The sequence below is a fragment of the Fringilla coelebs genome (genome assembly GCF_963513975.1).
Source record: "Fringilla coelebs genome assembly, chromosome: 15".
Lineage (NCBI taxonomy): Eukaryota > Metazoa > Chordata > Aves > Passeriformes > Fringillidae > Fringilla > Fringilla coelebs.
In genome coordinates this window covers 16,701,850-16,983,274 of record NC_140041.1, presented here as the reverse complement: position 1 = coordinate 16,983,274, position 281,425 = coordinate 16,701,850, and the positions used below count along the sequence as shown (strand labels likewise).

Below are 281,425 nucleotides of genomic sequence, written 5' to 3'. Positions count from 1 at the left end.
GGGTGGTGGTGGCTGCTGCTCAGGTGACACCTTGGTTCACCCACCAGCATGGGCAGCACCCACTCTGTGTGAGCCCAGAAATGGGTGAGAGGAAATTGAAATCAGCTCAGAGATGTGGAATAAGGCTGGGGAGCCCATGGCTGCCAGCCCTGGGAACAGTGCAGGGCCTCAAAGTGATGAAAAGCAAGCACTGACCTTAAAAAGGCAGAGCAAGGAGGTGAGGGAGTCCCGGGTTTCACTTTCTCCTTTCTGAGAAAGTTACTGACTAAAAAAGATAGTGATGGTCTGAAATGAAGGTTTGGAAAGCTAGCATTTGCCAAAGTTTGAGTTGGGTAATCCTAACTCAGCATTCCTCCTTCCCAGGACACAGAGCAGGTGTCTGTAAGGAGAGGGAGAAAAAGCTGCATTTAAGGGTAAGCATTGTGTGTTTATCTTTGCAGCCTTTCAGAATGTTTATTTTGGTTTGGGTGTGGACAGATTTGCTGGAGGAAATTATTTAAAAGACACCACATAATTGCACAAAAGCTCATTGTATGGCAACAACCCTCCCATGAAATTCATCCCTCGCTGAGCCATCACTGCAGGGCGCCCACAAAAACCTCAAAGGCTCAGCCCAACCTGGTGGCTTTCACCTTGCTTTTGGTGGCACTGAGGGACACCTGGCTCAACATGAGTCCTCTGCAAGCAGCAGAGCCCAGAGAGTGCCAGGCAATCCTGAGCAGCAGCAGCAGTGGCCACATCTCCACCAGGAGGGTCAGCAGAGCCACCAGCCGAGGAGAAGGGGACACCTGCCCTGCCATGGCCCAGGAGCTGAGCTGGGGCTGCCACCACCCCCAGAAGGGCAGGAAAGGCCCCCAGGGACTCTCTGTCCCCAGGCCCAGCAGGTCTGAAGGCCAGGAGAAGGTGCTGGCTGGGATCCCTGCCCCTGGCCAGCAGCCAGGGAACAGGCTGCCCAATTAGGGGATGATCCCTCGTTAGCAAAGATGCTGATAACGAGATTTCCATAAGCGCTCCCAGGGCACTTTGCTGCTGCCCTTAGGATGCTCTCCAAAGGATTTGGTCACAGTTTGAGAGGCAGGGATGCATTATCCCACCTGGAATTTTGCCACAGGCCTCCCACCATGCCCTGGAGCATCTGAGACTGGTAAGGTTTGGGGGAATCCATGGGAAAGGATTCCTGCAGCACCAGCAGGGCCTAAGGAAAGCTCCCTCCCAAACCACTTGACTGTGAACAAGGTGGGTGGAGGGGAAGGCAAAGGGTCATTTTTGGTTTCCACTGGCACCAATTACGCCTCTGGCACGTTTATGGAATTTTTTTTCCATCATCAAGATAATAAGGTTGGGCTTTTTATTTTTAAATAAACAAAGGCTGTAATGGGCAGTCTGTGCTGGGGCATGTCTGGAGCCTCCAGCTTATCAGGGCTGTCACGGGACACGGAATTTTTGTTCATTTTAACTGGGGAAAAAGGAAAAAAAAAGAAATCATTGAAGCCCACAGCCCAAAGGGGTGGGAGGGAGGTCTCTCTTCTCTCCAGCAGATCCTGGATTTAGCATGCCAGCTTTGACTGGAGGCCACGAGGGAGCAGACACAGCAATTAGCAACCAAAGAGCTGCTGCTGCCACCTCCAGCTCTGCTGGGACTCCAGCACTGGCAAGCAATTAAAAGTTCACATCGAAGCCCACAGCACCCATCTGCAGAGGCACAGTTATAGTCCTGAGAATGGCCCTTGCCCAAAGATGCAGCCCAGGTCACTTTTCAGTCCCTACCTCAAGCTCTGAAGTCCTCGGCTGGTTTAATGTCCAGCCTGGAGCCAAACCCTGGCCAGACCTGGTGGCACCCAGGGACAAAGTGGCTCAGGGTCCCCCGTGGCAGAGCAGGAGCAGGGAGGGATGCACTGGCAGAGGAGGGCACCCCAGGCTCTCCTGCTGTGCCTCTCCCAGCTTACTCCCCCATTTTCACTTTACTGGGGGAGCAAAGGTACTTGACAGCTGCAAAGAAGCAGATAATTCTGCCTGCCGTGCCGGTGTTTACGCAAAAGCCACTGGTTTATGAGGAACAGCTTAGTCAAAGCACACAAAGAAACACCCTGCAATATTTTTTGAAGAGGGTTGGTTTTGGTTTTTTTTTTTTTTTTTAATTGCTTCGAGAAGCAAAAGGTTAGCTACAGAAATAGAGAGAACAAAGCAGCTCAACAAACAACTGCTTCTTGTTTTTCTTATTCTGCACAGCCTCTCCCAAACCCTGCTCAGCCCCAGCTCCCCCTCCAGCTGCTCCCCACACCCAGTGCACAGCAGACCCAGCAAGGAGCACCCAGAACCTCCAAACACATCCAGCTGGGAAGGGTCAAAGCCTCACAGGGGACTTGTCCCAGCCAGGGCAGCTCAGTTTGGGTTTGTTTCTCCACACCGGCCTGAGGGGAATGAGAGAAGTGGGAGATCCTCTCTCCTGCTCAGCCCCTCCAGGCTTCTCCAGTCCCCAGCTGCTCCTCCTGACACAAAAAACTTCAGCAGCCACATGGCACAAGTCCTGCTCTGACCCTGCCACAGGTTTGGTCTGTGCACATGCAGGTAGGGATATCAGGTAAACTTGGATTTAGCATCCCTGCTATCAGCAGGAGCCCTGAAGCATCCTAAAATCTCCCTTGAATGCTCTGGCCATGACAGAGGGCCAGCTCAGCCCCCAGCTGTCACAAGGCTGTGACCATCCAGGCCATTCCCAAGGGACAGGGACCAGCCCACAGCAGGAAATGCTGGGGTTATTGTTACCCTGTGGCGTTTAACAGGGTTGTTTGTCTCAGCCCCATTAACCTTCAGCAATTTAAAGATAGAGGGGAAAAAATCATGAATTAGCAGCAGCTCTCAGGCTCTGAGTAACCTGTTTTCCCAGTTTCCAGCACTGACCATAAAACAAACCACATTATCCCAGTTTGGATAAAAAGAGAACAAAACTGTCCCTGCAGCATCCCACCACCTTCAGCTCCTGTCTGCAAGGCACAAGTGGACAGGAGAGGAAGAGGAGGAGGAGAAGGCTCCATATCTCCCCAAATTAAAGTGGGTTTTCCTGGCCAAATGAAGGGAATGGCTTTGTCAGCGGCTCAGAAGGGGAACCCCACTGGCTGGAACCCCATCCCATGGGAATGCCTGAGCTGGGCTGCATCCCCTGGGATGTCCAGAGCCACCCCTGGATGCAGCTGAGGCCCAGAGGGAGGGCTGGGCTCCTTCCCAGGGTTTGCAGTGTGAAGTTTGGATTTATTGGCACGGGAGTGCCCCACGCAGGAGAAGAGATGCACACACATTTCTGGGAGATGGCTTCTCCCACTCACAGGGCTCCAGCGAAAAACAAAACAGGTTTGACAGAGAACAAATTAATTCAGCATGAAGAAGCTCTGAAAAAAACCCAAAAATTATCTTTGACACATGAGAAATAGATAAATCCTCGCAGAAGATTACTTTAACAAGGCCAAAAATCCATCACAACCCTGCAGAAAGGAGGCACAGATAAGGCTTCCAAATGGATGTGATGTTTTTATGCCCACAGGCACTGGGAAGGCGGCACAGTTCAGAGATGACAGCAGGGATCTTAGCCAGGACTCCTGACCTGCCTCAAGATTTGGGGGATTGCTGCAAACAGAAGAGAAACCCCCTCCACTGCAGGTGCTGCAAACCCCAGATAAGCTGGATCTTCTCAGTTTCCCCTTCACACAACCAAGCTGTGGGACAGCCCCACGACTGGGGAGGTCTCTCAAGCCCTTCTCAGGTTAAATAATGTGATATTTGGGTGAGTGTTATGCCCTGAAAATGCAACATTTAAAGCAGCCCCAGCAAGCTGGGTGTTTGTGGGCATCATTCCCATGCCCAGCTTTCCTGAGCCCAGTGCTGGGAACATGGCCCTACACCCAGACACCACAGACCCCAATGCCCTCATAACCCTCCCCTGTCATGCTCTGCCTTCTTGGCTTTGCTGGTCTAACACTTCATCCTTGAGGGGCACATCAGAGCTGCTTTCCAAAGCATTGAGAGTGGCTTGAAACTTCTTAAATACCCACACACACTCCAGCCTTTGAAAGGAGTACTTGTATCCCCCTCCAAAACCAGAGCAACAACAAAAAACTAACCTCCCCCATCTCCTCAGCAAATATCTACAGGTTTTTCTTTGTATGGACTCCTTCAGGATCCCAAAATCCTGCTCAGTTTCAGGCTGCAGCAGACCCTCCCCGGCTCATGCAGGTCCAGCATGCAGACAGGATCCCCATCTCCCACCAGGGCAGCACAGCCCTGCTGGGTGTCACCTCCTGTCACCTCCAGCACATTCTCTGTGCTCTCCTTTCCTCCTGGGCCATCCCTCCCATCCCTGTCCTCCCACAGCAAGCAGTTCCCCTCAGTTTAGCAAGGGTTTTATTGTGTTCCCTCCCTTGCCAGAACAAACACGTGCCAGGTCAGCAGCCCCTGAGGGGTTTGGGGCTGCTTTCCAGCTGGGCACACACACCTTGTGACACCTCACTTTTATATTTATGGCTCTCCAAAGGTTTCACACAGACACTCCTGGCCTCCTTAGCCACCCAAGGACACCGAAGGGTCAAAGCTCCAGGATTCAAGCAGCAACAGAGAACAGAGCCAGCAAGGGAAGATAATGCCTCAATTTCAGAGCAAAAAGAGCAGCCAGGCATGGGCCAGACAGGTTATTCTGCTCTATAACTGCATGTTTATGATACCCTTCATTGCTTTACAGAAATCCAAGTTAACCTGCTCAGCCCAAAGCCTCCTCCTCCTCCCCAAAGGCAAGCGTGCACCGGGGCTGACCTTTGCATGTGTTCCAAATTGGAGTGCACATTGTATTTCCCCAGCCTCTCGTCTGTGTTTTGCACAGACACAATGACACAAAAGAGGCAGAGCCAGCCAGCCAAGCCCTGCAAAGAAGGTGGCTTTAAATAGCCCCTTTGTCTTGCTTTTCCTTGCTGAAATATTGCACATTATTTAGAACCGAGTTTTAGTTTTATCAGGGATCCAGAAATAGAGACAATGGAGGGTTGGGTGAATTTTTGGATCATTTTAAGACTTAAAGTTTCTCATTTCTCATTCCTGTCCACCCTTGCCCTTCACTGCAGGATTTGTAGCTGTATCCCAGGAACCATTCCCTGAGTTGCTCTCAAACCCACAGGAGTGACCCCAGCCAGGAAGGGAAGAGAGGTGGGACATGTGAGAAACCTCACCTCTGCAAATTGAGGGCAGAATTCTAAAAGCAAAGCTTCTGTCCTTGATGGGGAAAAAAGTCAGCAACTTCAGCAGCCTCTGAGCTGGTACCCAGATGAGGTCAGAAATTAAAAAGTGTCTTGACACTAAATTAATGGGCAAACTGACAAGAGAGCAACAGGAGTTATAAACATTTATGTTCCAGTTCAAGGCAGGAGCAGCATTTATAACTACATGGCTTGAGTGCCAAACATGAAAACAGGAGCTCTTTCTGCTCAGGGCACATGGATGCTCCTTTTTAGGTGAAGAGCCCTGAATGGGGGTGTTAGGGGGACCTCATGGGAACACACAAGCCATTCCCTTCTCCCCTCAGGGCTGTAATCATTGTGTCCCCTCCTCAGCACAGCCCCTGCCCTGAGAGGTTTGTGTCACAGTGGACACTCTGTGTTTGTCCCAGAGCAATGCAAAGGGGCCTCCAGCAAACCAAAATTCATCCAGATCTGCAAAAAAGTTATCACTACTAAGCATCAGCTTTTCCCGAGCATCAGATTGGAGCTATGAGCACCCTGGTCTAGTGGGAGGTCCCTGTCCATGGCAGGGCAGGTGGAACAGGATGAGATTTAAGATCCCATCCAAGCCAAACCATTCTGGGATTGTGCCAGATGAGGCTGCAGGGAATCCCCCACAGCCCAACTCCTGGGATGACCTCACACCCTGCACTGAGAAGGAACCACAACACGTACTCTTACCACCTTCATGATAAATCTACATCAATGCTCTTTATTCATCATTAAAAATCCAGCTGGGACAATCATTTCAATCCCCAGGTGAGCCGAGCTCAGCCTGCAGCACTTTGGGGAGCGCAGAAGTGCAGCAGGGATTTGGTAAGGACAGAACAGCCTGTGAAACCAAAGTGTCCCTGAGCAAACCACGAGGGGAATGTGCTGCTGTCCCCACAGGCTGCTGCGTGCAGCCGAGCTCCGGGTGAGAATCCCTGCAGGAGGGGCAGTGCCAGCGCCAGCCCCGCAGGAATTCGCTGCGGTGTGGAATATTTTGGCAGCTGGGCACGGTGACTCAGGGTAAGAAGCAGAGCAGTGAAGACAAAACATGAGCTGAGAATTTCCCAGCTGCAGAAATGAAGATCCCAGCCATCCCAGCCAAACCTTACACTTAAATGCCCAAGGCAGAGCGAGCTCCCTCCCCATGGGTGGGGGATGAGGGACGGGCTGAGCTCACCCCTGCGCTCAGGTGAGCAGCGGGGAGAGGTGCCAGTGCCGGAGCCTTGGGAGATCCTTTCCTGAGGCTCTGGCGCCATCTAAGCCCAGAGTTGGGATCCTTCATCCTTCCCGCTGCCCTTCAGTGCAAAGAGAAAATAAAACCATACGGGAACAAACTCCTCTTGCTCCTCCAGCCCAGGATAACTTCCTACAGAAGGAGAAATCTGGGAGCTAAGAGCTGAGAGAAGCCCAGAATGACACTTTGGGAGAAACCCAAGCACTGAATAAGGTCAGACCCACCAAAAAGGAACCCAGCACAGCCGTGTGTGTGCTCTGTGCTCTCCTGGAACACTCCCAGCACTGCAATTTGGTTTTACACTCCAAGACCATTAACAGAGTTCACTCAGGGAATGATTATCTAATACAGGCATAACTCCACTTGCATTATGCAAAGAAACCTTTCAGCGACTTTTGACCTTGTTGAGCTGCGCAAGGTGCAAATAATTCAGAGTTTCTCCCCCACTGAGAGAGTTCTGATTGTTCAGAAGGATGCACATTGCTCCTAGAGTGCAGAGTCACCCTCAGCTGTGTCCCCCTCTGAGCTCTGCTCTCCTGGGACCAGCTGCTGCATGGTTATTTGCCTTTCTCCTGATCCCTTAAGTAACCAACTTCACAGTGTCCTTTTCCTGGCATTTGTTCAGCCTTTTTTTTTTTTTTTTTTTTGTTTATTTCCCGGTGAGTTACAGAGCAGCAGCTCTGACTTTTTATCCTCGGCTGCCCTCCAGTGACAGTGTGACCCTGGAGCCCCACTGCCCACCTGGGCCAGGACCAGGGGGCACAGGGACCTGCACAGCTCACCAGGCTGCAGAACCTCACTTATAACAGATGTACAGGTCAATCATTCTAAATTAAGAACCCTCGTGCCTCAGTGGCAGCTCCTGCTTTAAGGATTTCCTGATTTTACAATCCCACATTCCTGCTTTCCACCCAAACACTGATGAGCTTTCTCTTAGCCCTTGACAATTAATTCCAGTTTGGTTCAAACTCTCCTGCCCAATATTAGAAGTATCATCAAGTGCATTTATTGACCTTCCCTGTTAAGCAAACGGGAGCAGCAGCAGCTGTTGACACAATGTATTATTGAGGTCTGACTTATCCAACAGTTCATTAACTTCCAAAATGTTATCTCCAGCTCTGTTTTGCAGAACTGGCATTAGAATAAGAGACTGGATGTTTGGATTTCAAAACAAAAACCAACATCAGGGAGCAGAGTTATTTCTCAGATAGAAATAATCTTGCATTACATAGCAAACGTGTAAATCTGATGGGGGCTGGCCACCCCAAAACCAAACACAGCTCTCAGGAAAGAGAAATACAAGAAACAAGAGAATAACCCACTACAGCAGGGTTTAAAAAGCACCCAGAGCACTCATTTTTCAGGAACAGCCAGCCCTTAATCCCCTGGGGGTTCAGTAACCGCCCACAGCACAGCAGAGACCTTCCCTTGAGGGACACAGCTCTGGCCCCAGTGGTGCTGCACACACCTGAGAGCAGCAGTCAGTAGGAAACAAGCATCAGGAGTTATTTGGTTTGGTTTGTTCTTTTGGTTTGGGTTTTTTTTCTATTTTCTGCTCAATTCCCATGGGGACAAGGATTTGCTACAGGTGCAGACACCCCAGCCTCCCTTTGCACTGACCCACATTCCTTTTTCCCCTGCTGCAGCATCGCTGGGAACCCGCTCTGGATTTCTGCCAGTGAACTCAGCACTCAGGGCAATGCAACCTCCTGCTCCAAAGGTTCCTGGCACAGCTCCAGAGGGACTTTTCCCTCCCCTCCATACCGCACACACCTGTAGAAGGCTCGGGCAGGAGCATCCAGCAGTGCACATCCTGCTGCTGAATTCACACACCGAGTAAACGACAACACCCTCATCCTGCCAGCAGCAAAATATTTTGGGTTCCCCCAGAGGAAGAGAAAACAAACCTAAGGACTTTGTGAAAGAAGTCATTAAATCAGACCATGCTGTAAATGCCTAAAAGAATTGATCACATTTCTGATGTTCAGAACCACGTGGGAAGAACGACAACATTTTATTGAAAACTGAAACTGCAGCAGGTCACGCACATCCAAAATAAATAAAAAAATTTCAAAACAAAACAACTGTTCTGCAGTTTTTGCAAATCCCAAAGGCCCCAAGCCAAGGAGAGGTTAACAAAAAACAAGTTGAGGCTTGCAGAACCTCGCTGCTCTACAGCAGCACCAGCAACCACGATGCTGCTCCGTGTCAGCCCGCACGTTACTCAATGCTTTCCTTACTCCCACCCAGGATTATTTGTATTCCGGAGCTCTGGCATCTTGTGCCGGTTGGCTGAACTCAGTTATCAGCTCCCTTCAAATCCAGCCAACCAGGCTGGCGGCTGTTGGACTTCTTGGACACGAAAAAAAAGACGCATAAAAGGCAGCAAGAACCTGACACCCGGCAGCGCGGCCAGCGCCAAGCCGTTTGTTTTGCCAGCTCCGTTCCCGCAGCCCCGGAGCTGGGATTGGCAGGAGATTTTGGAGCGCAGGACTTTGAATTACGGCGGGTGGATTTGGCAGGGCTGCAGCGCGGGCAGCAGCTGCGAGGGATGAAAGTACATTCACGGCCTCAGCCCCGGTTTGGCAGGGGGACAAAAAGCCCCCAAAGCCTCCCGGAGGTACCTGGGCCGTCCCGGCACAGGTGAGCGGCGCGCTCGGACCTGAGGCACCTGCGCTGAGCGCGGTCCGAGCGCTGACATGTCACCTGTCGCCTCCGCATCGCCGACAGCTCTCTCGCATCCTCCCCACCCAAAGGGGCCCGGCGGGGCGGCCCCATCCGGGTTTTGTGTCCAGCGCTGGGGGAGCCCCGGGCCGGAGGGGAGTGGCACCGACCGAACCGCACCGCATCGACCGGACCGCACCGCACCGCACTTACCGGGGGCGGCGGCGCCGCGCGGGACGGACTCTGCGTTGCCCATGGGCGGACGGAGCGGGGCCGGGAGGGTCAGTGCGGGGCTGTGCGGGTGGCAGGACGCGCTCGGGCAGCTCCGCGCTCTCGCCGCGATTCGAAGCTGCCGCCCCGCCCCGCCCCGCGCCGGCACCGCCAACCGCGGCCGCGGGCGGGACACGGGCGGAGCGGACCGGCACCGGGCGGCTCTCATAGGCTCGGAACGGCACGGTTCGGGCTGAGCCGAGCCTTACCGGGCTCGTTCGGGTCGGGTGGGCTCAGCCCGTACCCGCACAGCCGCAGGAGGAGGTGCCCACGCCGCTGTCATCCCGCGGCGGGGCAATCCCAAAGGTTCCCATCCCTCTGCTCATCCTGTGCACCGAGAACAGTGGAATTAACCCAGGGCTCTCCCCACGCTCCCTGACAAGGCAGAATTGTTTCCTTTCCGAAAAGGCTTTAAAACACAGCCCCGCAGCACAGCAGAGCCCTTGGTGTCACCTGTCCCGGGGCACAGCTGCGCCCAGGGAAGCTCGGGAGCCAATGCCACAGGACAGGGTGAGGATTTCTTCCCAGTCCCAGGCAGCGTGTGGTCCTCTCGTGCCACAGAGCTGGGAGATTTCCAGCCGGGATGAGTCCTGTGCCTTCTGTTTCCCATTATCTCATTTACTCTTCTGTTTGGCACAGGACTGATGTGGACTTCGAAGGAAGTAAAAGAGCATATTAGAAGGGAAATTCCTGAATGTTTCTACTGTCCCAGCAGCCCAGCCATTCTGGGAATAACAGAAAGAAGGAAAATGACAGTGGAGAGGCCACCATTTGTCCCAGTGCCTGTTTCCTCCTCCACAGCTGCATCCAGAGCATCATTTCTGGGTGCCAGCAGCTCTGAATTGCTGAAATAGAGATGAAGACACATCCTGCCCTGAAAACCATGGACAAATAATGGGAACATGATGTGCAGACGAGTGTGCTCCTGCTCGGAGCCTGGGAAAGGGCTGAGTCCAGCAAAAAAAGGAACCACGGTGCTTTTGCAGGAGCGCTGCTGCCTTCCCAGTGCCCACAGCACACACCAGGGCTGGGCTGGGACCCCGGCTGGGGAAGGGATGTGTGTGAGCAGGGGGTGACAGTGACATGCGGATGCTCCTTATCTGGCTGCTAATGCACTCCTTATCTCCCCCCTCAGGTGCGAGCGCTGTGACAAGCCTCGTACTTGAGCGACCTTCAGAGCAGCCTCCTGAGCCGTGCTGTCCTCACGCGTGGCAATTTATTGTCCCTCACCGCCAGGCTTGGGGGCTTAGTGTGGCTTGGGTTTCTGGTGATAACCCTGAAACAACAATCCCAGTGCAGTGCAGCCTGGAGGAGACTGATGGGAGACCTCATCAGGGGCTCCAATTTCTGTGAGCAGCAACAAGACCTAGGGAAGGGCTGGAGCTGTACTGGGTGAGGGTGGATTTTGGGAAAGGTTCTTCCCCCAGAGGGTGCTGGGCACTGCCCAGGCTCCCCAGGGAATGGGCACAGCCTGAGGCTGCCAGAGCTCCAGGAGGGCTTGGACAGCGCTCCAGGGATCCCAGGGTGGGATTGTTGGAGGGTCTGGAGCTGAGCTGGATGATCCTGTGGGAGCTCAGGATATTCCATGATTCAATGGATAATAACAGCAGCACAAGGCAGAAGTGCTGGGTGTTCCCAGTGGACCTGAGCAGGCTGGGACTGGTGGCAGACAGGAGCTGCAGCAGGTGCTACAGAAAGTCAGAGAAATCAGTGCCTTTCTCAAAGGCAAAGGGAGGAGGCATCTGGCTCTGTTTGTTCCCAGAAAACACTCAGACGCACTCGCATTCCTGAGGAGGGTGAGTAGCACACGGAGCAGCTTTCCCAGCCCTCTAATGACAGGGAAGTTGCTTCCACCTGAGCAGGTGCAGTGGGAACCTGAGTGCAGAGACAGCACGTGCAGAGCTGCTGCTGCCAGGGCAGGGCCCCCGGGGCAGGAGCTGCACAAACCCGACTGCACAAACCCTAATGCACAAACCCCGCTGCAAAAACCCTGCACAAACCCCACTGCACAAACCCCACTGCACAAACCCCACTGCACAAACCCCACTGCACAAACCCCGCTGCACAAACCCCGCTGCACAAACCATGCTGCACAAACCATACTGCACAAACCATACTGCACAAACCCCACTGCACAAACCATACTGCAAAAACCATACTGCAAAAACCCTGCACAAACCCCACTGCACAAACCATACTGCACAAACCATACTGCACAAACCCCGCTGCACAAACCCCGCTGCACAAACCCCACTGCACAAACCCTGCACAAATCATATTGCACGAACCCCGCTGCACAAACCCCACTGCACAAATCCTTCTGCACAAACCATACTGCACAAACCCTGCACAAACCATACTGCAAAATCCTGCACAGACCCCTCTGCACAAACCCCGCTGCACAGACCATACTGCACAAACCCCACTCCCCAAACCCTACTGCACAAATCCTACTGCACACACCATACTGCAAAAACCCTGCACAAACCCCACTGCACAGACCATACTGCACAAACCTCACTCTCCAAACCCCACTGCACAAACCCCACTGCACAAACCCTGTCCCTTTTCTGCAGCTGGGCCACAATCACAGCCCTGCCCTCCTGTCAAGAACTTCCTAACAGATAAGAGCAGCCTCCTTTTATCTCCATCTTCTCCCACCAGTGCTCCAGCAGCCACCAGGCTGTCCCCAGTAGGAGGAGGAGCCCAGACAGGTCACATCATGTCACAGAGCCACAGAGATAAAACCCCCAGAGGGCACCCAGGGGAGTTGAGTGGCACCTTTCCATTCAAATCCCACTGGCCCCTCTGGGACAGGGCTCTCAGGAGGCACTGCCCCAGCTGCTGGCACAGCACAGAGGTTCAGAAGAGGATGTTCTGGCACAGTTTGTCTGTTTGCTTGGGCAGCTGTTGGCAAACCCCTTTAATCCCTCCCTGCAGCTCCCCCCCATAAAAGAAGGATAACGCCGCTCAGGGAGGGGTGGATGGCTGGTGTTTAAAACTGGCCTGAATTGTTGGACAGTGTCTTGAGGAGGGAAAGGGTTATCAGACATCACATCCCCCAAAACAGCCCCTGCATTGTCCTGGACTCTCCTTGTGTCAGAGTCATGCTCTGGACAAAAGCCCAATCAGGTCAAATTTTCATAATGCTTTTTCCATAGCTGAAATATCACAGAGAGCACGAATTTCCCGAGGAGATTTGGAGCCAAAATGCATTGATCCTGACCTGAAGAAAGTCTTTTTCATTCCAGGCAATCTGGCTGGCAATGACCACAGTAATGATTTTTTTTAAATCACAAACATCTGTCTCTGCTGAGAACTGAGCTGAGCTTCACCCACTCACTCCACGCCAAGACCACCAAGAATCTGTCAGGCAGGACTAACCCTCAACATGTGTTATTGGCCTGGAACCAAAACCCTCCAGCAAAGAGAGGTTTAACTCCCTTAAACTCCCCCCCTCAGCTCTGGGGACAGAGGGTTTGCACTGTGAGGTGGCTGGCACAGCTGCATGGGGCAGCTTTCCCAGAAGAAATGGGGAGGAAGACGCTGGTTTGCATTCCTCTCCTCTGCCTTGCTCTGCAGGCCCTGGAATAACCCAATCCCTGGCACACACAGAACTGAGAGCAGGGGCAGAGCCCTGGTGAGGCTGCCCAGGGCACATCTGGGCTCAGCAGGTGCTGTGCCCTGGCAGGGGCTTGTGGAGATGCCCTCAACATTCCCTGTGCCCTTGTGCTGCCAGAAAGGGGCAGGAGACACCCTGCATGGAGCAGGGTGGAGCAGCAAGGATCAAGCCCTTGCTAACACAGTGATATTTTTAGTTCTGTCAGTCTGATCCTCGAAAAAAATGTCTTTTCCTTCCCAAAACTCTGTTAAATGCAGTAAGAGCAATAACAATCGGGGTTTGTGGTTTTATCAGCAGATCTCAAAGCATTTCACAAACCTCTGTGCCCTAACTGGAGGGAGCCCAGTCCCCAGGGAAGAGGAGGAATAATCATCACAGTGGCTTAGAGGCTGTGCTGGTACAACCTCCCACATTTCCCAGTGCTTGGGCTGGGTTTGTATCCCACACCTTTTGGGTACGTCCCTGCCCAGGGAAAGGACCTGGAGCTGGATGGTTTTTAAAGCCCATTCCAACCCAAACCACCCCATCATTCTATGATCTCACCCAAAATTTGGATGCTCTGAGTGCCTCCCCTCCACTCTGACAATGCTACTGAAGAGCAAAGAGTTCTATTTTAGTCACTGCACATTTTTCAATGCACATCTCCATTAAGGGCCACTTGCAAAATAACAAAACTTTGTTCTTTCTGTGAAGAACAGCTGAGTGGTGTGACAGATCAGCACAGCTGATCAAGTCAGTCTCCCTCCAGCATCACTTGAATCCTGACCTTGGATGACTTTGCCAGGCAATGTTCTTCCCCTGCTTTTCCAGCATTTTCTCTCTCTGTAAAAAGCAGATAACAACACTGAACTCTCCCTTCGGGGTGCTGAGGGAATTAAACAGACAAATATTTTTAAGGAAATTAATGCTCTGAAAAAACAGCTGTAAGGACTGGGCAACTCAATTGCATCATCACTGTTCTCATTAGAGACAATATAATAAATGATGGACCCCCTCGTGCTGGCTCTGCAGAGACACAATCAATGTCTCTGCTTTGAATTTTTCACAGAAGCACAGAGTCACAGAGGTGGGAATAGACCTCCAAGGTCATCGAGTGTCACTGTCATATTTTCTGAAAAATCCCTTTGCCAGGATTTCTTCTCCTGGGAAGATGAGAAGCCTCAGAGAAAAAAACAACATTATCTCATTTGCTTCTCCCTGTTTTTCTGCTTTGGAATGTGACTGGAGATTGTTTACCAACGGGTAATTGTTTGATTGGTTTCATGTGAATTGTTTTTACTTCATGACCAATCCCATCAGCTGTGTCGGACTCTGAGGAGTCAGTAACAAGTTTTTCATTATCATTCTTGTTAAACCTTCTGATGTATCCTTTATTGTGCAATATAGTTTAGTATTCTTTAGTATAGCATTCTTTAATGTAATATCATGAAATAATAAATTAGCCCTCTAAGAACATGGAGTCAGATTCACTCATCTCTCACCTCATCCTGGGGACCCCTGCAAATACCACAGTTGAGTCCAAGCTGTGCCCCCTCCCCACCTTGCCCCAGCCCAGAGCACTGAGTGCCACCTCCAGGGATGGGGATCAAAACCCCCCTGACTGTTCCAGTGCCTGAGTGTTGGAGCCCAGGACATTCCTCTGGCTGCCCTGCAGAACTCCAGACCCTGTCAGGGGGCTCACAGACCTTGGCACTGGGTCACAGACACCTGTGCCTTTGATTTTAGCCCATGGGAACAATTACCAACTTTGTGTGAGGAGGTACAAACCACAAGGGTTTGAGTAGAATGACAGTGAATTTGTCACAGGGTGAAAAAGGGGAAATTTAGGGTTTAGAATGGGGGTTCAAGAGGCAAGATGGAGGAATCTGGGCATGTCCTGTCCTTCTCCTCCTTCTTCTTGTCCTCCATCCTCTGCTGTGATGGTGACACTTCTGGATTGGTTTAGAGTAGAGACAGACTGTCTAACACAGGTGATGGGTATTGGATAATTATTGTAAATAAAGTACAGGTAGTTCTTGGTATAAAAAATTAACACCACCCCAAGGCAGGGACTGTGCCACAACCCGACCTGCTGGACAGAACTCAGCAGGTCAGAAAGACAGGTCAGAAAGACAGAAAGACAGAGGGAAGAGAAAATAAACAACCTTGAAAAGCAGAACCAAGGAATCTCAACCTCTTCAGTTGTGGGGCTGGGAAAAAGAGACTTTCCTGGGAAAAAGAGACTTTCTAACACCTCGGGGTCATCTCAACACCCAAGACCCCATCACCTGAGTTCCCTTTACATGGGGAAATTCCTGCTGATGTCCACCCTGAGCCTCACACTGTCCTTGAGAAGAAGAGAAAGAAGAAGTAGAAAAACACCACCTGCAGATTGTTTATACTTAACAAGTTATCACATCTTTACAACTCCCTAAAAATTCTCACAAGCCTCTGTAAGCAACGCTTGCCGTTTGTCTCTGTCTGTCCCATGTGTGAAAAAATGTGTGTTTTATGATTGGCTTTTGGCAAATATTAAAATGAATATTGTATGTGTTGTGTTAGAAAGCCATGCTGTATTAATTAATTCTCTTAGGTAGTGTGTTAAATGTAGTTTTAGGTTACAACAAAATGTTAAAATAGAAACTATGCTGTGCAGGATACTTTTCTTAAGAAAGGACTTGCACTGAGATAGCAGCCACAGGACACCCAGATCTTTCAGAGAAAGAGAATTTACTGCTCCATTATCAGAAGAAACGAACTTCTTCCTGCCTTGCTCAGCAATGAAGAGCCCTCAGGATTCAGAGGAAGAAGCTGATACTGCCCAGACAGAATCCTGTGTGTGAATGGAATTGATGCATCATGGATGAGGTATATGAGTATGCACCAGGTTATTGTTTTTAAGGGTTAATCCTCTGTTCACGTGGGTCCTTTTTCTGGGCTTATTTTGCCCAGAAAAAGGTACCTGGACTGTCCATAACTCTTTGTTTCTATTGTCTCATATCGCCCTAATTCAAATTGTCCAAATTATTATTACTCCAATTGTATTATAACCATTTTATTACTATTAAACTTTTAAAATTTTAAAAACAAGTGACTGGCGTTTTTCACACACGGCATCCACGCCCCCCCAGGTTTGTTTCCCAGCTTTTCCAGCCGCTCAATGCCAGCAGTGCCGCTGCTGGAATCCCCCGCTAGAGGGGAGCTCCTGCCCACGAACAGCCCCGTCCGCCGGGAGCCGCATTTACCCGGCTCCGCTTGCACCAAAAACGCTCCTGGTCTCTTACACTCATATTTTTTGGAAAAATTCTTTTGTCTAGGATTTTTGGGGTTTTTTGGGGAAGGTGAGAAGGGTCAGAGAAAAAAGAAAACGATATTATTGTATTTGTTTTTCTTGTGTTTTACTGTTTTGGAATCTGGTTGGAGATTGTTTATTTAACAGGTGATTGTTTTATTCGTTTTTGTTGTAAGTTTTTTTAACTTCTTGGTCCGTTGGGGCCAAGCTGTGTCGGACTCTGGAGAGAGAGTCACGAAATTTATTATCGTTTTTTAACTTTTGTAAATATTTTGTAAATATTTTTAAATTATTGCAAGTATTTTAACTTTTTTGTAAGTATTTTCTTGGCATTCTTTAGTATTCTTTAGTATAGTGTAGTATAGTACTCTTTAATATAAAATATAAATTTTATTATATATTATATATATAATATTCTATATTCTATACTATACATTATATTATATATATTATATATTATATATTATATATTATATATCATATATTATATATATAAATAGTGTAATAAAGTATTCTTTAAGATAAATATATAATATTTATTATCTTAAAATAATAAATTAGCCTTCTAAAAACATGGAATCAAATTCATCTTTCCTTCCTTCGTCTAAAAACCCCACAAATACAATCCTGGTCCTCTTCTCTTCAGGCAGGAGAAGTTTTTCTCCAGGTTTAGCTGGTGGGAAGGGGCTTGTGGCGAGTCCTGGTGGTTCCACGCCTGCCCCCAGCCCTGCTGGTCCTCCCAGTTCATCTCCAGAGGGGAAGCACGGTGCTCTGGCTGCGCAGGAACGCTGCCAAGGCAGCTGGAGAAGGGTGACATCCTCCCCTGAGCTCGTCCGGGCTCCTTCCCAGCCCGAGCTGAACGCTTTGATGTCATTAAAGAATTTTGTGAGATGAAGAAAACTCCGGGGAAAGTTTCGGTGTTGGAGATCCCCGGAGCGAGCGCTGAGGCTGCAGAGGGAGGGGATGCTGTGCACGCATCCCTCACCTGCCGCCTCCTGAGAACGACCTTGCCGGGACGGGGGAGGGCAGGGAGGGCACAGCAGACCGGTCAGACCCCACACACACCTCAGCGTCCCCCGAGAAGGGCACGGAAACCAGAGCAAAAGCAAACCCGCACGTCTGCGATGCCCCACGAAGGCAGATCGCTGGCAGCTCCCCACCCTGCTCCCAGGGATTTGTCCCCAGAGTGCTCTGGAACCATCGCAGCCGTGGCCCAGCCCAGCAGAGGGCACAGACACACGGACACAGACACACGGACACAGACACGGAGCTCTAATTACAGACGCGGTTAATGGAGTGGTACCCGACACCTCCCAAGCACAGCTCCAGGATTATTGGGCTGAGCACCACGAGTGATGTTTCCATGTCCCTTTTCACCCTCGAGCTCCTTCCAGGCTGGACGTGCCCGTTCTGGCCTGGGAATTTTGTGTGCGGTGGATGCAGAGCTGCACAGACACTGCCCTGGGGGCTCTGGGCACTCCTGCAGCCTGTCCTCAGCTGAGACATCCCTTGGACCACCCATCCAACTCCCTCATCACAAAAAACCTCTCTGGCAGCTCCCCTCAATACCCAGGAATTCCCAGATGAGTGTGCCAGCTCCTTAAATTCAGCCTGGAAAAAGATTTCTGTGTAGGAAAACAGACCCTTCCAGAGAACACAATGAGCAAGGTAGCCTTATTTAAACTCCTGGCAGCTATCTATTTACTCATTTTGCCACAGCTATTTTAGAGGTTGTCATATGAGATGGAAACTTTAAAAAAAAAAAAAACAAACCAAAAAACTTCTGGCTAATGTGACAGCAAAGCTGGGCAAGATTAATCTCTCTGATTGTGACTCATTAACACAAGTTAAATCACACTCAAGGAGGTTCTCAACTGCTTTTCTACCAGACTGAAAATCCAGGTGTGCTATTTTCTCATTGCAGCTGGAAAATGTTGTTTATTACACAAGATCCATCCCTCAGTGCCGTGGAGGAGTGGGTGGTGCTGCAGGTTTCAGGGCTAAGAGTCAGCAACAGTTTTTGAAATGGGGCTGGAAATCCAGATGTGTGAGGTGTCTGAGGGCAGCTTCTGCTTTGGCTTAGCATGAGTCACTCCATCACTCCCAGAAGTCACAGGATTTAGTGGACTCTCATTTCAAATGGAAACAAATGGTGGAAAATGCGCTAAGGAATATTTCAGAGCGAGTGGAAGCTGATAAAAGCCCTGACATTTGGTGCCTGGGGCCTGGCAGGGTTACTCAAGCAACCTGAGCCTGACTTCTTTCCATTTCCATCCCTCCCTCTCCTCCGCTGCCTCCCGGGTGAGTTTTACCAGGTCACTCCGTGACTCAGTCCTCTCTGCCTTTTGTGTGGAGGTGCTGGACACTCAGCTCCCTGATAAGGCCCAGCAGGTCGTGCAGCAGATGTGACTTTGGTGTGAATAATCCTGAGCTCAGCGGCGCCGCTGACGCATCCCAGGGGTGACAGCGAGTGACAGCGAGTGACAGCGAGTGACAGCGGCTCACTGACACACCGGGCACGGCCCTGCCCGCTCAGCACCGCCTTCCTGGCGCTCCCAGACTCCCCCTCACGCCGGCACACCCCTCAGGTGGCAGGATTTTGGTTGAAAAGAGCCACCTGGGATGGATTTTTCCTCCTCTAGCAGGCTCCAGATGGCCAGTGACGGTCCCAGCAGAGGTGCAGACCAGTGAGTCACAACCTGCTTTCCTCCTCCCTGGCTCTCTCTGCATCCAGGGGTTCACTGTGAAAGCCTTGAGCTGTCCAAGCTGTTTCCCAGAGTCCTGGGAACACACGGCTCCAAGAGCCCTTCAGTGACAGAAGTGACACAGAAACAGCACAGCTGGGACAAACCTCCAGAAAAGTCCAGAAAAAAGATCAAGCAGCAAATAAAATTAGCACTGTGGGCTACACATAACCTGCCAGGAGCTCCCTGGGTGTGGGAAGGGGAAGTGCTGGAGGTAGCATGACCAAGGCATGTGGGAGGAGGCGCAGAAGGAAAGCTGATCCATCCTCCTGCTTTGCACTGCTTCAAAATAGGAGAGCCACGGTCCCAGGGCAGGCTCTGCATGCCCAGGCAGCCCAGGAGCACCCAGCTGTGCCTGCAGCGCTCAGCAAGCCCCAGAATGCACGGCCAGAAGGGTCAGGAGGGCTCAGTTCTTTAAGGACTGCCTGGGTTTTATTCTATTACTAATTATGAGAGCGTTCACCTCAGTCCTGCTGCATGGCCAGGCTGGAGCTGTCAGCTGGGCTCATCAGCTGCCCTCACCTCCCTCCCTGGCCACGTTGTTCCAGCCACAGCAGAGGGTGAGGGATCCCTGCCCCACTGCAGCCCCTTTCCCCATCCTGTGCCACCCAAAACTGCTCAGGCTTCTCCCAAAGTTGCACAGGGGGTGAGCAGCTTCCCTGGGGCAAGCCTGCCTGTAGCCAGGGGTCTGCCCCACAGTTCTGATCCCACTTTCCTTGCTCTGGAAGGGGCCCTGGTTCCACTGGGCTGGCAGGAGGGGCGAGGCAATGTCCTGCCCAGGGAGGGTTGGGCTTGTCACACGAGTCACTTGTCACACCAGTCACTTGTCACACCAGTCACTTGTCACACAAGGACTCGTCTCTTTCTCTCACAGATGTGGGTCAGAGTCCCCTCCTCAGCTCCCTCAGGCCAGGATTTGATCAGGATCCCAGGCACAGATGTGACACAGATGGGGGCTTACATTTCCCTGCAGCTCCCTACAGCTTTCCCCCTTCTTCTGAAGCGAATTCCAGGACTTCAAACCCCTTCAAGGCCAAGCTGGCTGGAGATCTGAGCCAGCTGGTCGGGTGAAGATGTCCCTGTGTGTGGCAGGGTGGTGGCAATGAGGGGATCTGTAGGGTCCCTTCCTCCCCAGACCGTTCTGGGCAGGCTGGGGGGCAGCAGAGCTGTGCCCAGGCTCCAGGCTGTGCCCGGTGCCCAGAACAGGTCAGGGCTGGCAGGGGAGGAGCAGGGCAGGCAGGGCAGCAGGGAGTGAGGCTCCTGCCCTGCCTGCACAGCCGGTTCCAGGGGCCAGCCCAGAGCAGCACTGCCTCAAACCCTCCCTGATGAAAGGGCTGGGATTTTTCACAGCATCCAGAACAACCCTTTCACGGGCCCTCATCCATTTCCTGGAAGCTTTGCCTTTTTTTTCCTGTGCCGTGCCGCCCAGGCCAGCCTGACAAACCCGTCTGGGGTTGTTTGATGTTGATTTTGTGTGAATTTCCCCCTCTCTGAGCGCTGCTGTGCCGTTGCTATGTTTGTGGTGGTGAAGCACAGCACCGCTCCCAGCGCCAGCGCTGACGTGAGCCCTGCGGGTCTGGAAGGAGCCAGAGCAGCCCCACAACCCTGCAGGGACAGCGTGGGGGCAGCCTGCCCCACAGCCCCCTCCCCACACCCCCTGGGAGCACAGGGGGGAGAAACAGAGAGATCTCAAAGAGAGAGAGTCAAACTTTTCAGGGAAGGCTGTGGCCAACAGTGACACCAGAGCAGCTGGAGTTCAGCTCCAAAAGTTCCCAAGTGGATTTTTGGACCCTCCAAGCTGAGGTTGGGATAAGGTGAGTGCAGCAAGGTGGGGGTTTGGTCTCTTCCTCCAGGGAACGGCCTCAGGCTGGGCCAGGGCAGGCTCAGGTGGGCACAGCAGGAATTTCCCCATGCAAAGGGAGCTCAGGCACTGGAACTGCCCAGGGAGGGTTGGATCCCCATCCCTGGAGGTGGCACTGGGTGCCCTGGGCTGGGGACAGGGTGGGGATGGGCACAGCTGGGACCTGGAGCTCTTTCCAGCCTGAATGATTCTGGAATTCTCTGAGACTGGAGAGCATTTCCATGGCTCTGGTACCCTGTGGGGACCCCAGCCTGTCACCCAAAGCGCTCAGGCTGTATTTGCTGCTCCCCAAGGCAGACACACACCCCACACCCCCAGGCTGGGGGACTGGCACAGAGCAGGGTGCTGGGCTGTGCCCCCAGCCCTCCTCACCCCACTGCCAGCACTGTGGGCAGGGGGAAGGGGCTGGGGGGCTCCCCCAGCAGCTCCCTGTGTGTCAGGAGAGGCTCAGGGCTGCTGCTGCTGCTGCTGGGATTGCAAAACCCTGGCTGTGTTTGAGGCTGGTTTTTGCCAGCGTTACCAGGGTGCAGCAGTGACTAATTCTCTCCGAACTTTCAGTTTCAGCCTCAAGCACTGCATTTCTGAGGGACCTGGTGTGCGTTGTGCAGGGAAAAATCCCTCAGACAGCTCAGGGCTGTGGCTATCTAGGGCAGAAACACCCGGATCCAGAGATCAGCCCCATCCCCCCGGTGCTGCAGTGAGCTGGCAGAGCCAGAGCTGCCCCACGAGGCAGATGGGGCAGGGATGAGCACCTTCTCCCCTCTCTGATGTCCTACAGCTGCTGAAGTACTGCTGGCCAGAAAACTAATCTGTGTTCTTGAGAAGTGAATGAAAAATGCTACAAAAATGAGAATATTTGCAGACTGAAAATGGAGCAAAATGCAGTGAGCAACGGATTTTTTTAGTCATTTCTATAAAAGCAATCTCTGGACATTCATTGGAGCTTAATCAGCAATTAAGGAGCAGCAAGAGGGGTGAAGGCACAAGGACATGGATGCTTTTCCTCGTGGGGGACCCGTGTTCAAGCACCAGCCTGTGCATCCCTCCTGCTTTCCAGGAGCCCTCAAGGAAGCCTGGGGCTCCTTCCTGCACGTTCTGGAAAAGTACAGCTGCTGGGAGAAGGCTCTGGATGCAGGCTCCGGGGCAGGGAGGGGGGGTTTGCCTCCACCCCTGGCGTGTGAAAAGGAATAGGGGCCTGGAAAGGTGCCCTGGAAATGGTTTTCAATAAGAGCCTCTGGAGAGGGAGGGGACAGGGCCCCGCAGAGCTATGGCAGGAATGTCCCCTCAGGAACTCGCTGTTCCTTCCTGCAGCACCAACCACGTCACTGCTGGGCAGCAAGGCTCAGCCAGCCCCTCTGCTGAGGGATCCTGAGTGCCCAGCCCCACAAACACAGCCCACAAGCACAGCCCCACAAGCACAGCCCCACAAGCACAGCCCCACAAGCACAGCCCCACAAGCACAGCCCTTTCCTGGGAGGAATGGGAGGGAAGGAAATGGTTCCAGGTCCAGCTGCTCCCCAGAGCTATGCTGAGCTAAAGAGAGCCCAGGGGTGCTCACACTGCTCCCAGAGATGGGACCAGGGGTCTTGTAAAGCCCCCCTAGAGTCGTGTAGGGGATCCCCAGCACAGCCAACACCTCCCAGGGTGGCCCTGGCTGTTGGGGAGCATCTCCTCCTCCTCGATGTGAGAGGGGAAATCCAACACACCCGGCTGGCTCCTCTGGCCATCCTCGCAGAGGGGCTGGCTGGCACTGCTCTGACACGGCCACTGGGTCTGTGTGGGCAGCAGGAGGAGCCTGAGGGGTCCCACACACACCCAGCCATGAGCTCTTGGGCAGGCAGTGATGCCACAATCACTGAAGATCAAATCCAGCCTCTGCCCCATCCCCAGCCCAGAGCACCGAGTGCCACCTCCAGGGATGGGGATCCAACCCTCCCTGGGCAGTGCCAGTGCCTGAGCTCCCTTTCCATGGGGAAATTCCTGCTGTGCCCACCTGAGCCTGCCCTGGCACCACCTTGGGCCATTTCCTATTGTCCCTTGTCACTTGTTCCTTGGCAGAAGAGCCTGACTCCCACCTGGCTGCACCCTCCTGTCAGCTGGCAGGGATGAAGCACCCCTGAGCCTCCTCTCCTCCAGGATGAAGGATGCTGAGCTGCCCCATGGCACCCACTCTGCCCAGCCAGACACAAAGCTGCTCCCACAGAGTGCCCAGCTCAGCAGCTGGGCCAGGGCTTTTCATGGGCAGGGAGCTCCAGCAGCTCTCTGAGCCTGCAGCACGAGGGAACAGCAGCTCCAGCAGCTCAGGGACAGGATAAACAGATCCCAACAGCCACAGGACACGGACAGACAGCACAGCCCCTCTGCAGACACCGCCCCAGCCTTCAGACAAGTGGCAGCTCAGCTGCCACCACACCCCTTGCAAAGCCATTTCTCATCCCTTTAGCTGCCTCTCAGAGACCCTGGCTGCAGGAGAGGAGGAGGAAACTGAGATCTCCAGGACTGGTGATTTGGTAGAAAGCCAGGTTGGAACAGCCCAGAGCAACTGGTGCCACTTGTGAGGTGGGGATATTTTATCTGCACTTGTGTCATGGTGGGAAGGGCAAAACAATGGGGAATTAGCACTTCTTCTCCAAGGGTTAAACTGGGGTCCTGGATGGAAACTGGCTCGTGCAGGGGAAGGGGAAAGGCAGCACCAAGCCAGCCAGAGCTGCTGATGGCCTGGGCAAGCACAGTGACAGATTTCAGGCTCTCCAGCGCCTGGATCCTTCATCACTGACATCAAACACGGCTCTGCAGCTTCACCTGCCCCAGCTGCTCCTCCCCCTGCATTGCTGGGCTCCCCCTTGCATGAGGAACAAAGCCTCAAAGCTGGGAGTGCTGAGGCCCACAGGCAGCACCTGCCTGTGGAAAAGTGTCCCAGATGGCTGTGAGAGGAGAAATCCATCTGCATGGAGCAGTTTGTTGGGAGTGGAGCCCTCCCAGAAAACAGCCCTTAGAAACAAACAGAACTCTGTCCCTGAAGGACCCTGGCTGGACATGAGTGCCTGGCTCCAGGTGAGAGCACAAGTCAGAAACATTTCCTCCAGTCTCAGAACCACTGAATACTCGTCCAAAAGAACACCACAAAGAAAAAGCTGTCAGCTTTGGAAGTACCAACCACTTCCACTTTGAATTGATGGCTGAAGAAAAGCCTTTCCTGGTGCCCAGGCGGGTGGAGGTGAGAGAGCAGCAGGTTTCAGGAGCAGGACTTGGATTAGCACCGTGATTAGTGTCACACTTTTGTGCCACTTGTCACTGCAGCATGGGTTCTTAGAAGGCACTGAAAAGTTAAGAATGGCAAGTTCTTCTTAAGCCTTAAAGAAAACCCTCTCACATCCTTTTCTATCTTCTCAGAAGCCTTTGTGTCACCACCAGCCCACCTGTGTGTCACAACAGGAAACACTCCAGACCTCCAGTTTCAGATGCTGCACTGGCAGAACCCACAGCCACGAGGAGTCCAATCCACGGCCCTGCACTTCCCTTTCTGCCTGGGGAACAGCTCCCTGCAGCACACAGCCTGCTCCATCTGCTCCAGCACCTGGAGGCAGGAGCAGAGCTGTCTTTTTCTACCCCAGGAATGTCACATCCCCTCTCTAAAGCAGCCTGCAGGGCTGTTTGGGGCCTCTGGGTATCACTACAAGGCATGCAGGGAACCAACAACTCCTTTGGGTTCTTTTCAGGAGTTTCTTTGGTGGACAAATGGCATTCTGCTCCTCCTGAGACCTGGACTGAGAAACGGGTCCAAAATTGGCCAAAGCACCCAGCGAGTTTATGGCTCTGCGTTTAGCATCCCTCGCAGCCTTGTTAAATGTTCTGGAATCTCAAACTTGCCCAGCAGCCCGTTTCAAACAACTGCAAAGCCCTCCAGCGTCCTCAGCAAACCCCAGCTGCAAACCAAGCCCAGGCCTTTCTGATTCCTGACCCATGAGCAAACCGCTGGCAAGGAGCACTGCAGAGCAGAGCTCTCCCTCCGGACCAGACCTCCAGGGCCACCAGCTCTCCCTGATGCTTCTCCTGCCTCTCCTCCAGCTGTGCCCAGCTGTTTCTCTCTCTCTCCCTGCCTCCAAACCCACGAGTTTGATCCAAAAACAAAAATCCCCCCGCCCCCCACCCAGGAAGATCGTTTTGCACCAGAAATAGAGCTCGCTAAACTTGGGACGCAGCCCGGGCGCCTTAAAAATAGCAGCTGGCGGTGCCAGGCGGGGCCGTGCCAGCTGCCAGGACAGACGGACAGGGTGCCAGGGGGCACGTCCTCCCCTCGCAAGGCCATAAATGACCATGGTGCTGCCCAGCAGGCCAATTGCCTGGCGGGACGGCAGGGTGGGCAGCGCGGCGCTGCCCCGGCCGGGACCTCTCTCCTCTCCGCATTCCTGCGGCTCAGGGAAGGCATTGACAGCCGATAAAAGCAGAGAGCAGCCCAAACGGAGCATCCTGACGTCAGCCGGGAAGGGAAGCTGTAAACAGAGGGACAAAAGGAGGTTTAAACACCCATCCCCACTGGCGCCTGCAGAAAGGAGTTTAAAGGATGGAGAGAAACGAGGGAAAGGTGCTGAAATTTGGGGGCTGGGATGTCCGGGAGGAAAATCTCCTAATGGAGTCGGAAGTGCGAAAGAAAGATCGAAAGGATTTTTTTTTTTTTTTCTCCTTGCGAACAGCTTTGTTCCCTTCTGTTCCTCCCCGTCAGAAGGAAAGGGTGGGAACTATTGTTCGGTGCCGCTGTTCAGCTGGCTCCGCGCAGCTCCCAGGCAGCCAGAACAGAAATCCTCGGGCTCGGAGCGTCCTGGTGACGCAACAGAGGCTCCAGCCAAGCTGCAGCCGCCAGGAGATTCAATTTGGGGCAGTTCGGCTGCTCCGCTCCCCCGTGCTGATCTCAGTGGGTGCTACAGATGCATTGATGCACCTTGGAAAGCCCTGAGCGCTCGGGTTCCTCATTCTCGGCCATCAGCGAGGATTAAAGGTGCTTCCCAAGGTCATCTAAAGGTGTTTCCAGTGGTCATCTCCTGCCCTGAGGTGGCAGGTGTGACCCCCACGGAGCGGGGAGTGGGAGAAGTGGCCATCCCACAGACATGGTAACAGGGGCATAGAATGGCCTGGCTTGGAAGGGACCTTAAAAATCATCTCATTCCCCTCCTGCCATGGCAGGGACCCCTTCCCCTAGCCCCGGGTGCTCAGAGCATCCCCCAGCCCGGCCTTGGGCACTTTAGAGATCCAGGGCATCCCCACCCTTGCAGGGAACAATTTCTTCTGTATAACTGAGGTACATTTCCCCTCCGGGCTGGCACCCAGGCCAGCAGCAGGAGCCCTGCTCTCCCAGCACAGCCCGAGGCTGCCAGAGCTCCAGCAGGGCTCGGACACCACCCCAGGGATGCCAGGCTGGGATTTGGGGCTGTGCAGGGCCAGGAGCTGGGCTGGGTCATCCTGTGAGTCCCTGCCCGCTCAGGATATTCAGTGTTTGTAAGAATCCATCCCGCACATAAACTACAGGGCAGGATTTGGGATCTCTGTGACTTGAAGCACCCAGCAAACGCCGCATGTGCCCAGACACAGCCCGAGGTCACAGCTGATGCTATCGCAGCTGACACGTGGAGCACCCCGGGCTCTGTTTTAACAACAAAGACCAAGAAAACATCCTGTAATGTAACATCGAAACCAGCACCTACCAGACTGAAAGACCCACCAGCCACAGAGCTGATGCCTCTTGTTTGTATCAGCAGTGCCTGTGGCTAGTGGGAATGGGTGCTGGGGGCTTCAAGTCACAGAGACCCCAAATTCTGCCCTGTAGTTTATGTGAGGGATGGATTCTTACAAACACTGAATATCCTGAGCTGGCAGGGACCCACAGGATCATCCAGCCCAGCTCCTGGCCCTGCACAGCCCCAAAATCCCATCCTGGAGTGGTGTCCAAGCCCTCCTGGAGCTCTGGCAGCCTCACCCTGTGCCCATCCCTGGGGAGCCTGGGCAGTGCCAGCACCCTCTGGGGAAGAGCCTTCCCCAAAATCCACCCTGAGCCTGCCCTGGCACAGCCCCAGTGGTTCCCAGGGTCCCGTCCCTGTCACAGAGAGGACTGGACACGCTTTTGGGACAGCAAACAATTGATGTAATTTTCAAGTTATCACCCAAAAATCCCTGAAATACATCTCTGCCATCATCAAGATTTCATTGCAGAAAACAAGAAAGGACAGAAGTTACCGGTTGGTCTGCAAGTATTACAGAGTATCAGGAAAGAGTTCATGCAGATGTGCAGTTTATAGATTTCCTAAATTAGAAAAACCTGCCATTAAAGCCACATGGTGCTATCACCCAGCTGCCAATTAACAAAACCTTAACAAGATTTGAAAGGAGAACAAGATACTGATGTGTGAAAAATTTACCATAGATCATATTTTGACAAGAATTTCAGGAATATACCGAAAATAAAACACTTCTTCCCAGTGTGTAAAAGATTTTTAAAAAGCCATCATTAGCCATCTCTACCACAACTGCTGGAGAACAAAAAAAACCAAAAAAAACCAAAAACAACTCCTTTCAAATAAAATTAAATTATCACAGAAATTAGAAGTCTAAAAATGACACTGTAGTTTATTATTTGAGTCCAGGTGGGAGTTAGATTTGGCTCTGAGACAGACTGTAATTCAAAAAATACACTGTGTAGTAAGAACCTGTTAATTTGTAGCCAACTGGTTACTGAGTTAGATGATAACCACGTCATATCAGAGTCCTCTGGGAGTTTATTTTTAAACATGGTCTATAGTTTAGGGATGAGAAGGTATTGATATGAGAGGGGCTGGTGTCATAGGGAACCCTTGATGAGAAATAAAGCATTTTCTGTGGCCCTGGTGCTGGCCCCGACACGGGGTGGACAAGGAGGAGGCTGGAATGACCTGGCTGATGAAATTCCTGCTCCCACAGCCTTGATCTCCCATTCTGAGCACCAACCAAACCTGGCTGAGATCTAACGGGGCCCTGATGCTTCACCCCCTCCCATACACCAAACACATCCGCGAGCATCCCCTCCTGTGGGAACCCAGGACATTCCTCTGGCTGTCCTGGAGGACTCCAGACCCTGGGATAGAGTCAAAACCACCTGAGCCTTCGATTTTAGCCCATGGGAACAACTCCCAGCTTTGTGTGAGGAGGTACAAACCACAAGGGTTTGAGTACAATGACAGTGAATTTGTCACAGGGTGAAAAAGCAGAATTTTGGGATTTAGAATGGGGGTTCAAGAGGCAAGATGGAGGAATCTGGGCACGTCCTGTCCTTCTTCTTCTCCTTCTTCTTGTCCTCCATCCTCTGCTGTGATGGTGACACTTCTGGATTGGTTTAGAGTAGAGACAGACTGTCTGACACAGGTGATGGGTACTGGAAAATTATTGCAAATAAAGCACACGTAGTTTCTAGTGTAAAAAGCCAACACCACCCCAAGGGCAGGGACTGTGCCACAACCCAACCTGCTGGACAGAGTTCAGCAGGTCAGAGACAGAATGTGATAGATAAGAGAAAATAAACAGCCTTGAAAAGCAGAGCCGAGGAATCTCAACTCCTTCAGTTGTGGGGCTGGGAAAAAGAGACTTTCCAACCCCTCGGGAGCCATTCCAGCAGCACAGAACCTGAGACCCTCCCATACCCCAAATACACCACGGGCACCCTCTCTGCTGGCTCCAGAACACCTGCAGAGCCCAAAGCACAGCACATCAGCCCTGAGAGCCCTGGTGGAGCTCAGCCCTGCCGGGAGCGGAGCTGAGAGCTGCCCACGGTGTCTGAGCTCTGATCTCACCCCCTCCCCTGCGTGCCAGGGGAAGCCCAGGGCGAGTCAGCAGGAAACGAATGCAAATGCTGCAGCTTGAGAAGCCCGCTCAGGAAAGCCCCAGCACAACCTCAGCCACCCTCAGCCCCTTCTCGTGGGCCAGCACAGCCAGCCTGGCGCTGCCAGGGGGGACAGCAGCCACACAAGGCAGCTACTGAACCCCAGGAGTGAAAAATCCCACGGTATGGGGGAAAAAAATCAACCCCACACCTGGAGGACAGGCTGCTCACACCACATGAAGGCAAAAATAACGCTGATTTCTGCCCTGGTTTTGGCTGCTTTTCTTACAATGACAGAGCCAGCTAGCTCTGTGCCAGACTAACAGCGTCAGGTCCAGGTAGGACCTTGGCACTGCTCTGCAGACAGGCACAGGTTTGTACAACTGCACTTCCCAAGTAGGAAACAGCTCCCAAAATCTGGAATTCTTCACCCAGCCCAGCAGCAGAGCAATTCAGCTGCTTCCCCTCAGGTACCTGGGCTCAGCTCTTGGGGGTTGTGCTCAGGATCACAGGGCCACAGCCTCAGGCAGCTTAAAGTCCTCACAGCAATGGCAGAAAACTCTGCTTTGGCCCAGTCTCTCCTTTAATCCCTTGGTCCCATTTAGCCTTTCACACCCTTGATGGGTGCTAACAGGACCAGCCTGGGCCATGCCCCTCCTGGATTGCCAGCCTCCACCAGCTGTGCCCCTGGCTCTGCCCTGCGGGAAACAGAGGCTGTGAGCACCACACACAGCACAGATCTCACTCATTTGTTCTGTCAGCACCAGTGGATTTGAGCCCCTGTTTTAACTGTTTTCCCAAGCTCCCACCAGCCTTGGATGGGAGCAGATTTGGGGAAGCCAAAGCCCTGGGCAGGTCTCCCTGGGCACTCACTCTGTCACAGACACTGCTGCTGGACCAGCAAAAGGAAAAGGAAGAGGTTTAGATGGGTTTGAGGTGTTGTGATTTCTCACCACACTGTGACAGTCACACACCACGACCTTTCCTCCTTCCCCATCCCGCTGTGGCTGTGGAGCTGGGGAATGGGCTGCACTTAAACATCACCTCCAAACAACTCTCAGTGCCCTTTCTGCTACCCTGGAGCTAGGCAGAGGAAAAAACCCAGGTGATAACCAGGCCAGTAAGATTTGCCTGCGTGTGATCTGGTTGTAATGTTCTTTTTTTCAACGTAAGGGCATCACACATCCTTGTGGCCCTGCAAGTCTGATCCTGGGGTGACTAATTCAGGATAGTCCCTAAGCCTGAGTACACGCTGCACCTCTCCAGCGCTGATGACAACAGGCAGCAGCTTTGAGACGAGGGAATTACCCAAGACACATCTAATCTGGAGCTCTGGCTCTGTTTGTCATGTGCTCACTGGGCAGGCTGTGTCCCCTGAGCGTTGCATCTTGCTGGGGGGAGCACACGGGGCCCCCGTGCTGTGTCCCCATCTGGGCTGGCCAGGGACACCCTGGGCTGTGGGGACACATCTGGGGCTGCTGTGCTAAGGGCTGCCATGACTTGTGTTCAACTCGGGGTGTTTTGGTGGCATCCTGGGGACACAAAGGGCTCCAAATGTGTCCCCATGGCTGCTCTGCGGGGCACAATGGCCATTGTTTGCCTTCGGGGCGGGTGAGCAGCCTCTGGCTTGGGAGGAACAAAGCCCGGAGCCAGTTCCTGCAAACACAAAACATGCCTTTCTATCACTTCATGACAAATTGGTTTGTCAGCAGCAGGAAGTGATGTTACTGCCGTCCTCAGCCAGGGGAAACTCCTCGTGGTTTCCATGGGGATGTATGCAACTGGAGAGCTACAGATTTATACAAAGTGAAAGCTCCGCACACGCCTGCTGTGAGCCAGGATTGGGGACTGGACACCACGGGATGGTCTCAGCTGAGTCCTGCTAGCACGGGGTGAGGGGCAGCCAGCTCATGGTGGGGGCAGAGAAATGGGAATTTAAAGCCCTAAACCGGGGTGAACTGTCTGCCTTAATATTCCAATCAAACAAAGCAGCAGAGCTGGGAGAATAAATAAGGGGTGGGAAGTAAAGATTCTTCCACAAAGTTCAGCCTGGCTGTGCCACCAAGGCTGTGCCTCCTCTGGCCCTCGTCCTGCTCCTTCCCCATCCCTCCCAGCTGATCCCATCCCTCTGCCCAAAACCGTCCCTCTGAGGTGACATTTGGCCAAAGCCTCGCTCCGATCTCCCTCCCCTTCACACCGGGAGCAGTTTGGGATCCGGGCACGATCCCACCTGAGACTGGGCAGCGTCAGAGTGGGATTACAGGGAGCAGCAGAAGGATCCTGATCCAGACTCGGAAAGGGGCCGGGTGTCAGAGCTGGGGGTGCTGCGGGTGGCTGGCAGGGACCGCAGCCCTGCTGCCTGCTCACACAGCCTTTGTGCTGAAGCAGCTCTCTTTTGCACCCCTCTGTCAGGTGCCTGCTTAGGTTCTAAAAGCTGATCTGCTGCCAGGTAATGAGTTTTATTGTTCCAAGAAACACATAAACAAGCTCCCGCGGCTGTCAGGGAGCGGATTTCTGTTTGAATTGCGATTAACAGGCAGGAGTTTTTTTATCAGTTGCATGGCCAGGGCTGCCAAGGTTGTATTTTTCCACTGAACGAGCTCTGCTTTGCTTTGAAGGTGAAAGTTTGTTCCACCCTTTACTGCAGGTGCAAAAAGGCTCACGTATTCAGAGACAGCCTTGCATATTTAATCAGGACAGCAAGGGCAGCTTCGAGGTGCCAAGGGATTTTCCAGGGACAAAGGGGTTTTGCAGGATTTACAGCACGGGACAGGTTTTGGGGAGGACATTCACTTTGAGGCTCAGGCACACTTCAGGAAAATAAGAGTTTCTTTCTAACTTCACTTCTCAGTGCCCAGGGATGTCTCCTCTTTTAGCTGCTCCATTTTCTCCCTCCCTCCCTCGGTGTCAGGTTGAAAGTCGGCGAGGGCTGACGCGCGGTGCTGACGGCAGAGCTGCTTCGGAGGGGCAGCTCACATGGAAGAGCTTCAGAGGCAGCAGTGCCTCATCCCATCCTCCAAGGGCACCTTCTCCCAGGAGAGCAGGCCTGGCTTTTAGCACCATTGATACCCCAGGTAACTTGCAGGATAGCAGCAGGAGTTTGGGGTGCTTTGCTCATCGTGCTGTGTGATGAGAGCACGGCTGCTTTATGCTCACAAAAACCTTCCCTTGTACACTCAAGATCACAGCTCCTTAAATTCCTTGATTTTACACTCACAACCTGGTGTGTGCCCAAGCAAAACCATTTTTGATGGGGCAAAAGTTGGATTTGACTCTTTGAATATCAGAAGGAACTGGTGGCTCCCTTCTGGAGTGAGCATGGGAAACCCAGAACCCTGCTGCTCCCTCAGCATCCCTCTCCCTGTTACCAGCACTGGGAAATCAAGCCTCCAGCTGCACCCCACAGCTTCCCTGGCAAGGGGATGTCACAGCAGGGATGCTGTCCTGCCCCACAGAGCCCATGAGAGGTGCAGATCTGTCCCAGGAACCCTTTGCTGCCCATCATCCTGCTCCTGCCCAGAGATGCTGCTGGAGCTCCCCTGCCTGGCTTTGGCTGTGCTACATCAACTTTCCTCATAGCCTCAACAGAAACACCAGATCCAAGTCACTCTAGTGATCATCTCTAGCAGGAAAGAATTTATTTGGGTCTGGGTCAGAAAATAGGCGAGTTGCTGGTTACCTGATCCCTTGTCATGCCCTGATTTATTTACAGAGATAGCCCAGCCAGCCAAATACCTCACCCCAGGCATCAGGGGCAGTTTGAGCTGCAAAAAGGATTTAAGGAGGTGGGACAGAAAAAGAAAAACACTGAGAGTTTGTGCCAAGCCTTAGAGATCTGTTACTAACAGGTTAATTTTTAGACTTAACCTTTCAAGCATTAGAAGTAAACAAGGAATAAGGAAGCCTATTCTCCTTCTTAGGAGAAGAACTATTTTGAATTCAGTGTAGCCCAGTGCCCAAGTCTCAGCTGGTTCTAACTGTTACAGCCATCAGGGCAGCCAAATCCACTCCCAGCTGAGAAGCCAGCCCTGGCTCCCTGCCACTGCACACAATTACATGGGGACAAAGAAAAGCTCAGGTTAAGAACCTGCAGTAGTTTCTAGTCAATTATGGTGCTTAAACCCATTTTTCTTAGTCAAGACCCGGGGCCAGAAGAGTTGAAAATTACAGCTCTACACCCTGGAGCTTCACATGAGTTTTGGGACTGTGAAATGCAGTATTTTAAAGATTATATAATCCAGATGAATAGAAATATCATAATTTATTCCGTTTGGTATAAAAAAAGTTATAATCATGTAACAAAACTATGTCTTCATAAGAAGAAATATATTATTTCACATCATAAATAAATCAGCAAACATACAACCCTTGGCAACTCAAAAAAAAAAGCACTCGCCTGGTGCTTTCATGTCAGTGCTTGGGAAACAAGAAGAGCTGACAGATATACACACAAAGGATTATTGTACCAAAAAATACTGAGGTATTTGGTTTCTCTAGAACTGAAACTTTACGTTTGTGAAGGAAAAAAAACAAAAAAAACCCAAGAACAATGCACTAATGTAAAAATAAATAAATAGAACTGTCATATAAAAGGGGACAGCATCAGTGTTGCTCAAAGTGTCCAGGAATGGGAATACTGGTGAGCATGCTACTAAACATGGAGCAGGCTTGGGACAGACAGAAGACAAGGAGGGACAGCTCAGGAAGAGCCAATGTCCTTTGATCTCTGTGCAGCCATCCAGACATTTGCTTGAGCAGTCAGAAACACCTGGTTTCTCTGGCACGGGGTGAGCTCCTCGCCACTGACACCTTTCTGGGACACGCCGGCGACTCCCCACAAAACACGAGTGACACTGTCCCTGTCCTTATTGCACTTGAGACAGCAAGGCTGAGTCCTGGCCACGTTCTTCACCTGCCTTCTCAGCAGCTTGGGGAAGTAGTGATGGGGCTCTGAAGGTAGTTTAGAGCGCTGGAGGTGGTGTGGACGGGGATGGAGACGGGGAAGTTGAAGACGGTGGTGGTGGATGCCCCTCTGTCCAGCACTGACATCGCGGGGCTCCCGGCCTCCGCTGAGCAGTTGGGGGCCAGGACCTGCGACTCAAACTGAAGCAGCTGCCCCATGAAGCTGAAATTTGGGGAGATGATGCTTCTCCTCTGCTTGACAAACTCGAAGGCTTCGTCCAGTTTGACTCTGTTGGTCCTCATGAGATAAGCAAGGCAGATGGTGGCTGAGCGGGAAATGCCAGCCTGGCAGTGCACAAAGACCCTTCCTCCCTCGTTCTTCACCGAGTCTGAAAGAATCAAAGCACACAGTTAGCAAACAAGTCTCACTGCTTCCAGAGGTGGGAAAAGCACAGACTGCTGTTTTACATTTCTTTAATCCATCCCTTCCTTAGCCTAATAGGTGCACCCGGAGCTTTTGAGACAAAGGGAGTCTTTGTCCCGAGGAAAGCAGCTATTTTCACTCTGGGCTCCAATTCCAATTATACTAATAGCTCCTCCAGGTCACTTTAGCAGTCTCGCAAGATTACTTTAATACTGATCCGCTTAAATTCACTCTTTTCTGCAAGACCAGCGCCTCTTGAATCAAGATTTCAAACAGCTTTAAGAAGCTAAGATTATGCCTGTGAATAGAATTAAACTAATGGAAATGTTCCCCGAGTTTATCTTCCCAGTGGAATGTTATTCCCCAATCTCAAACAGAGCTTTTACCGCGGAAAAAAGCGTGCCAAGAATCACTTCCCAGGGGACATTAACCCAGAAAAAGCGCGGATTGCAAAAAGAGCCCATTTACCGATGAAATCGATCGCCTCGTTGAACCACGAGCTGATATCCGCCTTGTGGTTGTCCTCCACGGGGATGCTTTTATACTGGTAGTGCCCCTCGAAGTGGTTGGGGCAGTTGGCCGAGACATTGATCAGCGCCGTGATCCCCAAAGCGTCCAGCATGTCCTTGCGGGAGGCGTGATAGGCGCTTCCCAAGTACAGGAACGGCAGGATTTCCACGGGCCCGCCCTGCGAACAGAAAGAACGGCGGCGGTCAGCCCCGGCCGGTGCTCGGCGGCAGCGCCCGCTCCGCTGCGCTCCCGTCCCGGCGCCGCCCCGCCCGCCCCCCGGCGCTCACCTGGTCGTAGAGCGGGGTCCCGCAGGAGCTGCAGCCCGAGTCGGCGCTGCCGGGCGCGGGGCTGGCGCTCAGGGGCAGGCTGAGCCCGGCGGGGGCGGCCGGCTTGGTGCAGAGCTCGGAGCAGGCGGACGCGAAGGCTTCGTAACCTCCTGCGGGGGCAGAGCGGAGAGAGGGGCGCGGGGTGAGCGCCGGGCGGCCGGGGGGCGAGCGGGGCCACCCGCGCCGGCCCTGCCGTCCCCTCCGGCGCCACTCACCCTTGAGGAAGCAGATGCGGGCGCCGCGGGCCTCCCTGCAGAGGGTGCCGAGCGCCAGCAGCATGGTGCTGTCGCGCTTGGGCACTTCCAGGTCGGCGCTGCGCTCGTCCAGCAGCACCACGGTGTGGAAGAGCCCCTGGCGCAGGCGGGCGCGGAGCTCCTCGTTGGGCACGACGTGCTCCAGAGCCAGGGCGCCCTTGGCGCGGCGCCGCACGATGGTGCTCAGGCGGACGTTGCAGGAGCCGCGGATGTGCGCGGCGTTGAAGGAGAAGAAGGAGCGGCAGTCGAGGACGAGACACTGCGCGCCGCGCTCCTGCAGCAGCGCCCGCAGCGCCTCGCACTCCAGCGCGCACACCCGCAGGTTCACCATGGCCGGGCGAATGGTTGGGTGAACGGAAGGGAGGAAGGGCAGGGCGGTGTGGCAGAGGTGCCGCTGTCCCCGAGTGTCCCGGTGTCCCGGCCGCGCTCGGCCGCTCCCGCGCTTATATCGGGGCCGCGCCGCCGCGACGGCGTTTTCTCAATGGGGCCGCGTCACGTGGTGCCGCGGGGGGGCGGGGCGGCCCGCCGGCACGGGTGACGTCACCCTGGCCGCGCGCCAGCGCGGGCGCGCCCGGCCCCGCCGGCGTGACGTCATCCTCCGCGGGGCGGCCGGGGAGCGCGCGGGCGCGGGGGCGCGCACAGGGGTGTGTGCCCCCCATTGCACACCTGTACACACCTGTACACACCTGTACACATCTGTACACACCTGTACACATCTGTACACACACACCTGAACGTGCGTGGGCACACGGGCACACGCACAGACGTGTGCACACACCCCTCCGATACAAATATACATCAAAATATATTAAAATATATATGTAAATATATTTAAAATATATGTAAATATATAAAACCACATAATATATATAAATATATTAATATATAAAATGTAAAAATATATCAAATAAATATACAGAAATATCATATATATAAATATAAGTATATATTCATATATATACACACATTCACGTAGATATGTGTGCTTTTTTATATATGTACATGTGTTTAGGTGTGTGTATGTATGCCTATGTCTATGTATGTTTGTGAATATGTGTGGCTATATATTTATAAATATGTGTATATATCTCTGTATATATTTATAAATATGTATACATATACACCTGTGTGCATGTATAAGTGTGTATATGTGTCTGTATGGGGGTGTGTATATATATGTGTATGCACATACACACATACACACACATATATATACATATACACACACATATAGCAGAGGAGGGGGATTCTGCTGCAGCACTGGCTGCTCCCTCCTTTCCCACAGAATTCAAGGAGCAGCAGCAGCGTGGGGATGTCGAGCTTTGGATGAGGGTGTGATTATTCTCCTAAAATATATGTATAAAGGCATACACATCCATATATTTGTATTCATGCATAGGCATAGCTACATGTACAGACAAACCCACACATAAATATCTGTGTGTACACATACATTTGTGTATATATTTATAATGTAAACACATATTTGAGAGTCGTTCCCATCATGCTTCATGGATTCATTTTTCCCGACTGAGATCCCCGCAGGGGTGGGGGCTGCCCAGTAACCGGCAGGGCTCTGGTGGAAGCTCTCTTTTTTTTTCCCCTCTTCAGTGCATCAGCACTTCCCAAAAGTTTTCTCTTTTATTTCCCGTGGCTGGCTTCCACAGAGCCCACTCGGGTGTTTCTTACTCAGGGCTTCCAGTCAGCGCTGCTGCCACTTCCCCGCTGCTCCGAGTGTCCCCTCTCCAGCCCTCTCTGCCCATCGCCCCGTCCCACCCCAGCCCCTTCCCCCAGCAATCCCTCTTCCCCCTGCTCTGCCCTGCTGCTCCCAGCTGCTCTTTCCTTGCCCCACTCTGCAGTTTTGTGTTTTCACTTCCCCCTTCCCGCTGCTCCTTTGGGACGAGACCTCTGCACCCTCCACCCCTCACCCCAGGGCTCCTCCTGCCCCACCAGGCTCCCCCCCATCCCTTCTCACATTTTCTGTCTCCCCCCCATCCCTCCTCACATTTTCTGTCTCCCTTCCATCCCTCCTCACATTTTCTGTCTCCCTTCCATCCCTCCTCACATTTTCTGTCTCTCCCCCATCCCTCCTCACATTTTCTGTCTCCCCCAGTGTCCCCCAGGCTTTGACCACCCCAGCCCAGCTGGGCTCAGTGTCCAGCTGAGATCTCCAGGGTTTTCCAGGATCCCAAAGGGGTCCAGGAGGAGGGGGATGGACAAGGGCACAGGTGGGTGAGTGCCAGCTCTGGCTCACCCACAGGATTGTCTCTGCTCTGCTGAGCACTGGCTTTTTCTGCCAGAACTGCAGCCTCAAAGTGAATCTGTTATTTCAACACGTTCCTTTAAAATAAACACAGGATTGCACTTTTCATTCCATTTATTTATTGTTGTTCTTTCAGCAGCGGGCTGGAAGCAGATTATGGCAGGAACACTCACACACTTGGGTGCTGGGAAATGACTCCTGTCCACCACAGCAGCCCCCACTGGCCCAGGGACCCTCGGGACCCACCAGCTGGGCAGGTGACACACATCCCACCACAGGGGATGTGGCACCAGCCCCGGCTGTCCTCCCTGGATGTGCACCTCAAAAGATGTGACACCGCCGTGACACCAAGCTCTGGGGACCTTGCACATCACCTGGCCCACACCAGCCTGCCCAGATCCTTCTGAGGAGATGAACAGCAGGAATTCTCTGTGATGGATTCCTTGCCAACTTCTTGCAGCACAAGCCAGCACGACAGATGGCCACAAGACAGGGCTGTGCTCATCATCTTTCCTGGAGGAAATGGACACAGAGCTTTTTGTGGGTCTGTACCCAGGAATTGCTTCATTTGCTCCTTTGGAGTGTGATTTAACAAGGGATTTAAGGGAGTGATTTAAGGCATCTCCTGGGCACGGGAGAGGCAAAGGGTCTGTGCAGCCACAGTGGAACACCCCTGTGGGATTAGGAACTGGGGGCATCCTTAGAACAATGAAATCACAGCATGGTTTGGGCTGGGAGGGAATAAAGAGCATTCACTCCACCCCATGTCTGGCTCACAGGTATCCCTGTGCCACCGACAGGCTTTCCTCTCCTTGTCCTAAACCCTTCTCAGTGTCCCACAAATATAAAAAACAGAGAAATTTTTTTTTCCCCCCAGTCTGGCATCTTTAATTTTTCTCCAGCTCAAAGAAATTTCCAGGCCTGCCACCTGCCTGGACAAGGGACAGCGTGCTCTCACTGACATCCACGTTCCTCATCATGATGTTAACCAGCACCACACAAATACTGAATATGAGCCAGGGCTTGGGCCAGGTACCTTGGCTGCTCTGAGCCAGGGCAGGGATGACACCCCACGGAGGCCTTTGCACAAAGGGAATTCATCTCCACAACAATGATAATTGCTTTTCGATGCACTTATGTAACTGCGAGGCTTTGGAATCCGCTCTTGTTTATACCCGGTGTAAATCAGGAAGAAAAAAATTCATCACATGTGGCAGTGTGTACTTAATCACTCACAATCCTGGGCTGGCTATTTCCTTGCTTTATTTTGGTTTTCTTTTCTTAAATAAACCTGCCCGTAAGAATGCAAGAAAGCAGAATACAAAACAGTCCTGAAGTGGCGTTCAGAAGCTCACACCGCCTTGAACGACTTGCTAAAGGGTTCATTTTCCTGCCCTAACAAAAGCCAGGAAATACAAAATTAACCCCTTCCTCCAAAACAATCCCTGTGTGCGCCGGGGCCGCGGTGCCTTTGTGAGGGCAAGAATAGAAACATGAGCACGGAGTGTGGGGGTGGGAGGTGACGCTTTTCTGTCAGCAGATGGGACCCACTCCCATTATCCCCGGGGCTTAAACAGTTCCCTGTTCCTCTGCCAGAACATGTCCGAGGACATGAGGACATGAGGACATGAGAGCATCAAGGACTTCTTGGGAAAATGACTTCATGGGTGATGGCACAGCTGAGTGTGGGTTTTTCTGGTCTCAGCAGGAGTTGAGACCTGTCCTGGCTCCTCCAGGGACCAGGGGTCTCCTGGCGGAGCCTGGCCGACGTTTTTTGGAGATTTCAGAGCTGCAGAGAGCTTCTGCTGTGCCTGACAGCGATGCCAGCTTGTCCCAGCCTGGTGACAAGTGACAACAGCCCCTGGCCCGGAACGGGCCCATTGCACAAAGCACTCACCCAGTCCCACTGGTTATTCAGGCTTTTTAACCAGTCACCCATGGCCAGAATCAAATGGAACCAGTCCAGAATTACAGCACCTCTGGAACAGACCCCAGCCTGGATCTCGCTGCCTTTTCAGTGTGAGTTTTGCCTGAGTAAAGGTACGGAGTATCGAGCCCCAACACTTGAGACACGGGACAAAAATGCATGTGGGAACATTTGGAAACCCTGCTGGATGCATTTCTTCTGCATGTGTAACATTTTCTCTGAATTCAGTTTCACAACCCAGCATTTCCTTTTGTAAATATTTGGACAGATTTTACAGAGACACAGAATCATAAGAAACAGAAGGAAAAAGAATGGAAAGATACATAGGGGGAGAGAGAAATAAAAAGAAGGAAGCAAGCGAGCAAGGAAGGAGGGAATGACCGATGGAGAGAAAGAAAGAGAAAGAAAGGGAAACAAAAAAAGGATTCAGAGATGAAAGGTCACAGTAAAGAGAACACAAACAATATAGAATTACTGATGACTCACATACAATGAAAACATTATTTTTTTATGCATTTAAATCCCAAGAGTTAACCCTTTGGCTGGGGTTTGGCCGAGCTCAGACTGCCTCAAATCCTTCTCAGAGCTGATGAGAAGGGGGAATAGGTGGCAGTAGGATAAGTCCTAACAGCATGAAAAGCAGCTCTGGGTTGAGGTCTCTCCTGGAGAACCTGCCTGGAAAACCTGGTACATTTATTTCTGTGAGCCACAAGTGAAAAGAGTTGGTGTCAGAGCTTGGATATTTCAGCTGGGGACACATCTGGACCCTGATGGACTTTGGTGGCTGTGGAAAACCCCCTTCTCCCAGCCCTGCTGGGGAAATCTCAGCTCCCTGCTCTGCTGGCTGCTCCCAGGGGCTGGCACAGCCAGGGCTGGCAGCAGTGGGTGCCAGTCCTGCACAGAGAGAACCACAGTGGGCACTGCCTGGACTCCGGGCTCCTCACCACAACCTGCTGGGAGCTCCCATCTCTTCCTGATGCTGCAGGCAGAGCTCCAAACACTCCAAAACAGGAGACTCCCAGAGCTGCAACTGGGCTTGGCCAGCAGCTCTGCCAGCAGCCAGACCCTGGACCCGTGTGTTCCCCTGTCCCAGCAGCCACCAAACCTTGTCACAGCCTGAACCCAGGACCTGCAGCGGGGACAGTGCCCCATCCCCATTCTGCAAGGCTCCACTCTGCTGGAGCAGCTCCTGCAAGGCAGAAGTTCTGCTTTCTCCTCAGTGACTCACAGAGCTGCCTGGGGCAAGTTGCTTAGTGCTGTGTTTTAACATGATTACAGGCATTACAGAGCCAGCCTGGGATACCTGGATTTGATATTCAAAATCCTTAAATACCTGCCTGCAAAGGAAAATCTCTGGGAATTAGTGGCACTGATACACTTCACAGCTCTGGGATCAGCTTAGTAGGGCAAATGGTTTAGGCAATTTAATCTTACATTTAATTGCCTCTATTAATCTGCTATGAATCATGCCTTGCACTAGGCATAAGGGTATTTATTCAATAAAATCGCTGTATTTGTAAAGTTCTCATACTTCAAGATGAAAGGCATTAGATACACAATAAAATATACTTATGGGAAATTATTCTTCCTATTGCTGGGACGGGTATTTTCTCAGTAACATCTCTTGATGGCTGGTAGGGCAAGGCAAGGCTTCCGTGGGAGGAGGCTGAATTTGAATAGAAAACAAATGACGTAGCTCACACCAAGGAGCGGGGAGAGGCGTGTTCTCCTCCCCAGAAACATGAGCCTCGGGTTTATTGCCTGTCAGGTGATGTCAGCGTTTTGTGGGCGCAGTGACTCTGTAAGAGCTCCAGATTCCCAGAACCATCCATTCTCATAAAGATTGAGATAAGAGCTGCTGAGGCACTGCCATTTGTTCCTCTGTTCTTGTTATCTTTCCAGCCAGGTGAAGGCTTCATAAACGGACGTGGCACACGAGGGGCTGACGCTGAGCCTGGGATTACTCTGCCCACTAGGACAGAACAGAGCTGGAAGGGGTAGAGCTGGAGTTTGGCATCTTTTCCCTGTCCTGGAGCCACCACAAACTTGTTCTCCACTCGTTGCAGCTTCCACCAGGGAAGGGTCTGTAAAGCCAGTGTGGGCAGCTGCTGTGGGAAACAATTTCATGTTCACACATAACAACTTCTCCCAGCTCACAAATATCTTTAGGTGGATAAAGGCAGCTTGGGGTAATACAGGACTTTCAGGGCTGAAAGCTGCAGAAATGATGGAAAGGCATTTCTGTCTCTTCCTGAAGTGCTGTGCTAAGTGCAGGAATCAAGGGAGATCCTCCTGCTGTACTTCCACTGCTCATCTCTGCCACTCCTGCCACCCTCCTGGTCTAAATTTGTCCCACATCTAATGGCATTAAAAGGGGACAGAAAGGGAGGATGTAACAGCAAAGGCAACTGGAAACGTCGCCTTTTAAACTTTGCCTTTTTAAAAAATAAAGTGAGGTTTCTGTTACCAAAACCCACAATTCCTGCATTCCTGGACTGTGGAGTAACTCTGTTTGGGGACCCAAGAGTGACCCTTCACGAGAGCACGTCAAAAAGTAAAGAAACTCGTAGGGAAAGCAAGGCACAAAGACATTCCAGTGGATATTACACTGCACATGCTCCCTTTGTTACTCTTGCTCCTTTTTCTGTGCCTTTTTAGCCTTCCAACCTTCCTGTGCTTTTTTAGTCCAAGCTTCCCAGGTGTTTATAACCAGTCGTGGTGTTTAAACCATAACTGTTCAGAAACCCCCCAGTGTCAGTAAATGCAGAGCTGCTTATTCATTCTGTGCCCTGCAGTTCGTGACAATGTTTGCAAAATGACACGGTTCCCTCATGTGATGGAGGGAGGTGATGAGTGTGTAACAGTGGTCAGTGAAAACACAGCATTACTCATAGGGGAGAAGAACACTCGGCTCTTTGGGACATGAAAACCTTGAGGCTGTGGAAAAAGCCAAACTTTGGCCCGCAATGTTGTTTCCAGGAGCACACCAGGGCAGGGTGAGTCACCTCCCTGCCACTCGAGGGGGACAGGGCGTGAGATCCAGGAGAGGGACCTGCTGATCCCTTCCTTTGTCCCTGAAATGCCTTGTCACGGCCACTCCTGACCCTCCCACGTTGCTCATGGGCCACTTGATCAAACGCAGGCTGAGCTGATGTCACGGCCTTGCTGTGAAAGCTCCAGGTGAGCCCAGGTTCGTGCTGTCCTCTGAAGTGCTGGACAAAATGTTTCTTGCTGGGGATGGATGAGGAGTGAGGTCACACAGCAGCATTGGCTCAAATGAATTTGCCCAAAGATGGGATGTTTCTCCTGAGGGTGGCCACATGTGTGGACAGATGCCCTGTGGCTCTTGGAGCCTGTCTCCAGCTCCGAGGTGATTTCACCTTGGCCACCGTTCAAAATCCTGAGCTCTGTTTAGAGAGAGGCCCAGCCCAAGGGATGCTCACATGAGCACATTTCTGAGAGAGGGTTTCTGAGAGCTGCTGTGCTGGAAAGAACTCCATTCCCATTAAAATCTCAGAAAAGCCACCCATAAAAGGATCAGGGGAGCCCTAAAATGGAAATGGTTGAGAACTGGGGGAGACTTTCCTTTGGGTGAGGCATCTCCTGGGGGGCACGAGCGGCCAGAGAGCCCCACAATGGTCCCAGCCCCATCTGCATCATCCCAGAATCACCTGGATGGTCCTAAACTCACCTGGATCATCCCAGCTTTACCTGGATGGTCCCAGCCTCACCTGGAGGGGAACCCTGAGTCTGGTGAGGCTGGCAGTGAGAGAGGGAAGGCAGGAGATGCTCTCTGAGTTTAAAACTGATCTCACCACTGAGAAGCACAGTTCCTCACATGGAAATTGAGGATGAGTCCAAGTGTTTTCCCAAGGCCTGACACAATTATTTCCTTATGTTTTTATATATCTTGCAGCCATCTCTGAGAATGTGCTCTCGTGTAATCAGGTCAATCAATAATTAACACTGCCATCCCCAGTTAATGGGTCGTCACAACCATAACCAGGCTGGAGAAAAAACAAATTTGAGTTGAATAACTGAATAAAATCAGGGAATTCTGTTCAACATGCCAAAGAAAAAAAGAAATCATTATACTGGATATGTTTGAGCACATTTATTTGAACACAACCCCTGATTTGAACACACTGGGTTTCAAAAATGTGTGAAATGTAAGCCAGGGGCTGAACTTCTCCATTTGGCCTCTGATCAATTTAATAATTCAAGGCATTTTTTCCCTTTTTTTTTCCTGTCTGTCCAGTTCGGGTTTAGCTCACGTGCCATGTTCACCAGTGGGATGTGCCTCATCGATCAGCAGTCACTTTAGTTTCTTCTTCATTTTATTTTTCTTGAAAAAGAGGAACAAGAAGTGAAAATAGCTGAAGGAGTGGGGCACATTCTCAGATGGTAAATACAAGAGGAGCATGAATCATCCCCTTATAGAAATGACGAGAAAGGATGAAAAAGGTAACGGTTTGGGAGAAGCAAGTTATGTTCTACATGGCTGATTCAGCTCTCTGGAGTGAAAATGAATCATCAGAATATTTAAATCATATTACCAGTATTAACACACACAAAACCCCCAAGCTCAGGAAACCTTTGTTATGAAACAAATTTGACAACAGGCAAGGGAAGAACAAAGGAGCGCTCGCTGAGCCCCGCGCTCGGTCCCGCTGAGCGGGACCGAGCCCACAGAACCTCGGAAAATAAGCGTGTGCTGCAGCTGCCATCACAATGCCCCACTCACAGCAGAGCCCTGAGGAGCCCCACAGCCCCAAACCCTGCAGGAAAAACCACACAGACTCTCCTGGGCCTTCCGGAGCTTTTACACTGGGGCAGTGACACGAAGTTTTTACAATGAAAGAATGAGGCTGTGGAGAGTGCGGGGTAATTGTGCGGGGTAATTAATCACTCCTGAGGAGGGATTCACTGCTCCTGAGCAGCACTCTGTGAGTGGAGACAAAGACAGCAACTCCCAGACCTGAGCAGGAGGTCTGACACCCGAGCTTCTCTTATCTACCTGAGCCCCAGCCCAAGTGACAGAGTTAATGAAGCTGTAACACATCAGATTTCAGGCAGGCTCCAGGTGGAGATAACAGAAAGGTCAAAGGATGGGTTTAAATCCCCTTCTTTTCCTCTCACCAGTCTGGCTCAGCTTAGCTTGGCTGGGACAAAGAGTGACCCATGTGTCTGGGGATGTTTTCTTTGCATAGGAAACAGCCAGTACCAGGATATATCACAGCAGAGGCAGCAAAGCAAACCACAGGACTCCTTTACATAATGGCTTGCAAGGTTTTCTAGTGAGATATCTTGTTCAGAAAAAAGTACATTTGTGTATTCCGTAAATGTTTGTCGCATTTGAATTTCTCAATACCAAAAGAAAGGTGTCTGTTCAATAGCTGGAATCCTCAGAGGGATCAAGATGAGCTAGAAATCCATCTCCAACTGATTTCTGGTTTGTTTTTTTAGTCTAAATCTTGTAGCTTCTTTCTCAAATCTCCAACTTTATCTTTCAACACTGACACCAAGGAACAAAAGCTTTCATTCTCTGCCGGCGAGCGAGAACCCTAAGGAAGTTTAGCCAAAAAATCCTGGGCAGCTATTTTTAACAAAAAACTTTTGACCAAAGGAATGTATATTCCTGAAGCAAACATGGACAGGAAAGGCAGAAAGGGAGACTGACAGGCAGGGAGACAAACGCTGCTCCACAGAGAAGCCTCTGAAACATCTGGAATGTTGCAGTGAAAGGTTATTTACCAGGAGCGTCAGCCAGGCCCAGTGCAGATGGTTCTCATTAGTCTGAGATCAAGAGACCAGCAAGGCTAAAAATATGTGTTTGCTTTTTTAGAAACTGGACTTGGTTTTCAGTGCTTCAAAAATAATAATCACCCTTACGCAACTGCTGTAACTTAGAAGTATTTTCTTGGAATATTGTTTGGCACGGTGGTTGGGAGGCAGACTCTGCCATTGCCATTACTCACACAGCCCTTCCCCCTGAGGCTTTGGTGATGTAGCTTTTACTTAGAAACAGGAGGATGGCACATTACACTGAAAAAATGATGACTTTTGTTTATAAAGTAACAAAATATCTGAATTTCTGCTCTGGGCCAGGCTCTTGCCTGGAGTAAATGTGTGCAGCATCCAGTGGAGCATTGGATGGAGTCAACGTGGGGGCCAGAGAGCCACTGGCCACAGCCCATTCCATGCCAAGCACTGCACCTGGGGCAGGCTGGGAGTCCTCATGGTGTTCTTGGGAATCTGTTTGGAAACAGTTGGTCAGAATCAATGGGAAAAACTGGAGTTACATCAGGCAGGAGCCTGGCTCAGTGAGGAGAAGAGCAGGCAACTGCACTTCCAAGGGGAGATGAGAGGTTCTGCTTTCTGCTGACGTGGTTTATGAGGCCACCTCCCCAGAAATCCACCTGCCCTGCAGGCACTGGGGACCTCAGCAAGATAAGCATTGCTTATCTTGCATCACCCATCACAACACATTTTGTGTTGGAAGCTCTGACTGTCAGCCAGCAGAGCAGGGGAGAGGGAAATGTCATTCCACAGGGAATGGTCGGAGGTTCTCAATGGGGTTTTGCAGCTTCCATTCAGGTTTTGAAACCATGGGAAAGGAAGGGAAAGGAAAAGAGGGGAAGGGGAAATGTGAACGTGGGCTAATGAACAATTCTTAACTAAAAGATTTGAGCTCTCAGTGGAAATACCAAAGGAAACTGTTCACATCGTTCTGATGGACCCAAGTTGAAAAAACAGGTTTTGGAAGAATGCATTTGATGAAATGGTTCCCACTGCCATGGCTTGCCCAGTTGTGACCAATCCAGAGCAGAAGAAAGGCACAGGGCCTACTGGAACCTGTTACTAAATCCAGTTTTTTTGCTTGGGAAATGGAATTGGGGATGACACAGACTTAAATTTCAAGCCTGGGTCCAGCAAGGTAGTGTGAGCAGCAGCAGAAATGATCAGATGATAGATGAGTGCACTCTGTCACTGAGCTTTGAATCACTTCCTTTTCTTCGTTTGTTTTCTTGCGGTCAGTACTGCCAGAAAAAATAATATTTTGAAGGGGAAAAGTGTGATCACTGCTTCTCTCATGGGATTCAATATGTGAAGGATGATTTCTCAGAGAGCCTGTCTGCAGTGGGAGATGCTGTGAGGTCTGTCTTCCTGGACAGGCGATCTACAAAAGTGATTTTGTGGGCTTTTATTAGAGCTTTTGGGGTTCAGGCTCTTTTCTGAGCAGGACAGTGGAAAAAGCACCCCTGGTGTCTTCCTGCCAGTGAAGAACAGTTGAAGCAGGCTGCAAGGAGAGCAGGGAACTCTCTTGTCTCCTTTGGAAAACAGGGGCAAAAAGCAATGGGTAGAAACTGGTACACCTGAACAGGAGGAAGAATTTTTTCCTGTGCAGTGCCCAGCCCTGAACAGAGAGCAGAGAGGGGATGGAGCCTCCCTCACTGAGGGTATTCCAGAATTTTCTGGATGCAATCCTGTGCCCTGGGACGGCCCTGCTGGAGCAGGGAGGCGGCACCAGTGACCCTCTGTGGTCCCTTCCAGGCTGGGATTTCTGTGAAATGCCAGAGGCAGCCTCAGCAGGCAGAGCAGGGGCAATGTGCCCCTGCCTGGGCTGCATCTCCTGGGAGAGGAGCACTGGAGTGTGCAGGGATGTCTCCTGTCACCTCCCAGCAGCATCAGACTCACCTCAGGACAAGAACAGAAGCAGATGCAAAACAGGTGAAAGTCAGAGCTAGCAGGAGCGTGGTCAGAATGAGTAAACAATCCCTGAAGCATTCAGTGACAAACTCCACTCTCATACACAGAACTTTTTTTTTTTAATTTTTTTTTTTTTGAGGCCAGCACTGAGCATTTCTTGAAATAACATCAGCCCCCTGTCCGGGGCTGTGCTCTGCTCAGCAGGGCTGTCAGCCTGGCAAGTGGGCGACCTTCTGTGTAATGTATAATTCAAGTATCCAATACACAAATGATTGCAGCAGAGGCAGAGAACATGCAAATTATGTCCCACATCCTGCTGTTAGTCATCCTCAGGGGGGGAACTCACCCCTCCAGAGCCAGGATCCCAGAACACACTGTATGTTTGTTAATCCTCACTTTTTTAAGTGTTTCGACAGCAGCAGCAACCTCCCAGCCCTCCTCTTGAAAATGACTGTAACCTAAAACTCCTGGAGTAAAAGACTCAGTCCTTTCCCCAAAAATAGCAAAGGAATTATCCACATTTCGTTTCACTGCTGCAGAACAGTTAGAGGTATTAATTTAAAAAATGATAGCGAATTACACGGAATCTTTCATCAGAGGGGATCAAAGCACTTTGCATATTAATTACATTTCAGAATAAGTCTCTGAGCTAAGCTTTATTACAGGAGATAGTGAGTTCTGGGGATTCATCTGGGTGAGAGGAAATCAGGACACCTGGGATTTACTGCCTGTGACGTGCTGCCTAACCTTCCTTCAGATCCTCTGTGCCTCAGTTTCTCTGTCTGGAGGAGAAGAATGGTTATATTTAACTTTGTTTTCGAAGGCTGAGGAAGAAAATCCTCTGGAACAAGTGATGTCTGAGAGTTTACGTGGCAATTACAGCACCAGAGCAGTCCAGGCAGTAGGAAGGGAGGTGGAGTGACAGATGTACCCAGTGGAGTCCTAAAGCTGCTCTGTCTGCCAGGAAATTTCCCACTGGGGCTTCTTTGGAGGTGCCAGGAACACTCCTTCCCCCTTCCTCTGTCAAACATCCTGAAGGCACCACAGGGACCACCCTCACACTCACAGCCCTGAGCACCTCCTGGGCTTGGGAAGCTGCCACTTTCACTGTGGCTTTCTAGGAGATAACCTTCTGTGTCTATCTGACAGCTCAGTGCAGCCTAAGCATGAGATCATCCAGGTATTCGGGGCCTAGCAACAGGAAATGGAGAGCAAAGCTCCTCGAAAATTTCAAATTTCAGTTGAGAGGGATCTACAGGCTTCATTGCTGCTCTGCTTGTGCTCCAAGTGGCTGAGAAACCTTTCTAGAAGAGACCAGAGGGACAAATCCTGCCCATTTCTCAGTGGATCTGGGACAAAATAATTCATGAGAATGCATCTGGAGTCACGTTCCAGCAATAATGACATGAAAATCATCTCATTTTACAACACTGATAATCAGCAGCTTGGGAAAGAAGAATCAAGAGCAAATAGCTTGAACAAAGGTTCTTGTCCTTTGCACATACATTAAATAGGTCATATGGAATGGTAGATGTGACTAAAGCTGAGTGGCTCCATGTCACGAGACCAGAGATAAAATGATGAGAATCAGCACCAATAAAGCAGCCCAAGAGTGAGAGGATGGGCCAGGCAGCCTTTGGTTCCTCCTTATCAAACATGTCAAGAATAACCAAAACAAACACTGAGCCCAACCTGGGGTGAGTACAGGATTAGATAGGAGAGTGCAGAAGGTCATTGTCATCCCAAATCAGGGCAAATACCAACTTCCCTTTGGACTTTAGCAGCAAAGATGGTTTTGAGTGCTGCCTGTGTGTCCTGAGAGGTGCTGGGCTCTGTTTGCTCTCCCACAAAGTCCACATGTTGGGGGGAGACCTGTGCTACTGCCAAAGCCTGTTTATCTTGCTTAACCATTGACTGGAATTCCATTTGGTGCAGCCTGCAGTGGCAAAGGAGGGGTCTGGGGACAAGCCAGGGCACTGGGATGGCGTTTGTTCCCCTAGAAAGGCACTGGGATGGGGTTTGTTCCCCTAGAAAGGAACTGGGATGGGGTTTGTTCCCCTAGAAAGGCACTGGGATGGGGTTTGTTCCCTTAGAAAGGAACTGGGATGGGGTTTGTTCTCTAGAAAGGAACTGGGATGGGGTTTGTTCTCTTAGTCAGTGGGAGAGGGTTTGTTCCCTTAGAAAGGCACTGGGATGGGGTTTGTTCTCTTAGTCACTGGGATGGGGTTTGTTCTCTAGAAAGGAGCTGGGATGGGGTTTGTTCTTTTAGAAAGGAGCTGGGATGGGGTTTGTTCCCTTAGAAAGCAGAATGGCCTGTAAAGCACCCAGGAGGAAGGGGAGCACAGCTGGTCCCATTTTCCTGGGAAGAACAGAGCCAGTGGAAGCTGAGGGACTGGAAGGAGAGTGTTCTGGGGTGAGCCCAGACCTTTTGCAATCAACCCAGTGCTCCCCACGGGGCTGCCCTTCCTCTTTTCTACGTGGCACTGCCAGCAACAGGAAAGCCACCAACATCACCGTGGATGTGCTCCCGTCCCGTTCAGCGCCTGGCACAGAGCCCTCCCCAGTGCTGCACAGCTGGGACAGGTGATTTCTGCAAACTCCACAAAGAAACCCTTGGCAAAGTGCTCTGGCAGAGTCCCAGTCCCCAGTGGAAGCAAGCAGATCCATTCACTGACCCTCATCTCTTCCCTGTGCCCCCCTTGGCTTCCCTGTGCCCCCAAAGCACAGCTGGAGCAGAAAAGGAAAAACCTGGAGGTTCTGGGCACTGCCACCAGTGCCAGCACCTGACAGAGCTGTTCTGAGATTTGGCTTGCTAATGTCTGAGGAGCTGAGATGAGAACGATTATGGAAATGAGAGACAGAAGTCTGGGACAAATGCTGCTGGATTGCTTCTTATGGGGCATGTTCTCATCTGCAGTCCTTTGTAATTGCAAAAAATGGTGCCTTGCAGATACCTTGAAGGGACTGGAGACAGACAGATGCATCCCCTCATCAGGAAGTCTGTCTTGATAGGCAGCCAAGATCCGAGGGGAGCGTGCATTATTTGCTATTATCATCAGCATCACCATCCCTAACCTCATTTCCCTGGAGATTTGACTCCAGTGGAAATGCACGAAGGGCTGTCAAGAGGTTTGTGCTGTTTTTGCCAACCCTGCTGCCACACAAGTCCTTCTGTGGAACTTTGTGCCTAAGGAATGGGTTACACACTGCCCCCTGAATGCTGCTGGTTTTTATTGTGGATATGATAAATAAATAATATTATTTATTATTTATTTTATTATTTTATTCAAGCTGAACCTGAGAGCCATAGGAGAGGAAAAACTGGGAGTGCTGTGAGACACCTGCAGAGGCTGCCTGGCTCCCCTCAGCCACCAACTGCAGTGGAGGAAAGCAGGACAGCAGAAAACCAGTAGCAACGAGCAGAAGTTGTTGTGTTTGTGCCAAAACAGAACGCTGAACCCTGAGCTCGTTTTGCATATTGCATGTGCAGGAACATGATGTCAACAACTCCGTACTGCAACAGGAAACAGGAGATAAGACTTGGTGAAGCTTCAGCTCTTCCTGAGAACTGACCTGCCACTGTTTTATTTATGTTGTGCTTTACAAAGCTGACGTTACCAACACAATAATCTTTTTTGGCAACTTCAGCCTTACTTTTATTTCCAAAACAGTTTTAGGTGATTGCCAGTACATCTTTTATTTCTGAATACTGGCCTAATTTTGAGAAAGAAGTGTGTATACAAATGCTGCTCCATCTGCAGTTTGGGCTCTACAGCCACAGCGTGGAATTTCTTGACTGGATGACAAAGAGGAATAAAAAACCAACTGAAAAATGATGTGCTAGTCATAATTACCAGGCATTCCAGAATATATTTCTGGAATGTTATTTGTCCTAAAGATTCATATGCCTGCTTTATAATTGCCAGATGACTATGCAAATATTAGCAGTGACATGACAACAAATGACATCCCCCCACGTATGGAAATGAAGCGAAATCTAAATTTACGAGCCACTCATTTTCATTATTCATCGAAGCCTAATCACAAGCACTGGGAAATGTCACTGTAAAATCCAGTGGGGGGTTGTTTTGTTTTTTTCTCTGAACTGAAAATCAGAGGGCTGTTTCTTTACTCTGACAGCTCTCTGAATTTAGCACCCGCTGCCCCTGGTGTGCACTCAGCCACGACAGCTGAAATTCGTCTGAGTTTGTGGGGCACTGATGCCTGAGAGCACAGAGAGCGATGCTCCACGAGGAAAACTGCTCCTGAAGGGAACAGAAGCCGGCACAATGGAGCCACTGATTAAGGAGAACAATCCTGGAGGATTTCCTATTATGCTGAGGTTCAGGAGGAAACAGCGAAGCAACACAAAGGAAATGAGTGCATTTGCTCAAAATGAAAAGGTCAGCCAGCCCCAACTTTTCAGCTTTGATATACATGTACCAGCCCCACTCCCATTTTTATCGCAGATTATAGCTTCCCAAGGCCCTCAGGAAGCTGACAGAGAGATTGTGAGGTTACTGGGTGGTGTGAGAACGGAACTACCTATGATTTACAAACTTGTCATTGCAGCCCAGCCACTTCTGTGCAACGAAGAACAAAGCAACCACCCAACAGCATCCCTTTGCATCCTCATCACACAGCTTTAAATAACAGCTGCAGGCAGCAGCAGAGAGATTCAGACATCCCCCTCGAAACCCTCTGCAAAGGGAGTTTAACAGAATGCAACGTGGACAGGCAAAAGCTGGTGAGCTGCAAATCTACACAGATTCTCCCAGATCTCCTTCACAGGGACATTGCTCAGAGTTAAACAGCACTGACTGTAAATACAGCACAATCTTTGATGAAAAAAGCCATACAGGACTCTTGGGTTCCATCCAATAATCCCATTGCCTCCCTAGCAAAACTTAATCTCCCCTAAATTTAATTCCCTTATTTATGAAATAGAAACAATAATATTTAACTTTCTGTTGTGGGCCATCGTGAAGTGGTAAATCTTCACTGCTTGTCTGAAGGAAAACCAAATTATTACTGCCTGAACAAATGGACTATTTCTATTAATGAAATAGAGGCGGTGGGATTCACATTATTTCAGTTATGCCTCAGCTTTCTCAGCTTTTGTAAAGCTTTGAAAACCAACTCTCAGCTCTTTATATCTGTTGAAAACAGATGCTGAACTTGTTGGTGCAGGTGTAAAAGAGTTTTATGGGATTTTAGCTAAGGAAGGACACAGCACACAGAGTGAAACCATGGCACTGCTGAGGTTAATGGGAATACTCACAGCATATAATACAAACCAGCTCCTTGTACAGCATCTTTTGTATCTCAAGAGCCTCACTGAGACATAACTAAAATACCAAATCTAAAAGGCTTCCAAACACTACCTCAAGACGAGACTGGTAGAACAAAATTTCAGCCCATGGTACTTGAATGTATAATGAAAAATCCATTAGTGACTCACTTTTCCTAAGGATAGAAGGCAGCATCCTTATGAGTCAGCTTTCTGCTGAGAAAAAACTCCTGCCTTCAATGGAGCAGGAGCCACAGCATTGAAAAGAGCTCAATTATCAGCCATTACACTGTGGGACAGAGTGGGGAACAGGTAATGAAAAGAGCAAAAACACACGGAGGACTTAGCTCATGGAGGACCTCTCAGCATTATAAGACTGACCTTTAAATTCAGTGAGAAATGAGAGTTGCATCAATCCATCACCTGCCTGGGAAATTTACTGCAGACCTCTCTGGAAGCCAAAGCACACGTGGCTGCTGTGGCTGCACTGCTAACAAGGGTAGGGTTAAAATAGGCTGGTGGCTGAATCAATTAAAGGAAAAAAAAAGAAAAAAGGGTAATTAAATGTACTGAGCATTATCAAATTTGAATGACTGTAAGGGATAAGAAAACTTTTGTAGAGCGTGACAGATAACATCTACAGATAAAGAAACAATCATATGTAAGAGGAAACGTGTTGAATACTGACAAAAACAGTGATATGGGTTCTGAAATGATTTCAAGAAAGTTTCTTGCATCTCTTTTAGAGTAAATGAAGGGAGTCACTTCTGTTAGCACTGCACTAGCAAGGTACCTTTTAGTTTTCATCTCTCACTTCATCTCCGAAGTCCTTACTCAAGCAAAACTCCCACTGGAGTCAATTAAATCGTCCTTCTGATTTCAAACAACATAACCAATGCAAGAGAAAGCCTTTCAGGCCTGTCAGCTTTTTCACACCTCTTGGCTGCCTGCAGTCATCTGCAGCAGCGCTGTGTCCACATGAATCACAGCAGAACCACACAGCCATGGAGGCCAGCCCTTTGGAGGCTGGCATTCTCCCTCAGATTTGTTCTACACCACATTAATTCCACTGCCTTCAGTACACTTCAACGTGATTTTTGTGGGGGTGAGTCAGAGAGTTTGGTCCCCCACCTGAAATAATATTCTCTGTGGCTTTGGACAGACACGATTCCACTGTGCTGCTTTTTCACGCTCCCACTCCTGTCCCTCAGTGCTCCTGCCTGGGATGTGCTGCCCACACAAGGCCACCAGGACAGGGACTGCAGCATCGTGCCACTCAGCAGCAGGACCTTTCTTTATTTATTCCCAAATGGGCTTCTCAGCTGTGTCACAGATGGCCCATCAATCTTACCAAACCCGACTGATTTCGCAGCGATAGAACTCTCTGCCGAAATTCTTTACTTCCCCCTTCTCTGGCTGCCCCCCAGCATTTACCATCAGTGGCTCAATCGCTTTTGCAATTAACAGCAAAAAGCAACAGAAAATTTTCTCCAGGCTGCTGGGAAGGAACCTCCCCTTCCAGGGGTTCAATTTCAGCTTCCCACCAGTTTTGACCAATTATTGCCCTCTCTGGGGCAACCCCAGCCACCTTACCCCATTTCCCTGCCCTGCCTCAGCGGGGACATGGGAACACAACATTACCTAAGTGAACTTTTCATGGCCCCACGGGCACGAGGGGAACACCAGAGGTTCCTCATTTACACAGAGCAGCTCCAGCCCTGACTCATCCCTGCCTTGTCACTGTGACGAGGCTCCTGGTGCGAGGGGACGGCTGCGTCCTCCGTCACTGCCACGTCCCCAACGTCCAGGCTCTTGCACAGCCTGCAGGTGGGGAAATAGCAAAATGTAAAACGTGCCCAGGAAATTTCCCTGCAGCATGTGAAAGCTGAGCTTCTCCTACTTCATCTCCTACATCTCCTCTGCAAGGCTTTGCCGGCTGTAGCTTGGTGTCCACCAAGTGTCCATCAGATCTCTGTCCTCCTGGAGAAAGGTCTTGTGTGAACTAACAGCACGGTTTACATCATTTCCCAGCCATCACCCAAGGCCAGGGGACTGCTGAGAAGATTGGAAGAGGGCTGAGGGATGTTGTCCTGCGCCATAAAGCAGAGGTTACTCCACTGAGAACATCCTTTTCCACGTCAGGAACAGGTCCACAAGATTGGGAATGGGTATTGGTCTGCTGTGACTCCCCTGAACAAGAGTGGGTTTAATCTCTTTAAAGTTTTAGGCTTAAGGAGTTAATCTCTGTGGACAGCCCTGTCCTCCATGGAATGAGGTTACTGCTCTGGTGTCCCTCTGGAGGAGACCTTTTCCTGCACGTGGGCTTGAGGGGGAATCCAGGAAAATCAGTTTCATTAGGCTAATGTTAGCCTCAGTGCCTGCCTCTGTAACAAAGTTTTCTTCTTCCTGACGCTGTTCACACCATTGTCACCAGCAAAAAACATCCACTGATATGGAAAAAGGACATCAGGGAAATTCCACTGAAATAAGTAGAATTGGAAAGTTTTCTTTCATTTTTTTTTTAATAGGGTTGTTCCCATATGATTTCAGGGAAGAGAGTGAGTGAGTAAGAAGATGAGGAAGGGGCAGGGAAATACCAAACACTTTCAGTTTACGCCCTCAAACAGTGAATGAAATTTGAAATCACTAGAATGGAAACATTTGGGATTAAGAATGGAAGAAAGTGAAACACAAAGGATGAGAGACTCATGTTTCAGTGCTGGAAAGGTCATGATGAGCAGGACAGTCATTTTTACGTGTTTGTTATACCCATACAACAAAGCCAACCAAAACAGAAGGGGCTAAATATTGTACCCAATATTCCAAGGTTTGTTGCCTAGAGCTCAGAACTGGGGTAACCAAAATCTGTGTACAGATTTCAGAGTCAGCACAGGCCAAAGAATTTCCCTGGGCATCATAACTTTGGCAACCAGTATTGCAGAATGATAAAACAGGAACTTCAAGAGAACACGATAGGGATGTTTTCTTGACCTTCTTCCTCCCAGAACCTCATCCAATGCCTGCAGATTGCATGCCAGGCAATCACAATCTGCCCAAAAGTCTGACTTGTTCCCCTTAGTGGCCTCTGACACCAGAGATGAAAGGTACAGACATATTTACAGCATAGGATGCACGGAGCCAAGGTGCATTAGCATATGGCAGCTAAGATGAATGTTTGGATGTAGCCCAGTCTCTGAGTCAGACTGATCCTTTCCTTTCATAAACTTTAAAGTGCCAGGAAAAAAGCAAAAAAGTCCAATTAAAATAAATCCTGGCTAACTCCACTGCAGGCTTATCATCACAGCGTGAGGAGGACAGGGTTTTGTTCTTTCTCCTGCGAGAAGCTTGAGCAAGAAACCATGAAGTGGCCTCAGCAGAGACAGGGTGAAAGGAGTGCTCTCTGGTGAGGGAGAAGTCTGGAGACTGCTGGGCCTCTGAAGGCTGGAGGAGTTTCCTGGAAGGGTTTATTTGCTGTTTTGGTGTAGTGATTTCTGGTTTTGCACGCTGTCATTTGAAAGGAACCTTTCACTTCATTTCTGACCATTCAGCTTCCCCCAGCACATCTCCTCTTAGCTCCTGCCTTAAGCTGGATTTATCCTCCTCAGGCTCCTGCACAGTCCTGCCTACATGTGTGGTCTGCTTGTTCCCAGCTCCCTTCTGCTGGGCATTCCCTTCTCCAGCAGTTTCTCTCTCCATTTATTCATATCTTTGCACGCTCCCTTGCATGCTCTGTGTCTTACAGCACTCTCCTCACCCCATCTCAAGCCAGCACCTTGAGACAGCTCAGAGTCTGTTTGGCCAAGTGGTGATTGCTGGAGCTGGCACCAAGGGTGGGTTGGATCACAAGGCAGCTGGAACTGACCGCCAAAACCAGCCCCACTCCAAACCTGAGGCCAGATCCTGTTTACAAGGGCCTGAGGAGACAGGACAAGGAGGGATGGCCTCAAACTGAAAGAGAGCAGGTTTAGATGGGATATTGGGAAGGAATTGTTCCCTGGCAGGGTGGGCAGGCTGGCACAGGGTGTCCAGAGCAGCTGGGGCTGCCCCTGGATCCCTGGCAGTGCCCAAGGCCAGGCTGGACAGGGCTGGGAGCAGCTGGGACAGTGGAAGGTGTCTCTGCAGACAAAACAAGGCCAGAGATAAGATTTCTGCCTCAATTCCTTAGAGGGTTAATAAAACATCTTTATAAAATATTTTGGCCACACCCTGATTTCTGCAACAGATTCTTTAGCACTGACAAAACCTCCCCAACCCACTGACCATCACAGCAGTGCCAAGAGACCGAGTGAGAACAAGGAAAACACAAGTCTCATTTGCAGCAGAGGCAGCAATTAGAAATCCATATCCTTACTATGAAAAAGATGAAAAAAAAAGGTATGCATTTCTTGTCTGCAATGTCCCATTGGGCTTACTCAGCTAGACAATATCTAGAGGAAATCACTGAGAAGGCTGATAAGGCAGCACAGAGGACATGCCAAAAGCAAGTCAGGGAAGTTGCAATTCAACATCTCACGCACAGGGCTGGCTCCAGAGGGTCAGAGGATGGGAGAGAACCCACTAAGCTGCAGTAGCAGGACTGGCTGCCCACAGCAGGAGTTGGCAAATCTTCCAAGGAAACTTCCAGAGCCTTGTTGGAGAAATTCCTCCTTGTCAAGCTGTTGTTTGGGTTCACTTCTTTACAGCTGAGGGCCTTTGTGATGGCCTAGTGCTGCTGAATCCCCCCCATACTCCTTCTTGTGGTGATGTTCCCAGGACGAGGGAAGAGATAAGAATCTTGACTCCATGTTCAGAAGGCTGATTTATTTTTTAAAATATATATTATATTAAAAGAAAATTATATACTAAAACTACACTAAAGAATAGAAGAAAGGAGTTCATCAGAGGGCTAGCAAGGAATTGAAAGGAATGTTAATAAAATCTTGTGACTGACCAGAGAGTCCGAGACAGCCGGATTGTGATTGACCATTAATTAAAAACAGCCACATGAGACCAATCAAAGATGCACCTGTTGCATTCCACAGCAGCAGATAATCATTGTGTACATTTCATTTCTGAGGCCTCTCAGCTGCTCAGGAGAAAAAAATCCTAATGAAAGGATTTTTCATAAAATGTGTCCGTGACGCCTTCTGTTGTAAAAACTTGGTTTCCATGTATTGCTGACCACAGCAGAGCTCGACAGAGACCTGACCCTGCACCTGGGTGCCTGGGCTGGCATGCACAGCTCCCACCTGGGAAGAAGCCACCCATTCAGAGAGGTCACTGTGGCACAGCATCCCCATCCCTGCTGAGCCTGAGTGCCCACTGCAGCGGCCCTGGGAGGCATCCAAAACAGCACTCAGGCACCAAAGTGCAACTTGTGCAGACTGCTGGCGCCTGTGCTGGTGAGAGCAGCCCAGGGAAGCTCTGCCTGCCCTGCTCAGCTACGTCAGATGCTGTAAGTGCCCGCAGCTCCTGGGGAAGGCTTCCCGAGGCGCCGCAGGGTCTGGCGCCTGGTCCTGCCCCACTGCTCTGGGTGGGCTCCCTTCCCTCAGCTGCTCCTTGCCTCCTTGTACAGAAATCAGCTGGGGCTTTTGTCAGGAAGACCTTCAGGACCCAATTTCCCAGGCATGATGGAGGCAGCAGAAGGGAAGTCTCAGGAGTGCTTATAGGTATTTAACATGAGTCAGGGGCCCCTCCTCCAGCGGCCAAGCACAGTCACAGTTTCCAAGGTAAAAGCCCTAATTCAACACCAGAAATACTGCTCAGCCTTCAGAGGCCGGGCAGAGCACACTTCTCTCCCTTCATGTCCTCAAGTTTCTCACACACTGTGTGTCAAAGGTGCAGACCTGTCCTCCAGGGAAGGGCTCTCCAGCACTCAGTGAGTATTTAAAGCAGAGCGGTGGCTCATCTCCCAGGCTTATTTTTACTGTCAAGACTAACTTAGATGTGGATGCCAAATGTGTTCTCTAAGCCCAGAAGCAAACACTCTGTGGCCCTGTATGGGTTTCACAGTGATGTATTCAGAGGTCCCCTTCTCCTGAGTATTTCCCACTGGCTGACGTAGGAATCTCACCCTGAGTGTACAGGCTAAGGGCACTCGAGTCCTTCCAGGCCTGGCCCTGAACCATTCCTCTCCAGTGTAAAGGGAATTTAAGGCATTTAACTCACTACAGAGCACTGAGAATCAGGTGTAATCCCCAACTCTCCTCTGCTGCTAATCCCAAATCTCCTTGAGATCCAGCCCTCCTAGTGTTCAAAGTCCTCTATCCAGGATTTCGCCCTAGTTAACTGTTAACTTGCATCTCCCTTTGGCCATGACCTTTGCTCAGGTGTTTGCAGTCTCCTGAGCCACACTGAACACTCACCACCACAGGGGTGCTGAACAAAGCATGAGGTAAGCCTGGGACAGGGGCTGCAACTTCCTTGTCGCATTCATTTCCACAGTGGAAAAAGAAATAAAATACAAAAATACAAAAAATGTTCTGCTCGCTGTAACTTTCCCATAGTAAATTGCTGGCACCCAAAACATGCCAGGAAACAGGCTTGAAAACAGGCAGTTTGTAATAAAAGCAGGGTAAATCTTCTAGGGGCTTCAAGAGTGGCAGATTCCCCTGAGCATTTGTCCACTGTCACAGGACAAGGGAGAGGCCATGTGGCTGCACAGATCCCCTTCTCCACACATCAGCTCTACCCATCCCTGTGACTGAAAAATAATCAGATTATTTCTTCTGCCTATTGAGCAGAAAGGACAGAGGTTGTTATGTCTTCTTAAGGAAAGAGTGTAGCTATTCAATAAAGAAGGAACTCTCACAGTAAATTCAGTAGATATTCATTTATTCTATTGTGTATTTGAAGTCCAATCTCACAAAAATAGATGGACAGCATTACATGTGGTAATGATAAACAAACTACACTGCAACGAGACTTTAAGACAACATTTAAAGCTTGCTTTTTGTTCCCTGGAATTTGGGAAGTACTGCCAACACGTAGCTTATCCAAATCCTAAGAGGAAGGGCTGAGCTTTCATTACTGATTATACTTAGCACAGCACTTGTATTTGAATTCTTCACCTCCACGCGCATCCTGTTCCTGCAGCAAGATTTCCTCAAACGCTGGTATTTATATTTTGAAAACGCTTTATAACATTTATTTTTTTTCCTTCATTCTCTGCAATGTTTTTTCCTTTTCCTGAACGGCAGTTGTGCTCAGGGCTCCAGGCCACACCCTGCAGAACACAACACATAATGGGGGCACACGCCCTGCAGAGCAATGCGCTCACTCCATTCCCAGCCCGCCCCGCCGCACCAGCCTGCAAACGGAGTAAAATAAAATCCCCCAGGGAAATGGCCTGGGGTGGGCCCTGCCTCACAACATCCCAGACAAAAGCCACGGGGCAGCTTTTGGTTGTGCTTTTACACAGCTCTGTAGCAGAAGGGGAATACGTGAATAAGCACTGCACCTTGCTAAGTTCATGGCACATTCCCCATGGATGAACGAGGCGCAGCTGACCCGAAGGATGAGTGTGTGTACCCAGCTTTACCTTTGGCAAACAGTGCTGCCCGTCACCCAGGTGCAGCACCTACACCAAACTCCCAATGCAATGTGGCAGGAGCCAGAGGCTAAAACAAAACTCAGCCCTGTGTAAGGAAGGACAAACAGAATGAAAAAGGAAATTGTATATATGAGTGTTACAGGATGTTAGATCAGCCCAAAGTGTGCTGAGCAGGGAAGGATTGTGGTTGTACTTTTCTGGGAAAGAGAAAACTTTGAGAGTACAAAATTCATATAAGTAAAATTCAGAGAATCATGGAATATGCTGAGTTGGAAGGATGATCCAAGTCCAGCTCCTGTCCCTGCACAGCCCCAAAATCCCACCCTGGGATCCCTGGAGCACTGTCCAAACCCTCCTGGAGCTCTGGCAGCCTCGGGCCATGCCCATTCTTGGGGAGCCTGGGCAGTGCCCAGCACCCTCAGGGGGAAGAACCTTTCCCAAAATTCACCCTGAGCCTGCCTGGCAGAGCCCCAGCCCTTCCCTGTGCCCTGTCCCAGGAGCAGAGATCGGAGCTGCCCCTCAGTCAGTCAGGAGGAAATTCCAGGAGACCTCCCCTCAGTCTCCTCAAGGCTGAATTATCAAGGATTAATATAAACTCTGTAAGTTAACTTTATTAATGTGAAGTCAAAACTTAAAAATGGCATATCAACTGGAGATGAAAAATATCCCAGAAACCTGGGCATGAATCATTTTACCTGCAAAAACAAATTTGTTAAATAAAAAACCAAGAAGATGATTCAAATAAAGCACTTTTTGGCCACTGTTTTTTTTTTCATAGGAAGGAGGTACAAGTTTTTTTTTTGGTGAGACATTAGTCAGGAACTCAGACACTCATCCACGATCTGATTTATCTGTAACAAAGTGATCTGGAATGAGGAAAATGCTCTTTTTTGCAAGAAGAATTATGAACACGAAGTAGGACTGAAGGGATTTGTTGGCTAATTTAGAACTGAAGCTGATCTTACTCTGGAGCCTTAGGTGAGTCAATTAATCCTCCTGCTTTGGTTCCTTGGTTGTTAAAGAGGTCTGAAAATACTGGTGTGCTGGTTTCAGAGCACAGTTTGGCTCAATGAACATTCCCAATGCAATTTGAAGAGAAATGATAGTTTTAAGTCTGCTGCTGTCAGAAAAAGGTTGGTTTATTGCTGCCATGAAAAAGAAAGTTAACTTTTCCATCCGTAGTCAGTATCAGTTCGCTCATTGCAGTTCCCATGGTGGGACCAGCACCTCAAATGAACCCCTTGCTTTTGGTTCCCATTCTAACACGCACCATGAGCTCAGCTGCCCCACCCAGCTGGACTGGGGACAAATTCCTGTCCTTATCTCCAGCTCGATGGAAGCCTTATGTAATTAAACAATATTGTGACGAGGGTCTTATCTCAGGGCATTAACTTCTTCTTCCCTTGGCAAGGATGTGAGCGAGCTGGACCCAGCTGCAAAGCTGCTCTGAGCCCATTGCTCTCTCCAGTTTGACCTTTTAGTGGAAAATAAAATCAAATCCCCACAAGGCGAGCTCTCACTGTGCTGCGTTCTTGCGAGTCGAGCCTGCAGGACGAGAACTCTTCAAGGCCACCTCCAGATTTATCTACTGTACGAGTGAAGAGCTTTTGTGAACCCTTCAGCACTCTCTTGGCTCCTGAGAGAGCTGATGGCACTGCCCAAGACAGTTAATAACAGCTAATGATGTGGGGGCCTGGCCAGGAGCACTCGGTTGTGTAACCACCTCGGCAGGCGCTGTTTGTTTTGGTTTTTTTCCACTACGATCGTGCCCCCTGGCTACTCCTGTGCAATGGCTTGACCTCATGAGAGATGAGAATTGTCTCATTCATTTCACTGGGCCGCTCAGTTCTGGAGCACAATGTGAAGTGCAGCAGGATTTCATGGCTGATCTGTTAGCAATCTGCTGAATGTGCTCGCACAATGCAGTTGGATAATTTAGGTGTCTGAGATCAGAAAAAAACCCAAAAAAACAATTAGGTATTTTTATCTATTCCCTGGGGGTTTCTGAGGGAAAATGCTGTATTATCTCATACTTGGGATTCCTCCAGCTCAGTTTTTCATATTCCAGCATGAATTATTATCTTTTTTTTTGAATGGAAATGGTATTGATTAACAGCTCTGGCTCTTCAGTAGTTTTCCCCTGCTTGTTCCAATTTCAATTTCTTTTTTTTTTTTAACCAGGTATGGGCCTAGTTTCTGTGTGAAGGGGAAAAAAATGGAAAGGTGTGCATCTCTAAGGAAAGAAATGATGACAGCAGGAGGAGGAGGAAGAAAGGTACAGAATCAATTAGAAATGCAATATATTACATACTCAGAATGCTGTCATTTCACTCTTTCTCTTGCCCTGCTTTTAGACTTGAAGGCAAGAATAGTTGTGTTTTGTTCCTGCAGTGCAGCCTAACCTGCACTGCATGTGAATGACAGCAATTGTGAACACAGCAGCAGTCACACTACCTGCACAAAGCATCCCTGAGGGATGCTGTCAGCTGGTGACAGGACTATGGGAACAGGGATGGTGGAAGGAGCAGGACAGGATTAGCCTTTGCACTGCAGTGAACCTGCCAGGGATGCAGCCAGGAAAAGGCATGCAGGCAAAACTGAAAGATTGGGGAAATGCCTCATCTAATGAATGGGGAGCTTTTTCTAACTTTAATCCCTTGTCTCCAGTAAAATTGCACAAAAAAAAAAGACTTCCAAGAGCAGGTGAAAGAACTGTGCTGGCCCTTAGAGGAATGGAATGGTTTGGGTTGGAAGGAAGCTTGAAGCTCACCCAGTGCCACCACTTGCCAGGTGCAGGGACACATTCCACTGTCCCAGGCTGCTCCAACCTGGCCTTGGACACTTCCAGGGATCCAGGGCAGCCACAGCTTCTCTGGGCATCCTGTGCCAGGGCCTGCCCACCCTCCCAGGGGAGGATTTATTCCCAATATCTAAGCTAGACTGAAAGGGAGCCCGGGGATGGAGGGGTGGGTGCTCTTCCTTCCCTTGTGGGCACTTGGAGGTGTGAGACCTTGCCCTGTCTGCACAGTCTGTGGTGCAGCCCCTGACACACTCCGTTATTCCTGTGATGCTGAGAGTGCAAAAGATGCTGAAAAAGCCTGAAACACCTCCACACTCCAGTCTGGAGCCCCAGGAGAGGCTGAGGGAGCTGGAAGGGGGCTCAGCCTGGAGAAAAGGAGGCTCAGGGGGGCCCTTGTGGCTCTGCACAGCTCCTGACAGGAGGGGACAGCCGGGGGGGCTACCCTAACAAGAGGGAACGGCCTCAGGCTGGGCCAGGGTAGGCTCAGGGTGGGCACAGCAGGAATTTCCCTATGGAAAGGGAGCTCAGGCACTGGAACTGCCCAGGATCCCCATCCCTGGAGTGTCCCAGGAAGGGCTGGAGGTGGCACTCGGTGCTCTGGGCTGGGGACAAGGTGGGGATGGGGCACAGCTGGGACTCGATGATCCTAGAGCTCTCTTCCAACCGAAATGACTCCGTAATTCCGTGCTGCCAGCGCTCTGAGAGCCGCGGGGCTGAGCGGAGCACGGCGAGCGCCGAGCGGACCCTGCAAACTGCGGGAGCCCCGCGGGTCCCGGGGCCGCCCGCATCCCGCATCCCGCATCCGTCACCCGCATCCCTGATCCCGCATCCCGGATCCCGGATCCCCGAGCGCGGTGCCGCCGCTCCGTAACCCGGCGGCGGAAGCCCCGGCCGGCCCGGCCGCCCAATGGGCTGGGGCTGCGCGGCGCCGGGGCCGCGGCCGGGGCCGTCACTTCCTGGCCCTGCAGCCGCCGGCAGCGAGGCCACAGCCGGGGCCGGGGGCGGCGGCGCCCGCAGCCCGCCCGCCACCACCACCGCCACCACCATGCCCTTTGACTTCAGGAGGTGAGTGTCGCCGAGAGTCGCGACAGAGCCCGCCCGCCCCGCGGGGAGCGCCCGCCCCGCGCTCTGCGCCGCTCCCCGCCCGCGGGTGCGCGTGGGATGGGCGGGTGGATGGGTGGATGGATGGATGGATGGATGGATGGATGGATGGATGGATGGATGGATGGATGGATGGATGGATGGATGGATGGATGGATGATGGATGGATGGATGGATGGATGGATGGATGGATGGATGGATGGATGGATGGATGGACGGATGGACGGACTGTGAGCAGGGAGGGGAGCGGGGAGGCTGTGCCCAGCTCCATCCTGCGGTTCCATCCAGCCGAAGGGGGTGTGTGCAGTTTGGGTTGCCTGGGCAGGACGGAGTGAGCAGCAGGACCTGCGGGGTGATGGATGCGGGTGTTGGGGTGGAGGTGCTGGGCTGCTGCTCCTCCCGCAGGTGTCTGGGATCTCACTTTTTGTGAGAAGGATCGCTGTTTGTGGTGGGGCTCCTGCAGCACCTTTGGAAGGTCATGGTGTGGCTCCCATGGCAGCTTTAGGGCATCGTTCCTTACAGTGGGGTTCCCACGGCAGCTTCAGAGGGTCATTTCTTATAGTGGGGTTCCCACAGTAGCTCGAGGAGTTCCCAGGGGGGCTCCCATAGTGGCTTTAGGGGGTCACTGCTTAGGCTGGAGCTCCCAGAGCATCTTAAGGGGAGCCTCACTCTGTGCAGCTGGGCTCCGTGTGCCAAAGCTGTGCCACGTGTCTGATGGCTGGGGACCAACATCGACACCTCCACCTCTGCCTTTGCCATTTGGAGCAGGTGCAAGTTGTAGGATTGACCTTTCTGTGTGGCTCCTTCATCCCCTGCACCTTTGGAGGCAGTGTCAGGTACTAAAGCAGAAGTGAAAAAGACCTCTCTGACTTCACTAGAGCCAAAATAGCAACTGCAGGTTCATTTTCTTTTTTGAGCTGTTCTTCAACCAACAATTTGCATCTTTCCAAGTTCAGAGATGCCAAGGGGAGGATGTACAGATTAGTTTTCTAATACAAATTTTACTGCAACGTTAATAGTACAATAAAAAATACATACATTTTTGGGAACATGCAATTAACCACAGTCCTTCCCATGTAGGATCATTTTGACCCCTACATGTGCACCCCTTTGAGATGGGAAATGGTGATAGTGCAGTGTTTTATGATATTTTTACTGTAATTCTAAACCAGGCCTCTCATTTATACAGGCTAACAGGATCTTGTGTGATCCATGGGGCATTGTTGAACATGGAGGCAGTTGCTTCTGAATGAAAACTTGCTGAAGCTGGAAACAGCATCTGCTGGATCATGTGGGATCTGGGGCCCACAGCCTCGTTTCTGCTTTTGTGTAAAATTTGATAGAAAAACTCTTCTTTGGAGACATTCTGCCAGCTGCGAATCCTATTGCCATCCATTTTCAGACTTGTAAAATACGTGAACAATAAGAGATCCTGGGTTGTGGCTGTCACTTTGTAATAGCAGATAAAGAAAATGTTATTTCTGATGTCTTTGAAAATGTAATTTCTGTTGGGTCTCAGAACGGAAACACTGGCTCACCAAGAGCACAATCATCTTAAGAGACAGCACTAGTGCTTCTCTTTGGAATGGAAAAAAGATGTTCAGTAAAAGCTGAATTGCAGGGTTTGTGTTAATGAGTTACAAAAACAGACATCAGTTCAGATCTGCATTTTAAAGATTCACAATTGCAAATAACTTCTTTGTCATTCAGAGTGGAGGATTAGAAATAGACACTTCAAAGCTCTTTCTCAAATAACATAAGCTCACTGAACTTCAGCTTTTCTGCAAGGATGAATTTTTCAAAAGCTGCCATTGATAACAGGAATTTCCTATCCAAAGTACAGAGCAGCTATTGTCACGTGCAGCAAACCACTTTCCTCTTTTAGAAGCATGAACAGAGTTCAGGACCAAAAGGTTTGCAAAGGTTAGAGCCCTTTTTAGCTGTTGTGGGTTTTGTTCATAGTGTAGGCAGTGGAACAAAATCTGCTGAGGCTGGAAAATTTTACTCTTGTAGGTAAAATATGATGCACACCTTAAAAAAAGCCACACAGGTACTTCCTGGCAACTGTAGAACATGCAGTACAAGGCTCTTGGAGAAATAAGGTCACCACCTTGAGTAAGTTTCTGAATGAAAATGACATTTTCACCATGTAAATTTCAATGTTTTTCTCTCAGATTTCAGCAGGATATTCCCTTTGGCAAGTACAGTTTTGTACCCTGCCTTTTACGTGCCTGTGTGTGACTAGAGGTTTGGATTGTTAAGAAAATTTTAGAAATGCCCCTGCGTATCTCTAGAGTCCAGAATTCCATGTGTGAAAGGTGTTGTGTTCTTCTGGAGGCCACACATTTCACATTGCATCTGAAAGAATTCTGGCCTTTGCTGCTCTGCCAAGGACATTTGGGAAGGCAAGGTTCTGCTGGTTTTGTATCCTCCCCTCTCTTAGAGCTTTATTTTTAGTATTTTGGGGTGGCAGGATGTTGATACCAGTGTAGAGAGGGGCATTGTAGAGCAGCTGCAAGTTGAGGCTTTGAGCTGTTTCCACACAAGTAGCTCTAGGAGGAATAGGTTGCCCAAACCTCATCTGGAGATGATGGAGACACAAATGACAAGTAATTAAAACAGCCCAGGACTAGAAATGTCCCTGTTCTTCACCAACTAAAAGTCAAAGAAATAATTTACTTCCATGGGACTAAATCTCTTTGCTCTGTCTTAAACTTAGCTAGATTGAAGAACCAAAATTGCTTAAAAATCTTTCTTGGGAGTTTTCTCCATCAGTCAGTCTGACATGGAAGTAGCTTGCTTTGTTACTTGTACTTTTTTGTACAATTTTTTTTTTTTCTGGAGGATTTCTGTTTTCTTGGCTTATCAGTGGTTCCCTTTCCTAATACAAACTTCATTTAATTCATAAATAAACCCATATTTTCACAGTAATCTCACATGAATAATAATTATTCTGTGTCAAGTATCTTCAGGGTTTTAATAATACTCAGTATTTACCTAATGCTTTTCATTTTTCAAAGCATTTAATTCTGACTAATCCCCCCAGTCCTGCTGTGATGTTGGTACAGAACCAAGTTTTCAGTTTCCAGATTGGAGCCTTCAGTACAGGTCTGTTCAGTGCATGTCACAAGAACCCAGCCCTCCTACAGAACTACTAAATCAGTTTGTATTTCCAGAAGGCCTTTCCTATTTTTTAACACCCATTTGGCTGAAAGACAGAGACAGATTTTTCCCTTCTTGCCCATCTCCTGGTTTTTAGAACTTGTGTCAGCAAAGCAGCTTTGGATGTGTTTGATGGGGGATTTTGAGTTCTCTCACTGGAGCTGGAAGGGTATTTCCCCTTGGAGCCTTTAGGATCTGGTGTCACCTGCACACTTGCAGCCTCTGAGGGTGGTTCAAATCATAATTAGATTAAACTCTAAGCCTGGGTCATCTTGAGTGGTGATTGTGAGCCAGCCAGGAGGGATCCCATGTGTTGTGTGATCCTATTAGCAAGAGGCTGAGCTGGTGCTGGGACTTCAAACTGCTCAGGTGTTGAGAATGACACAAATAAAAATGAGAATTACAGCTGTGAGAATGAAGTGACTCCCTGCAGTGGTGGAGGATGCGATGGGGAGAAGCATTGCTGCAAATTCTCTTTATGCTGCTGGCTTTTCTTTGCACCTGCCTATCTGCATGGAAGAGTTACTGATGGGTTTGTAAAATACTGAAACTTCTCAACCATCTTGGCACTTTAGTTGGTTACACTGAGCAAAACTAAAATAGGCCACTCTGAAATCAAGTTTTTGTTCTAATTCTGGGTAATTCACAGTTGTGCCCTGGCCAGGTGTTTTGCACAGAATGGCAAATATCTGTGAATCCTTATTTTTATGTGTAACTGAGAAATTCAGAATTGATTTCCCACAGTTAATAATTGTGATGTTTTCATTAAGGTTTTTTATTGTTCCTTGTTTGGTTTTGGGGTGTGGTTTTTTTGGTTTTTTTTTCACAATGTGATAACCTGTATGAAGTAACAATGTGCCATACCCGGATTTTGGAGGTCATGGGAAAGGAGCCAGGTTTAAAAAGGATTTAGATTTAAATGCTGATCTAGAGTAGAAGGCAAAAACTTATTCCATCTGCACAGTATGACAGGCTCCCACTGTCAGCTGTTCTTTGGCATGTCTGTGATAAATGGTATTTTAGTGTGGGTGTGCTGATTCAGACCTATGGATCATTTTTATTGTTTTGGGACACAGGCAGGTCTTTGCTTTAGTTCCTGAAGGTTTTCTTTTAAATCAAATTGTTCGGTCTTAACCAAAGCTGACACACTCCAACCTTCCTACTCCTAGCAAAGAGACTTTGTTTAGTTTTAAATTAGACCTAAGGGTTGTGATGGTGAATGGCAAACTGATGCTCACACTTCTGACTGGGCACCGCTGGGAAATCGATTCCTGAGCAAAAGAAAAACGAGGGGGCCATGAAAGACTGTTTTGTTCCTTCTTTTCTGAAACCTGAAGACTAAAATCAAGTTATTTGCCTTAACAAGTGAATGAGGAGGTGTCTGAGGGATGCTTAATTTGGAAAAGATTTTTCTCTGTAGACTCAAAATCACCTAAAACGCCCTGGTTTGTGCTCATTAATCTGGGCAGGAATCGATTTCACAACTGTGCCAGGGCACAAGTGTGAGCATCAGTCAGTCCATTCCCCACCACAACTCTTAGGTCTAATTTAAACCCAAACACACTCCCTTTGCTAAGAGCAGGAAGGTTGCAGTGATTTAGTCCAAAATATTAATTCCTGCATGTGATTGAGCTGGTAGCCATCACTTCCTAAATCAATGTCTAGGGGCCGTAGCACAACTCTGGTTTGGGTACTTCCAGATTTACTGAATTACACAATGACAGAATATTCTCTGCAGAGGAAGGGACCCACAAGGCTCATGGAGTCCAGCCCCACGACCTTGGCATTACTGGCAGCGTGCTCTGACAAACTGAGCTCATTTCAGCAGTAGCTGCATTTCCATCCCCACCTGCAGCCACGTCTGGAGCCTGTTCCAGTTCACATTGTGCAATGCCCCTGGTAAACAACCCTTCCAAGTGGTATTGCTGCCACCTTACGTAATGACCAACGTGGACTTGGGTGCCAAGCAGTGCCATGACTAACTTTGGCTCAACAATAGCCCTTTGAGGGCACCTGAGAAATTATTCTGCAGTCACAGCAGTCAGATGGGCAGGCAGAGCTGTACAGACAGAGTCTATTGATGTTTGTGCCACAAATAAGTGATTATACATGGTGTGCATGTATGTAAATATTTCTTTTTAAGTGTCCCTAGTGCATAATTTCTCTCAAAATATCATCAGAGTGGAGATTTTTTGCCTGAGTAAGTAGGGAAATATTAAGGTCTGGCTTGGTAGGAAAGTTTTGCATTGTTCTTCTGAACTTTAACTGTCCTCCTTTGTTCAGTCCTTGGTGACACAGATGCTTCCTTCATGCCATCATAGTTCATTGCTGTGAAAATGACTGAATCACACTGTAAACAGAGCTGAAGCAATGCCACCAGCCTGGACTGGGAACTGGGGACCTCGTTCAGCTTGTATTTTGAAGTGTGCTGGTGTATTTTTTAGGCATGTAGTTTAAATGGTGGAGGTGGTGAGGAAAGAATAGCCTTGCAATGAAGGAAAGAGTGGGGAATCATCTGTTTTTCTTGTCTTCTGTCCAAGAACAAGCCCTGAAGTGATGTCTAGGTATTCCTGTACAGAGCCAGCTGCTCTCGAAATGGAAAATTTAGTCTGCCAAAAAATTAACCACAGCCTTTCCACAATCTACAACATTTTCCTTATGCTGAAATGCCTGAGCATTTTAGTAGTAAATCTTTTTACTGAAATGTCTGAGTATTTCAGTAATAATCATGGCAGGCACACACACAAGATGTAGTTGGCCACTGCAACTCACTGAATTGTGTATGTTTGGATGTTTGCTTTTCTGTTTGGGTTTTTTGAAGGATGTTTCCAAATGAGATTTATTTAGTTTAATTCGGAGAAGCCAGAAAGATTGGCATGTAATAGAAGAGCCTTCAAAATACTGTGTTAAAATGTGCAGGCCTGTATTACTGCTGACAGGATTTCAGGTCATGATTCCTTAATGTCCTTATTTAACAATTATATCCTAAAGCAGATCACCTGGCTTCCAAACTGTCCCTCTCTGCAGACCACTGTGTGCCCCTTAAAACATCAGTAATGGAAATGTTTCCTTGTTTTCTGATAAAGGTGAAGTCTTTGAGCCTTGCTTGGATTCTGTGCCATTCTAAATGAAATGTGAAATCTGCCCTGAAATCTGAATGGGGCTGCTGCATTATAACAGGTTATACTGGACCAAAAAACAGTGGTAAACCTGCAAGTTGCAGCTCTTGAGTCTGTATCAGTTGTTTTTTTAGTGGGCATCCATACAGATATTTCTTGGAAATTGTATTAAACCAGGGGCTTGACTTGGAAGCCAGGCAATGCAGAAGAGTTGTCCTTGCTTGTAGGTAACACACTTAGATGCAAATAAAAACCAGGACTGAGTTGTAGAAGCTTGTACAGAAATTCTTGTCTTCTTGGATTGTAATTTAAATAGGAGAACCTGAGCTGGTCACTGCAGAGTTACTGGTATTCTGGAAAAGTATAATATATTTTAATCCCTTGGATGGGACAGGAGTTTCTCTTACTGATATGGAGAAGTCTTTCTCTGCAGTAGGTATGAATTGGCCTGTGTGCTTTTGAGGGAAGCCTTATAGAGCAGTTTTCTTCACATATCTCTCTCCCCTTTTTTTTTTCTTGGTTCCCCAGATGTTACATTTGTTCATGCTCTTTTGTACCAGTCTCTTATTTTTGTGCTGAGCAAGCACAGCTGGGACTTAAACCAGAAAGCAGCTTCCCCAAGTAAAACCTGCACATTTCTGATGCTAAAATAGTTCTTCCCAGATCTTGTTTCAAGGTGTTCAGCAGTGCAAGGCAGCAGCAGGGCCCTAGTGTTTTGTGATTTCTGGGAGCTGTGGGAAGGACTATGGTACAGCTCTTTTTTCCATAGCTCTCTGGTTGTGTGTTGGTAAATCCTTGGAAATCACTGTCCAGCTTTGAACTTTGTTCAGTGTCTGCTGCAGATCAGGACTTTTGTTTGTTTGTGGGAAGGCAATGTGGCAGGAGGTTGAGGACCCTGAGTTCGCAGGTGTCCCACTGGGAAAAGGAGAAATGTTCAGGACCAAGGGGATCATGAAGAGTGGAAGTGCTGAGATGTACTGGGGAGCTGTAGGAACCAGAATCTCTGAGTTGGAGGCTCTGGACCAGGAAGGTTTCAGTCAGCTTATGGCATTCAAGTATCTGAACAATCTGCTTGGCTTGGGGAGCAGCCATATATGTTTAATGCTCTTCCCCATTCTCTCTGCTCTCCAGAAAATGCTGCTCCCACTCAGGAGTACAGTGGCTCTTACAGTCCTGCAAAGGGCTGAATCCCTTTGAATACCAGTCCCCTTACTTGAGCATTTCTCCTTCATGACATTTTTCTCTTGTTTTGATGAAGCAAAGTGTATTTTGCTCACTTTATTAAAAATACATTTCTCTTCCATCCTTCATTTTGACACCTGCTTCACTGCCTAAAAGGAAATAAAATGCTTGCTGGCAAGACTCCACCTTTGAGTGTTTGAGATTATACTTTCCTTCTCCTCCTAATTGCCTTTGGAATGTGTTTGAGCCTAACATTTTATTTTGAAGGAAAAAGAAAAGTGATGTACCGCTTCCTGTCTTCCATCCGTCAGTGTCACCTAAAATAGTTGCACTTTTGGCATATTGCAGCAATACAATTGCTGACTATACTCCTGAGAGAACAAGCTTGATATGTGCTGGAAGAATAAAACCACAGACTTTGGCACGTGGTTGACAAAAAGGTGTTCTGCAGGGCAGCATAATAGAACCACAGAGCAGGCAGAAGGGAGGAAAAAGGAGAATTGAAATCAATCTAAGTGGGAGCAGAATGTATGAATTCTTGTGCCTTTTTTCAGCAGCTGCTGTGAGGATTGCAAGTGTTTTGTCCTAGAATTAAATGGGTTTGTTTTTCTGTCCCTATGCAGATCCTGTACCTGCTAAGTAACCAGCAGGCCAGATGACATAATGTGCTCAGGCCGGTGCCTCCAAGGTTCTCTCAGCCCCTTTCCCTAAATGTCCAGTTACCCAAAGGCTGGATTATATAATTAATGACAGTCCTCCTGGCCTAACCTTGTTTTCTTGTTCTCAGTACTCCTCCTTGTTTCAGACACTTCCTCTGTTGGTTTCATTATGTTCTTGGAACTGGAATTAAGAGGGAGGAGCTGGCTGGCAAGGAAATGTATTCCTACATTTCACTCCTGTGTTTGTAAGTGTGGAGAGCCAGCAGGTCTGAAAAAATCCTCTTTGCTTTGAAAACTGCTGTGATGTTGGGAGTGAGAAGTCAGTCATGCAGCATTTGAAAAATTGCAGTTTTCACCTGCTTGCAGTCCAGATAAACTGGTTTAAAACTCCATCAGCCCCTCCACCTCCCTGTCTGCTCCTTCTCATATCAGAGCTTGCTCAAAGTAATGGAGGATTAACCAGTTCCGATGTAATTCTGAAGCCTTGAGAGTTTGTCCAGTAAAGCCCAGGTTCTGCAGTGTGTGTGTTAATGTCCCATTGTGTGTAAATGAGGACTGGCCGATTGCTTAATGAGGTGTGTAATTTATCTGCTGTTACAGGGGTGTAATCTTATAAAATGTGTTAATAACTTCTTGGTATTTACAAGTATCGGCTTCTTAGTCCGGCTTTGAATCTGTATTTGCATCTCCAGCTCACACCCAGGGCCAAGCTTTGGTGTTTGTGTATTCAGTGTTTATTTTCTGTGTTAAACTGCGATTAGCAGGATCACTTATCTTACTTTGCACATGCTTCGAAGTTTGTGTCCCAATTCCCAAAACCATCGGGACTGTTCACAAACTGCTCTCCAGGCACAGCCCGGTACTGAACCAAGCTGGGCTCTTGCAGAGCACATCCAGTTTGTTTTCCTAAAGCCTCCTTCCTGCTGCTTTCCTTGTACAGACCTTCAAGGAATCGGAGTCACAAAATGTTCTGAGCCTGAAGGGACCCTCAAGGCTCATTGACCCAGCTCCTGGCCCTGCACAGACTCCCCAGCAATCCCATCCTGTGCATCCCTGGGAGTGTTGTCCAAACTCTCCTGGAGCTCTGGCAGCCTTGGTCAGTGCCCCACAACCCTCTGGGCAAAGAACCTTTTCCTAATATCCAACCTGATGTCCCCCCACACAACCCCAGCCATTCCTTCAGGCAGAACTTGTTGCTTTGCTGGTTTAGCTTCAGATATTTGCATTTTCCCATCTGTAGATTGCCACGTGCTGGAGGGAAGGTGGGCAGATGTTGCCAGGTGCTGCTGTGCAGAATGAACGAGCTGAAGAAGAAAGGTTTAATTGAGTGGAACAGGAATTACACAGTGACAGAACAAACTCAGGTCTGTTGGCTCCCACTGCTCATCCTGGGATCACAGCCTGGCTCTGCCAGAGCTGTCCTGAGCTGCTCCCTGCACATCATGTTCTCAGCTGCCAGCAGACAGGAAACATAGAAATGTCATCTAAACAAAGAATTAGCAGAATGAAGGGCTTAAAAGTCAGTAGTTCCTATTTTCTGCCCCTGCTGCTGACTTCCTGCCATTGTTTTCCCATTCATTTAAACACATTGCACCTACTTGGTTGGACTGGGAGAAGAGTGATTGATTTTATTGTCTGTGCTGGGTTGTAGGAGCGAAGTGTTCTTGTAGAGTTGTCAGAACATGCACTTGCCTTTGGGTGGGAAGAAAAACAGCTAGAGAAAGGATTTCAGAATTAAATCTTGGGCTCAATGAAAATAGAAAAATTGATGGGCTTTCTATACACTTGTAGAGTAAGGTGTAGGAATAAGGCAGCTCTACTTCTTCACGTGTTTTAGATCGAGTTTACTGTGTGTGGAAATTTTTCTTTTCTTTGCTGGGTTTGTTGAGCAAAATTGGAGATTTTTTTCCAGCGCATGTACAGCAAGGAGCTCAGGAACTGAAAATGCAGAGGGTGTTGGAACTCACCACTTTTTTAGTGTCAAGTAAGAGAGGCTTTGCTTTAAAAGGACAGGCTTTTCTTGATGCTTCCCCAATTAAAGCCCATCCTTTCCTAGCTCACAGTCTGCTCTAAAATGCTGGTCACATCTGACTTTTTTTTTCCTGTAGCAACTCTCAAGCACCTGGGGAGCATAATCCAGCCCAGGGCATTGCTGAGCAGTCTGTGTCCCTTGCCAGGCTTCTTTTTATTCCTCTCCTCCCCTGGTGATGCCCAGCCCCTGAGGGTCACTAAGCAGAGGGGAGTTGTGTCCTGCTCATGCCTTCTGTGTCTCCCAGATCCCAGCTGTTCTCCAGGGCCATCTTTGCTGTTTTATTTCACATATTCTGTCCTTGGGAATGGGGTAAGTGATCTTTCAGGCCATCTCTGCACACCCTAGCTGTTACACTGCTGAATAAAATCTATTTAACAAGTAAAGAGGTTAATCTTTTTGTCTCTGGTCCTGGGCACAGGAGTTCTAGGGATGGTTTCAACAAGTGTGAGCTGTAAAACTCCCCCCAGCTACTTCAGACAGGCGTCTGGGATTTTACTTTTTAAGTAAATGGTATTTTGCTAATCAAAAGAGTGCCTTGTGTGCAAACCTGACACAGCTGTGCTGTTTGTTCTACCTCTGTATTTCCCCTCAGCTTGAGCTGTCACGTTGAAAGCTAAATTGGTGGCTTTAGATTTATCCATTTTACAGAAGTAACAGCTTTGCTTTTCAAGATCTTACCACGAGTGTCTGATGTGCTTTGTAGGAGGGAATGAAGCCAGAAAAGTGTGTTCTGAGAGAAGCACCTGCCTGCCTTTGGTGGAGTGGGACTGTGTCTAAGCCTGCTTGGTGTTATTTAGCACTAGATGGCCTCTGAAGGGCTTAAAAACCACCTGATGGCTTGTGCTCCTCAGCTGGTGTGCCTGGGCTCCTGGTGCCCAGCAGCTTTGTTGACAAAGCAGGGATGAATTGTCCCAAAGTCATTGCTTGGGAGCAGTGACCCAAGGAAACAGAGCAACAGTTCTGTCTGTTAAACAGCTTGGAAGCTCTTAGCTAAGAGATTGGATTTTTATTTAAAATCTGGGGTTTTTAGTAACCCTGGAGTATTCTCTGTGCCATCTTAGTCTGTCCTATTTTTTTCTAGTGCCATCCATTTGTTTGGGTTTTTTTTGATCAAGAGATCAAGTTGGGGGCAGCAGTTTCACAAGATGGCTCAGGCTGGAGGGGCCCCCGGAGGGTCCCTGGTGCCACCCCCCTGCTCCAGCAGGGCCATCCCCAGCTCAGGGCACAGCAGCGTGTCCAGCCTGCTCTGCAGTGAGCCCCACAGCCCCTCTGGGCTCTGCCCAGGGCTGGCACTGCCCAGGACAGGGAATTGCTGGGCTCAGGCCCTGCCCTGGCTCTGGGGCCATGGCTGGGCCTGGGCATGGCTGGGCCTGCGCTGAGCTCTGCACACCGGGGCAGACGGGGGGACACTGGGACACATGGGGGGACACACGGACAGACAGGGGGACACACGGACACCCAGGGCTGCCCCCTCTCTCAGCTGGGGCTCCTCTCCAGGCTGAACTCCCTCAGCCTTCCCTGGGTACTGAGTGCTCCAGCCCTTGCTCAGCTCTGCAGCCTCCGCTGGTCCCAGGAGCTCCCAGTGCCCGTTCCTGACCTAGGAGCTGCAGCCTGAGGATCTGGGTTCCTTCATATTTATGTGTTGGGTGCTGGGGAGAGGATGGGGAATGCCATCCCTGGCTGTTCAGGGGCTGATCACAGACCCCACCGTGCCCGAGCTGCAGGGAGCCAGGTATCCTCTTGGGCGCTTCTAAATTTCAGGGCTTTGCTGAGATGAGCAGAGAAGCTGCCTGAGAAGCCAGCAGAGCACACAGATAGAAATGCTCCTTGTCACTCAGCAGCATGCCTCTGCTGGGAAGGTTTCTCTAGAAATACCACTGGGGATTAAAGGCAGGGCGGTTCCATTCGTGTCTCCAGCCTGAATGATCCTGCTCTGACAGCAGGCAGGGCTTCCTTTGTGTACCATGAATTCACACGGAGAATAACCAACATGGCCTGGGTTTTTAACTCCCCTTCTGCCTCCAAGCTGCATTGATTTGGGGAAGGGGAGAAGGGAAGCTGCTGAGACAGGGTGGTTGAACTCTGATCTCCCCTTTGTAACACCAGCCTCCTCTGAAGTGTTCCTGGAGAGAGAAGATGGAGTCTGTTTGTGCACAGTCATCTTTGAATGTCAGATGGACTTCATCCAAGTTATATTTACCACCACTGAGTTTCTCTCTGCCTCCCATGTCCTCCTTCAAAATGATGGAGTGCTTTATGCAAAGTGGATTCTCAGCTGTAATTGCTGTCTCTGCTAAGAGCCTTAATAGTAGCAGCTACTGAATGAATCATAGTCCATAAACTTCTGCTGTCTCTAGGAAAGGGTCTTCCAGAGGTGAGAGCAGCAGGAATATGAGGAAACAAAGCTGTGTGGTGGGATGGGGGGAGACTCTCCAGAACCATTGTTCCAGCTCACTTCAGGTGCACTCAGATGTGTTTCCTCTAGTGGGGCTGAGGTTTCTCATTCTCTTCTTGCTTCACACCTGCTTTGGTTTCCTGAATTGCCACTGCAGCTCTTCTGTCGTGAAATCAAGCTTCAAAATAGACCCAGTTATACAAATCTTGTGGGAAGAGCTGGCTGTCTCTGCACCAGGTCTGTAGGTCCTGTGGGGAACCCAAATAAAGAGGATGGAACCAACCATCTCTGCTCAGTAAAACAACAAAACAGTTCAATGAAGCAGATAGGAAATGGTAAGAGGAAGAACAGAAGTGTTTTGAGTGACAAATCCCAAGGTTATGTCCTTGTTTCCAGGGAAAACTAATCCTCAGGGTTGGGGATGATTGGCCTCTTTAAAGGCACTTCAATAGAAATTGTAGTTGGCTGGATTCACTGATATCTACATGAAGTAATTAGAGAGGCTTGTGTAATTCTGAGGGATGTGGCCTAGAAATGAATTTGTTTAGAATGTCTGAATGACAGATGCTCTCAAAGAAAAGGCAGTGGATGTTTTCAAGCCTGTTATCAGACAGACCTGCCTCAAAGTGACTCTTATCAAAAACCAAATGTAAGCTGGCATAGGCTGAACTGTCCAGGGCTGTGTTTGGCACCTGCCTTGCTCTCTCTCTATCTTCCACAGTGCTGTAGTTTTTTTTGGTGTTTTTTTTTTTGCCAAAAGCCATCTGGGATTGTTGTTTTGAATGAATATTCCCAGAAATGCACAGTTCAGCAGTTTTTCTGTCCACCTGAAGAAGAAAACCACTGTAACAAATAAGGTACTTTATCTTCTTTTGACAAAAAGCACCCTTTTTTTTTCCAAGACTGAGTTTTTTAAAACTTAATGTCTGCATGGGCTGCCTGTGTGTCATTTCTTGAACATGACAAGTACAGTGTGTAACAGTAGAAACTCTCTCTTCCACGTTGTAACTGGGTTTACTGGTGAGTATGTAATGAGTGGACTTTGTAAAGAACAGGCAAGCTCTTTGTTTAGTCAGGAATTGGTGTGTGTGGAGAAATAGTGACCTCATGCCTTCTTGGCTCCTTGAGATTTGAGGTTTGCAGCCGTGCTCTGGTCCCCTCTGCAAGCAGGACTTGACAAATGGGGAAAACCTGCAGCAATATTTCACTGGAGTTTATCTGCAGTGTGCAGCTCCTTGCTGATCAATGGGGAGGGGCAGCAAACAAGTAAAGGGTAAACAAGGTTTGGTAACTGCTTTAACCCTCTTGTATTCCCTGTGCAGTGGCAAGGAAACAGTTCTGGCGTGAAAAAGCTTCTCAAAGGCCAACTTAGCCTTCTTTCACTTCAGAGAGCAGAGAAAATTCCTTAAAGATGCAGTGTTAGCTCCTGTGCAAGGTTTAGAGCAAAAAAAGGAGAGTGGTTTTGGTGCGACAGCTGTGTTTTCAAAGGGGCTGTGAAAAGACAGACTCATTCCTGCCTCCTGCCTTGGGAGTGAATTAATTGTACTGCAGATACATAAATTCTGTGTGAGAAGAGGGATCTCCACAGCAATCTGAGTGGTCCTGCCCAAATCAGCCTCCCACTGCAGGGCTGAAGACAGAGGGTTGTTATTTCTTTGCTTCTTTGTGCTCTTCTCAGCTGGAGCCCTTGAGTGAGGGTTTTTGTTGATCAGGAAGCCATCTCAGCCTGGAAAAGTGTATTATTCTATATTTTCACCCCATGTCTATGTGTTATAGTAGTCTTGCCTTTCTCTTTTTCAGCCTGCAGCCCATCCCTTTCTCAGGGAAGTCATGTTTCTTACCAAGAAGGAAACAATCAGGGATGGCATTTCTACTGACCCTAAACCCCTTGTTTCAGAATCACCAAGATGGGTCAGGTTGGAAGGGACCACAGTGGGTCACTGGTCCAGCCATTTACATCCAGACAGTTCTGGAATATCCCCAGTGAGAGAGACTCCACACCCTCAAAGTTGACTTTTTGAATTATTTTATAATTCCCCCTTTGTGTAGTTCAGTCACTTCTGCTGTAGAATTGCCAGGTGTTTGATTAACTTCGTAATGAATTCTGTTTCTGCTGGAAAATGTGTTGTCCCTGGAAGTCACTTCAAGTTTTTTGTTAGTGAAACAAATTGGTTCAGCAGCACCAGGCTGTGTCATTTATTCAGAGATCTCAAAGCTCCTGATGTGTAATGAAATTAGGGTAGTTGTTCACTCCACACTGGACTCGTTACTGAGAGTGAGTAATGTCACCAGGAATTAGTGACCTCAGCTCCAAATATGGTATCTGCTGAAAAATAGATGTCACTTCTCCAAGCTGGTGAACATGGGAGGTGGAGAACCAAGTGTTGTTTCAACACCCACATTCTTCTGGGTGAATCACAGCCATGGACCCTTTCTGCTGAGCCAAGATGACAATGGTGTATTTACACCACCACTGACCTGCTAAAAGTGGAATGTCAGCCATGATCCTGGTTGGGTTTTTATTTTTTCTTAATCATCTTTGGCATCAAAAATGTAATTTGTTGTAGTGAATGCTCACAGCCTCTGACTTTCAGGATGGGCTGAAGTACCTACAATAGAGGAATTAGTGTTTTTCCTTCTCTGATATGAGCTCCTTTGGATGTCAGTTTCCCTTTGCTACAGGACGTTTGAATTTAACCATTGTCTAGTTAGTTTTACTTAAAAGTTGTTGGGGTTTTTTTGTTGCCTCACATTCTTTGCTTCTTGTTCATGAAAAACTTAACAGCGTCTTACAGAGTTGTTGAAAAAGCTCTTTTCAGATTCCAGAGATGTCAGAGAGGATTCTTCTGTTTGGAAGTGTGGAAATCTTCAGTGAAATAATGTATTTATTACTTCACTTCCTGAAATATTTCGGGCCCAAACTTGAAACTGTTCAAGTGTACATAAAGCCCTGGCAGGCAGCTCCTGCTGAGGGAGTGAGCTCATCCTCTGCTCTGGGGAGGCAGCTGAAGCATCAGCTCTAGAAAAAAACTGCAGTGTTTGGGTCCTGTGCCCTCCCTGCCACTCACCCAGCCCTGGCAGTGACAGCTCGGGTGAGACCCCACCTGCAGAGCTGCCCCAGCCCAGCAAGGACCTGGAGCTGCTGGAGAGAGCCCAGAGGAGGCACCAGGATGGGAGGAAAGGCTGGGAGAGCTGGGATTGTTCCCCTGGAGGGGAGAAGCTTTGGGGTGACACAATTGTGGTCTCCCAGTGCCTGAAGGAGCTCTAGGAAAAATGGAGAGAGATTTTACAGGAGCCTGGGGTAACAGGACAGGGGGGAATGGCTTCAAATTGACAGACAGTAGGGTTAGAGTGGATATTAGGAAAAAAAATTACTGTGAGGGTGGGCAGGCCCTGGCACAGGGTGCCCCCAGAGCAGCTGGGGCTGCCTCTGGATCCCTGAAAGTGCCCAAGGCCAGGTTTCCAGCTGGGATAGTGGGAGATGTCCCTGCCCATGGCAGGATTTGGAATGAGATGCTCTTTCAGCTCCCTTCCAGCCCAAACCACTGTGTGGATCTATGATACACTTCTGTCTGAAGCAAGAACCCACATTAGTGTAGGTGCAGCTTTTGAAATCCTTCTGACACTTGCTGGCACTTGAAACGTGCCACCCTTTTGTTTGGCTCCTTTGAGGTCACCACCTAGATCTCACCTCTCTCTTTCCAAGAGGACTGTGGCACTCCTGTCCATCAGAGGGCTGGAGTTCTGCCCCAGACCTGCCTCAATCACGTGAAGATTTGTGAATTCTCTGCTTGAACCTGGTTGGGAATGACCCTGCTCATCTCTGTGATGCTGCTTTACCAGTTTGTTGACATTCCCACCAGGAAGGTGAGAGAGTTTTTTTGCCGTGTCCTTTCAACTCTTGGATTGATAAAAAACCATTGTAGCATTCCCTTATGCTAGTTATGGATGTTGGTTCCTGCAAACCTCTGACATTGCAAAACAGGCTTTTTTTGTTTCTTTGTTTGCAACCCTGCTCTCCATTGAAAGAAAAGACACTGTAGATGTGTCAGGAAATTCCTTTGTTGTACTGATGACAGCCTAATTCTATCTTTAGCCTCAAATTCTGGAATTGCAAGGCCCAGCCTTCCCTTTATGAGAACAGGGATGACCTGGAGGAACAACTTTCCTAGCAGCAAGTTTGTTGTTTCCACGATGTTAATTGATCAACTCAAAGATACAACTTCGCCTTACAAGTGTCGCCTTTCTGAGGGGAGGAAGAAACTTGCCAAAAGCTAAATATAAACAAGGTGCAGTGGAAAATGCCCATGTGCCTGCTGTGGGAGTGTGAAATGATGTCTCCTTTCCTAAAGCAGCGTGAGCTGCAGGTTAAGGGAGTTCACTGAGCAGTTGTAAATCTACACCCTGGTTCCTCCTGGTCGTGAAAGATGATTGCCAGGCTCTGCCTGTGGTGCTCAGGGTGGCACAGGGTGTGTGTGCCCTGTCAGCCGGCAGGTGCAGCCCCTCTGCACATCCTGCTCCCTGCAGCCTCGCTCACACCTTCCACTGCTTTGGCCACGGCAGGGAGGCAGCTCTTGCAACAGAGCACAAGGTTCCTCTCTGTTCCCAGGCTACAAATACTCCTGGAGTGACCAATGCCTCAGGAACCTGGAGGCTTGTTGGAATTTTTACTGCAGGTGCTTGCAAGAACGTCTGACCTGAGGGCAGGTGAAACCTGTTCCCCTCTGCCACGCACACAGCTCCTCCCTCTGCATTACAAATCATCTCTGGTGTCTAATCCTCATTCTTTTCTCTTCCCAGGGCAGTGTAAGTTCTCTCCTGGGATTGCTTTCAGTTCTGGGAGGTAGGCAAGGAGCCAGTGGCAAAAGGAGAAAGGTTTTTCTAGTGGAGGCAGATTTTTAACCCTTAGCTCTGAGAGGATCTGCCACAAATCTCTCATTTCTTGGGGTTTTAGGTCTCCTGTTACAATAACTTCAAAGATTTGTTTGAGACGTTTGCTTGATTTACTTATTTTTACAATATATGTAATTAATGAAACCTTCTTTGGGCTCCTGTCCTCATTGCTACCATTGATCTCTCTGGTGTCTCACAAATATACTTTTCAAGCTGTCATGGAATCCTTTACATTTCATATCTTCTAACTTGGGGTTTAAATAGAGTGAAGAAGGTGGCTCTTTGTCCTGGCCATGCCATCTGCATCATTCTCCTCAAGCTTTGATGCCATTTGGGCTTTCCCCTTGCCCTTCTCTGGGTGCATAACCCCAGTGCTGTTTTCAGTAACAGGGATCAGACTGAGGAAATGGTGTAAATTGGGTCCAGTATCAGATGAGAAGTTGCCTGGAACCCTGAGGACTGTTGTTCCTGTGACAGACTATGAACCCTCCTAGCTCGGAATGTGTCCTTTCCAAGCAATTGATTGTTCTGCCAGGGGACTTGCACATAGCCAGTCCTCTTTCTTTTGGGCTGGTGATCATTTGGATTTACTGGTGTCACACATCAGTGAGCAAAATCTTAACTGGCAGCATTTGCCTCTTATCCCAAACTTGTCTTTTTTGATTGTTGTGATCATTTCAGCATCCTTGTGCAAGTTTTAATACACCTTCCCTCCTTCCCTTCCCTTCTGCTTGGGTCAGGTTCTGGATGTCATCCTTCAAACTTCTGCTTTCATCCATAAAACCTTAATCAAGCACTTCTTGTAGTGTCTCTGCCTAATCCAAGCTTTCTTAGGCCATGGAAAAGTTAATTTGTGGTGTTGGGTGTTACTTATGTGATGAAATGACAATCTCTGAGGAGAGAACTCTGCCTCATATGACATCAGCTTTCCAGTGAGCTGTTTAAAAAGCTGGATTATCTTTTTCTTGTGAAGCTGTGATGGGGCACCATTTCAATACTAGTAAATATTTCTGATGGTGAGAACAAACTTCCTTTTATAGTATCCACACGCTGCTGTTTTTACTGAATCCAGCCTGGAGCTGTTTCCTATTTCTGAGTGTTGGCTCACACTCAGCAGCTCCCGGTGTTCACGTGCTCTGTCTCCCTCTGTTTCTCTCTCAGCTTTTTTAGCCTTGTTGATCTATTATTGTGACTTTGGCCAGACGACGCCAGCTTTCAGCATTTAATGGGCTGGGAGAGCAACAGCTTCCTCTGCCTGTGAGACCATGATGTCATCAGCTACTTTGGGTTCTTTCACCATCCTGATGCTTCGGTGGATGTGGAAAGAATGCAAACAGCACTTTCCAGATGTTCTCAGGGCAGCTGGAAAACCATACATGGATTGTTTGCTTGGGGAATATTGCTGATCTGTTTAGGAGACAGCAGTGAGAAGGGTGATGAAAACACAGCTCCTGTGCTGTCAGGTGTCTCACAGAGGGTTGTTGGGGTGTTGAGTGATGGCACAGCTTATTTAGGACTCCAGCTGGGCACCTGAAATATCTTCCTTCCTGCTCTCCATTCCCTCTCTTCCCTTCCTTCCTCCAGCTTCAGCTCCTGAGTGAAGCACAGTATCCTTCTGATCTCCTGCAAGGCAAAGGCTGTTTTGTTCCTGCAGTTCCTCAGAGTTATCTCAGCAGTTGAAGACTAAAGAAAAGAACAATTATCTAGTTTTTAAACTCCCAGTAAAATATTTGATGTAGTAGGAGCTCCTGAATAAACACAGGGGAGTTTCATATTGGTGCAGTGCAGACTGGGAATTTGGAAGCCCTCTCCAGGGCTGGAAAAAGCATCAGCTCTCACCCACTTGTGGCGTATCCAAAAAAGTCTATTTTTAGGGAGAACCAGTCCCTTCCTTTTTTAGGGTGGGTGGGTGTTTTTAATGCATTAATTAATTTTTATTGAGTGATGGAAAAGCTGATGTCAGAGCTGCATTGCGGTTGGGCATGCAGAAGCACAAGGTGGCAGGAAATAATACAGCTAACACATGAGGGCAGGGAGAGTTTAACCATGGGCACTTTAAAATAGCCAAGCTGAGCCCTATGGATATTAAAAACTATGACTGAATCAAAACAACGGGCTAATATTAAACTGGACTTTGCTGGGGGAGGAACAAACCTGTTGGGTTAATTTCTGTTGTTGTATCCAATGTCCAAGGGATGTTTTATGGTCTCAACACCTGGATTTGTGACTTAGGGGTTGTCTGTTTTTGGCTTTGCAGGATATAAATGACAAGGGGCAATACAGGTTGTGTTTTGTCCGGGTTCGGGCTGTTATTTGTCTCTGCCCAGACAAGGGTGAGATGGGCTCGCTTTTCGGGCTCCAAAAAACAAGGCTGGACTCTCAGGTTCGGTCTTCAAGGTTGTTTATTATTTCTTATCTACAAAAATTTTCTTTCTGCCCAGCCGGGGTCTGACCAGCAAGGCAGCCAAAGGCACTCTGACCGCCCACAGGGCGGCCACCTCCTTTTATAACAAAGTTTACGTAGACTATATTTATCTTTTGTCTCCAATACTTATAATTTTTATTACTAAGTGTACCTTTACTATAAACCTATCAAAAATACCTACGTCACCCGGAAAATGGAAGACAAGAAGAAGGAGGAAAAGCCATGTGGCAGGCCTAACTCCCTCCATCTTGTTCTTTTCCAACCCCCCTGTACCAAATCTTAAAAACTGTGCTTAAGCTTATAAATGTTCTATTTCTATATCTTTTACACGCCAGTGATTCTTATGTCCCCACATATAGGTGGAACATCTCTTGCAGGGTCAAAGTTGAGCCACCAGGTACTTTTTGCAACATCCCAAGGCTCCCGAGCTCCCCAAGGGTTCTCTCGGTAGCTCTGGCCCTCAGGAGAAGTGCGCTGAGTTCCCACAGTGTTTTACTGGGTTTTTTATTCAGGAATCAGTAGAGTATCCTTTTCTTTTTACAGTGATCTATAAACTTGTCCAGCATGACTTCTTGCCTGGCTGCTCTCACAGTTCAGATTGCACAGATCCATAGCAGGGAGGGGGAGGGAAGTGCTTTGGAAATGGGAGCCAAGACAGAGCACAGTTACATAATTGTACAAAAGAAAAGGTTTTTTTTCTTGTTTTGTTTTTCCTTCCCATGTCCTCCTGCCTACTGAAAAAATGTTGTTGGAAAGCTGGATGGAAAAAACTCCAGCATCGTTCATCCCTGTGGGGGAATGAGATGTATTGAAATGTTCCACCTGTTTTATGGCTGGTGCTTTTCCTCTTTCAGGTTTGACATCTACAGGAAGGTGCCAAAAGACCTTACACAGCCAACCTACACAGGGGCCATTAGTAAGTAACTTCTTTTTGATGTCCTTGCATAGCCCTGGTCTAAAATTAAAGGTTGTTTGGCCTCTCTGTCTGCAGGGAATTCTTTTAAAGGGATGTTAAGCATTGGAAAGGGTGTCCTTTGTTGCTGAGGCAGCTTGTTCTGCCCATCAAACAGTGGAATGGTTTGTGTGAATTCAGAACTGAAGCATGGTTTGGGTTGGAAGGGGCCCTAAAGAGCCTCCAGCTCCAACCACTGATAGGGATCCACTCTCACTCCCATGTATCAATCCACAGACTTTGGCTGATACACATCTCTTGCCTTGGGCCCCTTTTCCTTCCTTCCTGCTCCTGAGGGAGGCTGGAGGCTGAGTAATGCCATTTCACACAATTATGTGCAGCGAGCTGGCTGGGCAGAGGGCTTGGTAAACATTGATCAGGCTGATCCTGCCAGGCCTGTCATTACCCTGCTCATGCAGCTTTCCTGTCCCTCTGAGCAGGGACTTCCTTTGATCAGGGAGCTGTGCCCCACTCAGCCATGCTGGTAGATGGGTCAGTAGTCTTGTGTGTCATTGCTGACGTGAGTGATGTCACATCCCTTGGTGACAGCACGCAGGACTGAGTCAGTGCCAGTGAATCAGGACACAAAGGAAAGCCCTCTGTGAGCTGGAGAAACTCCTGGCTGTGAGCATGGTTGAAGAGCAGGTTGCCCAGGGTGGTGTGGAGCCTCTGGCCTTGGGGATGCTCTAACAACCAGAGCTGGCCCTGAGCAACCTGCTCAGAGCAGGGGAGTTGGGCTCCAGAGAGGTCCCTGCCAGCTTCAACTATCCTGTGCTTCTGTGAAGATAACACTTTTCCCTAAATATTTACTCTCAGAGTCCTTGTCCCCTGAGTTCTCCTGGCCACTGAATTACTTGTATCCCAACTGCCTTGTGGGTTTGCTGAAGTTGGGAACAAAGAGCTTGACTCAAACTGTTTGGGAATTCAGGGGCGGATGAGATTTGGTGTTTTGAAAGAACACTTTGAACTTGTGAGTGATCCTGCCTTCTCTTCTGTTTTGGAAACTAAGAGTTCCCACACTGCCACTGGGCTCCCTTTGAGAATTTGTCTTGTTATGAATCACCTGCAAAAGAGCATTTTAGAAGGAAAAAAAAACCATCAAAGGCCACCAGAGTTTAGGCTTTCAGATCTGCAGTAAACAGCTCAAGTGATAAGTCTGTTGTGGGAAGGCTTCAAGGTTGTGACTCTTACTTACAATTATTAGCTGACTTATTTCTCTCTATTGTTATTTACAGCTTCTCAGGCTTTGATTTTCTTCTCTAACTGGTTCTCCTTCTTTTTCTCACAGTGTTTTTAGGCAGCCTGATAGAAGCTTCTGAACCACACAGGCAGCCAACAAACTGGTGCCTTTGCCTGTGAGGATCTTGTGAGCAGCTTTTCTAATGGGCTTTTTTTCTGTCTGACCAAGCCTGTGGCTTGTAATTTGAAAGCCACTAATCTCAGGTGTTGTAGGAGGCCATGGATGGGACCAGCCCATTGCCAGGCCGGTTGGAAGCCTGGGAAGGTTGCATGACCTGGTGAAAAATTGCTTTAGGGAAGTCAGCTTGTGTTAACACTGGGAGCTTGAGTGCAGGGGAAGGTTCTGCCTCTCAAAAAAGCTTTTAGGCTTTAGTAATCATGTGGAATTACTATGACTGCAACTTTATTTTGGCTTTCTTTAAGTCCTCCAAGTTTTACAGAGCAGATATAAAATAGTCCATGATATCCAACTATTAATTTAGGCCTTTTCCGTATGATTTCTGCTGAAACCTTAGTTCAGTATCACTTCTGGTGCTGAAGGCTTTCTGGAATAGGAATGGACTTACTGCAGGGTTTCAGCAGTGACTTTTGGATTGTATAAAGGTCTATTTTCAAAAACAAAGGTTGAGGTTTATTAGGGAAGAAGGCACAGATCAGATTACAGAAGAAAGGAGATGGAAAAGAACAGCTCTGCTCCTCACCAGGGCTGAAGGGGCCAAGGCTTATAGGGAAGAAGCAGTTAAGGGAGAGTGAGTGTTGGGGGATTTTGAGGGAGAAGGGCAGGTGGTCTCAAGCATGAGCAAGTTCAGAAGCCAACTGGAGTTACTGAGGCTTTCTTAGGTATGGATTTTTAATTCCCAGATTTGCTGTGAACGCTGCGTACAAGATAGTTCAGATCTGTGTGGCAGCCACTCAGCTACAAACAAGTTTTTTAGGAATGAAGGAACCAAGAATTGACTTGGAGTGAGGTTTGCCAGAACAGCACAGCCACTGCTGTGGACTTCTCTAGGAAGTGTGTAGAAGTCACTCATTCCTTCTCCTCAATAAAAGTCCCTTCTTCAGGCAGCCTCCCTGTCGTGCTCTTGTCCCTCTTCCACCAGTTTTTCCAGGTCCTCCCACCGTGTGTAGCATGTCTGTGGTGCCACTGTGACAGACTTGGTGACAACCTGGCCATGTTTGGGTACAGAGGCAGCAGCAGCAGCACTCCTGGCTGGCTGACAGTTGGCATCTGGCTGGACAGGAGCACAGGGGCTCTGGAGAGGAGCCTGCAGCCCAGGCAGCTGCTGGCACCATCCTGCTGCCCAGCCGTCGGTGTGGATGCATAGTTTTCATGCACATGTTGTATGCACACATGGAAACGTTCTCCAGAAATACCCTGTGCTGTTTGGGGGCTGGAGTTTTAAATACACATCAGGAAATATCCAAGTTATGATTCACATGGCGCCTGTAACAGGACCCGTTCCTTGTGCTTCATAACAGTTTGCTCCACTGAATAATAAATACTATTAATTTTATGCCTTAATATAGACATGGCTCCACGTTCTCAGTCTGTGTGATGTGTTAAACACTTTGCCTTTCTCTCATTTCTCCTGGGGTGGGGAGGCAGAGCCAGGAATGTACGCAGACGGGGTTTGTAGTGGAAGGATAAGTACAAAAAGGTTAGTGCAGGAATAAAAACCTTGGCTGAGTTTCCCATCCTTTTGGGATTGCAGATTAGCAGTGTGTCTACACCAGCAACCTTTGATATATTGATCATGTTATCATATTAGGCCTTTAAAAAACCTGTCTCAGATGTTGTTGGAGCTCTGTGGGAACGTCGCCGTGCTCTTGCAGTTAACGAAGCTTTATGCATGGATTGTTTGATTCTGTCTGATCCCAGCCTTTAATCTACTTTTCCAAATATAATACACTTGTCACATGTGGGTGGTAGGACTGCACATTTGCATGGAAGCAGGTAAAAGCCTTCACTGTGAAAGAAGCAGCTGAAGCAGCCTGTGCATAAATTCCTGTGTCGTCTGTGCCTGCAGCTCCACGCTGAGACAGGAGCTCCTGTTCTGCAGCTGAGGAAATGCTGCCTCTGGAGAGAGTAACTGATAATGCTGGCACATGAGTCTCATGCCAAAAACATTTCCTCCCCCTGCCCTGGAAATGTGTGTGTATAGGAAGAGTTTAACAGTGCCGTGTCCTCTCTCCCAGAGTGTGCTGCAGTAGATGCCTGAGAAAGAGCAGGAGGGGCAGGTTAAACACTTCACCAGGCTTTGCTCAGTTGGCTCCTGAGCTTCCTAAGCTGGAGTTGGTTCCTTTGTGTTTGTTATCCCTCAATGGATTTCTTCTTCAGGGCTTGTGTGATTCCTTTTTGTAATCTAACAGGTTTTATTTCTTAAGCAACCTCAGCATCTGTAGTCAGTAATCCTCAGAATTTAGTTGTGTCAAGGAAAACCTTCCCTTGTTTGTAACCTCCCCTTTCCATGCAGTTCCCATACTGGAAGAGACAGTGTGTGGCTGTTCCCCACTCACCTCCTTCAGGCTGCTCATGATTTTATGTCCCCCTCTCATGTCCACCCTCAGTATTCTCTTTTGCAGCTTCAAAACTGACTCTGTGGTTTGAAGACGGGGAAAAGCATTGAGGAGCTTTGAAAGTCAGTCCCTGCCAGGCACTTGAGGGCATTCTTGCAGAGTTTTTTAGATATAGGTTAGTGGAATTTTACTGTGCTGTGTTTGGTAAGTATTGTCACGAACCTTCACTGCAAGAGCTGAACTGAAAATGGACTTGAGGGAGCAAGTACTGGAAAAGAAGGTATTTTGATTATATAAGTGGCAGAGAAGGAAGTTTAAAAATTGAAAGAGAGAGGAAGCTGTGGGAGAGAATTTAGTTCAGAGAGTTAGTAGTAGCAGGCTTTCCTAGAAGTGCTTGAGAGCAGAGAGGTCTGGCTGATGCTGTGGAAAGCCTTTATGGGATTATAACAAGCAGCAAGGAATATGGGAAGCAATTAAAGAAAAAAGGGGTGTCTACGTCAAACACTCTCCCTGCAACTGCCAGAGATCAGAGATCTCATGTCTGTCTGTCAGTGATCAGCACTACAAACACTGGATCTACTCATGTGCTGCCTTGGTTTCTTTTTTTGGGCTCTTATGTAGGTGTGGATGTTCTCACAAGAATTTGCTGCTGTGCTTTAAGCAGACTTTTCTCCTGGTGCCCCGTGCCAGGGACTCAGCTGGGTCACAGCCCCGGTGACCTTCTGTGTCCTGGCAGCCAAGACTTGAGAGCAACTGTGTGCCCATCTGAGGTTTCTCTTCAGGATTAATGCCCCTTCTTGCTTCCTGTTTTCCTACTGGTCTTCAGGGTTTTTTCCCCTCTCTTTCCTCATCCTGGCTAGTGGATTTTTTGGCATCTCTGTTAATCCCTTGCACTTAAGAGTGGGTCAATAAATGAATCCACAGTTGAAAGTACCCTGATGAGGAAGGGGAAGCAACGCATTTCTCTTTCCTCAGAGCTGGAAAAATGAGGCACAAGGCTTTAGGTCACTCAAGGCTCTGTCTCAGTACTTGCCCTCAGCACCTCTTTCCTTCCCTTGGCTCTCACATTCTTTACCAAGGGAGTGATAAAATTGTTCCCAGCCTGTTGTTACTTGAGCTTCCCGAAGGAATGGGCAGTCAGGCTGTGCAGGTCATGTAGAGTAAAGTTGAGGAACATGGCTTTTTTTTTTAAAATGTATTTCTTAACCCTAATTAGTGGCTCTGGTGAAGTGGTCATTTCACAGAGGGCTGTGCTGGGATGGAGGGGCTGTGCTGGGATTGTGCTCTGGCTGTCACAGCCCTGGAAGAGCCTGTCAGTTCCTGCTTTGCCTCTCTGTGAGTGATTCATGGTGAATTTGGGTATTGTATTGAACTCAGGGACACACTGCAGCCCTGTCCCCTTGAGCTGGCACATCCTTGCCTGCTCCAGTCATCCCTGATCCATAGGATTTACAGCTGTGCTTCCTTCCAGCCCCTCCTGTGTGGGTGACTGTCACTGCTGCTTCAATGTCCCTGCTCAAGGGTTGGAATAATTTCCTGGTGAAGAACAAACAGTAAAATTCCAGCTACTTTGGGTTCCCTCCATGCAATTCTAGGTTGGAATTCCTCAAAATTGTTGTCTGGGTACCTCACAATTCCTTCAGTGGGGATTTTCCCTCTCTGCAGAGTCAGTTTGTCAGCAAATGGAGAAATGAGAGAATTTAGGCACTGTCTGCACAACTCCAGTATTGCCACGTCAGAGCTTTGGAACCTGACAGAGAACCAGAATGTCTCCTGATCCCCAAAACACCGTGTCAGGGGACTGTGTCCTTTCAAAGCTGGTTCTTCTTGCCTTCTGGAGGTTTTAATAGTGATAAAATTGGGAGCCAAGGCTCCAAAGAAGTGATGTTGTCAAAAAGAGGGCGTGCTGGCACACCAGCATTGTGTGCTGAAAAAGGAGAATGCAGGAGCTGTGGGGTGATGGAAATCAAGACACAAAAAGTGGCCCAAAAGTGGAAGATATCCCTGTTCTGGGTCATTAATTATGAAGCCAAGGGATGCTCATATTTTCACTGCAAGAGGCAAAGAAATTAAGATGAGGCTTTTCTAGATAATCTTGCCTGTGAGCAGAACTAGGACATGCCTTTGGTAAGTCCCGAGGGCAGGGATGCAGTGGTCAGTATTTTATGTGAATTTGAGGGCTTTTATGTTTTTTCTTTTGTGCAGAATCTTCTAGTGCTTGCTCAGTGGGAAAGACACAAGTTTGATATCTTTGCATTCATAAAATAATTGAATTTTTAATGGTTCCTCAGGATATTTGGATATTGGCATGGCATTGAAGTCACTGCCCTGGTGGGCTCCTCTGAGTTATGGACTCTAAAAATGATTAATTCTCAATTGTGTAAGGGTGGCATATCCATAGAGGCAGTGGTATGGCTGTGTGAAAACATTTTCTGTCTTTGTTACACATACAAAACTAACCTTTTCCTCTCCTTGCCTCTGTTCCAGTCTCTGTCTGCTGCTGTCTCTTCATATTGTTTCTCTTCCTGTCTGAGCTCACCGGATTCATAGCCACTGAAATGTAAGTAAAAAGTCATGTTTTCCCCTGTTTGTGTGCACGTGAATCTTTACAGCTTTACTGTTATCTCAGAGAAATATTCCCGTAATTTCACTAGGTCATTTAGTTGCCTAATGGGTTTGGGATTCCTTTAGGTTGAGTCCAAATTCTCAGACATCTATTCAGCTTTTTAATTTGCTAAAATTAATAGGCAAACTTGGTTCTGAACTTTTTTTGATAGAGGAAGCTGTTCCAGACTTGCTTGATCCTTTATTAGCTGCATGCTGGATTGCATAATTAGCAGCATGGAGAAATGGATTGCATAAAATAAGAATTACTAATTTAATATCAATAATTGCCTTTTTTTTATGATGTCAGAGCTGAATCTCTGATTCAGGTAGTTTTATTAATGTGTGAATTTTTACTTCTTTTGTTGAGCCTTACTGGGAAACCTTATTCACAGGTTTTGTGTCTGAGGACAAGTTGCCTCAGGTGGTGTCAGCTGTGAGAAAATGGAAATAATTTCTACTTTTAAAAATTATTCATTGAACAAGTATGAAGTACTTATTACCACCGAGTTAATCAGAATTTTATTTTTCCCCCCTGTTCTCATGCTCTTCCTTCCTCAAAGTAAACTTTTAGTAACTCTTAACACATCTACCTTTGTTTTGGGCTCTAGGAAACCTTCTCCATCACCCTGCTGATGTGGCAGTGAGCTCAGAGTGTGAGGCACAGTTCCTGGATAGTTGGGAAGGGTGGAACTCGTGTCAGGCTCACATGATGGTCCTGATAGCAACAGATGTCAGTGCTGAGCTAAAAGGCTCTGAAACCTTGCTTAGATTGACCATTTTGATAACCAAGAGGCTCTTGCATTGTTTTTGTGCAGCTCTGTCCTGGATCAAGAGTATAATTTCAGGAATAATGTTAAGGTTGACTAATGTTTAACTGAAGGCAGGAGTGTAATCAAACTCAGGATCATTTTTTGTGCCTGTTGCACGTTTACTTCAGAGATGGTATCTCTGATTTCTTGCTTGCTCACAGTTTCTTTGACTTCAGTTCCTTGTGTTTGCTTGTGAAATCCGGGGTCACCTTATCAGCCACTTCACAGAGCTGAGTTTCCTTGGGTTTCTTGTTTTAAAAAACAGAAAAGCTAGACAGACTGCTTCAAGTGAAGCACTGCTTTTTCTTTCTCTCCTCATAGATCTCATTCTCTTGCCTGGTTTTCTTTTTTCTTCCAGTTAGTGCTTTAAGGAGGAATTAGTAATATTTACCTAGTTTTGACCCAGTTATTGGAGCGCACATCTTTATGTAGTGGCAGCTTCCTGACTAGAAATTCCTTTTTGAACAATTGCATAACTCTGAGGAATCTCCTTGCTTTTTCCTTAAAAAGGTGATGCATTTTCCACAGAAATATTGGGAAGTGCTGTAAGCTGACAAGTTCCTCATTAAAACCTCAGAGAGATGGTGAAGTGCCTTTCCCAGCAGGAGCTGTGTGGGCTGGAGGTGTTTGCAGGCAGTAAAGCAGTAAAATTGGAGAGGGGATGTCATACAAGAGTCTGGGACAAATGACTGCAGGAACCTCATTCGTCATGGACTGTCCAACACAAAAGCTCACACAAAAGAGTAGGAAAACCTCCTTCTGGTGAGTTACAAGTCACCAGACTCTTGCTGGGAATATTCACCCCCAGCAGTTGTGAAAAGGCTCTCCCAGAACAGCGGAAATAATTCAGAAAGTCACTTCAAGCCCTTCCCAGTTCAGTGACTTCGAAAGCAGGAGTAAACTTTTATTTTCCATTTCTTACTCACTGGTTTCTCTTCTGAGAAACCCAGTACAAGTTGTTGTGAGCCTCTTGTGGTTCCCTTTCAGTCAGGTATTACCGGCAGTGAGTTGTGAGGCAGCAGAGCCTCATCACTGGGAGTAAGAATTGGGAGCTCTGCGTGGTCTGGAACTTGTGAGAGCTCTGTGCTGCCATTAAACTGGGTAATAGCAAATAACAGGGGAAATACTGTCTCAAAAAGGTTTCTGTGCCTTGTTTGCCCATGATCCAAATACTTATAGATATATGGAACGTTCCCCATGTGCAAACTGTTCAGCTCTCATCAACTTTTATTGCAAGCTTCAAGGTATTTTTTTAGTATTAAGAGTCTCCTACAACAGATACCTCACCCAGATTGAAGTTTCCCAATTCCAGCCAGGACCTGGATGATTACAGGTGTGCAGTTACATGGGATGAACTTTCCTGCTTTGTCACTGCCAGCTGTGCTGTGACACTGCATCACTCTTTCTCCTTTTGTGTCATATTTCCCTTAAAGCACTTGAGAGCCGAGCTGGGCGGGGAGAGCTGCACAGTTTTGATGACAAGGTGAGCACTTGGCCTGGTGTTTTACATCAGAGACGTGGCAGGTTCAGAGCCTGTTCCACGGAGTTATTGTGTGTGGGATGTGTGCAGGGACATCTCCTTCAGGGCAGTGCTGCCCACAGGATTCCCTGTCTCACCCTCTGCACCGGGAGCTTCCCTCGGTGGCTGCCCTTCAAGAAAGAGGTTGGTGTGGTTTGTTGAGCTCGTGCTGCAACATGAGAAAAGAAGAATCTGCTCTGCACCACAGTGACCCCAAATACCCACAGGCTCCTGCCCACTGCTGCACTTTCTTCCACGTTCCCAGGAGTGCAGCAGCCTCAGTGCCTGCTGTTACTCGAAGTCTCGGTTTGGCCGCTCTTGCCCAACTTCAAAGCTGTTTTTCCTTGACCAGCCCATTGTGGTAGCATTTACAGTCTCAGCTGCTGAAGGCTTGTCTGGGTGGCAGAGAGCCAAGAAATGACACCCTCATCTCCAGGATGACAGTCACAGCCCTAAACCCAAACATTACCTGTGTGGGGAGGATGGCAGCTGTGTCATAACTCGTGTGGGCATTTCTAATGAGCGCCAGGCTGGGGCTGTGCTCAGAGGCTGGCTCCAGTTAGGAAGTCAAACAAGACACTGCAGGAAGCTCATGGAAGAGGTAACACACTCTAAAGGCACGTCCTATTCTGCTGCTGACGGGTTTCCTGGGGAGACCAGCCCTGAGGAGGGTAGAAAACTCCCAAGTTGTTCATCTTCCAGATTTATCGTGTGACCCTAACAGGCCTGTGAGCAGCCATGAAGGAAATCCAAGCCTGGCACTTAGGTGGGGCTGCATCCTTCCCAGGAAAAGCACAGTGAAGGGATGGTGAGGGAAGAGAGCTTTTTTCTTTTCTCAGTCACAACCCATCGTTGCCATTAAGGGGAGGGTGAGGTTAACTCTGGAAGTCAAGGATCCACTTGATTTTTAGGTTTTTTTAGCCCAGACTGAGAGTGACTGAAGATTTAGTGCAAATGTCGGGAGTTGGAATGTCCCCATCCCTGGAGGTGTCCAGGGAACACCTGGATGTGGCAGTCAGTGCTCTGGGCTGGGTGACAAGGTGGGGATGGGTCGCAGGTTGGACTCGATGATCTTGGAGATCTTTTCCAACCTGAGTGATTCCATAGCCAGAACCTTGATGAATCTCCTCAATTCAGTAGAAGATAAAGAAAATGAGGTCTGTGCTCCCCTTTTGAACCTCTGAAAGATGAGCAGCATCAAACACTCTTGTCCCACTGAGCCAATGACTCAAGTGGCTGAAGAAAATAAGCTGAAGGGGTAAATGTGTCTGCTTTTTCCTGAGCAAGAGCAACAGTTGGTTGAGTTGAGAGTAGTCTGAGGGCTAGAAATGGCTTGTTCTGCCTTTAGCAGCCTCCTCATTCCTCTGCTGCTGTGTTGCAAATCAGCAGCATAAAAATCACCTCTCTCTTTTCTAATTAACTCAGATCAGTGCTAGACGTTAATAGCTGGCAAGATGATAATCTCACCATTTTATCACCCTAATTAGGTCATGAATTATGTCCTGTACGATCAATAATAGTTTTCCAAGTATTCCATCATTAAGGATTAAAGATGTAATTAACTAATCTAGTCTGCCTTGCATTGGCAGCCAGGGGAAGGGGTAGGAGGGTATGAATGTGGTGCTTGTGGTATGAATGTTTCTGCTCAACACTAATTCATCTGCCACAGCACACTGTAGGAAGCAACAGACTGTTCCTGGCAGTGTTTGCCTTTTTTTTTATTTTATGTAATAACAGACAAAAACCTATCTGAAGTGACAAGTTTGCTAATTGGAAAGCTGAGCCCCCTGCAAGGCAATTAATTACTTAAGCAGAATATCTGCAGTAAAATTGCTGCCTTTTCATGAAAGCATAAACCATGAATCACAGAGTCACAGAATATCCTGAGCTGGAAGGGACCCACTAGGGTGATCAAAGCCCAATTCCTGGCCTGAAACAGGAGAGCCCCAAGAAGGCTGTCGGGAGTGTGGGAGGAAGCAAAACTCCAGGAGTTTCAGGGAGCAGTGTTCCTTGTCCACACTGGATTCATTTGCATGCCCAGGACTGATCCTGCAGAGCAGCAGGATTGTCACCAGACCTGTCTTCAGAGGCTTTTTATCCCACAGCTTTCCAGAGTGTGTGGGGTGTGTTTTGTGGCTCTCAGCCCGTGGAAATGGTGCCAAGCAGCAGAGTGTGATCCAGCTGCAGCAGGGGTTCCTTCTGCTGCAAACCCTAATCTGGGAGCCCAAGCCCAGAGATGCCACAATTCCTGTGTCCTGCCACTGAGCTGGAGATGCACCTCCAGCCCTGCTGGCTCATCCATTTGAGGCAGATGAAATGCTGGAGCCAAGCAGCCCAGCACAGGCAGCACAGCTTTGTAGGCAAAGGAAATTGGAGTTGTAATCCTGCTCCTGCCACGGACTGACCTTGAGACAGAGACTTCTCTGCAGAAGGATGTAATCCTCAGCAGCCCTGAGAGAGGTAGGCCGGTAAGAAGCTTAATTGATGTTTGTGAGGCAAGGTGGGGATTACCTAAGAGGAGGTGTTAGAGGTTTGTGCAGGGTTGCTGTGCCCTGTGTGGGCTTGCAGGAAGCAGAAGGTCGTGTCATGATGTCATCTGCAATTCCTGACTCAAGTCTACATTGACGTCTTTCGAACCCTTCTCCTTCTTCCTGTCTCCTGGAGAGCTGTAATTCCTTCCTTTGTAGGGCAGCATGTTTGCTGTGCTCCACAGCTGATCTGGGACAAGCACCTTCACACTGGAGAGCTGATTGGGATGCAGAAGATGACAAATGTCAGAGCAGCAGACACATGACGCAGTAGGGAGTTTGCTGACCTGCTTGTTGTTGTTTCTTCACGCAAATGGAGAAGAAGATTTGTCTGATGCTCTCTGCTCTGGCCCCACTGAAAATGTGGTGGTGCAGGAATCTCAGCACTGGAGGGTTGTGTTTTGGAAGGTGGTTGATTAGAGCTGAAAGGGCAGTGGAGCTAAGAGGGCTCACCTGAGAGAGTCTTTTGAGGAGCTTTGGGCTTCCTCAAGAAAGAATAATTATTTTCCCTCTTAGGCATGGGGTCCTGGAGATGAGAGCGTGCCTCCTGGCAGTTGGAGGACAAGGTAAAGTGCAGCTTTCTGGAGTAAGTGGCTGTATTTTCTCTGTGGCTGATGACTGAGGAGGAGTCTGGCTGATTGTTTGCTGTGAAAGGGAGAGAAAAAAGGCTAAAACCTGAAGCAGGACCTTGAAGCAAGGAGAAAACAGGACAAGGCAGACGTGTTTAGAGAGCACCCACACAGTGTGTGAAGCTCTGGAAGGTGAATGCAGTGCCCACCCTCGCATCCAAAGGCTCTTCAGCTGTTGAAGTGCTGCAGTTAGTGGCCAGAGCTGCTGGGTGGAAAGAAGTTATTGTGGAATATTTGTTTCTGGGGAAACGAAGCTGTTGTGTCATAAATCTGAGACCTAAAGCACAGGGAGCAGGTCTGACTTTCTTTGGATAAAACCCTGGAGCCATGGCCTGCCCTCTGGCTGCTGTGGCCCCTTGCCTTGGCTCTCACCTGCCATTGCATGATCTGGCCCAAGGGTCCCTCCAGCTTTTTGCGTGGAACGCTGGAAGTTTGTAAGCAGACAGGGTAAGCAGCCCAGCAGCATCACTCAGGAATGTGAACTATTTCCAAGTGGCTCTTTCTAGAAGTGAAGCAGATTCCTGATGTGTGGATCATAGAGAAACTTCCCTGCTGTTCCTCGGGTCAGTGGTGGGAGGCTCTGTGGGGGTGGGAGGTCCAGCTCTCACCTTGTTGTACTTTCAGAGCTCTGCACCCTCACCTCTCCTTCCTTGTGCTGCTTTAATTTCAATATTCCTTAGTAGCAGCCAGGAAAGCACCAACTCCTCCATGTTTGGAGAGGGTACACCGTGCCTTTGGAGTCACAGTATGACCAATATCACTGCCTCTCTCTGCCTGGCCTCAGGTTTGTTTCCCTTGTGACCATCCCAGATTTACTCTTAAGGCACTGTTCCTCCTGGGAACCTTTGTATTCCAGGACAGACAGCTGTAAATTAGAGTCAAATTCTTTTCTTCCACCAGAGACTTTAGTCCTTCAGGGAGAGTGGCTAGAGGGGGTAAACAGTGCTTTTCCTGACATCCCAGGAGAGTCTGATTACATAGTAGGAAGGCTGTGTGCAATTTGGCTTTGTGGCTCTGGGGAGAGGAGGATGGCAAGGGACATGTGAGTGCCAGCCCTTTGCCCCCCTAACCTGGGTGCCAGTGGTTCACTGGAAGGAATAGCCTTGACCCTGGAGATCTGCATTACCTATGAGATTTACAGAATTCCAATATTCCAAATATTTGAGGACAGAAATGTCCAGTTTGTTGAAAACAGCATTTTTGTGAGGTTTGTCCCACCAGGTGCAGCCATTGTACCTTGGTTCCCCATGGTGAGAGGGAATATCAGTGGCACACAAAGGATGCACTTTGGAGCTGGATTTGTCAGTTTGGGCCCTCAGCAGGAGCTGGTCATGCCATGAGGAGGCAGTGGCTGGACTGGGAGGGAGAACAGGATCCAGCTGGATGGGTGCTCCATGAAAGGTGAGGTGTGGGTTGAAATGAGGGGAAGGAAAGGAAGGATCCACTTATGAGCTGCCTGATGTCTGTGCAGCGATAGATTGTGAAATTTGGAACAGGAGTTGCAGAGGGGCAGGGGGCTACTGGGTGAAGAGGAGGAGGAGGAGGAAGTGAGCCTTGCCCAAGGGACAGGCTGGGAGCCACTGGTGCAGTGACTGGGCTGCAGGACAGGAAACCAGTTTCCTTCACCTGCAGCTCATGGGCTGTGTGACCTGCACAAGCTGCCCTACTTCTCTGTGCTCAGTGATGCAGTGAGCAGCCAGGTGAGCTCAGCACTTGCCTTCCTATGTCAGAGCTCCCACGGGCTCCTGTGCTCAGTTCATCCTCTGATTTCTGCCAGAGAAATCAGAAATTTCTTTCTCACTCGCTCATCACTGAGCAGCTCCTGCGCCTTTGCTGCTGGAGCTGCACAATTCCTGACAGGTTCAGGGTTAGAAATCAGAAAGTACAAACACTGACTGTGCTAGGGCTTTTCTCCAGAGAGCTGGGATGTTGAGCTGAGCTGCTGCACCTGGCTGTGCTCTGCCAGCCCTGCTGGGGACGCTCCTTTAGCCAGGAACACCGAGGTGCCCGTGGCCCTGCTGGGCATCTCTGGGTATCTCAGCCAGCACAGCCCTGGGAAGGATCCAGGGGCTCTGAAATGGGCTGGAGCACTGGGGCAGCACTGAGAGGTGCCTTGCTCTGGGGGATTAGTGCCCATCCTGGCTGGAGCTGCTCCTCCCGGCCCTGTTTGGATATATGACTTAATCCAATCTGCCCAATCTGGCAGTAATGAACACGTAGAGGAGAGAATGCATTCCACCCAGGAGGAGAGGGCTCAGCCAAAAAGCTGCTAACTAGGTCACTGATGAGCAATCTTTCCCCTCCCTCTGTGTCATTTTTATTAATCACTTGAAAAATAGGTTGAGTAATGATTGCAAGCAACTTGTCAAGCCAATTAAAACCAGAGAAAGGTAGGGCTGTGAAGCCGAAGACAAATGCTGTGCTGGTTTTAAATGAGTGTCTGTAAACCCCACTGACCTGTGAGTAATTGCCTCCAAAAAGCCTGGCAGCATGTGTGTTTCTCAGTGTGAAGGTTTGTTTCTTCTGCATCCACAGGGCAAACAGTTCATCCTGGCCCAGAGATGTATCACCAGAGCAAAATCACTTTGAATCTGTCTTGTAGCTGCCTTAGTCTGCTTTGGCTCTTAGCATGTGGACTCTCCAGTGGGGCTTGTCAAAGAGTTTAGTGCACTTTGAATGTAAAATAAAAATGCTACAGAGCACTTACTCGTTTTATTTGATGTAATTTGCCTGAATCTAAGCTCCCATAGCTCTGTAACCTGCCCAGCTGGAAGATAAATTGTCAAATCTTATTTGTTGAACAGGGAAAAGAGCTTCTAGGTAATCTCACCATTGTCTCAGTTCAATGGGGTGTGTCTCTCAGAGTAAATTCTCCAGGACCATTCAGCAAATTCAGCACTGGGGTTGTTTTGGTTTATTTTTACGTGTTGGATGGATTGTGTGTGCCAACAATAAATATTTCTACTCCTGCATTCCTCTGCCTCTCTATCTGTGTTTTGTCTCCTGTGAGATGTGTGCCAGCGCCGTGGGTGCTATGAGACAACATTCCTCTTTGGGAGGCTGGTGTAGTGTGTGAGATCCTGCTGTCCAGGATGTTTCTTCCCATCTGTTCCTGGCTCAAATCCTCTTCTCCTCAATTTTAGTCACCACTTTTGGTTACCATTCATAGCCTGAAATGTGATATTAAGGAGAAGAATACAAATATGTCCTGCTGCCTTCCTTCTCTTGCTGCTGCTCTGTCAGCTGGGTGGCAATAACAAAAGGCAATTAGTGACACAAATAAGCTTTCCTGGGGGTAGCTGAGAGTTAGAACTATTTATGGCACAAATGGAAAAACACATGCTTCCCTCCTGCCTAAAAGGAGTAGCAGCCCAGGGGAGGGCAGGGGTGGATCAATAACCTGCCATCTCTTCAGCATTAGGCTCTTGTTTAGCACCTCTGAAACCTCAGGGTAGAGAAGGCTACAGGAAGCACAGAAGAGAAGTTTTGTTTTTTACTAGTGCAGAATTTCTTTAGAGCCTCCTGCACTTGCCAAGAAGTCAAATTAAGCCGTGATTTGCCCCCATTCCATCCCGGAGAGCTTTCCCTTCTCTCTGTAACTCTGATGGAGCCATCACACAATCAAACCTCCTCTTTCCAGTCTCCTTTTCCCCCTCCCCATGCAAGTTTTTGGGTTTTCCCTGTGGGAAGCAGCCCTGTGCCTGAGCCCACCTGTGTTTCTGCCCTCCAGAGTTAATGAGCTCTACGTGGACGACCCAGACAAAGACAGTGGAGGGAAAATAGAAGTGAACCTGAACATCAGTTTGCCAAACCTGCACTGTGAATGTGAGTACCCCTTCACTTAGCAGCTTTTCTTTGTGCTTTGAGTGATACTTGAAATGGGCCCAGGCTGGTACAGTGGCCCTTCTTCTGTAACAGGATGGAAATAAGAAGCGGCAGCCTCTGCCAATATCCCATTGCTTTCTGTTCCAGGCCAGGGCACCTGTTTTCTTGGACCATGTGTCAGTGGCTGATCTCCTTCACTGGCTTCTTTCTGAATCTAATTTCCTTTTTTTTTTTTTTTTTTTTTTTTTGTTTAAATTTTTTATCATTTAGTAGCAACCTTTTTGTATCTGGGAGCAAGAAACCTCCCAAGTTCCATTTGGAAGTGTGAATGCACCAGCTGGTTGTTGGCTCTTCCCAGGTCACCTGCCTTGTCTGCCCGAAGTTTTTCTGTTTGTGTGATTGGGACTGCAGGCAGCTGGCAGGACATGGGAGGTGTATTTGTGTCAAGTAGGCAGTGTGGAAAGTTTGCTTACAAAGCTTTTCTGGTATAACAATTTTTGACAAAGGACATTATCACCTCAGTTTAGTCAAATGTCAGGAAAAAAGGTGTGGATTTTTTTCAAGTAAAAGCAGTAAGTGCTTTTCCTGTGCAACCCTCCTGTTACTTACTTTGTTTGATTTTTTTTTTTTGTCTTTGTCTTTTCCCTTCCACCCCTGCAGTGGTTGGACTGGACATCCAGGATGAAATGGGAAGGCACGAAGTGGGTCACATTGACAACTCCATGAAGATCCCTCTCAATAATGGGGATGGCTGCAGGTTTGAGGGCCATTTCAGCATCAACAAGGTGAGTGAGTGGCAGTGACAGTGGGTGAGGGTGTGCTGGCTGGGGAAATGCTGGCAGGATCCATTTGTAAAAATGAAAATTTGGAAATCTGTGCCTCTCCTGCCATGTTGTGTGTGTTTATGACGCTGGTCAGACAGAAATTCAAGTCAGTGTAGGGAGAGGAGGCTGCATGGCCAGACCCACAGGGAATGTGTTAGATCAGGGGTTTGCTTCCCTCTCCAAAGCAGGTGATGGAGACAGAAGTGCTGATCAGAGAGAGCAGCTCTGTGCAGCAGCCTGATGTTCAGGGGATGTGTGAAAACCCTGCAGATGCCAAAGGGCTCCTGTGTTTGCTCCTCACGACTTCTGCACCTCCAAAACCTGACTCAGTGTGGAGAGGACTTTGGCAGTGGCTGCATCCCAGCTCTCCTTTGTTCTGAGAGCTGCAGAATGCCAGGAATGTTCCCTGCTGGAGGGTGCCAGGGCTCCTGCTGGGATGTTTGGAATCCAGCACGTGGCCCCACGCATGCTTGCTGGGGATGCTCTGCTTCTGTCTGAAGGAATGAAAATCCAGGCCTGGAGGAGGCTCCTCTTTGGGATGGGTGTGTTCAAGATTGAATAATCTTGCTATGTAATGCTGGAGATGACTTGCTGGGGTGGGGGAGGCACTGGTGGGACCCACTGATGTCCTAAGAAGGGCACACCCTTTATTCACTCCTCGTGGTCTACCACAGGCTACAAAATCCTACTTCCTTCTTTTCCTCCCAGGTCGTGTTTAAAGCACATCTGAAAATAACAGACAGCACCTCTTGCTGATAGTGTGGCATGGAAATGATTAGGGATTTAAAAAGAGGGCTTTTTCCTCATCTCCAAGCCACCATGACTGCTGGCAGCTGGTAGTCCACAAAACTGGGAAAGGGCTTCTGGAAAGTTCTTGTCCAGACAATTCCCAGAGCACAGAGCTCAGGTACCCGGGGGTTTGTCTGCTGGATGTGGTGTGTCCTGCTCACACAGCAGCTCCAGAAGGGGCTGCAGAATGTGGCAGTGAGGAGCTTCCTCCACTGCTCACTTGTGTCTCATTTAGTGGCTGGGACAGCTGTCACAGGCAGGGGAGCTGACCCAGGACTTCTGCCCAAATCTCTCGTGTGTGACCTGGCAGTCTGCAGTCCCTTGGCAGGACCCGGGCAGGCTGAGCTGGGAGCTGCAGTGGGACCTGGCCAGCCTCGGGAACTTGACCAAGGCTTGCACTGGGGTGTTGCTGTCCCAGCTGCTGGGGGAGGACAGGGTGGCAGTGACACGATGGTGTGTGCTGCTTGCTGCGGGGCCTGACGCCCTGTTTGCTCAGCTTGTTTATGACACAGCTGGTGTCCGCACCTGAAAGTGTTCCCAGGAGTGAGCTGCTGTTCCTCAGGTCATTAAATCAGCTTTCCTGAAAGCACATGGAAGGGCATGTGGCCTCCCATGGCCCTGCTGGTGAGGTGTCTCTGCAGAGAGCAGCTGGGCAGCAGTTGTATAACCGCCCTCCCACTCCTGCCTTGGGGCGTGCCACGTTGCTCCTCAGGGCTGCTTCATTTCACAACCTTTTCTCAATAGCAAAATATTTCTGCACCCTCCATGACAGTGATTGAGCTGAATCTGCTGAAGGACTTCATGGCTAGTGACCTGAAAAGTGTGTGTATGCAGAGTGGTGCCGTCAGACAGACACCAGGGCTCATTTTCTCTCTTGGAACTGAGCCTTTAGGTGAAACTTGTGCATTTCAGTTCTTTGTATTTCCCTCCATTAAAAAGATTAAAAGGAAGGGCTCCTGCTGGCTCCTGCCAGGTGGAGAAGGGGAAGATCTAGGTTAGTTTGTATAGGATGCCCACACGGGTTTGGTGGTGGATTTTCTCTTTATATCAAACTCGTTCTTGCACACATTCTCAGAGGTGAAGTTGCTCATGGCTGGTACCAGAAGAGAAATGCATCCCCAGCTTCCTGGGCTGCTCTGCAGCAGTGGGCCCGTTTGCAAATGCCAGATGTGGGAGTAAGACATTGAGCAAGAGAGACAGGAATTTTATTTTAATAGGGATGAAAGACATAGCCTTAAGTGCTGGGAATCCCTGGAGCTGGGAGTGACCCACTCATCATCCCCTGCTCAGGAACATCAGCAGTGTGGGGCTGCCAGACTCCAGGTTGCAGGACTGAGCGCGGTGGTGTTGGTCAGCTGCAGGAAGGTATCGCAGATTCTTCCACCTTCCTGGATGGATCCAGGCATTCCCATGTCACATCACAGAGCCTAGCAATGCCTTGAGGGATAAAGTGTGAAATCCTGTCTTCCCTGTCGTGGCTAATTTTAGGTCCCTGGTAACTTCCACGTGTCGACGCACAGCGCGACGGCGCAGCCCCAGAACCCCGACATGACTCACGTCATCCACAAGCTCTCATTTGGGGACAAGCTGCAGGTGAGTCCTGAAAATTCCCTGGCTCTAGGGGAATGCAGTGAGAGTGGTTTGATGTTGGACACTTTGGTTTTATGGAAGGCCTGGGTGTTCCTGCAGTGTAAACTCAAGGCTGGAGAGAGTTCACAGCTGCCACCAGCTGGGGCAGGAGCAGTGTCCAGTCACAGAGCAACTGGGCTGTGTTCTTCTGAAAGTCAAAGTGCTTTTGGAAAACTCGTAGAGAGAGTTAGAAATGAGGGTTTGTGGCTCAGCAAAATCCTGGTTTTAGCACGAGCACAGCAAACAAACCTTTCTGCCTTTGTGGAGGAGGAGTGATGCGCTCAGGGAAGATGTGTGCTGGCTACTGTGTTCACCACAGCAGCAGTCAAGCTCTTTTTAATTCACTCTACTTGTACAGCAGACACCTATTAGTCAAATTTGCTCTGTGAAACGCAAGTTAGACTTAGCACTGCCAGTTCCCTGCTGGGAAGAAGCTGAATGCATGCACTTGCCCAGTGGATAGAATTTCACCAGGTGCTGCAAGTTATGTAATATTACCTGATTTCTCAATAAGGACAGATTACAGCACTAGCCTACTTCCAAGGAGCTGCCCTCGCAGGTGGGAGTTCCACATGTGCACACCCAGCTTGAGACTCACCCTAAACATTGCTTACCCATAGTCTCTCTGTAATCTTCTTTCCTCAGCACAGACGTCTCATTAGTCTGCTCCTTGTACACCCACTTCCAAAACCCTTTTTCATGCTAACAAGTCTAAGCGTTGCTTTGTAGTCTTCTGGTTCTGCTCCCGGCTTCTTTTAGGAATTATCTTGTGTGGGAACGAGGAAATATTAGCGTATAAATAAGCTTGGCTTAATGTCTGTAAAGCACACTGAGATTATGAAAAATAGGAGGTGAGTGGTAATGGGGAGTTGTGCAGCCTGCGTGGGAAATGGGTGCTCTGAGGGAGCATTCCCATTGTTTTATCATGGGCTGCTGGGCTAAGGCAGCTGGAGTGTGAGTCAGCACGGAGGAGGAGCCTGGAGAGAGGAGCAGCAAGTGTCTTCGGTTCTTGTGGTGAGAAACCTGTCTAGCAAATGTGGAGTTGGCTCCTGACTGGGGCAGGTTCACAGGAGTATTTTCAGAGTTGAGGATGAGGGAGCACGTAGGTGCTGCAGGCAAGCAGCAGTTCAGCAGCACAAATTAAAGGAGGATATCTTCACCAAACAGGTGCTACCACGACTCAGCAAGTGTGGGGAGCTTTAAATCTGTCTAGGTGCACCTTTGAATATTTCAGGTTGTCTCCACCTGCTTTGATGTAATAAAAAGCTTATATTCCTTAGAGAGGGTGAGGAGCTTCTCATTCACTTGTGTCATGTGCTGGGAATCTGTTCTCTGTGGGCTGGGACTGACTCTGCCACAGTGATCCACTGAGGGACAGGCTGTGTTCTCCAGGAAAAACAGTTTCTCTGAAGCAGAGATTTAAATATCATCTGGCACTGAATGAGCTTTGAGTCTTCATCAGTACTTTGTGCACAATAGTGGCAGACTTCCTGCAGATTTTTCACCCTCATTGAGATGAGATCAGAATGAAAACCTGCAGAATTAAAACTCAGGCAGTGAGTTCCTGCATGTCAGGTAACCCAGTAAGGAGAGAGAGATGAGGAGAGCAGGAGATGATGCCTTTTTACTGTCAGGGGTGGACAACTCTCCTGACAAGGTCAAAGCTAGGATTATTCAGCACCATAATGTAGAACTCCGTAGAAATTATGATTAAAAACGCAACATCTCCTACTTCCACATCTCTCTCTTTACTGGGTTACCTGATGGCTGGAGGTAGGAACTCATTGGTTTGAATTTTGGTCTTGATGAGGGGAAAATCCACCAAAAGTTTGAAGTGGACCTTAAAGTCTCTGGCCCAGATATTCTGCAAGAAACTTCTTAGCTGTATCAAGAATGGAACACAACACTGTAGCCCACTCCAGGGGCTTCCTTTCCTTCTTATGCCTTTTACAGTGAGTAAAGAATGAGCACAGCCTGCAGATGTAGTTTGGGAATGGTCGTGGTTGTGTGAAAGTCCAGGAGAGCAAAAGGCCTTGCAGCAGGATCAGCTGTTGCTTTTGCTCTGCTCCTGCTCCCAGCACCTTCCAGTTGAACTTGCTGCTGATTTTGTCTCTCCAGAATTTCCTTTCTGCTGAGCAGAACTGGTTCACTTGCTGCTTCCTCCCTCATCCACTCTGTGGTGCTGGGAGCAGGGAAATGTCCATGAGGATGAGACAGGCACATGTTGAGAAGGTCTGGGAAGGAGATAGCATTGCCCTGTTGGTGAGGTGAAACTGTCACACCCCTGACCAAATCCTCCTTCCAAACTCTTCTTCCTTGTTGACTTAAGGTCAGGAATTTCTGGGTTGTGGAGTTCCTTGTCCTTTCTTTGTACCTTGTGAGCAGCACAACCTCTGCCCTACAGCTGCTGCCATGGGCTTTTCCCTGTCTGGAGTGTTCACACATGGGTGATTCTGTTGCTGGAGATCAGACTCCAGGTCACAGCGTGTGCAGGGCATGGAAATGCTCTTATTGTGGGCAAACATACTCACAGGGCTGAAATCAGCTGCAGGAAAAGCTGAAGGGATGTCAGTGTTGGGATGGGTCCTTCCCATCTCCAAGGCTGATGAGTTGTCCAGACCCAGCTGCCCTCACACCAGCCACCTTTAGAGGAGAAAACTGCTGAGTTTTAACCCCAGTGTGACTCCCATCTATTTCTCTTTCAGCCTGATAAAATTAATTTCACAGTTTACTCTGCAAAGCTCTTAGGAAATACCTCACAGTGAAAATTTCACAACTGGCCTCTTCCAACTGCAATTCCTTTAGCTTTGGAGTGGTTTTGGAGTTTCATCTTGTAAGATGTTGTGAAATCAGCTTTTTCACTTGGAGCCAACCACTGGGATGATGGTCACTGAAAGATATTTGGGGTCATCTTTCACTGGGTTGAGGCTTTGTTTTTTGGAAGGGTTGAATCAGGCTGCTCCCCTGGTTACAGGGTAGGGAAGCAAAGGTCAAGAGTATCAAGTCAGAGCAGAGTTTCTTCATCCTCCTTTTTGCTTTCCAGGTCCATAACGTTCACGGAGCATTCAATGCCTTGGAGGGAGCAGACAAGCTCAGCTCAAACCGTGGGTATTCCTGGGGACTGCAGCTCTCAGCCACCCTCTGCAGGAGGGAGGGCAGGGCCATTCATGCAACGCTGCTGTATCCAGAAGTCTTTCATTTGCCTCTTTAGCCAGAATGATCCAGCCATTGCTGGCTGACATTTCCATTTCCTCCAGTACTACAGAAAAGGCTTAGCCCAAAAGGTCCTTTGCAGTCCTTCTGGAGTTTTTTATCCGTATCCTGTTCCTGTAGTGTCCCTCTGCTGCTGTCACTTCCACCAGAACTTTGCCTTGTACTTGTGTTGCAAATTGCCTTGAAATTTCTGCTCTGTGGATGGAAAGAGGGACAATTTCAGGGCCCAGCACTAAAGGAAAATTCAATGCATGCTACAGTTCAGTGTAGAGAGTTGTCTCTCAAGTGTTCAGGCTCCTCCAGGACATCAGTCCTGTCCATTTCTTGGAACAAAATTTCTGTGGCTGTTCCTGAAGCTATACAGTTGTGGTTTGGGGTTTTTTTTTTACCTCCAGGAGCCAAATGTCATCGTGTTACACTTGGCTAGAGGATCCTTCAGAGATGTCATTTAGAATTCTGTTTTAGAACTGTTTTAGCAGACACAAAAAACAGAATGAGCCATTTAAATAATGAAAAAAATAGTTAAGCAGCTGTAGGAGAAGGAAGATGAGAAAGCAAGAAAGAAATGGAAGTACACAGGTTGTGATACCTCAGGTTTTTTAGTCAAAATGATCTCAGTGGGCTGCAGCCCTAACCTCAACCAGTTCCTGATTTGACCAGGCTGTTTGTGGTGGTGATAAAAGTGTTACCATTTATAGTTGCAGGCAGTTAGGAAGGTTGGAGTAACCCAAAGCTGGGGTGGGTTGTGGTCCTGCAGAAGTGGTGGGCGGCTTCTGGTGTCACCCAAGCACCCGCCAGCGTTCTGAGCAAAGGGCACAGATGTGGCGTGTGGAGCTTTGTCCCTGAGATGAGGAGGAGGGAGTCACCCTTTTTGTGACTTGTTCTGTGGGCTGGCTCCTTTCTCTCAGTGCTAACGTGTCCTTCCCTTCCTCCCCTGAGCACAGCCCTTGCCTCTCACGACTACATCCTGAAGATTGTGCCCACGGTGTACGAGGACATGGGCGGCAAGCAGCGATACTCCTACCAGTACACCGTGGCCAACAAGGTAAAGCAGCAGCTGCCTCTCCATCCTCCCTGCAGCCCAGGGGATGCTCTGCCGCCGTTCCTCCCCTCCTGTTGCTCTCTGTGCCCCGTGGGTTTGTAGGTGAGCAGTAGCCTCTGCTGGGAGAAGGAGGAACTGAAGCTGCTCGGAGTGGGGCTTTTCCTGCTGCTGCTGTTTGCCAGGGTTGGGGTTGGGAGGGCTTGTCAGAGCAGGTGGTGGTGGTGCTTTCACTCCTGTTCTTCCTCCTGGCGTGCTCACCTGTCAGTTTGGCTGATGTGGATTTCTGTAAATTGTGTGGGAGGTGTTTACAGGCTGCAGGAGCTCCTGTTGTGCCTGGCAAGGTGCATCTGAATGGAAACTGTAATCCAGCTGAACACACAAAACATCACTGGCACCTGGTTTTAGTAACTAAACGGTCTCACTTGTGATGGATGGATGAAACAAATCAGCAAATGTTTATTTCAGACATTAAGTGACTGAACTGTAGCAGCAAATATGTGCTGGTTGAGTATTTCACAGTCCCTGCGTTATGATAGGGAATTACCACAGAATCCATTAGTTTAGAAAAGATCCAAGATCACCAAATCCTGCCAGTGACCAATTCCCACCTTGTCACCCAGCCCAGAGCACTGAGTGCTACATCCAGCATTTTAATAATTCAATGTATTGAATTTTTTCAAGGAAAAAAAAGGACCCTATTTACTTTTAACAGTAGAAAGCATCTTCCAGTTGAAAATTATTTGCCATTCAGGTGCTAAATGAAAGTCCAAAATCTGTTTCTAATATCTGATTACTTCTAGTTTGCCCTGACTGATAATTAGGCACACACTCTCCTGGACTAGGTCTCAGGTTAATGTTCCTGACTGGTGACTTTTGGGCTTGCTTGTGTGGTGTGTCCCAGGGATTTGGACATCTCCCTCTGTTCAGATTACAGTGTATTTGTTCTGCTTAATGTCACAACTGCTGTTCTGATAAGACTCCTGTGACAGGAGTTCTGAAAGTAATTTGGAAAATAGCAGGAGCTTTTGACACTTCTCTGAGCTTGGCTGCAGATTGGGGCGTTCAGCCAAGTCTGACTCATTAGGGCAGGATTGCTGGTGGGGAGAAGGGGAGAGGAAGGAAAAAATGAGGTCAGTTCTGTCAAAACTGAGGTGCTGAGAAGCACTGCTGCCTCAGTGCTTTCTTGTTGTGGTGTTTCAGTCCTTCACTCCACACTGAGCAGTGGGAAAGGGAAATGGGAAGCCCCTGGACCAGTCTGGCACAGAGTGGCTGCTCTGAGGAGAGTCTGAAGGGTACAAACTCTGTCTCCTCTCTTAGCTCCCATGTTTCCTCCCTTCCCACAGAACCACTGTCCCAAAGTGAGCTGCAGAACTCCAGTAAGAGCCTGAAAATGTCATGACTGGGGACTTCTGCTTCTCTTGTCATCATGGGATGAACCAATGAACCACCTAAAATCAGGGAAATTTGTGATTTATATGAGATGATGGAAGATAAATACTGCTTCACCAGCACACAGAGCAAAATTAATTTTTTTTTGTGTGTGTCATGCTCACGAGTGTCCTGTTGCTTGCTCTTTTTTTATTTTTATGAAGTATTTGAGGCTGTCTTTGCCTCTCTGTGAAGGAGAATTGCACAGGAGAGGAGATGAGAGCTGGCAGCTTGTCACAGGGCTGAGGGAGGGAGAGGCAGCCTGTGCCACACTGGGCTTTCCTTGGACTGTGGGCTCCAGCCTGCTTTCCTGGGATTTTTCTTCACCCTCTGAATGTCTGAAAACTGATACCTATCTCCACTGCCAGCACAGACAGAATATTATCTCAGGAAGATGTGGCTTCAGTTCAGGTGTTGGTAGTGGGCAGTGTGTCCTGCTGGGTGCTGTCCTGTGGCTGTGGCTGGCACTGGACCTGTCAGGAAACAAATGGATTAAAGGAGAGTGGCACTGAAAATCCGGAAGGTGTCTCTCCCAAAGCAGCCTGGGATATTTTTTGAACCTTTGCCAGTATTTTTCTGTATCCAGTTTTATTCTGACTTTCAGCAGGAGTTTTAAACATGGTTCCACACTAAGAGGGCAAAGCATTCCATTTGCCAGTGGGGAGAGGGTCTGACAAAGGAATGCAAGGACAAGGAGGCATTTTCAGGTTCTTACAAACTAAATTCCATTTGTTTGGTGAGTGATTTATCTACAAAATATAGACATACAGAACTAAAACTTCACCTGCAGCCAGGCTGTTTGTATTTAAATAGAGCAGAACTAGGATGGAGAATCAATGACAGCCTTTCTGTTTAGTCCTGTGACTCTGAATGGAGGTGAGAGTAATCACCATCACTGTCCCCAGCTCTTTCATTATCAGGCTGGAAGGAGATTGTTTTCCTCTTGATAAGGATGGGAGGTAAGCAGTCACACAGGAATTCACTGTTTGCCTCTTTCCATCTGGTCACTGCTACAAAACAGTGGGGCGAAGGCCAAACCCACGGGGGCAGTTTTCTGGCAGACACTCTCTGGAATGAGCTTGCTGACATTTGGTGCCATTTTCCCCTTTTTTCCCCTGGTTTTCCCCAGGAATACGTGGCCTACAGCCACACGGGCCGCATCATCCCGGCCATCTGGTTCCGCTACGACCTGAGCCCCATCACAGTGAAGTACACAGAGAGGAGACAGCCTCTGTACAGGTTTATCACATCGGTGAGTCACCCTGACCCCTCCTCCTCCCTTCCTCTGCCTGCCTCTCATGTCCCTCCTGAGCCTTTCTTGCCCAGAGGAGCTGAGTTCCTGCCCCGGGGCACTGTGACTGCTGGGGATGAGGCAGCACATCACTGGGGTGGTGCTGCACTGGGAGGGGAGCGCAGTGCTCTGACCACTTGATTTAATAGCTGGGCACAAAAAGAAGGGAAATTTACCTATTCCAGAAGGGCCAGGCGCTGTCCAGGCAGGATGGGCTCTCTTGCAGCATGTCAGAAGCTTGGAAGTAAAGCTGATGTGGTGAGCAGGAAAACTGCAACCAACTGCTCAGTAATGGTGAGATCAAATGTGCAGAGAATCTAGAATGGTTGGGATTGGAAAGAACCTTAAACTTCATCCCATTCCACCCCTGCCATGGCAGGGACACCTTCCACTAGCCCAGGTTGCTCCAAACCTGTCCTGGGGCACTTTGAGGGATCCAGGGGCAGCCACAGCTGCTCTGGGCACCCCCCTCCCTTCTCCACCCCAAAGTCATCCTGGTCTCTCCAGAGGGTTTTCCTTTGTTCCAGTGAGGGAGGAGAACTGTTAGATGACAGAACTGCCTTGTCCTTGCTATCTGCTGGTATTTGGGTGATTTTTATAGTAAATAGGAAGAAAACTGGCAGTGGAAATTTCATCAGCAGCCACTTCTCTCCTCTGCTACAAGACATTGTTTTTTTTGTTTTTTTTTTTTTTTACACTGAGTTTTACTCAGTGCTTTGCTTAATAAGGAGTGCCAGTTCCAGGTATTTACTCCTAAGTAGAAGTGGAAAAGAGCTGCATTATCAAATGCCAGAGGTGTTTTCCTGATGAGTTACATTTGGATGTGTGCAGAGAGCATCCTGCAGTCCTGATCTCAGCATCCAGAACAAAGCTGTGCTGGCCAAACTGCTCATTAGGCAAAGAGCTATTTAAAGATCCTCCAGAACTTTAAAAAAAAAAGTGTCTTCAGGGAGTTGGCTTAAAATTGAAGCTGCAGTGAGCTGTGCCAGTGAGGCATGGTGGAATGTAAATCAGTTGATAAATTGGCTGGAGTGAAGATCTCAAATTCTGATTTTTAAACTGTTTGACTGTTTTAAATGGAATTCACATAAACAGTGTGGCTGAGTTGCACTTCAAGATTTTGATTTTGCAACTTTTAATAAAAGTTCCCTTCACTGAACTTTGGGCAGTGAATAGAATACACAAATAACCAGATAAGGGGGCTTGAAGTAAAACCTGAATGTCATGGTGAAAGACTTTCTCTTCTTAGCACATCTACTTGGCTTCAAAACATAATCCTAAAAAAGGTCAAGCATCAGCATTTCATGACTTGGCATCTCATTCTGCCTCTGCTTCTTTCCCTAAAATTGTGCTCCCAGAAGTTTCTTACACATCTTGGTGGGGGTGAGGGTGTGGAGGTGTTTTCATGGGAAATGATTTGATAGCTGGGATTATTCTTTAATTTTATTGTCAGCATTGATTCACTGCTGATCTGCCATTCCATGCCTATAAAAAGCATCTTTTTTGAATGATATCCTGCCTCTGAGTTGACACAAGGGACACAGGAGAGAATTTCCTCCCTGATGGCCACAGTTACATTTTAGGTTTGTAGCTCGTTTGAATTTGTATCCCATAATCTCAAAAACTGAAACGTGTGTTTCCTACTGAGAATCCAAAAGTAGAACAGCACTTCCACTTCTGTTTCTGATAAGATTTAAAGGTTGATTAATTTTCATTAAATAAGAGTTACAGTTTCTCCTCTTCCCCAAAATAACAGTCCTCTCCACACCCCCTGCTCCTCACTGGACTCAGTCTGGGTGTTGAATCACTGGCCCCAGGATGAATTTTGCCCTGTTCTGTCTTTAAAGGCAGCCAGGCACTTCCTGGCTGCTAAAGGGGAGTTCTGCAGTTGATTTTTGGCTGCTTTGTTTGGTCCTGTAAATGCTGTGGTGTCAGGCAGCTCCCTGGGGGCTGTTCCAGCTGGATGTCCTCACTCTGAGGGATGAGGATGATGCTGGTGGCTGTGTCAGGATGTCACACAGGTGTGACAAACACTCCTGGTGGGCAGGCAGAGCCTTGTTCAGAGCTGCTGAAAATTCATGAGTTCCTGTAAGTGGCCAGACTGAAAGAAGGTTTTATCATGAGATCAGTGTAGGGGCTGGGAGAGGAGAGCAGGCAGAAAAGCAGCCAAAGTTGTGCTGAAGCTTTCAAAATCCAAAGAAATATTTTTTTTCCTGGTGTGAGAGGACTCATCTGGCCTCTGAGTGGGAAAAAAAGTTAAACTGGAAATAATGGAAGGTGGGAGCTGGAGCAGAGTGGTTGCAGGCAGAGCAATTTCAGCCATGGGAGCTGGTACTGACAGGTGTCACAGGTTCAGTCCTGTGGCATTTTTAAAGCCAAGACAGGGGTCTGCAAGATGTGCTGAAAATCTCTGGGTGGGATTCTGAAGCTTACCTTCCTGGGAATTGCCTGAGGGTGCTGGTGTCCCCCTCTGACTTTAAAAGTAATTTTCAGACTTTAGGACATCCCAGAGGAGCACAGTGATGTGTCTGACACTTGATTTCTGTCACCTTGCCAGCAGCCTTGCCTCCTCCTGTGCATCCACTGGTGTTTTCCTTCAGGCACCAGCCTGCATCCCACTCTGCTGTGATCTCCTCCTGTTCCAGGTGCATTCCTCATGTCCTGGGGCCCTCACCTCTGGGATTATTCCCCTTCTGTGTCTCTTTCCCTTCACCCTTCATGCCTGGGTCTGATCCCACAGACCTCATGGAGCTAAAGGCAGATCATTGCCAATAACTCCTCCCATTAAGCCCAGAGGAGTGCCTGATGCCTTCCTGTGCATATCAGAGCTGTGCTGATCAAGGAACATTTGGTGCAGCTCCTGTGCTGACCTGGAGCCCAGCACTGGTCACAAGCCCTCCAAGCCCTTTTTCCGTCACCAGGACTCGAAGCTGTGTGTGCAGGAGGTGCCAGTGCCAGGTGTGTGTGACTCATCCCCACTCAGCACTACAGAGCTCTGCAGATGAATTTATTTTTTTTTCTCTATTCCCCAGCCCCTTGTGCTGCTGCACTGAAGTCAGAATTTCCTGCCTGTGATGCAGAATCTGCGTGTTGGACGGGGTTTGTGTTTGTGGTGTGACATCTCCCGTCAGCTGAGCTGCAATAACCCAGCTCCAGGGTGGGCATTTCCCTGTGTCACACCCCAAGGGACAGCAGGGAGGGGGTACAGGAGCAGGAGCTGCACTTGTCCCCTAAAAATCCTGACCTTGCCTCGGGCTGGTGCTCTGGTTTTAGCAGCCTGGACCTGCTGGAATGCTGAGTGTCCTGCAAGAGCCCCATTTCCTTGTTTCACTGAGCTCACTGGAGGTTCATATCTTGGAGCTGTAGTTCTCACTGCCTTTGCTCACCCTTAATGAGCTGTTTGTTCCTTCCCCTCAGTGCTGCTGCTGCTGCTCCTGCTCCTGCGTTGGTTTTTTCTCTGGCTTTGCCCATGGGGTGCTGTGTGGGAGAAGAGACGTGGCAGGGTGTGTGGAGTGTGGCACCAGTTCCCTTCTGGGCCTGCTGTGTTGCACTTTTAGAACGTTTATCATGGAATCATTTGGGTTGGAAAAGACTTTCAAGCCCATCGAGTCCAGCTGTGCCCATCCCCACCCTGTCCCCAGCCCAGAGCCCCGAGTGCCACCTCCAGGGATGGGGATCCAACCCTCCCTGGGCAGTTCCAGTGCCTGAGCTCCCTTTCCATGGGGAAATTCCTGCTGTGCCCACCCTGAGCCTGCCCTGGCCCAGCCTGGGGCCGTTCCCTCTCATCCTGGATGCCACCTGGCTGTCCCCTCCTGTCAGGAGCTGTGCAGAGTCACAAGGGCCCCCCTGATCCTCCTTTTCTCCAGGCTGAGCCCCTTTTCCAGCTCCCTCAGCCCCTCCAGACTCTTCCCCAGCTCCATTCCCTTCCCTGGACACTCTCCAGCCCCTCAGGGTCTCTCCCCATGAGGGGCAGAGCTGGACACAGCCCCCATGGTGTCACCCCAGCAGTGCCAGCCCCGGGGACAGTCACACCCTGCCCCTGCTGCCACACTGTTTTTGGTACAAAAACATCTGAGTTCTGCCCAAGACTGGCTTCATACAAACCACCTGGTGGGGAGGCAGGAGTCAAACACCACAGGAGGGGAAGAAAGTCCCAGGGTGCCACCAGGCAGTGTGACACACCGCATTGCAACCTAAAAATGTTTCCAGCCGTGTTAGAATTACACAGTTCCAACTTCCCAACTCCCACAGTTTTTACTGCACAACCAACTGTGGTGCTTTTTTAATTTGGTCTTTTATGTTGTGTAGGTTGAGGTGGTTCTGAGAATAACAATGGGGCTGTGAGAAGGGGAACAGGATATGGAGCTTATCTCCTGACAAGGGCCTGCCTGGGAAAAAGGGGGCTTGTTATGAGCTAGGAGGTGAAGGAGATGGCAATCCCAAACCAGTGAGCCATTGTAGCAGGGAAATATTTTCTGTTGTTGGTATTCTCCAGCCTAAATGACTCTGTGATTCTATTTCCACAAAGACTCAGGTTTGACAGAATACACAGAATATTTCTGTGTTTCTGTAGCGCTTGAGAAGTGAAGTGGGCTGTTAATGCTGATCAGGAGATCAATTTTTCCCTAACTCTGTTCTTGGAAGTAATGACATGTTTTAATTTGACCCAAGATCCACATCTTGTGTGGCAAACCCTGTCCCACAAGGAGTTAAGTTGGCTGCTGTGAGCAGCCCCTGTCATGGAAAGTGTTAGGCAGAGCTGTGCTGTCACTGGCAGCTGGGTTTCTCTGTTACTCACTGCCCTCCACGTGCTACTTCAGAGTCTTCTGCCTGCTTGTAAATTGTCTTGTGAAATGGGGAAAAGACTGCAAGACTGTGGTGTTTATAACAGAAAACAGTGCAGGAAGATGTGAGCAGCATGGAGCTTCTAGAAAGCTGAGTGAGGTGGAGTTCAGCCCAGGAGGGAGCAGTGTCTGTGCTTGGGAGCTGGGATTTGTGCTGGGCTCGGGCTGGGAGGAGTGCAGCACTCAGTTATTCCACTGCAGGGAATGGTTTTTGTGAATGATCCTCGTGGAATTCCATCCCCAGTGCTGCTCCCCACTCCTCACTGCGCTTCCAGAAAGCCCCCCAGCAGCAGGACCCCTCCTGCAGCCCCAGCTGTGTGAGAGTCTCCCTGGCTGCTGACAAAGGTGTTTGTTTGTCCCTCTGTCATTGCAGATATGTGCCATCATTGGAGGAACGTTTACTGTGGCTGGGATCCTCGACTCCTGCATTTTCACAGCATCAGAGGCCTGGAAGAAGATCCAGCTGGGCAAAATGCAGTAGCAGTGAAACGCTACCCTCGACTCCAAGGACAGGAGCAAAGATTGAGAAATCTACCACTACCTGTTTTTGTCTTTATTTTCTATTTGATTGAATCAGTATGTTTTTCTCTAATCAGGCTGGTCAGTGAAGACATCTTCAACAAATCAAAGAAATCTCCATGCATTTCAGAGCTCTGAGAGGGAAAAATCAGTGGAATGAGGGTGTGGATTCCCTCCCCCCAGAAGGAGAGGTTGAAATGCCATTTGAGATCTAAGTGAGGATGGCAGTCTGTCCTCTGGGAGGTTCCTGTGGCAGTGTACAAACTAGGGAATAGATGGCACAGAGCTGAACTGTCTCGTGGCACTTCTTGGAGTTCTGTTGGATTTGCATGATCAGACAATCGACTTTTGTATAGGGCAAAATTACACATGAGGAAGAAATTCCACCCATGGTGCCAAAAAGGTGATGTATCTGTTGGTGAGGAGTGGAAAGTGTTAGTCCCCACAGCAAACCTAAGAGACAGAAGGCAGAAATAACATCAAGAAATGTTTTGTGCTTCTATTGAAAGCTCAGTTGTTCAGATACAACCTTTCTAACCAAGTGTAAAAAGAACAGGAAGCCTTCCCCAGCTACCTTTTCCTAGGTAATCTGTGGTCCCAGCAGTGGAGGGCATTTCTTTTACTCTGGATGTAGAAGTGGTTTCATTCCTTCCCACTAACTGAATATCCAGTCTTGTGTTTACAGGTGGCATGAAGTAAAAAAACCAAACTGAGCAACACAGTTTTATGTGGCCTTTGCTTTGAAAGGGAGTAGTTCTCTTTACAGCATTAGCTTTTCTTTCTTCTGTTTCTAAACACAGACCACCCAAAAGTCTGGATTCTGCACTTCTGCTTTATTATTGTTGTTGTTGTTGTTGTTTTTGCAAAGAGGTTTTATATTCTCTGTGCTCAGAAGAATGGTGCAGCCCTCTGGGTGGATGAGCACAGCTTCCTCTTGCTTTGTGTGTGTGTATTCAATACACCTGTCAAACACAGGAATTTTGATTTTTCAGGATTTAAGGTGCCTCCCTTTTCCTTTAAAACTCAGCCAGGCATCTTTTGTGAGCCCTGGACTGACAGTGCTCTCCCACAGGTACACAGGGCAGCATTCCCACAGGCTGACCCTTGCTGGCAGTTTTGTTTGATCCCTTAAAAAGATTCCTGAGCTTCCCTGTCCATTCCTTCAAGCTTTGTCTTCTGGAGCCTCCTAAACACACAGGTGTGAGGGGAAAACTCCTGCCAGGGGTGTCTTGCATGTCATTTGGTCTCAAAAATGAGAGCAGATGCCCACCAGTGCATTTTCCAGAGCCTCATCAGTGTTCCTTGAGTAGTGACAGTCTCTGCATGCCTTGTGAATGTCTGAGCTGAGGATACACAAATTTTAAGTCTTTCAGGATGGATTAAACGAAAATAATCATAAAATAAAGATCTTGAACTCAGTGCTGTAAATTGTAAGGTGGGTGCAGGGTTTCTCTTGGATGATATCCATTGCCTTTTCCTGGAGGCAAGATATCCAAGCTTTATGCTGTGATGATATGAATTGTTGAATATTCAGTGTTATTGTTAGAGTCAGATGCATTTCAGAAGAATTCCTGATTGTCTGTTGAAATTGTCTCCTTGCTTTGGGAGCAGGGAAGGTGTAGCCAGTTTTATCCACCCACCAAAAAGCAGCAGCCAGCTCCTCTCCCCCTGCCATGGCCTGCCCTGCAGTGACTTCAGACAGCATTGGAATTTTTCCCTGTTCTTCTCTGGACTCATTGCTCTTACTTTAGGTGCAAACTGGATTGTGGAACTTCCTGTACCCATTCATGTATGGGTAGATTTTTTTTTTTTACTTCCCCCCCCATTTACAAAAATGAACTTTTTCAATGAGATGCTTGTGTGCTGAAGGATTTCCTCTAATCCACTGTGACCAGCTGAAACTCACAGCTAAAATGTCCTGATTTTTCCTGTTGGATTTGGTGAGTCTTTGCTGACAGCTTGGGAACAGTGGATTACAACAATGAGATTTTTAATATTTTAGCATCTTTCTTACATTGAGATTTATTTAGTGCATTCTTCTGCTGAGCTGGGCAAGGGGAGATCTTTGCAGTACAGTTCATTTTCTGAAATTTCTCCTCTGGTACAATTTCTTTGACACAAACAAAGGTGTTTGCAGATTCTTTGTGTCTCCTGGTGTGTTATTCCCATCCTTCTCCCCATTCCCTCCTGTGCAGTCCAGGCCAGTTCTCTAAACCAGACCAGTGAAATTGGTTTGTTTGGGGTTTTTCTTTTTTGGAAGTAACACACTTCAGTGTGCTTGCTCTCTCTGCCAAAACATGCCCTGCAATAAGGTAATAAATCACTTTTTTTTTTTTTTTAATTATTCTGCAAAATGTGGAAGCCAAATCGTACTGAAGTTCTGGCAGGAGAAACATCTGTACCTGGGTTTTCTAAACCAGGTCTAAGCCTTTGAGAGCTGCCAAGCCAAGGCCACCTTGTGGGGCTGCTGGGATTTGTGGTGAGCTTGTCCTGCAGGGTCCCACCGTGGTCCTGCATCGTGTGTTTACAGCAGAATCTGCTCTTCATCTCCCCAGGTGGGAAAGCAAGGCAGTTACTGCCTCTGCACCCAGGAGATATTTTTATTCTGAATTTTGCGAAGAGAAAATGAGCTTAGTGGTGCTTTTAAACATCCTTGCAAACAAAAGAATTTCAAGTCAGAGCAGAAGGAAACCCTCAGTTGTAGGGTTCTGATTTTGCCCTTTCAAGTCTTGATAGAAGAATTTGGGTTTCCAAAAAAGACTCTGTAGGAAATATTTGAAACTCACTTTTAATTATTCCCTGTAACTGCAGACTCCACCCTACAGTGAGAACTTGAGGCATAGGATACTTTGCAATGGTGGAGTTAAAAACTAGCACTAGGGAAAGTTATTAGGTGTATTCTAGGCAGTATCTGGACTGCTGAAGAGGATTTTTTAAAGAAAATAAAATGGAGATGGGGTACAAAAATCCAGGAGAGATGAGTCTGTGAATGTTTGATCTGATCTCTCAAATCCTTGCATTTCTGTGCGCTGTAAAAAATGAGATCTGCAGTGTAGGTGGCCCTGTGTGCCACCAGCTCCTGAGTATTTCTCATTTATTGTTCCTTCTCTGTTGGGGCTGGGAATGGCTGTGATGTCTCTGCTTTACAATTTGCAGCTTGGGGGTGTCAGTTTGGGGTTTGTCCCTGGACTGTGAGAGGGGCAGGGAGGAGGAGCAGCCCTGCGTGTCTGGTACGGCAGTGTTTAAAGCACAAGTCTTTTACATTTCTACAGTGGAGACTGTTAAGGAGTTCTGGCATTTGTCTTTTTAATTTGCAACCTTATGTTAATAAACTATTAGCCTTTTTAGTTCCATAATTAAAAATAAAACTCTTATGTGTTTTGATTGGCGTCTTGTCGCACTCCTGTTGCAAAATCAATCCAAACAGGCTTTTTCCTTTTGTTTTTAATTATGATTTCAGTGAACTGAGCCTTATCACACAATGAAATCACTGGGAGCCGGGTCACTGTGGTGAAAGTTAGCACGAGGCTCTTTTGTAATCAGCCCTGAGTCATGTCTGGACATTCAGTGCTTGGTTTTGTACAGTACCAAGTGTCCCAACCTCCCTGTTTTTAAGGAAAGGTGAACGGACTGTGCTTGGCACTTGCTGGGTTTGCCTTTAGTCACTGCGCTCCTTGCTGTGTGAAATAACCTAATTTTTGTCCCCCCCCCACCTTTAATATCCACTTAGTCTTGCTTCATAACTATTTAGAAATAAATGTCTGAGGCAATTTCTAAAGGTTGAACAGTAAAGGGTTACAGCACAGTGAGTTTGGGCTCTGGATATCTGCACCATCTTAAGTAACCAGTTCCCTTTTTGTTGTGGATCTTTGTGGAGGAAGAGATCCTGCCTGTCCCAAAGACTGGAACTCACTTTTCCACCAGTGATGGGTGCTGCTGGAAGTGCCTTACTCTGTAAATGACAAATAAAGGCTCGGGGGAAGGTGTTTGTCCAAATCCCAGCCCCAAACTATCTATAGTTTCCAGCCTGTCTATGTAAAAAACCCAGCCCAAGCCCAACCAAACCGGTTAATTGGTTAAACTCTCCCAGTTCTCATTGAGAATAAATTCATCTGTGTCCTGGAATTGTGTGCTAGGGCCACATCTGCCTGAGAGGGGGATGGAGGTGACAGTGACACAGGAGCAGGGGCTGGCAGGGGAACTGGTGTCCCCAGGGGCTGAGGCTGTGTCCTGGGTCTCGGTCTCACCGGGATGCGCTCTGGGTCTGTCCCGGCTGTATCCCGAATCTATCCCGGCTCTGCCTCCGCCCTATCCCGGCTCTATCCCGTGTCTGTCCTGAGTCTATCCTGGCTCTCTCACCGCTCCATCCCGAGTCTATCCCGGCTCTGTCCCGGCCCTATCCCGCTCTGTCCCGCTCTGTCCCGGCTCTGTCCCGCCCTATCCCGAGTCTATCCCGCTCTGTCCCGGCTCTGTCCCGCCCTATCCCGAGTCTATCCCGGCTCTGTCCCGGCGCTATCCCGAGTCTATCCCGCTCTGTCCCAGCCCTGTCCCGGCTCTGTCCCCGCTGCAGCGCTGCCCTCCGGCCGCCAGGGGGCGCGGCTCTGGGGCCGCGGCGGCGCAGGCGGAAGGGGAAGCGGAAGCGTCTCTGGCTCCTCTTCCGGGCGGGCGGCGCGGCGGCGGCAGCGGGTGAGGCACCGGGAGTCGCCATCCGCGGCCATCGAGGCCATCCGCCGCCATCTCCGGCCGGCGGGGCCTCCGCGGGGCAGCGGCGGGGAGCGGGAAGGGGCTCGGGTGGCCGGGAGCCCGCCCGGGGCTGCGGGACGGGGAGAGCTCGGGCTCCTGGGGGAGCTCGGCCTCCTCAGGCTGCTCTTCCCTGGTGCATTACTGAGTTAGCGCAGCCCAGCCCGCATGGGAGGTGCCAGGGTGTGCACGTAAAAGTTGGGGAGTTGAGCAAAACCAGCCGTTAATTTAATTTATCTTTGATTTAATTTATCCTTTGCTGTCGGGATCAATGGTACCCTGGCAGGCAGTCTTGTATTGCAGCTGTTAAAGTTTAGGAAAGGCCGGAGTTGTCTTGGATTTGCAGATGTGTTCCCTGTAGGCTGTGCTGAGGAGCGTTACTGGAGGTGCTGGAGCAGTGCGAGTTCTCTGTGCCAGCCCAAAATCCACATTTTTATAGATGGATATAAATGAGAGCAGTGTGACTGCAGGGCAGCGTCCAGGTGTCCTGAGCGCTGGGAAGGGGGAGCCTTGGAAGAACGGTCTGATGTGCACGAGTGTCTGTCACAGGGTCACTGTCAGCCAGGGCACAGGCTTCAGCTTATTCGGATAAGGGTTTGTTGGTCGATTCTGTATTAAAAACAGTTGAAATTGCTTTTAACCGCGGCAAAATCTGTGGGTGATGGAGTGTATTGTGCGTGCTGTGAGCACCTCTCCAGCTGCTCTGGGGTTTTCTTTTTCGTGCAGCCAAAATGAAGTTCAACCCTTTTGTGACCTCGGACCGCAGCAAGAACCGCAAACGGCACTTCAATGCCCCCTCCCACATCCGCAGGAAAATCATGTCCTCGCCCCTGTCCAAGGAGCTGCGGCAGAAGTACAACGTGCGCTCCATGCCCATCCGCAAGGACGACGAGGTCCAGGTACTGCCCTGCCACACCTGAGCTCCTTCCGGGGAGTTCTCAGAGCTGGGCAGGGGCTCAGACTGGAGCAAAGGAGGCTCAGGGGGCCCTTGTGGCTCTGCACAGCTCCTGCCAGGAGGGGACAGCCAGGGGGTCGGGCTGTGCTCCAGGGAACAGGGACAGGAGCAGAGGGAACGGCCCCAGGCTGGGCCAGGGCAGGCTCAGGGTGGGCACAGCAGGAATTTCCCCATGGAAAGGGAGCTCAGGCACTGGAACTGCCCAGGGAGAATTGGATCCCCATCCCTGCAGGTGGCACTCGGGGCTCTGGGCTGGGGACAAGGTGGGGATGGGGCATAATTTGGATTTGATGATGGTGGAAGTGTTTTTCAAGCCACCTGAGTCTGGGATTCTGTTTTCATGTGCAGCCTGTGCAGAAGGCAAGGACGAGACAAGCTGATGTTGGTGCTGGAGCTTTGCCTTCAGCATGGCAGAAGTAATCTGTGTTAATCAAGTCATGACTTGGGCTGTCAAGCGTTTCTTAAATTCACTTCATTTAAATTAATTTTAAATTCACTTCAGTGATAAGGGTGACACAGGTGTGCTGGCAGTTCTGCTGCACTTCAGCTACATGCATCGATCATTGTGCTGAACTAAAATTTTCAGCCCTAAAGCACAAAGCAAAGAATTGTTTCTTTTTTGTAGGCTGTTTGCTACCTGTGATATTTGAAAAATTGGATTAGAAATGAGTCTAAGCTAAGTGGCTTTTTAATATAAAGCACAATTATAGGTGAAAATGAGGGTAAAATCTGTTAAAAGTTGAAGTCTGGCTGCATAGCTGCAGTGTGGTGGTGTTCCCAGGGGTCCCAGGATGAGGGAAGAGACGAGACTCTTAACTCCATGTTTCAGAAGGCTGATTTATTATTTTATGATATATATATATATCATATTAAAACAAAATTATATACTAAAACGATACTAAAAGAATAGAAGAAAGAAGTTCATCAGAAGGTTAGCAAGGAATAGAAAGGAATGATAATAAAATCTTGTGACTGACCAGAGAGTCCGAGACAGCCGGACTGTGATTGACCATTAATTAACAACAGCCACATGAGACCAATCAAAGATGCACCTGTTGCATTCCACAGCAGCAGATAATTATTGTGTACATTTTGTTTCTGAGGCCTCTCAGCTTCTCAGGAGGAAAGATCCTAAGAAAAGGATTTTTCATAAAATATGTCTGTGCCAACAGAGCTCCCTCATTAGGGTTTACTGCAGAGAAAATGGGGAGAAGCACAATCCTGATCCATACATGTTGTGTGTTAGTCATGCTGGGATTGTCAGGTCACTCGTGTTTGTGGCCTGGATCCTGTGCAGCTCAGCTGTTTTCTGAGATGGGCTGGCTGTTCAGGGCTGGTTCTGGAGCTCAGTGTGTGTGCTGTGTGCAGGTGGTGAGGGGACACTACAAGGGCCAGCAGATCGGGAAGGTGGTGCAGGTGTACAGGAAGAAATACGTGATCTACATCGAGCGCGTGCAGCGCGAGAAGGCCAACGGCACCACTGTGCACGTGGGCATCCACCCCAGCAAGGTATGGGGCACTGGGGGCTCTGGGGTTGGGGGGGACTTGTTACCATGTGGGGGGAATGCACCTGGAAGCTGCTCCATCTGTGTGTCCCCAGCCTGTGTTTGGAAGCTGAATCGTTGTTTAGTTCTGCTTTTGTTTTTTGCCTTTGTTTTCAAGCCCACTCTGATTCAGGGGTAAACTACAGCTAAAAAAAAAATTAAATGTTAGTTTTACTACTAATTGTCATGTGAAAACAACTCTCCATTGCTCTGCAGTGTTATTTTAATAAGGTTTATAGTATGAGTATTTTAAATTTAACCATTTTTAAAAATTTAGTCTGTTATTATAGTTTTAATAAGTTTAACATGCTCCACATCCCACTCTTAGCACTAAAATAAGAATAAAATCTCAGTCTGTATTCCAGAGCATACAGAAAAGTGTTTCTAATAGGAATATATCAATCTGGGCATACTTGTTACAAAATATGTGAATGCAGAATGTTTGTTAGTATAAAAAGTAATCACTTTGTTTTGCTTCTGCCTCTTGCACGATGGTCAATGTCAATGCAGGCTGGGCTAGAAACACAGGCTGGGGATGCACAGATGGAGCTGCCCTGGGAGGAGGCTCTGGGGGTGCTGGTGGCCAAGAGCTGGACCTGCCCTGGCCCCCAGGAGCCCCCCATGCCCTGGGCTGATCCCCAGTGGGCAGCAGGGAGGGGCTGGGATTGTGCCCCACTCAGGTGAGACCCCAGCTGCAGAGCTGCCCCAGCCCTGGCCCGGCACAGGAGGGACCTGGAGCTGCTGGAGAGAGCCCAGAGGAGGCACCAGGGGATCAGAGGGATGGAGCAGCTCTGCTGGGAGAGATGGGATTGTTCACCTGGACAGGAGAAGCTTTGGGGCAACCTCACTGTGGCCTTGCAGTGCCTGAAGGAGCCAAGGGCCTGGAGGGACAGGACAAGGGGAATGGCTTCAACTGACAGAGCAGGGTTGGATGGGATATTGGGGATAAATCCTTCTCTGTCAGGGTGAGGATGCCCCTGGATCCCTGGCAGTGCCCAAGGCCAGGTTGGACAGGGCTTGGAGCCACCTGGGACAGTGGGAGGTGTCCCTGCCCATGGCAGGGGTGGCACTGGGTGAGCTTTAAAGCCCTTCCATCCCAAACCATTGTGGGGTTCTTTGAATAACAAATGGAGATGTTGCCTCAAGGAAATGTTAGGGTGTCATGAGCAGAGATACAAGTTGAGACCATGAACTCCTCATTGTTTCTAGGAGTAGAAGCATGCTAGGAACTTTGGAATCTTGCTAAAATCTTTGAAGAGACTCATGTTTTCAAAGCACAAAGTGGATCATTTAAAAGCATCTCACATGTTTTCTGTGTGGCACTTGCACTGGATGAGGAGGTGATGGAGAGGCTTAAACAGATGCTCAGAATTGTGATTGTTCTTGCAGGCAATTGTGAACTGAATACTTCTGAACCTGGGTTACCCTGAGGTATTTAGAGCTGGTGGAAACCAGGCAAAGCCTGTTTAGATCATAACAGGAAACAGTTCAAACTAAACACAAGAACTTGCCAAAACCTGGTTTGAAGCAGATGAATTCAGTCTGCTTCAGCCTTGCCATGTGGGCACAAAGATGGAAGTGTTGGTGGAAAAAATCCAGTTGTAACAGGTTTTCGGTGTAAATGGTTGGTGTGTTCAGCAGAGAGAGGGCAGAATTATTCCAAAACATCACGACTTGTGTGCAGCAACAACATCTGAGTGACAAGGTGACATTGTGGTGGAGCCAGTGCCTGTATATGTGTGTTGAATAGCAGTGAGAAAAACAGAATTTTCTGCTGCTTCTTCACTCTGGTAAAATTTTCATTAATTGAGAACTAGACCTCAGTAAAGCTTTGCATAAAAATTGTGGTTATTAATGCAGAGAGCAGAGGAATGTTTTGTTACAGCCTTGCAGTGTGAACAGTTTGTACCTCTCCTGGGCAAAGAGGTGGGAATTACAATTGAGACCTAAATGCACAAGGAATTAAGGAGAAAGTGTGCCTATATGGCATTTCTAGAACTTGATTGTTAGTTCTGTTTTCCAGGTAGTGCTTTCAGTAACACCAACACAATTTCTTTGCCAGAAGAGGCAGGAGCAGGAATTGTTGGATAAATTCTTCCCTGGGAGGGGGGATGAGGCAAAGGGTGCCTGGAGAAGCTGTGGCTGTCCCTGGAAGCGCCCAGGGCCAGCTTTGGCTGAAGTCCTGTGCTCTGTGCAGGTGGTGATCACCAGGCTAAAGCTGGACAAGGACCGCAAGAAGATCCTGGAGCGCAAAGCCAAGTCCCGGCAGGTTGGCAAGGAGAAGGGCAAGTACAAGGAGGAGACCATCGAGAAGATGCAAGAATAGCTGCTTTCCTGATTGACACCATTAAAAAACTGCTAAAATTCAACCCGTTGTGTGTCTTCTTTCAAAAATCTTGATGTGTCCTGCTCAGCATTTTAATATTCCGACTTGTCTTTTGACTTTGTAAAAAATACACTAAATTGAAAAGCTCTTTGTACCTTTTTTGTTATGAAGAAGTTTAGAAATGCTTCAACCAGCCTGAAAGAGCAGTGCAGTCCTGAAACATCCATTCCAACAGTCATTGTATTTGTCTCTTCATTAGATGTGTCCGTGTTTTTTTAACATGTTAAATCTGTGCACTGTATATGTAATTAATTTGGGTCTTGTATTAATGAGGACAAAGGGGTTTATGAACAGTGCTGATGAGGCAGAGCTGACTGGTTTGGGAAGGGATGGGGTGAAGCAGTCTCAGTGCTGCTGGTGGTGCTGTTTTGGATGAATTTTCTGTGAGAGATCTTTTCCTGGCACTTTGTACCTCCATAACTGAGAGCTGCTTGTTGAAAAGAGCCCTGCAGTTCAGTGAATTGATTGGCTCAGTGAATGGCCCTCTAATTGCTGCTACAGAGGGACAGAAACTCATCTGCCTGAACAACAATGGGATCTAAAAAAGAGGAAGCTGGCAATTGAGGAAAATTGTTTCAGAAGCCATTCATAGGCCTGACAGTGAAGCTGTGTTCGGCGCACTGGGGGTGGGTTTCTCATGAAGGCTCAGAGGTTTTGTCCCTCCAGCTCGTGCTGCTCAATATGAAATTTCTCCACGTTAAATGGGTGCTTGAGGAATTCCGTGAGGTTTGCTCATTACCGGGACCTTTCCATGTACAGAGCTGCTCTGTGGGATCGTGTCCCAATTCCCTGAGGAGCTCAGAGCCGGCCCTCACCCGGCAGCTTGTTGGGGATGGAGATGGGGAGCCGGGCTGGGCCGGCGATCCCACCACTATCCGATCCCATCGCGGCCCCTGTCCGACGGCAGTCCCGATCCCATCGCGGCCCCGATCCCGTGACAATCCCGATCCCATCGCGGCCCCGATCCCGTGACAATCCCGATCCCATCGCGGCCCCGATCCCGCGACAATCCCGATCCCATCGCGGCCCCGATCCCGCGACAATCCCGATCTCATCGCGGCCCCGATCCCGCGACAATCCCGATCCCATCGCGGCCCCGATCCCGTGACAATCCCGATCCCATCGCCGCCCCGATCCCATCGCGGCCCCGATCCCGTGACAATCCCGATCCCGCCGCACGTGCACCGCGCGCTCCCGCGGCCCCACGGCTCCCGCACCGCGCGCTCCCGCCGGCCCCGGTGACGTAGCGGGCGGTGATTGGCGGGCGCCGGGCGGGGCGTGGCGGGATGCTCCGCCCCCACTCCCCTCAGAGCGCGGCCATGGCGTACGGCGGCCTGGCGGTGCCCATCATCGTCATGAGCGTGTTCTGGGGGGTGGTCGGCGGCGTCCTGCCCTGGCTCGTACCCAAGGGGCCGAACCGCGGGTGAGTGACCGGGGGGCGGCGGGCACCGGGCATCTTCCCCTCCGTCCCCCGCGGGTGTGGGGAGGCCTCAGCGGAGGCGGCCCCGGAGCCCTGAGGCGCCCCGAGGTTGCCGGGCCCGGGGCCGCCGCAGCCCCGCGGGCGCAGCGCTGGCGCAGCACGGACGGGCCCGGTCCGGCCGAGGGGCAGCGGAACAGCCGCCCCTGGGGCTGCCAGAGCCGGGCGGTGCCCCCGAGGCCCCTCGCGGGTTTGGGTTTTCTCTGAGGCCCTGGCACAGGGTGCCCAGAGCAGCTGTGGCTGTCCCTGGATCCCTGGCAGTGCTCAAGGCCAGGCTGGACACTGGGGCTTGGAGCAACCTGGGACAGTGGGAGGTGTCCCTGCTCATGGCAGGGGGTGGAACGAGATGAGATTTAAGGTCTTTTCCGACCCAAGCCATTCTGTGAAACCTCTGCAGGCAGAACGTCCTGTGTCAAGGTGGCTCATTGTCAGGCGGTATTTGAGCAGCAGCTTCCTCTTTCTTTCCTTACTTGACCTTTCCTAACTTACTCCACCGTCCTCTGGTTTCACACTGGGTGGGACTGGAAAGGCTGCAGAGGTGGATTTCTGGGTTAAATGTGTGCTGGTGCCCTTGTAGCTGAGGACAGCAGCTGGGCTTCTAAGCTGAGGTTTTTCCTGCAGTGGTTGTGGCTGTTCAGATTAAAAAGCAGACAAGTTTTTGTATTTCTCTTTTCTCTAGGAGATAATGGCTTCTTAATCTTTCTTCCTCTCTCTGACACTCCCTCTACTCCACAGGTACCAACTGTCTTTTCTCTCAGTTCTTTATCTAAACCCTCAATATTCCTCAGGCTCTGATATTTCCTGTCTCACTTTCAAACCTGATGCATGTTTCATGCCTGGAAACTTGCCGGTCCTCAGAAATACCTTGGAGAAATGGCTTCCACGCATGGAAGTGTGAGAATTCTGTGCCTCACCAACAGAAGTTACTGACCTCCCATGAGGTTTTGTTACCCAGCTGGGGGAGGGAATACATGGATGGAAATGCCTTTGTATAATTTAAAAAGAAAAAAACCACTCCACTTTGCCACTGAGTTCCATGAGCTGCAGAATATCTCATTTCCTCTCCTCCCATTTCAAGCCCATCTGTGTGTGTGTAGCTGCAGTTTTACCCTTTTCAATTTCAAGAGCTTGGTTCTTCCTTCTTTTCAGCTTTCAAGTGGTTTCTGACACAGCTGTGTTTCACCAAGAAAGGAAAATTTTACACTATAGCTTTGAGGTTTTATTTTGTATTCTGTTTGTAGACCCCTCATTCATCATGAAAAAATAAAAATGACAATTTGACACTAAAACTTTATTTAAGTAGAATTCTGCAAGTGGAGAAAGCATCTCTTGTGTGCATCCAGCCTCAGTGGTTCACTAATGGGAAGGACACTGCATCAGATTTTGCTGCTGTTCACAGTGATTTTGTTAAATCCAGCTGTAAAGTGTTTGGCAGAGCTGTGTCAGTCCTGCAGATCTGAGCTCTGCAGTTTACTCAGCTGGAAGAAGCCAGAACATTCATGTTGAGTCATCTTTCATATGATCAAAGTTGAACTTGTCCTTGTTTGCTGTGGGGTTTTTCTCTGTGCATCTTGTGGTCAGTCACAACACCACACCTGATCGTGTTTCTCCTTCCTCTTGGCAGAGTTATCAACACCATGCTGGTGACCTGTGCTGTTTGCTGCTACCTGTTGTAAGTACAAACAATGTCCTGCCTCTTGAGCAAGGCCCACTCCTCTTGTGATCACAGGTTCCTTTTTTATAGCCTCAGAGCAGTTAGAAGATTTTTGAATGTGTCACAGAGATTTGGACCTGTTCCTTGACAGCTCTTGGAATTCTGAGTTCTAAAGACTTTCAGTGTGCTGAAGAAATTTTCCCATTGGGAAATGCTGAATTAAAAGGAACCTGAATTCCTCCTGTTGTCCTCTAACACATGACTGTGAGCTGTCCTCTGCATGGACTTGCTATTCCTCCTCCCCAGTTCCCTGCCTCATTTGTTCACAAGTATAATGATAATTCTAAGATTTTCCTGATTCTTAGGGGTTTTTTTCCTTTTTCCTTTCCACTTTATATTTAATTTTGAGGTAATACTAATTCAAACCCACTGAACAGTTTTGCTTTTAGATTCCTTGAATTAATTCTCAAAATCTGGTAGAGTGGTGGGTGGAAAAGCTGCTGCATGGTGGATTTTTTAGTGAGACTTTGATATATTAAGATAATTTCTGTTAAAATGCACAGTGTATTTTGAGGCTGCCTCCTTTCTGTAGGAGATTTAGAAGCAATTACAAAGTGACTTGCTGAGAGCTCTTCATATAATGTTTTTTATCAGGATTTAAGCCAGCTGTAGCTGGAGATTGCAAGACAAAGCTTGCTTGTGTTTTTCTCTCCCTCTTTTAAAGACTGTAGAGACTGATCTTGGAAGAAAACTGCTGTGCAGAAATAACTTTGAAAGAATTTGTTATGGAGAGTAAAGTGGTAAAAATCTGGTTTTATCTTAAGGGTAACTTGTTGTAAAAATTACTATTTGTAGTTCCATTTGAACCTGAGTGATATTTGTACTTTCCTGAACTATTTAGGCATTATTTATGCTGTTCAAAGGAATTTAATATGAATATTTAGAGAAATGCATCTCAGTGTTGCCATGTTCCAGGAGAGGCCTTTTGGGTTAGACTGTGACACAACTTGCACAGGTTTGGTTTAGGTTAATAATGTGATACTCAGGGTTAGTATCAGTTTATACTCTAGAAAATTTATTTCTATTCAGAGTATTTGATATGTGAACTCCTAAGAGTTCACTCTTGCTTAACTGTCAAAGTCCAGCAAACTTGGCTCTGTTTTTTATCCACAGAAGTTTTTAAATTTCAGTTTTGCTGAGTAGATATGGAAATTTGAGAATTTGTGCAAGCAGCCTGAATTTGGGATTGATTTGGAATCTCAGTGCCATGAAGGTCTCCTTGGCCTGCACATGAAGTTTGGAGCAGCCCAGTCTCATAACAGGTCCCAAATGTTTGGCTAAGAAAGGACAATTTTTTGGTGATTCTTACTGGGTTGCTACATTTATGTTACAGTAAGTTGGGTGGTTTTTAATTAGGAGAAGGGTTGAGCTTTCTTTTGATTTTATTTAAAGTTCTCACTTGGGATTTTTCTACAGAAATTATGTCCCACGCTTCTAAAACCCTTGAGGTTTGGTGTCTCTATTGTTTGAAGGAGAGTTCCTTGAAGTAGAGGCTGTGTGGCATCTGCAGCATCCTCTTGATTGTGATGTGAAATGTGTTTGTTGTAGAATTTCTTAACTTTGGGCTAAATTCTGTGAACTCTTCAAATGTACAGTGGTATGTGACTTATAGGTTTAGTTGATTATTTTATCTAAACAGACCCATTATAATGCCTACTGTTATTAACATGTTTTATAAACTGCTCTTTTCTGTGTCCAGGGGTTCTTTGGTAATTTTGTGGGCTCTAACTTGTTTTCTGAAAGCCAAATTTTTCCAATTATACTTTGGGGAAAAAAAAAAAAGGCAGCAAAATCTTAGGATATTTTCAACCCTCCATAGTTGTACCCAACCACATAAATTGTATTTGTAGTGTCTTCTTGCCAGAATGCAACAAAAAACAGATTTTTCTCATCATGTTCCAAGACAGAACTTGCCTCATCACAGAGTCTTTAATTTTTTATTTGCTCATTTTTTCTGTATAAAATTGTAGAACGGCCCTGTTTGGAAAGGACCTCAAAAGATCTGGTCCCACCTTTTTCCCTCTGTTTTATTCAAACATATGGAACTTCATTGTTCTTGCATTCTTTTCCTTTTGGGGGAGGAGGCACTGAAAACATTTAAGACCTTAATTTTAGATGGCTAAAGAAAGAGATTAATTTTTCATACCAGCCTTGAAGGAAGCCCAAAGAATTGTTCCTGGGAGTTCTTCATTAGATCTGTTAGGATTAAAATAATTTCTGCTGTCCCAGGCAGGTGGCTGCTGTTCTCTGTTCCTCTGTAGAGCTGTTTAGTCTCTGCTAGACCTGCTTTTATACTCTTTGAGTTACCTTTCCAGTTGAAAGTAGGAAAAAACCAATTTCCTGTCTTCATTAAACACCACTTGATTAATAATTTCATTTTCACTGAAATTAATTTGAAGTCAATACATTTCAACTTAAAGCTGTTCCTTCTGTATTTAGATTTAGCAGCGATAATTTTGAATAACCATATTAATTACATGGGATTCATTTGGTTGTTCTGTGGAAGATATTTGCATCTAATTTGTGTACAGATCCTGTACCCAGCAGCCCTTTGAAGAATAAACCGTTCTCAGGAACCTCATAAAATCTAAGGCAAAGTCCAAGGAGTTACTGCTGCAGAAATTAGAGGTTACACCATATTGTGAGGTACTGTCAGAGCCTAAATCTATTTTGCTGTGCACAAAGCAGTTCCTGAACAGTGTCATCATGTCCTAACAGAGGACAGGGTGCTTGGAAAATCGTATTATTTGCTAGTGATTCTAACAGGATTAAAATATGGATGCCCAAATTGACATTTAAACAGAGATAGCAGGACCTTAATTTGTAACACGAGCACAGACAGATGGCAGTTGTGGTGGGAAGACCTTTTAAAAAAATCTCTGGTACAACAGAAGGGACTTTAATTTCCTTGTCTGAGCTGGATAATTAACAGTAACTGTTCTAAGTGGGATCTGGTAGAATTTAAGGACCTGTGGGTGGCTCGAATGCCATACCTGCTTTTAGCAGCTCTGGAACATTGCACCTTGGATACAGAGGTTTGTTTTACTCTGAATGCTGCACTTTGTTGTGTGTTGTCACGCTGGATTATTGTATAAAGCAGCATCACTTAAACAAACCATGGGAAAAGCTTTTTGATGACTTACCTTGAATGCGAGACAGTTGCAGCCTAACAACTGCTTTAAATTCCTCAGCCCTCGCAGGGCAGGGGGAGGAGTGTGCTGCTGCCCTAATGGCACCCCGGCTCCGAGCTCGGGTATCCAGCACGGCCCCAACAAATGCCTTTTGAAACCTCCACGCTGCTTTTCCCAAAGCCTAGTCCCACAGGCTGAGCTTCTGAATGTGCTCCCAGCTCGTTTAATTCACAGCCGTGCTGGGCCTGAGCTCTGGAGGTGAGAGATTCGTGCAAGGAGTTCTTTCCTGCTCCGCAGTGACAAAAGGAATAATGTGCTTTAACAGGCTTTTAGTGTTCTACCCTCCTCCCACTTGTGTTACTTCAGGATGCTGGAGGCAGATGGCACAGTGCTCTTTGGATCTGTCTGTTGGATCTGAAAAATTAACCCTCACAAAAGAAATTCCCTGATAATTTTAAGAGCTAGTTTGCTTTTCCCTTAAGTAGATTTAACACCATGGTCTCAAAATACATTGTTGTCACTGCTTTGGACAGCAAAGTAGAAACGTGTCAGCCTAAAGGTTTTTGGCTGCTCTCAATGGTGTCTTGCTGATGTTTTAATTCCTTTCTGGAGCCTGCTACGTGTTCCAAGGCTAGTGTGACTGATGGACTGCTGCAGGCTCAGCTCCTTGTTTTAGCTGGAGTTCTACCCCGTGCAAAACTGAAAGGGCCGTTGCAAAGAAATATTGGTAAATTTGAAGAGGATTGGTGTGTTTTCTTTAAGTCTGACCCACATCTTTGCCATGGCTGTTGCAAGCAGCCGACCTGCACTTGGTTTGCTGGTCAGAGCATCAAGGTTTGTGTGGAATTTTCCATGACTGCCTAAGCACTCTGATACATTTGTGGCAGCTCCCATTACAAAGCTGCTCTGCTTTTTCTCCTCCTTACAAAGCATTCTAGAAATAGCAGACAGATGAGCCAGTGTGTTCACTAAATGTGTTTATATAGTTAGTATTTAACATAGATTTAAATCCATGGAAGCCTCCATTGCTTTTTCTGATTCTTGTAACGTTTACAAAGCAAATATATCTTTTAAAAGTGGAATATTTATTTCTGTTTAGCTTTCCTGGATATCTTCCACAAACTACATTCCTCTTGTTCTCAGTTCTGGCCATGGCTTCTGCAGTGTTAGTTTGTGCTCTGCTCCAGTGACAAGGCTGCTGTGCTGATGATCTGGGGTTTGTGTCATATTGGGGTTGTTCTTGTGGGGTTCTTTTTTGGGTTTTTTTGTGCTCTTTTGTACCCTTTTGCTCCAAGTCCCCTTTTCTTGACCTCTGTGCCAGGTTTAAAGTCACTTTTGTTAAATCTCTGGAAAATATACCATGTCTGCAAGGGCAGGTTGTCATGCACTGAGAAGCAAACGAGAGAGAGGATGTTTCTCAGAAGTTGTTTTTAAAAGGATGCTTCAAAGGCACTGAAAAAAGCTCTTGTCTCTTTTATGTTTTCGTCTTCTGAGCCCCCAAATACCTGAGTTTCATGTGTCTCAAAACACATTTTTGTCAAAAGAGAGGTGTGAGGGCAATGCTATCAGGTGGTTTTGTGTTGCTTTCAGTTGAACAGGGCAATCTATTTCAGTTGCAGAATGATTTGGTGCCATAACTTCATTGCTGGTGGCTGGTCCTTGTGTTTGACCTTGGTAGAATTTTTATTTGAACCTAGACCTTCCTAAAATAGCCTTTTCTTCGCTGATAGTCCTTGTGTTTGGACAACCTTTCCATTGTCACAAGCTGTCCTTTGGCTGATTTATCTCTGTTGGGTTGGGGGGGTTGTCTTGCAGTTGGCTGATTGCAATTCTGGCTCAACTCAACCCTCTCTTTGGGCCACAGTTAAGCAATGAAACAATCTGGTACCTCAGATATCACTGGCCTTGAGGATGTGTGTGCTGTGCTGCAGCTCATTGACAGGTGAGTATGAGCAGATTTATTGATATATTTGGTGTGTTGAAGCTTCAGAAGAGATTGAACAGAAATGTGAGCAGTGTGCTCAAACCAGTGTAGCTCTTTGGTAGGAGAAATCTGTCTTTCTGTAGGCTACAACAAAACATTTTGGATGTTAGTCTTGACTGGGTAGGTGAAAAGCTTGAACTGAATTATTCACAGTAATTTTTCTTTCTATCCTGTCATATAGTACTGTCTTCAGGGATTTGTAAGGAGAACAAAACATTACTTCCAAAAAAAGATATAATTGAACTGGGGTAACATAAGTGGATTTCCTAATCTTTACCAATTGTTAAACCTCTCCTCAAGACCTGTCCTGATTTCCAAGGCAACACAGCGTTGCCCTCATTCATCTGGGAAGTTGGAATGGGAGCTGCCATTAGAATGTTCTTTATCTCCTGAGCTCACAGCTTGATGGTTTATTTTGTTTTTAATGACAGCCTGTGTGCAGCTTTAATCCCGGCTGAGCCTGGTGGTTGCTATCAGGGCAGTGCTGCTGGAATGTGGTTCTTGCAGTTCCTGGGCTTTTTGACAGGGCCAGCACAAATAAAATGTTGTACTAAAAGTACCTTGATGCTCTTGGGCTTGTTCAGGAGGGCAGCATTTGGAATTGAAGGTTCAAATGAAGGAAATGTGGAAACAAGCAGCCATGATTATAGTTTTTAAGCTGGTAACTGAATAATTAAACAGATTTTTGGTTTGTCCTTGTACAGCACAGTCTCAGCTCAGTGCAGCTGGCAGTGACAGTTGATGTTATAGCTCTGTTAAATGCTTTCTGTGAAGTGTCCTGGACATTTGCTCCCCAGTTTCAGAGAAGGCTTCCTGTGAACTGGGATGTTGTCAGACTGGGTCTGTGTGTGTGTCTGCAGCTCCTTTTAAGCACAAGCAGAAGCTAAAGGTAGACTTGGCCCTGCTTCAACACCAGGCCTGTAATTAGCTAAGTCAGTCAAGCAGAATTTCCTAGGAGCATTTTCACTGCTTGGGTGCTAACATATAATTAGTTAGCTAAAACAGAGAACAGTGTGTTTTGGTAATGGGCACAAAGATCCCTGAATCCCATAGGATGATTCAGTTGCCTGGGATCTGAAATTGGAGTTATCTGGACATAAAAATTGGGTTTCAGCATCTGTATGTTGGAACCAGCAAGGACAGGCAGGAGATGAGATACAACCTCGGGACTCCTGAACCAGGCCTTTCCTCTCCATTCCAATGAAGGATTTTCCAGAGAACTGGAATTAAATTTGTACCAAGGAAGAGAGGGACCTTGTGTGTTTGAAGCTGACTGCAGAGTTTCTGAGGAGATGTTGTTTTCAAACTTGGAGCATTTCAACTCTGCACAGCACACGCTGTTTTGTTACATGAAGGAGTTTGTTTTAACCTTTCATCTGGTTTTATTGGCTTGCTTTTTGGAATCAAATTAAGGTTGTTGTCTCTGAAAAGGAAAGGTTTAGAAAAGTAAAAGCATATAACAATCCTCAAATATCTGTTCTTTGTTGCTTGAAATGTGCTGTCCCAGGTCACACCACTGCAGTGTTGTTCGAGTGCTATTGCAGGGCTGAGGTGCTCCATGTCCTGTCCTTGCTCCTGTGGAGTTTGTGCCTAGGCAGGAGCTGTGAGTGAGATTCCATCTGATAAGAGCTGGGATATCTTTCTGACACTGCATGGATTCCCATCAGTGTAGCAACCAGTTATTTCTGGATTTTGAGCTGTGCTTTTCCAGCATTCAGGGGAGATGTACTATACTTGTTTCTGCCTCCTGTTCCTTTCAGTTGAGATTTGGGTAGATTAGTATGGAAAATGCAAAGAAAATGAAGTGCTAACTCCCAAAGTAGAAAGATCCTTAAAAATAAGGATGATTAAAGCAAACCCATTTTACTTAACTGAGCAGCCTGAAAATGCTCCAGTGAGTTCCTCGATGTTCTGCTGAGGAGCTCTGCATATGCTGGCTTGATTGATCTGTGCCAAATTCCACAAGTTTGCTCTGTGTTTTCAGGCAGTCTCCCTTCCATCCAAGGGATGATTTTCTAGCAATTCACTTGATACATCACCAAGTTAACGGCTTGGATGGCAGTGTGCAAGAGCACACAGCTCTGTAGCCATGGTAAATGCAGGCTGTGAACTCTTCCAAACTGTGATCCAACAGTGCCTTTTCTCCTTAGCATGGTGAATTCACAGCCTGTGTTCTCAGAGCAGGAACTGCCTTTGTGCAAGTGGAGAAGGGCTGTCATCCAGCTCGCTGGGTGCTGTTACAGCAATGAAAACATTGGAGGGAAATAGTTGTTCTACCAGCTTATAATGTAACTAAAACTACTTGCAGTAACTTCAGAAATGAAACTGCCAAGAAAACATCCCCACAGATGAATTATGTCCAGTTCTTGACCATTGCTCAGTGCATTTGTGGAATGGAAATAGCTGTGCTTAACAGCCAGGCCTTCAATTAGCAAACTGTCTCCATGGAAGGAATAATGAAGGTGCTTCTTGCTTTGCAGGTGCAGAAGAGATGAAAACTCCACTGACCCAAAGGTGCCCTTTCTGTAGCTGGTTGGATACGAAGCCTGCAGTAATGCCTTAACCTTTCTAATGTTCTTCAAGTGGCTTCTTCAAAGTCCTGTGGTTTTTCCTACTATTCCATTTAACAGAATGCCTAATGCAATTTATACTCCTCTTAGGTACTGTCAATTTTTGACTGTTAACTCCAAATGTGATGAAAATATCTATTTTTTACGGGCCATGGAATCACATTTCCTGTTCACTTTATCTGTAATAACTCTTTATATTTGCAGGTCTTAGCTTGTCTGTCATTGTGCTGTTCACCCCTGTTCTGTTTGCACTGGACAAAAATGTGTGCAATAAACTGTGTGAGGAGAGGATAAACAGTGGTACCATGTGCTGATGGCAATTTTTTTTTTCCAAATTAATTGTGTTCTTGAGAAATCTGGCCTTAAATTTCTCATGCCTGGAAATAAAACTAATCCTCTGCTTGATACAAAACGTTCTCGTGCCATGTTTAACTGTTATTTGTCTGTGGGTTTAATTGGATACTTGGAGTTGAGCTGAGGATATTTAGATGATGTGGATAAATTGTAATGAAGTTAAATAGTAGGAATAGAGTGGAATTGTTGCCTGTATCGAGACCTCTGGGGTAGATCTATAATAGGATTAAATTTGCAATTTAAGTCGCTGAAAGGTGCAGGAATAAGTGAATGCTTGCCTTGAGAGCCTCTTTTCCAGGAACTTCCCATTGTCTGAGGGGTACTCAGAGTAGCAAAGGTAACGTGGTAATTTGGATGAAACCTTCACTGTGATTTTGACAGGAGGCTGATTTAATCCCTGGCACATTTAGAGGATATTATAGGAGCAAATGGATTGAATTGAACAGCAAACGTTCCAATTGTTTTCTATTGACCTGACCCTTGCATGTCCCAGGAATTGCAGACCTGGGAAAGCACATGGCAACGTAGGCAAGAGGTTCCTGAGGCTCTCAGTGTCACCTCAGTCCATGGGATTGGGATGGATCTGGTCAGTTGTTTGCTGAGGAGCAGCTTCCAAGGGTATAAATGCTGCTCCCTGAATGCTTCCTTACCTCATGTCCAGATAAATTACAATTATTCCCTTTACTGTTATGCACAAGGACATAAGGGAATGGTTAATATTTTATTTGCTTTTCCCTCTTGGATAGCACCATTAACTTGTTCAGTGGGACAGCACTCATTACTGCACAGGAAATTCCAAGATCCTGACATGTAACTTGCCGTGATCCAAAACTGGACAGTGTGAATTGCAAAAGAAGGAAGAACGTGCCCGTTATTGCAAATAAGCATAGCAGCTGTTGGGACTGGAATAGTGGGTTTTTGGTCATGTTACCTTCTAAGAGCTGTGTTTTATCATGCAAGATGTTTTACACAGTCATGTTATGCAGTCTGTACCAAAAATTCCTAGGAAAGTTGAAACCAAGTGATCATATAAAAACTAAGTTGTTGTCTGATTTTTGAAGTGTGTGGAGAATAAAATAGGTTGACATTGTATGAGGAGAGGGAGAGAAATACTCCAAGGTATCATTGACAGATTTGAGATTTTGAAATATGTTGATCTGCTTGTCATATTTAGCCTGAAGTGAAATACGCCAAGAGAAAACACTCAGTGACAAACAGTGCTGTTTATTGTGTTACCACTGTCTTTAACAAGCTTTCTATTTTAGGTTCTAAGCTATCACTTGCTCTAGAAGAGAGAAGTAAAAGAGTTCCCATGGGTGTCTCACTGGTGCTGAATTGAATGGAAAGAGCTATTCTAAGCCAGGACAAAGAAGCCATAGAGCAATTTTCACCTAGATGCTTCCCAGAAAGACATTCCCCTTTTCCAGAGTGGTTAACATTTCCTCTGAAGCAGATGCCAGGTGGTAGCATGACTGAAGAAGCTGAAAGAATAATATTTTGTGTGTGTTCTGCTGGATGTTGCATGGTGGATGGGGAATGGTCTGCTCCTTGTGTGCCAGGAATTAACGCTGCTTGGGATAATTTCCTTTTTTTTGCGTGACTGCAGGAAATGAGAACAGAGGGATTCAGCCACTGGTGTTGAACAAACAGTGCAGGTACCAGAGCATTGACCACTCGTCCCTCTGTTGTCTGACAGCAGAAGAGAACACAGAATGTTCAAGTATAAAAAAAAGAAGTTTGTGCTTGAAATGGAAAACCTGTGCCTGTGTTAAAAGATATTTGGGTAAAAAATGAGGAAGGTGAAGGAAGTTGACTCCACAGTCAAGTTATGAAGGCTTTTAAGTCATAAACTCTGGCAATGTATAGAGCGAGAATTCAGGTCAAGGTCCCTTCAAATGCTTGTAACTGCTTTTGTTCATATTATTTAGGAAACGCAAATATCTGCATTGCATCTCTGCCCCTCACAAGAAATTGTTCTGCAGACTTCATAGAAGTTTACTTTTCCTCTAATGGAAATCATTGAAGCATTTTACTCCTGTGAAGGGCTGAGTTATCTGAGGTGGGTGGCTGCTCCCTTGTTCCCAGAATTAAATGTCATGGACTCTCTGGGGCAAAAATAGAATAAATGGGGCGAAATGCAAAAACTTCTTCAAAGACTAGAAAACATTCTTTACAAATAGCAAGATAAGAACGGGTGGCTCTATTTTTTATTATGTTTATTACTAATAATTTCTCCAGTTGTCTCTGAAGCAGTCTAGGCCAGCCACCTGTCACTGTGAAAGGTGGTTGTGCATGTAGCTGAAGACAGTAGGAAAAATTACAGAGCTGCAGGTAGGAGACGGACGGGTGAAGGGGGTAAGTGCGTGATTGGGGCCGCAGAACAGCAGGACCGGGCTGGGGGACGCGAGCCCCGCACAGCCTCGGGAGCCGCGGCCGCTCCTCCGCCCGCCGCGCTCTGGCCGCGGGCACCCGCCTCCCCGCCTTAAATACCCCCCGCGCGCCGCTCCGCCATCACGTGACTGCCACAGACCCCTGCTATTGGACGGCGCAGCCCCCTTCCCCCCGCCCCCCGCGCGTGCCCGCCCCCTCGGGCCACGTGAGGGTCGAGTCACGCGATTTCCGGGAACCCGTCAGGAAGGGACATAAACAAACAAACCCGGGGCCGCATGGAGGGGCCGGGCCGGGCCGCGCGGGGCTGCGGCCCCCGCTGAGCGCCGTGAGTCAGGGGCTCGGGGCGGCCGGGGGGCTCCGGGGGGCTGCATGGCACCGAGGGCGCCGGGGGTCGAGGGGCCCGGGTGGTCCGGCGAGAGGAGGCGGTGTCGCTGGGCAGGGGGCTGCAGGGAGGCAGGGAGAGCGGGACGGAGGTGTCTGCCCGGCTGCCGAGGGCAGCGGGACGGGGATGGTGCCAGCGGCCCCTCCGCTCCGCTCGGCCGCCCGGGGGGGTGTGGCTGCCGGGGCCGCGGGAGAGCAGCGGTGCGCGGGGGGTGTCCAGTCCCGGAGCGGGGCTCTGGGGCCCGGGGCCAGGCTGGGGGCGGTGAGAAGGGGCTGCAGGGACGGAGCGCGGGCTGAGCGGGGAGTTGTCGGCGTTGTCCCCTCCAGCCTCCGCCCGGCAGGAGCGGCCCGTGCCTTTACAAGGAAAGCGAGTCTCGCAGCGAGCGCCGGGGAGAGGAAAGCGCCGTCCTGCCGGGGGAGCCCGGCCGCTCTGGGCGTGCGGGCGGAGGGGCTGCCCGGGAGGAGAGAGAAGGCTTCGGCAGCTCCCGCCCTCCTGCCATTCGGGCTCGCGGTCGCCTTCTCCGTTTGCAACCTGTTTGAATGCCCGGGACGGCCGGGGGTGACCCGTGGCCGTGCGGGGTCTCTGTGCTCGGGTGTGTTGGCGCCAGACGGGCGGCTCCGCTGTGAAGGCTGCGGAGCAGAGGTGGTGGAGAGGGGTCACCGCTCTGCGAGTGCGAGGCAGGGCAGGACGGGACCGTCCCCGCTCCGGTGCGGCGTTTATGTAATGCCGGAGCGGCGGGACGGCTGTTTGCTGCGAGCCGCGGCTGCGGGAAGGTGCTTCTCCCGGGCAGCGAGGGTTCGCTCTGGCCGTCCGCAGCCCTGGCGGGGGTCTCCAGGCGGGGGCCGCCCCCCGCGGGACGCGGCTCCCTGGGCGGTGTGTCCGGCGCGGCGGGGCCGGGGGCGGCCGGGCGGGTGCCCAGAGCGGCGGGCGCGGCTCGGGGGTCGCGGGCCCGCGGCCGGGGCGGCGGGAGGGGGTTTGTTTACATGTCGCCTCACCCTAGCTTGAAAGGGCCGCTGGGCGGGTGAGCGACGGGCGCCGCAGCCAATGGGATGGCGCGCGGTGGGGCAGCCAGCCAATGAGCGGGCGCGGAGGGCGGGGCGGCGGCGGCCGGGGTAGGCTGCGCTGGGCGGCGGGGCGGCCATGTTGGCCGGAGGTGTGTTAGTGGGTCAGGGCCGGGCCGGGGGACGCAGGGGGGACGCGGGCACCGCGCGGGGCCGTGGCCGCAGGGGCCGCCCGCCGTGCCCGTCCCTCCGCAGCGCTTTGCCTCAGGGGGGCTGTTCCACCTGGGCGTCGGGACCGGCCCGGGGCGGTGCCCGCGCACAGGGGTCCCGTTCCCCGCGCTCAGGGGAGGACGGGGCGCGTTCCCGTCTCCTGCTCCCGGCCCGTTCCCGCGGATTTGGGTTATAAAACTTCCGCGAGTTCCGCTCAGGAGCCGCCCGCGGGTCTCGGCGTGCCCCCACACGGGTGTCCGACACCTCTCCGTGTGTGCTCTAAGCTCACGCCGGTTCCTAGCCGGGAACACCTTGATTAAAGCCAGCGAGGACTCAAACCCAATCTTTATTATTTACCTTCATTATTTACCTTTGTCCCCAGGGTCCCCACCCTGGGCGTCGTTCCCCGTGCCCTCCCTCGTCCCTGGCAGCCCCGCAGCCCCCGGCAGTTCTCTGCCGGTGTCCAGGATAATTCCGCTGTCACACTCGCTGTAAAACACTCGTTGTTTGTTCAGGCTTCCCCGTGCAACAGGCTGCCAGCCGAAATGTGCGATTCTCACTTAAAGTGATCGTGATCTTTCTGTCGCTGCCACTCCAGGGGTAACTTGTTGAAATCATGCTCCATGTAACAGGCAGAACGGAGTCAGATACTCGTATTGTCTTTTAAACACTTCTAAATGTTTTAAAGATTGTGTTTAAAGGGCCTTTAAGGTCGCTTCCGAGCATCCTTGTAGGGAAGGTTAATTATTGTTAAATGTGTTTTCATAGTAAAAATTACGGAGAGGCAGATGCAGGTGCTTTAGAAATGTGGTCGATTTCTATTGTTGGCAGCTTAAATGAGACATCAGAATTTCTATGGAAAATAAATCCCAGAATCCCAGGATGGTTTATGCTGGAAGGGACCTTAAGGATTATTTCATTTCAACCCCCTGCCATGGGCAGGGACACCTTCCACTGTCCCAGGTTGCTCCCAGCCCTGTCCAGCCTGGCCTTGGGCACTGCCAGGGATCCAGGGGCAGCCACAGCTGCTCTGGGTGTGATCCTTCTGCAAGAAACCTTTCCTGCTAAAATAATCTCGGTGAGATTCCTTTTAAAATGCATAAATAACAGTAGCTCAGAGACCTCAGACACGTCCACAGCCAATAGTGTACCTGAGCCAAGAAGGAATTACTCTGAATTGATGGGAGTATTCCCTGATAAGAGCAACCCACAGCAGAGGCATCAGGCCCCCTGAGCATCCTCCCCAGGGGGCTTTTAAATAATGAGAGAGGCAAACAGCCTGTGAAGGACAGAGATTGAAGTCAGCATTAGCAGGAATTAATTGGAGAGAAACAGAAGCTTTTGTCCCACTGATAGACTGATGGGATAAATAAGAGAACCCACAGGTTTACATTCCCATGGCCTGCGTGTCCCTGCTCTGTGGTTTATGAAGTTCAACTGAATGTTTTAGCATCACACCTTGATCAGGAGATTTGGCACTGCATAAGAAGTGCTTGAGAGTTGGCATTGGCATGAAAGCTAAACCAAAAGTTTTGTTAAAATTGTAAATTTAAGGTTTAGACCTTGCTATAAAAATCTCCCTGATTTTTTTTTTTTAATCCTTCTGGTTTTAAACTTTTAAGCCATGGGGGTTTTTTTGACTTTTTGGTCAATTTTGACTGATGCATTTTTCGAATTTTCTGCTGGCTTTGAAGTAGTTGGTACAGATGCCCCATTTCTAACAAGAGTATAGCAATCATAATTTCACAGTATGAAGAATGAACTGTATGAAGTATGAACTGTACTGTTCCCTTCATCATAAGACTTGTGTTGCTTTTTGTTTTTCCTGGAAACTACAGAATTAATTTTTCTCTTAGTCTGAAAGACTCTGTCAGGAAAGCATATAGGAACAGCCATCCTGTAGGGTTGTAGAATATTGCTGGAGATTGGAAGCTGAATCGTTGTTTAGTTTTGCTTTTGTTTTTTGCCTTTGCTTTCAAGCCCACTCTGATTCAGGGGAAAACTACAAATTACCATTTTTAAAAATTTAGTCTGTTAATATTGTTTTAATAAGTTTAACATGCTGCACATCCCACTCTTAGCACTAAAATAAGAATAAAATCTCAGTCTGTGTTCCAGAACATACAGAGAAGTGCTTCTAATAGGAATATATCAATCTGGGCATACTTGTTACAAAATATGTGAATGCAGAATGTTTGTTAGTATAAAAACTAATCACTTTGTTTTGCTTCTGCCTCTTGCACGATGGTCAATGTCAATGCAGGCTGGGATATAAACACAGGCTGGGGATGCACAGATGGAGCTGCCCTGGGAGGAGGCTCTGGGGGTGCTGGTGGCCAAGAGCTGGACCTGCCCTGGCCCCCAGGAGCCCCCCATGCCCTGGGCTGATCCCCAGTGGGCAGCAGGAAGGGGCTGGGATTGTGCCCCACTCAGGTGAGACCCCAGCTGCAGAGCTGCCCCAGCCCTGGCCCGGCACAGGAGGGACCTGGAGCTGCTGGAGAGAGCCCAGAGGAGGCACCAGGGGATCAGAGGGATGGAGCAGCTCTGCTGGGAGAGATGGGATTGTTCACCTGAAGGGAAGAAGCCTTAGGGTGACACAGTTAGGGCTTCACAGTGCTTGAAGGGAACCTACAGGACAGATGGAGGGAGACAATTCACAAGTGACAGGACAAGGGGGATGACTTCACAGTGATGGAGCAGGGTTGGATGGGATATTGGGGAGAAATCCTTCTCTGTCTGGATGGGGAGACCCTGGCACAGGGTGCCCAGAGAAGCTGCCCTGGAGTCCTGAAAATGTTCCAGCTCCACTGGGGCTTGGAGCCACCTGGGACAGTGGGAGGGGTCCCTGCCCATGACAGGGAAGTGCAACCAGATGATCTTTGGATGACTCTCCCTTCCAGCCAAAACCATTCTGTGACTCTGTGATTCCATCCGTTTCTGGGATCTGCCTGTTTGCTGACCCAGCTGGGGCACCCCCAGAGCTGGGAGCTGGTGTTGGCATGGGGGGGTCCCTGAGTTCTGTGCTCTTCTGGGGGCTCTGCTGCCTGGGGTGGTGTGTGTGTGTGTGTGATTGGACTCCAGAGCTTCTCTTTAGAGCTGTCACTTCCAGGTCTTGAAGTCTGTCTGCTGTGGGTGACTAGGATTGGAGAAATACCACTGGGGGGGAAGGGATGGTCAGTGGAGGAACAGGAACAGAGACAGTGAAGTAACAGTTTCCCTCTCCCAAAGGGAAGAGGCTTAGAAGAAGTGAAACAGTCTGAGTATCTTTAGCTCTTTTAAGTGGCAGCACTCCCTCAGATTCTGGGTCCAGGGTTTTAAGCAGGTGTTGTTTTCTCTCTAGGACAAAAAAGCAAAGAGCATAATGCCTTAGATGCTTGTGCTGGCATTTTAATAGGAATCCTTCACCAACAAGGGGGACTTGGCTGCTTTTGTGAGTCCAGGAATGAGACTGCGGTGGGTGGAAATACAGGAAGACGTTTTAAAATAGTGTCTTTGCTCACTGCTATGAAATAATAATAATAGTACTAATAAACTTCGTGTCTTTGTGCTGGGGGAGACAAGTAAAAGTACTTTTTTAAGTCTGGATAATCACTGAAGAATCATGTAGGGAAAAAAAAAAACCACAAACAGGAACATTATTCACAAGCAAAAATAAGAAACATAAACATTGATTGAGATTGGAGAAGTCCTCCAAAGCCACTGAGTCCAACCTGGGAGTGCTTCCCACCTTTTCACCCACACCAGAGCCTGGAGTTCCATTTCCAGATGTTCCCTGGACACCTCTAGGGATGGACCCCAGGCAGTCTGCATGTTCTCAGCTTGAAGACTGCCCTGAGCAGAGGGTGTTCTGTAACAGAAAGCAAGTTGGCACAAACTGTGGAAGAAAAAAAAATGTTCTTAAGAGACGTGCAAGAGAACTTCTTGCATCTCCAACTCCAGTATTTCATAAAATATCCAGATACCACAAACAGTGCAAGGTGCGTAATGGTTCTTTCCAAGCACACGGTGTAGTTTTTGTGCTTCCTCTGAAATTCAGAGTTGGCCATGAATGTTTCGGCCTGAGCTTTTGGGTTTAGTACTGGCAGGCTCTCATGAGCTATTTATTTATACCTGCATCAAAACTGTGCCTTTGACAAGCTGTGCTGTGTGATGCAGTCACCATCGTGAAAGTGTAATTGTTCCTGTAATGCACTTACAGCAGGCATTTAGCTGCTGGGATAATGAGCACTGTGCAGCCAACAAAACAGCACAGCCATGCTCCATGTGCCTTTCCAGTGGTACGGAATACACAGCTGAACTGGGACAGAAATAGCAGCTTTCCTTACAGCCATGGTACAAATGATTCATGCAGGTGACTGAGGAAGACTTTCAGAGCTGCTAAGCTAAAAGCTGAATTTTTGGGTTTTCTCTTTGAGGGGTTTCTTTGGTGGTGCTGTGTTGTGCCAGGAGGAGGCCCATGCACAGGAGCTGCACTGTGTCTCCTAAATGCTGTATGTTTGGAGTTTAGCTCCTGCTGCAGCCTGGGTTAGACCAGTAATCCCAGGTAATGCACCTGCTGCTCCCCTGTGGGAAATTCAGTCTTCCTGGGCATCCTGGAATCACTGCTTCTCTTCAGAAAGTAAATATTAAATACAGGGGATCGTTTTTAATTAGGATTTGTCATTAGATTAATTAGATGTTAACTCCACAGAACAGGCTTTGGATCCTTGTTGATGACTGATGGGATTTTAACCAATGTACATATGTGTGCCTCAGTAGCCCAGATTCTTATATGTTGGAGGGACACAGCTGTTCCCAAGATCAGAGAATCATGGAATGGTTTCGGCTGGATGGGATCTATTTCATTTTTACCCCCTGCCATGGGCAGGGACACCTTCCACTGTCCCAACTTGCTCCAAGCCCCATCCAGCCCAGCCTGGAACACTTTCATGGGACACAGCATCTCTGGGCACCTGTGCCAGGGCCTCTCCACCCTCACAGGGAGGAATTCCTTCCCAATATCCCATCTAACCCTGCTCTCTCTCAGTTTGAAGCCATTTCCCTTGTCCTGTCACCCCATTCCTTGTAGAGTCCCTCTCCATGTGTCCTGCCCTGTCTCAGGCCCCAGTGAGGGCAGGAGCCTCCCCCAGGAGCTGAGCTGGGCACTGATGTGACTCCAGCCCTGCAGACACAGAACCAGCTCTGGGCCTGGCTCCTTAATCACCTTAATCTGATTTCCCTGCAGGCTGTTTGTTGCCAGAGGAGCAGGCACCCTGCCCGCTGTTCGGGCTCTGTATTCCACCTGTCTCTGCATTTGGGAAGGGCTGATGGAAGGCATTAATGGAAATTGTCCTGAAGTAGAATTTCCTGCTATATTTATCTTCAGTAATTCTTCGTGCTGCTGTACTTGAGCTCTGCCACAGCTCTTTAAGTTCATTCAGAGCTGCATTCATTATAGATAACACAACAGCTGGACTATTCTTTTCTAACTCAGTCTTGGGCTGAAAGTGCCAGTAATGATAAATTCTGTAAGAATGGGACTTTAACTGCAGTCTACAAATTACTTCCCTTCACAGCAAATTCTGATTTGACACCTGTGCTCCCATGTGTGTCATTGACTTGTGCCATACATCTTTATTTACCACTTTGTGAAGAAGCACTGGTAGGTAGGTGTAAACAGCAGGAGGCTTTTGATAGTGACCTTGATCTTTCTGGGAAATTTGGAAAGCAGTTGGAAGCAGGGCTGCTTTTTGGGAGCATGAAGGATATCTGGATTGTGCAGCTCCCTGAGGCAATGTCTTTCTCTTCATGGCCTCGCTGTGTTTTGCCCCTCCGCAGAGCTGTTGAGAAAAATCCTACGTTGTGGAATAGCTGACTAGATACTACTGGAATTCAAGTCACATCTAAATACTAATATTATAAAATATCAAAAATAAATATGAAGAGAATTACAGGATTAATTGGGTTAGCTGATGCACTGCTTTGACCTGAGAGGACATGCACTGGCATTCTTAAATAGTGCAAGAAGTTTATCACTCCAGTCTTGGAGATGGTAAAAGTATTCTGAGCCTTTAATGTTTGCTTTGAGGATTTGGAAGTGATCCAAGAGCTGGCACCTGGAAGTGTTGGTTGGTTGGAACTGAAATCAGTGTCAGGAGAGATGAAGTTTCACTCCCTTTGCTGGCTGTGTGTGGAACAGCTTGAGGCCCGTGTTCTGACAGAAAACACAGCAAAGAATAGCCAGTGAAGAAGCAGCAAATGTTTCCTTTCTTTGCCCTTTGTATCATGGAGAACTCTGGCAGTGTCCTTGTGAATGGAGATGGTTTGGTGGTGATGTCAAAGCGTTCATCTGATGTGCTGATGAAAAAGGCATCAGTCTGCATGGAAAGAAAGTGTTCAGGTATTTGGAATCATAGCCTTGCCTCTCTTTCTCTGTCTGAGAGCATCCCTGTGTTTGTTTTAAAGAACAGACCCCTTCTCCTAGCCCAGGTGAAGTGACTCAGTCATTCCTGCCACGTCCCCACCTGGGAAGGACCATCCTGCTGTGCTGTGGCCTTTACTGGGTGAAGGGAGATGGGGCTTGCTGAGGCACAAATTTCACTTTAAATGTCACTTTTAAATAAGTCAAGGGTTTCCTGGAGGTTTTGGAGCAGAAAGGAGATTTTCTCCCAAGGAACTGGCTCGTTCCCACAGGGCCCTGTGAGGAACGGCCGCTCTGGCAGGGGCAGTGAGGGTTCAGCTGAGAACTCCTGTGAAACTGGACCTGGAACTGTTGTTCTTTATATTCCAGCTGCTCTTTGCAAAGCAGGCTGTTTGATAAGTAAAGACTTCTTTGCATAGTGTCTGCTTTTACCACAGTCTGATAGTCCATATGCTAAAGAGGACAAACTAGCTGAGATACCATCTGAAAGCGGGAATAATCACGGGGATGCTGTCATGTGCTGCTGGGGGAGGGTTCTGAGCCGTGGGAGAACACTTAGAGTTTACTATTTGTTTTTCAAAAGAGGAGAATAAACACAGCCTGAGCAGATTGCGCCAAAGTCTGACTTAGGAGCAATGCTGAGTGAGGGTTTTCCTTACACTGTTCAAAATGCTGGGTTAAGCTCAGAAGAGTCGTTAGACAAACATCTGAAGTAGACCAGGTCTGTAGAAACTCCTAAACTGGTAAAACTACCAGTAAATAAATTGGTCCAATTTCAACATATGCCTTACTTGAATTAATAGAGAAGATATTTTATTAGACAGCTGTGAGTTTGGCAGTTTTTAATTTGTACTCTTGGGGAAATCTGTCTCTTCTGCTCTCCTGCTGGATGGTTTCTGTGATCCTCTACCACTAGATGTTGCTGTGTGAGTGATTGATGTAATCTTATCTGATGCTGGATGGATTCATCCCTGAAGAAAAGGAGGAGATACCACTGAAACAGCATTTCTGCCTCTTCTGAAATTTGTGTTTTGAGACTTTTGCCTGAGACATTTTTAGAGTTTATTGGCTCTGTTACATTAGTCATAGAGGTTGTCTCTCTCTTGGATACCCAGCAGTGTGCTGATTATTGTTCCCATTTTGGCAGGGTTTTCTCTTCAGGTGTGTCTGTAGAGCTGCTGGTCTCAGCAGAGAGAAAAAAAGGCAACAAAATGTAACTTGGCCAAAAATGGTTTTGCAGCAACTCTGTTCTGTAGCATCTGTGGCTTTTAATTCAATGAAAGATGGCAGGGGAAGAAAATTTCTGCACATTCCAGCATGAGAAAAAAAATCAATTTTCAGGGGAAATTCTTGCTTTTGACTGTTTTTTAAGCTTTCACCCTGTTGGTGAAGGATTACTCACCTCCTTGGGGGTTTGCTGTGTTTATTCTGCACAGAAGTCGACAAATAAAAAAGCTCCATCAGGGTGAACTGAAGTTATCCTAAAGAAAAATTTCATTGCATGGATGGTGTAAACTCCCTGAGACTGAAGTAAAGCTGGAAAGGAATCTACAAGTAAATAAACCAAGAAGTTTGGAATTGGATTTGGGGAATCTGGGCTTGGAAATGCCTCAGGTAAGTCTGCTAGGATTTTGTTCGCTTCTGTAAATAATTTTGCCTCTGTTTAAGAACAATGTGACCAGCACTAGCAGGGAAGATGTGTAGGAGATTAAAGGATGTATATTTTGTAGGGTCCCTGTAGTGTCTATGGTAGAAGCTGTGGTGCTGCTCTTGGTCCTGTGTTTGTTCAAGCTTCAGCCACGTTGTCTCTGGGTGAGGGAGGATGCCTGGAGAGCAGAACAGCCTTTTATTACTGCAGTGATTCACCCTCAGCACACTGAATGACTTTCAGCAGCACAGTGTCGCTGCCTTCCCAACCCTCAGGGTGAGAGTGTCTAGAAGAGAAATTGAGGGCTGGAATTTAATGTAGCAGAAGGCCTTGCTGCCCATTCCCTGCATGCCCAGTCATCCTGCATAATGCTTTCTTTGCCAAATTTCACTTCGTTCTTGAGAGAGAGGTAACAATCTAGATTTAGTTGTCATAAATTTGCTTTCCTTACAATTTTATGTGGAAGTTTGAGTTCTAATGGCTCTAAACACAGGCAACACTGCTTTAGTACAAAGTGATTTGTATTAGAGGGACTCAGATCTTGCCAGGACTGGCCCTCATCTTCTACAAATGTCAACATATCCCAAAACTGGGCTAACATAAGACTTTCAAAGCAGCAGGGAAGAATGAAGGAGCAGTGAATGCTTTTGCAGCTCTGTGGTGGATAGAAATGTGTCCTTTGATTGCTCCTGCATGTTGTCATCCCTGGCTCTGAGGAATGATGTGCTTATCTGTGGTGGTAAAAACCTTCCGAGACTAGGAGGAATGGTGATCCTCTTTCTGTTTGTTGAAGATGAAAATGTGCCTTTTCATATCATGTTTGAAATGTCTGTCCATTGTGTTGTAGCCCAGTGTGAGTGGAATGGACCCTCCTTTTGGGGATGCCTTTCGGAGCCACCTGTTTTCAGAGCAGACTCTGATGAGCACGGATCTCCTGGCGAGCAGCTCGGATCCAGACTTCATGTATGAACTGGTAGGTCACCTGTGCATGCCCAGAATTTCATCTCCTCACCAGTTCCTGTAGGAATAAAGGGGTGTTGTTTCAAGAATGCTGGAAAATCATTCATTATTGCTGGCTGCTGATTAGGGAAGAGCTGGACTGCTTGTCCAGCAAGTGTGATGATTCCTCAGCAGGCACTTCTTCAAACAGGCTCAAATCCACCTTCACTAGTGCTCCAAGCCCTGTCCAGCCTGGCCTTGGGCACTTCCAGGGATCCAGGGGCAGCCACAGCTGCTGTGGACACCCTGTGCCAGGCGATCATCACCCTCACAGGGAAGAATTTCCCTCTGCTGTGTTCTGCTTCACCCAACCTGTGAATGCAGGGGGAAGGGAAATAAAAGTTGACTCACAAGCTACTGGTATGAGCATTTCCTTTTTCATTTTCTCTCTGCATCAAAGGAGAAAGGTCACTCGTGGTCCTTAATTGGTTTTGTTAGAATGAGGTTTTCCAGGAGCTGGTAAAGTTAAGTGTATTCTGTTAAACACACAGCAAAGATTGGCCTAGATTATAGAGATGCCTGTGATGTCTTTCATATTTTAAATACATGGATATTGGTACTGGTTTAGTTCCTGCTGAGGAGATGGATTGCAATAGCAGGAAAATACAGTGTTATAGGAAGAGCAGCGTCTTCAGGAAGACCTGTTGCTGAAGCACAGGAGCTGACGTTCAAAAGAAGCTTTTAGTTGAAAGTTGAGGTCTCTTCCTGTGTCACCACTCTCTCATACTTCACTGGAATTGAGCTCTCCATACCAGGTTATGGAGAGGAAAGAGATGATGGATATTTTTTTTGGTATTAATTTTAACTTACCTTATTGTGCACAGGACAGAGAAATGGACTATCAGCAAAGCTCCAGGGACAACTTGCTTTTCATGGAGGACTGCAAAGACCTTGAGAACTTGGAGTCTTTTACGGACATCCTGGACAAAGAAGCTGCTTTCACCTCCAAGTGGGAGCAGTGGGATACCTACTGTGAAGACCTAACTAAGTACACTAAATTAACCAGCTGTGACATCTGGGGAACAAAAGAGGTGGATTACCTGGGCCTCGATGACTTCTCGAGCCCATACCAGGATGAAGAGGTGATAAGCAAAACACCCACACTGGCCCAGCTGAACAGCGAGGACTCCCAGCCTGTCTCAGATTCACTCTATTACCCTGATTTGCTCTTTAGTGTAAAACAAAACCCTTTAAATCCTTTGTTACCTGGCAAAAAGATGGCGAGCAGAGCAGCGGCGCCGGTCTGCTCCTCCAAGAACGTGCAGGCCGAGGCCGCGCTGTCGGACTGTGCCCAGAAGGCCAGCAAGCCTGGCAGCCAGCCCGCTTCCAGCACACAGATCATGGCCAAGACCAACGTGTACAGCAGTGAAAAGGTGAACATTCACGTTGAATGTAAAGACTACGTTAAAAAAGCAAAAGTAAAGATCAACCCCTTGCCGCAGAGCAGGCCCGTGCTGAGCCAGGCGCACGCCGACGCAGCCAAGGAAAACACCTGCTACTGTGGGGCTGTAGCAAAGAGACAGGAGAGAAAAGGGCTCGAGTCCCCCCATGGTCACAGCACAACCCCTGGTTTGCCTTTTAAAGAGACTCAAGAGCTGCTCCTCAGCCCTCCCCAGGAGAGCCCGGGGCTGGCTGTGGGGGAGAGCAGCCTTTCGGCCAGCGCGTCCGTGTCGGACTCCTCGCAGAAGAAAGAAGAGCACAATTATTCTCTTTTTGTAACCGACTCTTTGGGTGAACAGTCGGCCAAAGCAGAGCCCGAGGAGGAGGAGGAGGAGGAGGATGATATTGAGGATGAGGACCACGATGAAGGGTTTGGCAGTGAGCACGAGCTGTCTGAGAACGATGACGAGGAGGAGGATTACGAGGACGATAAGGACGATGACATCAGCGACACCTTCTCAGAACCAGGTACCAGCAGGGCTGGGCTTTGGTGACGTGGGGGTTGCTGGGTTTGTCCTCTGAGTGGGAAGGAAAGCTTTTGAACTCCTGGTAGTTACACATGAGCAGCTCTGATCTCAAGTTGTGAACTCCCCTCCCACGTTTTCTAAGTGCTTTGCAAAATGCAGTTTATTCAAAGCATGCAAAGTCTCTGTTGCTCTATTTCATGAAAAACTGCACAAACTGTGGTTGTGCAACAAAAATAATGAAAGAGAATACAGGAAGCCCAGCTGTAGCCTGAGGTTAGAGCAGCTGCCTGCAAGTGTGGCCTTCTTTTTTGTTGTAGCTCTCTGGTAGGACGTGCAGAGCTTTCTAGCACTTCTCATAGCAGTGAATTTATCCAGAGTTGGATCTGTCAGGATGAAATCACATCCTGAGTGAAATGATTTCATAATTATTTAAGTCCTACTTTCAGGTACAGTTTTTCCATAGACTCCAAAGAATGACTGAAATTAATAGAATCATTTCTAGGTGGTTTCAGCAGTAACACTTAGTGGGGCTTCAGAGGATACTGAATTCCTCTCTCCTGCCTTTAAAAATGGAGTTCTAAGAGCAGGAATAAGAACTAACCTTCACCTAGAATGTAACAGAACAGTAACATGTATAAAAATAAATTCTTCAGGGAAAGCAACAGGGTTGGACCCAAGTATTAAGTTCATTTCAGAAAGTATTACAATATTCACATATTATAAATGCCCTGTAGTAGATAGAGAATAAGAATTAAAGCATTCAGACATTTGGCAATAAGTAACTTCAGGGGGATAAAGCAGCTGAAATTTTTCCTTGTTGAGAGCAGCAGCTTCCCTAAAGCTTGTCAGTGTTTGTCATAATGAACTCTCAGATGAAATTATTTTCTAATTAGATTTCCTGCGTTGGCATTAAGCTCGTTAAGCATTCTGCCCTTTATGCTGCTTTCACATGCACACAACACATTTTTATTAACATTTTGAAGCCTCTTCCTCCCTTCTGGAGTGAACTCCCTCTGCTTTCTGAGCAGCTGTTCCAGCTCTGCAGCCCATGGGGGATGTGTTGCGCTGGGAGCCTGGGATCCCTGAAAAAGAGAGGTTGTGTTAAAGGCTGTGGGTATAATTAATTAATTAATGATTTTACTGACCAGCAATCCACATTCTGCAGCAGTAGCTGAGGATCTTAGCTTATCCAAGCTTGCCAGATCCTTCCATGAATGAAGCCCAAAACCATTTACCTCAAATGTGGTGATACTAAAAATGTTATCATCTATTTTGTCTATTTTAGAAAATAACATCTCCAGGTATTCAAATCATGTCACTTTTGTATTTTGTGTTGCTTTTTTACCTCTAAAGGTAAATACTGTGGGTTAAGTATCTAAAAATAGGCACAGCACAGGAAAATTAAACCTTTCACAGGTCTGAAAGCAAAATCAGTTGGTATTTTGAGTGAGGATGTAATTTACTGAAAGGACAAAAATCTGCTAGTTATTGCTGGCCCTCTAATTTTTTTTAATACATAATTTACTTTTGGTTATTCTTCATGTATGCTTTTAGAGTGAATGAAAGGCTTTCTTCAAGTGTTATCTGAGGAAATATTTAGATATAGTGAAGGAAAAATAGCTAAAAATGTGGCTGGCTCTCAGGCAAGTTTGGACAACAGTGTTTTTATTATCACCATGACACAGATTTAGCAAATTTGGTCTCTTGCAAAGGTAGTTTATTATGGGAATTACCAGCCCAGGCCTTTGCTAGCATTTAAATGTGGTGGTTTTGCTATTACTGAGTATATTTTTCTTATCTCATTTAGTAGAAAGACTTTTAAATGACTGTTCCTGCCATCGAGTAGTCAGGAGATTGCAGAAATGGGAAGTGCAGCAATTTATTCAGTTGTCAGTAGCACTGGAGAAGAAACGAGTGAAAAAGTGCTCATGGAGACAGAGATTGTTTTAGGAAGCTGCATTAGGTCAGTCTGAGCACCTGGACCATCAGCTGGGGGAGAGCACTGGGAGTGATTTGCCAGAAGCCTCTGTGGTGCAGGGGTGGAGAGCAGCAGTTCCCTGGGCTTGTTTCAGTGGGGCTATTTTTGGGTTTCACCTGGTGAGAGGCAGGAGTCACGTGCAGCCTGTTCTCTGTTCTGCTTCATTTAACCCTGGTGAATTTAAACCCAAAACCACAGGGAGGGATGTGAAGGAGGACTTCTAGGAGGGGGTTGGGAAGGGCTGCAGAGTTCAGTCCAAGAACCCTTTGAGATTTCTTACAAGCCTGCCCTGCTGTGTGATCTTTGCTAAGAGGAGGAATAAATACAGTGCAGAGCAGCTGAACGAGTTTGTGTGTTAGGTTAGGACACTGCCCTGGGTTCTTTTATGTCACTTTATAATGGCAGCAGGTCAGTGTTGGGCTTGCAAGGCAGGATGTATTAAGTCAATGTAATTGAAGTTGCTAACTTAATTACAGTTTGAATAAGCAAACAGGAAGTCCTGATTTTAACCTTGTTGTACATTTGTACACTTCGGCTCTTACAGACATTTGTTTTCATTGGTTAGATTAATTCTGTGTTATCATGAAGATGGGCTCAATTTATATATTTCTGTATAATGAGTTATAGAGCCTTTTTTCCTAGGTGGAAAGTCAGTGGGCTTTTTGAGTGTATTTTGATACTTATGTCAAACAGCATTTGAGTAAAATGGAACTACAGTTACAAATATTTTTGGCATTTGAAACTGTATTTCATGTAAATTGTCAATAACTTTGGCTATACAGCACAAATGTTTTATAAAGCATGTTTCATTGTTTGATTTGCCTTTAAAATCCTGCCTTCCCAACAAACCAGAGAACCCAAGTAAATGGGTTGATGAAATTAAGAAAACAGAGCTTCAGGATGGATTTCATCCTTCTTCATACCTGACTCCTATCCGTGCTTTGGGTTATGATGTGAGAGACAGACCAAAGCAAGAAAGTTTGTTTTTCCTCTTTCAACTGGTTTTTCAAGTGCAAACAGACTAATTGAATGGACTGTTTTAAAAGGAAGAAAGTGTTCTTTGTGCTGCTGGAAGATGAAGCAGAGCTGAAGCATATGGGGTCACGGCTTGCTAAGTCTGCAGTCCATGCATGGGTGGCTTTTCCTTTAGCTCCATCACAGTATGTGATGTTTAGAAATGCTCCTTTTTTGAGTAAATGTTAACTAATATTTAGCATTTTCGCACAAAAGGTCGTGCAGCGGTTTGAGATTTTTTTTAACCATAGTATAGATTATCTTTATTTTCTAAAGCATATCTGGGCTTGAAAATGTGTGGTTGGGGTTTACATAGTTATGGTTAAATATTTCTCTGATGTGGGCAGTGCATTACAATTTCCTTGTCCTTCATGAGGAGTTCATGATATCAAGTGCATCATAATTCACCTCTAAAATATTGTACAGCTTTACTGAGGGCCATTTCTTCTCATCCCACTGAAGAGGAGGAGGAGGTTGAACAGTGGGTCCAGATCCCTTCAGCTTAGATGGTCCTTTGGTCACTGTCCTGATAACAGAGTCCCTCTCTCCAGCCAAGGAGGGCTCAGTGCTTGGATTTATTCCCTGCAGGTCTTTGGACTCGGGAGCAGCAGGAGTTGGACTCAATCCTCTGGGCCTCTTCCAACTCAGTGTTCTATAATTGAATAATTTTTTCTTTATTGTCTTTTGCTAATCCATCTTTATTTAATCTGCTTCTCTTTCCATGCTTTTTGTCAAATGTGGAGGTGAGTTAGGATTGTGTTCCTGCCAATTCATGGAGAAAATTGTCAGGATTGGTGAACACAGTCCAACATCTGCTGTCTGTACTTGGCACTGCTGGGATTGTGGGGAACAACAGCTTAGGGGGTCAGAGAACATAAAGGGACTTTAAATGCATAAATAATTTTGTTTTTTTCAACTAATGAAGGCCCATCAGTGGCTCAGTGTCTATCCTAGATTTAAGGCAAGTCGATACTGGAAACCAAGTGTTAGATAATGCAAAACAGAGCTGGCTGTGGTTTTGCTCTCAACTTGAATCCTCAGTCTGCTGCTAAAGGGCTGCAAACAATTCTGTCACCAGTATGTAAACAACCCCCTGCATCCTTTTAGGGTATGAAAACGATTCTGTGGAGGATTTGAAAGAAATGACTGCAATCTCCTCTCGGAAAAGAGGCAAGCGAAGATACTTCTGGGAGTACAGCGAGCAGCTGACACCATCCCAGCAGGAGAGGATGCTGAGGCCCTCTGAGTGGGACAGGGACACCCTGCCCAGCAACATGTACCAGAAGAACGGGCTCCACCATGGTAAGAAATCCTCATTCTGGTCACAAATGACTGTCTTGTCCTTGTGACACCTTCAGCAGCCAAATTCCCCTCCTTGTGAGTGCTGGAAAGTTGTGTTTTGGCCATGAAAGTTCAAGCACTGTAAGTCTGTTACTCTGCAGTGCTCAGGGAAGGTACAGTGAGCGCACAGTAGGGACTTTCAGTGTGGTTTCTTGCAGAGGAGTGTGGATGAATTGAGAATTGTGACTTCCAAGGGCTCTCAGTGGAAACCCCGAGAGTTCAAAGCTTTCTCAGTGTGATACTGTAAATATTGGATGGTGACTTGAGTGATGTTTGCTGCTCGTGGCTGTTCCTGTCAGTGCTGCCTGTGTTAGCAGGAGGCTGGGAGGGCTCTGGGGTGCCAAGCTCAGGGGACTGGTATGAGCTGAGGACAAGCACTAAGGCACAGCTGTCTCTCTCTGCTCCTCCCTCCTTGTTTTCCCCCTGTGAATGCAGCACAGTGTAGCAGTTACTCCTCTGGGAATAAACTATTTCCTTAAGATGCCCTCTTCGAAACTTAAACCAGTTCTCTAATAACTGATTTATTCCCAGTGAGCAATTACTGCACCACAAACATGATTAACATCGCCTAAAGCAAACCACTCTTAGGGGTATTTTTGTTTTCTTCTCACAGGACCTCTTTTAGGCTGCTCCATTTGATTTTGGCTTTGAAGGAGCAATTTAAACCAACCTCCCTGGGTTGTAAGGTTAATGTTCCCTTAGAGTTGAAAATTACTCCTTTAACATGGCAATTGGCCTTCTCTTAAATCATAAGATTTTGTTGTTGTTGTTGCTGTTACCTGTAGATTTTCTCAGGGAAGAAAACATTTTTTCTTTGAATATCCTTAGTTTTTAAAAGCTTCTTTGTCCTGTAGTGAAATAGCAGTACCTAAAGTCCCTATCACTGCTCTTTCTCATGATGGAGGTCTGAGCAACCTGGTTACTGGAAGGTGCCCTTGCCTGTGGCAAGGGGGAGAAAAAGATGAGTTTAAGGTCCCTTCCAACCCAAACCATTCTGTGATCCCATTATTTTATATTTGTTATCCAACATCAAATTACCAAACATGCTCCAAGGACTCAAACCCACCAGACACTTGGCCACTTGATGTTTAAGTCAGGTGCAAAACCAGGCCTTAAATAGCTTCAAATACATAAAATAAAAAGGGTTAACTGGCATTTATGTGGATCATTTCATCTCAGCGTTGCTGAAGATTTTTTCAGCACCAAGTCTCAGCACTCTTTCTTAGGACAGGACTTTGGCAATAATATTATTTGGGAGTTTAATCCACTGGAGTGTGCAGGAGGATATTTTGGCTGCATATGAGTTAACAAGTTTACAGCTGCAGCAAAACAGGGTTTGAACTTGTGACATACATTTTTCAGCAGGGTTGTGTGTATGCTCTCTGTCACATCCAGCGGCCTTGCCAGCAGTATTTGCTCTTATCTGATCTGGAGAGAATATGAATTGTACAAAGCTCATTGTGTGGAAATGCTTTTTCTATTGTGAGAGGCCATGGGGATCACCTGATTCCGGCCCATTCTTCTGCAGTGAACAAAGGAACTTAAACTGCACCCAAAAAATGCCTATTTTAGAGTGTTTTCTCACAGGTTTGTGTATGTATTATGTCACTTCCCTACCCATTTTTCTGCATATTTAAAACAGGAAAATATGCAGCAAAGAAGTCACGGAGGACTGATGTAGAAGACCTGACTCCCAACCCCAGAAAACTCCTCCAGATTGGTAACGAGCTGAGGAAGCTGAATAAGGTGATCAGTGACCTGACACCCGTCAGTGAACTTCCCTTAACTGCCAGACCCAGGTCAAGGAAAGAAAAGAACAAGTTGGCTTCCAGGTATGCATTGGGTAAAGCTGCAGGGATGAGAAAATTTAGATTGCTACAAGTGAGTGATAAAGAGCTAAAGAATTTTTGCCTAAAAAAATTCTGCTTCATGTGGCAGCTCCTGCAATGGGAATTACCAGTTTATCAAATGGGAATTACCAGTTTATCAAATGGGAATTTCCAGTTTATCAAAAAGCAGAGCAGCTGGCTCCTTGGGAGCTGTGGTTTGCCTGTCCCCTAGATAAGGATGTGTTTCCACTGGAATTGGTTTCCTTAGCTGTTGGGCAAACAGCTGGGATAGTGGCAAATTCTACAAGTGTCAAATGTGAGCAGATGCAGGTAGCAGAGTGTTTTCAGAGCAGGTGAGTGAGGATGGGTGAGTTTGTGCATTACAGCTCTGGGAGGGTTGGTTGATGAGTTCATGTGGCTCTTACTACTCTGGAATTTCTGGTCGTACTCTAATTCTTCCCCTCTTCTTGCCATAGGGCTTGTAGACTAAAAAAGAAAGCCCAGTATGAAGCCAATAAAGTTAAACTCTGGGGTCTCAACACGGAATATGGTAAATACAACTCTTCACATCTTAATTTTCCTTTTGTTTGGGCAATCTGTGTTTTCCACCATGATGTAACCTGGCTCATAGAGTAAAGTTGGTACAAACCCAGCTCAGTGAATGAAATGAATGTAACTTGGGTTACCTGCAATGTTGAGCTATTTTGCAGATGTAAATTATGTAAATGTATGCATTGTAAATATGTAAATATTTTTGAAAATATTGGTGATATTTGATGTAAACTATTACATTTAATTTTACAATAAGTGTGATGCGACACCTTTGACACAGATAGCTGTGTGTGGGTAACTGTGAATCCCTTCCAGGGGAGTGTGAGGTAAAGCTAATCCTATTTTTTTCTTTGCAGATAATTTACTCTTTGTCATCAACTCCATCAAACAAGAAATAGTTAATCGGGTGCAGGTACCTAAAGATGACAGAGGAATCAACATGGAACAAAAGTTGAACATACTTATTAAAGACACTCTTGGTAAGCAGTGAACTTTGTGTATTTACAGGGCTATGAAGATATAGAATCATAAATGCCCTGAGGAGCCCCAAAGCTCATCCCATTCCACCAGAGACTTTCCACTGTCCCAGGTGGCTCCAAGCCCCAATGTCTAACCTGCCTTGGACACTTCCAGGGATCCGGGGGCAGCCACAGCTTCTCTGGGCGCCCTGTGCCAGGGCCTGCCCACCCTCACAGGGAGCAGTTCCTTCCCAATATCCCATCTAACCCTGCCCTCTGGCAGTGTGAAGCCATTCCCTGGCTCCTGTCCCTCCATCCCTTGTGAAAAGTCTCTTTCCATCTTGTTGTCCTAGTCAGGCACTGTGAGGCCACAATGAGGTCACTCCAAAGCTTTTCCTCTCCAAGCTGAACAACCCCAGTTCTCCCAGCCTTTCTTCCCAGCAGAGCTGCTCCAGCCCTCTGATCATCCTGGTGCCTCCTCTGAGCTTTCTGCATTTGATTGCAAACAATTTCTGATCTAGAGGAATGAATGAACCCTTTCCTGATTCCATTTGTCCCATCCAAAGTGTCCCCTGGCTTTGGGCACTGGTATTGATGCCTTCTGAAGGCTGCCCTAGAGCAGAGGCTGGGCAGAGTTCCAGAATAAAGCAGGGATTTATCCAAAGGATCTCCTCCATGGATGCACCTTGGGCAGCATCAGAGCCCAGCCAGGGCTGCACCCAAGATGAACCAAAATGGCCCCAAAATGCCCGGCCGGGCATGGGGTCTCTCCCTGGGATCAGTTCTGCTCCATTTGCACCTTGCAGTTCATTGTCCCATCCCAGCTGTAGCCCCTGCAGTCCCACCCTGCTTGTTTTTCTCTCTCCAGCCCACGGGGTTTGTGCTCCTGGGCTGAGATTTGGGTCATTTGTCCTTGGTGCCCAGCTGGAGCAGGAATTGTTTTGCCTCCCTGCTCTGTGATCAGAGCTCACCATCCCCTCATAAGGAGCCCAGACCCACACACTAAAGCAGCACAGAATGTGAAAAATAGAAAAGCTCAAACCTGAGACATCAATAGGAATGAGTGCCGTGAGCAGTGACCTGAGAGCAGCTTCTCTTCCCTCCCTTTCAGGACTTCCTGTAGCTGGACAGACGTCGGAGTTTGTGAACCAGGTGCTGGAGAAGACGGCGGAGGGAGACCCCACGGGCGGCCTCGTGGGGCTGCGGATACCCACGGCCAAGGTGTAGGACAGGACTGCAGCTGCTCCTGGGGCAGGTTCTGCCTGTGCTGCCGAGTTCCTCGCTGTAAATGGCATTCTGGTCTGCATGTCAGCTTAGCATTCTGTAAACACTCACCTGTAGGTTCCATTGGTTTCAAGTTAACAGTGTAGGAAAACAAATCACGGCGTGGTAGAAAATGCTGCAGAGCATTTTTGGACCATAAACCAGATAGTTTCAAAGCTGCTTCAAGCTCAAGGGCAGAAATGAGAGTTCTCTTTCAAATGATCTAGGACCAGAATATATCACTTTTGTTTTAGAAGCAAAAACAGGGATTTGCTAGAGAAAATATTTTAGCATTTGCCAGACGTTGTGACAGGTTTATGGTCCAAGTGAAGTAAGAGGAAGCATTTTTTTGGTGAAGCTGTCAATGTAGGGAGTTTTTTGTTCTTTTTTAAATTTTATTTTTAAATAATTGGATTTTCTTTCCTTGTTCTTAAAAAAAACAGTAAGCTTTCTTTGCAACCATTAACTTGTACATAGCACACGCAGCATTAGAGCTAGTGTGCCACATAAGACTTTAATTTTCTGAGCTTAATAGATTATTTAAATGTCCGTGCAAGCAAGAGAAAAAAAAAGTATATTCTTTGTGCCTTGTATTTTGTGGGGAGAGCTATCAGTATAAGCTGGTAAAGTTTTGTATGAAGAAAACCCTGAGGGGCAAAACCGAGCTGTATAGATGGTGAGATTTTAGGTTTTAATGTATTTGTTCCAGCTCTTAAAAATTTTTGAATGTATATAGGAATATGTTGAAAATGTAGATATATGCCACAGAGTCTATGTATTGTATAAAAGATGGCTCTAGAAAACTCAATTTCGGTACTTTGGCCGGAAGAAAACAAATACTTGCACATTAATGCGATTGTTTATTTTTGTACCAAAGACAAATGCAACTGATATGGCGAACTGCCAGTCTAAGTAAAGTTTTGCACAGCTTATATGATACTGTACTGAATGTAAAAACAAAAGAAAAAAAGAAAAAAAATTAAAGGTCAGGGTTAGGGATCTTACTGAACTGTGAATTTTTTTGTTTGGGTCCAATTATCTACAGAAGGAGCATTCATACATAACAATATTATTTTGCTGTTCTTGTAGTTCGCTTCCATGGTAGATAAGTTGGTGGCCGTCTTGGAGTCTTTAAATCTTTTTTCTCTGCACTTACTGTAGGAGATTTTAATATATTTGGATTTTAGTAAGCTATTGGTAAAATAGTTTTCGACTTCGAGAATTTAAAAAAAAAAGTATTTAGCTTGTTGTAGTATACTTCCACCAAACAACCAAAATAAAATTATTTTTATTGTAACGTGTATATATGTAAAGAGGGAAAAAAAGGAGCTACAAATATCTAATTCCTTAGTTGCCACTTTTCCAGTTGATGTATTATTATGCATGTGATGTTTCCAAGGATCAACACAGGCTTCAAACAAAACAAAAAAAAATTTATAGACTTTTATATTTTTGTACAGGTATTTCGAAACTAGCTTCTTCAGACTTATATGTGACTTATTCTTGTTAATTCAGTAGTTTCTATGATTGAAGAATATTAACACAAAGTTCTTATTTGCTCTTCTGCTAATAAGAGTTGGCTTTGTAGTCAGTGTTAACGTACAGATAAAAGCTTTAGCCTTTGATGAGAAAGTCCTTTATCTCAAGGCAAGATCATTCTCTGGTTTCATGGACCCCCCCCCTCCTTTTCCTCCCTGTTCTTTCTCTCCCTATTTAAAGATGACAAAACACTGTTTACTGAAAATAGAAATACCAAATATTTTCAAATGTAGCTGCTGAAAAAAATGCAAAAGTCCATGAAGGCTTTCTCCCCACTCCCTTTGGGGAACTTCTCCACTTCATTTCTAGTTTGTCTGAGTTTGTTTGTACTGTGATTCCTTTTTGTTTATAAGTAGATTATTTTTATATCCAAGCTTGTACTATAAGAGAAAAAAGCCTGAATTGGTAACAGTGCAGGAAGAGTGGACGGTGAAAGTGGTGGCCCTGCCACGCTCACAGCTTCCTTTGTACCTAAATATTTTGGAATTCTCAAAAGGGAGAAGGAGGCCAAAATACCACTACTGAGCTGTACAGAAAGTCTTTCCTACAAGAGACTGAACAAATACCCAGGGCAATTTAGGCAAAACTTTGTAAATCCACTTAAGGCTTGCAAAATCTGAGTGGAACGTGGGTGTTTTCCTTTGAGGCGTTTGTGGTGTTGTTGTTGTTGTTCAGGTGAGGTGAGAGTTGGCTGCTGCTTTCCACGGTGGGTCTGGTGTATTCCTCTTGTTCTTGTGGAGCTGCCCAGGGCCCCCAAAACCCCGACAGAGAATGTGTCCTGTGAGGTGCAGGCTGTGCCTGAGCAGGGTGGGCACACGGAGCTTGTCCCTGTGCTGCATCCAAACCCTGCAGGCCAAACCCTGCAGGCCAGGCAGCATCTCAACATGGAGAGAGAGCAGTTTGAAATCAGGTAAAAACTTCTGGGACAAATTCAACTGACAAGGTATTTAAAAGCCCCCCCTTTTCTTACTGCCTGGGAATCCTGGGCAACACACAACTTTATAGCTTTTTATTTTTGTCTGAAAACCAGACTATGATTTTGGTCTCGCATTTCAAAGTAGACTTTGAATCTTTAGTGAGTTCCATACCCTCGCATTTCAGTGTTTCCTATGTATTATTTTAAGTTAAAGCTTTGAAATAGTTGAGCTTTTTAATGTTGACACTTTATTTTGTAACTATTTATATGTATGTATATCTTAGAAAAGCACTTTGTTTAAAAAAAAAAAAGAGGAAAAAGAAAAAAAAAAAGAAACTGCGTTTTATATGATTCCTGCCACTTGCTGCTAACTCTGGGCTGGTCAGAATGCTGCAGCGATACTTGAGATAAATAAAACCTGGCAGTAAAATGTAGAGTAAAGATAAGACCTTTTGCTGGTTTAACTTTATCATAAAGGTGACATAGGCAAGCTGTGCAGCTTTACATTTTAACCAGGGGACTCTGTGGCATTTAAACCGTCTAGAAATGGTTGTACTTTAATGCCAGTAACAATCTGCTTCCTCTAGTGTCATTAAAATATATACATTTAGTGTATACTTATCACAAACAAAAATCTTATAGGGTATAAAAACCAACAAATGTACATGTTCTGTTTTTTGGCAATTGTGGCATGCGTTTTGGGGTGATCTTTAGAGAAGACCATTTTCTAAAGATTTTCAGTGTTCATACATAGTATGTGGATCTTAACGAAGTCCTGGGGTTTTTTTTTTGTTTGTTTTTGAGTGTAGGCATTGTGAATATTCACTTTTAATCCTATATCCAAAAACAATGATCTATTTTTTGATTTAATACAACCAGAAAGCTCTTCCTTTTTCTGATACACTGGATTCTCTAGGATTTGTTTCCATATTAAAAGCATGCTGTCATAACTGCTCTTGTCGAGATCTCGTCAGTCTGAACGTAGGTGCCACACTTGGAATCGATGGGCTGCTTGTTCTGCTGTACCATGTATGACCCTTGTCCTTCCCCTCCCTTCATGACAGATGATGATGTGGCTTTATATTGTGCCTTACTTGTACATCTAGAACTAAGTGTTTTTCATTCCCTCTGAACTCGTCAAAGCTTCTGAGGTGGAATCAGAGCTGATTTAAGTGTGCTGGAGCGAGTGCGGACAGGGCTGATTTCAGTTTCTCTCTGTAGTCCTTTTGTATTTCTGTGGAAGACCAGTTTTTGAATGGCCTTGCAAAATGTGGGGGTGCTCCTGAAGGGTGTTTTTAAACCCAAAACCCCTTTTGCTAACGCTTCTTTTTATGGTTTATTGAACACATTTACTGATACTTGGTGAGTACTTTTTGTTTTTTGGGATGAGAGAGACTTAGTACTAAAGCTATGTTTACGTGTGGATGGGCTGGATTTTCTTATCATACCAGTTGAAATCATTGTGATTTAATAAAGTTGTATTGCTGTAAAGCTGATGTGAGAGTCAGGCTCAGCTGTGTTCAGTTCCTAATTTATAGATGGACTTTTTTCCATACTAAGAGGGCCAGGGAAAAGTTGGGGTTTTTAAAATAAAGCAAACAAACAAAAAAAACCAACCTGAAATGGATGAAAAGTCTTTTAACTAACCTAAAAGCAAACAGACACTTTGGAAGTGTAGAGGTGTCAGTTTAAAATTTATTTTTAAAAGACACCCCCCAATATTTATCTAATATTTGCCTTCATTAATGAAACAGCTTATTCACAGCTATAATGACTGGATGTGCTTTTCCATAAATCATTTAAACATAGCTTTTTTTTTTGTTGTTGTTGTTTTTAATAAGAAGCTCTAAAAGGTTTTATCAGGAGAATTTCCAGGGGTTGTATCCAAGCTGCCTCCAGCAGAAATAGCAAATGCAGTTCTGCTCCTCAAACGTGCTTGCTCGTCTTCCTGAAATTCTGCTGAGGCACAACCCAGTTCTGGACCGTGAATGTCAGGATCTGTATTTGGCCTTGAAACCCGAGTTTCAAGAGTGCATCTAAGCATGATTTGATTTTCTTTTGAAGTTGGAGGCTTCAGTTGGAATCACCTAGTGGAGTGTGCTGCTAGATGTGGTCTTGGCTTGTTGACACAGCCTTGCACACAGCTGAGGTTTATTTTGTTTACCCCAGGGATCGTGTGAAGTACATTTCAAACAGTTGCTGCCTCAGTGACTGATCCTTCTTGTAACTGTATTAAGGGCATTAGTCTGTTGAGAAAACACCACTCTTGAATATCTCCCAATGTCAGTTGGGATTCTTTAATGTCATTAATCAAAGATGGCACTTTCAGGCTGTATCTTCTTTGCAGCAAACAAAAATCTCTGTCTTTCTACAACTTGCATTTCACAATATGCCATGTTTTCCCTCCAGTGCTTCGAGAAGGTGTCTTTGCACTCTGAATATAATCCTCAGCCTCTTAGACATCCATGAACTTCCATGGGAGCAAATACTGACTCGGAATTTGTTGTCTTTCTAACAAGCTGTGGAGCTAAAAGTGGAACCAGAGCTCTTTTAAGCCACACTTGCATTTTTTTGTTTTCCCCATTAAAAAAAAAACAAAATTCCAAACTTTTTAGATCGTTGTCAAGAGTTTTTCTGGAGTTTAAAGTAATTTTTAGTTGGGTATCTTTAAAGTCAAATTTGCGTGACTTAACTAGCTCCTGTAAGGAAAACTTCTGGATTGGCTTTTCTGGTGTTGGAAAAAGCACATCCCACCCTATCAAAATCTTCTGATTAGGAAACAGAATCTAGTAAGAAAATTTTAATCTCTCTTATAATGATGGATATCCATACATCCTGATTGGAATCATCTATCTTCCCAGAGTACTATATATCCAAGGAAAACTTCTTGCTCAGTATTTGTGGTTGGGTGAACTCTTAAGGCTGATGGCACATGCAGATGCAAAAAAAAAAAAAAAAAAAAAAAAAAAGGCATTTTAAACAAAACATGGCATCCTGTTCTGCATATGCTTGGGGTCATGATTGTAATGCTGTCCTTGATATTCTATAATCAACTTCCAACTGGAGCTCAGAAAAACTTACTGAAAGTCTTGTCTCTGTTAGAAAATAAATTTACCTTGTTCAAAGCATGATCTGTTAAGAGTTGCAATGTTAAATGTTGGTTAATAGTTGTGCAGTTTTATTTTTTGAAAAGAGGCACAATTAAACTATTGACTTTGTTTACTCTGTCACCCTTGATCCCTAGCACTTCTATTCAGATACAAATTCATCAATGTATGCAACATCCTTTGTAATTTAAAATAAAAATTGTGGAGGAAATATTGCTATTGTCATTGTGTGTGTAGAATGGTAGTGAATGGCTTCTGCTGCCTTGAACTAAGTCCCTGGCCTCCTGGTATTGCCAGGAACTTTCCTTTGGAAGGGATGACAGCTAGGTAAGGAAATATCTGGATTTTCCTTCCTCATGCTCAGAGCTGCCTCGCAGCGCTGCTGGGTCGGCGTGGGAGCATCTGGAGAAGCTGAGTTGGTGCCTGGAGAAACTGCTCCCGGCAGCTCCTGTGAAATGGTCTGAGGGCAGAGGGAAGGAACAGCACCGGGGTGAGTTTGTGAGAAAGGCAAAAGGCATTGCCTGCTTCTCGTTTTGGGGGTGCAGAAGGGACCTCGTGTTCCCCCACCCTGCTCCTGACCAGTGTCAGCCCTGGCCAGGAGCCCAGGGAGGCTCTTGGATGTAAACCTGGAACTTCTCCAGGGGAATCTTGGGCTCTGCACAGCTCCTGACAGGAGGGGACAGGGACAGGAGGAGAGGGAACGGCCCCAGGCTGGGCCGGGGCAGGCTCAGGGTGGGCACAGCAGGAATTGCCCCATGGAAAGGGAGCTCAGGCACTGGAACTGCCCGGGGAGGGTTGAATCCCCATCCCTGGAGGTGGCACTTGGTGTTCTGGGCTGGGGACAAGGTGGGGATGTGGCACAGCGGGGACTCGATGGGTTTCGGAGGTGTTTTATGACCCCAGCGCTCCCGGCGTTCTGTCGTTCCTCCCTGCGGAGCCGCTCATTCCCCGCCACGTCCCCTCAGGCCCGCCCGCCCCGCCCGCCGCCCGCAGGGGGCGCCCGCGCGCGCCCGGCCCGCCCCGGCCCTGCCCGGCCAAGATGGCGGCGGCGGCGGCCGCGGCCGTGCCGCTGCGGGTCTGCCACCAGGAGATCGTCAAGTTCGACCTGGAGATCAAGGCGGCCGTGCAGGTACCGCCGCCAGCCCCGGGACACCCCGGCACGGCCTCGGGGAGAGCTGGGCCCGCGCTGACCGCGCCGTTGTGTTCCAGGACATCCGGGACTGCCCGGGGCCGCTCAGCGCCCTCACGGAGCTCAATGCCGCCGTCAAGGAGAAGTTCCGACACCTCCGCGGCCGCATCCAGGTGAGGGGCCCGGCCGGGGCTGCTGAGGGCACCGAGCTGTGCTGCGGCCCCACCGGCTGTGGTTTAGGGCTGGAGGATCCCGGCTGTGGGTTCCTGCCGGGGTTTGGGAGGTGTTCTGCGAGTGTTTTGGGGGTCCCGGCTGAGATTTGGGGAGTCGCAGCCCTGGCCTGGGGGTTTATCAGATAAATCTGCTCGGAATCCACTCCCCGGCCGGGGCTGGGCTGTGCGAGCTGCGGGTGGCTGGTGAGGTTCTGGTGTTTGTGCTCTCCGCCGAAGGAGCTGGAGCAGATGGCCAAGGAGCAGGACAAGGAGTCGGAGAAACAAGCCTTGCTGCGGGAGGTGGAGAACCACAAGAAGCAAATGCTCAGGTGGGTCTGGCAGCTGGGGCCGTTCCCAAGCCCGCTGTATGCAGAGATTGGCTGACTTTGGTGCAGACTCTGTCAGTCTGGTTTGGAAGCACGGCCCCCTGACACGTGTTTTGTGCCAGACCAAGAGGCCAGGGAGAGAAAGGGTTCAACTCCCTTCTCCTGTCCTGACTTCCTAACTCTGGTCTGTCCCTTTGAGCTCAAAGAAGGTGGCTTAGGGGTCTCTTGTTTTACAGCTGGCTCAGTTTTCTTCTTCCCTTGGTTCTTAAATGCTACACTGAGGAGCAGGAATGTCAGGACAGAATGTTGTTGTATGTAGGAATACAGAGAAAGTGAGGGGCTGAGGGAGCTGGGAAAGGGGCTCAGCCTGCAGAAAAGGAGGCTCAGGGGGGATCTTCTGGCTCTGCACAACTTCCTGACTGGAGGGGACAGCCAGGGGGGCTACCATGACAAGAGGGAATGGCCTCAGGCTGGGCCAGGGCACGCTCAGGGTGGGCACAGCAGGAATTTCCCCATGGAAAGGGAGCTCAGGCACTGGAACTGCCCGGGGAGGGTTGGATCCCCATCCCTGGAGTGTCCCAGGAAGGGCTGGAGGTGGCACTCGGGGCTCTGGGCTGGGGACAGGGTGGGCATCAGGCACAGCTGGGACTCGATGATCTTGGAAGTATTTTCAGCCCAAGTATTTCTTGGATTCTGAGAGTCCTTGTATGTATTGGGGTGCCCAGTTAATGTGGTGGTTGCTTTGTGAAAATTGTCTGTGCTTGCAAGGTGTTCCCATTACGTTACAACACTCTGCTCTTGTGGTTTCAGCAACCAGGCAGCCTGGAGAAAGGCAAATCTGGCCTGCAAAATTGCTATTGACAACTCTGAGAAAGATCAGCTGCTGCAGGGAAGAGACATCTTGAGACAAAGGTATTGGACTGTCCCACAGTACTGAGGGATTTAAGCAGTGTCTCCTATATTCACTCATTTTAAATGGAAGTGACATAATATTTTTAATTTATTTAATTATATCAAGTGTAGCTTTTCTGAGTGGATTTCCCTTTTGTGGATATTTGGGCTGTTAAGGATCGTGATGAATTCAGGTTTTCATGACATGTGTAAGCAGAAAAGGGGATAAATTAACCTTTATGACTTAATGTCTTTTACATTAATTCCAGATAGGTTCTAAACAAGACCTGGGCCATTATCCAAGCTGTTTTCACATCCAGAACTGGATGTGAGTGTGTGCAGGCTGTGTATTGAAAGCAACAGCTGGGATACTCAGGATGATAAAATGGATTTGTGTTGGTGCTCCCGCAGCAGCTCATGGACTTACACAGTCCTGGGTGAACAAGTGGTGAAGTACAGGGCCCTGTGAGATTCTGGGATGTTATTTGGGCTCAGGACTTCCATATTTTGTGATTATTTTTTATTGTTCAGTGAAAATAATTTGAATTTCTCATGCAGTGAAAACCGGTACACTGTACACTGCAGAGATGTTGCCAAGTATTGATCTCATCTCCCTATCAGCAGCATTTTCCCTGAGTATTCCAAAAAAAAAAAAATTTTACCTCTTCCTGCTTTGCTTTTTTCTCTTTTCAGGAAGACCACAAAGGAAAGTCTGGCAGAGAGTGCAAGCAACATCACAGAGAGTCTGATGGGCATCAGCAGGATGATGTCCCAGCAGGTGCAGCAGAGCGAGGAGACTGTGCAGACCTTAGGTACAGCTGGAATTTGGGCTGGAGTGGAGGGGTGATGGAAGCACCTTTGGTCAGCTCTGTCAGCCTGAGGAGAGGAGCAGACTAGGAGAATGTGCTACAATGATGATTAAGGGACTGGCCAGCAGAGCTCCTCTAACAGCTGGACATAAACAGGAAATATCAGTGTACTTTGTCTGGACTTTCTGTTTCATGATCCTGAGAAGGAAAAGGGGTCAGGATGAAGTTGAGTTTTTTGTAAAAGCAATGTGAGCTCACACAGTGCCCAGAGTGAGTTTGGTGTTACTCTGTGCCACTGCCCTGGCAGGGATTTGGGCATAGCAGAGGGAACAAAAGCATGGACACAAGTCCCTGCACAGAGGAAGGAGTGTCTGGAGGGCTGTTCCAGCCAGGCTCCAGCTGGGATGGCTGAGACACTGGGATCAAGTGCCTTGAACCTGAGGTCACTTGCTCTGTCAGCAGTGCATCAGGGACTGTGAAACCAAGATTTCACCCAGTTCCTTGGCTTCAACTCCTAAAACCATAAATCAAGTGACCTGTCAGAACTGATGATTCATGGAGCATTCAGAAGTTGCTGCCTGGGCCTCTTCCTAGCTGTGCTTTTGGGCAGGAGGGAACTTTAAAGACAAGGATAGATAACACGAGTTTGCCCTCCTTGCTTTCTGCCCCATCTGAGGGTGGCAGCTGGGCACAGTTTGTTGCTGCAGGAGTAGCGTGTTCCTTCTCCCATTAAAAGGACAGTTTGGCAGGCACTTTTTCACCCTGTTTCTGAATGAGCAGCACTTGGAATTCATCAAGGGAAAACTACCAAAAGTCATTTACAAATCCCAGCTGCAAATTCTGAGTTAGCAGTGGGAATTCCTGTTTCCTGAGCATTCCCTAGGATGCAGTGAGTGTTTGAGGCTGTGGAGCAGGGAAGCTCTGCTTTGTCATTAACTCTGGGAAAGAAGTTTTCTGTTTTCACTTGGATCAAAATACCTCTTGAAATGGGATGGGACAAAGTGTTTTGCAAAATATTGCAGACCTATCTCTGCTCTGTTTTTGTGAACCAGACAGTGCTGGATTTGACCTTTCTGAGAGCAGCCAGGGCATTGTAGGGTAATGCACTGTCCTACAGGCTGTACTTTCTGTAAAACAGAAAAAAGGGCATTCCAGGGCTTTTGCTTTTGTTTAGCAATTTGAAAAGAGCAAGGTTGAGAAGTTTGGGGCATGTGTTTGTTTTCTCACACACTTCTAGTTGACCCTTCTCATTTTTATTAGGCAAAAAAATCGATGTGTGTGTCAAAAATGACTATTAAAAACTGCTTGAGCTGAATAATTCTGTGAGCTCACACTATTTGCTGCTGGGGCCTGAGGGAACACTTTCAGTGGTGCAGTTAATATATTCAAATATTGCCCTGTCCTGCTGCTGGTGGTGATTTCTCTCTCTAGCACCATTTCTATTTCACTCTGCTTCCAGCAGTGCTGACTGAAAAACCTGAACTAGATTTGACCTGCTAACCCAAAAATTCAAAATTCAGGAACTTCAGTAAGATCTTTTCTTTAATATTTTCAGTGCTCTTATTTCACTTTGCACCCCTGAGCTGTGAGAACTCTCTGTGTCAGTCTCACCCACAAGTCAGCCTGACCCAGAAGGATCCCTCAGGCACTGTGTTACCAAATATCTCATCCTTACACACTTTGCTGGCTATTTTAAAAGCACAACCTGCTGATGTAAATTTTTTTTTCTGCTCCTCTTTAATTTCAGCCAATTCTTCCCGAACCATCCTGGAAGCAAATGAGGAATTCAAGTCCATGTCTGGCACCATCCAGCTGGGGAGGAAGCTGATCACCAAGTACAACCGCCGGGAGCTGACGGACAAGCTGCTCATCTTCCTGGCCCTCGCCCTCTTCCTGGCCACTGTGCTCTACATCCTCAAAAAGAGACTCTTCCCATTTTTGTAAAATTCCAACAATCACTGAACTATTAAAAAAAATAATCAGAAAGAGATGGTTGATAATGGTGGGGCTTTTAAATGAAATAATAAAGGGATATTGCAACAGCTGGAGGAGCATTAGAGTAGTCAGGAATTTGTGCTGTCCCCATGGAGCTGGTGAGCTGCCTCAGAAGAGAGTGATAAATCATGCTTGGAAAGAAGAAATGCCAATTTGCCTGTGGGTTTGGGGAAGCAAACACTCGAGGCACTGGGCACTCATAGGTGCCAGTCTGAACTTTCAACCTCTCACTGATTTCTGCCTTGAAATGAAGTTTTGTCCTTGCCTTGGACTGGAAGCTGCTCTGACATCTGTGTGCAAGGTGCTGGGAGTAAGAGGAAGCATGGAAGAGAAAAACTCAACATTCCATTAATAAAATATTTATTGTATTCATGTCAAGAGTTTTGTTTAAAAACAAAGTCTGATGGCTTGAAAGAGCTTTTCAGTGTAAAAGTTCTGCTTTTTCTTTAGCAGCAGTGGTTGTTTATGGATTGTTTTTCTGGGAGCATAACACAGTCTGGCTCTGTCCCTCTGGCCTTAGGAGGGCTCTGAGCAAAGCAAAAATGGGAACCCCATTTGTTACTATGAATTCACACAATAGTTAAGAGAATTAGATTGGCAATCTACTAAAATCAAAAACCCTTTTCCTCCTTTTCTTTATATAACTTCACTTCATCCTTTATCTTCGCACTATGACTGCCAAGGTGTGCATTTGGAACTTGGAGGGTTTTACTCCTATTTTGTGGCCCTGGAACAGGCAGACTGGACAGAGTGGATGTGGTTTCCATATTGTTGATTCCTTGTATTTCAGCCTTTCCTGAGATACAGAATTGCACCAAGAACTAATTAAATTGGTGATGTGCACATTGGGGGTTTGAATAAAAGAAATGAATCAGCCTCAGAAATCTAATCTTTGTAAATAAGCCTACCTGCACAAACTGTCATCTTACAGAGAGACAATTAGAGACAAAGGAATTAGGGAAAAAATAGCAAGGACTACTGGAGTTTTTGTGAGAGGGGGAGAAATTCCAGGATGCAACAGGTTGCTCTGCAGCACTTGGTTCTTGAATCATTTCCTTCCACAGGCAGCCAGGAATCACCCAGGCTCCTGATGGGCCACAGACCTGGCAGGAAATAATCAGTGGAGACAGCGAGATAAATGTTATTTCTCTTTGGGGTGAGAAGGGTGATTTGGTACAGCGGCTCAGGAGGTGCCTCAGCAGCCACCCTGGAGCAGAGCACAGCCCATGGTGATTGCCTGGCTCCCTCCTGGCACAGCCCATGGTGATTGCCTGGCTCTCTCCTGGCATAGCCCATGGTGATTGCCTGGCTCTCTCCTGGCACAGCCCATGGTGATTGCCTGGCTCTCTCCTGGCACAGCCCATGGTGATTGCCTGGCTCTCTCCTGGCACAGCCCATGGTGATTGCCTGGCACAGCCCATGGTGATTGCCTGGCTCTCTCCTGGCACACCTGCTGGTGATTGCCTGGCTCCCACCTGGCACAGTGGGATGCCCCAATCAGCCCTAACAATGCCCAGCTGAGGCTGCCTGGGTGGTGTTCAAATACCCTCCCTGCAGGCTCACTCTGGTGTTTGCCTTGCTCCTGGTCACAGACTCAGCTCCTGCAGTGAAGGTAGGACTTGATTTCTCTTTTTTTTTGGCAAAGTGAGCAAATTTTTGGGAAGAGGTAGTGGTTGTTCCTGACTTTTTGTTGTGTGATCCAGGGAATGTGGAAAGCTGTGCCTGGGCAGTTTTTCTGTGTCTGCAGAGGGTTTTATATTTGCACTCAGGATGTTGTGTCTCAGGGTCTTGCTGCTGTGTGCCCAAGGTTGTGTTGTGAAGGCTAAGAAATGGATTTGTGTTGGTTTTCTGAAAGGGAGAAGCATTTTCTTAGATGTCTGCATTACCAAGGGCAGCAGAACCATCAGGGATGGTGAGAAGGGAATGGCCTCTGCATTTTTGGTCTTGGGCATGGCTTGGGGGCCAACGGCTGGAGCCCTTCTGAGACCAGGGACTCCAGGACTGCAAGAGTAGAAAGTGCTTGGGAAGAAAGGAAGGAAGAATCAGGCCTCTGGAGAAGTGTTCAGGGCTGTGCTGGAGGGCTCATACACAAGAGAAACCAAACAGAAGTGGTCCTGTTACTCCTGGGCCATTCCCCTCTAGAAGGTGCCAGGTACCCTCCCTACAAGTGGAGGATGGGATCTACTGTCACAAAACAGTTGCAGTAAAAGTATTTTTCCTTTGAAGAGCAACACTTCTTTAAAACATGGACTAAGGAACCACTAGGAGCTTTAAAAGGGCAGAAATCTTGCCGTGGAGTTGTGGGGCTGAGACACACAGCTGGCAGCAATCAAGCAGCTGTGGGTTAATGAACTCCTGGGTGCTGGCTCATTAACTCTGTCCTGCAGGCAAAGGGGCTGCAGCCACTGAAGGGACTGGGGGTGTTTGGCTGAGCAGCTGGAGCCACTTAGGGATGAGGACGAGGTAGCTCTGATGCCTCATCACTTTTAGAGGTTTGGACCTTGGAGGTTTGTGGTGAATTTAAGGTCCTGCTGGGGAGTCCAACCCACTGAGAGCAATTTGCTTTGTCTGAGCACCTGTGGAAAGAAGGGAAAATGCCTGGAAGTTGTCTCTTGGAGTGCCAGGAGCCAGGCAGTGCTGTTGGATGTTTGGCTGTGGGTGTAGATCCAATCCTGGCCTCCATTCCCACGTGGCCATGGTGGGAAAGCTGTGGGCAGGAGCAGGTGCATTGCATCCCTGAAATCTGCATGAAGGTCATGTCCAGAGCATTCACTTCGGTTTGTATTTCCTTGGAAAAGTCGCCTTTTTTTAATGGTTGCAATAAACCTAGGCCTGAAGAGCACTGGAAATTTAACATACACTGTAAATGTGCTGAGAGACACTGACTTGATTTGACTCACAATTATTTTATTATTGATTGTGGTGTTATCAAATACAGAAATATTGCAGGACAACTCTGGGATAACAAATGAAGAGGATAATACTATTTATTCCTTCCTCCCCTCCGAGAATCAAGGGGAAATGAAGTTTGTATTTGATGCTGTGCTTTTGAAATGCTTTCCACATAACTTTCCACATGACTTTACCAAAATGGAAAGGTGAATTCATAGCTTGGAGGTTTCTAAAAATGTCTCTGCCAAATGTGCGTGGCTGCTATCACATGCCAAGTGGCCCAGAGCAAGCCAGGCTGGAATCTTTGGGGGCTGAGAATATCCAGGGGACATGTGCATGCTTGTCTGCAAATATGTGGGGCTCTCCCTCAGAAAAAGGGGAGGATGGAAATCAGCTTTAACATTGCTCTGCCACCCTGTTTGTAATGGTTTCTAATCAGCTTTAATATTGCCCTGCCACACTGTTTGTAATGGTGTGATTCCCACAGAAGAGAATCTGAAGCTAAATCTTTTCCCCTGATGTGGTGTCTTGGTGATTGTACATTGCTGCAAAGCCCTTTCTGTCACTGAGTGAATGCTTGTTGAGTTTCCTTCCCACAAAGGTGAGAATTGTTCTCCAAACAGGCTGCAGGTGCTTTGTACCACGACCAAATGCCACATCCAGCCTCTCAAATCACCTGTTGCTCTCAAAAGCTGATTGTGGACTTGTTCAGGTTGAAGTTATTGACTAAACACAATTTTATTATTACCTGCTAGCCTATAAAAAATGGTACAAACTCTGTGCCACAAAGGGAATGACAGTTCCACTGAGCTGAGGTTTGGCTTTCTCACAGGAACCTGTGATGAAGACCCTGTGCCAGTTTCTTTGGTGGTGGATTGAGAGAGGTGGTGGCTCACTGTACCTGTGCCTTGAAGTTTTTATCCTCTCCCACACAGAGAGCTGCAGTCTGAGGAAGGGACTGGGGTCTTCAATAACCTAATTGGATTTAGACCCAGGCCCTTCATGTGTTCATGGAGATCTCCACTCGGTTTAGCACCCCCAAGTGTTGCCTTGGGCACTGAAATGCTGAGTGAATCATGAGGCTCCTGCAGCCTTGCAAAGCCACTAAAATTAACTGGGCTGGGGTTGGGGGGTTTGGCTGGCCAGAGGGTTGAGGGGCTCAGCTGGTGCTGCTGACTGGGCCATTTACTGCAAAACTGGACTTGATGATCTGTGTGTGTCCCTTCCAACCCTGAATATTCTGTAACTCTGAGTTGAGAAGCAAATCTGGTGAATGTCCCCAGACCCATCCAGCCCTGCCTGCTGCTCCTGCTCTGGTGCCAGGGGCTGGCAGTGACCCTGGCCGGCTGGGGGACAGTGACCCCTGCTCCCGTGAGTGCACAGCCTGCTGTGACACCTTGCCGAGCCTCAGACCGCTTCCCCTCGTGCTTCCTTTTATTTTTAACCCGCACGGGGAGGCCGATCAGATGCTATCGCTGCCACATCAGAGCCGGCTCCCGCATCCCGCTTATCGGGCGGGGCCGGGGCTGTGCCGGGCGGGCTCTGCCCCGCTCTGGGTGTCGGGGATGGCATGAAAGGAAAATGCCACTCGGCTGCTCCGAGCCTGGCCCGCCGATAACGCCGCGTGTGTCCCTGGGGGCCGCGATAAGCGCCCAGAGGGCAGGCGGGGAGAGCGGCTCGGCGGGCATCAGCGCACACCAGCGCCTATAGATAGAGCCAGTATATATAGAAGCACATGAAAGCTTTTCGCTTTCTTCTTTTCAACAGCGGCAGGGCTGAGTGTCACATCCAGGGACGCTCTGGGAGCTGACCCCGCCGGGCTCTGGGCTCGCTGTCCCCGCGGGGATGGAGCTGCGAGCCCGAACCCGGAGCGATGCTCTGCCCTCCTGATAACGCCCCAAAGAGCGCCCAGGGCGGCTCATGGCCTTTATCTCCGAGAGGGACAGCGGGACTCAGCTTCCCTGCTCGGGTTATTGGCTTTTCGGAGGTGTCACCCAAGCTCTGAGCGGATTTTGCCGCTGCTGATGGGAGATAACTCTGTCAGAGGCATCTGGGTGCTGACATTATGGCCAGCCGGCCTGAAAGCGAGATAAGATTTTTCTATATTGAGTAAGTCTATTGATCCGGTCGGCCTCCTGTCCTGTGTCTGATGATAACTTGATGTTTCCAAGAGAAACGAGGCTCCCCTTGCTCAGTATATTCACAGAAATATAGTGTGTGTATATATATATATATAAATAAATGTTAACTCGCTGTTTCAAATCTAAGCAAGCCTTCCCCTGTTCTGTATGCTGATATACATATAACACATCTGAATATATCTAGGAATATATCTACCAGTGCAGTGTTTGGATTAAATAATGAAGGATTCCTTTCTCAGTTGTGTTCTTAAAAGATGCTGCTTTTGCTGCTTCTCATTTGGATATCCTTAGCAGCATTTGCAATTTCTTCATCGTATTGTTCCCGTTTGTTTAAATGACAGAGATGATGTTTGAAAGTAGCTACAGCAAAAATGAAAATAGTTTAATGTCAGTGGCTCCTGGCTTTCAATGACTGGCTGGTGCCAGTAACCTGCTCATTCAAAACAAACCAATAAAAATATTTTTTAAAAATCTGAGGAAAAATAAAACCCAAACAACCATTCTCTTTATTTATAGCTTTGTTTAAAATAGTTTTGTCTTTGGTAATTGTAGCCTTTGAACCAAGCTTTGGTCCTGATCTTTCACAGACTTCGTGGTAAATAACTTTGTAAGCAATAAATAAGGTAATGTTCATGCTGAGAAACAGCAAGTGGGAAATTACCTTCTCATTACTGAAAATTAATTAATTTTTGTGAAGATGCGAGTTTATATTTAGGTTTTGCAGACCTCAATGAGAGCTTCCTGGTCTTATCACCTTGTCAAAAAAAAGTCTGTCAGAGGATTCCAGAAAAGATAGTGAGGAAATGCCAGTGGAGAAAGCCTCACTCCAGCAACAACAAACAGTAAATATAGAAGGAGAAAAACCTTTTATGTTCAGTACTTAGCTGCAGATGAAAACTTTGCTTCTGCCCCTGCGAGAGGGGAATGGCAGCAGAGCTATTTTGGTGGATTAAAGCCAAAAGATAGCAGCAGCTCTTTGTGCCCTCGCCGGGGCACTGGACTCAGTGAATTGTAGCAATGAGCACTGTGTGCTGTTTATTCGGGTATCTCAATTAATTGTAGTAATGAGCACTGTGTGCTGTTTATTCGGGCTTCTCAATTAATTGTAGTAATGAGCACTGTGTGCTGTTTATTCAGGTATCTCAGTGAATAGCAGCAATGAGCACCTGTGTTGTTAATTCGGGTATCTCAATTAATTGTTGCAATAAACACCCGTGTGTTGTTAATTCGGGTATCTCAGTGAGCTGTAGCAATGATTGTTGTTAATTCAGGTATCTCAGTGAGCTGCAGCAATGATTGTTGTTAATTCGGGTATCTCAGGCTCGTTCCTGGGAGTTCCTCATCCCTGACCCCCGGGAGAAGTTCCCGGGGCCGAGCAGAGCCCAGGGTCCCTTGGAACGTGTCCTTCAGCCCCGGGCACTGCTGGTGACAAATGACATTTTCTGTGCCTTTGTACTGCGGGGCACAAATGTGACGTTTACATCCAGGATCAATTATTTTTAACTGAAGAATGATAGCCCTGCGTCGGAATTATCTCAGGGCTTAATTCACATCAGTTAAAGCTTTTCAAAGGCTTATTAAAATTCCTTAAGTGTGTCCAGCTTATCAGCAGTTGAGTGTCGATGGCATTATACAAATGCTGCTATTGGAAATAACTGTTAAGTTTGGCCTTATTATTCTCATATATATATATTGTGCCTGGGACTATTAATACTACTTAGTGCTTACATGATTCCTTTCATCTGGTGATCCCAGGGAAGCAAGGACTTCTCTCCCCCTTTTGAACAGAGGAAAACTGTCAGGTCCAGCAGCTGTGCCTCAGGCTTGGATTTAACATCTTCCACTGGATCCTGTCAGATTTGAGCAGGATTTTATTAATTTGTGCTGCTGCACCTTGCCTGGTGTGGGCAAACACAGGGCAGCAGAGCTGCTCCTCTGTGGAGCTGGAAAACGTGTGGATCAATGTGAAAATCAATCTAAACAGGCAGCAGGAAGGAGAGGTGATCCTAAACAGAAATTGGTGCTGCAGCCCCTGTTATGGGGCAAAGGAAAGGTGGGGAGGGGTTTTTGGAGGAGGATTTGTCACTCTGTGTCCCCATGCTGGCAGAAATTCTGAGCACAGAGCTGGATCCCTGCTGGGAGAGGAGGAGAGGGGCAGGGACAGGCTCTGAAGAGCTGAGGGTGCCACTTGCTCTGTGTTCCTGTGCCAATTCCTGGCAGTGGTGAGGGAGGAAAAATCCTGGTGGAAGTGTAATAAATGCAATAATTCCTTTCCTGGCATCTGATAGAGCTGGGGAAGGTTGGGATGGGGCTGTTGATGTGCATGAATATCCACTCAGAAACCCTTGGGATTAGTTTGCAAGTGTGTTTTCCTTTTTTTCCTTCTTTTTTTCTTCCCCCTCCTGCAATTTAACTCATTTCAGGCAGTGGTGGAAGTTTAGATTTTACTGTCATCTGTATTTACTCCACACCAAGGTTCTGTCTGGAGGAGCATTTTGAGGTGCTGATCATTTATTGCAGAAACCACTAGGTAGCACTGTGAAATAAAGTTCTGCACCACATTCTGCTTCCCTGAACAAAGACCTGCCAATTCCAGCGTGGCTGGGCTCAAAATGGAATAGAGGCAGCAAGGGTGGCTTTAAAACTTTCTCCAGTCTTGGGTTCACAGTCAGGTGTGGGAGAGATGAAGCTGTCAGGGGAGGTTTAGACTGGATTTTAGGATAAGGTTCTTTATTCCCAGTGCCTGACCACCCTCTGGGGAAGAAGCTTTTCCTAAAATCCAGCCTAACCCTCCCCTGGCACAGCCCCAGACGTTCCCTTGGGTCCTGTCCCTGCTCACCAGAGAGGAAATGCAAGGCTCTGATCTTATTTTGATTTAATATGTTAAAGGTTATTTTTCCAAAGGAACAGAGTCAGGTAAAAATTCTGTTTTGATCATTAACTTGTTTTCATTGAAACTACTTCAGTCTTTGACTTATCCTCCAAAATTCCTCAAGTAAGGTCACTTGTCAGGTTTATTTTGTAACTTTTGGGCTTCAACAAGTTAGCAGGTTATCCTATGCATTTCAGCTCCACAAGTCAGGGTACAGCACCCAAGCTGCAGAGCAGTTTATGCCCATTTCTGTTCCAGTTCCCAGCAGCCAACTGCAACGTGTGTTCCTGCAGCAGCCCCATATCACTGCTTTTTAAAATTAGCCCTGGCTTTGGCTGCTGCAGGCAGAGGAGACACGATAAAGGGATTGAGCATCACGCTCTGCCAGAGCTGCTGGGCTTAAACCATCCAGTTACAGGAACCCTGAGCTGGATCTGCCTGGCCCCAGGGGTCACAGGGGTGTCTTGGTCACTGTCAAAGGCTCTGGGGACCTTCAGTGCTGCCTGAGGAGCTGGAAATTCAGAGGAGGGGATTCCTTTTATGTGCCTGCTGTGGTTGTAGCTGATGCAAGGGGTTTTCTCTCTGCAAAATCAAGGAATTGGATGAGATGGTCTTTGTAGGTCCCTTCCAGCTGAGTTATCCCATTCTAAAATTATTCCAGAGGGACATGGAGTTGTTGGAGCGAGTCCAGAGGAGGCCACGAGGCTGATAAGGGGGCTGGAGCACCTTCCCTTTGGGGACAGGCTGGGAGAGCTGGGAATGCTCAGCCTGGAGCAGAGAAGGGTGCGTGGAGACCCCAGGGCACCTTGCAGGGTCTGAGGGGAGGGATCCTGCATCAGGAACAGGAGTGTCAGGGCAAGGAGGAATGGGCTCAAACTGAAAGAGGGGAAATGTAGCTCAGGTACATGGAAGCAATTCTTCCTGGGAGGGTGGGCAGGCCCTGGCACAGGGTGCCCAGAGCAGCTGTGGCTGCCCCTGGATCCCTGGCAGTGCCCAAGGCCAGGCTGGACAGGGCATGGAGCACCTGGGACAGTGGGAGGTGTCCCTGCCATGGCAGGGCTGGAATGAGATAATCTTTCAGGTCCCTTCCAACCCAAACCACTCTGTGGTTGTGCAGAAAAGCAGTTTTTGAGGTGGGTATAATTCCCCACTGTCAGGGAAATGACTGCAGAGTGCTGACCAAAGAGGGCACAGTGTCTGTACTGAGGCTGTCCCCAGTCCTGGGCAAGCCAAAGCCATCCCAGCTCCAGCTAAAACAAAAGAGCTCATTAGCCCTGACAGGGGCCTGAATTGCTTGATGCTTTCACCCTTTTATAGGTTTGGCCACCCTGGCTTAGAGCAAAATCCCGTGGTGGCCTCACCTGCTGCTCTGGGGGTGTCTGCTAACACTTGCTGGGCAGCTGCTTTCCTTTATCTGCCCCCCTCTGCAGCATCTGAAAACGACTTATGTGGGATTTTCATCCCCTGAGGATTTATGGTGACCTCTCAGGGACCTTCATCAGAGGATCAATACGCTCCTGACACCTGTAGATCAACATAAACTTGACCCTTGGTCTTGACAGATCCATCACCCTGCTGCCCTTCCTGTGCAGCATCCTGGGCTGGGGAGGAAGCAGCCCTGGTGGCACAGCAGAGCCCCTCCAGCACAAGGTCAAAAGTCAAAGTGATAAAGGAAGGCTGAACCTGTGGTACCCAGGCAGAAAATCAGGGTAATAACGAGGGGGAAGCTCAGGGAAGGTCCCTGCAGGATGATTCACCCTGTGGGTGGTGCTGGAGTGGAGGAAAAGCTCTGTGGAGCTGCACATTCTGTGGAAATGCTGCTCCCTCCCAGGGTTTGTGATAAGGAGGGATCTGCTGCTTTAAAAAGCTGCTGCTTGTGCTCATCCTATCTTTAGCTCAGGACAGCAAAAGCCTTCTCTCTTTTGAAAAGTCAGTTCCTCTCTGTGCAAAGGTTTCCCCCCACCCCAGAGCAGGGATTTTTGTCTTTTCAGCCTTTCCAGGGGATGGGGGATCCTTGTTCTTCACTTGAGCCTCTGTAATGCCATGCATGAGGTGAAACAATGATCTCAATATTGCACAAATGTCAGAGCTACAATTAAAATTGTCTTCTCGGTTTCAAGACCTCAAAATTCTCAAGTTTACCCAAAAAAAAAAAAAAAAAAAAGCAAAGCAACAAGCAGTGGGTGCTGCAGCAATGACAAGCACTCTGCAGAGCTGGGTTTTCCCAGACTGATTTTTATTTAAGGGATTTTTCTTTATCCCCAAGAAAAAAATTCCACAAAACATCAGTGACTCAAAGAAAAAAAGGAAATGCAATTATCAACTCTGTATTTAAGGAAAAAATAAAAATACAGAATGAATACCTGAAGCCCACACTTTTCTCTCAGCTGATTTTGAACCTCCTCTACTTTCAGTCCCCTCAGAAGTGAATAGGATGTTCTCTTGGGTGATAAAACAGGAATGATCTCAAAGAAGACTTTTTGAAAGCATTGGGCTAGGGAATTTTGAAGGCCAAAATCTGCAAAATTTGTGATCTTATCCTAATGACAAGATGGCGTAAATGGGAATTAATTAATGGGAAATTAATGGGTAAAAGGGAATTAATTGCTTAAATGGCCTCTCCATTCCCAGCCATCTGTGCCTCAGAACCTGACTCCTGCTTTTACCTGAGCTCAGCTCCTGTTTCTGGATGTTTTGGGGGTGAAATGCTGGTCCCAGGAGCTTGTGGGGATGGTGGTGCTCACATCAATAACTCTGTGTGTGTGTGTGGCTTAGAAAACCCAGTCAGAAGGAACTGGAGAAGTGAGGTGAGGAAATAATCCCTGCCAGGAGCCCGAGAGGTCCTGCAGGGTGGCTGCAGCTGTGGGATGCTGCTGGTGCCCTGCTGATCCCAGCCCAAGGACGGGGCTGTGCCCCACAGGAGGGTTTTTGGTGGCTGTCATCTGCACAGGCACTGCCCAGAGCCATCCATCATCTCCTGCTGTGACCTTGCACCACCTGTCTGTCCCGGCAGGGCCAGCAATTAAAACCCGAGCTAATGAAGACAGCAGGGCATGAAAGGGCTTTGCAGGAGCTGATCAAAGGGACAGAGCACAGCGCTTTCACAGCCAGAATATTGAGGCAAACAGCACTGGAAACGTGGTCAGGAAAGGAAGACAATGGGGGAGAATATTTAGAAATTAACCTACCATGTGCTGCATGGTGTTGTTCTCTCATATGCTCTTACTTTTGAGGTTTTTGATAAAACTGAGTATTTATGTTCACTTTGTTATTGGGAAATAATCTTTGTGTGTACAAAAATGAAATGCCGTAGGTAATGAGGACTTGAGTGGAAAAGTTTGAATGCCTCATTGTGTAAGAAGTTATTTAGGTTTCTATTGGTGGGCTCTAAATTGGTGCCTAACCAGGCAATGGTCACCTCTGGCCTGGCTCTCAGAAAAGCCAATAATCAGCAGCTCTCATTGTTTTGGGGGGGGTTAAATAAGTTTTTCTCTGTGCACATCTAAAAGGGGAATTTTTGCTCCCAGCTGGACACACTGGATGATTGTGAGTGTTGGATGGCAGATAGGGTTGAGCATCTCTCTTTATGGCAGCAATTATGCTTTCATTTCTTCAGAATTATGCCTAAATAAATTAATTCTTTTGGCATTGCTTGGAAAAGGCTGTTCCTGCAGGCAGCAGTGATGAACCTGCATTCTGAGCAGGGCTGGGGGGCTCTAGGATGGGGACTCCTGCAGTCCCCATGGATGCACAGGCTGGGGATCATTTCCTGGTGGAACTCAAATAAAACCCAGAGCAAACAGGAAAATGCCTCTAGCCCTCAGGAGCAGCAATGAACAGCAGGAGGACACTGGAGCCTGGGCATGGGAGCGTGCCAGACAAGAGCAGAGTGTCAGAGCGGCTCCTGCTCCCCCTGCCCTGCCCCTGTCCCTGGGGAATCTCCAGTGGGATTAGCCAGGCTGTAAAGTGAAGTGTGTGATTGCAGCCTGGACCTGGCTCTGAGGGCTGTGCACAGAGGGAGCAGCAGCTGATGCTGCACAAAGCAGCACATGAGACCTGGAGTCAAGAGAGATTTAAATTTCCCTCCTTTGAAACAGCACAAATCATCCCCTTAACACCATTAGGCTTGCTGGAGTCGGGGCAGAAGGTTTTCATCCTGATTTTTTGGTGCTTAAAAAAAGTGAGAAACTTGTTTATTTGACTGAAATGAGTGTGAATTGGTTTTGGTGACCTGCTTTTGAATGGCTCCTCTTGCTCCCAGCCAGCACTGCCTGAGTGCTGCCCTTCCCCTGCTCTGACAGCAGCTTTTCTTCTGCACGGGGCACAGAAACGTCTCAGCACATTGATCCAGCCTCCACTGGAATAATTCCTATTCCACTGGGAGTTCCAGCAGCTCCTTCATGCAGAGGCACAGGAACTCACCCGCTTTTCCTCACGCCAGCAGCTCCAGCCCAGGCTGTGCAGGACGAGGGGAGATGGGGCTGATGGGGTGATCCTGGCTCCAAATGGGTCATTTTTGCTGCCTGATCCTCTCTCTAAATGGGTCTTTGTTGCTCCAAGGAACGCTGGAGCGGCAACGTTTAAAATGACTGCAGGAGACAGGGAGAGACATCTTCAATTAATGTGTTCTGTGTCACTTTGCTCTCAACCTTGATTGATGAACTTTCACAAATGCGCTGCTTGATCTGCTGGGAGAAATCTCTGCTTCCCTTCTCTGCCTCAAAATGCAGCGTTGATTTCGTGTTTTGGGCAATAACAAACCACCCAGGAATGAAAAATCGGACTCCAGCCTGAAAGCCCATCCCTTTCTCGCTTTGGAGTGGCATTTTAAAGGTGTTGATTCTTCTTAATAATCCCCATTAACAAGAAATCGCTTACTGCTGATACTGATCTAAACTGATGTCAGTGAGATGAATTAGGGGCCGGGCACAGAGGGTTGTTGATCTGTTGTTTTCCTGCCGAGCTTCTCAGGAACACTGGAACACTTAATTCCTGCCAGGACCCTATCTTGTTTTCAGACTCCAGGGAATAACTTCCGATGTGAAAACCCCTTGAACTTAAGGAATAAAATTCTGGCACTTTAGGAACCTCACGGGTGTTTTTTTGGGAAAAACAATTACTTCAGTTCCTACACAACTGCCACAGGCAAGGGATTTGGTATCAGTCCCTTACAGCTGACAGCTCGTTCCTGTACGAATTCTGTGAATTCCAAAGGGTTTGGATAAAATTGCCGTGTGCATTTTGTCTCGAGAAGACTGAGCTGCTCTCACCCTGTCACCTTCAGGTGGAGCTGGGGCACTGAATTACCAAAAAAATTAAAAGCTGGGTTTGAACAGAGCCGTGAATGCCAGTGCCAGGCTGTGTAATCCCAAAAAAACCGAGGGAAGAGCGAGATCAAATCCAAGTGCAAATCTTATTAAAAGCTCTTTTCCTACAACCCTTAGAGTGCCCCCGAACACCGGGAGGATCCCTGATTTCAGCTTCCCTGGGGAAACGCCAGGACCCTGCACTTCCCTCTGGATCAGCCTTTCCTAAGCACAGGATTTTTGTGCTACTCTAGAGATGGGAAACGCTTCAGGCTCAGACAGGAGCAGGTCAGATTTGATACGTGTGGTTTTTCTGAGCCTTTCAGAGCGCTGGGCTCAGAGAGGCTCAGCCCCGGTGCTTCTGCAAGTCCCGGGGGGACCTTTTGGCCCTGCCTGACCCTGTGGGCTGAGCTGGAGAGCAAGAACAGGAGAAATGGGGTCTGTGAGCACAGGGAGCCCCCTGGGCCGGTATCTGTGTGCTGGGGATGCCTTGGGAAGGCTGCCCTAGAGCAGAGACCAGACAGAGCTAAAGAATAAAGCAGGGATTTATCCAAAGGATCTCCTCCATGGACCCACCTTGGGCAGCACCAGAGCCCAGCCAGGGCTGCACCCAAGATGAACCAAAATGGCCCCAAAATGCCCGGCCGGGCACGGGGTCTCTCCCTGGGATCAGCTCTGCTCCATTTGCACCTTGCAGTTCATTGTCCCATCCCAGCTTCAGCCCCTGCAGTCCCACCCTGCTTGTTTTTCTCTCTCCAGCCCACGGGGTTTGTGCTCCTGGGCTGAGATTGGGATCATTTGTCCTTGGTGCCCAGCTGGAGCAGGAATTGTTTTGTCTCCCTGCTCTGTGCACAGAGCTCCTCATAAGGAGCCCAGACCCACACACTGAAGCAGCACAGAATGTGAAACATAGAAAAGCCAAACCTGAGGCATCAGTTAGCTCCTCCCGTATCTCCTTGCCCTTCCCATCCATCCAGCTGATGGAAGGTCTTTAACCGCGGCCGCTGTGCCCTGGCAGCGCTGCCCCGGCCAGCTGTGCTCATCTCCGCTCCTAAATCACTTTCGGAGCCGGCTCCAAGGCTCCGGCTGCTGCTCCAAACCCCTCTTACCCTGCCCTGCATCTGCTTGTGATGCAATTCCCGCAGGAAAGGGAAGTTTGGGAGGAGGGGAGTGTGAGCAGGAGCTGTGGGACATTCATCCCTGCTGAGAATGAGCACAGTGCAGCCCTGGAAATCAGCCCCAAAGCTGGTGCCCGGAGCAGCCAGTGCAGGGAAAATCCCACTGGATGGGCAGATTTCTTGATAGCTGTAGCTCTGCGTTATTATGGGAGGAAAATAAACATGTTTGGAGAAAATAACAGCGTCTGGGGAAGGGAAAGGATGTGGGGAGTGTGTGAGAAGGGCTCTGTATTGATGTGGGGAGTTACTTTTTCCTGTGGCTTTTTCTGAAGTTTCGCTGCTGTCTCTCTTGTTTGCCCACTTAAAGAAGGGCCCTGCTTAGGGCTGGTTTCTGAAAGTTCAAGTTTTAGCTAACTCTCAGTGCCTGCCCCCATGCTAACTCAGGACTTGTCCTTCTTTTGAGGGCTCCCTGTGCTCTGACCCTGGCCCAGCTCTGTGGTGGTGGCAGCAGGAGTGGCACGATGGCACCACTGTGACCATTTGACAGCTCAGGCAAACTGTGGCCCCAAACTGTGACTGCCCCCACCCCTCACCAGCTTAAACCCAGCTTTCTCCTGCCCCACTCCAGTCAGATTCTCCATTCAAGAGTTATCTGAAAAAAATGACAGAACTGTTACTGATAACTAAACTCACTCCTGGGTATGAAATGTTTGTCATATGCACATTCTTTAATTGAAAATTTTATTGTCTGGTGTTAGAATAATGATCTTTCCCTGGAGTTCTTGGGACACCTTGGCTCTCTTCAGGCAGGGCATTTCTCAGTTGCTCTGCTGCCTCTCTCCCACCTGGATCCTGTCCCCCTAAGGCAAAGCCCCCACGGAGCCCTGCAGAAGGTTCCAGGTGAGGGGAAGTGCCCTTTGCTTCCTTCTGGCCTGCCCAGGCGCCCTCTCCCCCTGTTTCAGACTCGCGTCCCCTTTGTCACAGCCCCGTGTCCCGGCGGCTCTGTGGGGTGAGCTCCCCGAGGCAGACTCCCCTCGGGGTGAGGCTGAAGGTCTCTCCTTGCCCAGCCCTGAGCCCGGACAGGTGTCTGCACCGCGCTCTGCTCTGGGGGCTTGGTGGGCAACACCCAGCGCCCCTCTGGCGTTGGCAGGGGCTGGGAGGAGCTGGGAGCTCCTTATCTGTGCAATCCTACCTCGGGGGTCTGTGCGGCTGGGGGAGAGGCTGCGGGCAGCTCCCATTCCCCGGCAGCCTTTCATCCCCTGTCCCAGGGCCACAGCCACCCTGTCTCCATCCCTGTTTACTGATGGGGCCGATAGGGCCGAGGCAGGAGGGGTTGCAGGTCCCCCTAATCGCCCTGTCACCGGCCGGACAGCCTCAGACACTCTCAGAGGATGTTGTGACTGCGCTGAATTACAATGTTTGTTGTTTCTCACTCCCAATAATTGACATTCGATAGCGACTACCGTAAAAGCGGCCGAGGGGCTGTGGCTGCGGCAGAGGAGAGGCAGAGCCGGGCGCTGGGGAGCCCCGCTCGCTGTCCCCGGGCACTGTGGGGACAGACGGGGGCTCCTTGGTGCCTCCCCCCATGGGGACAGGATGTGCGGGGCTGTGAAAACCTCCCGCGGATGGGCTGGGGGCTTTGGGTTGGGACTTGGGGTGTCGGTACCTCTCTTTGCAGGCAATAATCAATCAGCCCCGCGCTCCCGGAGCCTGAGAACGATGGGCTCGGTCCCGATCCCAGCCCCGGGACACGGACCGCTGCTTAGCCAGGCTGGGGACTCGAAAAGCGGCTTTAAATAATTTTAAAAACTCCTTAAAACATAAAAACCGTTTGCAGGCGGCAAAACGGGAATGCCGAGGGTACGGGAGAGCTGCACAAAGGGAGGGGGGACCGGCAGGGAAAGGCTCCCGGAGCGGCCCGGGAGAGCCCCCGGGACGGGCGGCCCCGCTCCCCCCGGGATGCGCAAGAACGCCAGGGACGCCGAGCTTCAGCCACTCTCTTTAATGACAACTCGCTGATCTCCGTCAGCTTGTACAGCAAAGGGCAACGCGCACGAAGGGGCGGACAGTGCATTTCCATGCTAACTCACGTTTTAGTGCAGAACCCTACGGGACCTGGAGGACCGGAGTGTCTGTGTCCCTCGGGAGTCTGTCTGTCCTCATCCCTGCCCAGGCCGGCAGTAGCAGCCTCGCAAGGGACACCTGGGGGTGCCGAGATGCCGAACTGACCGAGCAGCGGGGACCGTACGGGAAGTGCAAAAATTAAATGTGGATGTCGATAATAATAATTCGTATAGAGTTAAAAGTTAAAAAAAAAAAAAAAAGAGAGAGAGTTGCAGGGCTTGGCTGGGTGTTGTTGGGAACAAGCCGCGCGAAATTACCGGCTGCTTTGTAGGAAGGAAGGAGGGGAATTATCAGGGTGATGACCCGGGTGGAAAGGAGCGAGAGGGGCCGGGAAACGCGGGCATCCCCCGCCGGTGCTTGCCTGGCCCCGCACGAAATACCGAAAGGCGCCCCGTCCATGGCCACCACACTCGTGAGATCCGCCGGGATGCTCCACCGAACCGAACCGGCCCCGCAGCCCGGCACTGTCCCGAGCCCGGCTCGCAGCCCCTCCGGCCGGGGCGGCTCTACCAGGCCCGGATGCCGTGCAAGGTGGAGATGCCCGCGTTGCCCTGCGGGATGGGCGTCTGCACGGAGTTCAGGTCCCCCACGCTGAAGTTCATGAAGTTGTTGGCGGGCGCCGAGGGCTGCATGGGCTGCATGGAGGGGTAGTTGCAGTTGTAGTTGGCGTTGCAGGCGGGGCTGTTGTAGTTGGTGTACGCGGGGTAGGCGTTGTAGCTGTAGGGGTTAATGCTGACATTGTAGGGCGAGCTGTAGGGGGAAGATTCCCCCAGGCAGGGCTTCCCATCGCGCACCAGCACCGGCACGGCGATCCGCCGCGGGGGAGGGATCCCCACCATTTCCAGCGTCTGGTCCTGTCTCTGCCTTTTGCATTTGTACCTTCGATTCTGGAACCAGATTTTCACCTGGGTGGAGGTGAGCTTTAGGACGTTCGCTAGATGGTCCCTCTCGGGGGCAGAGAGGTATTTCTGCTGCTTGAACCTTCTCTCCAGTTCGTACACTTGGGCTTGAGAAAAGAGGACGCGAGGTTTCCTCCTTTTCCTCTGTCTGGGGCGCTCGGGATCTTCCAGGTCTCTTTTCTCCTGCTCCAGGCTCTTGTGTAAGGAACACAGCTCTGCAGCAAAATATACGGGCGAAGGAAAAAAGGGGGAGGAAAAAATTGTGCAAAAAATTTATAAATTAGTATTTAATAAAGAGCGAGCGAGTCCCTGGCTCTTTCTCGGCCTCGCAGGCCGCTGTGCCTGCCCGCTCCTGCAGCAGCGGGACGGGCCCTGCCCCGCTCTTTAGGTACCTCTGCAGGAAAATTTCCGTGTTTTTCCTTTGAAAACAACGGTGCCCCGTGCACTGATGCGAGTCTCACCCGCCTGTGCCCCAGCCTTGATTTATCGCTCGTAGCTTTGTGCTGAAACCCACCGCGACCCCCGAGCGGGTCAGGAATCGCATTTGTCACCTGGTTTCTGTCCAAACTCGAGGCCTTCCGTGTCACATCCCCAGCCCCGCCCGGGGCTCAGCGGGACCCTGCCCGAGTGGGCTCAGGACAGGATGAAGGTGCTGCCGCCCCCCGAGCCCCGGCACCGAGCGCAGCCCCGCGCTGTCCCCCGCAGCCCTGGGCACCCCCGGCCGAGCGCCCGAGCCCGCAGGGGGATCCCCATCCCCCTGCCCTCCCTTGTTCTCCGAGTCCCCGCAGCAACGTTGGCTTCACCTTTCTTGTCTGCCTTGGCCTCCTTGGCCGAGTCCATCTCCGCGTAGCTTTTCCCGTAGTAGGAGCCGGGGAAGGCGGCCGCGGTTTTGCCGGGGGGCGGCTCGGGCAGCTCGTCCCGCAGGTCGGGCAGGGCCGGGGGCTCGGTGCCGAACGCCTCCTGCTTGAAGGTGGCCAGCATGCAGGACGGGGAGGCCAGCGAGGCCAGCTCCATGGAGCCCAGGCTGTGCTGCTGCTGCTGCTGCTCCAGGTTCAGGATATCCTTCACCGAGAAGGGGGTGGTTGTCACAGGGCTAGGAAACATTGCGGAGGACAGCGGGGCAGCGGCCGCAGCCCAGGGTCATGGAAGAGGAGGTGGGGAGCGGCCAAGGTGGAGCAGTGGTGGAGCGTGGGCTCCCGGAGGGGGCACATAGCATTCCCGAGAGTAGCCCTGACTTGTGCACTGCCGCCAGGTAGGAGCGGACCATAAGGCGAGGGAAGGAGGGACTAGGCAGTTTTTGGGTGACTTTAGCTTTCTATTGGCCAACATTGCGGTGATGGTATGAGAGATGCAAAGTTCCATGTCACCTAATATAGTAATACATCTCAAAAACAGCTCCGCTCTTTTAAAGGGGCGGCACTGCATTTATGCAGCTTTGGAGCGGAGGGTTTGTTCATCCATTTGGAAAAAAAAAAAAAAAAAACAAACCAAAAAAGAATGGCCTAATGCGTACAAAGTCACTATCTGATGCTATCTATCATACAGTCAGATTAAATAAACAGGCCGGGAGGAAACCATCAACCAAATATGTGCTGATTTAATTTTTTTTTCTTAAGCAAGAGAACGGAGGTTTCGTTTTTAGTATTCTGCAATATCCGATGGCAGGAACTAAAAAACGGGAGTTCACTGCTGTGTGAAGCGCGCTCAAGGGGAAATTCGTGCTCAGGGTTTATACAGATTTTTCTGGAGCAGTGTAGTGATTGCAAAGTCCAGCTGACAGCAGAGAGACTCTGAGCAGCCCTTGCCTGACTTTGGAGAGGGAAATGCCGATTGGGTTTTCCTCTCGTTTGTTTGTAAAGCTTTCAAACAAAAAATGCGACACTGTCTGGGGGGAAAAAAATTAAAAATCAGTCAAAACAAGCGCGGGTGAAGGTGCGGCAAAATACACAGGGGTAAGGGAGGGGTGGGTAAAGCAAGGGGCCGCGGGGCTGCTGTCCCCGGCAGGGTCCCGCAGCTCGGGTGGGCGCACGGCCCCCGGTTCATGCGGCAGAGGTGGGGCTCGTTCGTTTAACTCGCGTGGAGCCGCTCAAATAAGCCTTAGCTGCACGGTCGCAGGTTGCGGAGGGGCGGTTCAGGCTTTGTGGGTTAGGGGGGCGAGAAAAAAAAGTTAGAAATAAATAAAGGATCTCCTTTAGCGCTCCAGCGCCCGGCTGAGAGAGGCACGGGGATGGGCTCGGTGGGAGCAGAGCAGAGGAACCCTGAAGGGCTGCGGTGAGTTTGGGGGCCCTCGGCTGAGCCCCGCTCTCGGAAGCGGCGGGGTCAGAGCTGTGCAAATCCTTTCTCCTCCCGCAGGAAGGGACCCTCCGGGGCGGGTGGAAAGGTGAGCGCCTGCCCACCCCCAGCAGGATGGACCCGCCGCTGCCCCCGGGATTTTGTGTCCTGGCACCCTCGGGGAGCTGAATTTCGGATGTTTTTGCGGGCGGCGCTGCGGCCGCTGCTGGGAGCGGTTTCTTGGCGAGCCAGCCCCGGATCTGGCGATGACAGTCGGAGCGATCCCTGTGAACGGAGAGGCCTGAAATATTGCGATTTAATGAGGGGAGGGGTCGATCTTCGCGGCTGCGTTTCCTGCAGGCTTCCCTGGGAAATAGCTCCAGGGCATGGATGCTCCTCTGCTGCAGGAGGAAGGGCGAAGCGCCCCGGGAATGTGGAGGCAGCCTCGGGAGAAGGGCCTGTGGAGGGGCTTTGCAGAGTGTTTGGGGGCGCCCCTGGCTCTCCGCGGGCTTTCTGAACCTCCTTGCCTCGTTTTTATTACAAGCTTAGGGGGATAGGTTAGATACGGGCTAAAAGAGCGAAGCGATCCCGATCCGACCCAAACCCAGAGCCGCCTCTCAAGTTCGCCTTGGCGACATCTCCATCCTGCGGGATGGGAGCAGCGCCTTCCAGCGCTCCCTTCCTTTATCCCGGGTCCTTCCCGGGACAGGCTTGGAGCTCGCACGGCCGTTCCTGCCCCGGAGGTTTCCCTGGGCCCGGGGAACCCGGCGGGGTCCGGACCCGGGCCCGGAGCGCATCGCGGCGGGGCGGGAGCCGCCAGCCCGGGATTAATTGAGGATTCCGGGCTCCCTGCAGCCCCCCGGTCACACGGCGGCTGCCGATCGATGTGGGCCCGGCTGCAGAGGGTGGAAGTGATTAATTGAACGATAAGCCGGAGCTATCATTTGGAATGTCATTAATGCGTCGGGGAGACATTCATTGGAGACAGACAGCGTTATCTCCGCTTTATCTTCAACAATGCATCACTTTTAATACTGCAGTTTAGAAACAAATGGGGGCTTTAGCCTCAGCCCTTCTCTTCGTGTTTATATTTTTGGAAGAATCACAACTAGTGGGAGTCCCGGGCTCGGCCCCCTGATAAATGAACATTAGCACTTTTTAGAACTACTGTATCAACAAAAAGAGCTGCAGGGCCGCAATAATTGGTGAAAAAGCAAACACTCCGCAAAGAGAGGCCAGGTCTGCTCTGTGTCCGGCTGATTGATGAATAAGTTACTGACGTACAGCAGCTCACGGACTTTCCGGGTCGGGGCTCAGCACCCATTCCTCCCCCCTTTCCCAGCCCCTCTCTCCCTTTCCCGGGGCTCTCCAGCAGCCCGCTGAAGTCAGGCTCCGGTTGTCCAGCGGAAGGGACAAAGGGACAGCTTCCCCCAGCTCCCGACACTGCTCGCAGCCCGCAGGGTCCTGCCCAGCCCCGGGGGACCTGCCCGGGTGTCCCCGCGGGTGGGGATCCCGAACTCTCCCGCATCACTTTTAACTTTGCGGGCTCGTTTTTGATCGCGTTTCAATAACTTACAAAAAAAAAAAAAAAAAAAAAAAAAAAGAAAAAGAAAAAAGGGGTAAAAAGAGCCAGGACCCCGAGGAGCGCCCTGAAACACTTTCTGTAGACCCAGGGGTGGAAGTGGGGGAGACAGGGCGAAAACCCGCTGCTGTTTTTTCTGGCTGTCAGGGGAAAGTTGGGGTGTCCTATTGTGTCCCCCGCTGGCTTCACTCTGTTTGCAGGTTGCTCTCGCTGCCCCCTCGGGACTGAGCCTGCCCTGGCCTCTCGCAGGCGAGGGTTGTCGTCCACACCCGCTCGTTGTTTCTCTCCGGGATTGCCGAACGTGATTAATGTTGGGTTTAGTGTGCTGTTGTATTTTTTTCCTTTCTATTTTTTCTTTTTTTTTTTTTTTTTAAAAAAAAGGACACTAAAAAATCTTTTCTTGCTGAAACCAACCAAACAAAGAGAAAAAATTCCCAACTCCGCAATTAGCTCCAGAGGGCACATCCTCTCTCCCTTGGAGCTTTCGACACCTCGGACTGTTTGGAGAGAGAGAGATGGTACCTTTTAAAAAAGTTTTCCTCTTAATCCCAGCCGGTTAAGATGTCCAGGGCCCCCTCCCGTTCTAATTCCCAGCTATCTCCCGAGGACTCTGTTTATACCTCGCCAGTAAACGCTGGGGTTTCAAACCTTGTCACTAATTGAGTGCTAACACTTCAGGTGCTATAGATTTGTTAAGAGCCAGTAGTCCAGAAATAGCCTATTAGGGTTTCCTTGCGAGAACCGGTGCCAATCTCCCGCTTCTCTCCGTGGCGCCGGGAATCGCCGGGACCCCGGGATCTCTGCGGGTCCCCGAGGGCTCCCCAGGGTCCTTTGGGCAGGAATTCTTTCCAAGCCATTGGGAAGGGTGCTGCGAAGCGGCCAGTCCTGGCTGAATAAATGCTGCCGGCGGGAGCGCCGTGCGTGTCGGGGTCTCGGGGTCCCACCGAGGCTCCAGGAGGGCGTTTGGGGGCTGGTGGGGCTGGCTGGGGCTAGGGAAGGTTTTGCTTTCACTCCTCTGGAATTCTGCAGAGAGAAAAAAAAACCGCTTCGGAGCTGTCCAGACACTCCACTTCGCCGCAGCTAAAACCTCATTTTCTTTCTACCTTTCCCCCTCCCCCATCATTTCCCGCATTTTTTAAAATTTGTTTTTTATTCTCTTCTTTCCCCCTTCCTTTCAAGCTCTAGCGCCTGTCACAAAAAGAGTTTGGACCTTGATGTGAAGGCGGCCTTGGAGAGGGGCCTCTCCTCTGCCCGCTGCTCGGGACCGCTGCGCTGCCAGCCCGGGCTTCCTCCGGGACAAGGCCGGTACCGGGCGGCGGGCCCGGAGCCAGGTGGCCCTGCCACCACCCCCGCCACCGCTGGCGGGTCCCAGCTCACCCCGCCGGGTATTCAGGAAATAATCGCGCCCCTTCCGTCCGTGCAAACGGCAGGGAGAGCGCGGATGCAGCCAGGTGTCAGAGGACAGCACCACGGAGCCCTCCGTGTATTACAGGACAGTCGGTGCAGAGCCCCGGTAAACCCCCCGGTAAAACCTCTCCGGTGCTGCTTCGGTTTGGGCACCGCAGGTCCCGGGGGCGCGCCCGGGGCTGGCCCGGGCTCCTCTTTCCGCCTCCGTCGGTGACTCGGGCGCGGTGACTCGGGCAGGAGCACTTGGAGAGCAAACGCCTCCGTGGAGTTTCCCCTCCTGCCCTGGGCTCCGTGCCTGGAATCTGACAATTCAGCCGATCCTTGCACCTCGGGTGCTGGAAGAGTTTTCTCCCCGCGCCCGCGGCTGAAGCGAAAGCTGGGAGCTGGGCAGATAAATGAAAAGCTTTAATTTTACTCTGCCTGTAACTTTTTTTTTCTTTCTACTTGTAACCGTGCTGGGTTCGCTGGTGAACAGAGAGCGATGGGGGACTTCTCCGACCTTCCCGTCGCCCTCTCCGCGGCCCCGGGCAGCGGTCGCGTTGTTTGCACTTGTTTCGGACCCGCCGGTTTACTGCGCTCCTGAAAAAGCTTTTTTTACGCGTTCAGGTAATCCCCAAAGCGCTTGTTCGTTACGTTTCCGTGGGGAAACACTCAGGGCAAGAGCCATATCGTATTTTTTAGGGACGGGGAATTAAATGACCGATGAGACTTTGATGTGACAATGCTTTGTCACACGAGTCCCGCGGCCGGGACGCACCGGTGTCCGGCGATGGACAGGAAAACAGTTTCAGGAACGAAATACCTTCCGGGCACGGGGAAGTCTGAGCTGCTTCGAAGGACAAAGTTCTGAACACGGCGGGGCTTTGTCCCCCACCCGCCTGCCCCGGGCAGAGGGGTCCCAGCGGCTCCGCTGGGAACGGGAGCGGGGCTTGGCCGGGAAGCCCCAAACTGCCGCAAGATTTCAGGGCGTTTGCGGCTTGTCTGTCCGCACGATGTTTTCCAGAAGAGATAAAGGTCTGATTTCTCGGGTACTTCCTGCCGGCCGTGTAAAATCCGATCCGTCTTGCCATGTCACCGTGCGCGCTTGGCGCTCCTCGGGAGCCGGGGGGGCCGGGCCGGGCCGGCGGGCAGGGGGAGTCACGTTTGACATGAGAGGGTGTTCGGGCTTTAATTTGTCTTAAAAGTGTTCTGTCCTCGCCCGCACACACCCGCAGAGGTGAGGGACCGGCCGCGTTCCGGCATCGCCCGGCCCGGGGGTGCCGGCTCAGCTCCCCCGGGGCTCCCGCCGCAGGATCCACCCCTGCCCTCGGGAAAAGGCCCTTCCCGAGGGATCAGCTCTTTCCTGAGGGATCAGCTCTTTCCTGGGGGATCGGCTCCGCCGAGACGGATGGCAGGATGAACCCGGGTGACTTGAGTTACACGCCCTGACCCCCGGCTCCTCTCCGGCGTCTCCCGCCGTGTCCCCTTTGCTCCCAGTCTGTGACCCCCAACCGGAGAGCCATGAAATCGGCTGTCCTGGGCCAAGCCACGGGCTCTGTGTCCCTGTCCCCCGTCCCCGTCCCCGCCGCTCCCGCGGGGCCTGCTCGGGGCGGCCGCTCTGCCCTTCCTGCCCGCGCCCTTGCTCCAGAAAAGCGAATTCCCGCTCCGGCCCCGCTGCTTGAGCCGCACTTGGCGCTGGGCAGCCCCGAGGGAGCCTCCCCGCTGTCCTGGGAAATGTTCCTGCGCTCCCCGGGGTGAGCTCCCGCTGGGAGCGCCGCGCCTCTTTCAGGTAATAATAAATAATTTCAAAAAACCCACAACAACCCCTCCTCAAAAACCAACATCCCCTCCAAATTCAACAAACCAACAACTACCAAAATTAAAAAAAAAAAAAAAAAAAAAAAAAAAAGGAAGAAAGGAATACCCCCCGCTACTACCGAGCTCTCGGACCCGCGATTATTTGATTTTTTTTGCTCTGAGATGCGTTTGGCAGAGCCGGATCCTCCTTCCCCACTCCTGAATCCCGCAAACGGAGGCACCGGGAAAAACTCAACCCTGCCGGAGCAGGACCAGGATTTGAGCCGGTTTTATTTTTTTTGGGAAGCGGGGAAATTATCCGTTGTTGGGTTTTATAAAGGTCTGGCGGGGAATGGATCGGTTTCTCTGAATTGTTTCATTTTTGCTCCTCTCCGGAAACAAAAATCTCCAGGCGCTCCCGTGGCTTCTTTTATAGAAAGCAAATGTTTGGGAAGAAATCTCTGCAAAATTAAAATATATAAGAAAGGGAAGTCGGTAAATACACGCAGGAGAAAGGGTTTTCATCAGCGTGATGAATCTATGAGTTACCGTACATGAAACGCAGATATTTCAAGAGCATGGCAAGAACAAAAGGGTAGAAAGAAACGAAAATATTGTAAAAATTATTCTAAATTTTTTCCGTGTTCCTTTTTTTCCCTATTCTGAGTAAAATTTTCAAGTTTTGGATAATTTCACTATTATTATTATTATTATTATTATTATTATTATTATTATTATTATTATTATTATTATTATTATTATTATTATATTTCTTCTTCAAAGATATGTCGCATAAATAAAACCAGGTCTGAATTTTTTTCCCTCTGATTTTTGCCTTAATTATCAGCCCGTTTTTCAGCGGTAGAGGGGAAAACACATTTTAAACAGCACCTTTTATTTTTTTTTTCTTGGAGTCCTGGAAATCCAACAAAAAAACCGGCGGAATGGAGGGAGAAGTGCCCGGGTGCCTCGGTGCTTTCCTCCCGACCAGTTCTGTGCGATCCCTGCCCGGATCAAGCCCAGCCGCTGCCGCCTTTTCTATTTGTCAATTAAATAACAAAAACAACAACAAAAAAATTCGAAGTGAAACGGACAAAGCGTCAGTCGCCCTTTCATTTCGCAGGCAGGGTTTATTTGATGCAGAATCGAAAGGATTTGGGGTTGGCTGTTGCCACTTTCTTACACTTCTGTCCGCTCTTCTCCCGGGCGTTCCTTTGCAGTTACTTTTGGTTTTTAATGACATCGTATCTGCCGTGCCTGAAAGCTAAAATTAGTGCGAGGAGCCGGCGGGGCCCGCGCTGGTTTTGGGAAAGGAGCAATCTGAGCGAAGGGATCAACCCCGAGGAGCTGCCCGGGTGAAGGGGCTGGGGTGGGTCTCGGCTTTGGGACGGGGGATTTGCATCCCCCAGGGGCAGGGGGACAGTTCAAGAACCTCAGAGCTGTTGTTAAAAGCCCGCCCAGGGATCTCCAGCCCCTGGCTGCCGTGCCCGGTGTCCGTGAGCATCGCCAGGGTCTGTCTGTGCGCACACCCCGGGGCAGCACCTGCTGCGAGGGGACGGAGGGAGGAGGGCACGGGGATGCTGCTGGAGGAGGAACATCCCTCGTACCCCACGGGCAGGCCCTGTTCTCCAGCTTTCTGATTTGGGAAAAGGTCCCTGGGGAGGCACGGCAGCTTTTTGGGGCACCTTCGTATTGAAGGTTAGAGCTGGAGTCACAAAAGATCCTTTCCTCTGGTTTCTGTTGTTTTCCTGACCCTGGCCCAGCGCAGTTTTAATGTTCAGCCTTGATCAGAGCTCAAGAGGACATTTCCTCCTCCAGTGTTTCTCTGGGCAAGGAGGCACCACCAGATTTTTTCCATAATGATGAAAACATCTGGCCCTCTCTGAGCTGTCAGGCTCTGCTGTGCTTCTTCCCAGATGCCTTCCCCACTCCAGCCCTGCAGCTGCCCCAGCACAGCCCCTGGTGCCCAAGGAATTCCCGAGCTCCAGCTCAGGGATACTCGACACTGTCCACACAGGGAGACTGACTCCTCCTGGATCTTCATTCCCTGGGTTTGGATTTTAGGCACAGCCAGCCCAGGGATGTGGAAATCTCCACCCTGAATTATTTTCTGAGATTTTTTTCCCCTTCACTGTGTCCAACAGAAGTTGTTTCCATCACTGCCTCTGCGTGTGCAGTTCAGGATTAGCTGCTCCATGGCTTCCATCCTGGAATGAGGGGGTACATCCATGCTTTCAACCACGCTTTTCACTAATTTTCACTGTCAAAACATGCTTTAGTAATAGTGTGCCCTTTGTTTTGTGTGTCAGAGTTAGATCAGGCATCCACTTTTAAAAAAAGTATAAAGATCATCAACTCCCCAAAGAGAAATAAAGAAATATTGAAGCACTGATTCAATGAGATCCTAAAGTGCTGATCACATTTTAAATATCTGAATTAGAAGGATCGCTCATGTGCTTGAACTTTCATAACAGAACTCAAGTGAAAAATTAGAAATTTTATTGACATATTGTGATTTAAAAGAAAAAAAGTCATGAAACTGAACTGCCCCTGGAAAGTGAACAAAGGTACATCAAAGTGGAATGACTGAAAAAATAAATATGTTCTTAGGCCACAAGAAAACACTCTGGAAGATGCATTTAGCTCCAAGTAGCCAGAGCAGCCTGAGCCCTGTCTAGAGCAACTCTCAGGATTTCAGCATACAAAAGGAAAGGGGGTGATGTCCTATGTTTAAAAATATGACTTTACTTAGTCCCAGGGAAGAATAAACAAAGCAAAGCCAAAATCCTCAATGTCTCTAGAGAAAAAAAAAAGTGTTTAACCACAATTCTAAACTATCCTTTTCCTTGTCCCTCCCCACTTTTTAAAAAATGGACAAATAACAGCGCCAAGCCCCAAAGCCTTGTGTCATATTCCAGCCTCTCCAGCTTCACTCTCATTGATGCCAAAGTTCATGGAAGAGCAATAATATTTACAAAATACGAACCTGATCCAGTAGTTCACAGCGCTCTGCTCTGGAGGTGATGGAAGCTGGGGCAAAACAGCAGAAAATCCCAAGGTGAACTGAATTTCATCAGGGATGGGAAAGCTCTGCAGGCTGATCCTTCCTTGGACTGGGGTAACTCCATGGTGGAGATCTAATGGAAAGAGATTCCCATTCCTGTCCTCATTGCCACCACATTTATTCTGAGCCACTTGTTAGCATTAGCTGGATTAAAGTTCCAGTGGGATAAAATGTCCTGCGATGGGGATTTCTGCTCTGCGCTTTGAGGGCAGTAAATGCTGCTGTCTCCGTGTACATTTTTATTGTAAGCTCCACTGGCCCTGGGGTAAATCCTCATTTTGAACAAGCCACTTGTACGACTGGAGTCACCCTGAGCTACTTTTTGTGTGTATCACACATGAGGGGAAAGGGATGTGGTGTGAGCTGCAAAGCCAGGCCCTCAGCACTCAGGATGTGACTCTGTTGTGTACATTCCCTGTCAGGCTTTTGGGTTTATTTCAGCTCTGCCTTTCCCCCCTAAAGCCTGAGTGTCCCAAAGTGCACAGGATGCACAGTGCTTGTGCAGCAAAGTAACAATTCAATATTTAGTTTTATCCTGTTGCTGAGCTCCCAGCTTTGTTCCACAGCAAGATCCAGAACCTCAGAGCTTTTCAGTCCCTCCTTCATTCCAGGAGTGTCCAAATGCTCCAAAGGTGTGAGAGGTTTTTCTTTGCCCATCCCACATGTGGAGAGCAAATAACCGGGAATTTTAGCCCTGGATTTAAGGGCTATGAGTTCTGTGAGGTTAAAAGCATCCATGGATTTGGGGTACTCCACGTGAGATTGTTGCAGCATGAATGAAAAGAATTTTGGAGGTTAAAAGATGCTACAGCATTCCAGGCATGGAGAAAGCCTGGAGAAATTGCTATTAAATGGGGGGTAACTTCGTTATATTTAGGTGATTCTCATGTAGATAAGAAAAATTCCTGGTCCTGGTGCAAAGGTGAAATATTTTCCTAAATGCACAGATGTGTTACAGACACTCAAAGCAAAAATCCTGGGATTTTTCTGATGCATTGTTTTCCAGCCTTGCTCTCCCCTGAGGTTTTCCAAATAAAGCAGGTAGATACAGGTTCCAAAAAGAGCCAGGTGCCTTTTGGCTCAGCTGCTAGAAAGTGTTTAGTAAGTGAAAATAATGGAAATATCAGTCAAGTCTCCGTTAGGTGGAGAGCCAGGGATGAGAGGCTTCTCCAGCTGGCCAGTTTGGAAAGCTTTTGTGCATGAACGAGAAACAGGGGGGAGAAAAGGAGATATTCTTGGGTAAACGCCCTGAACTGATGGTTTACAAATTGTCCTGCCACTCAGGCAGCCCCTTGCTTTGGGATGAGAAAATCTGCTGCAGACAGGTGCCACCAACACGGGCATCTGCTCCACCTGCAGGCGCGTGGACCATGCTAAAGCTAGAAAAAGTGGAGCTCCTTCTTGCTTTTTGTTTACTCTCCATTTTGTAAATTTAAACCCATCTAATGATGGTTCTCCAAGTGAGCAGTCCTTTTGTACAAGCTTGCAGCATCCTGCCCTCCTGCTTTTCACAGGCGACGCTATCTCAGCCTGTCGATATCAGCTCTGTCTGCTTTGGGACCCCCCATCCTTGAGTGGCTTCGCTTTTATCAGTGCTGGTGGGACATTTCTCTGCTGGGAAAGGCCATCCTTGGGAACAGAAGCTGTTACCTCACCAGCAAGGTGTGAGGTGGGCCTGCCTTTTGATCACTGGGTTGACTCAGACTCTGCGTGAGCGCTGCAGCAACTCCACGGCTGGGGCACCAAGGCGTCCTGTCAAAGCCATCCCCTTCTCCTCCCTGCCATCCAAGGCTGCAGATAAGCAATAGTGAGATGTCTGTCTGTCTGTCTGATGGAACCAGCAGTTTCTGGTCTAATCCATGCTGGGCTGCAGCACAAGTGTCTACCAAGGATCACAGAGTATTATGTTTTATACAATACATACCGGTGGGTAAATTTAGAGTTGACAAGTCCCTTCCACAATTGGAGGACTCAAGGACAGTCCTATCAGGTGGCAACTGGCTGGGGGAGTATTTATAATCCATTTGCTGACTGGAATTAATATGAATCTGTCATCCCTTGTGCCACTTGGGAAGCCACGTAACCGGGGACTGACGGTGCCAATAGCTGGGGGAGATCTTTTTTGGCAATAGCTGGACGTGTTTTTCCCAACTGATTTCAGAAAAAGTTGTCACTGAGATAAAGCACTGTCTGGATCCTCTGAGCCCTGCAGCCTTGGGGAAAGGGGCCATTTGACACGGGCAGCAGATTGTGGTGTGGGGGCAGCGAGGCACAGCTGGCGTGTCCCAGGGGCTGACAGCTGTCTGGGGAGCACACTCAGAGCTCCTGGCAGGCCAGAGCAGCATCTCCTGCTGCTGTCTGCATTTAGCAGGTAATGCTCCCTGTTATCTGTGCCCACAGACAGGGAACTGAGGCTTCCTCTGCTCTAATCAGGTGAAATACAGCCAGGCCGAGCAAGGGAGGTGCTTGCTCCTTTCTTGTCAGCTGGAGCCACAGATTCACTCAGTTTCTCCAACCTGCTTGATGTGAATGCCTCCATGGAGTTTCTTACCTTGACCATTTGATTTTTGTGCGTGTTAAAAGCAGCTGTGAGTGTTCCCTGCAGGGCTGTGCTCCTGCAAACACCCAGGGGCTCCTTGCTGGGCTGGAGCTGTGGCTCCCCTGGGAGCAATGAAAGCTGTGTGGAGGTTTCCTGACAAATGACCTCCCTTGGCTGTGCAGCTGGGTGATGCAGATGTAATAAATGACAACAAAAGTGGGGACTGCTACAGCTGAAAGGAATTGTACAAAGTAATTATTTTCCCCCAGGTTTTGATGTCTATTTTTGCATTTCATTGTATTCACAAGGGCACAATTTCCCTCCTTCTTTTCCTCTACTCAGACACAAACCTCTTTCCTTGGAGATATTGTTTAGCCGTATTTTATCTCCAAGCAATAAAAGCCAAGTTATTTTTAATCCATTAAAATAACCCACTCCAAGAGCAGCCACCCAAATTTTAGACACAGAAAAACAAAACCTTTAAGAAAAAAAAAGGTTTTATTCAGTGAGGGTTTCCTGGAGACTTTTCTGAGGAGTAAGGGGAGGCTGGTGGCATTCCCTAGGGATCCCTGTGGCTGTCCCTCTGCCTGGTGACCCTGAGCCCGGGCAGCCCAGCTCCCCTCCTGCTGATGCTACCCCAGGCCCTGGTGTGCAGCTCCTTGCCCATCCCAGATGGACACAGCCAGGTTTCAGAGCTCTGGCATTTGGAAAAAAGATCAGGAATCTGGCCTGAAGTTCCCAAGCAGGGAATTAGGTTTCATTTCCTCTTCTCTGCCCCCACACTGGGTGGAACTGGGGCTGGATGGTTTCAGAGGCAGTGCAGGTCATTAGAGGAGCCTTTTTCCCCTGCTTGTGTCTCCAAGGCCCTCTGTGTGCACTGATGGCTGAGCTCAGGCAAGACAGTTTAGCTCTTAAAAGTTTCAGATGTCTTTTCTAAAATGAGCACAGGGAGAATCGTTCTTCCTTTAGGACAGTCCTTCGAGACTCCCACACCCTCCTGAAATGGGAAGTTTGGCCCCTGAGACCTCTTGGCTTCTTGCAGAGGGATTTTATTCTATTTTTAAAGAAAATTTGATTGACTGTAATTGTGCCTGCTAAATCTGAGGAGGATCTTGCATCTTACAGTTCCAAATGAAAGTTCCTTGGAGTTTTAAATGAGACTTCAGGCAGGTTTGATGTGCTTGGGTAGGTAAAATAACTGGGGATGATATCCAGAATTTACCATTTGGCCTGAAATTGCAGGGAAATGGATACAAATCTCTCCAGTTTGGCACATTGCACGCACAGAGAGAAAATTGTACTGCAACCCACAGCTTGCTTCGCACCAGATCTTTTCCCTGTCTGAATTTGACTCCAAGCCCACGCACGTTTCAGAGGAGAGCTATATTCTGCATCCCTAAATCACATGAACTGCTGGAAGTTGGCACAGGTTTGTCCCCAAACAGAAACCAGAGAAAAGGCTTCCTTCCAGAAAATCTGTTGCCAGATGGTCATTTTGAGCAGAAGGAAAAGAAGAAAATGTTAAATACTGCTCTGCTTTGAAGAGTGGTTTCATAAATGCAGCTTCATGCACTCTAATGTTATTGGCTGCTCCTTCCAAAGTAGTGTCAAGAGGTGGATGTGTGTAATTTATCAATGTCTCTGTTCCCTGGAATTCACGGAAAAGACAAATTTAAAACCTTGGGCTCTCAAATTCCCCTGTACTGCCTCTCCTTTTGCTCTTTTCCTCTGCACAAACCCCATCACCACTCACTCCTGACCATTTCACAGGCCCTGCTGTTCATTTTGCTTTTCTCAGGTATTTATTTCTCCTGGTGCTTTTTCCTGGCATCACAGACAGGTCTGTGAGTGCCTGGCTGCTCTCAGCCCTGCTCTTGAGCACAGGCAGTGCCTCTGCCCTCTGCCTGCCTGCTGTATCTCACCTGTCCCTCACAAGTTCACTAATGGCCCAGATAAGCAGCTCCAGGAGGATCCAAGGATAAAATTCCTGGGGGCAGCTGATTAGGGAATATCCCACTCTGCAGCTGGCTCTGTCCCCGCTCAGGGCTGAGCTGTCCCTGCTGTCCTGGGCACTGCTGGGGCTTTAGGTGAGGAGAGGAGCCAAGGCAGGGGTCGTTTGTTCTCCTGCAGCTGCTGATCCTCTTCCCTGTGGGCAGAGAGGGGTTAAAGCACCTCCAGAGGAGCTGCATGGAAAACCAGCACAGATATTGATTAATGGGATTTCTGTAATTAATTAAGCTGTTTTTCCCTGTGTCTGAGCCCTGCCACACCTGGGAGGGAGGGAGGGAGGGCTCAGCTCTGGGGCCAGCAGCGGCACAAGAGGAATGGGCAGGAGCTGATCCCAGCAAGTTCCACCTGGACAGGAGGAAAACTCCTTTTCCAGGGCAGTGCCAGCCCTGGGCAGAGCCCAGAGGGGCTGTGGGGCTCACTGCAGAGCAGGCTGGACACGCTGCTGTGCCCTGAATGGCCCTGCTGGAGCAGGGGGGTGGCACCAGGGACCCTCTGGGGGCCCCTCCAGCCTGAGCCCCCCCGGGATTTTGGGATCCCTGCTGTTGGATTATGGTTTTTTCTGACTTAGAGATGGGGCAGCTGAGAGGTGTTTTAAAAAACTTTTATTTTATTTTTAGTCTCATGTAAAGGGTGAGATAACACAGATATAATTTACACTATCACAATCAGAAGATAACTATTTTAAAATTAAATTATAAGCTTTTCTTGGCTTATTAGCTTTAGACACACTGTGCTGTAAATAAAAAGCTGAATCATTTTAAAGCTGATAATTTAAAATTACCCCTCGTGAGCCTTACTACAATGCATCTTCCACAGTTCTGTTTCTCTAAAGCATCCAATCTTTTTTGCAAGGCCATCCTTTGAAGCTTGTTTCAGGTTCTCAACGATGTCTGTCCATTCCGTGGCATTTCTAAGCCAGCATTTCTCACCTCAGGGTTTGCAGGCAGATGTGAACCATGTGAGCCTCCTGCCAGGCTTTGGGAATTCTTTATAAACGCATTTCCTCCGCCCTGCAGAGCTTCCCCAGCCCCTTTCTGTGCCCATGAGCAGTGCAAGGTTGCCTTCAAGTGAAAGCAGAAAGGAACTGCAGGGAGGGAAGGAGGGATGAGGGCTGGGGAGCTGCACTCCCTGCTGCAGCTCTGCCCTTCCCAGGACAAGAGAATTGATGAATAAAAAAGGCTCAGGAACAAGCTGCCACCCCGATGATTTGACACAACGTCCGTAATTTTGGTAATCCCCACCGGAACCTGTGGCCTGCCCAGCTCTGAATTCAGGGAATTTGTGCTCCTCTCCTGGGCTGCACACAGATGGAGCCGGGGCTGGGGGGAAAGGTTGGTGCTGCCAAAAGGAGTCAAAGCTTCACCTCTGAGAGCCAACACCCGACACGGGGCTGCTTCCACCCTCCTCTGGTTTTCCTTCAGTGGAAATAAGTTTTTATGCCCACCCACCCTGCCTGCCACCGAGGGTCAGATTCTCCCTGAGTGTGCAAAAGGATGAGCTGTGCTCTCCCTCCCAGCAGCCCATTGTTCTGCTCTTCTATAAAGGAGAATTTCAAATATCTCATGTATTAGTGACAGGTAATTTTGGTCCATTTGGATTATGTTTCTCCTAAAAAAACATGCAACAAACTTCAGAACTAATGACACAAGTGGTCCGAGTGTCTTCCCTGAAAATGGCACTTTTCTTTTACTAAAATAGCTCTTGAAATAATATCTCAGAGTTTACTCATATTAATATCAACTTTCCACTGTTTCAGAGCCCAACATCCATTTTTTGGAGGTTCTAAATTAATATTATTTTTATTTTAAGTCCTTGCACCTCCTCTGCTGTTACCCTCAGAGTTTCATGAGAAACTGGATACTGACAGGAGAAAAGTGAAGTCCTCTCCAGAAGTGAGGAGACCTGACTAGGAGTGTCAATTTAAACAAATTAAAACCCCCCAGCTGCTCTGTGTCCTGTCCCCATCAGCAGTTGGAAGGCAGAAGAGACTGAAAGGGTTTTTTTGGTCTTTCCTGATGCTCTAAATCCACATGGGAGAGAATTCTGGGGCTGTTAGAGGCCGTGGGGCCATATTTGACTTTTTAGGCTCTGGGCAAATCACATTTATTTCACATTTCCTTCCTGTCGTGGATGTGGCCGTGCAGGGCAGGCTGCTGGCAGCAAACCCAGGAAGAGAATTTGGCAGATAATTTGAATTTAGCTGGGTGCACAGCAGCCCAGTGCTGCATTTCTGTAGGCAGAAAAGGGGCTGCGAGTGCAGGGTCACAATAAAACACCGAATCCAACCTTTCCCAGGTGTGGTTGTGCTGGGTTTTTCTGGGCTGGCAGAAATCCCAGCCCTGCCCCAGCGCTCCCGGCTGGATCCGCGGTCCTTCGGGCGCTGCCTGCAGAAGGGGTTTTCCTCCCTCTTGCTGAAGATGGTGCTGCAGAATAGGGAATTGTGGCTCTGGGAGAGGAGTGTGGGTGGGCACTGCTGCTGGGGGCCAGGGCCTCCTCCTCTTCCTCCTCTTCCTCCTCTCCCAGAGCTGTGCCCCTGGCTCCGGGGCTGCAGCAGCTGCCGGCAGCACTGGGGGACCCCTGGGGCACCCCTGGGGGATGCTCCTGCCCTTCCTTCCCTGGGAAAACTGGGATCCCTGGGCATGCTCCCACCCCCAGACAGGTGTGGGGGGAAATGCCTCCCCCACCTTTGCCAGGGTGCCTTTTCCTCACCCTGCACAGGAGGGAAGGTTTGGGCGTGGGGCTGCTCCAGAGCCAAGGGATGCACTGATGATACCGTGAGTTAAATCCAGATCTCTGAGTTCTGAATGCCAGTCCTGTCCCAGACTGATGTGGGATGCAGTAATTTCCTTGCAGGGATCCTGGCTCACGCTTTGCAGTCAGATTTCCTGCCTGATGTGTCTGGGGAATCTCACGGCAGCAATTTGGGATATTACGGCCCCAGTTTCCCCACCTTGGGGACAGGACAAGCTGCACTTGCAGCTCTCCTGTCTGGAAACTTGGTTCTTGGTTTATTTTTTGTTTGTTTCTTTGTGTTTGTTTGTTTATTATTGTGGGTTTTTTTTCCCTTGGGTTTTTTGGGGGGGATATTTTTTGCGTTTTTTTTTGTGAGGGACAAGCTGACCTTTGCCAATGGTTTCAGCTGATGCACCAAATTCCTCCTGAGATGGAGGTGTGAGTCCCATGGGGCAGGTTTTGCTCCAGGAGTGGTGACCCTCAGCAAAATCCTGCAGGGATCCTACACTGGGCTGCTGTGGTTGACCAGAGAGAGTCACTCAGAGCCCTGAACACTTGCACAATGTTTGTTCTGGATTTGCCATACCTGTATACATTCACTTTCTTCCACCTATCAGGCATTTATTCAGATTTTTAGAAGGACAATTTATTCCATAAGAAAATTATGGAATATTTTGTTTTGTTTTCCTTTATTTTTTTTTCTGCAAGACTTGGTTTTCTTTCGTGATTTATGAAATTTATCAGGATTGAAATGGGAAATCAAAAAAGAAATGAGAAGGAATTATTATCTAAATGAAACTGTCTAATGTGTCAACTACAGATGAAAAATAAAGAGTATAAAGGCCTGTTCTGTGTATAAAGCTGATTTGTTGAGGGAATTTTTAAGTAGGGAGGGAAATGAAGTATTTCTGCTGGTCAAGGTCTTCACAGTTTTAGTAATAGAATATATTTTGGACTTTTAGATGGCTAGAAATGGGAAATAAACTTTTCTGTTTTTCAGTTCATTAATTAACATCTGAATGATAAAGTACCCCACTCAAACCGATTGAATAAATCAGAATGAACAATTCTGATCATTTTTTCTGTATTTGCAGTAAAAGTTATTTTCCTCAAAACTTGTTGAGTTTTTTTGTTCAGGTCATGGTGTGTGGCTTCCACCACTCCAGCAGTTTGACTTTCCTTCAAAACGTTCTCATCATGTATAATTTGTGCAATTTTTCTCTGTAGTGCAAAGGATTTTGAGACATGATGGTATAATTTTGATTCTATTTCTGATGTCATTTTAAATTCAAGTAGGCAAACTGAAAAGACCCCAAATTTAACAATTCTGTGTGCATCCCCACCAGGAGCCCCCACTGGCTGCCCGTGGATGACCCAGCAGGTATTTTCAGCCTGGCACTGGTTTTGTTGGCATTGATCTTGACAGGGGAGGATTTCTTATTTTCTGTTCTCCCCCTCCTGACATTTATCCCTGGAGCTCTAAGAGATGTTGTGAGGGGTTTGGACTTTTTCCACCTGAGCCTAAAGGATTCTGCTGGAGATGCTCTCCCAGTGCCCAGAGCTCTGCACGAGCAGAGCCAGGACACCCAGCACTGCTCTGGGTTAATTTTGTAAATTCAGGAGTCCTGCTTGGCCTGCAGGAAGCCACCAGCACCCAGGAGGTCTTGGGCCACACCTGGAGCCCCAGGTGGATGTCTTGGAAAACAGAACACATATCAGCTGGCTCCTGGCACCTGTGTTTTGGCAACAAACCCTTTCTGTGCTCTGTTGTGCTACGTGGTTTTGGGCCAGTCACTTCTCACCTTTGCTCCTTTCATCCTTTGCTGTGGCTCTTCCCAGCGTCGCCTCCTCGGCCCAGGGACTCTTGTACCATGTATTTACCTGGTTTGAGGAGGGTAATAATGGGTAATAATCATCAGGGCCACCTGCAGCAGGTCTGACAGGTCCAGCTGGCCGAGCACGGGCACAGCACGTTCCCTCCTGGGCTGTGCTGGGCACTGTGCAGGGCAGTGCCCGCAGCTCCTTCCTGCCTGGACCCGGGGCTGCCCGAAATCTGGGAGCTGGGGAGGACAAAGGAACCTGAGAACGGGCGGGTGGGTGCAGGAATAGCAGGATGTGGTGGCACTGGACACAAAGTTGGGCGTGCTGGCTTTCCCCTCCTGCTGGACAGGCACATCCCTGGGCTCCTGGGGGGATTTTGGGGAGCAGAGCAGCCTCCCCTCTGTGTGCACAGGCTGAGCCTCATTAGCAGCTCATTAGTAACGTCTCCGGAGTAATTTCTTCACTCCTTGTGCCTTCCACACAGTCCCTCCTTGCAGAGGATGGGTGTCCTCAGGGAAGGGTCGAGCTGAGTTTGCCTCTTGAAATACACCCACAGCGAGCAATTTGTCAGCTCCACTCCCTTGAAACCCCTGTGAGAGGGAATTGTGGAGCAGCTCAGAGTCCCCATTTGCCTTCTCATCTTTGCACATCTTCTCTGTTCCTCCCCTTTCTGTCTTGCCTGTTCTTACACTTTCCTTTCCGCTTGTTCCTTGCCTCTCCCTTGCTCCTCATCTTTTCCTCTCTCCTTTCTACCCCCTTCTCTTCCTCTCTCTGTGTGCTGCTGGATATTCTGAGCAGTGACAGCAGCTGCTGGGAGCTGGAATCCAGGGAGATAACAGCACTGCCATGAGAATCAGCCTGCCCAGCCACAATTAGCCCTGCTGATATCTTTCACCTGGGCAGAGCTGCCTTATCATTGTTACTTCTTGGAAAATGAAGGGTCACAGATACTGATCACAGACTCCAGCATTTCCCTCTGGTTTTTGTGCTGCTGGAATCCCTTTCTGGCTCCCCTCTCCCCAGGATTAGTTCTGCATCCCTCTGGTTCAGCTGTGCTGCTGTCAGATGGAAAGCAGGCACCAGAGCTTCCCAGCGCTGCTGCTGGAGCAGAGACCCCGGGAAAATCCACCTGGTGTGAGTGACACCCCATCCAGGAACCCTGGCAGGTCCTGGAGTTCAAAGCCAGAAATAAAATAACCCAGCAGTGCTCCAGGGCCTCTCTCTGCTGATTCCTTGCCCTGTCTTCGTGAACTGCTGCAGGGCAGGAGGCAGAGGCAGCCGGGATTGTTCCTGATCCCATCCCGCCCTGCTCCTGCCTCATTCTGCAGCTCCTCACTAGGGATATGGAGATGTTGGCAAATACTCCCACAGGTTTTTTATTCCCACCCTGGATGGGCTTTAGCATCTGTTTCTAAAGCCTGCAGACAGTGCGGCTGTCCTTCCTGTGTTCTGGTGGCAATTTCACCAGTGTGATAAAGAGAAACCAGAGCCAACTTTGTGCTTTTGTGCTGCTGTTTCGTGGGTCGTAAGACTGCAGTCAGGATAAGTTTTGGTTTGTCCCAATGACAGACTGGAGGCACCAGCCCTCCTGTGACACCCCTGTGGCCTTGCCAGTGCCACAGGAAGGTCCCTGGGTCTGGCCCCGCTGTTTTTTCTGCCGGAGGAGTGACCTGTGAGCGTGGGGCTGTTTGTCCTGGAGCGCATTAGAGCAGGAGTTGTGCAAGCCTTACTACGGCTGCAGCTGCACCTGTGGCACTGCAGTGGCAGCCAGGGCCTCCTGTGGGGCTGGGGCATCTCCTGGACTGAGCTGACCCTGCCTTTCATGTGTGTCCCTGCAGCGAGCCGTGCGTCACCGCCGTGCTGCCGGGCACACGCCGTGCCTGCCCCAGAGCCACCGCCCTGCCAGAGCCCTCCTTGCCCTCCAAAGCCAGCCCTCAGTGGCAGCACCTGCTTTTGTCACCCCTGAAAGGGTTTTAAGTTCACTCATTTTCTCATCCTGCAGAGGATTGCTGAGATAGGAGAATACTTTTAATTTTTTCATTTGAAGATAAGGATGGGTGTTGCACTGGGGATTTTGTTTTTCCCATAAAGTCTGGGCAAAGCCATTTCATCCTCTGCCCTCTCTGTCCTGCCTGTGCCTCGTGCTGGTAGAGAACATGATCCTCCTGTGAGCTGCCCACAACCCTTTGTCCCGACAGAAGAAAACATAGGTGAATCGCCAGAGGAATGTGAATCCAATAAATTGCAACATTTGGATGTTTATCTGACCTTCAGTGTTTACAGGGTTGGCTGGCAGTGGCACGAGAGAGGGTTTGACCAACTTGTTGGTCAATTGGGCTGAAATCTGCTCTTGTCTGGTCAGTCTGGCAATGCCCTAAGAACAGCTTGTTCCAAGCAAGATCCTAAATGAGTTTATGTGCTGAACTGGCATCAGCCCATGTTCTCACTACTGTCTCTGCTCCTTTCTCACTCCACCCTTTCAGGGTTTTGATTTCTATGGTATTGCTAAGAATAATTACTATATCTTTCCCCCCAGAAAGGTCTCATCCTGCTACTGTTTTCCTTGGGGAGGTACAGCTGTCTTTTCTCCTTTAAAGAGAGGGCCTGACCTTTCTCTGGGCTTTGCAGAAGCTGTGATATTTGACCAGCAGGAGGAAAGTGTAGGATGGCCAGAATTCAAGCAATAGGGTATATAATGTCATAAACCTTAGTAAACTCTATTGCAGATTTTTAAAAGCAGTATTCAAGACTTATCTTTGTCATACTTAAAGAGTTGTACAATTCTGGATTATGTGGAAAGGCACGATGGATTTCCTGCTTTTCCATGGTTTGCAAATGGTCTGTGCTTAGGGAGTGCTGCATGAAAACCCTGTGCCTCAGATCAGGCATTTCTGAATGTGGGAAGTTTGAGGACAGATTATTTTCAGCCTCATCTCTTTTCTGGCTTTGACAAGACTGTCCCTGATAAGCCTGTGGAGTCAGGGAAGCTTCAGTGATCAGGAAAAAGCCTAATCCTAATGTCCTGCTTATTATTATCAGTGGGTTGTTTTAGAGGTTTTGATGAACCCAAGATTGGGCCTTTAATTATTACCCCAGACTCCTTGCCCAGCCCTGGGCTGTTGGCTGTGGCCAGCTTTCCCCAGCCCATGTCCCACACAGAGCCACATCTCCTTTCCCAGGAATCTGCAGAGTCAGCTCTGCTGCCATGGGCTGCTGGGACTCTCGGGAGCATTTCCAGCCTCCCTGGGCATCCTCTGCCCCCTCCAAGCCATCCTGGCTGCTTTGAATCCCTCTTCCTGTACAGGCTGAAATGCTTTTAATGAGCTTCTGCAGACTCATCACCAGTTAGTGGCAGCTTTTGGGTCAGCAAGTGTAGGTGGGAGAAAACCACGTAATTCCTGTCATTGCTGTTGCAAAGCATCTTGTGCAGGCAGTTAATGCTGAGTGCCCAGGCAGGCACTGTTTCATTTTCTGCATGGGGAGGCAAAGGGCAATGTTTCCTTCTACCCATGGAATCTTTTTTTGGCCAGGGTTCTCTCCTGTGATACACGGATCAGCGGCCCCAAGGTTGGGGCTTGCTGACAGCCAGGAGCTGCTGCAATCATAAATAATAATAATATTTTACAGAAGGCTTCAAGCATGTGCACTGCATCCCTCTGCAAGCTGATTTTGTAGTGACTTGGTTTCATGTCAGTTTAGCAAAATGCTGAATGTGCATAGTTCCTCTTCATTTTATCTTAAAATAGGACATCTAAATAAGGAGCTCTGTAGGCCTTTCCCAGTCTCTCCTGGCTGTCAGCTTTCACTGAGCTTCCCCACACCTCCCACTGCATTTTTCTCCAGGGTAGGAAGAGACTCTGCAATGTAAGTGGGATTATTCATGGGTGACAAATGTAGCCCGGTGTGACTGTGGGATATAGAAAAGCAGCTACAAACTGCAGAAAATCTGAGAAATGGAGGTGGGGTTTCTAGCAGGGATTTCGTGCCATGATGGCTCAGCTAGCAGAGGGCTGATCCTGTGCTGGGTTAAAATGCAGCCTGGTTTTAGCTTTTCCATGAGCTGCTGTTTCCAACAGCACTGGGGAAGCTGGTGCTGCCTGTGCCACGGGGACACTCTGCTCCTGCACTGTGGCAGCCAAGCCAGCCCTGGTTTCAGCCCTGCTGAGGTTCCCCTTGCAGAACCTCGTCAGGGCTGGTGGCTGTGGTGTCACCAGAGCCACTGAGATGCACGGCAGCATATCCAGCACTGCCCCTGGGGCGCTTCCTTCCAGCAGAATTCCTTGAAAAAGCTCCATCTACACGGAGAACCTCCCAGCAGGCTCTCCAAAGAAAGGCTTCTTGCTTGTAAAGAATTTCTAAATCAACTCCAAGCCACGTTTTTATAGGGAAGGATGGTATTTGCAGAAAAGGTTAGGGCTGTAACAGGCAGTATTCTTGGAGATAGGAATTCTCAGCCCCTGCAGCCTCCCAGAATTTGACATGTCTCTAACCCTCGAGTCCCCATTTCACATTCCCAGTCAGGAAAGACACCGGGTTTTCATTTCAAAACGCAATGCTCCCCCTGGCTGGGAGGTTCTTCCCCTATAGAAAACTTACAGCAACAAAAAAGGTGAGGGTTTCATTAATTATGAGGTTCTGCTTAGCCCCAGCCCCATGCCAGGACCTGTTGGTGCTGGTGCTGCAGGAAGGACCTGGGAAAGGCTTTGGGAGGCACCAGTGGAACTCCTGCCTCTGGGGGGGTCCAGCTGCACCCCCGGGCATCCCCTCTCCAAAATCCCCTTCTGGCTGCTCACAGGGCAGCTGCCCACCGTGGCTCAGGCTTTGCTCAAGGCTGGAGGTGTGCTGAACTCGTCCCTGGGGGAACAGGCAGGAAAATTTGTGCCTGGAGCAGGTGTGAGAGAAGCCTTTCCTGCGAGAGTCTCCGAGGGGAGCATGGAAACACGAACAGAACTAGCAGTGAAAACTGAGTGGGATTTGTGTTTCTGGTGAGATGTCAGGAAATAGCTTTAAAAATGCTCTGCTGAGAGGCTTCCCAGCAAGCCTTTAACCATTCCCTCACCTGGGAAGATGGCTGGGATGGATTCCTCAGGCGTGACGCAGCACGGAGCTGCTCTGGAGCTGCCTGGGCCCTGCTGGCATCTCCAGGCGAAGGAGGAGAGGGAAGGGCAGTACCTGGGAGCCTGGGAAGAGCAGGCAGGAGCGCTGGCAGCAGCTCTGACTCAGCTCACCGTGTGGGCTGACATATGCAAATTGCCATATACGTTTGTAAATGTTTTGGTATGCCTGAGCAAGCCAATATCTGGAATTAATTTTGTTCTTTTGGGAGGCAAGGCAGGGGAGCCCGTAAAGAGGATAAGTCCAAATGGATCACAAGTATGAATGCTCAGGGGGGTTTGCTCAGCTGGCTGTGGATGTGCATTTGCAGTTTGAATTTTCTGGATTTGGTTTTCCTCACCTCACTTGTAAAGGGGCTCGGAACAAATGGAACTAAGATCACTCCAGCCTCGAAGCAGACTTGTAGCTGGTATTAAACATATTTTAGTGGGTTGTGCAATGCAGAATCCTTGCTCTGCAGTCTGTTTTAGTGTTTCTTTTTCTCCCTGTGCTTCTGCACTTTTTAATGTCAGCACTGTTACTGACTGTGCTATTTTGTGAGACGTGATGCCCTAAGGGGAGCTGGGGGTCGTTTCTCCATCACTATGGTTCGCCACTTTTGGGAGCAGGATGCAGCCTCACCATTTTTCACGTTAGGAGACAAAAAATAACTTTTTTTGGTCGAAATTGTGGGGAGGATGGTTAGAGGCAGAATGCAGCTACCTCAGCTGCATCGCAGCCATGGTGAGGAGCAGCTCCTGCAAAATAATAAAAAAAAAGCACTGGGATGCTGAATGGCAGTGAAGGGTCCAGCACAAGCTATTCCTTGGCTGCAGGTTGGTCTGAGCTCACATCCCACCAAACTCTGTGACAGCTCTGCTGGCAGGGTGCACTCTCCCGTTGGTGTTTGACAGTCCATGACAGGATTATAAAGAGCTGCTGCACCTACAGGCAAAGAAATGCTACAGGTCCTACATTGCTGCAAATCACATTTAGGCTTGTGAAGCCCATCTCATCCAAAGGCTTCAACTGGATTAGTTATTTTTAAACCCCACAGAAGGAGTGTTAAAATGTGCTTTTTCATGCAAGCAGCCTTAAAATAAATAAAAAAATCCGTGTTTTATGTTCTGAGGTGCTTTCTCATAATTTCCCCATCCCTTTGCTGCCTACACCCCGACACGGTATGAAAATGACTTTGGAGACAACACAAAGGGCTGTTTCTGCAGCTTGCTTTTTGTAAACCTTAGGATTTTGCTTTTCTCCTTTGCTGAAACTCCAGTAAGCATCTAAGACTTCAATATCTGATTTAAGAATTCCAGCTCCTGCGATATCCCTGTACAGAGCCACTGGCTGGTGCTTACTGATAGGTTATTAATAGCTGCCAGTGCGGAGTGAAAATAGATGTCCTCTGGTTTTAGGGTAAAATCTTGAAGGGGTAACTGGCTGTGTGACATGAGCTGAGTCTCTCGTACGTGCAGGACCAATCTTATCAGCTCTTGCAGCTTGCAGAAAGGCTTGCTGCTGTATTTGCTAATGGGTCTGGCTGGAATCCAGCACTTGGGGCTTCGGGGGCTGCCAACACCTTGGCCACAGGCAGGTGCTGTGGTCAGCCACAGATCCCCTCCCTGGCTCCTCTGGGATGCACTCAGGGATGCTGGGCTGTGCCTGAAGCCAGCCTGGCTGAGCTCGGTGTGAGCTCCCGAGGCTTTGGGAACCTGGCATCACCAGGGCAGGGAGGAGAAACCCCCGGGAGCTGCAGCCCTGCTCCTGCCCCAACCTCCACCCGCTGATCCAAACCTCCTGAAGGAGCTTTCTCTGGGCTGGAGAACTGCAGGAGCTCCTGCTCCCTGCTTCTCACCCCGAAGCTGATTCTGCATCTCCCTTCCAGCCTCAAACCAAGCTTCCGAGTCCCAGATCAGCAGGGAGGTCTCCCTCTCCTGGGGAATGGCACACGAAGCTTGTGCCCTGCTCAGGGGGGGTTGGCTCTGTCCCCATGTCCCTCTGCCACCGCCTGGCTGGGGGGGACGAGCAGCCAAGTCACCTCAGCCCTCCTTGGCTGCAGCTGCTGGCTCAGCTTCAGAGGGCTTTTCCTACCCCTTATCTCACAGCAGCTGAAATTCCAGCTCCACAAAACCCAGCCACAGACTTATTCAAAACATTTATTAGTGTTTAAGGAAAATAATAGTGTGTGAAAGGTACAGAGCTTTGTCTAAAGCCATATGCATTTTCTTTATTTACAAGCTTATTTGGCTGCAAACTCTACACGAGATAAAACTAGTATGCTTTTTTCTCCCAGAGATTTGGAATTAAGGACAGTTTGTCTTTTATTTATTTATTTCATTTTATTTTTCTCCTTTTAGTTCAGCACTGTAAGTTAGGACAGCATTTTCCAGGGTTTACTGCTATCTTTTTTCCTGTAGGCGTTTTGCTTCTCTCGCAGTATTTTCATTCCAGAACAAGGCTCATTCCAGATGCAAAGCATAAAGGAAACATTCATACCTTGGCTTTTAAGCTAAACCTCCTTCATGAACAGCAAGTTCATAAGGAATGTTAATTAAAGCATCATACAGTATCTAAATGGACTTTTTTTTTTCTCCTTTTTTTTTTTTATAAAGAATTAAGGCTATGTAGATGTCACAATAAAATAATCTCAGGTAAAACACACCCTATCTGTTAGATATGAAAGAAAGGTTTAACAATAAATAAATGATTTATGCTGTCAATAACATTATGGAACTGTATAAAACTATATTTACGCAGCTTTAAACATAAAAAAACCATACTAGTGGCATGAATATATACAACACAGGTCATGACATACGTTTAAATTATCATAGCCAGCAGTGTTCTTTTTTTTAAATGGGGACACTATAATAAATAGAAATGTTAAATATTTACAATAATAGCATATGTGGAATCAGTAGATGAACACATAAAATCTTCACACACAGAGGAAAAAAAAAAATGATGCCTTATACAAAAATCCCTCCCACCCACAGCTTGTCCCCACCCTCCCCTCCCCAATTTTCACTGACTAAACAAGGGGAATACACAATTTTCCCCACAGAACCAATGAATATAAATAAAACTGTATGCATGCTGAGGTGATATGTTGACTGAGACATTCAAAGATGTAGATCTCTGTTTGGTTCCCATTGATAAATCAAGACCTCTAATGACAGAGGGATCTTATTTTAGTTCAATGCAAGAACATTGGTAGCAAGTTGTTGTTTCTGGTTTGTGTTAGCTTTTTTTTTTTAATTTTTTTTTAAATTTTTTATTTTTTGTGCTAAAATGCTTGGATTGTCTTTTTGGTTTGAGCTTGTTCTTCGTGGTCATTCTGTGCCGCCAAGGGGGAGAGGACACTTGCAGGAAACCCACGGAGGCACGTGCCAGAAACCTTCTTAGGGCACCACCAGCAGGATTTTGGAGCAGAGGAGGTGGCCAAGAGAGTCAGGCCCAAAGCAGGGTGCTCTGTGGGGCAGCCTGGGTGCCCCAGGGGGGCTGAGCTGTCACCAGCCCCACGGGGCAGATGCCACGCTCACTGCACCATCACCGTGGTCTCTGCTGCTACAGCACCTGGCCTGATCCCAGCTCTGCCCACTGAAACCAAACGAAAATTTCATCACAGAACTTTGCTAAAATCGGGCAGGATCGAGGCCAGGCCTCTGAGCAAAGACCTGGTGATCACAGAGACACCTTTTCAACTCAGCTGTCCCCTCTTGCCTCCTACGTGGTCGCTATTTAAAGCGGTGCCTCCAAGTTCTGCGGGTGGATCCCTGCATTAAACCCTGAATGTAGCTATTAGGAGCCGTGCTCACTTAGCAGGAACTGAAATCTGAGTTGGAAATTGTAGCCAAATTCCAACACCCTCCTCTCCTGTTTATGCAGCTCCTTCCCACCATGCAGCAAGACGTACGGTAGTTCATGGGTACGTTCTGTCTCTGCTGAGCTGCCTTCCTGCCCCCACAGCTTTCCTCCCAAACTTTCCCAACGAGAAGGCTCCAATCCCCAGTGTGATTCCCACTTTCTAAGAAAACCTCCCATTTTTCCTCTAGAGGAAGCTGAGAGCTCACCCTCCAGTCCCTGTGGGTGCTGCAGCCTCCACTTCCAGTACAATATCTGGGAAGATAGGATTGCAGAGCTGCAACCTGAGAATAACAATTGCATAGGGGGTAGGAGAGATATGGCCAAACACCTCATTCACACTTGAAACTGCTTAAAGACAATAAGCTCTTGACACTCTTCACCTTTTCTAACTCGTTCTGTGGAGACTGGTTGTCGTTACCTGCACCAGAATTACAAAACCCAAGTCAATCCCCTCTCCTTGTCTTTGGCATTTGGATAAACCAAGCTATAGGCGGGTTAGAGTGGGGCTCCACATCCCAGCAAACCACACCACACTGCTAAGGAGAGGCAGGCTTCTGATGGGCCCTCAATGCAGCCCTGATAAGAACTAAATATCTGGGGATTTATAGGGTCCTTTGCTGTCTTGAGCCCACACCTGCCCCTGTAGGCTTGGGCTGTAAGGGTGGAAGACCTGTATCACTGAGGGGGCAGATGGAAGCAGGGAATATGCACAGGGTTTTCAGAGGTCCATGAGAATGCTTTTGGGGGTCCTCCACCCTGTGCAAGTCTTAACAGTCACGTTGCCTTGTCTGGAAGCTGATTACTTGCCTTTGAAGCGACTGGGTATGGTTCTGTGATCAGCAAGTGTCAAGTTATGCAGTTGTTAAAAACTAACAGGGGGCACTTAAAACCAGGCAGCGTCGCCCAGGTGGGAACAGCGGCTCAGGGAAAGCGGTGAAGCTTTCAGAGAAAGTGGTGGAGCTCCAGACCACACGGTTCCTGTGCCAGAGACGGGGCAGCTCCTTCATTAGAGAGCTTCACACAGAGAGCCCTGAGCTCCGGCGTTCCCAGCCACAGGCAGAAACCAAATCCCCCTGGAATTCAGCCATCTGCTGTAAGGCTGTGCCCTGAACCTTTGGAGGTGCTAAGCCACAAGCAGCCACATGCAGCCTGGCAGAGCCCGCTTGGAACCTTCTCCCCTGCCAAGGAGACCAAAGGGAGAAAAAAAACCCCAAATGAAAAAAAAAACCCTAAAAAACAACAACAACAAAAACCCCAAAACCAAACCCAACCCAACAAGATCCTAAATTTCAGATGATGTCCGTTTCATAAAAAAAAAAACCAAAAAAGGGGGAAAGAATTTAGCTGGAGACATTTTGCCACCCGAGCGCCGAGTTTGCTGGATCGATAACCCATTGCCACTGCTCTCCCTTTGCTACTATGTACACACTGATGCCGAGGTCCATAGATATCTTGCAATGCCCTGTGCTTGACCTCTGAATGGGAAATGCTTTGGAATGTCCATAGACAGGAGGATGGAACTCAGGGGAGGAGGTTTCGGGGAGGGGGAAGGGGGAGCTGGTGCCTCTTTTCACCTCCGGATGTCGGAGAAGTCGGACAGTTCGTCTGCCCGGTCCAGGATCCCGTGGGCGCCCTTGGGAGCGTGGCCCCCAGCTTTGACCCGGGCGTTGGAGTGGCCCTTGGTACCCCTCTCTCCCTTGGCTGCTCGTGGGCTCTCCCTGTGCTCGGGGTCAGCGTGGGCCACCATGTCCCCGCGGCCAGCACCGGCCCTGCCGCCTTCCCCCACCTTCCTCTCGGCTCCCAGGACGGCGTCCCCGTGCACGGCCGAGGTGCAGAAGCTCAGGATGGAGCAGAGGCTTCCCCAGTTCTGTTCACACTGGGCCTGGACGCTCCTCGTTATTGCCTTTTTCACCTCCTCGCCGCAGGTGAGCAGGATGTTCACTAGGTCAACGTAAGGCCTGGAGGGAAAGGGAGCAGCGAGAGAAAAGTCAAAATCCACCCCAGGGAATCGGTGAAGAATCTGCCTCGCCCTCCCTGGGCACAGCAAATCCAGTGGTGTGAGTCCCTGGCACCCCCTGACTCAGCAGCAATTCTGCCCACGTTAATTATGGAAAATCCCATATTCTAATCAGGCATTTCGCTGCAGGAAATGCACGGTGGCATCCTGTCAAAGCCTCTCTGGATTGATCTTGCTTGCTCTCCCCCCTGGAGATACTCTGGGAGAACTGGAATGTTCACCAGAGAACAGATGAGGTCCTGCTTGGCAAGTGGAAGAACTGTCTCACACTTTCTGCCTCCATCTCCTTCCCTGCCCGCCCATCTCTGTTACTCAGGACACCAGGCAGGGGACACTCGCTCCTGCCCAGAGCCATCAGCTTCACCAAGCAGGCTCTGGGGGGGAATGGCAGGTACAGAGCATTCCCCAGTGCCCAGTCTGCAAGAGGGAGGCATTTTCTCACTCAGCTAGAGAGTCTCTGGCTTTCCTCATCATCTCTGGAGCACTGGGTGTTGATCTCCATCACAGGAAAGATCCTATCTGGACCCAGGATCTGCCTGAACAGAGCTCAGACAAATGGAATCCACTTTGGTGGCACTTTTTTCTTCCCACACCAAGCTTTATTTCTTCATTTCCTTACGGAGCTTTCAGTATCCACCTTTTCCCAGCCGAACAAGGCCTCAAAACACGTCCTGGCTGAATCCCCTTTGTGCTCCTCACCCACCCCGAGCGTCCCCAAGGCACCAGCAGCTCGAGCACAGGCACTTGGGCTTCTCAGCCACAGGTCACCGAGTGCAGCAATTTTAAAATACTTGTGGTCACAAGTTTTGTGGGTCAATATTGATGTTGTCTATTGACACAACTGCTCAGCTGCTTGCAGGCCCAGGAGGACGTGCTTAAAAATCTTCCATGGCAGGAACCAGCCACAGCACAAGGGGAAAGCTGCCCAGGGCCAGCAGTCGTGGCTGTACGGGGTGGGTGGTGGGGCTGCACCTCCTGGGCACCCCATCCACCAGCTCTGGTGCCTGTGGACAAGTCTAAATCTCTTCTCATTAACTTAAGACAGAAGAGATGAGGAAAACCAACAGATTGTGATCAGTGTCTGACTTTACCAACCGCTTAAATTCATTTTGAATCGCTAATCTTGGAGAGCCACCTATTCCCCCTATCTCAAAATATTTCCCATGGTTGGATTGTTCCTACTGCTCAAAAAAAAAAAAAAAAAAAAAAGTGACTTGGAATGCAGCAGGGACCAATCTGCCAAGGCCTGTCACCACTTCCACCATAGCAAATCAGCCTGACCCCCACAGCTGACTCAGGAGGAGGCTTCGCTGCCCGACCGCGTTCCGAACACTCATCGGGAGAGAGCAGCCAGAGCCAAACAGAGAACAAGCCTGAGAGCTGCCACTTGCTTCTCTGCTCTTGGGTTTTTGTTTTAAATGTAAAGCAGGAGATAAGAGAGAGCTGAGCACGTTGCATACAAAGTGATCCAGCAAAAGGACATAAACCTCCCTCCCTGCCATGAAATGACTTCTTGAAATTGGGCATAACCTCTGCAGAAATCTTCGTAAGAAAAAAGGTCGCTGGTATGACTAAAAAGTGGCTCAGCTGCCAAATATTTCAGGTATTCAGAGCCTGCCAGAGCCCTGCGGATTAATACTGGCCCATTTCTCCTCGCCTGTTTTACTTTCTGCATTTCAGCCGGCCTGACCAGACTACCTGAACTGAGCACAAGGCTGCAAGTCAGCAGACGTGATTTTATTTCCAGCTCTGCCACACTTGCCTATTGATCTCGAACAAGTTCCTTAGTTCAAGAGCTTCAGAGATGGCCTCTAAATTTAGGGGAGGGGAGGAGGCTGGCTGGTTCTATTTGGGGAGTCCTGCATGGGAGAGCCGAGCTCCCACTCCGGGAGATGCTGGAGCGTAGGAAGCGCTAAATGGATCATGCAAATTATAGGTGTTCAGCTGAATGACCCTCTCTTCTCCAACCAACAACCCCCCAGCTCGGCTCCCCAGAAATAAGCAGCTGCCTCTGAGCATTCCTGCTTGAGCCTGTTCATAAAATAAGGATCACTCACTCCTCCTCGGACAGGCTTTTGGCTGTCACGCTTCTTTTCATCCCCAAATGATGGGGGGGTTAATTGGTGCCAAGTACCCAATTTACAGCTGCTGACACAGCCCAGGCAGTGCCCAGAGAGGTGCTGCTGGGCAGGATGGAGCCCCCTGCACTTCTCCCTCAGCCAGTGGGATGCTGCCCGTGGCCCTGGGCACAGCAGCTCTGCCCCCAGCCATGCCTTTGATCCCAGCCTCAGGAATGTCCAGGGAAAGGGCCTTGCTTTCAGGCCACCATGTGCAGCTGGAACAAACCACAGCACAGGATTTATGGGAGCAAACTGGCACTGAGGCATCTCTCTGCAACTGCAGCTGAAATATTAGTGGGGGGTGGTTTTCAGCACTAAGGGAATTAGAGCTCCTTTGGGCCATGAGGAATGCAAAACGCAAGGCCAAAATTCCCAAAGAAGTGATTCTGCAAAAAAAATCTGTCTCTCGTGACTGCTGGGATTCGAGTTTCTGTGCTAATATCAAGGCACAGAGGTGTGGTAGGAAGATGCTCTAAGGTAAAGCCTGATGCCAGGCTGTGGCTCAGCCTTCTTGTTTCAGGAGTGAGATGTTCACCTGCAAGAAAAACAGGCTCTGATTTTTGCATTTGTGCACAAAGAGCCAGTACAAAGAGCTTGTGCTTGGTTTGTTGCTGTCATGTAGCAGCTTTGATCAATTCCAAGTAGGATTTGTGCCTGCCATTCCTTGGAGGACAGCTGTGCTCCCAGTCAGAGGAATGAAGTCCTCAAAAATCTGACTTGTGCCTTCATTTTGTACAACCCCATGTTTTATTAAAAAGCATCTGAGATTAATAAAGAATAAGATGAATGGGAGATTACCTGGGGGACTGCAGCTCTTTCAGGGACAATTAACTACAAGGCATTTCAAAGTATGTATTTAAAGAAGAAATTATCATCTTGCTGACAACTTTGCATAAACCCTCTTCCCTCTTCTCTAGTTGTCACCTCTAACAGGATACTGAGGTCAAAATGATGCCTTTGAGCTCAGAAAACAAAAAAAGCATTGTGAGATGCCTCTGGAAATGGCAGGCACCCACGGTGTATTTGCCAGAGCACCAAGGGGACTGGCACATCCAACTCCAACTCATTTCACCTCCTTCCACAGCCACATCTCACCCTTGAGGTACACAAACCTCAAGGGGCCCTGCAAAGAGAGCTTTACCTTGGTGCTGCACATGGGAAAACAAGAGGTGCTTAAGGCCAGAAGGAGGTGAAACAGCTCTTGGGCAGATGCACAGCCCACTGGCACTCCTGGAAGGAGCTCCCACGCTCTGACTGCACCAGCACGGAGGCACTTACTCATGCTGCAGCAGGTCTTTGAAGTGAATCATCTCCACAATGACCTGGACGTTCTCCTTGGCAGCAGAGCAGAGGTCATGCTTCAGGTAGCACTCCCGCTGTAACTGGAACACCATCTCTTTAATGGCAGGGCACTTACGGCTGATGCAGCTGAATTTATGCCTCAAGGCATGAGCCTTACACTTCAGAGCGTCTTTAATGAAGGATTTTCCCTGAGAAGGAAAAGAAATGGAGTAGGTCTGTATTTCTGTCCATTAAGCACAGCAGCTGATTTATGCCCAGCCAGCTGCTTCTCTGCAGGACAATGTCAAGGGTTATTACAGAGCTAAGGATATCACTTCATGGCTTTCCCCTTCTTCTCTGTTTCTCTGCCCTTAAAGACCCTGCCAAGTTACCCAGCTTTGCTATCCCAGTGGATCTGAAACACCCAGGGCTTCCTCACTGCTGCTCTGAGGTTTCCTCTGCCCCAACAGCTGAATGCCCAACAAGGGAAAGAGCAGAAGTAAGCACCTTGAAGTAATTCAGTGCTGGAGTCACTGGATTAATTCGCTTCCAGGGTGGCAGAACAACAGGTTCACACAGAGGAGGGGGCATCCTGCCATGGCTGAGCTCCTCAGGACCACAAGCAGATACCCATTCAGTAACTGCAGGGTTTTTTTTAATTTTAAAATGAGTTTGCAAACTCAGGGACATGCATGCATGATCTGTATGCACCTAACCTATTCCCCAGCTATCAGTATTTTCTTCGTCAGAGAGGGACTCAAATCAGCCCTAATAATCATAATCATCATCATCATCATATTAATCCTACAGTCTCTTCATGCCTGTTGCAAGAAATTCTAAGTGAGATTAAGAAAATCACACAAAGAAGCTAAAAAATAAGGTGGAGGAAAGCTGCTTTAGCAGCATCTCTTTAACCAGTGTGACTCCTTCACTCAGTTGCTTGGTGGGCATCAAACCTATCCCTTCCTTTCCTCTTTTAGTGGACCCTGCAGCCACAGCTCTGCTCAGACTCCTTGTCCTTTGCTGAGAACAGGCCCATGGAAATGCTTCCACCTCTTCATCAGCCTCAGGTTCTTTCATGCAGGTGCTCCATGAAGACCAAAGCCTCGCTCCCCTTTATCCCAGGAGTGCACTGCCCCAGCTCCACTGACACTAAATAAGATTTACCCAGACCTGCAAGCAGATGTTGTCCCCAAATTGTTTCAAGCCAGAAATGCTCCTTGCTCATCAAAGAGCTGCTTCACTCCTGTTTCCCATACCAAAGGCACTCCCTTGCCCTTCCCTTTAGGAACAAACACAGCACAGCAGGCAAATAGGGGTGAAAAAGAGAATTCTTATATAAACCCAAACTGACATCAATTCTCAGGTTTCAGTGCAGAGAACAGAAAATGACCAGTGTTAGTCTTGTCATTTAATGCAGCTTGAAATAACTGGGGATGATACAGAGAGGAGCTGTGAAAAGCCATGTCATAGCAGAGGCTAAAGTCACCTTCATGTTAAATAAAGCTCCAGGGGTTTAAATCTCCTGCTCTGCACTGGGGACAGGCAGGATGTGAGACAGGCTGCGTTTGATGAGCAGTATCTGGGGATCTGGCATCAATGGCTGCTCTCAGCCTCCACGGGCACCATTCCCTGCCTTCCCAACTTTCCTTCCCTACTCCTTTGGTCAGCTCTGTCCACTGACAGAAATATTGTGCAAAAATAAACGAGCGTTTTCTGGAAGCCGCTTGGAAATTAAGTTGAAGGTTTTCAGATACCCACAAAAGCAGCAATTCCCATTTTAATGAGTAGCCAGGCCCTTCCTACATCCTTGAGCATTTGAACCTAAAGCTCCAGCACTCCAAAAAAGTGCTCCCTGCTGGGTGGTCCCACCAGCCCTCATGGGACAGGCTGGATTCTGAGGACAGCTCCACTTTGTGCCACACTTTAGGCAGAGCCATGTAGCTGGTGCTTTGTGCTTTTAGTCAATTTATTCTGGAAGCTGCCTGGTCGGGCCAAATGCCGCTGGCCTGTCGGAATGTTCCCTTCCCTCCGCTCTGAAACGGGAGAGGAGGTTTACAAGACATAATAACAGGATGGCTCAATGATGCATAAATGGTCTGGGGAGAAAATGAAGGAGACAAACTTAATGCCACATGCCATGGAAGTAACGTATTTTAACGTCAGTGCTCGAACCCAAGGCTTGCTTGAGTACAGCAGCTTTAGGAGGTTGCCTGGGCTGGTTGTGTGCAAGTCTTGAGGGCCAACTTTAGTAACTGCCCGTTGGGAAATACTGAGATAATTCTAAATGAATTGGGAGCCCAAGTTGCACCTCACAGTCGGCTTTGGACAAAGATGGTAGAGAGGCTTAAGCTGCCCAGGTTTCTTAAACCCATGTTTGGCTCCATGAAGGGTTCTGCTGGAGTTATCCTGGGTACAGGAGGTGGAAGGGATACAGGGAGCTGCAGCTACAGGCAGCCTGTCTCCTAGGACAGCTTGCTGCTTTATGACTGTCCTGAGGTCCTGATTCTGGACCTTTCAACCAAAAAATCCTAGTGAATCAGTGAATCACGGCAAGTAGACCAGCTCTGGGAATTTTTTGGCGCAAAGATGTGTTAAGGAGCTGCAGTACATGCCAAGTGTGTGTTAGAAGCAGGCAGACAGGTAGGACATCTCCCCGTGTTACCTGGGCATCGAATTTTCCAGCGTTGTGCAGGAAGGTCATGCAGATCTCGTGTAAGCCTCGGATCTCGCAAGAATTGTTCTCAAAGCATTCAAACACTCCACATCCCACATCGCCAGCATTTACCAGGCAGTGCTGGATTTCAGCTAAAACAAGTATTGGTTAGAGTTAATCTGGAGAACTCTGCACAGGAACTGGTGGTGGGCAGAGAGACAGAGTTGTTTTGCCACCAACGTCAGTTTGAGAGAAAAATGCGTGACAATGGTTAATCGTGCCCGTTTTTCGCAGGAATTAGGCCAAAACTTGGGTGTATTACGCGATGAAAGTGATATCCAAGAAGTAAATGCCAAATCCACTATGCTTACGTCAAGCTATTTCACTTGAGAACTGTCCCATGCTCTTGAATTCCTCGGGAGCAAAGGACAGGCGTGATTTTTGCTCTCTGGCTTGTGCGAAGCCCCCCCAGCAAATTTAAGTGCCAAAATGAGAAGCCCAGGACCCAGCCAGCCAAAAATTTTCATTTTTGGTACTTTGAGCAAGATTCTGGTCATTTAGCACAAGGTTTTTTACAGACTGCTGGGTTTTGCCTGTCAGGATGTCTCTCAAGTTAATGGCAAAACTCCCACTGATAGGTGAAGTCCTTTACACCAGGAGTTGTATAAAAATGCAACTGTGCGCTCATCTATGCAGAAATCAATAGAAAAGATTTGTATTTCTATGTGTAATACATAAAATAGATGTACTGGAGCTAGCAGTTAAAGATGTGTTTATTCTGCCCTTTCAGATGTTATGTAATACTGAAAAAAATGCTGTCTAATACTCACTTTCAAAAAAAAAAAACCAAAACAAAAACCCCCCCAAAAAACTCAAAACCAAACCAACCCCACCAACCTAAAAATCTAATTCTTAACATGACAGCTTCTGGTCCTTTAAAAAAAAATTGATGTAGTAGTACTGCCAGAGGGAAGGTGGTTGCTCAAAAAGCCTGGGGATAAAGTTAAACAGGGGCAGCTTTTAGACCAGAACTGAGGATGCTAAGAATTCCCGTACTCTGTGCCCTGTGGTACCTTTAATTAAAGTTCGCCCTTGGGAGCCAGCCTAATCCCCCTGGAACCGCAGCGTGTTTCAGCCATCCCCAGCCTCCCCCTCTGCCATGCGGTCCATTTGCAAGTCTTTACAGCAACTTTCGGTCTAATTTCCACCCGCTGCAAGGCAGAGCGAGGAGCCGCGGATGGAAACGCGGAGCCTGCCGGAGTTCTCACGACCCCCCCGCCACCAGCCCAAACCCAAATCACTGCCGCCGCACTTTTTCTATTTTTCCCCCCCACCTTTTTTTTTTTTTTTTCCCCTTCTACCTGCCCTGAAGTACATCTGGGGGCGGCACAGGGGTGGGATCCAGGGGTTGTCTGAGGCACAGAGGGAAAGCTGCGCAAACCCAGCCGCACCGGGCTGGGGGGGAAGGGGCACTGGAGCCCTTTGTGGAGCGCTGCGGAGCGCGGAGCCGGGCGCGCTCGGGGCCGGGAGCGCGGCTCTGGTGCTTGTGTTGGCATCCGGATGCAAACCCTTTGCCGGATCACATGTCCTGGCTCCAGCGTGCTGAGAACTGCACAGTGCCGTGATTCACATGTGGCAGTCCCTAATGGGCATTCGTGCATTCCTGCTCGTGTGTGTTTAAACACGTCTCGCAGCACGGAGAGTGTTAAAAAAAAAAAAAAAAAGAAAAAGAAAAAAGAAAAAAAAAAAAAGGGGGAAAGGGAGGGGGGGAAGGGAAGCGTCTGGATCCCGCGCTCTCTCTTTGCACGGCTGGGAAGCGATCCAGCCAAGTGCACGCCCCAACTCTCTCTTCCTAGGCAGATAATGCCCGGGGGAGGGAGCGCGGGGGGCGGGAGAGGAGGAGAGAAACCCCCGGCCCGTTGCATCATTGCCCGGCTCCCTCCGGAGGAGGCAGAGCCCCGGTCATCCCCGGACCCTCCCGGCCGCCCCCGGCCCTCCACCCGCTTCCCAACGCTGCGCCGAGAAACTTTCTCCTCGCCGGGCTCGCAGCATCTCCGCGGGGCTCCGGCCGCGCTGCGAGCCGGGCGCGGGGCCGCGGCTGGGCACGGGCAACACGTGCTTGGCAGAGCCGGGCTTTAAAGGTAATTAGGAGCGAGCTCCGATTTCCTGCGATGATTTACGCCTGACAGTCGGACAGCGAAATAAAACGCCTGTCATAACTCGACGCGGCTGCAGCAGCGGCAGAAGCAGCAGCAGCGAGGGGAGGGGGACACGCTGCGGCCAGCCCGGTGCCCCCCCGCCGTACCTGTGTTCTGCAGGGACAGGCGCCCCTTCTGCTGCGGGGTCCTGTCCTGCGGCCCCTCCGGCGGGTGCGTGGCCTCAGTGCCCGCGGCCGCCCGGGCGCTGGCCAGCAGCAGGGCCAGCAGCAGCGCCGGGGCCACCAGCTTTCCGCCGAGCTCCGCGCACATGGTCGCGCCTTCCCCCCGCCGCCGCCGCCGCGTCCTCCCCCGCGGGGTGCCGCACCCGGGCCCAGCGCGCTGCTCGCCGCGGCCCCGCGAACCGCATGTGCCCGGCGCGGCGGCGAGCGCGGAGTGGCGGCGGCGGCGCCGGAGGGAGCCTCAAATATCCCCGCCGAGCCCCGGTGTCACTCGCATGAGGGAGCCGAGCAGGTGTCGCTCCGCGCCGCGGCCAATGGCAGCCGCCGCCCCGCTCCGCCCGCCCGCCGGGGGCCGGCCCTGCCCCGCCGGCAGGTTGCAGCCGCCCGCCCCCCGCCCCACCCGCGCCGCGCCGGGGGATGGGGCTGCGAGGGGCAGCGGCACCCGCCGGGGCGGGGGGAGGGAGAGCAGGAAAAAATAAATAATATTAAAAAAAAAAAAAAGGTGAAAAAGCGGGATTTTGACACGCCTGGGAGGGCGGCGGCAGCCAGCGGCCGGTCCCCCCACGCCCTCCGTGGGCAACTTCGGGGCGCTCCAGCCGCCCTGGCCTTGCGCGAGGAGCAGCGGGGTGCCCGTGCCCGGAGCCGGCTGCCAGCGCCGGCCGTCCTGCGGCACTGCCGCCTCATGGCAAGACTTGATTTCAAAGAAAAAAAAATTCCCTTTCTGAAGCAGCTATTGCAATGACTTTCTTGGAAACCTTCCACTCCCTCGGTTCCACTCCCCCCCCCCCCCCCCCCCTTCCCCCAACTCTGGGATTTTGAATCCTGCTTGCTGCGAGGGGATTTGGGCCAAATACATCACTTGAGGGGGGAAAGTGGTACCCTGGGTGCCCACCCGGATGGGCGAACAGGGACGGGGGGAGAACCCCACTCAGACCGTGGGGAGAGCATCACCCTTGCGGACCCCACCCCCGCCCAGCAGCTCTGGCTGCTCCCTTTTGTCCGGTAGCTGGATCGAGGTGGGGGACACACACACCACGGCACGACGTAGGAAAATCCGTAGCAGGTGATGAGAAGTGCCGCGCTGGCTGGGGAGGGGCGAGCGTGTCTCCCCTTGCCCTGCCGTAATGCACATCAGATGTTTCATCAGACCCCGCCGGCCCCATGCGGTCCTGCCGCCCCCTCCCCTGCAGCCCCCCAGCCCCCGGCAGTGCCGGGGCGCGCTCTGCCGTGCCGGGGGCGGGGGTCCCGCCGGGGGGGCGCAGCTAGGAATGTCTCCAGCTGCTGCTGCCGCCCGCTTCCTCACAGCTGTCAAAATGCACTTGAGGAAATCCACTCACACCTCCCCGAGCAAGGGTCTCCTCGGCGGGACGTGACACCGCGCCGCAGGACCATGGCTCCACGGCTACGCACCAGCAGGCACGTCCTGACACCCCCATCGCAGCCCCCAGGCAGCCCCGGCCTCCCCCGGTTTTGTCTCAGGCCCACGGGGTTTGTGTGCCGGGGCTGAGCCCTGCGAAGTTTTATTTTAATTTTTTTTTTTTTATCCTTGCGGAGGGTTTGACATCGCAACGTCTTTTTTAAGGTTGAAATTCTTAACGGCGGTGCCAAGCTCGTGTGGAAATTCCCTTTTATCAACATGCTGCTGCCTTCGGAACTGCAACTTGCAGCTTTCCTCTAAGGAGTTGGCTGTGCCAGTGAGGATGGCTGCAAAGCCCCCGCGCCCCTGGGATGGGCTCTGCCTTTTCTGACAGCAGGGCTATTAAAGGAATAGGTTTTTCTTTTTCATTTGTACCTCACCCGGAGTGCCTGGCCCTTCTTTTGTCCTTGTTCTCTTACTATTTATACTGCTGAAGAGTTTTGCTATTTAACTGCCTTTGCTAGGTCTAACTTAGCTTGAGCGTTGAAACACCGGGGGCTGAATGAGTCGAACTCAGGCAGGAGAATTTAAGGGATGGCAGTTTTTCTCTGTTGCAGGAGATAACAGCCAATGCACTGCTTCTAACCAGCAAGTTTGTATTATATTTCTAAAAAGTATTTTTTTTCCTGGTGCCTGGCAAATGATGCTTTCTTGTGATGCTGTTTCCCTGCTGCTTTCAGTCTGATGTCCTCCTGCAGCCACTCCTCATCAATCTTTCTGCCTCTTTTTAAAGTTAAAATTTTTGGATGTGTTTTACCCTTGGGACTTTTGAATTCTGCACAGTCCCCATCCTCCAGACCCCATGTTCCTCCCTCTTCTTGATTCCTCCAGTCAGGTCTCCTGATTTCTCAGAGCGTGTCTTTCCAGCGCCGCAGCCCTGGCTGCTCCTTCTTTTCAGCCCATATTGTATTAATTGCTGCAATCAAGGTTATTTTAACATCTTTTCCTTACCAAAACCATGCCTAAAACAGCCCCTCCTCGTGTCACTTTGGGGGAGAAATCTGCTGGCTGCCAGCACGTTGGGCATTTCCCATGTCCTCCCGCTCAGCAGAGCTGGGCAGCGGGTGGCACTCAGAGCTGCAGCGGGTGGCACTCAGCGCTGCAGCGTGTCCCTGCTTTCCTCTCTCTCCAGGTCACTCCTCAGGGCTGAGAGGACCTGGTGCCATCCAGCCCTTCCTTAGGGAGTCAGGGAGCTGTGGCTGCACTCTGGAGGTCAGTGCTGTCAGGGATCCACAGGTCATGCTCCAGCAAATCTGGCGTCTCTCGGAGCATGGTGTAACTCGCTCCCTGGCAGCATGATGGGCTGCCAGGTGATTTTATGGAATAGTTACCAATTCCAGTGATTTAGGGGCTGGTTTCCAGGGATGCCTGAATCCCAGAGGCACTGCAACTTTGCTCCAGCACTGGGAGCTTGTGTGGACACAGGAGCCTGACTGCAGGACGGTGCCCTGCTGCGAGGCGTTTGAGGACACATTTGAGCAGTAACACTCGGAGGGGATCATAACTCCTTCCAGAAGTTCTGAACACCTGTTGGCTTTCAGGAATACACCCTGAGCTGCCTTTAGTTAACATACACAGGCTTTTCTTTTCTTAAGAGTGTTTCATAACTCCATTGAGGCTTCATATGATCAAGCAGTGGCACGAGCGTTTTGCAACTGCCTTGAAATGGGAAGCATTTAATTGTTTGGCGTCTTTGGGGAGATGAGCTGCCCTCATGACTATTAAGAGGGCTGTGTCCCTGCAAGGCCGTTGCAGGCAGGTGAAGGCTGAGGAATGCTGTGCAAGAGGCTCCAGCACACAGGGAGAGAGCAAGCACACCCACTTCTGAAGGGCAGAGAGGCCGATGACTTCAAAAGGGAAGAGGATGCTGTGGGGAAGGTGTGCCAAGGTCTGCGTTCCGGGCTTTCTATCTGTGACTAAACACATTTCACACCAGAGTTAGAGTGAGCTGTGCTGCGCAGCCCCAGCAGCGCAGTGGGATTTCATCAGACTCGAGGAAAATAAGCAAGACGGGGGAATTTAGTGTTGCCTCTTCTCTGGGGTAATTTTCCCACCTCGAGGCTTAGTGCAAGGTGCTGACTTGCAAATGACACATCATTACGAGGCCAGCCCAGAGCTGCAAAGCCCTGCTGGGAACGTGGTCAGGAGATCGGGGGAAGCTGCCTCTTGGACTTGGTTCCTCCTGGTGTGGGACCTGCTCTGGGAACATGTTGATTTAATTCCCACAAGCTGGTTCTCGGATGGTGCGAATAAAGCTGCTGACAGTGACTGAAATGGGATTCGACACTGGAGAACCTGTTAGGCTCAGTAAATGTAGGTCTGTTGGGAGGCTTCAAAGGGTTGTATTTTAAGCCACTTTTCCCCTCTCATCATCGATTTTGAATTTCTGGTAACCAGTTCTTATGGGGAATGAGCAGAAGTTGACAATAAAGTCACAGAAAATGAAAAGCATGAAAAGCCAAAGCTTATTATATTAAAAATGACACATATTCTCTTCCTGATTACTTGTGTAAAAATGTATCTGAGAAATGTTCTCAATGAGTTATGCACAGGTTTAAAGCTGATGTGGCTTCTTTGATAAAATATGAACTATTGGAAAGATTTATAGGAGTCAGAAATGCTGCTGAATATTTCAGTATTTAGAGCGACAGGAAACCACTCTGAGATATTTTTAAAACAGGTATTTACTCAAGTAATTGGTTACTTTTAATGTGGAATAAGAAAACCTGGTGCAGCTCTATTGGACTTGACATAAAAGACAGGTATGTAATTTGTGAGCAAAACAGGGTGGAATGTACACATTGTACCTGGGGAGGTATTTCAAGAAAGACAACTCCTTGAGACAAAAAGCCAAAACAACTGACACGCCGGGTTACATGCCAGAATTGCTTATTCCTCAGTTAATCAGCTGTGTAATGAGTGTCCAGAAACAATCCCTTCTGCCCAGGTAGTTTAAGTTTCAAACTTCGTCAGCTTTGTGGCCGTCATAAAACGGATTACATGGAAGTTGGACCAAAAACACATGTTTCTGAGAACATTTTGGTTCAAATAATAATAATAATAATAATTAAAAAAATGTGGCAATGCCTGTGCCAACAATTTACTACAGAATATCTGAACCAGATGCTGTTAAACTATAATTCCAAACAATTTGCCAGAATTATATATTTACTTTATTCCTAAAGTCAAACTGAAGATATGCATGTTTTCTATTACTGGTGGATATAAACAAAAATGTGATGAGATTACAACTCATCTAAGGCAGATAATGCCCAACAGTCAGGATTTCTGGGACTACTGCACGAGCTAAAGAAAAACTGGAAGTTCTGTTGGTAATTATGTGTGACAGGCTCATCAAAATGGGGCTGTTCAGACTGAGACATATCAGACTGCAGTCTGCTTAGTCACCACAGAAGAGCTTTGGCCAAAAAATCATCCATTTCTCCCTTTTTCTCACAGTAGTACATTTTTTTTTTCTGCCCTGAGAGAACAGGGAAGAGATCTGCAAGGCATGGAGAGTTACATTCTTAGCTAAAATAATCCATGGAAGGGTCTCCTGCTAGGAGATACTTGTAGGCCATCTCCAACTTGCCAGTTCTTATGCACATGAGCTGCTCAGGGATGGCTGAAATGACAGACCCTGACGTCAGAATCAGCATCTTGCACAGACAGAGTGAGTTTTAGCAGGAGTTTTTATGACATTGCACGTCATTCAGGTTATGGAGGCTTCTAGCTGGCACTCCCACAAGCTGAAACAATCTTTACCTACTGTCAAGAGGCTCTCAGAAAACCTCAAATAATTTCCTCGAGTGAAGTGGCTACCTCAGGCAGCAGCAGCCTGACACAGAGGAGTGCTGAACGTCCTGTGACACCCCTATTCCCAGGTTGGCTCCAAATCAGCAGGGAGAAAAATCCATCAGGAAAAAAAAAAAAAAAAAAGTAGAGTTTCAAGAAGCAGCTTTGATTTAGAGAATTGTTCAGCAAAGTCACCAAAACCGAATCCCCCTGAGTGCTGTAAAGGGAAGAAGGATCTGCAAAAGATTTGCAGTGGAGTCTCTGGTTTCATCCAGACCACGGCCTGCTGGGACACAGCTCTGGCTCCCAACCCAGGGCTGCAGTGTGGCATCCAGCTTGGAGGAGCATGGAAACTCCTCACAGCTCTTCTGCAGAAGCCCTGTTTGATTTTGGCAAAGGAGAGAGCAAAAAAGGGTTTTCTGGGTCCCCCACCTGAAGACCCCATGGCACATAAAGCATTCTCTTTGTTTGATGTGATTCAAGGTTAACGTGGGCTCAGTAATGGGCAGCATCAAATCCAGAGGGGTCCCATGTGCAACACAGGATGGTTTTGAGTTTTTGAACCCACCAAATCCAAAGCAGTATCTACAGGGGAGATGAGAATCGCTGCTCTGACATTAATGCCAAAGCCCAATGTAAATAATTTGACCCAGGTGACATATTTGTCAGACACACACATTTTTTGTGTGTTTGTGATGCAGTTACACGAGGCAGAAGTTAAAGATAGGCAAGATTTGCTCGTCCTTTCTCCTCTGAAGTACCAGATCCTTCCAGCGTTCTGCTTCCTCCATTCCTCCTCCTCTTCCTCACCTCATGAAGGAGCCGCAAGTAAAAGTTGCAGTCAAAGCAGACTTTGACAACGTTTTGTTTTGCTCCAGGAAAAAAAAACAAACAACCTACCTTGGCATTCCTGGCCTTCCAAGTCACACTAAGCCTACCAGCTTGTGGCCAGACCAAAAGCAAAATGCTCCAGCCCACTGTGGTAGGACTATCAGAAAGGCAGGTCAGGTAACGGGACTGTAATTCCACGGGGCTCGCCAAGAAGGAAACGTGCCAATGTAATTAGAGTGGTAATTATAGCACCCGAGTCACCACCCACAGACTGCACAGAGAGTGATTCCACAATCAGAGTCCAAACAATACAGAGCTCTGGAGCTGCTCTGGCTGCTCTCAGCTGGGCTGACCTGGGATCCACGGTGCATCTGCTGCTCCTGGGAATGGCCGTGCAGAAGCCAACAGCTGGTGAAGAAATTAAGGCTCAGCTTTTGGTTTTATGTTGAACCCAAGAAATTCAGTGCAATCCTGCAGGGCTGGGAAGGGCAGTGAGAGAGAAAATCATCTCTGCAGTCTGATCTTGGGTTCTCACTGGCCTTCCATAACCAAAATTCACTTTTTATGTATAGATGGTCTTCCCCACTGCTTTGGGATTTCTCAGTTGGATCAGACAACAATTAAGCCATAGGTCCAGGTGTTCCTATGGCCTGGTAGGACCTCTCTTCACTCCTGTGGGATCTGGGCAGATGCTCTGACACACACAGCACAGCCCTGTTGACCACGTTGGCTTAGAGTTATTGCATCCGTGACCTACATGACACAATTTATAGGTTTTTATTCTTCCTGTGGAATAACGAGTACTGTGAGTTGAAATTCACATTAAAAAACCCCCCATGCTTTAAAGTAAATAGTTAATTGTCAGTTGAGGCTAAAAAGATTCTCAGCAGTTACGAGCCAGGCTTAGAAAAACCAGGGGTCAGTGTAGGGAGCAGAGTCACAGAGCTGTGGTCCGGCTCCAGCTACCAACACTGGAACAGGCAGCTTTGAAAATACAAATGAAGGTCCTGCTGCTGTCATGGAACTCACTGGGGCCACTTGGATGTAGGAACTGCCTGAACCTCTCTTTCTGCAGGGCTAATGCTGGCATCTGTTTTCAAATTAACACAGTGCAGTAACTCTGCCACCACGATGTGCCTCTCGCCTGCATCACCCCTATCTGTGTTTATTGAACGTGTTTTTAGGATGAATAAGATTGGCTTGTGGTGGAAGCCTTTTATTTTGTGGGGCTGTGGGGACGGGAGCCCTGTCCTGGTGTTTGTACCTTGCCCTGTGCTGGCTCTGGGGAAGTTGTGTCCACAAATGTTCCCTCCTGCTTCCAGCGGGATCCCACGCCAAGGAAAACACATTCCTTGAAGAGAGAGGTAATTGCTTGAGACTTTGTCTAATGTTAGAGCAAGACCAAAAGAGCACTTGAACCAGTTTAGTATTCATAATAATACGTGGTTCAGAGCTGACTAAAAGGCTATAATTCTTTTGAGGGGTTCCTCTGACATCATAAACCACCAGAGCTCAGCCAGTCAGCAGAAAGCAAAGATTGGATTATAGCTGGGCTCATCAGCATGGCACCGTACATGGCAGTTTCTCATGTCTGCAAAGGGATTATTTCAGAAGGTTTTTTTCCTCCTCATTCCAAATTACTTTATAACCCAAAATGGAAGAATTGCTGGATGCTGTTTTCTGTGTGAAAAACCCTCAGAGATAATACTTACTGTCTTCTCTGTCCTGGTGTAATCAGATTTTAATCTGGAAATGTGTCCAGGAGTGCAATTCAATCCTTTCACCCCCTTAATAAGCTGTGGTGCTGCAGTCCAGCTCTAACAGCACATCTGGCTGGTGCACGAATGGCCCCTCCTCATGAAATTGTTCTCCCATCTCCCCAAGAGTTTTGCCCATCCATGTGCCAGTCCTGGGCCCCAGATTTACTGAAATAGAATGTAAACATAATAATATAATGTAAATACATACATAATATAGCATAATAGAATGTAAACATAATGGATATGAAATATATTCTGGATGTGAGTTTGGTGGGTCTATTTCAGCTACACCCATTTTCTCAGTCAGTAGTGGGTTCTGTGTGCCAAGCATGCCTTGATTTTTGGTTGATGTCATATTGCATTCAGAAGTAGCTGGGGACCATTTCAAAACAGAGATCTGTTTATATAAATATTTATATGTAATTTTCTGATAGCCTCGGGAAACCAAGTCAGTGACTGAGGAAATAAATAGGCATGGAAAAAATCATAAGGGTATTGTTTATGAATATAGACAGATGATAATAACAAGCAGAACGAATTCATTGGAGAGGGAGAGCTGGCATGATGGATGCTAGCTTTAACACCATGTACTAAACTTTCTGTACATCTTGTTTCAGAATTCCTATTTCATGAAAACCCACAGGAATAAATTAGTGTGTGGGTGAGAGGTTCAGACAGAGCCGACTTGAGGGTGGAATGTGCAGAACAAGACCACAGACAGGGTGTCCATGGCCTTCTGCTGCCTCCTGGGACTCCTCTCTGTCATTTGCAGTCTCTGTGTTCAGCCAAGTGTCTCTTCTGATAACTGAGCTAAAAGCTGTCTGTGCTTTTGTGCTCCTGTCCCTGCAGCTTTGCCGGGTGCCCTGAGAGCTCGGAGGTCCCTCTGTGTCTGTGATGTCCCCAGCAGGAAGGTTGGGGTGGCTGTCCCCAGCGGCCTGTGTCACAGCAGGCTTTTCATCCCAAGCAGGCTGGGACACGGAGCAGCCTGGAGGGGACAGAGCTCCCCGTGGTGAGTGGCTGGTGACAGGGCTCCGTGTCGACGTGTGCCACCCTTGGGTGATGGAGAACGGGCACAGCAGCCTCGACTCTGCCCAGATCTTTTGGGCAAACTTTGCAGGGCACAGACTTGAGCCCAGCACAAGCTGCAGTGAGGTCAGCCTCAGCTTGAATGGCACCGGGCTTGGGTTGCCAGGAGGGTTTTCAATAATAACAGCAGCTGTCCCAACCAGTGGCACAGTAACACCCATTTATATGATTTATGGGAACACTGTATGTAATGATTCCAGCACATACAAGCAGGACTGAACTCCTTTTTAGCCTCCTGAATAGAAGCAGTTGTGTAATACCCACAGGAGCTTAGTACTTGTAGGAGTATCCGGCGCTGCCTGTGGCTGGAGGAGCTGTTTACATCCATCATTTCAGCTGACCCCATTAGGAGCTTTTGCAAGCAGCAGAAGAAATTTCCCTGCTGTTGAACCTAGGAGGGCAGGTAGCCTGCTACCTCCCTGAGGTTTCCACGTCCTCCTGCCTGCTTCTGCGGCATGGTCAGTCAGGGGGATGCAGTTTGTGTTTGGGGCTGGATTATCAGTGAGCATAGAGCTGGCATTGTCTTGGCTGGCCCATCGTTGTGGGCAGACTGGCTGACTACAGTGGCTTGAGTCCTGAGATCATACCAGCAATTCTTCTTCCACAGCCAGTCTCCCGTTATAGGCTGCTGGAACACACTGGGGTATTTCCAAATTCTTTTTTTTTTTTTTTTTTTTGCATCTGTCTAGGAGGGTTATGGAGTTGCCTCGGCGTTTGCGTCTCCTTCAATGAACATCTCCAAGCTGGACCAAATCTTTGGGTTTGCATTTGCTAAAATATAGGCTGTTCAGTTTCCTCACTGCTGGGTAGGATTTGTTAGGTGTGGAAACCTTGGGGTGCCCCTTTCAGAGCCCTCCTGACACAGGGAACCCTCGGGGATGTGCGGATACACATCTGTGTCCTCACACATTCCTCCCCGTGTGCCTGGAAAGCAGAGCTCAGCACAGATGTCCTCAGCTGGCTAAAGAGCACTGAGGAGAGGTTCAAAGTGGCCTTGTGACAGTGATTCACCAGAGCAAGTCAGGGTAATATTCTGCAGTCTTCTATGAATTCCAGCTTAAAAAAAGAAAAATAAAGTCGGTTGTGTTCTTTGCAGTGAAAAAAAAAAAAGTTTCTCACAACCCATTTCCACCTTATTTAAAGAGAGTATTTTGTAGTGCTTTACATTTTGGGGTTAGGTGTATTACGTTGGGCAAAGTTTGACAATAGGTGCTGGTGTTGTTATTCAGCTGATCTTGATGGATCATCACTCCGGGGTAGCCATGAAGACCTAAAAGAAGAGAGCAGGATCTGGGCTGGTGGTCTGAGATCAGCTGGTTTTGAAGTGCTTTGAATTCAGATGCATGAGAAAGGATTGTTTTAGGCAATTTTGATTGAATGTTGTTTTTTTTTTTCAGTCAAAAGTCTCTAATAATTGGCTGACATAATAGTTCTGTGCCTCTTCTGTGAAGTTTTGAACAAACCTGTATGAATTTTTGGCGCCTACAAGCAGCTCCTATGCCAAAATGTGTCTCCTGAAATAATCAGATGATTAAATCTCCTGCCAGGAGGATATGATTTCTCTCAAATTGATGCCTAGTCCCTGCAAATTTCATCTCTTGTCTCATTAAAATGATTTGGAGCCTATTATTCTCCTACCAAAAGTTCAGCCTGTGTTTTAAGGACAGAAACAACATAACTTAAATGAGGATGTTTTCATTTCTCAGGTCTCGGGTTAGACTGTGTGTCATTCTCTGACGTATCTCTTGAGCATTTATGGCTTTGAATGACGTTCAGCAGAGCAGATTATCATTGTTTTACTTTGATATTTGGGGGCTGGTTCAGTCTGATGGCACCATATCTAAACTATGACCCCATTCCCCTCGGTGTCCTATCCTGGGCGTCTGCTCTGGGATAAAAGTGGATTTATTTGTGAATGAAGGCTCCAACAGACAGACAATCCTTGTGCCCAAGTGTCTCTTGGCATCTGGTTCTGCTGCAGTTGGGTGTGCTGAGGGCAGTTCAGGCAGGCAGTTCAGAGTTGCCTCTGGCTGTGCTCCAGGGTAAGATTTTCTCTTTCCTTGCTGCCTGACCAGTGTGATGATGACAGAGCTTCTGGAGGGCTCGCTCTGCTTTTAGTGCAGCCTCATTTCGGGTGAGTCTCCTGAGTGCTTCAGGCCTGGAGAAGAGACTGGCCTTTCATGGGAGCCACATTACACCTTCCTCTTCTTTCTGCCCTCCTTTACCTCACTGAGCTGTTCCTGAGCCAGCCTCTTCTCTGTGACACCACGTACGCCGACCTCTGTCCCCTGTGACGTGACTTTCCACCAGGCTCTACCTGATTATGTCATTTTTCTGCAGAATATGGTCTTTGATCCAGCCTGAACTGGTCCAGCAGGAGCAGCTGATTCCCACCAGTCTGTATAAATGACACAAAGGCCTGGAGGATCATGAATGGGTTTTGTGAACAGGATTCACCACAATTTTACTCCAAGTCCACATGAGGAGCAATTCATCTCTGTCACCCTGGAGGGACAGCGAGGAAACCATGAGTTGCCCCCAGAGTCAGCAATTGTTCTTATTCCCACCCACTGGAAATGTCCAGGAGTAAACAGCCCGGGTAACAGAGAGATGAAGCCCATCCAAACCAGCACCTTTGTCAGATAATTTAACTTACCATGGTAGAACAGCAGGGGATGAAGTGACAGCTCACTCAGAGCCCCCCAGCCCTGCAAACAGGGATCATTTTATTGACATATCTGTATAATTTATTACTATACAGACATGAACTTAGAGCTGGATTTCTCCTGGTGGGGCTGATAACGACAGTTTATTTAGTTCTTGCAGTTCCACGTTCTTGAGCCATCCCATTTCTGTGGGACAGAGTTATTGCTGACCAGCAGTGTGGTTTCAGGGCTGTCACTGTCCCACCTTTGATGGCAGCTGCGTGGCCCTGGTTTTGCTTGGGCCTTGGGGACAGCTGGGGATGGGGACTCTGCTGCTTCAGCAACTTCTGGTTTCCCCCTGTGGTTTCCCTCCACTTGGGCAATCCTGTCACAGGTGACCTTTGCCTCTGCACTGCCTGGAGATGGCACGTGGCCTCAAGCCCCTGTGGGAAACACAAGGTCTTCTCCCAGCTCTGGGACACCCACCACAAGCTTGCACTTGGGCTTGCTCCAGTTTCCAGGCAGCTCACTCACAATCCTTTTTGGAAGGGCTTTATCCTGCACACAGGCTAGGAGTGGAAATTGCACACAGATGGGAGCTAACAGCTGGTGCTTTAACAAGACCCCTCTTTCTGCTTCCCTGGGGGAATCTGGCTCATTTACATTCATTCCCTACCTTCCTTTTCTTCACCAGTGTAGATTTTGGATTTCCCTTGGTCGGTTGTTTGTGACCTGACTTTTCACAGCAGCTTTTTTTTTAGTGGAGCCCTGGTATGAACAGGCATCTTTTCCTATTTTGAGTTTTGCATTCTGCTCAGTGCAAGCTGCTTCCCAAATCCATTGCTGGGCTGAAGTGCTCCACCAGGACATCCCAAAGCAGTCTCCTCACTGCACATTTTGTGCCAGGTCCATCTCCTCCCTCTGTCTGGCATTTCCAGCAGTTTTCATTGTAGCTGTCTGCAAAACTCCAGTCTCTGCAGGCAACAGGAAAAAAAAATAGAGGAAAAAGAATTTTACTAATAGGTATTGCTAAGGCATTGTGGTCTAAAGACCTAAAGTCCTTCATGAATATTGCAGTGGCTTCTCGACTGGCCTCCAGTTCACACAGCCCCCATCTGCTGTGCTTTTTCAGACTTCAGCTCATCTGCTCCCTCCTGCACGTCTTCACCAGTGGAATAACTTTTTCCTAGCTGAAAGCCTTTGCCAGCTGTGCTAATACTTGCTTATAAACTTGCTTACAGAGATTTCACAATTCCAGCAGGCAGGACTTTACTCTTAGCCCCTGCTTAAAGTGCAGGCTGAAATCCTGAACTTGGCCCTTTCTGAGAAGTCATTTCTTTCCCTCTGCAGACTCATTGCAGGGAATGCTCATTCCCCAGCTTCCCATGTAAACCTGGCAGTCTTCTATGAACTGCAGCTAAAAAAAAAAATAGATTGTATTCTTTGCAGTGAAATAAAAAGAAGTTGCTTACAACACATTTCCACTTTATTTAAATAGAGGATTTTTGTAGTGACTTAAAATTTGGGGTTAAGTGTATTGTGCTGGGCAAAGTTTGATAATGAATGCTGGTGTAATTCACCTGATTTCGATGGATCATCACCCAGGGTAGCCATTTACCTGCTTATGATGTTTTTCAACCATTTTCCTTTGAAGGCTCTGAGACAGGAGACTGCAGCCTCCTTTGGGTAGTGCTTGCACAGGTGGTGTTTGTAATGCCAGGGCAACTGCAAACACAGAATGGGCTGGTTTGAAAGGGACCTTAAAGCTCATCCAGTGCCACCCCTGCCATGGCAGGGACACCTTCCACTGTCCCAGGGTGCTCTAAACCCATCCAGCCTGGCCTTGGGCACTGCCAGGGATCCAGGGACAGCCCCAGCTGTGCCAGGGCCTGCCCACCCTCACAGGGAAGGATTTCTTCCTAATATCCAATCTAGCCCTACTTCTTGTCAGTTTGGAGCCATTCCCTCTTGTCCTGTCCCTCCATCCCTTTTAAGGAATCTCTCCATCTTCCCTGTGGGCTCCCTTCAGGTGACCCTGAAGCTTTTCTTTCCCAGGCTGAGCAACCCCAACCCCAAGAGCTGCACCAGTCTGAGGGGCAGAGCTGTGTCAGGAGCAGAGGCAGCACAGCCACATCTGCTGAGGAGCTGGGGCTGGAGGGAGGGAGCAGGTCCAGCCCAGGGCAGGACGTGCCACAGCCTCCCCAGGAGCTGGGCTGGCTCTGGAGCAGCACCTGGGAGGGTCTGCAAACCCTTCCAGGAGTGTTTTCCCTAAAGGCTGCTCACTTCTGATATTCTGTACTTATATTTGAGACCTGCTTACAGCTCTGCTGCAGTCACAGCAGAGCTGTGGTTGTGCCACAGCTGCAGTGCTCATTGTTGAACAAAAGTGTTCCACTTTTTAATTACTTTTTAATTATATTGGTCTACCTGATATATTTTTAAATTAGATGGATTAGGGGTGTATTTTTATTTCCCTAAGCAATTTGTTTGATTTTGTGTTTGGTCTTTTCCTTATAACAAAAGAAAGGTAGAATCATAGAATCATTTTGGTTGGAAAAGAACTCTGGTATCATCAAGTGCAGCCTGTGCCACATCCCTCTCCAGCCTTAGGCTGATATTTTTCATATTAATTAGAAAATGTACGGGTTTTCTTCTGCTCTTATAGCCCTGATTGTACAAAAACGGAAAATTATCTTGGATTCAGACTCCTGCTTTTGTTTCTGTGAACTTATTTCCAGGATCAGCTTCTCTTGCCCATTCATTCATTTGGATCTTCAGCCCAGCAGGAATTAATGTTCTAAGGATTAACATCGAATATTTCCCCTCTTGTGTTACTTTTTAGCTTTTTATTTTAAGCTGGGAGTTCTGGTATTTCTGTGCACCATTTGCACAAGGGTTTTGCTGCATTGAGCTTCATTTTCCAGGCGAGGTAGTGTTTATTGCTGTGTTGGTATTGTGACTGTGAGGGAACAGTATGTTTTCATCCCTGATGTTCCTTCCCTGAGCAGATCAATCCCAGTGAACTCTTACTCAGCAAAATTATGGGAGTTTTACTCAACATTTGCTCAGAAAATACATTCTGTGGTTAGATACACTGCCTGGTATGACCACACTTCAGCAGCACAGAGCTGATCTGGGATTTGGGGTTGTGGGGTTGATGCAGAGTAAACACTTCTTGCTGCTTTATTTTAAAAAGCTGGGTAAAGCACAGGGGTAAAAATAAAGTCATGCTTAAAAATACATAAAATTTAGGAAGAAAAGACAAAAGTTATTCAGATTTTGGTTCTGTGAGGCTCGGCAGTGTCCTTTTGAGGGCCCTATGCCAAAACAACAAAGCCCTGTGATTCTCAGGCTGTTTAAAAGAGCAGGAGACAGAGAACCAGTCCTTGCTGAGGCTCTGCCAAAGCCTCAAGTGGAGGCAGACGCTGATGTCAGAGAGCTGCTGGGATTGTCTTGTTTGCTCCATGATTGACAATCCCTGTGACACCATCCCTGTGCCCAGCACGGCTCTGTTGGAGTTTTCCACTGGCTTTGGTGAGAACTGGCTGAAGTCCTGCATTTGTCTGATGTGTTAATGTGTTAACTGTGTCAAAAACTTTGTGACACTTTGTGCCTATTGTGCAGCCAATGATCTATGGGATGATAACTGTATCTGAGGAGGACAGACGACCACAGGAATTTCTCTCAGTGTCTGTAGCATTGTTATTAAAGGCAGAACTATCTGTGGCCCTGACAGCACAATTGCATTATAACAACAGTAGATTTTCCAGGGAGTTAAATTTTGGATTGCCACTTAATCACCAAACCAGCAAAGTGTTGTTTGACTGAATGGAGAACATTTTGCCTTTGACTGGATGGTTATTATTTTTAAGTGCCACGTAATTTGCTGTTTTCGGTCAACAATTAAAAACAAGTCCCTGCTTTGGGTCCAAGCTTTAGATAAAGAACATTGCAGCAGAAACTAAGGGAGGAAAGCCCAACATATACTCTCTGATATTCCTGTCATCCAGGGCTTTGTTGTTAAGGGTTGTGTGGATAACAGGATGACTTAAACATTTAATTTGCATTATAATATTTAATGTATACTACATAAAAGTAGGATCTCTGTGTTTTCAACAACTACACTCCCTAAAATCCCTTGTAGTGGCCATGGCTGAACCCCAAGGTTCTTTCTTGCCTCTGCTTCCTTATCACACCGAGCTCCAGTGGATTTAAGTGGGAGTTTTGCTTGAGGAAAAGGGGGATGCTTGGGATTCAGAGCAGGATGTTCTGTGGAGGGACACTCACCCATAACCTATGTTGCCTTGACTTGGCAGTATTGTTTTATCTGGTATATTTGACACTCTCCCTTTCACCGCTTACGTAAGAAAATAGTTTGTACTGTCAACAGCTCTGTTTAACCTTTAATAACAAAATTAGTAACTAAAACCAAGGGGCCCAAGTCCTGAGGCCCATATTTGGGTACTTTCCATCGAAGCCAATGGTAATTTTGCCAGGGACAGGTCTGGAAAAGCCCTGAATTTTGAACTCACAGTTTACCCCAGCAAGCTTTTCCAGTAGCCTCTGTTTCTGCTCTCCAAAGAGCAGAACTGGACTACAGTGGCAGGGAGAGGAAACGTTAGAGGAACCTTCCTGTACTTTCCATGTAATGACTTTATTGGACCAGACATCTGATGATACCAGGTTTTTCTAATTCCCATTTTTATAAGCGATCTAATGCGCGGAAACGTCAGTTCTGGGCATATGTTCCTGTCCCTGGAGTCTTGTTCAGACATTAGAGGAACATTTTCTGACTCAAAAGATAAACACTTCTGCTCGAGTTCAGGGACGGAAATTGTTTTCATCGCAGCAGGTGTTGCCCATTAGTTCTACTAGAACTGAAACCCTAAGCTGGGCTTTAAGGGAGATGCATAATCGAGCTCTTACATCATTGTGAGATGTACCGTACTTGAACCTTTTGCTTGCTGAGACTGTATTTCCTCCAAGAAACATCCTGTTTTGCAATCCCCCAAATTCCCCATGTGCCATACAGCATTAGGGATTTCATCACCTCCCGGGCACACAGGCTGTGCTTTCTGCACAAGACCCGTAGGGAGGGAGAGACAGAGAGCCAGACAAGTCAGAGGTTTCCATATTTCCTGATGGGACCATGTGATCCATGAAAGATGGCTTTATTTTCATTCCCCCCCTCCTTCACTTCATGCTGTTTCCATTCTAGACCTGCTGGAGGCTGCTGATTGCATCATGTTGAGGGCAGGATCATGCTCTCCTCAGCCCTGTTCAATTGTTCCAGGTCCCATCTTGCATTTAATGGCCTTGGCTGCTTTATTTCTGCCCTTCACTGTGTCATGTTTGAGAACAGAATATATTTCTTAGCGGTTTTTCATTTCGCACTGTCATTGTAAATCTTCATTTATAACTTCAGGACCTAGTTTGATTCATCTGAAGCCACAGGGGATTGCTGCTCTGGGTTTAAATAGAGGTTTGCCAGACCTCAGCAGGCTCTGACTTCCCTGAGTGGCTCCATCTGGGCACCCACCTGTGCTGGCAGGTCCTGAGCTGCACTTGAGCTCGGCCCCTGGGGCTGTGGGGCTGCTGTGCTGAGCTGTGGCTGCACCTTTGGGCTTGGTTTGGGTTTCTCTGGGTCTCTGGAGCGTGGCTGACCCCAGCTATGGCCACTGGGCCTGCTGACCTCTTGCCCAAAGACTGCTCACATCTGATATTCTGTACTTGTATTTGAAACCTGCTTGCAGCTCTGCTGCACATTCACAGGTTGTGCCACAACTGCATTGCTCATTGTTGAACAAAATTGTTCCACTTTTTAATTACTTTTCAATTATATTGGTCTATCTAGTATATTTTTATATTAGATGGATTAGGGCTGTATTTTTATTTCCCTAAGCAATTTTGTTTGATTGTGTGTTTGGTCTTTTCCTTATAACAAAAGAAAGGTAGAATCACGGAATCATTTTGTTTGGAAAAGAACTCTGGTATCATCAAGTGCAGCCTGTGCCACATCCCCACCCTGTCCCCAGCCCAGAGCCCCGAGTGCCACCTCCAGGGATGGGGATCCAACCCTCCCTGGGCAGTTCCAGTGCCTGAGCTCCCTTTCCATGGGGAAATTCCTGCTGTGCCCACCTGAGCCTGCCCTGGCCCAGCCTGGGGCCGTTCCCTCTGCTCCTGTCCCTGTTCCCTGGAGCACAGCCCGACCCCCCGGCTGTCCCCTCCTGGCAGGAGCTGTGCAGAGCCACAAGGGCCCCCTGAGCCTCCTTTTCTCCAGGCTGAGCCCCTGCCCAGCTCCCTCAGGAATTCTCCAGACCCTTCCCCAGCTCCATTCCCTTCCCTGGACACGCTCCAGCCCCTCCAGGTCCTTCCTGAATTGAGGGTCCCAGAACTGGACAGAGCACTCCTGGTGTGACTTCAGCAGTGCCAGCACAGGGGACAGTCCCTGCCCTGCTCCTGCTGCCACACTGTTTTTGGCACAGAATGACACTTACAGCCTCTGATTCCCTGGGTTATCACTGCTTGGTCCCCTGTAAAAATGCAGTTAAAACAGCCCTGACCCTGCAGTGCGGAGCTTGCAAGAAAAGATGATCCCAGGATTTCTTGCAGAAGCTCTTCCTGGCTGGAATCACCTCTCAGAGCTAAAGCTCCTTTAGACCCCGCAGAGGTGTGGAGGGCAGAGGGGAGCAAGGGAGGGCAGATCCCACCGTGCCCATCCCGCAGGAGCATCCCGCGTCCAGCAGCTGCCCGTGCCGCAGGGTGGATCCAGAGCAGCTGGAGCAGCACTTTTCCCTCATCCCACTAGAGGGTGGGTGCCGGTTGGACAAGCCAGGCTCGGGCTGGAGCTCTGCCCGCTTGGCAAGGGCACAGCGGGAGCCAAGCATTAATTTATCACCTAACGAGGGTGGCGGGGCTGCCAGGACTGGCAGTTGGTATATCACAAAATACTCGGCTTGGGGATGGATGTAGGAGTTTTCCCTCTCTGCTTCAGTCTCTGGAATCAAGAGATGTTCTGAGTATTAATAATATATAAATTGAGAGAGCCAACTTTTTGTAAAATTTTTTTTTTAAATTTTATTTTTAGCAGCTTAAACCAAAAATATCTATACTTCGTTTCTAAATTAATTTGAGAGTTTTTCACGTTAGCACGTTCTACCAGGCACAGCATTTAAAAAGTGCTTCTTTCAGAGATGGAAAAGAATAAAAGAAATAGTTCAGATCATATTTTTTTGGGGTTTAATATCTGCAAAAATCAATTGGTTTGTGACAAAAAGACAGACAAATAAAACAGTCATCCAATCACCATCTCCACTTTTGAATTGAAGAATGGTTTGTACTTTATAATAAATCTCAGTTTAGAAAGGATCTGATTCATTGTATAGCCATCAGCATCATCTCATCAACTTCCCTGAACTCTGCTTCAAGTACAAGATATTATTTCTGGTTTTAAATTTTTTTTTCACCTAATCTATTTGTTTGCCTTGTGGGAACTGAGAATGCAATCTCTGTTCAGGACTGAGCCAAATAATGTTGTAGCTGAACTATATAAATCATGTCCAAGACAAGATGGAATAAAGGCAGAAAAAGAATAAAAGTTTATAAAGTTTGGAGGGAGAGAATTTATCTACAAAGTAATAGAATGGACCAACTTTAATTTGGTGTTGAATAGGCAAGGAAAGGGATTAAAACCCTGAGAAACTGGGTAAGGTGAAAAAAAATAATCCTATGCATCTATTTCTGCAAGGAAAGATATTAATTTTTCAAAAGAGCAATATTTTTTACAAAAAACTCAGTTTGTGAAGTCAAAGGCTTGATCTCAAGAGGAAGATGTTCAGTTATATCAATCAAGCTAAAATAAAGGCAGACACAGAAAGGACAGCGGTCTGACTTGGACATATGTTGCTTGATGACAGCCCCTGAGAGACTTTCCTCTCTGGGATGACATATTGCACACTTGCATGGAGCAGGAGAGTTTTTCCCTGGGTCAAGGGCAGAATATTGCACAAGCAGCCCAGGTGCCTCGCAGGCGTCGTGGATCCATCCTCAATCTCCCCTTCCAACATCAACGTTGGCCTCTGCCGGAGACAGGAGGCAGGGGAAGATGGATCGCTGAGCCTGTCCTGGCGTGGTAGCTCCCATGTTTTGTTCCACAGAAAGGGCTGTGATCAACAAAAGCTCTGCCAACGGAGGTCACTTGCCAGTTGATGAGCAATGGGATTGTTCCGCTGGTTTGTGCGGCCCCGGCTGTTTGTGCTGTTATTGAAATGTGACGTTGGCTGACAGCTCTGTGGGATCTCACATATGGAGGCTCTGCTCCACAGGGATGGGAGAAACTGGACAAATTGTGGAGGGTTTTCACATATGGGGCCAATTCATGCCTGATGAACCCCTGTGGAAGCTGCTGGCGCTGCACCAGCCGAGAGGCTGACCCGTCACATCCACTGATTCATTGCGGTGCCGTTGTCAGGATTAAAACGCTCGAAATTTTCCCCCTAATGGGGGACCACGCTGAGTTTCAGCATGTCCTGCTCTGCTGCCCGCCTGTTTCTGTTGTTGTTACATCTTCTGGGGTTGTTTGTGTTTGTTTAAAAGGAGCGCAGTGAGCTAAGCTGGCGGTTGAAGCGGCAAATGTGGCTTAGTGGGATTATAAAGACATTTGACATTCTTTGCCACCTTCTTAAATGTGTGACGTGAATGGGTATGAGAACAGGCAATGTGGATAAAGAGGAATCAGATGACAGAAATGAGACCAGAGTGGTGGAAAGCAGAGGAGATGGGAAAACCACTGGGATTTATTTGTTCAGGGATGGTCCCAATCTGTCCAAGTGGCTGAGGAGAAGGGATCTGTGTCTGGAGAAGGTGGAACCCTAAGAAGATGATCAGGAATGGAAGGGATTTGTGGAACTGGGAAAAGGATTCCCAGATGTTTCAGCTGGATTGAAAGATCTGTATGTGAGCAAGGGTGAGGGAAACTTCACCAGTGTGTTGTGCACCATTAAATGTGGCCTGGTGGATGTGGTGGCCCAGATTTGCAGGGTATTGGAAGAGCTGATGAGGACATGGATGCAAAGATGCCCTGCTGTCTTCCCAACAATTTATGGCCATAGTTTAGAAAGCAAGGGAGAGAAGATGTTGGGATGAGTGATTTAGTAAAACCAAGCTCAAGTCTATTGTTGCACACAGGCTCTCAGGGCATAATGTGGGGCTCACTTCCACTGCTTGCAGTGTGTTGTGGAGGAGGGGACTGGAAGAGGAAAAGTAGAACCCCATGAAAATAGAATTGTGAAGCTTGAAAAGAGCAGCAGGACCATAGGCCCTCAATGGGGAAAACAGGGGTAGTGCATCTGAATAATGCAAGATGCTTCAGAATGGGCTGAAAGGGTGAATGATAATCTGGTAATTGAGAAAACACCTGTATGGGTTATATTTATTTTTAAGAGAGTTGGTAGTAATCCTAATTCCAACTAGGAATACCAGAGGAGGCAGGCTGGGAAGTGATGTGGGCAGTGAAAGAGGAGGGTGCCTCAGGTGGTGGAGAGAACTTCCCTTGCAAGCAGTGAGAGTCTGCAGAATAATGAGTCCCACCCCTCATTTCACTGTGTTTGTGCACTTGTTCTGGCTGTTTCATGTGATGCAAACTTTGGGTGGTGGGAGCCACAGATTTCCAAAAGGAATGAGGGATTGAGTGTGGGCCCTGGGCTGTGACTGTCCCTGAGGTGCCACCATCTAGGGCTTGCCTTGTCTTCTCCTAATCTTTTATAACTGGACAGGGAGAAACATGAAGGTGTACAAGCAGATCCCATCATCTCTCCAGGAAAAGACCAGGTTGTAGAGCATTTACAGAGCATTTATTCCTCTGTGCTTACATTTTAGCAATCTGGAGCCAGTAGCAGCTGCTCTCCCCACAGGCTTAAGCTCGCAGGTAAATTTTGAATCAGAGAATCCCAGAATTGTTTGGGCAGGAGGGGGATATTTCAGAAACCTTAGTTCCACTTCCTTGCCATGGGCAGGCTACTGTCCACTATCCCAGGTTGCTCCAAGCCCTGTCCAGCGGTGTTTGAGGCAGAAGCTGGTGAGATTTTAGCTTGGAATCCATAAAAAGGACAGAAGGATGAGGCAGGGATGATGCTCAGCCTGGTTTGTGGGTGTGCCATGAGAGAAGGGAAGAGCTGGGTGGGCACAGAGGTGAGATGGAGGTGAAAGGAAGATGCAGAGATGAAAAGAGGCTAAAATTGAGGGTAGGGTTTAAAGTCAAAGGTTGTCAGGGACAGGAGGTTGAAGGTGATGGATATTGAGCTGCTCAGTATTAACACCTTCCTGCCTTGAGCTCTCCTCGCTCTTTTAGGGGTTTTTTTGGTGGTTCAGACTCTCAGACCCGGTTTCACCCTCCTTTCACTGAGCACAGCCTGTCCCAGGCAAGCAGGGATGGGAATTGCTTGGATTGCAGCACTTCAGCCCCAAAACAAGCAGAAAATGCAGCTCCACACCAGCTCCACCAGAGCTGCTCCAGAGGCCAAAGTTACTCCTACAAAACTGCTGCTCTTACACTTTGGGATGGATTTTGCCACTGTATTTGAGACTATGTGCAAGCTGGCCATCTTAAAAACTAGTAATAAAATTTAAGAAATGGTGTTATTGCCTTCCACATCTTGCTTGTGTAATCTGCCTGCAGAATGTCTGAGCCATCTTCTCCCAATCTGGAGGGAGTTTTGGTTTCACATAGATGGTTTTTGACGGGCCACCTCCGTCAGCCACGATGTTTTGGAGCTGTAAAAATAAGAAAAATAATAATTTTGCTCCCCGAAAGCCAAATCAAACCACAGTACAGATCTGACAGCTGTCCAGGCAACTGAAAACAATCAGTCATAAAATGCCTTTAAATCAACAAATAGAGAACCAAAGAAATATCAAGTGAGATTAATCACTGTCAATTGTTCCAAGATTTTATAACAAAGGGGCAGGAGGAGGAATTAGTCTTGCAGACTTTACACCCCCCTTTTTTCTTTTTCTTTTTTTTTTCTCTCAAAGGGCAACAGTTATCCAAGTCAGTAAAAATGAGGTAATTATATTGCAAAATTCTTTGGATGAGAATGAGACTTAATTCTAAAATCTGAGGCTGCATTTACCCACAGCAGAAAATTGCTGGAAATCGGGTGAATAGCAGCTTGCATGTTTATTTTTCCTAGAAGAAAACAATTGACTCTTCAGAACTCGTTTGGGAGTGACTGAAAACAGATGGCAGTGGAGATGATTTGCTACCCAGAAGCATCAGGGTGGTTATGGATTCCTGGGGGCTCCTCTCGTGTTTGTCTGCCTTGGGCTTAAACAAACACAAACTGGGCTGGGAAGCAAAAGGGGCTTTTCAGGAGCTCTCAGTCGCTGGTCCCTCACGCTGAGGGAATGGGAATGCAGCTTTGTTCTTCCCTCTGCTGGGATCATTAGTTAGTTTGGTGTGTGCTAGGGGCTAGGCATCCTGAAAAATCGATATTTTTATTCTGTACCAGGGGGACGAAGGTGTGCAGAATATCCAGACAGAAGCTTGATAAAGAGGAGTCCCCTCAGTGTTGTTTGTGGGGTTGATCTTCCTGGTGACCCTCTAGCAGAGTTAATTTGTCCTGCAGTAACTCCAGGTGTTTGTGATTGTCATTCAGGACTCTGCCAATAAGAAAAAAAATTAAAAATCTCCATTTTGTGTGCAGAAGCTCTGAGTGGATCCCCCAGCAGTTCTGGGGATCCCCTCTGCTCATGGGGGGAAATAAGGAAGATGCTGTGGAGGTTGGTGTTCTTTATCAGGATCAAGTTGGATATTCAGTGTTTGAGTAAAGCACCTTTTCCTCTGATGCTTTCTCAGTGTTAATACACCAGGAATTTGAAGTCTCTTTCCAAGCCAACAAGTAAAGGCATTAAATGGCAATTATGCCGTGTTTCCTCTAGCCAGAACACCCAAACCAGGCTTACTATTTCCCTCAGATTAGCCACTGAAGACAGAGATATAATTACCCTTTTTCTATATCCTGTATATATATATCCTGTCCAAGACATGGATTTCCAATGTATTTTATGCCTCACTCTTCATCACTTCTATATCTCTGTGAGTTGCTGCATGATTTTTACTGCTGTGTCCATAGCATTGACAGAACCAGGGGTTGCTTTAATTTACTTTGCAGCTTGAGGACACCCATGGCAATACTTTGACTGATCCAGAAAAGAAAATGATTTCAGATTGTCTGGGTTAGCAGTGTCCTGTGTTGAAAGGTGAGCACACAGATCTGTGCTTTGGTGGATCAGGGAGCAGGTGCACATTTTCGCAATGCTTTTTTAATTTTTAAATTATTTTTTTTACAAATTTTAACGATGCTGTGGGGGGATTCCAGAGCAAACTCCCGTTTTCAGGTGGGACCTGCAGCTCTGTGAACTGCCTGGGCTCTGAAGGTGGAGCTGTCCCTTTTTTGTCACTTTTCACCCTTGGTTTCAAAGATGAAGATGGCCCAGGTTGACCTCCCGAGCTGCAGCCCCTGGGGCGGTTCAGCCTTTCAAGGTTTGCTGATACAAGGTTCATTAGTGTAAAGTTTGACCCCTTGCCCCCCACTTTCTGTCTCTGAAGTCACAACGAAGCTCTTGTGCCTTTTTATTTACCTTGCAGGTTATCTCCCTTTGTTCTCCCCTCCCCTAGCACGGCTCTCTCTCCATGGCTCCAGGCTCTCCCCCTTTTCCCTCTCTTGTTGTCCTGCTGAGCCTCTGGAGTTCTTTTTGCCGAAGAAAAGCCAGAGTGAAAAGTCCCCACAGCCCAGCTCTCACATAATCTGAGCTGAGCTTAATCCAGTTTGCCTGGGCAGGGAGTTGTGGGGCTGGGCTGGGCAGCCCCAGAGAGCAAAGCTGGGCTGGCTGCAGGGTGACACTGTCCTGCCCTGCTGTGTCACAGCTGGCTTGGCCTGGCCAGGAAGGTGCTGTGGGTGAAGGTTTAGAAGGGAACTAAAAATGGATGGGTGGCCTGTGGAGAAAGGACCTTGCACCAGCCTCCAGCAGAGGATGAAGCTGGGACTGGGCAAGTAAAAGCAGTTCAGTGTGTGACTTCAAGGCACTGGGGGAGTGACTGATTTCTGTGCAAGCCACTGGCCTTGGAGGTGTCTCTCCAGCTCCCCTCCTGCTAGAACCATCTCTAGAGTTATCTTGTGGTCCCTGAATGATCTGGCTGCTTCTCCCTGCCCTCCTCTGAGGGGTGGAGGGATGTCACTGCTGGTGGCATCAGCTCCAAGCACTGATGGGTTGATTGATAGGAAAACCTTTCTACATTTTAATAAATCAGCTCTTGGTTGCTGCCATCCACGTTTTCCCCCAATTCTCAGTGTCAAGGATGAGCAGAGCAAGCAGACAGAGGTTTTGTGGTTCATGGGATGGGTCTGTCCCCACAGCCATTAGCAAAGCTCCTTCCATGAGCACAGCACTCCTTTTCCTCCCCAGGAGGACTCTGAAGGATGTTCCTCTTCCCTGGGCTCATTTCAGGCTTTTAAGGATTTTGGTGGGAGCAGGGACTGAGGATGCAGAGGAGGTGGTACAAAACTGCTCCTTCCTGATAGTGTCAGAAGCCAGAGTTTTTTCCCAAGAATTTCAGCCTTCTAGAGAGCTTAAACCTGTGCTGATGGTAGGAATGTGTGTCCATAATGCAGTTGGGGCCCATCTCTGAACAAAGTGTTCTTCAGGTGCTTGCTAATTTAGCACATGGCCAGGGTGCCTTGGATGTGAGGAGCATTTTACTCATGTTTACAAAGGCATGAAATAGTGTTCCTTGTGTTAATGGTCCATTTAATAAAGGCCTTCCAGCTGGGCCATTCCAAGGCATTAATTGAACTTCTTGGGTGCTCAAGGCCATTAACCTTTGATTGTAGCCCACACCAGAGGCAAACGAATCACTCCAAGTTCTCCCCAGCGTTATTGCTTCAGCACAGGGCAGGAATGTGGTGCAGGGTGGATAAATCATTCACCACCATATCAGGGCTGCTGGGCTGCCACCTAATCCGAGTGCAGGGGTACAGAATGTTACAAACCATGGCAATTAGCATTTGCAGGTGCTGGGAAAGCTGCTTGAGTGATATACATGAGTTAAAAAAAATAAAATAAAAAAGGAAGGAGGGAGAACAAGAGAAGCAGGGAGCTGAATGTTGGCAGGGAACTGCAGCCTTCCCCCAGGCAGGTGCCTCACCTGTGTGGTAGTTTGCTCTTATCTCTGCTGATCTGGACCATCTGCCAGGCCTTTTCTGTCCTGGAGGCAGGGTTTGTTTGTGCCATAGTGATGCCTTATAACGGAGAGTGCTGTGCACATATCCAGAAAATCCAAAAGGATCCAGAGAAAACACTGGAGACAGTTTAGAGCTCTGTATTAGAAAGTTTATTTTCTCTTTTGCTTTCCTTGCTGTCTGGGGTAGTTCTCTGGGGGGTTTGTGTAATTTTAGCAGTGACTCCAAGCTGCAAATCGAAGTTGGTTTGCTGGCTCGGACCAAAGCTGACAGTCCTTCCCCAGGTAAAACTCACCCTGGCTCTGATGGGACTTGTCTGAGGTGACAGTGCTCAGGATTTCCTTGCTGGTTCTTTCTGGACTGCTGTAATGAGCTCTGCTCAGTGAGAACACCAAGGAAACAAATTAAAAATTGCATTGACAACTCATTCTTTCCACAGAATTAACCCAACCAAATAAAAAGACCCTCCCAAACCTCGTTTTCCCACTCTTGTTGGTGTCCTAATTGCTTTTCAAAGAGGGAGGCTTCCTCTCCTTCCCATCTGCCTCCTCTGGGCACCCCCTTTTCCTTGGCTCTCCTGCTGGCTGAGTGCTGAGCTATCTGCTCATCTGAACCACCAGGAGCTGTTTGGAGCTTCTCAGACCTCCAGTGGTGCTTGCATCCCAACTTTGGTCTTCCAGTGCTGAAACACAAGCAGAGACTGTTCTGGGAAGGACAGGGCTCTGCCTGCCCAAAGCCAGGGGCTGGGACAAGCCCTCAGCACCCATCCCTGCTGATTCCAAGAAGCAGCTTTGCACTGTTCTGCTGTGAAAGGCTGTCTCTGCTGCCCTGGGGCTGGCAGGGATCTGGAGGGGGCTGCACTGGTGGCAGCCCCAGTTGCCAGTCTGAGTTCCCAAAGAGAGAGACTTTGGTCCCATGGACAATAAGAGCAGGATATTCTCTGTGTCCCTGTCAATGTGACCTTGGAGCAATGGCACTGGAGGGTGGAGTTCCCAAACTGTGTGGCAAGTGGCTCCAGTCCTGAAGGGATCCAAAACCATCCAGTGTGCTCATGAGCAAAATGAGGAGGAATGTGTAGCTACTGGCTTGCTTCTAGGACACTGCAGTCCCTAAGTCTAGCCTAAACTCATTGCCAGAGCAATGAAAGAGCAGGGATGAGTTTGAGGGAGTGCAAAAGAACATGAGCTCACCCTGGAGGTCTTAAGCTGCCAAGGTTTTCCTGAAAAGGGAGCTGACTCCATGCAGACAGAATACAAGGACTAAAATGTCCCCAATAGGAAAGTTTCTATTAAAAAACCCAAATCCAGACATGTGCTTTTTTATTAATGAGAAAATTCTTCTGTTGTTTATGAGATCAACCCTTTAAGGGGGGCGATGGGAGGAGAAGAAGAAAAGAAGCTGTTTGTTAGCAAAATGAAATCCAGACAAATATTTATAGCTACTTTCAAGTGGCTTGTTCTAACATGAGTCGACTATCCTTAATACCTTCCCTTTAGCACCATTAAGCATCTCACTGGCAGTCAGAACAAATTTATGAATGTCTTATAAAAGTCAACAAGCCGCAGGAAAAAAATAAATAAAAAAGAGCCTTATGCAAACAGTGCTTCATTGCAAGAACTCAAACAAAGAAGGTCACATTCATCATTTGCTCCCGGAGAGGGAAAGCCAAGGAGACGGATGGATGATGACACAGGACCTGGCTGAGTTTAAATCCCCACCTCACAGGAGTTTCTGGAGGTGCTGCCAGGGTGGCCACACTCTTTGCAGGCTGCTCTCCTGCCACATCTCACACGTTCCAGTAATTGCAGCTCTCCATCTGAGCTTTGGTGTGGCTGCTGGAGTCCGACCTGCAAAGCCACTCGAGGAGCTGAATTCCTCTCCAGTGCAGTGTGCTGGGCAATGGGCTCAATAAAACCAAGTGGGGGAAACTCCTGCTGTTGGAGCCTGGCCATCACGTGGAGGGAAGGAGACCAGCATGGGGGAATTGAGGGGAAATCAGGTGGTCAAATGTGATTTCAGTGTGACCTAAAGGAACGCTCTTACTAAATTAGGATATAATGTTAATTTTCTCAGCAGCTTTTAAGAGTTGATATAAACAGTTTTGGTAGTTGTAGGTGCTGGTTCCCCATTGTATTCAAGCACTGTGATACACAAAATGGCAATGCAGGTAATGAGTCTAATTTTATCAGTTCTAGAAAGCTCTGAAAGCAGAAGGGTGATTGCACCATGAAAATGCCATGACAAAGGGAGGACGCCTGCATGGTAGTCACTACAGGTTAAAGCTGGGCTGAGCAGGGGCTGGGCGAGGAATAAGGTTCAGCCCAGGGCATTCCCAGTCACCCACTGTACTGGGGAGACATTTGGGACTGGGCCTAGGAATGGGGCATGGGGATAAGCCTGGCTTTAGGGAAATGTTAAACCAGTGAAGAGATGGGGATTGTGGAAGGAATATGGCTTGGAGGATGAAAGATGGGGAAAGATTTTAGTCTGCACAGAGGATTGATAATCCTGGGTTAAACTGGAGGGTTTTTCTGTAGCTGGGGTTTTGGCTAAACAGTCATTCCAACAAGAAAACTCCTTTCTTGTGGCACCTGTGTCGTTTCTGATGAATCCCTGAATTGTTTCTCAGCTCTCAAACCTGCACTCTATTTCCCCTAGCTTTGGGAAATCTGATCGGATTTGGAACAGAGGGGGTTTGTATTTTTTTCTTGCCACAATAGGGAAGCACATGTGTGCACACAGGTCCCACCCTGGCACAGAACCAACAAACACAGAGCTGCACTCTGCTGAAATCAGAGCCAGCTCCCACCAGGTGATCAGTGCACCAGGAGGGAGCTCATCCCTTTAGCCCCCAGAGCTGGGAAATTCTTTGAACTTTGGATAAATGCAGATCACGGTGCGCACTAAATTACTGCTGCTCTTGCTCTCCTGAACCTTGCCCTCTTTCTTTGCTGTCATGCAAGGGATGCTGAGAAGCACTGCTCCTAAATATAGGTTGGAAAGTCACTGTTCCTTGATAGGATTAATGCTGCCTCCAAGTCAAAAAAACTCAGAGGGAGTGGGGCACAATTTGCTTGTGCCTATTTTGGTTTCTGCAGGGTTGATAGCCCAGTGGAAAAGAAGCTGTTGCAGGACTTTTGTCATTTTTACCTGTCAGCTCATTTTCCAGGCTAACTGGGAGGTCTGTGCCCATGAGAGAGCCTGCAAGTTCATGGGAAGGGGAGTGGGAAAAGCAACCCACAAACTTTTCATTGCTCACACAGAAAAGAACTAAAGGAACAAAAAAATCAGGTGATGGAGGATGAAAGAGCCTCAGGGTTTGGAACAGGGTTTTTCTAGGGTTAAAGCGTGCCTGCTGCAGAGTTAGACTTTCTCCTGCTCTGAAATCATGCAGAAGTGAAACAGTTCAAGAGTATTTGCTGTTGTAAATTGTTATCCAGAACCCCAGTGCTTTTGGCTGGGCTTTATCTCTCATGCATGTCTTTTCCTTCAATATTTAAGGTAATTTTCCGCTTTATGGCATGACACAAACAAATAACAAACCCCTCAATAATTTCTTTAACCACTTGTTTTCTTTCAAACATTTTGTCTTGCTGAATTATTGAGTCAGCTGGAATGACCTTGATGTAAACAAATATTTTTGAACTCGTGTGAGGATCAAAGAGAAAAGAATGTGAAACAGAGGCTGGAATCTGGAAATGATCCATGTGAGGCTGGCATCAGTCTTCCATCTTTTTTTCATTCATTATTTTTTTGGGATATGGAGCCCAGAGCAAAATTGCCCAGTTCAAAAGTGAGGAAAAGTGACATTCAGGCAGCAGCACAATGGTTGCAACGCTGGCATTTATAAAAATTAATCTGCTTTGTTTCGTGCTTTAGCATGATCATCATCAATATAAATCATAGATGGTGTGGAGTAAAGCCTCTGTTGTTTTCTGGTGGCTCTTTTGCTTGGATTCTATGACTGGACTGGAATTTTAGCTGGAAAAAGTTAAGCTAGCACTTAACTGCAGGCTAAGGTCTTTAAGAAAGTGTGATTTTTCTGTAGAAAATCTCTCAAATTTCTTTAAGAAAAGAAGAAAGTGGGAGTTCAACATCACCAGGCTGTGCTTATGACTTTTAAATTTTTTTTTTTTACTATTGCCAACTTTGAAACAAATGGATCAGCTGTTTGCCATTTCTAAAGGAAGCAGCCCAAACTGCATTTAAGGGTAAAGTTAGAACTTTGCTGCGCTGCTCAGAAGAAATGAGGGGTGAGTTGTGCTGGCAGGAGCAGTTCTGCTTCACAGTTTTTCTGACTGCTGGCACTGGAATTGAGAGGAGGTTTTGTCATCTATTAAAAATGACATTTAGCTTTGCTTAAGGTGACTTAAAAGTCTAAAAAAAAAAAAAAAAAGCTCTGGAAATTTCATGTGCTGCTGTGTGAACTGCAGAGAAATAGAAGCCCTTTTCAGAAGCAGCCTCTGATTTTTGTGAACCTCCCCTTTGAAATGCCTGATCTCAAGTCCTTGAGAGGAGCTTGGGAGCATCTGCAGCTTTCCTTGGCTTTAGCTGGATAAGGAAGGTGATTATCTGTGAAAACCTGCTTTGTCCCTTAGGTTGGACACTCAGGATGAGAAGAAACACTTCAGCACCTGCCTGACACACTTGCTTGTGCTATGGGGGCACTCAGAGCTGAAATAATCCAACTTCCCAAGTCTCCTATATTTTATTTTGTAGCCTGCTCTTCCCTGTTGGTGGGTAGGGGGAACAAAAGGCTCTCTGGGGTGAAGAGTGGTTTTCTCTTTAAAAAGTTCCCCATATCCCCCTTGATGCTGAAATTAATAAAATCCCCCCTGTAGCTGTCACATCTCCTTTAGAGGTTTGTTAGGTTTCCAGCGAGTAAAACGTTAAATATCTCAGAAGCTGATTTTCCAGGCTTTTAGTGGAATTAAGCAGTAGATAGGTTTTTATGGAAACCTGATTCTCCAGAAGCTGTAAGTTCCTAACAGCAACAAACAAATAAAATTTGACTTTTTTTTTCCCAGCCACACAATTTTAAAAATACGAACAGGGTTTTAAATTTTTTATTTGTACTACTAATCATTTTTCCAGCTGTTGAGCTGATCAATACTTTCATTTTTCTTCGCTCCCAGCCCATCAGACATTTTATTTTAGTTTTTAACAAGAAGGAAGCTGCGTTGACTTCTTGGTCTTAGTCCTAAAAATATATTTCTGAGTGCAATTAAAGGAGTCTTGTCACCAGTTCCTGGATTGCACAGAAGTCCTCTCTGATACTGCAGGGCAAGGTTTTGCAGGCATAAATATGGGAAAGAGACTGCTGCCATTGTGACAGAGCACAGAAATACTTTGTATTTATTTGTACATGCCAGCCCAGTTCTGACATCAGTGGCACCAGTGTAGATCTAAATCTTCTTGGGACATTGCAGTCCTGCTCTGTGGCGTAACACTGGGACAGAAAAACTCCCAGTAACTTTCCACTTGCCTCATGGAGACCCTCTGCTCACAAAAAAAACCCTCTTCCTTGGAAAAATGAGGGTTTTTATTGTTTCTTTTGCTTTTGTTGGGACAGGTGATGCCAGTGGGTTGGGTGGAGCTCAGAGTAGGGGAAAATGACATTCCCAGGACTTTCCAGCTCGTGTTAGACACACTGCAAAAGAACTTTGCTCTTTTTGAGGGATACAGGGAAGATCCCTGAGCATCCTTTCCTGGGGCTGGAGTATGAGGACAAACCTGGAGCCTGGCCAGGATCGTGGTTCAGGGGAACTGAGCACTGCCTGTGCTTCCAGAGCACAAATCCTCTGGAACTGAACTGGATGTGCCCCTTGGAGTGGCCACTGAGACCTCCTTGGAGTGGCCACTGAGACCTTGGTGATGCCAGAGGGTGGAGGGGAGGAGGGGAAGGAAGACTGGAGGTGGTGGCTGAGCACAGACATTGCCTCGTGGTCTCCAGAGATTCTCCTGCAGCTCTGACCCTCCTGTCATCTGCCTGGGGACATCTGACAGACCTGCCCTGATTTGTTGGACCAAACACTCAGCCAAGAGCATCAACTCCATCACTCCTGAGAGCATCAGCCACAACTTCAAAGGGGCAGATGAGGAAACCAATGTCTGCAGCGCTGCTGGTAATTTTGGTCCTCTCTGGTTTCTAAAAGGAGGTGCAGAGGGGAAGTTGCACAATCTGGGAACTTGAATGGAAAATGAAGAGGATTCACAGAATCAGATAATTCTCCTGAGGGAAAAATAAACTCCCAAGGAAGAGAGTGGCTGGGTATTTTGAGCACAGAGGTTCCCAGCAAATGGCCATCTCCCAGACCTGGCTGTGTGTGGCCTCTGCTGTGCTGTGCAGCTCAGGGTTTAGAGCATCCATCACTCGTGGCCAGGGGGGCTGTGCAGTGGAACAATGTGCCTTTATCCCTTCCCTGGGTGAAGCTGGGCTGGGTGGGTTGTACTGATGATTCCTCTCTTGATCTCAGCACTCTTGCTAATAAAGTGTCTTTCAGCTGCTGCGAGGGGATGAGGCAAAGCCCAGCCAAGTGACACAAGCCCCAGAACCACCCAGTCCTGCCTGCTGCCCTTCAGCTCCTGCTTATTGCAGGTTTAAAAATAAGTTGACTTTCACTGATCAGTGTCTGGGTTCCCTCTCTCCTTCCATCTCCAATAAGCTGGCAGTGGGTTCCTGGGCAGCATTCCCACATTCCTTGGAGGAGGCTGTTCTTCACACCTGCTGATGTTAAACACTTTGGGACCACTGTCCCCTAAAGGCTGGTGTGGGATGAGATCCTGCTCTCCTCTGTTTAGCTGTTCTACAGACTGGGCCTTCTGCTTGGACTGGTGCCCAAGCATTTTTACAAGTCCAGACTTTCACTCTGCCCCTGAGAGCTGCTAGGGTTTTTTCTCAGGATTTTGTTTGGTTTTTAGGGGAGAGAAATGCACAGAAAAAGGGCTGAATGATCTTGACATATATGATAATTAGTTATTATTTGTAAATGAAAAATCAGGCTCTCAGTTTGGCCCAATGTCCATTAACTTCCAAATATCATTTCAGGAGGGAACGTGCTATTATTTATTTCTAATCAGATTTTTGTTGTCTTCCCCTTTTACCTGAAATGCCAGAATTAGAATATTTCATCATATGCAGTTGGAAAGAGAATTTGTCATGTCCAGAGTCCTCTTGAGGATGACATAACCAGATAATAGGCACAGTTATCTCACTGTACACAGAGCAAACACAGCTTCAAAAACTGACAAAATTATTGCTACTACACCATATTTGTATTTGATGTATTACTTGCAAAATGCAGCTTATTCCTATTTGAGATGGAGTTCAGCTGATTTGTTTTCTATGTTGGTGTCAGAAAATGGAGTGTCCTTTAATCTTGAGGCTTGCAGGTGGAGGAGGACAAGCACAGGAATCATTTCTATCCTGGTTTTGTAGCCTCATTCCAGCATCTTTGTACCTCTGGTTCTGTGATAAGTTTTGGGGTAGCACAATGTAAATCACAATGTAAATCTGCAAATCCGTGATGGACCCAAATGGAAACTTCATTGGAAGATAGTAAGCCACAAAAGTTTTTTTCTAATTTTTTTTTTTTTTAATGTTCAGGGCCCACTCAAGGCACAAATGGTGGATGAATTATGCCCATGACAAGTCCCCAAAATGTAGCAAAACCAATTTATATGGAAGCTAAGCTAACTTAGATTTCCATAGCTAAAACCATTTAATGTGAATTTCCCAATGTCAGAAATGAAAGGATGAGTGAGAACATGGACAAAGGATCCACATTACTCCTGCTTTAAAAATCAGGACAAATTAAAGCAGTTTGAGCCCTCTTTCCTTGCTCTGCCAACTTTTCTGCTGTGCTGGTTCTCATGGCAGTGGAGCAATCCCAGCCACGTGCCCATCACTCTCCTGCTAACTCTGCCTATTTAAGGTCCTGATAATGTGTTCCCACAGCTTTGTTAAAATGAGGATATTGTCCACAACACCAGTGGAACTGGGCAGAACTGGTCCCAGTGGTGTTTGGAGGAAGGAATTTCCTCCATTTCTCCAACAATTTGCTGGGTTTGCCTGTGTGAAGTTTCCTAAACCTTCACGATGACTGTCACCACAGATTGGAGAATTCAAGCAGAGCTTTAGCAGGGAATTGCGATCTTTAGTGCTCGAATCTGTGGGAAGGAACAGAGGCAGAGCTGTGCTGTGTCATCCCAGCAGAATTCCTGCAGCTCAGGTATGATTTGGGTCACAGCATCCATGCAAGGAGAAATCCGTATCACAGCAAGAATACAGGGATATTTCCCTTGATTGTCCCTTCACAGGCTGCAGCTGAGGAACTTTTTGAACCAAAGCTTTGTTCCTCTTTTTCCCCCCTCTGAGATCAGTGGCAGCTGTGGGCACTCAGTAATCTCTGAAGCCCAGGGTACTATATTTAAGTGCCTAAATATAAACACAGAGGCCTAGGAGCCCGTGGGTACCATTGAAGTGGACTGGAAACTTCCCATTTGCCTTTCTGGGGATTGGATCAGGCCCTATTTCAGGTAACCAGCTTGAAAAAAAAGAAAGTAAAATTGGATTAAGTGGCTTGTGCAAGATGGTTGAACAAATGGGACAAATGGCTGGCAAGGCTCAGGAGCTCTGGATGCCATTCCTGTGCTCCCACTGCCAAATTAAATTCGTTCTTGTAGAGAAAGAGCTGGTGCTGGTGAGCCTGTTGTAGAGGTGGAAAGGCATCTTAATTGCATCTTCTCAGGGAACAGAGCTGCAGGGGGATTTTGTGCTGCTCTTTGCAGCAGGGTCTGGAGAGCAGGAGCTCACAGGATGCTGCAGCCTGATTTCTGCCTGGTTAACAAAGCGATTGAGACACGACCTCCATCTGTTGGTCCAGGAAGGAGTCCCTGTTTGCAGTCCTTCTGCTCATCCTGAAGTGCACAAACGTGTCTGGTTGCAGAATTTAGGATCTCTGAAACAAAGGCATCTAGAGAGGGGGAAGGCAGGGAATCGGGATACGCTGTAAATGGTATAATTTGGGGATTTCTCCTGTTCAGGCTACAGCTCCTAAACTGGTGGCAGGGAGATGAGCCAGCCTGGCAGGGAGCTGTGCCTCAAGCCTGTGCCAAGGCCAGATCCCTCTCCCTTTGAAGGCAGGGAGAGTTAAACCATTGACTTCACTGCAGTTGGGTTAAGCCTGTAAATAGTTCCTGACACTTGCATATTATTAGCTGCTCTCATGGCCAGATCTAAGCATACTTGATGTCTGGAGGAATTTGACTTTGTATACAGCCAGACATTCCTCATTTCTCATTGGCTGGGTAAACACATGTGCAGAGAAGTTGGGTTTGTCCTCTCAACACAGTTGCTTCTTCCCGAGAGGGTGATGGATGGCCGTGTGGAAAATGTGTGAAATACAACATTTCTGGAAAGAAATCCATAGTTTGTCTCACAATGAGCTGTGGCTGTGACAGCTGAGCAGGGGAGGCTCAGCCCAGGCATAGGTTGAAGTCTTTTGTGATGTGGGGCCTCTGGCATGTGCTCTGTGTGTCACAGAAGATAAGGACAGCAAGTGGGGTTCAACAGCTGGGAGGGGAATGGCAGGGAGCTGTCATCCATGGCTGTGGCAAAGGGCATGGGAGAGGCTTTGGAACACTGTCTGTAATTCTGATTATATTATTATATTACTATATTAAACTTGCACAGGGCTATAGAGTGGTTTGTGTTGGAAGGGACCTTGAATTTCACCCAGTTCCACCCCTGCCATGGGCAGGGACAACTCCCACTAGAGGAGGGTGCTCCAAGCCTTGTCCAACCTGGCCCTGAACATTTCCAGGCAACATGTGCCAGGGCCTCACCACCCTCACAGGAAACAATTTCTTCCTAATTTTTAACCTGCTGTCCCCCTCTGTCAGTGTGAACACATTCCCCTTGTCCTGTCACTCCAGTTCTGCTGAAGTTCCCTCTCCCACCTCCTTGTAGCACTTCAGGCACTGGAAGGGGCTGTGAGGGCTCAGCTGAACCTTCTCTTCTCCAGCCTGACCAGCCCCAGCTTTCCCATCCTGTCTCCATAAACTCCATCTCTTGCTTTCCTTCATCTTCTGCTCCCCAGCCCGACTTTACGCTCGTCCTTTCCCAACCATGCACCAAGAGAGTTCCCTATGGATTTCTCAGGAGGAAAAGCACCCAGCAGGTGCATTGGCACCTCACTCAAGTGAGTGCTGGAGGAACACCAAAAACTGTGGCTGGTTCCACCCCAAAGGAGACTCTGAGGTGCCTGAGCTCTCTCTTCCTCAGCCACCACAGGAATGACCGCGAGCCTTTGGGACTGGGTGATCCAGCAGGTGGGAGAGGGCTCAGTGCAGCTGGGACAGGACAGGGACATGGCTTAGATAAGACTGGACACCTCCTCAGCTCTGCTGGGAGAGCTTCCAGTTGGGTTTATTACTTATTCAGTTTTGATCCTCATTTCAACGAGGCCAAGCTGCTGTGTACTTGTGGCTGGTGTTCCTCTCCTGAGAGCTGAATGAGTTGCATCCTGCCTGATATCTCTGGGCAAATTCCACGCAGAAGGCATTGGGCAGCCACACCCAGGGCCAGAATTTGCTCCAAAACACAAGGGGTTGGTTTTTCCCCCAATGCTCTGCATGCAAATGCAAACACAAAGCAATCCATTTTAATCTGCAGTTTCCCAGAACGAGGGTTTGGACCTGGATGTGTGGGCACAAAATGAGTCTAAAATTAGACTTACCTAACCTTCAATTAAGCTTGATATCTAAGCATCCGTGGGAATGATCCCCAGGCCTGGAGTTACTGCCTGCTGGGAGCTGGGCTCTTTCCCTCTCTGAGGGTAGTGCTGCATTGTTCTCTTAAGGGCTGTGTGAGTCACATCTTCTATGAGTTGTTTTATCACTGTAATTAGTCTACATATTGAGGGAAAAAAATAAAATAAAAGAAGGGTATTCAAAAGGATAAAGGCAAAACATATTAGGAGCCCCTGTCAAATCGTGGAGCTCTCCATATGATTTTTTTTTTTAGTTGAGAAATAAAACATTTCTAACTTCTTTCATTTAGGCTTCCACAGAAATGTCTCTCCCATATGTCAGTGGTGTAATCTACATGATGAACAAAACTTCACAGATGGACTGGCTGATGCAAGGGACATTCTTTGATATTGACAATTACAGAGCTTTTGCTTCCTATGTTTCATAACTTTAGGAAAGTGCTGTAGTTCAGGGAGGTGAGAATTTCTTCCAGAATAATCAGTGGCACAAAGTAGCTGGAGGAAAAGGCAGATATTAAAAAGAGAGGCCCCCAACCAAAACCCTTTTTAGAATGTGTGGGCCCTTTTAAAAACAAATAAACAAACAAACCCCACTCTGATTTCATGCTTTACTTTTTGACCAATGTCCTCAAGTTAATGGGTTTTTTCTCCCCACAGTTTATGCAATGGTACAGCTCTTCTCACTGTCTTGGAACTTGTTTGTGCCCTTGGCTTCTGAAGTTTTTAAAACTTGTTTTAGCTTTTATTACAAATGCTTTTTTTAAACTAAAGGCCTTTTAGGAATGCAGGAAAATATTTGTTTTGAAGTCCAGCTTTCACCTTCGTTGCTTTCCTTGGCCAAAACTCACCACTTATTCAAATTCACAAAGTTCTAGGACTTCAGATTTTATTTCTGTAACCCTACTTGGTAGGTTAGAGATCAAATCCCTTCTGGATCCTCTCTCTGCCTCTCTCCAAAGATGCTTGGTGGTGACGTGGTTTTAAACCCTGCTTCAATCTCCTCTCCCAGTTATTGCTGGAGCAGAGAGGTGAAGTCAGAAAGGTTGAATTTACTATGACCGTGTGTCCAGGACTTGGAAAAGCTTTGTGGAAAACAACAGTCTAGCTTGCATGAAAGAGGACATTTTCTTTTTGCTGTTTTATTGAGATGTGTCATCCCAGCCAAGAACCTGGAAGACATTAAAGTCGATGTGATTGTCACAAACACTGAGGGTTTCATTTTTAATTTTTTATTTTTTTTAATGAACCAGCTACACTTTCAGAGAGCCTGAGGTGGAGCAGCAGCCCACAAGGAGCTACGGAGGTGACATTTTTGTTATCCAGGAACAACAGTAACATGCAAGAGTTCTCAGTTCTACGTGTGTGGGGAGAATATAAAATTTTATGAAGTGATGGTTTCCAATATAACGAAAGATATCTCACTCTTGGCACGAAACTCAGACATCCACCCATCCAAAGCCTCTGCCTGAGGCCTCCCCAAGCTCACACTCTCCTCCTTTGTTCCCCAGAGCTGCCTGAGTCCTGGGGCAGTCATTCTGTCCCCAGGGAGTGTCCAGCTGAAGGTGTGGTCGTGTCCCTGTGAAGCAGAGCTGGGACAGCACTGGCAGCTGTTTGGGGGCCAGATTTATTTGCAATATTTTCATGGAGAAGGTGTGTTCCCTCCCCTAAGGATCATACCTGTGCTCAGGGAGAGGTGTTTGTTCTTGATGCAGATCAGCACCAAGCTGAAGACTTTCATGAGAGCTCCTCTTCCATCTTCCTCAGAGTGAGTTCAGGTGCTGCACGTGATCATCTCTCCCCTCCTGCCCTGCTGGCTGGGACTGTGACCTCTGAGTGCCTCTCTCTCTATTTCAGGCACGTTGTCCTGGTATTTTTTGGCCCAGAGCCTGCTTTGCTGGCTGGAGCAGCTTCCCAGGCAGCTGGGGGTTGAGCTGGGAATGGAGTCTGTGCTCCTTGAATCCCTGAAATGCTCTGAATCCCTGATGTTGCTTCCTTTGGTGTTCCGGAGGATCTCCAGAACACCAACGCTCTGCTCCAGCTGGAGCTGGAGCTCTGGGTGCCACAAGGGAGATGCATCCATTTATTTTTCGTCCTGTTAAGGAGGGGCCACCTCTGGAAGTGATGCCTGTCCTCAGCTTCCAGGGTTGCCCCTGCCTGATCCCCTCTATTTTGAAGTCCATTTGATGCCAAATATGGCTCGGAATAATTGTATCTATCCATTCTTGAACTTGGATAAATATCACTGTCAAATGCTGTCACGTGCTTCAAGCAGCATTTGTGCTTTGATCAATATGAGATTTCCTTGGGGAAGGGGAGAGAGTGGTCCCACCTCAGATAATCCATGGCAGAAGGAGGGAAGTGAGCTCCTGATTTATTGTTTCTGGCTGGGTGGGACATGATGCAACTGCTGCACAATAGAAAATGTGGTTGCATTTGTAGACTGAATGATTCCTAGCTGAATTTCCATTCAGTTTTGCCCTTTCCTGCTCATTCATCACTGCTACACAGGCCATAATTTCCTTCAGCATATTTTAATTCCAGGGTAGCAACTGGTTTACTGAGAGAGGTTAATCTTGGGGATTTTACTGATCTTTCTGAGCTCACTAATATATAATAAAAACTCCAGATTCTATAAATTGTCTAAAATTTGTTAAAGAATACACATAATGTTATTTTCTCCTTGACTGGATGAGTGATTTCCAAAGTTAACAGGGATCCTCCACCTGAGTAGTGAGCCTCCACTTGTTCTTTTTTTTCCAAACTTCCTCAGAGTAAAGCAACTTTTCGCTTGTGTTTAAATGAAGTTTCCTGTATTTCACTCTGCCCACTGCCCCTTGTGCATTCCCTGGATAACACTGGGAAAATCTCACTTTGTCTTCTTTTCTCTCCCTGTCAGGTATTTATCCACTAATATCTGTATCCCTGCAGTTATGCAATTTCCTGAAGCCTTCACTGTTCATTTAAAAATAGGATTTTTGCTTTCTCAGTCAGAGAAATGCCGTTTAGCATTTCTCCCCTGGGCACAGGCAGCAGGAGGAATGTGGCATTTGGATTAGAGATGATCTCCAGCCCTGTGCTCGCCCCTGCAGGAGGCTGCCTCCCTCTCTCCTCTACAAGGAGATAAGCACACCGAGGGCACCCTGGTGTTATCACACCAGAATATTTAGCAAATGGTGTTGTATTGCACTAAAATGGCTTTTGTCCTCCTTGGACACGTGTCCCCAGTCCTTGGCATGAAGGGATGTCACCTGGGAGCTCCTGCTGAGACATTGTCTCACCTACCCCTCCTTTTTGTCTTACCCACCTTTCCTGCCTTATTATAACTCAGCGAGGGACAGAGCAAATGTTGGCTTCCCTGGCTGCTTAGCACAGTGGCAACTCTTATAAAAAAAAAAAATTAAAAAAAAAATTAGTCCTAATTAAGGAGTTGTCCTCATGATTTGTGGTTTTGTATACAGGCAAGCAGTCCAAGGCTGTCTGATTTCATTTCTGTAAAAGAATGTAACTCCAGCTCCTTGCCAGTTTATACCATTCCCCATGCAGGGCAGTAGATAATTTCTCATGGTCCCAAAGCTTTCAACAATACTCTATTATGTTTCATGACTCATAAATGGGCTGGTGCCCATGGAAAGCCATGTGGCTCTGTGCAGGCAGCACAGCTCCCTGCAGTAGGTTTGAACTGATTTCATAGCCTCCAGACCTAGCATGGTTTATTATTTTTATGACTTGCTCACTGTTCTCATTGTTGCTAAGACCATATTGCATCAGGGATAAAATTCAAGGCCCTGGTACGGAATGAAAAGCACAATTTGTGGAGCTGCCATTGGAGGCAGGAGAAAACAAGACCAAACAACAGGCTGAACTCAAGTCAGATCTAACAGCTCCCAGAGATAAGCAGCTCCTGTGAAGTGCAGGCAGCTGATAGACCTGATATTATCTTCACTGACAGAGCTGTGGGGGTTAATCTTGGCTCACCTGTGCACTCTGCTGATGGAAGCTGCCCACCTTCGCTCTTTTAAATCAGAATAAACCCGAGGGTTGGAAAAACAGGATAAATAATCCTGAGGCTGCTCCTGCCACAGAGCTGAATCAAAGCAGCCAACTGTGACTTGCAGAATTCCTGCTCTCAGCCTGCTGAGTGTGTGCAAACACCAGTGAAGCCACAGCCCAGCCCTCCACACCTGAGTAAAGGCCGAGAGATTTTAGTGCTGTGTTTATCCTGCTTTTATTAATGCCCATGGAAAAAAAAAAAATGCTGGTTGGCTTCTGTCCTCAGGATTTTTTAATCCTATTGTGATTTCCTGGGGTTTTGATTCGGCTGGCATGGTCTCAGCAGCCTTGTGATATGGGGAGGGCTGGGGTGGAATGGGAGCCAAGAGGGGATCAGGGCAGGAGCCTTGAATGGAGTGGTTTTGTCTGCTGTTGTAAAGCTGTTTTGTAATACTCAGATAACTTCTTGAAACTGCTGCCAGGTACTCTTGCAAGCATATGACTGTGGAAATAGCTGCTTGAGTAATAAGAACAATAGAATTTGGAAAAAAAAATCTTTATATTATTATTTAAAAAAAAATTAGCTTGGGTAATAAAAACAAACAAGTCAGTATTGCTTTATTTGCCTAGTTAGATTTGTTTTCTGATTCTTATATTCCAGGCTAAGACAACATTTAGGTTGTAATAATACAGGCTGAGAGCTTATTTATTTTTTTTAATATAATAATCCCTTTCCTTCACATATTTGTCCAGTTTCTTGTGGAACCATTTATTCCGTCTCTGAATTTTTAAAAAATTGCTTTCAGCTTTAGCCTCAAAAGAACATGCAACCAAGCATTTTCAAATGCACCTTCTTATTGTAGTTGCTCCTTGTTATATAATTTCCCATTTGCTATTCTTTCTTCTCATTTAGCCAGTCAGGGAGTTTTTAATGTACATATTTACTTGAGAGGGCTGAATAGATTTGGTCTGGTGACAGAAAAGTACGTTCCATAAACAGATCTGTTCCTTCAGCAGAGCTTCATCTGTTTAGCAATGTTGGTGTTTTTTTTTTGGAAGGAGTCGCAGCATTGAGATTGGGAATGGGCACGGCTGCTTGAAACAATCACTGGGCATTTGTACAGAGAGCAGGGACTGCAGTCAGGGAGCTTTGAGAGGCAAAGCGTGTGTGGATCTGCTGGGATGCCTAATGATTCATTTAGTGCTCCGTGCTTAATGATTCTAACGAGCAGATGTGGTAATTCTGCTGCCATCCTCACCACCTCCCTCACCCCCTTTTCCCACTTGCTGTTTCCAAGCAAATGAAAAGCCAGGATCCAAGCCTGGCTTAGGCAGGCCTGGCTGGCAGCAGGGCTCTGTGTTCAGCACCCTGGGCAAGATGCAGAGCCCAGGTGGGATCCAGGTTTCCCACAGCCTGGCCCACGCTTGTGGCTCCCGTGGATTTCCCACGAGCTCCAAGAGGGAAAATTCCCTGCTGTGGACCCAGCTCTGGGACTGCACAGGGAGGATGCAGTGCCCAGCTGTAATTAAAAATGCCTTGCTATTAGTCCATGTGGCTGGAGCCAAAGGGTCCGTGCTCTGATGCTGAGGGAGGCAGGGGCAGTAATTAATGAGCTTGATGAGCTTTTCCATTGCACAGAGCCTGGGCCCATGACCCAAGACAGCTTTCCTTGTGAGGCAAAGGGAAGATTTATTTATTAAAGCTCAAGGCAAAGGCACGGATAGATAGGTAAAAGTTTTGGAAACAACCTAAAATCCTTGTAGTGCAGAGCAGCCCGGGGAACTGTTTACCCAATTTTCATGCAGAATGCCCTCCTTCCATCCCACCTCTGACCAACTCCAGACAGCCACTTGCCTAGACATGCTCCTTGGGGATTTTTCCCTCGATTCAAATGCAAATGCTATGCTGATCACTTGCTCCGGAGGTTGGAAGCTGCTCTGGAGCAGTTACATGAATGTTTTCCCCAGCAGCAGAGGCAATTTAGTTTTGCCCCCATGTTTGGCCACTTGCTCTTGGCACTGTCCCACGCAGTTCATTGCCCCCAGTTGTGCTGAGGCAGCTCTTTGTGGAGACGTGAAATCATCCAAAATTAAAAAAAAAACCCAACCTGACTGCTGCTCAAAAGAATTTTCCCTGACCCAGTTTATCACAGAGCCCCACAACCGGTTGCATCAGCACCTGGAAACAGGAGGTAAACTCAGGTGTAGAGATGGGAACAGGAGACCTGGGTCAGGCAGGACAGTAGGAACTTCTCAAATTTGATTTTTTTCTGGAAAATAGGTTGTATAAGTACATCTCCAGGCTGTGGTTGTACAGTAGCAGACCTGTGCACTCAGAGGCAATAAATGGGTGTAGGTCAGGGTTGGGAATGCAGCTTTTCTGTTGAACACAAGATGGAGAATCCATGCAGGATTAAGAAACAACTGGAGGTGGCACTCAGTGCTCTGGTCTGGTGACAAGGTGGGGATTGGTCTCAGGTTGGACTTGATCATCCAGGAGGTCTTTTCCAACCTCAGTGATCCTGTGGCTCTCTGATTTGCCACCTTATTTCAGATTTATGCCCTAGCAGGAGGATGGAGAGCACTGGACCTGGCAGAAGCTGGAAGGGTGCAGGCAGGTGCTGTTTGCCCTGGCACAAAGCCTGCTGGGACAAAGTTGATGTGTTGAAATGTTTTGATCAAATTGGAGCTTTCTTACCCCTTTGTGTCTTATCCATGTGGCATTTTCAGGCAGGATCCTGGTGGTTTTCCTCACCCATGGCATAGATGTGTGGCTGCTTTTCCCTCATCACAGCTCTTTGCAGGATGCTGTGCAGTTCCTGAGGGAAATGTTTCCTTCCTGGTTTGCGGCTGGGGCTGTCCTGTGCCTCCTGTGTCACCAAAATTGTGGCTCAGAGCACGAACACTTCTCCACAGCCTCCCTTGGCTCCTCACAGAGGCTGCACAGGACCTTTAGATTTGCCCTCACTACGAGGTACTTTCTAGGACACACAGTCTTTTGGGATAAATCTGCCGTTTCCTGCTGTCAGGATTTGGGATTTCTGAGGAAAAGGGGAAGAGCAAGCATCTCCCAAAAGGCTAAGGGAGGTGAAAGATGTGGCTGTTGTTTGCATCACCACGGTGAAGCTCAGAGGCAGATGGAAAATTGGAGTAATGTGGAGTTAATGCTCTTGACCAGTAACTCATGGATTCATTTATCCAAAACACAGGGCTTTGCAACCCCTTCTTTGAGAATTGGCCCAGGATGTCTGGCTGCTTCTGATGTTTCACTCTGTGCTGTAGCTCCTGGCCTGGCTTCTGGCTGGCAGATGTGGACAGAAGGACAGACAGGTTTGGGTTTGATGCCCATCAGGAGCAGAGCCTCTCCCGTGGGTGCTGCTGAGGAGATGCAGAGCTGAGGGGCCAGACAGTGGCTGTCAGAGAGCAGATCTGCAGATGTAATGAGTTAATGCCTAAACAAAATGAGTTAGAGCCTAGTTAAAGCAGCGTGCTGTGTCTGAGGGGTGGTAGAAGGCAATGCCTTTGGACATGCATTGAAAATGGATTTTTTTTTTCCCCTGGAAAAGTGAGCTGCTGGCTCAGTACAAAGTATGGTGTTATTGAATAAATGTCAAAATCTGTGAAAACACAGGCCCAGAGGCTGTGTGCAGTGCACAGCTGAGGATTGTTTCCAAGCACAAGGGCTCCAAGTCTGAGCACACGAGGAGATCTGTGCAAAAAGCTGATGAGGTGCATTTTCTGGAGAGGTACCTGGGGTATACCCACAGTCCCAGTGCTTGAAGAGGCAAGTCTGAGTGCGAGTGTGAGCCTGGCAAAGTGTCTTTAATGATGAGATTTGGACACCCAAGTCAGCACACAATTACTTTTGTTTCCCTTTTTCTCTACTTTTTCTTTATTTTTTTCATGATTAGCTGAAGGTACCTAGAGGATGCTTTGTTCTGCTATAGCTCCCTTTCCCTCATTCAAACCAACTTAGTGTGCTTTCCTGGACAGTAACCAAGTCTATATTTGTGCCAGCACCCCAAGCTTGTGCTGACTTGTTCCATTGTGGCAAAAACTGCTAATGAGTGCAAATGTGTTCCTGGAAAACCCTTGGTGCTGGAGAGGCATCTCTGACTGGAATGATGCTCCTGGCTATGAAATAGTTGAACACCTGTTCCCTGCTCAGTGCAAAACCCCCCCAAAACCAACAAAGAACCATAAGAACCTCAGGAGTTCTGCTCCCTTTTTAATTTCTGGGTGCCCCCTGTCTGCAAGGCCTGCTGGTCAAACTCAGGTTTTAATTTTTTGTGCCAATCATTCAAAATTGCCACGTTCCTGTATCCACTCAGGAGCAAGCCCTGCTCTTCTGCTCTCACCTGTAAAGCGCTGTCATGATACAAAAGATTGAGGGTTGGCCATTAAGAAACATTTCCTGCAAGACCCAGAAGGAGGCAAACCGATACTTGGAAAGCTGTTTGGCTTGGTGACATGAGGGGTTTTGTTTTAAGGCTGACCTTTAATCACCTGAGTCCTGCCTAATCAAACTGAGAACTGGGCTGTATTTATGGCTTAGATGCATTTGTTATTTGCTTGGAGTGGGACTGTTCTAGTTTTATATCACAGCTGCCACCAGTGGTGCTGCACTGATGGATGTATTCATACAGAGAAGCTGCTTGGCTTTTTCCATCCCTGGAAGTGTCCCAGGCCAGGCTGGACAGGGCTTGGAGCCACCTGGGATAGTGGAAGGTGTCTCTGCCCACGGCAGGAGGGTGGAATTTGGTGATCTTTAGGGTTCCTTCCAACCCAAACCATTCTCTGATTTTATGGGAATTTGTTCATCTTTATGGGAGCAGATCTGGGGTGGAAGAGAACAGGAGCAGGAAAAAGTATGCCTGAAAAGCTTTATATTCATCTTTAAAACAAACAAAAACAAAAGAAAACATCCCACAGCACTACCCCCCGAAAAAACCAAACAAAAACCTCCCTGACCAACAATTGCAAAACTTCCAAACAAATAAAAAGCCCACCCCACTCACAGAGTCAGGTTTTCAGTTTGTATTAACTGCTCTCACTGAGCAGTGGAGGAGCTGGCCTGCCCACACACAAACTCACAGTGGGTTCTCCCTTTCTGCAGTTATTTTGCCATCTCTCTGGTGTTTTTTAAATTATTATTATTTTTTAAACAGCACATGAGTTGCATCACCTCCAGCTTTGAAGGTTTTGCTGATAATCAGAATGGACTTTCATCTCTGTCCTGAAGGAGATGAAGATTAAAGGCTCTCCTGAGCACCAGAATCATTTGGTTCATCTCAGGGATCCCTAACTCCTCCAGGGCTGGGAACAAACAGTTCTTGACTGTTTTCAAAATCCTTCTCCACCAGGCACTTCATCATTTTGACTTGCTAATACTTGTGTTCACAGAAATATATAGAACCATTTAATAGCTTCAAGCTGTTCTAGGTTGATCTACCCTGGTAGGTACTGGCAAAATCTGAACCTATTACTCCATGAGCTGTTGTTCAAGAGACCTGGATGGGTCAGAGGAGTGGAAATGGAAAATAGTTCAGTTGTTTTTCTTTTTCTTGGGTTCTGGTGTGAATTTGAATACCAGGCAGCCTGAATATTGCAAATTGTGAGATGATTTAAGGTGTTTCAGATTAATTTCTAGGGAGCTGAAGAATCAATGGATTAGCTGTGTGGAGCAGGATTTTCCTTCTTTAATTCTGTCTTTGCCAGAAATGGTTGAGCAGAATGATATTAGAGAGTAATGAAAAAAACAGGAGAAAAAGGAAAAGGGGGAACAGCTGTTTACAGTGATTAGTAATGGGGTGGAAGGCAGGCAGTGGTTCAGGATGTTTTCCCAGCCTGGAAAAGGTGCACAGTCACTTTTTTGCAGCTCATTGTCAGGAAAATGTGCCCCAAATGTGGCAGTGCGGCAGACACTGGGGTGGGGCTGCGCCTCTGAGGGTGTTTGGGGACAGTGGAGAGGGTGACAGTGACCCTGGTGCCAGCTCTGTGAAGGGATTTCAGTGCTGGGACCCCAAAGCAAAGCTCTGCTCCCCTCCAGGCTCTGAGCTGATGCTTCCAGCCTGGGCTGCCACAGCCTGCAGCCAAAATCAGACTTTGCAGAGAGAGCACAATTCCTGGGTGAACCCAGCCTGTTGTAGTTGAGATGGAAACAATCCAAAGCAACACACTCCATTTCAGGGGGCTTCAAACTGTTTTTATTCTGGCATTCATGTTTTTTGTACATTCTTACAAAGCTCATAATTTACACTTTACTCCTTGGTCAGGAGAGACAAACAAAGTGCTCATTGGAACAGGCACTTGCAGGTTTCTGTTATTTCTTCTTCTTTCTTCTTTGGTTTCTATATCAATGACCTTGGTAGAGAATTCTTTCGGGGTAAGCATGGATCCTCTTTCCAAACTTCTCTCTGGCTGTAAAACCTCTCCCAGACCAGCCTGATGCAGCCACCTCTGAGGGAGAGCTTTGAGGGTGGCACCAGGCACAAACAGTCAATATTTGTACCTTACAGCTTTAAACTGTTCCCAGTAGAAGAATAATTATCTAATAGTTAACACGCTCCAGCTTGGAAGTGGGAAGTCAAATCCTTTTTGCCTGCTGTTACCTTAGTTACCCTGTCTGTACATTTGGGATAAAATGAGAACCCCCTACAACAGACCTGGGGAGCTGTTGCAAGTGTTAATAAACGTTTGCACAGCTCTCCAAAGTTCTCTGATGAAAGTAATTCTGAACTTGTGAAGTGTTAAAAGTCTTTTTGGAGGCTTGGCTGCAGTGAAAAATGACTGGAATAGAAGAAGCTGAGTCCTGATTTTGAGAAACTATTGCAAGCAGAATTTGAAAGAGGATGGTTATATGTTAAGCTGTAAAAAAATCAGAGATTTTATATATTTAGAGAAAGGCAGATCTTGTGATATTGACATAATATTCCCTTTTTTCCCATTTTATCAAGCCAAACCACCCTATTTCTTGGTAGAAATTCTGAGAAATATACTTTTGTCTTCTGTTTAAAATGTGCTTTAATTATTATTACCCTTTACAGACCATCAGAAGTACAGACAGAGATGTCTCCCAAAGCAGCTGTTCAAGAGACTTACAGGCAGAAGAATTCACAGTTATTTCACATAATCTCAGAATTAGACCCAGAACACCCTTTGCCTGCCCTGTTTGCCTCTTTTAAAAAAAAATTTTACATGAAAAATTCCAAGCTAGGCAGTGGCTGTTACCTCCCTGTGGATGTTCAGTGTCCAGAGAGCCTCACTCTTGGCTTTTTGATGGCACAGTAGTAAAAATGGATGATGATGATAATAATAATAACAATAACAATAATAATAATAAAGCAGCTCCCAGTGTTAATGGTAAGGCAAGAAGATTTGAAGTTTCTGGGCTATAATTGGCTTTTATCCTGCTCTGCAGTAGCCAGGGGCAGCAGAGCCTCCAGGCCAAGCTGCAGCATCAGTTACACCCAGAGAGCTTCAGACAGTCAGGGACAGGGACTGGGTGATGCAGGTCTAATATCACCAAAACTGGAAAAAACTAAAGCCAGGCAGCTGATTTTTATAATCCTATATCTATATCTAATATATCTATATCTAAGTATGTATGTATATATAATTTTTTATTATTTTTTTGTGGAGGGCCTAGATGTCATAAATCCTTAGCAGGCTGTTTAGAAAAGGCCAAGGCAAGTGCCAGACTCGGGAGGATGGGTGTGGGCAGGGCTGTGGAGGGAACAGAGTGGCCTGTCTGAGCTGGCCAGGCAGACTCCTGCAATTACATCTGAGAGAGGAGCTGCCCACGTCGATGAAAAATGAAGAGTATTTCTGTCACCCATGGCTTGGTGCACAAATCAAAGAGAGGAAGCTCACTTAGCACTACATGCAAGAAACCCCAAAGCCTGGTGTGTTCCAAGAAGCTCAAATATACCCTGTCCTGACTGCTGGGAAGGGAAGCAAACATCTTGGGTGGTTTGCACATCATGCCAGGGCTGCCAAGCAAAGCCAGGGCTACTCCCTGCCACGTGGAGAGGAGAATTATCGGGGGGAAAAATTCTGGGAGGGCTTTTTAGCTGGGTTGATGGTGATAGGAGTGCTGGTGTCAAACTGGAGGGGACCTTAAATCCCAAATTGTGTGATGGGGCACGTGTGGTTAAATGCAGAGGAGCCTTGGGAAACTCAGCCCTAACTTCTGCTGGCAAAAAGACACCCTAGAAAAGTTGGTGTTGCCCCTACAGAGTGTCCTTTCAAATCATAAGAGTGTTCTAGAAACACCATAAGAGCTTTCTAGCGCTTCCCAAATGAACCCCTACCCCAGGAATTTCACTTTTCTGCAGCAGCCTCCTGGGAATTGCCTTGAATTGGTTCAGTTCTGAAGGGGAAAGGCAATCAATGATGATTTGTCCAAGTATCACGCAGATCAGGTTAATGACATGTAAAAATCTTGTTGAGAGCTGTCTAAGGTTTGCTTGTACATATGATTTCATTGATTTACTGCTTCATTTTTCTTAAGCAATTGTCAACATTCTTAAATAGATGGAGAGCAGCTTATAAATTGTTCTGTCAGCTCCTTACTGACATGAGCTAATCTTGAGGCTCAATTGAAAAATAGGGCACAAGAAGACTGAACTGAGTAATGAGATTCCAGACTGATTTATTTTAAAAGTGTATTTATTTAATTTAAAAAGTTTATAAGGTACATAAGCATAAATGTTGATTGTACATCAAATATCTTGAAATGCAAACACATAGTCTCTAGGAAACACCCAAGATATTCCATAAGGGAAGATGAGAAAGAGAATAAATCCAAGATTTCCTGGTCTATGGAATTATCTTCTAAGGAAAGTAGAGAACTTCCCCATGATACTAAAATGGAGTGGGGAAAAAAAAAAAAGGCAAAAATGCTCTGACATACTTCAGTGGAATAATGCAGTGAGAGAGATAAGTCAGTGATTCCCAAGATATCCATCGATAGTTTCCATCATGCACAACTTTAGCCAGTAAAGCAACTTTTGAGCTTGGATGAAGGGTGAAATTTTGAAACCCTGAGTCTGTGGGGTGTGATTCACCTGCCCAAATACAGAGATCTCCATCTGTGCTCGTCTAGACTGCCTTTACAGTCAGCACAGAGCAAACAGGCATTTCTAGGGCATGATTTGCCTTTTCCTAAAATAGTCATCTGGGATATGTCAGGCAACTGCTTGGAGACAGAAGTCCAAAGATGACTTAGCAGTATGGAAATCTGTGAGCCAGAAAATCGTGTTCTGCAATTCAGAGCTCGCTTCTGAATGCCGAGGGTTTTTTTATTTTTTTTTTTTTCCAAGACCTACGTGGAGAGCCATAAAACACGAGGTTTCAGAACCACAACCTGACCTGAACCACAATCCCTGGCTGAGGATCCATCCCAGGGAAGCTGCTCCCTGCGGGTCTGAGCTGGGAATGGGACTGGGATGGGACCCATGGTGCGGCCGGCCCGTCTCAAACCATTTGGAAAAATTTCTTCCTGGAGAATAACTGGGTTTTCAGCGATTGCTTTGCGGCTGGTTTTTAATCCTTCCTTCCCGCAGAAAGTGCAATCCCAGCAGTCTCGGAGGAGTCTGTCGGAATCAGCCAGCGGAGGGCACTTTTGAGCTTTGGGAGACCTCTGGGCCACTGGGGCCGAAGGTGCCGCGTGTCCCACCCGGTTTATTTGCTGGTCACATCCCTAAAATCCTCCAGCAGCAGGCTGGGCTCGGTGTCTGTGCCCTGGAGAGGGCTGTGGTGGCTCCCATCCCTTCCAGGCTCCCTTCTCTTGGTCGCCAGTTGTGGTTGTGTCCGTCAGGAGGGGGCAAAGATCCAATGGTTCCTCCATGAGGGGTGGGAGAATCCCAGGATCATTGGGGTTGGAAAAGACGTCCAAGACCTGAGAGTCCCAGCTGTGCTCCATCCCCACCCTGTCCCCAGCCCAGAGCCCCGAGTGCCACCTCCAGGGATGGGGATCCAACCCTCCCTGGGCAGTTCCAGTGCCTGAGCTCCCTTTCCATGGGGAAATTCCTGCTGATTCCACCCTGAGCTGCCCTGGCCCAGCCTGAGGCCATTCCCTCTCATCCTGGATGCACACCTGGCTGTCCCCTACTGTCAGGGAGCTCTGCAAAGCCAGAAGTTCCCCCCTGAGCCTCCTTTTCTCCAGGCTGAGCCCTTCTCCAGCTCCCTCAGCCCCTCCAGACCCTTCCAGCTCTGTTCCCTTCCCCACACACAGCCTCCAGTGTCCATCTTGCTCTGCAGAGCCCAGAACTGGACACAGCCCTCAAGGGGCCTCACCTGTGACAAACAGAGAGGGACAATCACTGCCCAGGTCCTGCTGGCCACACTATTTTTGATGCAGACCATTGTTCTTGCCCAGCTGGGCACACTGAGGGATCTGTGCTGCAGAGTTTGGGTGAGGATGAAGGTGCTGGTGCCTCACTTCCAGGCTCTGGGAGCTTTTCCTTCCAGAGATGGCTGAGCCAGCTGATCCCTGAGATTCTCCTGTGCTGGTGGAGTGAAAAGGGCACAGCCTGGAGGCTTGGGGTTACCACACCACTGACTTTTCAGTCGTGGCCACTCTGGGGTCGAGCTGATGGCCTGTGCTGGGTGCTGCCCAGCTGTGTCTGGAGGCCCAAGACAGGGCAGGGATTCATCCCTGTCCCTCAGCCCCAGGGCCAGAGGCAAGGTGCACATCCCCGGATGGTGATGCCCATTGCTTCGTGGTGGTTTGGAAGTGTGGAAATGCTTGGCTTCCTTCAGGATGCTCCTCCCCTGGGAAGGCCAGGCCTCTGGGCTGTGTGGAGTCGGAGATGGGCTCAGGCCTCCGGGCTGTGTGGAGTCGGAGATGGGCTCAGGCCTCCGGGCTGTGTGGAGTCGGAGATGGGCTCAGGCCTCCGGGCTGTGTGGAGTCGGAGATGGGCTCAGGCCTCCAGGCTGTGTGGAGTCGGAGATGGGCTCAGGCCTCCGGGCTGTGTGGAGTCGGAGATGGGCTCAGGCCTCCGGGCTGTGTGGAGTCGGAGATGGGCTCAGCAGCCGCTCCTGCACAGAAGTATTTTCAGAGAAAGTATTTAAAACACGAGCAGCAGGGGAGTGGGGTGGAAATCGCAGGGAAAGTGAGATCCGTAGGTTTTGTGCATGTGTTGGCTTTAAAGAGTGGGGGACCCCTGCTGAGCTTCTTGGCCAAGGAGGCCATCAGCAGATGGGTTCATTACCGAGGCATTCTCATTATCACCCTGGGGCCAGCCCCTGTGTCCTCCTGGTGGGAGCATGGGAAGGAACACCGTGTTCCCAGCCCGGGGGAAGTGCTTGCCTGTGGGACAAAAAAAGCCACGGTGCCTGAGCACACCGCACAAGTTCACGTGAGGAGCTGCTGGTCCTAAAGCCCCCCCACCCCTTGCTTCAGGCTGAAGATGTAAAATTCAAATGCACTATTAAGAAGCACTAAGTGCCAGTGGGAATCTGGTTTATCTCAGAGGAGGCTCCCCTGGCGTGACCCTGTCAGGGCATTAATTCCAGCGGAGCTCGCTGGAACTTGTGCAGAGACTGCAGCAGCAGCAGACAGAACTTCAGCACATGGAGTAAATCTTGGTGAATAGAGCATGAAGGTATTCCCTCCTGAAAATGGACTCATGCCTCGAATTTGTTCTGACTTAGCTTGTAATGGCAGTTCTCTGAAAGCAGGGAAATGGTAATTTTTCAGCGCTCAAGCTTCTTTCAAACTTCATTTGCAGGAACAGAGGTATTCAGTTAAACTGATATCACTGCAGCTCCTTCCCAGGGAATTGCTAGGTTTTGTGCAGGCTCTTATGTTTCCCAGAAGTTGTGGTTTGCAGACAAATAAATCTGTGTAAGGCTTTGCATCCCTTGCTCAGGCTGTCATGGCTGCATTGGTGCAAAAAATTGATTTCTTCAGCCAGTCTTATTCTCACTTTTTCCCTCCAAGTGAGTGTGTGACCATGAATTTGTGGAGAAACTTGCTCTCAAATCAGAATGGAGAAAGGTCCAAAAGTGGGTTCTAGAGCTGGTAAGGATTTTGAGCTGGGATTTGGTGGAGTCAACCCCTTTCTGCCTGACACAGCCTCATAAGCTGCGGAGAACTTGTGTGCTGGCCTTGGAAGTGTGCAGGCTGGAATTTCTATCACCTTTTTCCCAATTATCATTGTTTACGCATGAAGCCACCTGTTTTCTTGGGACCTTGCCACAGTGAAAAGAAGTTTTTTTTCCTGTGTTCCCAAGAGGAGAAGACAGATTAAAAAAAAAAAAAAAAAAAAAAAAGCAGGCATTTTAACATTTATGAAGAAAAAGCAAATATGTATTGCAACAGACCTGGAAGGGCCAGAATGGACTGAATGTTCCTAAACCTTTATGGTAATTTGCTCCAGTAATTTCCATCATAATTAAGAAGCTGATAGTGAAGCCATTATTGCAATGAGTCAGGCCTGCAAGATTTGCTTCCACAGCAGCCATAGCTGCAGGCTGCCCATATCCTGCATTTAAATGTTATTAGTTTAGAAGTGGTTACTAGAAATATATCTGTTAAATGGAAAGTTTAGAGCAATCCAGATATAGGAAGCTGATAATGAACCCCAGCTGCAGGGAAATGAGGAGGTTTTATGCACACCTTGTCTCTGCATCCACCTTTCCCTCCAGAAATACGACAGAGTAATCGGGAGGGATTTATTTATTTTTTTTTTTAGGATGCTGTGTCTTGGCTGTTTCCCTGGTGCTGCTCTGCCTTTCCTCTGGTGTGGATGTGAGAAAGAAAATCAATCCAGCTTGGTGAAGGCAGATGTAGAAAAGATCACTCTTGATTTTTCTTCTTATCTGTCCAAACAATGTTCATCTCCTGCCCATGCTGACTGTTGGATATTGAATGGTTCTAAAAAGCAAATTGTGTTACCCAGGTGCCAGAATAGGAAGGTGGATTGTACATGTTTGCCCTCTGAGTGTTGTGGAGCTGTTATTAATGACAGATGGTTGATACAAACAGATTTCAGCCCTGGAATTGTTCTTGCAAATTTGCTGGTCATTGTTTGTGCTCCATGATAAAATGACTGAGGGGTTTTTAATGTTTTAAAGTGAGAGAATAGGAAACACAGAATAATGGTGAATCTGGTTCAATTATCAGCTCCCTCTGAGCCCCTCAGACTGAGTTCTGGTAAGAAGGATGGCAATTACCATGTGAACCCCCACGGCAGGAATGCTCAGGACCAGCAGGATCACAGGGAGCAAGGACACGTCTGGAATTTGGGTAGTGCTCAAAATGTGCAACACTGGCTCTTCCAACCTCCCTTCTCTGCAAGACACTGATTGATTCCTCCTCCTTGGGGCAGGTGTTTGCCAGATTTGTTATGGGATGTGCCCCACGTGGAGCAGGGAATCTTCCAACCTTTTTTCCAGAGTGATCACCAGGGAAAAGCTGAAGGAACAGCGTTGAGATGATGCCTTCCAAAACCACAGGATGTCTTCCACCAATCTTGCTACCACATGAGTGCCTGGCTTTCTGCTGGGTCATTTTATATTACCTTTAAAAATATTTAATCTTTTCAATCCATTCCAAAAAAGGACAAAAAATGGCTCAAGAAAAGGTCAGGCTCCTTATAAGACCCACACCCAGTTGCTTCTTTTACTACCAGCCAGATGCTAAATCCTGGTTTATGGACTGAGTGCCATTTCCAAGAGGAACTTGAGCAGGACAGCCTGGCACACTCTGGGTGCTCCTGGGGGTGAGGTGGGTCCTGTCCTTTGGGCAGGAGTGGTTCTGTTTGCCCCTGGCAGCCTGGGCTGTGAGCACAGGGGTTCTGTGAGTGCCCTTTGAACCCCATCCCTGATGCTGGTGGTGCATTTACCCTGCAAGGTAAGCAGAATTCCTGCCTGCACCCCAATGTGTGGAGCGCGT

General features: G+C 48.3%; 8 protein-coding genes and 1 long non-coding RNA gene across 11 annotated transcripts; 5 read left to right on the top strand and 4 right to left on the bottom strand.

The window, feature by feature from the left end:
• Window positions 1-32,438: 32,438 nt before the first annotated feature.
• DUSP1 (dual specificity phosphatase 1) lies at window positions 32,439-35,600 on the bottom strand. 2 transcript variants are annotated; one of them, XM_084215831.1, is made up of 4 exons: window positions 35,136-35,600; window positions 34,882-35,030; window positions 34,553-34,772; window positions 32,462-34,049 (listed from the first exon to the last, which is right to left on the bottom strand). In XM_084215831.1, the coding sequence occupies exons 1-4, from the start codon at window positions 35,503-35,505 to the stop codon at window positions 33,679-33,681; spliced, it is 1,110 nt and encodes a 369-aa protein (XP_084071957.1). In that variant the 5' UTR covers window positions 35,506-35,600; the 3' UTR covers window positions 32,462-33,678. The 2 variants fall into 2 exon arrangements, with proteins under 2 accessions (XP_084071956.1, XP_084071957.1); XM_084215830.1 differs by having other exon boundaries at window positions 32,439-34,049; window positions 34,882-35,600.
• Window positions 35,601-63,656: 28,056 nt separating this feature from the next.
• ERGIC1 (endoplasmic reticulum-golgi intermediate compartment 1) lies at window positions 63,657-119,239 on the top strand. Its single transcript, XM_084215513.1, has 10 exons — window positions 63,657-63,760; window positions 84,518-84,579; window positions 90,859-90,931; window positions 100,194-100,288; window positions 100,949-101,073; window positions 103,390-103,494; window positions 106,574-106,634; window positions 107,688-107,788; window positions 110,343-110,465; window positions 115,722-119,239. Exons 1-10 carry the CDS (start codon window positions 63,741-63,743, stop codon window positions 115,827-115,829), a joined length of 873 nt encoding a protein of 290 aa, XP_084071639.1. The 5' UTR covers window positions 63,657-63,740; the 3' UTR covers window positions 115,830-119,239.
• Window positions 119,240-120,511: 1,272 nt separating this feature from the next.
• On the top strand, window positions 120,512-125,511 carry RPL26L1 (ribosomal protein L26 like 1). Its single transcript, XM_084215658.1, has 4 exons — window positions 120,512-120,553; window positions 121,334-121,506; window positions 122,931-123,071; window positions 125,304-125,511. Exons 2-4 carry the CDS (start codon window positions 121,339-121,341, stop codon window positions 125,430-125,432), a joined length of 438 nt encoding a protein of 145 aa, XP_084071784.1. The 5' UTR covers window positions 120,512-120,553; window positions 121,334-121,338; the 3' UTR covers window positions 125,433-125,511.
• A 1,283-nt stretch (window positions 125,512-126,794) lies between these two features.
• On the top strand, window positions 126,795-136,665 carry ATP6V0E1 (ATPase H+ transporting V0 subunit e1). Its single transcript, XM_084215908.1, has 4 exons — window positions 126,795-126,915; window positions 128,594-128,641; window positions 133,630-133,756; window positions 136,279-136,665. Exons 1-3 carry the CDS (start codon window positions 126,812-126,814, stop codon window positions 133,721-133,723), a joined length of 246 nt encoding a protein of 81 aa, XP_084072034.1. The 5' UTR covers window positions 126,795-126,811; the 3' UTR covers window positions 133,724-133,756; window positions 136,279-136,665.
• Window positions 136,666-139,334: 2,669 nt separating this feature from the next.
• CREBRF (CREB3 regulatory factor) lies at window positions 139,335-162,886 on the top strand. Its single transcript, XM_084215984.1, has 9 exons — window positions 139,335-139,438; window positions 148,543-148,720; window positions 149,602-149,727; window positions 150,578-151,661; window positions 155,760-155,954; window positions 157,636-157,825; window positions 158,299-158,372; window positions 158,731-158,853; window positions 159,944-162,886. The coding sequence occupies exons 2-9, from the start codon at window positions 148,712-148,714 to the stop codon at window positions 160,057-160,059; spliced, it is 1,917 nt and encodes a 638-aa protein (XP_084072110.1). The 5' UTR covers window positions 139,335-139,438; window positions 148,543-148,711; the 3' UTR covers window positions 160,060-162,886.
• Window positions 162,887-166,684: 3,798 nt separating this feature from the next.
• On the top strand, window positions 166,685-171,741 carry BNIP1 (BCL2 interacting protein 1). The gene is made up of 6 exons (XM_084215694.1): window positions 166,685-166,786; window positions 166,867-166,959; window positions 167,236-167,327; window positions 168,135-168,236; window positions 168,909-169,027; window positions 170,772-171,741. The coding sequence occupies exons 1-6, from the start codon at window positions 166,697-166,699 to the stop codon at window positions 170,966-170,968; spliced, it is 693 nt and encodes a 230-aa protein (XP_084071820.1). The 5' UTR covers window positions 166,685-166,696; the 3' UTR covers window positions 170,969-171,741.
• Window positions 171,742-187,345: 15,604 nt separating this feature from the next.
• NKX2-5 (NK2 homeobox 5) lies at window positions 187,346-189,613 on the bottom strand. Of its 2 annotated transcripts, XM_084215703.1 has the most exons (3): window positions 189,175-189,613; window positions 188,352-188,586; window positions 187,346-188,189 (listed from the first exon to the last, which is right to left on the bottom strand). In XM_084215703.1, exons 1-3 carry the CDS (start codon window positions 189,473-189,475, stop codon window positions 187,979-187,981), a joined length of 747 nt encoding a protein of 248 aa, XP_084071829.1. In that variant the 5' UTR covers window positions 189,476-189,613; the 3' UTR covers window positions 187,346-187,978. The 2 variants fall into 2 exon arrangements, with proteins under 2 accessions (XP_084071829.1, XP_084071828.1); XM_084215702.1 differs by having other exon boundaries at window positions 187,346-188,586.
• A 4,627-nt stretch (window positions 189,614-194,240) lies between these two features.
• On the bottom strand, window positions 194,241-196,714 carry LOC311159621. The gene is made up of 3 exons (XR_014616520.1): window positions 196,591-196,714; window positions 196,299-196,445; window positions 194,241-195,868 (listed from the first exon to the last, which is right to left on the bottom strand). It is a non-coding gene; the product is annotated as an uncharacterized lncRNA (long non-coding RNA).
• An 18,992-nt stretch (window positions 196,715-215,706) lies between these two features.
• On the bottom strand, window positions 215,707-227,663 carry STC2 (stanniocalcin 2). Its single transcript, XM_084215905.1, has 4 exons — window positions 226,918-227,663; window positions 224,622-224,764; window positions 221,954-222,165; window positions 215,707-218,496 (listed from the first exon to the last, which is right to left on the bottom strand). The coding sequence occupies exons 1-4, from the start codon at window positions 227,078-227,080 to the stop codon at window positions 218,109-218,111; spliced, it is 906 nt and encodes a 301-aa protein (XP_084072031.1). The 5' UTR covers window positions 227,081-227,663; the 3' UTR covers window positions 215,707-218,108.
• Window positions 227,664-281,425: the final 53,762 nt, after the last annotated feature.

Bases quoted from the DNA above. Each gene is read 5' to 3' on its own strand.
- BNIP1 (XM_084215694.1), top strand. From the start codon at position 166,697: ATGGCGGCGGCGGCGGCCGCGGCCGTGCCGCTGCGGGTCTGCCACCAG. The intron at 167,328-168,134 runs GTGGGTCTGGCA...TTGTGGTTTCAG, and splicing joins CACAAGAAGCAAATGCTCAG to CAACCAGGCAGCCTGGAGAA. The intron at 168,237-168,908 runs GTATTGGACTGT...TTCTCTTTTCAG, and splicing joins AGAGACATCTTGAGACAAAG to GAAGACCACAAAGGAAAGTC.
- DUSP1 (XM_084215830.1), bottom strand. From the start codon at position 35,505: ATGGTGAACCTGCGGGTGTGCGCGCTGGAGTGCGAGGCGCTGCGGGCG. The intron at 34,773-34,881 runs GTGAGCGCCGGG...TTCTGTTCGCAG, and splicing joins GGACCCCGCTCTACGACCAG to GGCGGGCCCGTGGAAATCCT. The intron at 34,050-34,552 runs GTAAATGGGCTC...TGATTCTTTCAG, and splicing joins CGAGGCGATCGATTTCATCG to ACTCGGTGAAGAACGAGGGA.
- NKX2-5 (XM_084215702.1), bottom strand. From the start codon at position 189,475: ATGTTTCCTAGCCCTGTGACAACCACCCCCTTCTCGGTGAAGGATATC. The intron at 188,587-189,174 runs GTGAAGCCAACG...ATTTTGCTGCAG, and splicing joins GGCCAAGGCAGACAAGAAAG to AGCTGTGTTCCTTACACAAG.
- CREBRF (XM_084215984.1), top strand. The intron at 151,662-155,759 runs GTACCAGCAGGG...GCATCCTTTTAG, and splicing joins CGACACCTTCTCAGAACCAG to GGTATGAAAACGATTCTGTG. The intron at 157,826-158,298 runs GTATGCATTGGG...TTCTTGCCATAG, and splicing joins AAGAACAAGTTGGCTTCCAG to GGCTTGTAGACTAAAAAAGA.
- RPL26L1 (XM_084215658.1), top strand. From the start codon at position 121,339: ATGAAGTTCAACCCTTTTGTGACCTCGGACCGCAGCAAGAACCGCAAA. The intron at 121,507-122,930 runs GTACTGCCCTGC...TGCTGTGTGCAG, and splicing joins GCAAGGACGACGAGGTCCAG to GTGGTGAGGGGACACTACAA. The intron at 123,072-125,303 runs GTATGGGGCACT...TGCTCTGTGCAG, and splicing joins TGGGCATCCACCCCAGCAAG to GTGGTGATCACCAGGCTAAA.
- ERGIC1 (XM_084215513.1), top strand. From the start codon at position 63,741: ATGCCCTTTGACTTCAGGAG. The intron at 90,932-100,193 runs GTAAGTAAAAAG...TCTGCCCTCCAG, and splicing joins GGATTCATAGCCACTGAAAT to AGTTAATGAGCTCTACGTGG. The intron at 106,635-107,687 runs GTGGGTATTCCT...CCCTGAGCACAG, and splicing joins AGACAAGCTCAGCTCAAACC to CCCTTGCCTCTCACGACTAC.
- STC2 (XM_084215905.1), bottom strand. From the start codon at position 227,080: ATGTGCGCGGAGCTCGGCGGAAAGCTGGTGGCCCCGGCGCTGCTGCTG. The intron at 224,765-226,917 runs GTACGGCGGGGG...TACTTGTTTTAG, and splicing joins CCTGTCCCTGCAGAACACAG to CTGAAATCCAGCACTGCCTG. The intron at 222,166-224,621 runs GTAACACGGGGA...TTTCCTTCTCAG, and splicing joins CTGGAAAATTCGATGCCCAG to GGAAAATCCTTCATTAAAGA.
- ATP6V0E1 (XM_084215908.1), top strand. From the start codon at position 126,812: ATGGCGTACGGCGGCCTGGCGGTGCCCATCATCGTCATGAGCGTGTTC. The intron at 126,916-128,593 runs GTGAGTGACCGG...TCCTCTTGGCAG, and splicing joins CCCAAGGGGCCGAACCGCGG to AGTTATCAACACCATGCTGG. The intron at 128,642-133,629 runs GTAAGTACAAAC...GTTGTCTTGCAG, and splicing joins GCTGTTTGCTGCTACCTGTT to TTGGCTGATTGCAATTCTGG.